At 40.4% G+C, this 288,358-nt stretch overlaps 11 protein-coding genes and 2 non-coding genes across 16 annotated transcripts in view; 8 read left to right on the top strand and 5 right to left on the bottom strand.

Moving 5' to 3' along the window:
- nrg2b (neuregulin 2b) overlaps positions 1-45,794 on the top strand; it is an 86,482-nt gene extending 40,688 nt beyond the window's left edge. The window contains exons 2-14 of one of the 4 annotated variants that reach the window (XM_033633092.2): positions 2,311-2,473; positions 5,884-6,002; positions 7,225-7,311; positions 7,996-8,082; positions 8,875-8,998; positions 20,571-20,629; positions 25,358-25,381; positions 29,508-29,610; positions 31,237-31,366; positions 32,551-32,678; positions 37,354-37,569; positions 41,367-41,550; positions 43,935-45,794. In XM_033633092.2, coding sequence (XP_033488983.1) covers positions 2,311-2,473; positions 5,884-6,002; positions 7,225-7,311; positions 7,996-8,082; positions 8,875-8,998; positions 20,571-20,629; positions 25,358-25,381; positions 29,508-29,610; positions 31,237-31,366; positions 32,551-32,678; positions 37,354-37,569; positions 41,367-41,550; positions 43,935-44,411 — 1,901 coding nt within the window. In that variant the 3' untranslated portion in view covers positions 44,412-45,794. The remainder of the gene's footprint in view (positions 1-2,310; positions 2,474-5,883; positions 6,003-7,224; positions 7,312-7,995; positions 8,083-8,874; positions 8,999-20,570; positions 20,630-25,357; positions 25,382-29,507; positions 29,611-31,236; positions 31,367-32,550; positions 32,679-37,353; positions 37,570-41,366; positions 41,551-43,934) is intronic. The other 3 variants (XM_033633095.2, XM_033633094.2, XM_078169198.1) reach the window with 3 other exon arrangements.
- A 7,676-nt stretch (positions 45,795-53,470) lies between these two features.
- On the top strand, positions 53,471-58,984 carry LOC117261471 (N-acetyllactosaminide beta-1,3-N-acetylglucosaminyltransferase 2). The gene is made up of 2 exons (XM_033633880.2): positions 53,471-53,707; positions 56,360-58,984. The coding sequence occupies exon 2, from the start codon at positions 56,364-56,366 to the stop codon at positions 57,744-57,746; it is 1,383 nt and encodes a 460-aa protein (XP_033489771.1). The 5' UTR covers positions 53,471-53,707; positions 56,360-56,363; the 3' UTR covers positions 57,747-58,984.
- A 1,663-nt stretch (positions 58,985-60,647) lies between these two features.
- Positions 60,648-64,814, bottom strand: eif1ad (eukaryotic translation initiation factor 1A domain containing). The gene is made up of 5 exons (XM_033633881.1): positions 64,639-64,814; positions 64,103-64,221; positions 63,889-63,997; positions 62,466-62,574; positions 60,648-62,367 (listed from the first exon to the last, which is right to left on the bottom strand). Exons 2-5 carry the CDS (start codon positions 64,187-64,189, stop codon positions 62,148-62,150), a joined length of 525 nt encoding a protein of 174 aa, XP_033489772.1. The 5' UTR covers positions 64,190-64,221; positions 64,639-64,814; the 3' UTR covers positions 60,648-62,147.
- Positions 64,815-66,142: 1,328 nt separating this feature from the next.
- On the bottom strand, positions 66,143-74,409 carry ctsf (cathepsin F). Its single transcript, XM_033633723.2, has 14 exons — positions 73,960-74,409; positions 73,075-73,185; positions 72,401-72,482; positions 71,599-71,660; positions 71,352-71,424; positions 69,649-69,762; positions 69,345-69,493; positions 69,135-69,231; positions 68,893-68,973; positions 68,592-68,711; positions 68,233-68,297; positions 67,996-68,086; positions 67,863-67,921; positions 66,143-66,825 (listed from the first exon to the last, which is right to left on the bottom strand). The coding sequence occupies exons 1-14, from the start codon at positions 74,203-74,205 to the stop codon at positions 66,751-66,753; spliced, it is 1,425 nt and encodes a 474-aa protein (XP_033489614.1). The 5' UTR covers positions 74,206-74,409; the 3' UTR covers positions 66,143-66,750.
- Positions 74,410-75,686: 1,277 nt separating this feature from the next.
- aup1 (AUP1 lipid droplet regulating VLDL assembly factor) lies at positions 75,687-88,047 on the top strand. The gene is made up of 12 exons (XM_033633570.2): positions 75,687-76,007; positions 77,842-77,979; positions 78,522-78,672; positions 79,218-79,405; positions 80,247-80,319; positions 82,934-83,007; positions 83,429-83,495; positions 83,786-83,888; positions 85,367-85,504; positions 85,661-85,800; positions 86,061-86,149; positions 87,674-88,047. The coding sequence occupies exons 1-12, from the start codon at positions 75,967-75,969 to the stop codon at positions 87,717-87,719; spliced, it is 1,248 nt and encodes a 415-aa protein (XP_033489461.1). The 5' UTR covers positions 75,687-75,966; the 3' UTR covers positions 87,720-88,047.
- A 1,248-nt stretch (positions 88,048-89,295) lies between these two features.
- fnta (farnesyltransferase, CAAX box, subunit alpha) lies at positions 89,296-93,610 on the top strand. The gene is made up of 9 exons (XM_033632641.2): positions 89,296-89,477; positions 89,957-90,042; positions 90,136-90,250; positions 90,497-90,601; positions 90,872-90,998; positions 91,225-91,373; positions 91,670-91,732; positions 91,999-92,191; positions 92,999-93,610. Exons 1-9 carry the CDS (start codon positions 89,350-89,352, stop codon positions 93,161-93,163), a joined length of 1,131 nt encoding a protein of 376 aa, XP_033488532.2. The 5' UTR covers positions 89,296-89,349; the 3' UTR covers positions 93,164-93,610.
- An 11,636-nt stretch (positions 93,611-105,246) lies between these two features.
- tmem271 (transmembrane protein 271) lies at positions 105,247-107,748 on the top strand. Its single transcript, XM_033633672.2, has one exon. The coding sequence runs from the start codon at positions 106,584-106,586 to the stop codon at positions 107,373-107,375; it is 792 nt and encodes a 263-aa protein (XP_033489563.1). The 5' UTR covers positions 105,247-106,583; the 3' UTR covers positions 107,376-107,748.
- A 23,701-nt stretch (positions 107,749-131,449) lies between these two features.
- pigg (phosphatidylinositol glycan anchor biosynthesis class G (EMM blood group)) lies at positions 131,450-242,705 on the bottom strand. The gene is made up of 13 exons (XM_033633792.2): positions 242,268-242,705; positions 241,948-242,153; positions 230,309-230,518; positions 227,752-227,940; positions 221,525-221,663; positions 214,458-214,670; positions 204,309-204,526; positions 202,929-203,213; positions 187,620-188,023; positions 183,515-183,706; positions 163,606-163,915; positions 146,513-146,676; positions 131,450-131,787 (listed from the first exon to the last, which is right to left on the bottom strand). Exons 1-13 carry the CDS (start codon positions 242,419-242,421, stop codon positions 131,565-131,567), a joined length of 2,907 nt encoding a protein of 968 aa, XP_033489683.1. The 5' UTR covers positions 242,422-242,705; the 3' UTR covers positions 131,450-131,564.
- Positions 143,379-145,116, top strand: LOC117255265 (uncharacterized). Its single transcript, XM_033623988.2, has 3 exons — positions 143,379-143,872; positions 143,998-144,280; positions 144,405-145,116. Exons 1-3 carry the CDS (start codon positions 143,484-143,486, stop codon positions 145,071-145,073), a joined length of 1,341 nt encoding a protein of 446 aa, XP_033479879.1. The 5' UTR covers positions 143,379-143,483; the 3' UTR covers positions 145,074-145,116.
- A 12,348-nt stretch (positions 242,706-255,053) lies between the features above and the next one.
- Positions 255,054-257,602, bottom strand: LOC117260817 (uncharacterized; the record flags this gene model as incomplete). The annotated part of the gene is made up of 8 exons (XM_033632922.2): positions 255,054-255,245; positions 255,392-255,550; positions 255,658-255,896; positions 256,015-256,120; positions 256,302-256,434; positions 256,584-256,683; positions 256,756-256,895; positions 257,134-257,602. Coding segments are annotated over 8 exons (1,473 nt in total), but the record flags the coding sequence as incomplete, so codon positions are not given.
- Positions 257,603-266,524: 8,922 nt separating this feature from the next.
- On the top strand, positions 266,525-266,606 carry trnal-aag (transfer RNA leucine (anticodon AAG)). Its single transcript has one exon. It is a non-coding gene; the product is annotated as a tRNA-Leu (tRNA).
- Positions 266,607-267,553: 947 nt separating this feature from the next.
- Positions 267,554-267,625, top strand: trnam-cau (transfer RNA methionine (anticodon CAU)). Its single transcript has one exon. It is a non-coding gene; the product is annotated as a tRNA-Met (tRNA).
- A 9,630-nt stretch (positions 267,626-277,255) lies between these two features.
- On the bottom strand, positions 277,256-278,669 carry LOC117261483 (duodenase-1-like). Its single transcript, XM_033633894.2, has 5 exons — positions 278,591-278,669; positions 278,364-278,514; positions 278,060-278,189; positions 277,634-277,888; positions 277,256-277,529 (listed from the first exon to the last, which is right to left on the bottom strand). The coding sequence occupies exons 1-5, from the start codon at positions 278,646-278,648 to the stop codon at positions 277,377-277,379; spliced, it is 747 nt and encodes a 248-aa protein (XP_033489785.2). The 5' UTR covers positions 278,649-278,669; the 3' UTR covers positions 277,256-277,376.
- Between the last annotated feature and the right edge of the window lie 9,689 nt (positions 278,670-288,358).

The following is a 288,358-nucleotide window of genomic DNA, read 5'->3' as shown; positions in this document are numbered from 1 at the left end:
TGTTCATCAGCTCATCACTGACTTTGTCCTCTGTCTGGTGCAAAGCAAGTAGTGCAGGGGGTTTATCAGAGCATTTTCACAGTAAACAGCTGCCTGCTGCGTCTCGTCTCTCACTTGTTTTTCTTTGTTTGGTTTCATCAGTCAACGGGAGCACCAGCCAAGCCCAAGTCTAGTTGAGCCAAGTCAAGATTCAACACTGGATCTAGTCCTTACACAGACTGTGGCATCTGGAGCCTTGGAAAAGAAGAGAAAGTACCAGCTTCTTGAAAATACCAAAAATAGCAGGCAAATTGCTCCCAAAAATATATGATGACAGTGACACTTAGTGCTATTCTTCAGCATAACTCATCACAAGCCAGGAGCCATGGAGGGAGAGAGAGAGAGAGAGAGAGAGAGAGAGAGAGAGAGAGAGACAGCATCTGGTGATGTTGAGATGATTTACTTTGGTGTGACGTGGAATTATACATCAAGAGTGTGTGTCGAGTCTGTGACAAGACTAAATCTCACAAAATGTGAGAACTGGATTTAAAGATGTGCTGCTTGTTCTGTTGTGAGTCTAAAAATCCTACTTAAATCCTACTTACATAACTGCAAGCTGTTTGGACGGTACTTCATAGAGGTTCTCTCTTTCTTTTTTTTTTCTACCTCCATTCTGAGTTTGTGGTTTTTCCCCCATTAACATCCACTTGTGTGATAAGGCTGCCATTAATGTAAATTTTTCTTAAAGAGAGCAGAACAAGCAATGCATGAGTCTGCATTGTAATACCTTCTGACTGTCTGTCTGTGGTTCTCAGTTAGAAACACATTTTTTCCTACTGAAGATGCAAAAGGGATTGCGAGTAAATGGTTTAATTTTCTTGTGATTTCCTTAAATAGCTAGGCACTGCAGTTTTTAGTTCATTTGGTGGGGACTATTTTTAGTGGTGGATTAATATCAGAAGTGTCAGGTTTTGGCTTACAGTTCTTGTTGGTCTTGATCTTTTCATGGAATTTCTTACACTTATCACTTTATGATTCAGTCTGAGATTAACAATAGTGACTGATGGATCTGACCTATCGCAGATCCCATCATTTTGTGTGAGTGCGTGTTTGTGTGTGCAAGCAGCAGTTAATTTCGTATTTTCAATACCAATCAAAAACATATGCTAAATTGCAGTTGTTAATTTTAAAATTCAAAAAATTCCCACTTTTTGGGCTCTGAAACAGGAAGAAATTACATCGATCAAGGTCTGACAGATTGGCAAATCCTAATAATCTGCGATGAATTTAGCACTCAGACCACCCATCACATCACATTTAGTTTTGAAATCCTAAAGTAAGACTTGTGTGTTCTGCATGACAGAAAGACACAGAGGACTTTGAAGTTCTCATACTAAAATTAAAACATAACTATGTGGGATATGCGGCATGCAGTATTCAGTATTTTGTGTAAAATGCACAAGATTTACGAGACATACACCAACATATAGACCCACAGTATATAGATGGAAGGATGCAGCAGTACTGTGAGGAGCTGTGGGTCTATACAACAGTTGCCTCACAGTTGATCAAGCATGTGCTAGCACTTAAACACTGTGTGTTTGTGTGTGTGTGTTAGGCCCACATTTGTGCACACGTGTGTAAAATACGCTGGGTGCTTCATTGGCTGTGTGTGTGTGTGTGTATAAATGGTAATGGATGGTGCTGAGTTGTCTCTTTGCTTTAGCTTCTGTGTGCTTGTGTTGCCTGAGCTGGTGTCAGTGATGCAGTCTGTTGTAGTTTTTGAGGAGAGAAGTGAGAGAGTGAAACTCTCCTGAGACTGATGAAGCACATGCACGCACACACACGTACACACACGTAAACACACCCACATTGCTCCATAGTGAAAATCTACTGCAGAGCATTTCTGAGAGAAGATTTTTTTCTTTATAAGCTTTCACTTTGTCTTTGCTTTTCAGGATTCAGACCATACCCAAGTGATTTTCTTAGGTGTGTGCATGTGTGTGTGTGTGTGTGTGTGTGTGTGTGTGTGTATGTGTATTGTATCATTGATTTTCCTCCATTCTTTAGCCATCTCTCATGTGAACTCTGACCTGTTTCCTCAGATTTTGACCCCAACATCTGAACCCTCGCTAACAGATTTTCATCAGCTACACACACAAACACACACACACACACACACACACAGTCATGGACACACAAACACAACAATACACACACTCAGACAATTAAATGGAAAGATTAATTGAATGTCTGTAGTTAATTTCAATAATGCAAGCTTTGATTTTCTCTCTCTGCTCTCTTCCTCTTGTCCCCTCTCTCTCTGTGCAGCCTCTGCTCCTAGGCTTCGGCTAATGCGAGGCCAGTCTCTGGTGGAAGGGGACAAGCTGTACTTGAAGTGCGAAGCGACGGGGAATCCCAGCCCTTCCTTCCGCTGGTACAAAGATGGACATGAGCTTCAGAGAGGCAGAGACCTCAAGATAAAGACCAACAAGTGAGTCTGTCAGACTGGATTTTTTTTTCTTAATGTTCACACTCCATATACAATATTCACACCAAAAAGTTTTAAAATGCCTTAAATCCAGACAGATGAAGACTTCCTAAAACACATGCTGTACAAACTGCTATGGCTCCTGGCAACTCTGTAACTTCACACTGCAACCAAACTGACATTTACTGACTTCCTTCTCTGTTTTATTTCATTCATCAACACAGATGCAGTAAAGAGCATAAAAAAGTTTAGGTATAGGCTCAGACTTTTTTCAAGGACATCTTACTACAACACCACATGCCCATATGTCATTGCTCACTGTAATCAGTGGCCCCAAAGCTGTACCCTCCTGGAATATGTACACTGTAAGAAATGAGTGCCAAAATCAACAGTCCCTGTTCTGTAAAAAATGCGTTGTGAGGTTCAGTCAGAATCAGAATCCAGTTTATTAGGAGGTTTTCACCAGTGTTAGGAAGCACCTAGTTAAATGTAAATGAGTGACTCCAGAGATGATCACTTGGTGCTGTGTCCAAACCTGTGTAACAGCAGCAACAGAAAGTTTGCTTCTCCAGCAAGGATCCATATAGTCAAGGATGCCAAGATCCTTGTTTATACTCAGGTGTAAAGAGAGCCTCAAGGGGGATTTATACTTGTGCAGCAGACCCTACGCCACAGCCTACGAACGTGGCCTATGCCGTTTGAGCATTTATACTGTAGTTACACTTCCAAAACACTAGTGGGCGGCAGGGTTTCTGTCAAGTGCTGTAAAGTTTAGTAGATTCAAAACACACCCCAAATGCACATTAAACATGGCTTAATAGAGGCAATTTCAAACACAAGTGGGTTGCACAGAGTTGGGTTGAGTGTTCTCAGTTCAGATACAGTGCCATTTCTTGTAATCAGTTCCTGTAATGCTGTAAAGATTACGGGAAGACTGTGACTGGTCCCAGTTTAATAATTGTCCATTTGCTTCGATGGCCAATCACCACAAACATTTGTGTATAACGATCAGTCGTTTATTGCTTGTCTGGGCTAGGAACTAGAATTAAATTTCTCATTCCGTCAAAGATGAGTCTGCTGCTTTTTGAAACAATAACTGACACTTTATGGTTGATGCGTGCAGTGGGTTGCACCCATCACAAATCGTTAAAATGTCACACCCGTGCCACCCATGATCCCGTCCTGCAGGCTGTCTTGTTTATACAGACTTTATCTCTGCGCTGTTACTACCTCCACTCCCGGGTCAGAGGTGAGGCAACTCTGTCCCCCCATTTCGAGATCGTACCTCTTATACAGAATGGTGAGGCAGGATAATGGCACAGTATTCCCACTTTGAACAGGCAGTGTAAACAGGGCCATTGACTGTGAATATTTGAAGTTTCTCAGAATAGTCTTTTAGCATCTCTTACCACCTTTCTAAACCTGACCATAGCCTCTATCGGTGAGCCAGTCAAAGCTAAAATCAGGTTTCTGAAGTCTTAGTCTGAGCTATGGTGGAGGGATATGTCCTGGTAGTCGCATCTAGTGGTGAGGTTGTTACTCAAAAAAGTGATGTATTACACATTACTTGCTACTTTTAAAAAGAGTGACGCATTTCTTTAATTAATTACTCTCTGTAGAAAACTCTGCATGGGCACACTGGATGGTGTCGTTGTTGGCACGTTTGATGATTTTTTTAAATTCGCCCATTATGCAGATAATTGAAGAACTTGTGTAACAAAAGTAACAACATAGATGTTTGATTAGTAACTGTGATGTGATTACTGAATTTAGAACAGTCATGCATTATATTACTGTGTTACTGACAATTGTAATGAGATTACAGTAATGTGCTACTTTGTATGTTGTGTTACACCAGACACTGGTCGCATCTAGTTGTGTTGCTGGGACTTCATCAGTAGGTACATGTGACAGTTTTGTTCTGACTCAATGAGGACAGACAGATGAATGAAGTTAAGATAATGTGACAGGATATGGGTGTGTGGATTAACAGATGATTTGTGCTGATTAAGATTTAACAGAAGTCTTTGGGGCTTGGACACCAGAGGGAGATTGTTTGTGATCGTGGGACATCTGAGCAGCAGCAAGACAAATCCCCCCTTGGAGTCCAGACACCGGTCGAGGTGATGGTGGCAGATGACTTTGAGGCTAATGACTGGTGCGGCTGTTGAGGCTGATGAATCGGACAAGACTAGGCAGTAATAGGGAGATGAAGGGCGAGCATAGTTGCAGCATGAAAAAACTACAGGCAGAGAAAGAACCATATTTAAAATGAGAAGCAGTAAGATGATAGGCTGACAGAGAAGGTTTGTTGCTGTGCTATTGGTTGATTGTGAGTCAGCTGTAGAGCAGCTGATGACTCAATTGACAGCGGCAGACAATGACAGCTAGAGATGGAGAGTGAGCATGGAGTGAATGGCAGGGTGAGACAGAAAAATTGCAGCCTAAGCATGAAAAGTATTGTCTTCTCTACTGAACTTTCACTAGAGCTTCATTGGGCTAACTTAGCTACAGAAGCTAGCTTTAACTGAACTGTACATTGCATTTTTGTACTATACACGGACAATGTATTTTGTTCCTCTTTCTTATAATGTCTTAAAAAAGGGATTGCATTACAGCCTGCATGGAAAGCAGGAATGAGTAACCCACAGCTCTCTCAGGGTGTTCATAGAGATAGATGTGGAAAAAAATCAGTCCTCTCATGAGCACAGTGAAAGTTTTGCTGACTTTGATGCACATCTTCCAAAGCAGTATTATCAGGCAGTGTCCTACTTTCGTTTCATTGGTTACATCACACATAACTTACCTTGTATAATCACAGATCATTTTTTCACCCGCTCAAAATGTTCAATCAGTCATAAATCTGCTGAAAAAGCTCATGTAAAGTGACATAGTCATATATCACATACTGTATGTCCTCTTTGTTACTTTACAGAGTGAATCAAACACTTATTTTGCACTCATACACACTTCTAATGACACCCTGTTATTCACTGGTGTAAAGCATTAACAAGTTTGTGTTTGACTTTTTGCTGTAAATGAATGTTTAAAACTGATTTTAAAGTTATAACCCATTTATCTGTGGTTTGTGTTCTCAGTTCAGATACAGTGCCATTTCTTGTAATCAGTTCCTGTAATGCTGTAAAGATTACAGGAAGACTGTGACTGGTCCCAGTTTAATAATTGTCCATTTGCTTCGATGGCCAATCACCACGAACATTTGTGTATAACGATCAGTCGTTTATTGCTTGTCTGGGCTGGGAACCAGAATTAAATTTCTCATTCAGTCAAAGATGAGTCTGCTACTTTTTGAACAATAACTGACACTTTCTTTTTATCAGCTCTGTATCACCCTCTGTGTCTCCCTGTTTTTTCCCTCTTCTGTCTCTGCCTGTTGTTCCTCGTCACTGAAGAAAAAACTCAAAGGTGCAGATCAGTCGTGTCCGTGTGGAAGACTCGGGCAACTACACCTGTGTGGCTGAAAACTCACTAGGACAAGAAAATGTCACGAGTATTATCAGCGTGCAGATCTGTGAGCAATGACACATCTATCTATCTATCTATCTATCTATCTCTCTATTCACAGTCTGACTAATTTATGTTGATTGTAACGTATATGCTCTACTCTTCAAGCCTCTGTTCCAAAATGTTTTTTTCTTTCATCTGTCATTCTGAAAACCTAAAACTTGATACTGGGCCTTTCTGTCCATTTAATCTAATTACTTAATTTCAAAGATGCAGCAATCTGATCATGTAATCACAAACTTAATTTGCCAACAGTGGTCAAACTGTGTTGTATAAGGGCCCTGACACACCAAGCCGTCAGTTGGACGTTGGTCAATGTTGGGCCATCGTGAGTGTCTGTTGCCCTAGTTGCCATGTTGTGTCCCACACCGTTGGCACTAGTCGGCCCTTGTCACCTGTTTTTCGGCCAGTTCAGCATGTTGAATCAACGTCAGAGAAAGCAGTGCTGCTTACTCTGATTGGCAGCTCAGCTCAGTGCATGAAAAGAGAACTGGAAGTGAGGGAAGCAAACAAACGACTAAAGTCAAGAGGGTGGTAAATTGAAACAAAGACTGTTTTTTATCTATTGAGCCTTTGGCAGAAACAGTTCATAATTGTTTGTGGTATTCTTCGTTGGTGCACGTTAAATATCCTTAAAACACTGGGTTGTGTTGTTAATGTGCTAACTGGCTAACTAGTGAGCCGCCTGTTGCTATGGAGAGTTATTTCCTCTCATGCAGGCACAGAACCTACATGCTAGCTGGCCATCAGCTATAATCTTTGTGGTGTGTTTGTGTGCAACTTTTTGGCTGAGGCACAGGCAACATGAGGTGACGCAACAGTCTGCCTTTATCGCCACTAGTTTTTTGATGTCGGTTTGATGTGTCTTGGCCTTTACCTAGCCTGTGTCATAATATAGTACCTGTCAAGATCAGTCAGTTTTTGAAAGTTTGAAAAAGAAGAAGAGAGAAGTGTGTTGGGGGAGCAGGTGTATCCGACTGAACCTGGCTCTTTCCACTCACAAAACCAGCAGCTGTGAGCTGGAGAGCTGCAGCGAGCACAGGAAGGTGACTGATGCCTGCCCAAAGAGTAGATAGATTTGTCACACTAAGCTCTTTGAAATTCACTAAAGAGGTCTGAAAGGTATGTGGCATACTGTGGTGTATGATATTTAGCGCTATGGCTGCCGTAAAATTTAACAAAACTATGACAGCTTTTTTGCCTCTGTTTTCTGTCTGTCCTCCTCCTAGTGACCACCACCACCCCGTCTCCAGGTGTGAGTCATGTGAGGCGCTGTAACGACTCGGAGAAGGCCTACTGTGTCAACGGAGCAGACTGTTAGTATTTTGTGTAAAATGCACAAGATTTATGAGACACACACTGACATACAGACCCAGTGTCTTGTTGAGTCTCAACATCTACAGTGTGTATATAGATGGAAGGATGCAGCTGTACTGTGAGGAGCTGTGGGTCTATACAACAGTTGCCTCACAGTTGATCAAGCGTGTGCTAGTGTTTAAGTGCCAGCAGATGTGTGTCAGGCCTACCTTTGTGCACACATGTGTGTAAAATACGCGGGATGCTTCATTGGCTGTGTGTGTGTGTTTGTGTGTGTGTGTGTGTATAAATGGTACTAGATGGTGCTGAGCTGTCTCTTTGCTTTAGTTTCTGTGTGCTTGTGTTGCCTGCGCTGGTGTCAGTGATGCAGTCTGTTGTAGTTTTTGAGGAGAGAAGAGAGACTGATGAAGCACACACTCACACACACACACACACACACACACACATGTAAACACACTAACATTGCTCCATAGTGAAAATCTACTGCAGAGTGTTTCCGGGGAAAGATTCTTCTCTCTATAAGCTTTCACTTTGTCTTTGCCTGCCCAAAGAGTGGATAGATTTGTCACACTAAGCTCTTTGAAATTCACTAGAGGTCTGAAAGGTATGTGGCATACTAAAATTTAAGAAAAAGGTGACAGCAATTCTTTTTGCATCTCTTTTTTGTCTGACTGTCCTCCTAGTGACCACCACCACCCCGTCTCCAGGTGTGAGTCATGTGAAGCGCTGCAACGACTCGGAGAAGGCTTACTGCATCAACGGAGGAGACTGTTAGTATTATGTGTGACATGCACAAGATTTATGAGACATACACCGACATATAGACCCACAGTGTCTTGTAGAGTCTCAACATCTACAGTGTGTTTATAGATGGAAGGATGCAGCAGTACTGTGAGGAGCTGTGGGTCTATACAACAGTTGCCTCACAGTTGATCAAGCGTGTGCTAGCACTTAAACACTGTGTGTGTGTGTGTGTGTGTGTGTGAGTGTGTGTGTGTGTATTCAGTCTCACAGATGTGTGTTAGGCCCACATTTGTGCACACGTGTGTAAAATACGCTGGGTGCTTCATTGGCTGTATATGTGTGTGTGTGTGCGTGTGTGTGTGTGTGTGTGTGTGTGTGTGTATAAATGGTACTAGATGGTGCTGAGTTGTCTCTTTGCTTTAGCTTCTGTGTGCTTGTGTTGCCTGAGCTGGTGTTAGTGATGCAGTCTGTTGTAGTTTTTAAGGAGAGAAGAGAGAGAGTGAAACTCTCCTGAGACTGATGAAGCACATGCACGCACACACACACGTAAACACACCCACATTGCTCCATAGTGAAATTCTACTGCAGAGTGTTTCTGAGGGAAGATTTTTTTTCTTTATAAGCCTTCGCTTTGTCTTTGCCTGCCCAAAGAGTAGATAGATTTGTCACACTAAGCTCTTTGAAATTCACTAAAGAGGTCTGAAAGGTATGTGGCATACTGTGGTCTATGATATTTAGTGCTGTGGCTGCCATAAAATTTAACAAAAAGGTGACAGCATTTTTTTTTGCATCTGTTTTCTGTCTGTCTGTCCTCCTAGTGACCACCACCACCCCGTCTCCAGGTGTGACTCATGTGAGGCGCTGCAACGACACAGAGAAGGCCTACTGCGTCAACGGAGGAGACTGTTACTTCATTCATGGTATTAACCAGCTGTCCTGCAAGTAAGTTGGATGCTCAGTCGGCCCCCCGTCCCTTCAGTCATCACTGTATAGTCGTTCCCCTGTCTTCCTCCCTCCTTCTCTCTTTCTGTCTCTGTCTCTCTGGTCTCAGACACTATGTCGCTGGTCACAGCGCTACATTGTCTTCCATTCCCTGGTTGTACCCTCCCCACATGCACCTGCAGCCCACTCAGCCACTCACCATGCACTGTGTCTAAGGCTTGTTATTTATAGTTTTTAACAATTGTCACAAAACAGGTTTTTGTGTAGAGCAGATGGCTTAAACAGATCTTAACTCAGACATTATGTCCATGCGCATTCAGACTGGTTGCATCTTGCTCCAAGCAGATCACTTTACAGTGTGTGAATTTTGCTTGTGACAGTAGCACGTGAAATGCTTCTGGTTATGGGTAGTCATTAAAAAATGAGGAGAAATGCAAAGGTATTAGAGAAGAACAAACAGTTAAACTACGTTTGTTTTCGTTACAAATTATATTTACAAAGTCTTGTTTTTCTTTTAATATTCCACTGGTGGTGTGGATTCCATCTGTCAGCAATATGGTATGATAGTAGAATCTACGGCTGTACCCAGCTCAGAATTATGTAACTCGAATCAGATTTGGCTGTTCAATACAAATATTTTACTATTTGTTCCTTGTTTTACAGAGTTTGAGAGTTTAAATTGACGTTCTGGTGACAGTGATATTCATGTAATATAGCGAACAAGGGGAGCTAGCCCTCCAAGCTAATGCAGGCTAATGTTAACTATGCTAATGACGAATCAGAAATGTCAAAATATTTTTGCAGACACTGGTACCAAACAATGTCAGAGGCTGTATTGTATTAACTTTCTAAGCAGAGGGCAGTAGATAAAGTTTTCTCGAAGCCTGGCTGGGCAAAGCCTCTCTTCCTGCTGGCAGCTGCCTTTATCTCACTCAGACTAAGGGTTCAGTTATGCTCAATGTTAGATGCGGAGACATTCTGAGCCTTCTGTCTGTACTCTGCGTTCATTTCGTCCATTTGTGCACATTTTCTGAAACCTTACGGATATGGATGAAACAGAGCAGTACCACCTGAGGTTGTGGGGGCAGCGTAGCATAGTTCAAGCGAGATATGACTGTAGGAGACAGCGAAGAAATTGAAATATTGGCGGAACGGAAGTAATCAGTAATAAAGTGAAAATAATTCCTTGTCCACATGTTTGTATGTATATAATACTGCCTCCGTTTAAAGGTACAATATTCCGACCTCCTCCACCATCACCTCATTTGTTGATGTGTGAAACTTTTGTCTCCACCCTCTAGTGCCATCTATTGGCTGTATCTATGCTATCATAAGGGACGTGTGGAAGTATAAGGGCAGTGGAGTTTATAACATTTGAAATGGTCATTTCAATTTCCATACGTAAAGGGAGTTAAAATGAACCTTTTCCCTGGGTCTGGGTCTGCAGCTGCCTGTACCGGAGAGCAGTATGGAAGTGAGAAGCGCTCACTCTGCAGCTAAATCTGGGGACCAAAACATCCCCAGAAGTACGCTGCACACTGACTGACTGCTCGACTTGTGGAGTCTCAGTCGACTGAGGGGCCTCCGACTGATGATTCATATCTCTGACTTTCAGAGAGCAGCCCTAGTGCAAGCCAGTGGAAACAGTTAGCATAAACCTGCACATATGCAGGGTGATGACAGTATGTGGGGCAAAGTTATTGATTTTATAGTCAATTATGTTTTTTTAACAGGTTTTCAAATTCCATCAGACAGTATTGTCTCCTTGGTCTGTGTTCAGTTAGCAAGCAGGTTACTTGTGTAGCATGGCAGGTGATTCTACTTTTGTAGACCTTGTGGCAAAGAAAAATGTTTTTGCAGAGTGCAGTGTTGCTCAGAGGAACTTCACAGGCATGAAAAGTTAAAGAGGACATCCCGCTGACGTAGTATATTAGCTTCTGCCTCTGTTGTCGGTCACACTGTTGGCATGTAACCATGAAATGCCTGCATACTGAGGACACCTAAAGAGGACAGGTGAGAAGAGACAGATTTCAATATACACTAATATGTCCTAAGTTTTTATATTTTTCAACTATCAGAGAGGCTGCACAGTTGATTTTGTGTTAGCCTACCTTTTATTAATTTATTTATTTATTGTCACTCACCTCCATCTGTCATTAGTCACTGTTAGCAGCTATGCTAATTTATTAGCAACCATAACCACAGTGTTACTAATTTCGAACAGCCAACTGTAGTTGACAGCGCATGTAACTTTAAGATAATAGTCTGGCAGTATTACCTTAATTAAGTTAGTCCCAGGTAAAGTGTTAGCATCAGCCAAAACTGATAATCTGTTGGTGGGAATACTTTGATTATTAATAATGAAAAGTCCAAATATGGTGTAACCACCACTTTTGTCACTTCACTCTCACTTGTAAAGTTGACAGAGAGCAGAGGATCGTGGGGAAGCTTGCAACATAGCGAAAGTGCTTGTTATAGGTGAGATTGCATAAAGCTGAGTCCTCCACAGTGTTCACTGAAAAACTACAACAGTCACACAGCATTGTCTTTTACCGAGGCACGATCAGAAGTAAATATGATACTTCACAGGTATTTACTGTATTGTCCATCTGTTCTGAAGTTGTTTCCCTCTCTTACTGGACTACAGTTCTGTAATTTTATTGTTATTGTCTTACTTATCCTGCTCCGTACCGTTTGGTAGGTTGATCTGTGACTGTGCAGCTGATGTGTGATGTTGTGCTGTGGTGCGTTCACATGCTGCGTCAAACTCAGCCTTCCAAGACTTGAGAGAGGTTTGATGCACATTCTATTGGAGGAAGCTACCAAATCCACATCATCACAACAATGTGTATTTTCATATTGTGTTTGTTTTTTTTTAAAGCTTTTACTTTGTGACAAGAAACCCTGTAGCTGCTATGTAGTTTGGCAGTCAACACTCAAGACACACACACTCATGAATGAATGCATCAAGCAGACAGAGAGCAGCCAGTGTGATTGTTGTTGTTGTTTTTTTTTTAAACTGAGCATGTTGAGCAGGTGCTTAGTTCCTGTGTGGGGATAATGTGAGTAAGACATACACCATGTTTTGTGCAAGCTGGATCTGAAATGTAGTAATAGTGACGCCACAGCTATTTCTGCATTGACGCAGAGAGGGAGTGGTTAACAGGGTTCACTCTGCATGCTAAGTATCTAGTCCTTCTTCTTCTGTTTATTTGAAATAAACTGTTAACATAAAATGCATCACTTCCTGTGAGTGGGAGGATTTTTCCCAGGAAAGAGCTACCAGACTGGTAGGTGTTTAGAACAGCAAGTGCAAGAAAATTTCCATGAACTGGATATCAGATGAATCACTGCTGTGTTATATGAACTTATTACTGAGAAAAACAGATATTTATTTATATGAACATGTCACAAGTTACATTGACAGCAATATGCATGTTGGCAACAAAGGAGAATATTCAAACCCTGGTTACAACAATCTGGAGCTTGCAGCACCTCACACGAGTAGAGGTTGAAAATGGCATCATATCAGTAATGGTCTCTATAAGGAGAATTTATTGTTTGTTGCGGAATCTGTAGGTGATAGGACAAGACTTTGGCACTGGAAGTGTTCTGGTTTCTGCTTGTAGTCCAACTAGTATTGACCAAGTACATTTGACTGGTTGAAATGCAATCTTGGAATCCAGTGGCTATCGTCTGAGGATGAGTTAATTTTATACGACCGTTGTCAAATTTATTTGCATTCATATGCAGATATCTATTTATAGAGATAAGCTAATATAACAGGCAAATGGAAAAGACAGTTGTGGCCTGGATATCTGTTGGCTACACTGGATCAGCCCAGAATATTGGCCCAGACCAATAGCAGATGGGTTTCGAGACTGATTAGCTAGTAAGATTGCCCTTCTTTGGTATACATTAAATGGCACAGTAGGCCAACAACTGTAAGCTTAATGCTGTACAAACTGCATTTGCAACCAAAACTTTGTATTAAAGGGACAATTCACCCCAAAATGTAAGAAAAAATACATATTTTGTCTCACTTGTAGTGCTTCTTTTCACTTAGGATTGTTTTGGTGTGAGGTGCCAAGTGCTGGCGGTATCGGCCGCAGAGATGTCTGCTATCGCTCCAAAACAATGGAACTAGATGGCAGTTGGCCTGTGGTGCTCAAAGCACCAAAAAAACCCCAAAAAACAAACATTTGAAACACTCAACATCAATGTCTCTTTCCAGAGATCATGACCTCGTTATTCAAGTTGATCCACAGGCCTTGTTGTGAACCGTTTCATGTAGGAACTATTTTCTTTGTACCAAACTACACCCTTGGATGAGAGGCCTGTGCTCGCTACAGCACGAGCTGTAAACTTTAATGGCGTCCTCCTTGGCGGAGCTGTGATGTTAGCTAGTTCAGTGGTACTAGGTGAGCTAGCAATAGATTGCAGATGGAAAACAGTTCCTACATAAAACTGCTTACAAAAAAGTCTGTGGATTATCTTGAGTATCCAGGCCATGATTTTTGGAAAGAGACATTGTCTTTGAGTTTTATTAAATGTATATTTTTAGCATGAGTGCCATCTAGTTCCATTATATTCAAGAGAAGGCAGACATCTCTACGGCTGATATCTCCAGCACACAAAAATAGCACTACAGGTAAGAGGAAGAGTACGTATCTTTGATTTTGGGGTGAACTGTTCCTTTAACCTGAGCTAAGAAAAAGTCCTTGTGTTTCTCTTTGTGAAATCTATATTTTCTAAACTGAAGTTTGTAATCTTTCAGTTCCAACTTGCTATACATACGGGGTCATTTTGTAGATGTGTAACAAACACTTCCCCTGACAGTGCAGCTGACAGATGGCGTGTATAGACGTGCATGATCAAGAGCTTTGTTGTTATGCTTCCTGTACAATTGGATGTATCTGCTAGAAATCCATCCTTAGATCCTTTGGTGTCTGTTCCAGATCTACACTCTTTGTTTCTTCATTTCCATTTCTTTCTATAAATACATATTTCTGTCCCTTGCTTCCCCCCTTCACTCTCTCTCTCTCCCCCTGCCTTTCTCTCTATCTCTCATCTGATATACCTTCCGGTCATTGCTGAAGGATAAATCAGGATTTTTTTTTTTCATGGTGCTGACAAGCAGAAAACTTTGTTTGAGAGGGTGCATATAGGCATTACAAGCTGCGTATATAGCAATTTAGGAGTACAAAATGGGCAGGACTGTACAACCTCCTGTGCATGATTGTGCTACATGCGAACGCACGGCATATATCAAGAAGCTATGGCAGGCTAGCAAGGTAGCAGCAGACCAGCCAGCAGTTTCCAGAGAGTTACTGTAGCTTCTCAGCTTTGTCATCCTTTGTTGGCCTGTCTGCTTGGGCCAGTGGATAACAGGATGTAAATAAGACGGCTGTCTGTAGACTGTCTGCTCGGCTTGTTCGCTTCAGAGATATGTAGACCCCCACTCACACACTCACACACCAAGACGCTCACGATGCAGTACACCACATGGCACTGGCAGCCAGCAAAAATTGTTAATATCCCTGAAATTTGAGGTGGTATTTGCAAGCTCCTTTGTGCCGACCATGGAAACGTATAATCTCCTCTTCCCTGAAGGGGAAAGTAATGCTGTACTGCAAAATGGAGTCTGTAGGTTAAAGTGGAGGACAGCACATACAGAAAGGCACCCTGGCTAAAACAAAGTGTGGAGGTTAAAGTGGAGATCAGTACATGCAAACATGCCCCCTGGCAAGCTGTTGGCAGTGAAAGCTTGGTGTGTCTTACTTACTCAATGTTCCTTTCAACCTATGTTATAGCTTTATGTGTAGGGTTGCAGATAGCTGTGATCAATCTAAAGCTTATTACGAAACTCTGCCGGGTGCCAGCTGTAAACATTAGCCCATGTATTCCCAGCTATAGGTTAAATATGCCAAATTTCCTATTTGGATCAATAAAGTTTAATCAATCTAATCTACAAATGCCATGAGTTCAGGCTAATATTGAAGCTTTGACATAATGTCCATGGCTGTCTGTGTTTTTTTTCACTCTCTTAAATGTGATGAGCCTTTGTATAATGAATATAACAAAATAAATCACAGGCTTTGCTTTCATTCAGATGGTTGGAACAAAAGGTGTGCTGGCTTTTCTTCCCCTCTGTGCTCGTTCCCAGGGCTGAAAGAACAGTACAGTCGGGGGAGGGGGGCAGGGGGGGAGGCAAGCATGTGCAGATAAAAAAAGGGTGGAGAGAAGAGTGGAAATGAGAGGCAGAAAGAAAAGAGGCGAAGGAGAAAAGAAATGATATACAGTAAAAGCTCTGCCGGCATAGGGCTGCCTCTGCTCCGAGTGTCTCCCACCTCTCTCTCTCTCTCTCTCTCTCTCTGCTCTATTTATAACTCTATGGGAAATTGCTGAGTGGGCTCTTCCGAGGGTTTTTGCTGTAATTGATTCAAAAAGCAAGTTGTCTCTTTAGTGGTGAGAAAGAGGAGAAAAGGATCCCCAGTCAGTTATATAGACAGTATATGCATGGGGGTAGACAGAGGTCCTTGCCTTTTAAACTGGATACATTTGTTGACCAGATATTAAATCACTGTAATAAATACAATACGGCTATTAGAGCTAGAGAGCTTCTGTTATGCTATAATGACTGTAATGGGGCCACACCCATGATATCATAACACTGTGGTTCATCAATTGCTGTGATTCATCTACGGTATAATGTGCGCTGCAGTTGGATCAGATTTTCTATAACATGCCTATTTTTCATTTGACTGCAGTAAAAGCTGATCTACTATCACTTATAGCAATAAAGAGATGAAGTCAATTATGCCTGGCTGGGTAAAAAGCCATGACACTCATTATAACACATAATTCAAGACATTTCAGAATTTGAAGCGCTCTCTCCAAAAGATTTCTTTATTTTCTCAAGGACATCAGTTGAAATGAGGTCCTGTAGTGTTTTGGGTAAAGATAAGGATTCACAGGAAAGAGTGGCAGTATCAATACTTTGCATCAGAAGTAGCAAAAAACATAAAAATATTTTGGACTGTATATGTATATCAATTTTGGAGTGACTGTGATGCAGTGAGGAGCCTACTTGTTAGTTTCAGTGTTGTGAGTTTGATGGCTGTTGCCTGAATATGAATCATATTCAGCCCGTGGTATCACTGACAGCTCGCCACCCATCCAGAAACAAAACACCACATTCTGCAGCTGCATGTAAACTGTTGCTGTTATTTATGCCCGAGAAATACCAAAACCTATTCCAACCATTTTCATGCTCACACACTGTGGAGGGCTCTTTGTCTCTCTGTATCTCTGTGTGTATGTGCAGTATGTGTGTGTGTGTGTGTGTGTGTGTGTGTCAGTCTTCTGTCGTTGTTAAAACCAGTTATATTTTACACATCGCCATTTTTGCATTTGTCAGAAGGTCATTTTGACAAGTCTTCATTTTGTAAGGCTTAGTTTACAGGGTGCATGTAGAGATTTTTTTTGTCGTGACAAGTTTGCGATGGGTTACCAGGCTTTCACACACAAGCACAGCTTCACACACAGCAAGGATGTTGTTTCTGTTGCGGCTGCACTCTCCTATACCGCTACATGTGCATGATTAAACAGGGCACACCTATTTGATTTCCTGCTGGGTGTTTCCACCCCAAGTTTCAGCTTCATTAAACCTTGACCTCAAAATTCACTGACCTCTACAAGGCACAGTCTACTATGTGCTGGTTGGAGTTCTAACCACAGCTGTAACTGTACACTGCATCGTATTGATCAAGTCATAAACAGAAGTATCCAGGAGGCCAGGGATGCAGTATGTTTACATATTCTGTATCAGCGCTGACCCTGAATAGCTGACTATTTGACAATTCGGTCCAAGAAGGATCTAAGGAGCCTGATTTGACTGTCAATACATAGCCTATTTTGGCATAAATTTATGAAGGAGAGCATTCACATATGAATGTGGCGCTAATAGAGCGCTAATTATTTTTTGAATTAATTAACAACTCTGTCAAAATCAGAAGGGCGTGTATAGAAACAGGCCCCAGGAAGTGCACTTGCCTTTGAAGACAATTTCTGCAGTGGCCAAACAGTGGAATTACACTGTCACGTGATGCCCTGTGACCCAAAAAAGACTGTTTCCCACTTACATTTTGAAAGAGATGTCTGTAAATCAGTGGATAAATTTTCTTTCAGTCTGCAGAATGACTCGTTGACTCGTTTTCAGAATTTGATCCATTAGGTCCAATAACATCTTGAAAGTCTAGAAGAGCCACATGATTAAATCATTTTAACCCCATTGAAGTCAGCAGAGCACTAAACCGCAAGTAGCCAGCTTGGCCAACCCTATGGAGTTAGATTTGTGTCTTTATTACGTGCGAGAAAATAAATGTTATGAGAGAAAAAAAATGTTTGAGAGAAAAAGTTTTCACACTGATAGCAAAAAATAATAATATTTGAGACTAAAAAAGTTTTGAGAGAAAGTATTTTGTCATAGAATATAAAAAAAATAATTTGAGATTTAAAAAAAGGTTTCTGAAAAAAAAAAACTCTCTCTCAAAAAACTTTTTTTATACTCTCAATTGAATTGACAGCTGGGTGAGGATCGTCTTGGGGGTCGAATTCAACTGGATTATTCATCATCTGTGTCATCATCTTACCCAGACATTGGAGTCTCTGCTCCCAAATAACGCAGCGCATCTATGCCGGTGAATCGACCATGGTGGATGAATGATTCAGTTGAATTCGACTCCCAACACGATCCTCACTCAGCTGTCAATTCGATTGAGACTGGCCAATAGGAATGTGGCCCCGCTCATGACATTATTTTCGCAGCGAAAGCAAAATCCTGACATGAGAGCAAAGACTAAGGTTTTGAGAGAGAGAAGAAAAATGTTTTGAGAGAAACAATTTTTTTTGAGAGAAAATGTTTTCACACTGATAGCAAAAAAATAATATTTGAGAGTAAAAAAAGTTTTTTGAGAGTTTTTTTTAAATCTCAAATTTTTTTTTATATTGTATGACAAAATACTTTCTCTCAAAACTTTTTTCAGTCTCAAATATTATTATTTTTTGCTATCAGTGTGAACACTTTTTCTCTCAAACATTTTTTTTCTCTCATATCATTTATTTTCTTGCATGTAATAAAGACACAAATCTAACTCCATAAACCCGGTCTCACTCCAAAGTTGTCAAAATCTAGCGGTTGGGTAGTGACTTGCAGCGTCAGTCACCGATGATAAAAGCTGTCCTTTAATGATGGCATGATACTTGGCCTGGCGCCGTTATAGTTTAACAGCACCTGGCGGCTTCACAGGGAAACACGGTGGGACAAGAACAGAAAGTTAAGGCGGCGAAAGTCTGACTGGGGCAAGCGTGAGCGGTGGTGGATGGGTTCAACAAACACCAGCTTTCACCCGGGAGAGCGGTGCTCGTGTCCCATAAGATTATAAAGCCAAACCCTCTTCTTATTCCTCAACCCAACCAGGTGTTTTTGTTGCCTAAACCCAGCCACATGCGTCTGATGTTGAAGGAAAAGAAATGTCCATTTGCGGTGTTGTACTGATGTAGTGCGTTTAATTTGAAAGAGACTGTGTGTAAACGTTAAATTTCCTGTGAAAACTCAAGTGTATTTTGAAATACACACAGTGTGGAAGCAATCCAGATCATCTGGATAATTTTATATGCAGCAGTTGGTCTTATTTGGCTTCCTGCACCACTGGGCAACATTCATAGGAATGAACCGGCCCCACCTCCAAAGCTGTATCCAGGTTTCTTCACACATCCAGGCTTGCATCTCTATCTAAGGGCTAAAAGATCTATTTAGAACCACAAAAAGGAAGGCTATGAAATCAAACTAAGAGCGGTGTTCTGTCTGTCTGAACACGTATTATGAAATATATTTATATGCCAAGGCAAGAGCGTAAATTGTTTAATTGGGTGTTTCAGCTTTTGTTGTCTTGTGTGGGGAAAAAATAGAAGCCACTCTCTCAAATGAGAATATGGATTAGTGACCAAAAAAACAAATGATTAAATAAAGTGTTAATCAGTCAACAATAGGCAAGACTTGACCAATCAGAGAGTCAGAGATGCCCCTATTCCATATGCCATCCACATTTTGTATGTTTATAAAATTGTTTTAGTACATTTTGTTTTAGCACTGCATTGAAGCTGCTCCAGCTATTATATTTATAGTTACAGTGGGACATATGCGTAATGTGAAAGGTGTCACTTATAATGACACATGCTTTATCCCCTATATGAGAGTATGAGACGGTTTTATCTGATTGGTCCAGTCTGACTCCAATCATACTGATCACAACCACCTGTTTGATGAATGTGTGTGTGACTATTGCTTGTTCTGCTTTGTGATGGTCATTTGACCATGCTTGACGATGAAGAGTTTTTTGTCTGATTTTTGTCTTCAGTTTGTTTCATGATGCAGCACCTTTGGAAGTTTGGTGCGCACCCCTACACCCTGTTGGTCCTTTGTAGTGACAAACCCACAGAAAATGATAACTTATTTTCTGCCGCTTCCGCAGCTCATTATGGTTTCTTTAGGCTCATTCTATGAGTGGCCCAAAACTTTAATGTTTAGGTTCACTCTCACAGCTCTCATCAGCCTGATGTCCAATAAAAGCAGTCAGCTGAAACCCACAATATGCTACCTACTCAGCCCCAAACAGCAGACAAAGTTAGTGAAGAAGAAAGTGGAGCATTTAGCCGCTAAAGAAACAGATCAGATTTTCTTAGGAGTTGGTGCAGACTTTCTTTGCATGTTGCTTAACACATCCTGGCTGACATGTTAGCTGATGAAGATGACCTTGTTGTCCTTTGACTTGTTAGATTGTTTTGTTAATCTTTGATAATGTCAGACTCTTGTTTTAAAATAAAAACATCATGAGAACGTACACTTATTAAGAAGAACTGAATGTGATGTTAAAAATAAATGACCCACGCAGCATGCAGGTATATATGCCAGGAAAGTTTTCTCTCGTCTTACTTTGCTTCTGCTTTGTGAAACTCACTTTACAGTTTACTGTTTTTAGACTTATTTTATACTGTATTTAACAAATCTTCCTTTGCTTTGCTTCTTTATTTCATCATGGTTTTAGTCAGAGGTTAACAAATGGATGCAGTGAATGTGAGTCCATAATAACGCAACTGTTAGTGTGTGTTTGTGTGTTTGCGTGCATCTGTGTTTGTGTGTGAGAGGGGTTGGAGGTTAACAACTGTACATTTGACCCCTCCTACTTCCTGCACCACCATCACATGACCCCCATGACTGTGATGATGTCTTAACTGTAGCAGTGATGTCATTTTGATGGCGGTGATGTCACGGTATGCAGGTCATCGCTCTCTCTGTAGTTGGTGGATTGTGCTGTTTCTAATCCCTCATCTCTCTGCTCTCTTATGTCTCCCTCCTTCCCTTCCTCTCTCCTTTGCCCTCCTTTCTATCTGTCCTCATGTACTTCTCCTTCTTTCTCTCCTCCTGTTTTATCCTCTTTCTCTTCCCTCTGTATCTTTAACCCTAACCCACCTCCCTTCCCCCCTCTGTGTCTTGTTTTCCCTCCATCAGGTGTCCCAATGACTATACGGGGGACCACTGTCAAAACTCCGTCATGGCCGGTTTCTACAGTATGTCCATTTGCTCTTGTCTGTCTCCTTCTCACTGAGATGCTGCATGCTACATCGGAGGGGTTGGATGGAGGGAGCGCTGTGTGTGTGCGTGTTTGTTTGCAAACCTGCTCTCGTGTTTCATGTAAACTGACGTAAGTGTGTGTGAATGTGAGTTTGCATGCCTCTATGTCCACCCCTTCCTCTCCTTGTCTCCCCTGGTTCCTCCGTGGTGCTCCTCTGGTCACCAGAAACAAACAATCATATATTTTATCATTTAGAATTTACACCTAAGACATGTTTCACACCAGTTCATCTGCCTGTATTCTTAAATAGTGCACATTACATACTGAGATACTTGACCTAGAAAGCTGCTAAAAAAAACATTTTTTCGTTGTTTCTACTCTTACATTTTAAAATTCTGTGGTTTTTTTTAGCTGTAAATTGCACACAAAAAATTTCTATTGCAGCTTGATCCAGAGAACTGCACAAACAGAAACAGAGGGGACAGAGAATTAACACAATAATAAAAACAGGAGGTTGGATTTATTTGTTTCTGTTGGAACACTTTGTCACTTTTCTTTGTAGATGGTCCATCGGTGCTGTTAAGACTTTTAGCACAAAATAAAAGGCAGATCAAGACTTAACTATGTGAATAAAAATTCTGAATACAAGGTTGAGAGTTCTCACTCTGTGTTTTGCCTCCCTTCCAAACAAAGAGAAAAGTCTCATTGATTTTATATTTTGGAGTAGGAGCACGACTGACAATTGGAGGCTTTAGATGGAGAACAATGTAAGTCCTTCTGACATTGTTTTGAACAGCCGCCAGTCATTACGAGAAGCTACAGTGTGTCCACAATCCAAATAATTTGGCAAGTGAATAAGAATGAGATTTAGGGTCAGAATATGTTCAACAATTCAAGTCTTAATGTAATGAGATTTGAAAACATCACTCATGGTTATATCTATCTGAGGGTCAGTCCCTTTGTGATATTGATTTTCATAGTTTCAGTGGATTCTGTCCTGAACTAAGAGATTAGAGCTTATAGCTTGTTGTTTATACTCTGAGCATCCATGGATCATCTGATAAAATCTTTCATTATGGCATGTGGCTAAATGCTGCTTGACATGTTCCAGGGTTGATTTCTACTATGTTCAAAATGCTGTCACATGTTTTGCTCCTCATTAAAGTTTAATTGAATTAAAGGAATAGTTTGACATTTTTGTTAAATGCACATATTTACTTTGGTTTGTATTATGTGTCTGAAACAACAGCCAGGAAAGATTTGGCTTGGCTTAGCATAAAGACTGGAAACAAGAGGAAACATCTATCCTGGCTCTGACCAACAATAACAAAATCCACCAACCAGCACCTCTAAAGCTCACTGATTCACATATTAAACAGATCGGCGTCCGTGCGAGCTGGCTATTACAACCTTTATTTACATTTATTGTTAGGCGCTGACCTCTAGTAGCAGTAGTAGTTATGAAGTCAGGTGACGTAGCAGGATGCCAAAATTTCTTTCCTAGGATGGCAAAGGCTTCATCTGCTCTACTCTGTCTCTGATTGGGTAGTCGTCACTGCCTTTGGTGGTTGAATTGGTTAGGTTGAGGCAAGAGGAGTGAGATTGGTTAGGGCGGTGGTTCCCAACTGGTCCAGCCAGTGGCGGTGAACAGAGAAAATTCATGATGAATTGAAGCATAGGGGTCCACGTTTAACAACATCAAAACTATATCAAAACATCCTTTTAGAAACTGCCATACAAGTATACAGTATAATCCAAGTTCATTTATCCAGACGCTTGCTCATTGCTTCCCAAACAGACGGCCCTTTCAGGCAGAGAATTAAACTACAAGTGAAATTTAACTGACTCTGTGGACAAAAGCAGTAATTTTCCTCGCTGAACATGGGAGCTGCTGGTCTTTCGATGCCTCAATCAGTTAGTTAGTTTGTGTTATTGTGTGACAATGTTCACTTATTGTGTGACAGTGTTCACTTTTCAGTTCAGTTCCTTGTCCGAAAGAGCCGTCTGTTCGGGAAGTACTGAGCATACGACTGGATTTATCAGACTTGGGTTATATTGCATGAGTTGTGTGAGAGTTTGTAAATGGATGTTTTGACATCTGTTGTTAAAGGTGGCCCCCATTAACTTAAAATTCATCAAGCATTTTTATTCTGTTTTTGGATTCTTTGTTCACCATGTTCACTTCACAAGTAAAACGTTTTCAACATGAATTCTATGTAACACGAGGTGAGTAACTGATACACAAGTGATGGTTTTGGGGGTGAAGCATTCCTTTCCTGTGTTAAGTCTTTGTACATAAGTAAGGTAACTGCCTACTGGCTGTGGCTTCACATTTAGTGCAAAGACATAAGCATATTTCCCCGACGTCAAACTCTTCCTTTTAAAATGTCTTAAAACAAGTCTTCCCAACTGGTCCATCAACGGGGTCCAGATTTCTCCTCAGTCATTAATTCAAGGTCCATGCAATTTAATATATTCAGTGACATACTTGGGTTTGGCCATGTCGTCGAGCTAGTTTTCTGTCTCTGTCAAATAGCTGTCCGCAGTCACTGACTCCATAGCATAAAATAGCACTTCACAATAAAAGCTCTGTGCCAGAAATTCACTGTAATTCAAAATAAAGTGCATTTTTACAAACACGACACCCTGCAACCCACTTTTGGATCGTGGCCCACCAGTTGGGAACCACTGGGTTAGGGTAAAAACATTCTCGGAACCCATCAGCTGTATTCGGCGTCTGACTTCCGGCAAACGGCGATACAGCCTCTGGGGGCAGACCCCGATTTTTTGGCATTCCGGTTTGATTTGGGCGGAGGAGGCAAATTTCCGTTTCCAACTTCCATTTATATATAAGTAAATATGCTGAACCATTGCGATGGATTCAGAGTTTGCAGTGACGCCAATTATGTTCCGCCTCATTAGTTCACCGCACGGACCGTTTATCCTGGCAACAACTGCAGCTGGCTCAAACGTGATTGGTCAATATCATGCGGACTACAAACTACAACCGGAAACCAGGGCTCTTTTGCTCTTCTTCCGGAGGCAAGGACTCCGGGGTTTGCCTACAGTCAATGAATGTGAATGTAGAGTCTGTATATAGAGACTAATTTAACTGTAACTAAATTGTAAACTATGTGTAAAAACTACAACTTGTGGTTTTAGAAGCTGATGTGTCAAACTATTTTTGGGCATCTTCTGGTCTTTATGCTAAGTTAAGCTAACAGTACCCTGGCTCTAGCTTTGTATTTACTGCACAGACATGAGATTGGCATCGATTTTCTAATCGAACTTTTAGCAAGATAGCAAATTTGCAGATGTTCAAAATGTCTAACTATTCCTTTAAATCATAGGGATGCAGTGGGGCATGTTTTGTCACTCCTGTGATTGCATGGGCAGTGACACCGAAACACCTATTGGTATAATCAGGTGATAACCAGAGATTTCAGGACACGTGCATAAAAATTTAGCACTGCACAGAAGGTCCAATGATTCCTGTTGGTTTGGCTAAGTTACTTTCATATATAAAAAGTACTCCTCCCTCCACTGGCTGCGTCATGCTGCTGTTACTGGCTCAGCAATCACAGAGAGATAAAAAAAGAGGGATGAAAATCACCCTCTTCTTCTTGTTTCCAGGGGTTAAACACTGTTGCTCCACGCCATGTTGTCTTGCTGTTTGTCTGTTGTGGAAGTTTTCACGCTGAATAATGTCTTTAAACCAAGAGCAGGTTTTACATCATGAGATATCACACTATATGTAATGTATACTTATTTTGACCCCATCATCCAGCCTTGTCCACATGCTGAAATCTGTCTGCGTGCTTTTATTTTGCACTGTGACACTCTTTCAGTCAGCTGAAGGAACGCTTTCTGCTGTTTTAAATCCATGTTGATTTGTTACCGGTGTGATCATTAAGCACTGTCAGAATGTAGAGTAGTTCAGGTCAGGGCGGACTTAAGATTGGCTGGCTTTTCATATGGGCATCTCTCCTTACAGCCAGTAATGCATGCAAAGCCATGGAAATTGGGAATGCCGAGATGATTTCTCTGTAAATCATATGAAAGGTTATAATAGCTGTACGCAGCAGTAGTGGGACAAAGTGCTATACAAGAGGTATGCTGTAATCAATACGAAGGCACACAATTGCCATTAGTCAAGCGAGTTACAGCGCCCACCCCCATTTGCTGTGCCAGCCTCATCGACTGTACTGTGTTTTTATGTTGGAGAGTAACTCACTGCTTTTTATCTTTTGTTTTCTTGTTTTTTTTTTCCTTTTGTCTTGTTTTTTTATTATGATTTTGTTTTGTATTTCTGTCCGTTGTTTACTCCAGAAATGAGGTCTAGTAAATATAGCAGTAAGTGATGTGGCTTCTTGTCTTGCTGTCTTTGTCCGACTGTCTCTGCATGCCTTTTCCTGCCTGTTGGCTTCTCTTTCCTTCTGCCTTTGGTTCATTTTCTCCCTTCGCTTTTGATTTGGTTTCGTTCCGTTTATTTGTTTATTTTTTTCCTATCATTTCTGGGGGTCACAGAGCTGAGGCTGTCTGAGTTGTCTGTCTGTTACTGGACGGTACACACGTCAATCACTATGATTGACAGCACTAATTAACTTATATTCTGGTTCAGCGTATATAGGACATGAAAATAATCTATCTGCTCCAAAGTGGACATTACACCTGACCCTATCTGTCTCTTTCCTTTTACCACGACAACTTTCTGCGCTGGCAGAGATTCTCAGAATTAAATTAATGGGTATGGAACATTATTATTCATTTTGCTGTGCTTAAAGGGTTTGCCAAGATCCTCTCACAGTCACACATTATTGTGCCATCTTCTTTCTAAAACCAACAACTGGGTCTCCCTCAACCTGTCCCTCTTTTTCTCCTGCCCACTAACCTGCTTTTAAGACACGTAACCTCCCCTATCTGCATGCACTCTTCTTACAGTCTGACAAATTTGGACAAGCGTAGACAAATTAACTGGGAAGGACGCATTAATGAGAGAAAGTGCAGAAAACACAATGTAATGGGCCTGATACGAATCAATGCTGTGTTTACCTGGACACCATATCAGAGCAAAAGCTACCTTTCTTTGTCCAAAAATCAGAGAACGTTTCACATTATCGATAAATACAAGTATCTGGCTCGTCCTCTGGGCTTTGGCAATGTGCGTATTGGCTTCAGCAGCCTGTCGAATAGAAACATGCAAGCTGCGAGTATTTTTGCAAACCGTTGCCAAGAGCGAGCAAAAGGCCTGACCACATAGTCTGTCCTTATTATTCTGCCCTTGATTGACTCAGTGTCAGAGTCAAGAGCTCGCCTGTCCTAAATCACGATTGCTGTTGGCTCCACCGTGCCAGCGAGCTCGCCTTCCCATTTCCCTTTGCCTTTGTGTATCAGTACCCTGTGACACACACACAATGCCGGGCCAAGGCTCTCGTAGGCTTGTCAGTCCCTACAGAGGCCCTTTATTTAGAAACCCCCCCTCTCCCCTCCTCCCTCGCCCCCTTTCCTTCCTCTACAGTGGCGTGTCTAGAGCTTTTTGAGGGAGGGGAGACAGGAAAAGGTGAGGTGAGGTGATGATTTAGGTAAAGGGGACAGCGTTTGATTCACCTGCCCCTGTTTCAAGCAGATCTCTGAAATACAGTAAATCAATAAAGTCAGCTTTCTGATGTATTTTACTGTATTTTCAACTAACTTTTTTTCCCATAAGAACTACAGCTAGATAAACAGTCTGATAGGTGTCACTGTGTTAAGCTTCAGTTTTGAAACATTTAAACTAACACACGTTTGTGTAAGAGAAGCTTTATGACATTGAAAAACAATGATTTATCTTCAGTGACTTTAATTCGGCCATAACCAACAACCCAAGGGCGTCTATAATCCAGTTTTAGTTGATAAGGGGACAAAGTCAGGCCAATCTGTGGTTTCTGGGGACTAGTTTCTCCCTGGGCCTTTTGCCCTGGACACGCCCCTGCTCCCCTCTCAGTCCTTGCTCCTCTCCCTCTGTCTACATGTCTCCTCCTGCTCCTCCTTCCTGACCTCTTAGCCTTTCCTCCTTTTTCCTCCCTCCCTCTTCCCCTCATGTTCTGTTCTGTTCGTTGCTCCCTCTGTCATTGTGTCGTTGCGCTTTCCGTTCTGACACAGAGTGTTACACCACAGCAGGCCCAGAAATCTAAATTAACCTAGATACACCAAGATGGAAAAGTATTCACACCGCATCACCACAAACCTGTTGGAAGTTAAGTAGTTCAGTGTAATGTGATCCAAATCTGTCTGGGGATGTTCCCAAATGCAGGTTCCAACCGTGACATTAAAGTGCTGTAAACAACTCGTCCTGTCACCAGCAAACACTTTGTAGACGTCCTACAAATCTCTCAGATGTAGCTGGGGAATTGTAGGTGAGCAAACAATAAAATGTAAAAGAACTATATTGACTACTTAAAAAATTATTTCTATTGGCCAGTTCAATCGCCTCATAAGGAAAAGTTAATTCAATCAATCAATCAATCAAACTTTATTTATATAGCACATTTTCATACAATAAATTGTAACACAAAGTGCTTCACAGAATAAAAAGACAAATGTGCAATGTCTGAGAGAACTGAGGTAATGCCATCAGTGAGGAAACACTGGAGGTAAAATATAAGTAAGAAAACCTAAAAATAAAAGTGTTAAAAAAAAATAGCTAGAATAAGAGTAAATAGAAATAGCAATAAAATATATAAATAGAAATAAAAATAAAAATAAAATAAATAAATATATATAAAAATACATAAATAAAAGTATATAGATAAATAGAAATAAATTGCTAAAAAGATCACTTTAGAAGCATATAAGATATATAACTAAAAGTTATCAATAAGAAATAAATAAAGAATTTAAAATATATGACAATGATAAAATGTCTAAAAAAGTTCAATAAATAGATGAGAAATAAGTAAATAAATAAGATTGACTTTTATGGTAGCTTATATATCTAAAGCTAAAACAGTCAAATTATTACATAATATTAATGGAGAACTCAGAAGTAACTATTACAAGATACTGTAGTGCATTTCATGGCAAATTCACTCCAACATCTAAAAAAAATGACTAACACCATGGATTTTTGGAGGTGGCAGCAAAACGCAGCTTTCAGCCTGCTGTTATGTTACTATTTTATTTTAAAACTAACAAAGTTTAGAAATTAAAGATGTTTGCATTAACAAAAAAATTGAAACCTCACTCTCAGTGGGAGTCAACAGGTTTAATTTCTCTTTCTACCTTTTGAAATGTCACTGTTTATACTGTAGTCTTTCTTACCAAAATAATCTCCAGTATGACCACCACAGTGTTACCTAAAAAACTTCGAACTTAGTGTCGTACAAGTTCACGCTTTACAAGAGCTTGCTCAAAGTTTACTTCACACAAATAAAAATTAGTTCACATTCAAAGTTTACAGTCCCAAAAATGTAAGTCTTCCTTTTTATTTTTATTTGATGTGTCGTCTCAAATTTGTTGCCAATGTGGCCGACATTTGGACATTTTTTAAAAACCTGACGGGCATTATTTGCATAAAAATGTGAGATTTTTTGTCCATTGCAATCTGTACTGATTTACTCATGAAGCTCCTTCAAACATTCTAGATTTGGATTCAGCAGTACTAGTTGCTGCGCTGTCTGAAATGCGAGTTGTACTAATGTTAGCCAAGCGCGCAGCTGTTGTAAATCTTCTGGTGCACACATTGTACACGCTCACGTTCGCGTTAATTCATTGCAAACGAATATGTTCAGTTCACCATTCACTAAAAACATGTCAGATGAATACGTTCCTTTATGATGAAAGCGTACAAAAACATTATCTGGTCACACAAGCACAGGAAATAAAAGGTAAAATAGCGACAGATAATTAAAGCACATATACAGTATATTCCTGTAATTAATAACATAAATTATTGTCCAAGACAGTCACAGTTAGGGTTGGCACCATATTGATATTATATAGATATAGTAATATTAAACTAGATATCATGCTAGATTTTGGATATCTAAATATTAAGTGTTGTCTTTTCCTGGTTTTAAAGGCTAAATTACAGTAAGGTGATGTAATTTTCGGAACTTACCAGACTGTTCTAGCTGTTGGACTATTTGCTGTTGGACTATTTGTATTTACCCACTTAGTCATTATATCCACATTACTGATGATTATTAGTGAGAGATTCACAAGTCAACCCTAAAATGCAAATTCAATATCGATATCGAGATGTTTGATTAAAAAAATATAGTGATGCTTATTTTTCTCCGTATCGCCCAGCTCTAGTTACAGTTATGGTGAGCTCTGTGAATACCAAACTTTTATCCTCTCAGGCCACTGTGGTGTCAACACCTTGAACAAAAAATGCTTTTATAATTTTTTCATTGTGATGACGTGTCTTTTAATTATTCCATTCATACAGGCATGCATTCAGATCCCCTCCAGTGCCATCTGTAGCATTACATCCCCATGGCCATTGTAGAAACACGTGTGTAGGGACAGCAGGAAGTCTCAGTCAGGATGCTTTTCATCATAATATTTCTGAGCTTGTAGAATTACTCCTGTGTTGTAGTAGCACTGTTTGACTGTAGTACAGTTAAAACTGAGAGGCATGTGACATGATAGAGCAGGAGTTGTTTCACAGACAGACAGCACAGGGGATATGATGGCAGCAGATAATAGTGAGAAAAAAACTGTTTCTGTAGTTACCATCAATGGAGTAAGGCTCATGCTGCTCGTGTGTGTGTCTGTGTGTGTGCGCGCGTATTCTTGTCTGTTCTGTGACTGTCTGTCTGCCAATGCATGGGTGTGTGTGTGCATGTGAACATGTGTGTGTTTGTATGTGTGTGTGTTTCTATCCACAGAGGCTGAGGAGCTCTACCAGAGGCGGGTGCTGACAATCACGGGCATCTGTGTGGCACTGCTGGTGGTTGGCATCGTTTGTGTGGTGGCCTACTGCAAAACCAAGTATGTGTCTCTGGAGGAACCATGACTGTCTTTTATGAAAGGCTCAAAACCTTTAAATTAACCCACTGAAAAAAACAACAACAAAAAAACCCATTGTAATGCACTTCCTCTTTTCATGCTGTAGAGCAGTGGGGGAAGAAGTATTTAGATCCTTTTCTTAAATAAAGTACAAACTGAAAAATAGAAATTTACTGTATGAGCTGGTCAAGGTCGAGCTTGACCAGCTCATACAGTAAGTAGTTAGGTCTAATGGTTCCCAAAGTAGGGGTTGGGGCCCCTACAAAAGGGTTTACAAGTAGGGTTGGGGGCCAGTGTGAAATTTTTCAAACTGGTTTGATATTAAGAGCCGAACTGGTATACCGAATTTTACCCACTTGACTCAGCAGCCACTCTGGACTAGAACATAATGACACTTTGTCTTAACAGCAAACAAGCGTCCGGCTATTATGTTGCATCGCATAACAACGGAGCTCTTTGTCCACACTGAATACATTAAATGTGCACTTCTGTCACGTCATGTAAACAAACCACATTGCCATCAACTGATCAACTGTGCTCTGCAGATCAGACGTAACTGCTTAAAAGAAGAGCGAGTAGCCATCTTGCTGTCTTCTTACGCTTGTAACATTACTTTTTAAAACAGAAAACATGTTCGATATTGTGAAATTTACTGGAAATGACACATAATTTAGCCAACAGCAAGTAGCTAGTAGCTAGTTTGTTATTAGCATTGGTCCTTTACATTAGCATCCCTTAGATCTTCTTCGAGCCAGCTGACACCTATGTTGGTTTTTGTTGTGAAATAAAGAGGTGTCAGCCATTCCTTTTCCATAGCAGTGCTCTCAAAGCATGCAACATGTGGCCAATTAATAGAAATAGGCCGTCCAACAAAACTTCAGCTCCAAACGGTGCACAGCATCAGCCAGTTAGGGGACCTCTTCCGTCAGGTTCAAATCTAAAATGCTGCCATATTGGTGCAGTTGTGTTTTTTTTTTGAGAGAGACTAACTCTGCTGTGTTTCCTCTTATCACTGCCCAAAAAACTCCTTCATGTTTCCCTCCTCAGCTCATGGCCAGTCAAACTGTTGTCTCTGTTAGTCCATTATGTTCATCACGTTGTTATATTGCTGATTACTTATGTAATACATGTTGCATTTAGCACCGTGACGCCGTCAGCAAAGGTTGCAGATATAGGCTACTTTCTAATTTACCAGATTGTTTCATAATGACAAATGTTGGTTCAGCATTTATGGTTTAAGCTAGACCACCAAACTGGACCCACAAATCCAGACATCGACCCAATCTAAGGGCTAGTGAGCAGAGGTGTAGTGATGCCAGAGCACACCAGAACGACCACTTTCTTTCTTCAAGTGAGGAAATACAATATTCACAGTTTGTATTAAATTATTGAATTTAATTTACATTTTTTAAGTACATTGATGACATTACTGTAACGATAAAACAGTCATGTGATGAGTGGAGCTAAGTCATGAAAGCTATGGAGAGAGATTGAAGGGTTTTTTAAAGAGCAGTTTAAAAAAGTAGCGAAATTAGTCACTTTTGCCAGATCACTTATTTCATCACTTTTGCCAGATCACTTACTTTTCCCTCATCACCGTCCCTCCAGGAAGCAGAGGAAGAAGATGCACAGTCACCTACACCAGAACCAGAATCAGTGTGTGGAGCAACCCAACCGCATGCTGGCCAATGGACCCAACCACCCTGGTCCCGGTCCCGAGGAGATCCCCATGGTTGATGTGAGTCCAAACAATAGAAGCACGCAGCAGAGGCAGGTACAGGTGATGCTCAGGTCAGGTTTCACTGACAGGCTGAAAGTAACGTCACCTCCTGATGACCCTGCACTTCATGCTGAGAAGACACACACAACTGGTCGCTCCTGACAGGGTCAAGAGTTTTGCAGAGGCAGAACTGCTAGCAAGGCAGAAATAAATAAGTAACCACGATTTTTCTTTAAAGTGGGACCTACTCCACTCATTTTCAAGTTCATACTTGTATTTTGGGTTTCTACTAGAACATGTTTAATTGCTTTAATGTCTTTTATTAGAGATGCTATATTGTGCAAGAGAAGTGGTGGTTGCCAAACTGTACCAAAGACATTTTTGGCATCCATGATTTTTTTTGTTTTAGCTTCTGGTAGCCAACAATAACAATAATACAGCACAACAAAAACAGTTTGCAGTTATCTATCAGCTGCCAATCAAAATGCATACAAGTCACATTTTGAAATCTCCAGGCTGACTTTGCTTTATTACCGAAGTGCTGCTAAAATAAAGCCGGATATGCCTGTGCTTTTGATTAAATATCACTGTCCTATAAATAGGATTTTGGTGTCAAAATTTCCAGAACACCCTCAGATATTCATTGATGCTAAATTAGGAACAGAAGAAGATTGGAGAAGACTGGATTTCAACTTTACCTGAGCAAACGGCACAGGAAGTCCACAGAGCCTCGGCCGGTTCATGTGTCTTTAGGTGGAGTCACCGGTACACTTTGTTTAGCTTCGGCACTTAGATTTAACTCTACCAAGAAGCTCCTTTTAGCCTTCAGAGCAGTTTTGCCTCTGCAAGAGTCTTTGTGTAAATAAAACTCTGATCCACTGACAACACATGGAAATATGGTGGCACAGAGCTGACAGACGTTAAAGAGAGGGCAGAAACACCTACCATTCTCCTGGAGACATAAGGTGCATGAGTCAGCATAATAGCAGCAATGAAAACAGTGAGGAGAGACAAGAGATGAGAGTTAACAAAAGATCTGTGCAGGAAAATCTCTCGTCATTAGACATCACTTTATATTCACGTGTACTTAATCTAAATTTACTGTATGATGTGTTTTGGAAAATATAAACATAAGTAACAAGTATTAAAATATGTTTGTGTGTGTGTGTGTGTGTGTGTGTGGGTTTATGTGTGCATTGCAGTACATTTCCAAAAGCGTCCCAACGACAGAGTGTGTGATCAGCCATGGAGCTGAGGGTGCAGGCAACTACGCAGGCAGCCGAATGTCTACCCGCTCCCACCACTCTACCACTGCCTCACATGCTTCCAGGTAGACCTGCTGCCACACATGCACATCCACATTGGCATGTATACACAGATATTCCTAATTCCTGTATTCCTATATTCCAAGTTTTTTGTCTTACATTTTCAGTTATGAACAGTTTTTATTGGGACTATTTTTTTGTAGAAAGCAGCTCCAATGAGAACTGCTGGCAGAGAGGTCTGTGGATTATCCAGAGGAACAGGAACATTGTCTCTGGAAAGAACCATTCTGGGTTTTTTTTGGTTTATTTTGTTTTGTTTTAGTGCCAAAAATAATAATAATTCCATTTATTTCTATTGTAATAAGTTGGCAGCAGAAATCTCAGCGACAGCTCTCACAAAACCTGGACAGTTAAAACCAATGCTGCCTGCGTGGGTAGAAACCACAAGAGCTAAAGGCTGATTTATAGCTGTATGTAGTCTCTACATGGAGCCTACGCTGTAGCCTATGCAAGTACCCCACACCATTGTGAGCATTTACTCCATTGTGGCGGCGTGTCTGTGTTGCTCTACAATTACGCCTCCAAAACACTAGTTGGCGGTGGGGTTTCTAAGCCACTGTATTGTGTCTCTGTGAAGTACAGAAAGTTTTATTCAATTCGACCAACACACCTAAAACATGGCTTAAAAGCAACAATATTTAACAAAAGTACAAAATTCAGCCCCATTATAACTCACAAGGTTTACAGAAAACAATTGTCTTTAGCCAGACATGTTTTCCCCACAAATACAACATGCTAACGTTATTAGCATGAGCCTGTGACATTTTACATTGCGTATCTTAGCCAAGGTGCGGGTTTATTAATTTGCACATTGAAAATAAAATACAAAAAAATATGCAATAGAAGTAGTTTCAGTGCCTGAAAGAGCTACACATATAATAAATCACACACAAGACTTCAGTGCTGTTTTGTGGGGCCTTTATTGCCTTCCTATGACATATCTAATTGTAAAACAAATCTATAAATCTATGAAATAAAAACAAAATTAAAGCTTTGCTTCCACTGAAGGAAATGTTTTTCAGTTTACAAAAATAAACAGGAGGTCTGTGTCACTGCAACATGTAGTTACCTTAGCCTATGACGTAGATTCAACCAGGGGTGGGTAGAGTACTGAAAATCTGTACCCAAGTAAAAGTACAATTACTGACATTAAAATTACTCAAGTAGATGTAAAATTACTATTTGAGAAACCTACTCAAGTAAAAGTAAAAAGTACCTGGTTAATAATTTACTCAAGTACAAGTTACTTTCCGTTTGAATATTTTTTAGGGTGTGCGGACCAGTGCAAAATAATGAAAAAACAGCACTTGATAAAACTTTTTTTAATGAAGCAGGTACCAATCTTCCACTCTCTATCTCCTTCACTCTACCCCTCTTTTCCTCACCTAACCTCTTCTTTCTCCATTTCCCTATCTGTAATTTGAGTGGATGACCTTGCTTTAAAAACAGAAATGACATCCCAACTTCTTTGTCTTTTCTACATCTTTTTTTGCTGTTAACAAAATAAATAAATAAAAACCAATAAAATAAATAAGAAACCATTCAATATATGGTAAACAATAGCACTATAATGTTCCCAAGTTCCATCCACAAATGTGTTTGTAAAGGTATAACAGGTCCCTGTAGGACTTTCCTGCCAGATCACCAGGTGTCAGGTGAACTATTTTACAAATGACCATAACAGTAACAAAATGAAAATCCCATCTCTCCCTTGTTTTGTAAGAAATATGTCCTAAACTGGGATTATATGTGCATAAATCTCTAACATGCTAAATTAGTTGGCTCTTTTCAAACAAAAAGAAACTCTTCATTTCGACCTGGCTCCGGTCATTTTTTTCGTGTACACGGGTTTCACCGCTGGGTGGTGCTATTGCATTATACCAGTAAAGCCCCAGTTATCCGAACCGGCCATTTAACCAACAGTTACAGGCCACCACACTGAAATATCACCATTCCGACGGTCCGCCATCCCAAATTCTGGTCCCTGAGTCCTGACAGTGAGCTATGGCGAGCCTGTAGAAGCCGTATTCCCTATGTATGTCAGCGATTTTCACCGGGGACATACGCGAATAATTCAGGCTGACTTTACCTGTTTTTCAGCGAACTCTTCTGGTAATTTTATTAAAAGGGATGGCCCACAGTAGCTTATTATTATTATTATTATTATTATTATTGGGTCTTATGTGGGCTACAATGAGTACCGGGCCATCAAATCACAGCATCCGTGGTGAGAGGACACGGACTGTGTGTGCTTTTACGCATGCGGGTCAAGGCGATCATGGATATTTGATGTGAGAAAGATGTAGCCAGATGTATTACCTGTTTTAGATACGTGGCTGTCCGTCCGTAGCACGAGTCATGTGCGCCACATCACCACCAACCCGTGCGTAAAAGCACACCCCTCCTTGAGGCAATGAATGAGGAAATAATCGCCCCGGCGTTTAATCAGACCGGCGTTTAATACACTAAATGGGGTCAAACCCCCGGCGGCTATTTGGAAATATATGGTAGTTGTAACGAAGGTAAATGGCAAATGTAGTGAAGTAAAAAGTAGATTACTGGCTTAAAAATATACTTGAGTAAGAGTAGAAGTACAGTTTTAAAAAAGGAACTTAAAAAGTACTCGTTCCTCAAAAAAACTACTTTTTTACTCACGTGCGTTACTTGTAACGCGTTACTACCCACCCCTGGATTCAACACAGTATAAATCAGCCTTAAAGCAACACTAACCCTTCTGGAAATTTTACGCTTTTCTTTGTTTAGGTTAAAATGCTATTAATAAGCTGATGGCTCACTAAAATGTAAGTAAATTCCACCAGAGATAAAAACTCATAATTGTACCATTTGCATATGGTTCTAAGAAAATTCTAACCAATTGGCCAAGCGCCCTGTCTGTCTTCCCAACGTGGAGGCCTCCAACTGACGTAACGGCTTGTGTAAGTTTCAAAACTCTAGGGTTGCGTTTGACTGTGCAGGACAGGTAACGTTATGTTTAGTTTGCTTCTAATATACCATATAAAGTTACATACGACAACACAGCATCCAGTTGCTAATGGCTAACGTCAGCCTACTGTAGCGTAGCCTCTGAAACATTAACGTTATCTTCCTTGTGCGTTTCCACTTACTAGTAACGTTAACGCTACTATCTAACGTTAGCACTGAAACCTTATTCTAAAACTCATCGGTCATCACTGACTCCGGTTGAGTTTTAAAACTCCGGGGTTGCGTTTGACTGTCTTGGTTGTAACGTTACACCTGCTCTTACCTTGCCTACGCCTACGTCTATCATGGACGTAATGAGGATGTAATGGAGGAGGGGGAATAGGCCTTTGGAGGGAGGTGGAGTTGTGGATGTTCAAGTTTTTTCTAAGTGCTGTGTGAAATGCAAGAAAGGTAAGAGTTCCTTTAAATAAGAAAATGTAATTTGGATGAGTCAAACCTTTCGCAACTTTAACAGCTTGTTGGCAGTGTAGTTCAACTTGTTGTACAAAACTTTGGCAGTTCATTCCACAAGAATCATTACAGTATCAACTGAATCAAGAAGAGAAAAACTCACTTGCACTGGAAACTCACGAGTGGCAGATTTGTCATTATTCTACAGACTCATTGCAGCAAACTTTGATATACTATATCAACAATTCAACAGGCTTAGATGGCTAAGATGTTAGCAGAAACATTTTGCTTACACATACAGCACACAGAACAACATAAGCATCACATAAGTCTAAGACTTAGTCCACACATACACAGGAATTTTTTTTTTTTAATGGAGGCTTTTCTATGCATTTTGGTCTGAAAATGCCATTTTAGGTCACTAAAAATTGACGTTTTGTAAAATTCCTCTCAGGATGAAAATGTTCAGAAACTCTATTTTTCAGTGTTGACATGTCGACAGAAAAAACTGAGTCCGGCTTGAGACATCAAAGTGTGCTGTTATCTCCCGTGGGAGGCGTACCCAATGAGGCCCATGCAATTTTTATGCATGTTAATGTTATGTTAACACATGAATGTACAGTTATCCTTCCACTATATTGAGGAACAGAGGCGTCAGAGTGCACTATTGACGTTTGTGTATGTTAGCCTTCCACTATTAGCTTTTCTGTAGGCCTCTGATTGGCCAACATCGTCGTCTTCTTTGGTTAATTAGCCAACATGGCTTTAAGCTAATATCACCACCTGTTGGTTTGGAATGTTCTCGACAGTGCTTTTATGTATTGTTTTTGTGTGTGTTTTCATTTGGTCAATCTTTTTAAACGGTGCTTGTGTGGAAAGTTGTGTTATTTTTTTTTGAGAATAGAGGAGGAAAAGTCCCTGTGTTCTTATGGTCTAATACTGATTCTGAGTCTCTTGTTAGGCTCCAGCTCTTGAGAAAAATGTTTGTCTTTGGCTTATTGATGCTGCACTGTCGTCATCAGACACTTTTTTGTCTAGTCTCTACTTCGTGCTGGACAGGTAGTGTACAATCAGACACTGTGTAGAGTTGCACAGTTGGCTGTTGAGTCAGTGTTTCAGTCAGTGATTCAGTGTTGTTCCACTTCACAGTGCTTTGAGAGACATTGCATATGAACATTTAAGCAGTATAGTCTCTTTACCCAGCGTTCCTTCCTCCTCTGTATCCTCCTGCATCCTCAGTGCTGTTGTAACCTTTTAAACTTGTTCTGCTGACACCCACACCTGCAGACACGAGGAGCAGACGTGGAGCATGGAGCGAACAGAGAGTATGAACTCAGACTGCCAGTCAGGTGGGCTGTCCAGCTCTGTAGGAACCAGTAAGTGCAGCAGCCCGGCATGCATGGCGAGGAGGGCCGCCCACTGGGGCTGTGCGGACATGTCCGGACCGGGAATGCAGTACGGGGATTCATACGACTCTCTAAGAGACTCACCTCACAGTGACAGGTAGGGAAAGTGGTGGTTTGTGTGTGTAAGTGTGTGTGTGTGTGGTGGGGTTTATGCCTGTCATGACTCTACAACACTTTTACATTCACTCTTTGGCGACCCCAAGTGGCAGTTAGTTGTTATAAATGTTTCAATGTCAAGGACTACATCAACCAGATACTGCATCTTGTAATGTGACTTTATAAACCAGTGTTGAAGTGGTGGTGAAGATAAGAAAATAATTCAACTACTTTGACTACACTTGATCTGTTTTCATAGTTTACTAGTTAATGGTTTCCTACATGTCCCAGAATGCCCTCTGACTAATAAACAGACTTGACATGACTATATTCAGCTGTTCATGTTAACTGTGTGCAATACAATAGCGCAGTTTCTTGATGTTGAACATGAATATTCTGTCTTTCTTTTTTCACATTAAATATGTAAGGAATGTAATATAAAACATATTAATATAGGAGGACCAATTTTATTATCTCTGCCAGACGTAAAACCGAAGGGAATCATTTGTTTAGTTGTATGTGTGCGTGTACAAGTCTTTGTTTGTGTTTGAGTGCATGTATCTGTCTGTTCGCAGGTAATCTCACATACTACTGGACCAGTCAGCCTAATATTTTGTGTGCATATGTATGACTGTGTGCTCAAAGTTCTTTCTTGGTTGCGGTGATTCACATTTGTTAAAAAACCTGTTTTATTGACTGTTTTATATCGTCATTAACTGCTGACTCCTCACGCCTCTTAACTGGCTGGTAGGGGGCGCAAGTGATCAACAAAATCACAGCAAAAGCGTAGAGCAAAGGGTATAAGGTATAATCATTTTGGCTAAAAACAAGAAGCATTAGAGGCATAACTGTCTGCTGCAGGCCACATGTTGGCCTTTATTGTTTCTCAAAAACTGACATTCATAGAAAAATTTGGTCCTAATTTGAACTGAAGTATCTGCACATTAATTCCACACCCAATATATTATGATCCAGTAAAGTTAGGCACAATATAGTCTGAGTGGGCGGAAGTTCGCTGCATAGATCAGCCTCTCATTGGGTGGAATGAGCCACCCGCTGAAGTCCCGCCCTACCACCTCCGGTTGTGTAGCAGTTTTCAACCGTTTTCAAAACATCCTTTACTAACTTTTGCGGTGTTTGATCTTGCGGGGATGTAGCTATTTTTCTGCCATGGTTCACGTCCTGTAGGCGATATTTTTGTGGGCATGTTACACCAAAACCTGTTTCCCCCCGGCAATATTTTTGCAAGCACACTGTTGCTGTTGCACCACCCAGAACGATTGTGATTGGGCGTTTTTTCCTCCAATCTCAAAGTGAGAGTTGGCCCAGCCAGACCTTTCTTTTCTTGAGAAAGGTCTGGTGAGCGAGACTAGGCACAATACGATTCTAAAAAACGAACAAAATGTTTTTGCCATCTTCGCCACTATCCTGACTGTGAAGGAAGCTGGGAGGGTCAGTTCTGGCACAGCTATGCCATGTGCATATAGTGTCCCAGGGATGAAGTTTTTCTGTGGGCCGACGTGGAAGTTAGCATCTCATTGGTTCCATTGGAGTTTGGATTATTGCCAAAAATAAACTCTGTGGCAAACAAACGTTCATTATACTTACACTTGCATTCACATATAAACACACTTTCGTGATTTTTGAAGCCTAAATGCAATCACCAGAGATATAAAGCTAATGTCAGGCTCTAAACAAATTATACCACGATCACATGACCTCACGTCCCCCCCATAACAATATGGTAAAGCTGTGTTTGGCACGGCTCGGCGTGATGATGTTCTGTAGTGTCATTTAGTCACTTGTAAGCAGCCGTCCATAGACGCTTCGAAGTGAGGTATTTTATTTACTCAGGTATTTCATGTTGTAGAACAAACATGAAAGTCTCTTCAGCTTGTGTTAACTACAGACCTTATTTCAGGCATCAAGCTAAAAACCCACTGATGAGGGAACCATGAGGGGCTAAAATGGTAACTTATTTCAAGGTTTTAGGACTCATTCCTGGGACACTTGTTTGTCTAGAGTGGCTGCATATGGGGTGCCGTTTGTAGTGGCTCACGCTGAAAATAACATCAACATTTTGCCACATTTAGCTTCAACAAATGTTTAAAAAAGTGTTGTGAATTTTTTAACGTCACCTTTTACCACATTTACAGCAACATTTGTTAACTTAGAAATATATTAATAGTTAAATCTAAATATTAAATGTGGCACCTAAATGTTAAATATTAAATCTAAATGTTAAATCTAAATATTAAATCTAAATCTAAATCTAAATGTTAAATCTAAATGCTAAATCTAAATCTAAATATTAAATCTAAATGCTAAATCTAAATCTAAATGTTAAATCTAAATGCTAAATCTAAATGTTAAATGTTAAATCTAAATGTTCTGGGTGAAACTAAATATTTAGCTAATATGCAAATTCACACTGCCAGTCACCGGAAGTACCAAAATAAAAGCTTGAGATGGTCAGACTGTGTTTATAGAATCAAATAACGAATTAAAACCAACTTATCGGGGGAAATGAACACTTGAACATACATTAGCATGATAACTACCTAAAATAACAAAAAACATATTTGGAGAAATTTTATTTGACGTGTACTTTTTTGATTGAGCAAGCAAAGCAGTTTTGTGTTGCTATGTGTGGTATTTATTCAGTTTTGGGAAATCACAATGTCTAGAAAGCATCAGTGGCCGCAGCTGACAGGGTCAGCTAACAGCAGCAGCAAAGCTAACATCAGGACGTCATCAAAAGCCTCCCGTTGTCGGATACGACATGAAACTACTCCAGTTAGCTCAGTCATGTTGTAACTAAGACATCCGCTGGAAAAAATTTTTTTTTCAGGGACCGTTTAATTTAGATTTAACATTTAACATTTAGATTTAGATTTAATATTTAGATTTAACATTTAGAGTTAGCATTTAGATTTAACATTTAGATTTAGATTTAATATTTAGATTTAACATTTAGGTGCCATGTTTAATATTTAGATTTAACTATTTAATATATTTTTAAGTTAACAAATATTGCTGTAAATGTGGTAAAAGGTGACATTAAAAAATTCACAACACTTTTTTAAACATTGTTTGAAGCAAAATGTGGCAAAATGTTGATGTTATTTTCAGCGTGAGCCACTTTACAAACGGCACCCCATAGCTGCGATCATCTCCAGCAGCTGTTTTGCAGCTGGAACGCAGCTTCCTAACCTTTCTAGCTGTTTGTACAACATAAACCTGTGGTGATCTGTTTTGTGTCTTTCTAGTGTATGTTTATAATTTCAAAATGAATAGAGTTCCAATAGATTTTAGTTAAATAACAATCTAATTCATGATAAACGTAAATTATTTTGGTGATGAATTTTCTCTGTGTTTCAGAATTTTGAATCTCTGCTCTGCATTAGCGTCTAAACTCAGTGAGGTGCAGCAGTCATACACTCTCACCAAAGGCAGTTGTTCAGTCATGTTTTCCATATTCTCGGGACAGACTGAGTGGGTGGTGAGGTGGCACAGCAGTTAACACTGTCGTTGTATGGTGAGAAGGACCTGTGAGCCTGAGCCAGCTGGCCGCAGTGTCTCTGTGTGGAGTTTCTGTATTTCCTCCCACAGTCCGAAGACTTTCAGGTCAGGTGGTCTGGAGACACTAAATTGCCTGCAGGTGTGAACGTTGTTGTTTGTCCGTGTGTGTGTCAGCCCTGTGATTGACTGGCGACCTGTCCAGGGTGTACCCCTCCTCTTGCCCAGTAAGGTAGGATTGTGATATCCCAATAATCTGCTGTCGTCTTTTCTGTCCAGGTACGTGTCGGCGCTGACCACGCCAGCACGGCTGTCCCCGGTGGAGTTCCACTACCCCCCGTTGCCACCCCAGGTGCCCACCTTCCAGATCACCTCGCCCAACACAAGCCACGCCCTCTCCCTGCCCCCCGCTGCTGCCGCCTACCACAGAGACGACGACCAGCCACTGCTACGATGCCCAGATGTACGTAAGCAAAGATAGTACACACAAACCAGTGACAGGAGCAGCACAGTGATGGTGACATCGTGCCATCAGTTAACAGATAGGGCTGGTAATATTTCATATATTTTATCGTCAGCAAATCCAATGGACAGACTGAAAACAAGAAATGCAACAGTCCATCTCTTTTTGTTTTGTGACTACTACTAGGGTCCATTTATTACTACTGAAGACATACATCTTTAAAAAAAGTCACAAATATTATATATTAATTTAGTTGTTTAAGATGACATAATATCCCAAAACAGCTGGACACTGTTTGTACTTAATGTTACTCAAACAGGAGTAAGTAGCGCCTTTGTTGGGGACTATTTTTAGCCGTGGAATAATACACATTTGGTGCTCTAATGTGTACCTACCATAGACTGTAAAAATTATGGATGTAGCTACTGTGACGTCACCCACTGGCTTTGAAGCCTCAAGTTTGGCATTTCAGCTGTCGCCATTTTTTTTTTTTTTTGGAACCAGAAGTGACCATATTTGGGAGAGAGGCTTGTGCTGTGGAGGAGCGAGGGGTGAATCTGCCTGTCACTCAAAGCGGCCCGCCCTTAATTATGCATAACCTTAATGTGATGTAAACAGGCAGGTTATATAAAAATTCACCCCTGTACAGTTGTCATAATCAGGAAAATCCGCTAAAGAGGCCAAAATTGTCTTTTGTATCAGACTGTAAACATGTTCATTTTAACATGGGGGTCCATGGGGATTGACTGGATTTTGGAGTCAGTCTCAAGTGGCTCATGTACTCAAGTACTGCTCAAGCACTTACAGCAGCAGGATGGTGTGTGTGGGATCAACTCAAAATAAACTACAGTGTGTGTGTTCATGGTAATGAAGGAACATGTCACCCAGTGCACCAGTGTGACTCACTGATATGTCTTTAATATTTTTTGAATAACACTGGAGCTCTGTGGCACAGACGAATAAGCTACTGAATATTGGGCTTTAGACATGGCAGGTATACTTGTTAGTAGAGCTGCAATAGTTAGTCAAATAAACGAACAGAAGTCAATCGAAGTCAATCAACAGAAAATTAATTGGCAACTATTTTGATCACTAAATAACTGTTTTATTTATTATCATTTTATTTTATTCCCAGAGAAACATAAAGGCATTTAGCAGACAACAGATTCCCCTTATTTTGCAGCAAAATCACATCAACATCAACAGTTACAATGAACAATAAAATGGCTAGATGAGAAAATGAAGTAGTACTCCTACCTATTTGAAGTTCATTCTGTGTTTCCCTGTTGCATCAAACTCATGCAGAACGGCCGCTGCATCAATTCCAATATCATGATGATCCCAAGGCTCATCGCTTTGGAAAGCGGGTTTACCCTGGACATCTAGCTCGCTGCCAGCCTCTGTTGTTGTAGCGTAAATGCTAGCAGCAGTAACGTTAGCAGACTCAGTGATCGTACTGCTGCTTCCTTCATATTGTTCACTGCTGAGGCTTGTTCGCTTTCTAATTTCAAAAGCCTGAAAAATGCACAGATATTTTTCGTTTGCTAATTTCTAACTACTTTTGCTTGCTAACACACAAGATAAGTAACACAATATCGCTAGCATCACAATTGAGCATGATTGAAGTATTTATCATACACTGACCCCTGGCCTGTGACATGTGCACCAATCATCGGCATCCAAATGTATCTGCGTCACAGTGAGTGGACACAGTTAAAAAAAAAGATACAGTTTTTGAATAATGTCCAATGTTTTACTACACAGTCCACGTTTTGCACGCCCCTGGTCCTGGTCTTTCTCAGGCCATGCCATATACTTGTCCAAGTGAAGCCAGACATTATTGAATCAGCATTTACCTTGTATTTTACAAACTTACATCTCGTCAAGGAACAAGGTGCATCTCAGGTGGCAGTCTGAAGTTATCCTCGGAGAGAGCAACATAACATCAAGTGCAGTGATATGACCAATCTGCCCGAATATTAAAGTGTTGTTTACCCAATAGATTTAGATCTCTCAGTCGATCTTTACAGAGCCACATTTCTCTAATATACAGGTATTTGTGAACACATATTCATTATTTTTTAATTTTACAAACTTTTACAGGCTTTGAATTCCATGACTTTTCCAGGCATCATGACGGTATGAACCTTGAATCAAGAAAACAATGATTATTCAACAATGAAAATGATCGTTAGGTGCAGCCCTACTTGTCAGTAGGTTGAGCTAATTGTTGCTTTTTTCTTGAGATTTGTTCACAGTGATAAAATATAGCGTATAACCAGACTTTAACCTGATGGTTCAAGTTCCTTTGAGCAAACCACTGACAAACAAACATATTTCACAAACAGTTTCTCTCAAATTCTTACCTCTGTTTTGCTTTTTAGGACGGAAGTTTATACAGACAGCCCCGGCGTCCGCGGCGACCCTACCTGACGGAGAGCACAGGAAGTCTACCGTCCAGCCCCTACCGTCTCCCAGATGACGAGGCCTACGAGACCACGCAAGAGTACGCCTCTTCACGGGAACCCATCCGGAGCCGGCGCCGCCCGAGACGCAATCGCCTCAATGGACACATCTCCCAGCGTTCGACAGGCCTACGGGACTACAGCTCACAGAGCTTCAGCCAGTCAGAGGAGGAGGAGGAAGAGGAGGAGGAAGAGGATGCTCACGGGGAGAGCACGCCTTTCCTTAGTATGCAGAACATGAACATGGACCCACCTTTAACCGTTCCGGGTTACCGCTCGTCATCCGGTGCGGACACACGGACTCACCGCGGGCTGAGTCGGCCGGGGACACGCAGCAACGGGCAGAGCCGCGGCTCCCAGTCGCAGCGCTCCAAGGCTGACAACATGCCCCTTTAAGACTTAACCCCCTCCCCCCCGCCACCACCCACCCCTCCACCTCACACACTCCCCTTCCTCCTACACACAACCAGTGGACTAGAGACCTGCACCTAGGAGAAATATTTTTATTTTGTATAACAGACAGATATTCTAAACAAATGAAATATTTATTTTCATTTCAGCAAAAATTGTCTACTAGCTAACAGCAAAGACTTTTTTTATAACGGGGGGGAAATATTTATATGTAAAGTTTTTTGATTTACAGCATTATGAGAGATGAAAAAATAAGAGAATTACGTGCCAATTTTTTCACAAGTTAGATAAATAGAATAATATTGTGGTGCCTTTTGCTGTATGCTGAAGTCGGAGGTCCCATTGAGTTTTTGTAGCCTTTCTTATAAAGACTCCTCGTTTTTATAGAGACCAACCCTCTTCCTTCCTTTTGCTTTGGTTTTCTCTCTGATTTGGGATCTTCCTCTTTTTGAACTGTGATCTGATTATGTCATCATGCAATATTGATTCCTCCTGTGTAAAAGGTGTCTGTTTACATGAGTATGATCCACGCGATGCGCTCGTTTCACAGGGACATTAGTCACTGACGCAACCGGAAGTGTAGGGTAGTTTTTCTTGGATGATTTTTTTTTTTTTGGATGAATCACATTGGTCATTTATGTCCTCGTTCGCTGCCTGTCAGTCATTTGTTGTTATTTCTGTGAAAACAAGAGTGTTAGGGAATTGTTGAGGGGAAGTAATTCCAGATTCCTGTGTCGGTGTTCAGGGTGCTGCCATGACATTGGTGGTGGTTGCAGTGTGTGTGTGTGTGTATGTGTGTGTGTGTGTGTGTACGTGTGTGTGTATGTACACCTCATGAAGCCTCATTTGGTCGGCGCCTCCGTTCACCTCAGAAAGTGTGGTCCCTTGTTTGACTGACATGCTCCTCTCACCAATCCTCACGCTGCCAGAAGCTCCATTGCACTGTAAGAACCTCCCTCCGTGAGCAGTCATTGGCCAGGGAGCTGCCGATCCAAACCGAACCTAACCAATCCAGTTGTAATCCAGCCTGACTCTGGCCTCCCGTGGACTGCCCAGCCCGCCCGTTTCCTATGCCAGCAGCTTAGAGCCGCACTGTGTCTCAGGACTTCCCCATCACATCACAGCCAAAAGACTCAAAGCAGAGAGCGCACGTCATCTCAGTCACAGTTCAGTCCGCAGGCCAGATCCACGTCCCCTCACTGTCCTTCCTGTCTGTCCATCAGGTCTGTTGCGTTCACTCGTGGCCATGATTAAAGGGAGCGTGGGTGAAAAAACTCTTGGAATCAGAAGGGAGATTAAGTTGCTTTTTTATTTTACTTCAAAGGTTGTGTGTGTGTGTTTGTGTACGCAGGCATATGTGTGGGTCACGATGACAATGAAAAAAATGATGCGGAGACCACATCTGTTCACTATGTTGCAGGGGCGTAGCTAGGAATTCTGGGCCCCCCTGAGAGGAGGATATTGCTCTGGGTTCTCCCCTTTTCTTTCTCTTTTTTTTAACTTATATAAACCTACTGGAAACTTTACGGGCCCTCTCCAGCTGTGGGCCCCTGGAATCGCCACCACCTTTCACCCCTGTAGCGATGGCACTGCTCTCATGGGGGACAAAAAATAGTTAGCGGGTCGCTGCGTGCAGGTTCACACTGCTAGAGAGCGAGTTTCTGAGTGTGATTCTACTTTTTTTTCTTTAGCTCACAGCCAAACGGTGGTATATGATAATACTGATTACTGCATCCTTGATTTGCATTCCTATACCTTTTATTGATTGAACTTCTTTTGCTTGGTCATATTGACTGAATGATCTATTATCTGTCTGTCTCTGTCTGCCCCCCCCCTTCCACCTCACATCACCCCTCACCTCCATGTCTTTCTTACCCCCTTACCGACCTTCAGAAGCAACTAGCGGATGAATTTAGGGCCCATCTCCAGACAAGTACACTGAACAGCACACTGACAGTAGGCTGATCACGTCAGAAACTCTTCACCTTCAGATATACATCGGGTTTAGAGACCCCTTTCAAGCTCACCGAGGTAAATGATACTGTGTCAGATACAATATGTGTCCCTATTAGAGTTGATTTCCAATACGTAGAGTTCTTTTCCTTCTTTTTCACACAGGAGATGCATGGATCACAGATATAGAAAGTATCTTAAAAATGGCGACAAACCCCCTCAGATTCAGGGGAATCATGCTAGAAATTTATAAAAACATTATTTGGGTTCACGGCCCAAAGGTCTGGCTAGTTTTGTCTTAATATCACTGTAATCAATCTGGGATTTGCAATGTGGAAATACTGCAAGTGAGGGTAGTGTGCTTCTAGAGCTAGTTGAATTGTTAACACCCCCCTCCGCCCTCTTTCTCCTCACCCTGCACTCCCCCCTTTGCCCTTCACACACACACATACATTTCACATTCCTCACACAAACTGACACACACACACACACACACACACACACACACACATATGCACACACACAAACACAGAGCCCTACCATGTTTGTGTTTGTCAAGCAGTTTGCCTTCGTCTTTTTTACTCCCTCTTTCCTCCCCTCTCTTCCCCCTTCCTCCCTTTCCCTACCTCCCCTCTCCTCCCCTCTCCTCCCCTCTCACCCCGACCCCTCTGCATGTCCTAGTGGTACTGGTAGTTGGGTGCATGGAAAAAGCAGCAAGCAAATCGTTTTTCCACTCGGTGAAAAAATAAAAAAAACGTGTCTTCATTTTAACATTCAGCAATAAATCCCCTTCTCTTCATGTCCATCATTCTTGGAATATGCTAGAAGATTTTTTGCAAGTTTTATCAAAAACATACTACTTGTAAAAGAAGAAAAATCCAAAACCACCCCTTCATATGGAAAATAAAACTTTATTCCTACCATTTTGAAACAGTCCTGTCGTCTTTGTAACAAAGAGCAACTGTTCTTTCTTTTTATTTAGTTTTATTCAGAAGAGGCGATGATAAAATCAAGAAGCCAGTGCACCAAATGTACAGTATGAGAGGAGTTGCAAAGATATGAGCAGTAGATGGCGGGATTTACCTTGGCTATAATTTGATGGTGCCTTCTGTATGTTAGTACACGGGTTCCTCAACCTGGGGGTCCTGATACCCACTAGGGGTTGCCAAAGCTTCACAGGGAGTCCAGAGACGTCTTGATTTTAAGGGGTGTGAGAAAACTATTTTTTTCATTTAACTTTGCAGTGGGCCTGTATTTCAGCATTTTAATCATTTCTGTGAGGAAACTTAATGACATTTTTATTTTTAAAGTTTGGATTATTATTAAACTCTCTTGCTGCTAAACAGCCTCGTCCTGCATCTGAAACAACCAAAGAGCTACATAGAACATTGGCTATGTGTCGAAGAGAAGAAAACACTGAATTTGTCACAAAAAAAGATAAGCCTTTTAAGAAGGTATGATTGTTAGAGATTAAAAAAAAAACAACAACAATACAGTGAGGTGAGTCCTATAAAAAGTTCCTACAAATATCAGGAAACTCATCTCTGATGTTCACAGGAAATAATCTGCTCAAAATTCATCATAATCACTCATTTTACACAAACTTCCTGCAGCTGTTGTGTTCACTTTTTTTTTGCTAATTATCCATTAAATATGTCCCTTAGTCATGGGTCGTCAGTTTACTCAATGACAGAAAAGGGGTCCATTAAGAAAAAAGGCTGGGAACCACTGTGTTAGTCTAAAAAACCCCCAGTAATTTTATACGTAGATTATTTGCAATATTCCATACTACTTTAGAGAAAGCTTTTATTTGGGTTGCATTTTACAAATTTTATATATGTATATATATATATATATATATATGAAACACACTGGGGAAACCAGGTGTGATTAATAAAATACTTCATTATGACTGTATTCCATTTTGTTTTGCCTCCTCTGGTCTGTGGGCTTTTGAAATGATTCAAAACTGATCCTGACTTGGCCCTCTTCCTCCTAAACAGGTATTACAGAGCAGCCAGATCTGTTAGTTGTTGGCTTACATGTAACTGGAATGTATGAACAGCACTAAAACAAACTTTGCTGCAAACAGCTTTGTTAAAAAAATAAAGTAGTAAAAACAAATGCAGGTGAGCCAGATCAACAGGAGGCTTTAGTGCTCATGGAAGCACTACCACTTCCATCCACAGGGGCCGCCACACTCAACACAAGATAAAAGTTCTTTGTAGTTGCCCTACATTGACAGTTTAAAGATTTAAGAGACAACATTTCAATCCAGTGGATTGTGTGTTTTTTTTCTTTAAAAATATGTAACAGTGTGTGACATATTATATTTATAAAGCTACACTCACGCACCAGCTGATGACAAATTTGATGAGCACAGAGAGGACTGACCCGTCTTCTTCACAGCTCTGCATCACCAACTTGTCCATCCAATCCTTCAAACCATAGCAGTGTTTGACATATTATACTACAGTCTCAATTCATGACATTTCTAAATGTAATTCTGGTCATTTATGCATTTATCAGACAGTGAAACTTTGACTGCAAATGACAGGGATGAAATGCAGCAAAGGTCTCTGGACTGACTCAAACCCCTCGGCCACCAGGACATCCCCACAGTATTAGACTTATCATTACAGCATCCCCATCAGACAATTCAGGATCATTAAGATCATTAAGGCATTAAGATGAAAAAACAATGGAACACAGTGTAGACATGCATCATCAACACATTTTGTCAACAATAGAGCAGTGGTGTAAAAAATATATGTTTTGTTGTCTTTCTGAAGAAACTAGAGTTGGAAATGTCCCCAGCAAGACATATTTGGTTACTTGAATCCATTGTCACATGATTCAACAGACTAAATTACTTCAGCAAACGAATCACTGAGCCAACATCATCAACTTAAACTTGTCTGGGTTTGAATTTCTTAATAAGTTTGAACACAGATACAAACTTTCCATCTTATTTACTTATCTGATTAATTCTTCTGAGGGAGATTAAGAAAAGTGGGGCTGTAAGATGGAGTGGATTAATACACACTGACCACTGACACTAAAACACACATTATTACAGTGCCTGGATCCAAATATATGCGTGTGTGTGTGTGTGTGTGTGTGTGTGTGTGAGAGAGAGAGAGAGAGAGAGAGATTTCACATGTATCAATTGATCCAGCTGGTAGAGAAAAAGAAATAATGAATAAAAATGGAAGATGTTTGTGTCACACTCACCTGAGTACTAGCCACATTTGAGCATTTCAAGAGTTTGTCAATTAGTTCAGAATGTAGCGAGTTCATTGGAAATAATGGTGTGAAACAAAGATCTGAACTCAAGATCTACACTAGGAGACCCACACTATGTCAACCAGTTGGAAGTTCTGAATTTTGCTGCCTATGTTGCCTATAGGAAGATCCACCACTGGTTCTTCTACAGTAGCTCAGAACGGACAAACCAAAAACTGTCTCTAGATAGGACCATTAGTATCATTTTCACATCAGCCACTGTAGTTCTCCTACACACACGACACATGGGAAAGGTTTCTGCAATCTCACCCCTAGATGCCACTAAATCCTGCACATTGGACCTTTAACCTTATTTTGTTTTCGCATTCTGGGCATGTACGGCCTTAACATTAAGCCTTTACTATATAGAAATAAGTATTTGTCCAAAGCTAAACATTCTCAGTTAAAGCAACAAACAGGATAGTGATTTTAACAAAATGTTGATTAAATTGTCAATTTTTTTCTTTCCACATGACCAGCAGGACAGCTTTTATTGCTGACTGATGCTACAGGCTGAACTGAAACTGCCGCCACAAGTACCAGAGGTGTTGCAACATTAAGGTTTCATAATGCCAGGCACACTCCAGGCATTCCAGAGATACGACCCCCCTCCTCACACTTCAGGTCAGGTCAGGTCATACTTCCTGTTTGACCTGATGAGTGCATGGCCGTGATAAGGCAGAGAAATGATGTGTTTGTATAAAAGATTCCTCTGTCAGAGCTGTTAATCAGCCGCCAGACCTGTTCTGTGCCGATTTCACACAGCTGCTGTATTCAAGGAGGCAGAATGATTTGACATTTAAAAGTAACACCTGTCCTGAATGTTGACTACAACCTCAATAATTTACAGAAGATTTGAGACTTTTGTACCAAATCTGACTGATGAAGATCAAACTGGAACATTAGAAGAACCCTCCATATTGCAGGTAATGCTCAAAAAAGGAGTACAAATATGGTTCTGGTTGGTTTGAACGCAGAGATAGTGTCAGTTGGGTATTTTCATATAAAGTGTTAAAGAGATTTGGTTTCAATAAAAATGCAATCCCATGTATTAAAACTATTTATTATGAGCCTACAGCGAGGATTCAAATGGAGAGACGTTCAAGACAACGATGCTGTCTTTCCCTTTCTCCCTTTGCTTTAAATGTGGAACCCTTAGTGCAAGCACTAAGGCAGAGTGAAGAGCTGGAGGGTGTCACTATAGGGGGGAAGGAACATATCACTGGACTTTTCGCAGATGATGTCATTACCTTTCTGGAACAACCTGACATACAATATGTTTCCCAAACCTAATGAATCTACTTGAAATATATGGACAATACTCAGGGTATATAACATTTTATTATTCATCTATCCCAACAAATCAGAGATGCATTCAAGCTGAAATGGAACTCTACAACAATGAGGTATCTTGATGTAACAATAGGCCTGTTACAGAGCTGCAATTAAGTCCCGCCTATTTACACAGAGCCAACAGACAGCAGCATCATTTTGCTCCAGTGCGTGATTTTAGACAGCATGCCACCAATACAGAAGCACAAGAGGTGTGAAGGGCGTGACATGTAACTTAACAACTATGGTCTCTAGTGTGACATATAACATACGCATCGGCAGTGCTTTACAGTGGCATAACATGGCAATAACAATCATTTACCACTCCTGTTGTAAGACAGCTGATCTTGTCCTCTGCTCGGAGGGTAGGGAGTTCCCATACCTGATTGTTTTCCAAATTTGTGGACATTCTGGGCTGCTGTTCTTCTTTGTTGAGTTAGCTGCTAACTGCTACTTTTTAAATTTCCAGTGGTTGGTCACACACATAACATGCTGTCAAAATGTCACACCCGAGCCATCCATGATCCTGTCCTGCCGGCTGTCCCATTTTATATATATATAAACATCGTTTCAGCGCTGTTCCTACCCCTGATGCCAGCTTAAAGATGAGACACTTCTGTCCCACCATTCCGTCATTGTACCTTTTATAGAGAACTGTGGGGCGGCATAATGGTGTGAAATTCCCGCCTTGAAGAAGCAGTGTAAAGGGGCTACTGACTCACTTTCTAACATTTATAACCAAATCAAGGAGATCATCCGAAAGGACATAGAATGGTGGTCTACTCTTCCTTTAGAGTTCAGTGCCAGAATACAAATGGTTAAAATAATTATATTACCAAAGCTTCTATATTTATTCCAGTCTCTCCCAGTCAGTGTTCAGAAGCCAAATTCCTAGGGATAAGATGTTCATTTGGAACAGCAAAATTCCAAGAATAAAACTTATGACACTTCAACTACCTCAAAGTAAGGTGGGAATGGATTCACCACATCTTCAGGAATCTTTTTCTGCAGCTCATCTCAGACCCCTGGCCTGTTAATGTAGACCGGACTGAGTCTAGAGATGGAAAGGGAGATACAGGGCTACCAGACCCAGATCCTGGTGGGATGTAATATTACATGGGGACACTGAGACATGCTATGGATCCAATAATAGCATACACTAGAAATATGAAACGTAATAGTAGAAAAAAACAAATTAAAAAGAGGAATATACACTAAGGTGTTTGCATATGATACCAAATTTTAGCCATGTATGATTCAGTATTTAAAGAATGGGCACAAAAAGGCCTGGCGGTGGTGTGTACAGTTTCAGAAATGGCATATTTATCAGCTTCCGAGAGCTAAACGATAAAATATGGTCTTGAAAACTTTTTTTTTTTTTTCAGTAGAAGTTAAGAGACTACTTAACAAAAGAGATCAGATCTGAACCAGATGAAACTTTAAATAATGTGATGAGGTGATTGTGGGTGCACACAAACAGAAGGGTTCTTGGGTCATCTCTGCTTTCTACCAAGCTTATGGGGGAAGCTGCGGGGATTCAGTGCTATAGACAAAATGGGAAGCAGAGTTAAAGATTTAAATAACAGAGGGAGAATGGTATATAATGTGTGAGACACAATTTACATCCTCAAATTCACTAGTGTGGAGGGAATTCTGCTGGAATAATCTAATACCCAAATAAAAAGCACTGTACAAAGATCATGTCATACTGTGAAAATATTAATACATCTGTTAGAAATATTTTGGGAAATAAAACCCCAAATACCTGCCTTGTAATGTGTCTCGGGAACATTAAAGGTGTGGTGATTAAAAAAGATATCTTCTTGATTAGTTTTACTTGCAGAAAATAAGAAAGCTATTACCAGGCATTGGCTTAATGCAAAATGGCCCAAAACAGAAACACTGCCTAGAAACTGTCCAATGCATTTTAGTTATGGACAAGTTGACATACATTTTGAGATTTAAAGAGAGGACATTTTAAAGAAGTGTAAAAAAAAAAACCTGAACATTTACACATGAACTAGTAGACACTTGCATAAATACTGAAACAGTTCCAGACAACTAGTTATTCTTACTTTATATTATCATTTGGTTCGTGTATTTTATTGTACTATGTGTCAAAGTCGATGTGCTTGTGTTTCTGTATCTGTGAAAAAAAAGTGCAAAAAAAAAAGTTACGGCTTTTTGAAGAGCCGGCCCTGCTACATGTAGACTCTGACTTGTTCGCAGCTACAACAGCTCAGAGTCTGTAACAAATAATCAAAGTCATAGATCATGATCTTACAAATTGTGGTTGCCCCATGTATGTTCATGGCTGATTCCATCTTCACTCACCACCAGTGGAGAGTGGAGACCAACATGTCATTCCTGTTTGCTCTCTTTGTGCAGGTGGGTGTATCCCTTGCACACACACCTGACTGTGTGTGTGTGTGTGTGTGTGTGCTCTCTAAGTAAAGCTGATCTGTGGAGCTTTCTGTCTTTTCTCACATAGACTTGCATGTGCTACAGCAGCCTCCGTTGTCAGCCTCCGTCAGCGAAACTTTCTGGGTCACACCTTTACTTCTGATTAGAAGGAGAATCTTTGTTGTTGTTTTTTGCTTTCTGTGAAATGAGGTGATAATGGGACCATCTAGTTACTAGCATGGACCACGAGCTCTGCTTATCGAAACAGATGACTATTCAGTGAACGAGAGAGCCCTCACTTCAAACAGGTAAGCAAAGCTGCTGACTCTTCATTCATATTTCAGCACTGATGATCTCATCTCGTGACATGACGTAGTGTAAATAACCTGTAAAAACTGTAATTATGACTATTATACAGGAAGATTATGATTAGTAACATAGAGATTTTGTGGACTGCTGTCATGTCTGTATTCATCTGCTGATTTTAGTGCTTCTTTTTAAAGTCTCTTTTTATCATTTCAAATTAAGACGAGCTTCCTCAGGAGCAGAAGTTGACAAAACAATCTGACCACTTTGTAGTTGACATTGAGCTGTCAATCACATCACATGATGCTTGCGAGCAGATGGGGGTGGCCCATTTGTATTGGAATTGTGGACACAGCCCCTCAGAGAAATGTAAATGTAAACATTTACAGCTCCCGTTTCAACTAGGTCATATCCATCTACTGACTAAGATCATATGATATAATCCAAAACTTACTATCTCACTGCTTTCTGTCCCCCCCCCTCTTGTCTCCATGTCTGTATTACTAAATGGGACTACCAGGCTCAGGCCCAGGGGCCCAAGGGCTCAGGGGACCCCAAAGCCAGAGCATCTGTGTGAAATTGCTGTTTCAACTTTGCATTTCTTGTCAAAGGGCTTAGTCACATGTCAATAACAGAGCCCCAAAAGTCTTAAAAAAATGGCAAACTCATGGAATGGCCTAAACATTCACTTTGAAGATATCACCATGATGATACATTTTAGATGAGTGTTTCTAACCCCTCCATTTATCTGTAGGACTTTAGATGTGCTCTGTACTCTGTGGGGAGAAACAGCAACATGTTGTACCTGTTCTGCGGGGGTGGAGGGGCTTTTATGCATCTGGGCCCAGGGGTGCATCTGCCATAATCCACCCATGCTTGTCTCTTTCTTTTATTTCTTGTGACTTTGTTTTACTTACTGTCCATCTACAGTACAGGCCAAAAGTTTGGACACACCTTCTCATTCAGTGCATTTTCTTTATTTTCATGACTATTTACATTGTAGATTCTCACTGAAGGCATCAAAACTATGAATGAACACATGTGGAGTTATGTACTTAACAAAAAAAGGTGAAATAACAGAAAACATGTTTTATATTCTAGTTTCTTCAAAATAGCCACCCTTTGCTCTGATTACTGCTTTGCACACTCTTGGCATTCTCTCGATGAGCTTCAAGAGGTAGTCACCTGAAATGGTTTCCACTTCACAGGCGTGCCTTATCAGGGTTAATTAGTGGAATTTCTTGCTTTATCAATGGGGTTGGGACCATCAGTTGTGTTGTGCAGAAGTCAGGTTAATACACAGCCGACAGCCCTGTTGGACAACTGTTAAAATTCATATTATGGCAAGAACCAATCAGCTAACTAAAGAAAAACGAGTGGCCATCATTACTTTAAGAAATGAAGGTCAGTCAGTCCGGAAAATTGCAAAAACTTTAAATGTGTCCCCAAGTGGAGTCGCAAAAACCATCAAGCGCTACAACGAAACTGGCACACATGAGGACCGACCCAGGAAAGGAAGACCAAGAGTCACCTCTGCTTCTGAGGATAAGTTCATCCGAGTCACCAGCCTCAGAAATCGCAAGTTAACAGCAGCTCAGATCAGAGACCAGATGAATGCCACACAGAGTTCTAGCAGCAGACCCATCTCTAGAACAACTGTTAAGAGGAGACTGCGCCAATCAGGCCTTCATGGTCAAATAGCTGCTAGGAAACCACTGCTAAGGAGAGGCAACAAGCAGAAGAGATTTGTTTGGGCCAAGAAACACAAGGAATGGACATTAGACCAGTGGAAATCTGTGCTTTGGTCTGATGAGTCCAAATTTGAGATCTTTGGTTCCAACCGCCGTGTCTTTGTGAGACGCAGAAAAGGTGAACGGATGGATTCCACATGCCTGGTTCCCACTGTGAAGCATGGAGGAGGAGGTGTGATGGTGTGGGGGTGTTTTGCTGGTGACACTGTTGGGGATTTATTCAAAATTGAAGGCACACTGAACCAGCATGGCTACCACAGCATCCTGCAGCGACATGCCATCCCATCCGGTTTGCGTTTAGTTGGACGATCATTTATTTTTCAACAGGACAATGACCCCAAACACACCTCCAGGCTGTGTAAGGGCTATTTGACCAAGAAGGAGAGTGATGGAGTGCTGCGGCAGATGACCTGGCCTCCACAGTCACCGGACCTGAACCCAATCCAGATGGTTTGGGGTGAGCTGGACCGCAGAGTGAAGGCAAAGGGGCCAACAAGTGCTAAACACCTCTGGGAACTCCTTCAAGACTGTTGGAAAACCATTTCAGGTGACTACCTCTTGAAGCTCATGGAGAGAATGCCAAGAGTGTGCAAAGCAGTAATCAGAGCAAAGGGTGGCTATTTTGAAGAAACTAGAATATAAAACATGTTTTCAGTTATTTCACCTTTTTTTGTTAAGTACATAACTCCACATGTGTTCATTCATAGTTTTGATGCCTTCAGTGAGAATCTACAATGTAAATAGTCATGAAAATAAAGAAAATGCATTGAATGAGAAGGTGTGTCCAAACTTTTGGCCTGTACTGTACATGCTAACTCTGGGCTTTCATGGTACATTTAATGTACTTTGATACTCAGAAACCACATGTTTTTCTAAACTAACATACTATTTGTATATTTGCAGCTGGATGGCGCGGTGCTTCTGTCGCTGGCGTCGAGTGTTAATCTGCATATGCACGCCATGCATTTCCCTGGCCCTGCTGTTCGTCTACGTCACTGTCATGTTGTGTATGGCCATGAACAACACATCAGTGCCGGGGATCCCAGTCCAGGACCAGCAAGGCGCTCACTTTGTGGCCTCAGGATCTTTTAGGAATAAGAGCTTCGCCCCACTCCCTAAAACTTTCTGGGATCTGCACCAGCAGGACGCCTACTGGAACCGCCTCCAGCTGACCATCGACCGCCATTTCAACCCCATCCTGCAGGCCAACAACTCCATGCTCAGATTCAAAAATAGCACCTTTTATGAGTCCCTAGTGAACCGAGGTTTTCCTGAAGTTACCAACTTGAGCAGCATGAAGAGAAACATTGAGCAGCTACCACAGCTGTTAAAAGACTTTGCGAGCAGCATGCACAGGAGGGACTACCCAATCCTCATCCAGCCAGATGGAGTTTGTGGAGTAGGGGCGAAGGATGAGACGGAGCCCCCTCTGCTTCTACTGGCCATCAAGTCAACAGAGATGAATTTTAAGAACCGGCAGGTCATTCGACAGACGTGGGGCCAGGCAGGATGGGTAGCAGGACAGAAGATCAACAGCAGTGAAGTAGGAGGAAGACAAGGAGGATTTGTCCGCAGGGTGTTTCTGCTCGCTACAGAAAATACTGAGGAGCTAGGTGTGGACTTGAATTACCTACTGGAGATAGAGAGCAAACAGTATGGAGACATCCTGAAGTGGGACTTCAAGGACACATTCTTCAACCTCACCTTGAAAGATGTGCTCTTCTGGAAATGGTTCTCACACTCGTGCAGCCGGGTTCGCTTCGTCTTTAAGGGGGACGATGATGTCTTTGTCCACACGCCAAAAATAATAACCTACCTCCAGGACCAGTTAAAGACGCCACAAGCATACAAGACCATGAAAAACTTCATGGTTGGAAATGTCATAGAGGCAGCCATTCCAATCCGAGTCAACACGTCCAAGTACTTTATCCCAGACAGCTTCTACAAGGGCCTCTATCCCTCGTACCCAGGTGGTGGAGGGGTGGTGTACTCGGGCTTGTTGGCCAAACGCCTGTACACCATGTCTAAAAGGGTTAACCTGTACCCCATCGATGATGTTTATGTGGGGATGTGTATGATTCGGCTTAACGCTCACCCCATCCATCACCCTGCCTTCCTCACGTTTGACTTTCCTGATAAGGAAGAGGAGGGGCGCTGTTCGTACCACACAGTCCTATTGGTCCACAAACGAAGCCCAGACCAGTTAGTTCAACTGTGGGCTCACTTGAGAGAGACACAGGAACAGTGTAAGGATGTGCCCCTGAGAAAGGACAAGGAACCAAAACTGTGAGACCAAGTTTCTATTGAACATTTTTACTACTGTAGTCTGATCGCAAACATTTTGGTGAGCTGCTGTCAGCCATGATGAAGTGACACTGTATTAACTATATACACATATTATATTTAATTATACTAATGTCAAAACCTGCGGGTCCATCAACACGCCTACTGCCTGAACAATGTTAATCATACTTTTTAAAACAGTGTTTTTACAAATTTTAATATATTTACTACAAATTTAACATTTTTAAAATATTATAACAAGTTTTTTGTACTTTATTTTATTATTTCTGGCAGCCATTGACTGTCATTTATTATATAAAAATAAACCGTAATGAGCTGATACTGTAAATCAATACTGTGACCATGTCTATTTGCACATTTTGTCAGTTCTCTATCACTGCTTTTTCCAATTTCAAATCAGTCTACAGGTATGACTGCATTCCTAAAAAATAGTAACACAGCTGTGACCATGTTTGCTTTAAGTCTGCAGACCAACATGAATGGAAGTAAATGGGGGGATAATAATGTAAAAGAAAAAACAATCAAAAACACAACATGTAACAGAAAACTGTCAGCAGTAATGTAAAGTGTGCATGATTTATTACATTAAGTACACTTGTAACAGTGCACGGCAGTAGTTTAGTGATAGGTAGCGCTAGTTTAGCATTTAGCTAAAATGCTAGGCTACTGTAACGATAACAAGAGGAGCAGGTACATAAAGCTTGTGAACAGACCCATTAATGTGAATTACACAACAACGTTTTGCTAAAGATTACTAACGTTAGCCAATTAGCCACCATAAGCTAACGTTAGTGATCATAACACAGTAAGGATGTAGCAGCAAAGTAGTGTTTTAATGCTTGTGTTTCACTTGTAAGAAGAACAACGTGTTATTTCTCCCCTCTGAAAGTACAGCCTTGGTTTACGGGCTGGAACACTGTACGCTTTGAGCTCTAATTATCTGTCAACGTACATACTGTAAAGAATTTGCTCAAAGCAACTATGCTAACATAGCTATTGTTAAAATGAGTTTGGGGTTACAGTGGTCGAGCCAGTTTTTCAGAGCTGAAACTGGGAAGCCCTCGGTACGTTTACATCATCTGCCATGAATGAGCTGCTGGTGTCAGCCCCACTCCCGTTAGGCCTGCTATAAGGAACTGACTCATGAAGAATGTGTGAAATACATTTGTGTTCATTCCTGTTTTTCTGGTTCGTTCGCATCCCAATAAACTTAACATACAACCAGTGGACTTATTTACATTCTGCCTTCCTCAGGCAACTGTTACAGATGAGGGATGTACTGGTATGAAAGCAAATGTAGAAAAAAAACATATTCCAAATGTGATAATGCAGCAAGCGCCTGGAGGGGAGAGCCCTGGGATGAGAGCAAATATAAAAGATGAAAGAACGCTGCGGTGACATCAAACTTAAGTCATAGACAAAAGGTGGAGTTAGTGGCTTTCTACATCTGTGATGGGAGTGTCTCCCAATGAGCGAGGGGCTGACAATTGCCCTCCTAGGAACAGACTGAGCTGTGGACGCTCACCCTGCCCAGTAAGACATTAATGTTTAAACTACAGTCAGTCCACTAACTCCATCAGACAGCTAACTGTTAATATCAACTTTTTTGGATGTTTACCCATTTTATGTTTATCTTTCCTCGTTCTGAGTGTCTTTATTACAGTGTTATGGTTTAAAGGTCCACTGTGTAATATTTAGAGGGATAAAGCACTGAGGTTGCAGAACTGAAACTTCTCCCGTGTGCCAAGCATGTTGGAGAACTATGGTGGCTGATATGAAAACGTGAATGACACTGTCTAAAGCCAGTGTTTGGTTTGTCTGTTCGTGGCAGACTCTATGGAAAAGGACTTGCTCTGTATGAAGATAGAAACAATGAAAGCACAACTCTTATTTTCAGATGATTACACACTAATGAAAACATCGCTGTGATTATTATATACCATTTCTGCATATAAATGCCCCTAAACCTACATACTGGACCTTTAAAAGACACATTATTAAAATACAACCAAAAGCAAAATAGTTATACTGAAAGTATAATAAGGATGTACATAAGGATAATAAGGATGTAACACATTGAAAAAGCAAAACTTCCACTGGGTATGGGGAAGACAAACTGTGCATTCCAATACCCGTAGTACCATACTACATAATATGACAGGAAAAAGATATTGTATGTCAATTGCAGTATGCCAAAAATACCAGGATGTTCTACTACATCCTGTCTGACTTTGCAACATGCAAGGCAGCATGGTTTTATGGCTATTCTGACCCACAATCAGAATAGCGTACAATACGTCACATTGATAGAGCTGCAAACAGATGTCACCTCATTGACAGCTGTAAGAAGCCGCAATGATGGATGACAGCGTATTCAAGTGACAGATAACCAGTCGAATAGTAATAATAGGAATATTAATTAAGTGAACAAAATAATCATAACATTACAACAAATGGATATAACTATAAAAATAACAATGACAGAGAACTGCAGATGTAATTTCACTGTTGCAAATATGTTATAATCTTCAATCTGTGTGGTTAAACTTTAAAGTTAAACCACACACATTGCAAAGTAACAACAGCAGAGCTCTCCGGGTTGATTTTGTCTCTGGCGAACCCGGTAAGTGGCGTTTAATTTATCTCCAAGGTAACAGATATAAAAGCAAGAGGGTCAAAGTTCAGGGTGCTGTTATGAGAAAGCTTATGCTCTGATTGTGTGTGCATACTTTTTAAGGGCAGCGACAGTATGTGATTCTGAACGCACCCAAAATCTCTCTAAACTGTGCCAAAGCTGCCAAAATTATTAATATGTACTCACAAGACAATGTTCTTTTTAGTAAGGATGCAAATACATTATTTACTAATGATTATGATAAAACCAATGTAGTATGTTTTTGTGTTTAATAACCATTATGTATACACAATGACCAATTTCATTTCATTATTACAAATGTATTAACACAGGAATTAGCTATATATGGTTGCCATTTCCTGGGGGATGGGGGTGGGGACACCGTATTGCCCTAAAAGTAAACAGCCCAACACCCTTGGCTGATCTGATCAAGAATAAATAGCTTTCAAACGTGTCAAAATATTCACACTTTAAGAATTAGGTAGCATCCATGCTTGTTAGTCTGTTGCACAACATAATCTTTGAACAGAACTGGTCTGTGAGTATTTCACACTGCAGTTAGTTCACAGCATTATGGGCTTCCACGTAAATAGCTGAGCGTACGCAGTTAGCACCACTTTGTATATGCAGCATGTTGTCTCATTAAGTTTCTGTTAACACCTGGGGGGCAAAATGTGTCAAGTCGAAAGTTCCTGTTGAACTGGTTCCAGTTGTGGAACAAATTACTCAATGACACTTCAAGTCAAATATTGTGAGCTCAGCTTTTGGGAATTTATACATTGCACTTACGGAAAATACTTTTATACACACACTTGTTTTACTTATGCACAACTGCTTCTAAAAGAGATGGGTCTTTGAACGTGAAATGAAAAGACGGACATTCTTTACAATTGGAAGACACAGCTCAAGAATGAATCTATTTCCAAAATGTTCATCATTACACAAACCAAAATCAGCAACTGCGTAAGGAATGTCAGCAAAGATGAGTCACAAATCAGTCACAACAACTATTGAATACAGCGTGATACAAAGTCAGCTGAAACCAGAGCATGTTGATCTTTCAGCGTCTGTGACAAAGTATATCACCAAGCAGCTGCATTTAGAAAATCGAATCTTTACAATGAGCATGACATTTAGCTTTGTAAAGGAGCATTAACTGACCAGCTAGTTAAAACAATATTCTTCAAAGGACTGGTGAAACTGGAAAGGTGTTTCAATTCCTACCACACCCTGGACTTCTTCAACAGTCTGAACTAACAATTAAAATCAAACATGACAAACGTGTTCTGATGATAGTGCCAAGGTTCTGAGTCACACACTTTTTGTGAGTTTGTTATAGATTTATTTTGTCCTGTAGAGGAGGACGAATGGATATAACAATTAACCTTAACCTGTAAATGTACAGTAAGCCTGGGAGTACTGTGTATCCTGTAATGTTCTGCACTTGAGATCAGAGTATAAACATGCGTGAGTCTGAGACACTGAGAGCAGAGTGGAAACTGATCCATCAGAATTTCAAACATGATTCTCATTACCTTTGACTTAAAGTTTGACGTCACTGATATCTGATTTTTTTTTTTTTCAATTCACTTTCACAAGCAAGACTTATTTTGTTCCGCTGAGTTAAAGTCCAGTCATTTAATGACTACACCAGGCAGTCCAGAGGCAGTGACAGCTGCAGCACAGCAGAGCACACTGTCTCATGATGTTCACAACTCTCCCTCTCGATTGTCCGTGTCCACAGTGCTGCCACTATGAGCCATTTTCTGTCCGTTCCTCTTGGTCATCATCTTCTTCCTCACTGTCCTCCTCCTCGCTCTCACTGTACTCGTAGTTACAGCGGTTAGTGTTTACAAAGAGGTCGCTCTCATCATCTTCAGAGTCACTATATTCCTCGTCTTTCTCTTCTTCCTTTTCCTGCTGTTTGTTCGTTGCTTCCTGGTCTGACGACTCCTCTGTAAAACCCTCTGGCCTGCAGGAAGTCAAAGAAAAAAACAATAAACTCAGTTACATATGACAAAATGATGCTGGTTGCGTGATGTGTGTCCACATGTGTGTGTGTGTGCTCACCAGAGCTTCTGTTTTTGCAGGTACTGGATGTGATCTTTGTAGAGAATGAAGCTGATCTCTGCCTTCACCTTCTCTCCTTCCTCAATGGGATCCACAATTACATAGTCACCTTTGGGATCAGAGAGCAGGCATTTATGAAATGTAAACCAAAAAAAAAAAAAAAAAAATCATTATAAAGTTCCAAATGTATAGATATTGTGGTAGCATATGTAAGAAAAATAAATAGCTGGAAAAGATGTCAGTAGGCCAATTAGATATTTTTGGAGTTGATTTTAGAGCCTATAGTAAAGGAAAGATCCCATTCTCTAGCTGCACAATTACTAGAGAGAATATTTCAACATTTAACATCTTCAAGAAATCAAGTATGCAAAACTAGATAGTCTGATATTTACCAAGTTTATGATTAATAAAACCAAATAATGCACATTCATAAGACATTTCCCTGTGAAATACTGCCATCTGTCTCCCTATTCTCAGTCCTGCGCTATATTTAAAAGGTATCCTGTGGATGTTTAGTAGCTCTATAGAGCTATGAGTGGGTCTGTGTTTTGTTTGGACGCGCATGCATGTACACAATACACACTATTCCAGTGATCTACGAGTGGCAATAATGCACCAACACAGAGCAGCAGTGCACCATCAAAGGCAGAGAAGGAGACCACGAGAAAGGAAACAATGCAGGGTTCAAAATGTTAAAAAAAAAAAAAAAAATCTGTTTTGAAGGTGTTTTATGAGGAAAAGCACTCAATAGGTTTGTTTGACCTCAAGGTCTTGTTCCAGTGAGCACTAGCTGCAGCAATAGAGCTGGTTGATTGATACTTGACTTGCAGCACTATATCATGAAACCATATACCGTGCTATGAAAACTGAAGGTTATGATACCACAGCATTTGCTTAACAAATGCAACTGCACACAAAATCTCACCTGAGTGTGCACGTCTCCTTTCCTCCTCCGCTGCCAGTCAGGCTTTTGACACATAATAAATATAAAAATATTGTTTCAAGTTTCAATTATTATAAAGCTTCTGTTTTTATCCCTCAAAGGGTCACTGCAATTAACAATGACAATAACTGTGTAATACTCTATACCGTGGTATTTTCTGAGATGGTTCATTCTGAATGAATCGCAAGTGACGTGAAAACATGCCAAGTTTGTAAAAAAAAAAACAAAAAAACACACTTTATTTTTAGGTACAGTAAATTTCTGGCACAGAGCTTTTATTTTGAAGTGCTGTGTCCTGCTGGGGAGTGAGAGACAGCAAACTAACTGGATGACATGACCAAACACAAGTATGACGATGAATATATTAAACTGTGTGGACCATGAACAAATGACTAAGGAAAAATCTGGACCCCGTGGCTGCACTAGTTGGGAACCACTGATCTATAGTGCTTAGTGTCACCATCCTATTCCATCCCTTACCTCTCTTGATCCAGATGTTCTTGCGGAACTTGGTGGGCATGCTCACAAGGAAAGTCTCGCCCTGGGCGGTGACAGTTTCATGGAGGTTGTTGCCACGGCTACCAGTGATCTGCAAGTGCACAGGCAGAGGATGGAGGTGAGTCAGGTAAATGCCTTGCTGCTATGTAGGTTGTTTACAAAACGTTAAATACAATGCAGTCCACACACGGCTCACCTTCACAATCTGCTGGTTCTCTGTGGGAGTGACAAAGTCTCCAAGAACCTCCTTGACAACATGTTTGCGTTTGGTGGCCTGTGACATTATAAAGAGTGAGCTTCAGCTTCCTTCGCCAGCTGAGGAAACAGGAGACAGTGGTCACCGTGCAGGTAAACAGCAATGCACTCACCTGTGCTCAAATAACGTTATATTGAAGGAACAATGAAAACGTTTACATTGATAAACTACAAGATAATAATAAGAACTAACAGGTTAACGTAAAACTACCTAGGCTCACACATATTAGTTATGAGCTAGCTTAGCAACTTTAATACAACTTTGGCTACTACATGGTTTATATAATGTTTGGACAAATGACAAAACTTCACATTCCCTTAACTTATTATGCTAGCTAGTTAGCTCGAAACGTCAGCAAATAGCTGCTTTCTCACAATTAATATCACATTACCATTGCCAGTGCTTTAGCTAAGCTAACGTTAGCTATCTCAAAACATTATCCCCAGGTGAACCACGTTAGCAGGTCACATAACTACCTTGAAAGAAAGAAACGAGCAACGTCAATGGTGTCTCTACGAAACAGAGGGTGTCTCTATGTAGCTTGACAGCAGCTAAATTTCACTTTCGAATAAATAGACACGTTGGAATATTTTAGAAAAGCCGGACCACATGCGTTCCTGTTTTCCAATAACTCCAATGTTACACTTCCGGTGTCACGTAGTCTATACTTTTCAAAATAAGGGTTTCTATCTGTGTTTCTTTTACCTGTAGGCCAATGGCCATGTCATTACTGCTTAGAAGAATTACACGTAACATTTCAGATTTACACTTGGGCTTTAACCTTGTCACTTTAGCATCGCTTCCTATTAGCTGTCTGGCTATATTAGTATCTCACAAGATTTTGTTTCTTAAACCGTATTGCTCCACACAGTCTACTTCTTCCCCTGCGGTACCTTTGCATTGTGGGAAATAGAGTTTTGTTTTCTCTCAATTTGGGCAACATTCAAGATCACTAGAATCCAATGTTGTCGAAGTGTTCTCACACACAACTCGAGGTAAACTAGTCTTAATCAGTGTTAACTTTAAAATTTCACCTATTTTTGCTTAAGGCCAATGAATTGTTAAATACTTTTAAGCAAAATAACCCATACCCCATTGTTGCAGATAATGTTTATAAAGTAAAATATTGTCCCCACATACATTTTCTGAATTTCTATCTGTGTTATTTTAGTTTCTATTTGTATTAGGTATTTTTTTTTTGTTTTGCAAGTGGTTTGTGTTGAATTGTTCACTTTATATCTGTTGTTTTGTGTCAGCATGATGGCACAAGAATAATTTTTTCCTTTTTATGTGTCTCAATAATCACATAACGTAGGGCCAGACATGATAATTATTAATTAATTTATTCATACATTTGATATAGGTCAATATAACTTCAGTAATTTGATGCACCATTGTTTATTTCTGAATAAGGTTGATATAAAGACCATAAACTGTATTAATATAGATTGTATAACAGTGGTGCTCGCAAGACAAGATGATTACTGCATCTTATGAGACTAGACCAGCCAAGGCATCCATTGGTACTAACCGTGTTAGCATAGCTTGTCAGGAAGGGGCTTAGTTATGCTATAAACTTCGGCTAAATTTTCAAAAGGGTCCCTTGAACTCTGACCTCTCTGACCTCAGACATTTGACATCTAAATGAAAATGGGTTCTGTAGGTACCCGCATTAAAACAGGATTGTTTTAAGCTCAAATGATTACTGTATGAGTATCAGTTTATGCACAAAACTAGTAATATTAACCATAAAAGAAGAAATCAGAGTATCCATATTGACTAGGTTTTCAACTAGCCTGTATGCTTTAACAGCATAATAAAATTCCTGAAATTTAGTTATGACTTTTGGTTTTGGTGTGCTACCCCTGTCAAAAATCCTGGGGACACCACTGCAGTAAAATCTATTTTAAAAATTATGTTACATTTGTTTGTACTTTCAATTGATGCCAGTGCATATAAAATAACACCACACACAAAGAATAGGATTCCACACTTTTTTATTCAACCTTCATTCATTTCTTTCTGTCTTACAGCAGTTTTTACAATTACATTGCAATTATGTAGTAATGTGCAGATCAGTATCAGGGAAAACCCTACACAACATTAGCATCGACACTCGTGACAAAACATCCAGGAAAACTCACAAGACAGAAGTCTAACTACGACTAGTGCACTCTCTTTATCAAACCAGGGCTCAGTTACTGTGAGGAAAGATGAGTTAAAACCAACACTGTCTAAAACACAGCAATCATATGACCTGACGGACTAACGGAATGAAATGCAGACATAAAATTTACTTAAAAATTTCTATAAAATTCCTCAACAAAGCTAGCTTTATTAGAGCTGGTATATTATTAGTAAACTGACACATGGTGTGAGGTATGAAGGTGGAACACTAGTCTGGTTTAATGGAAAAGTAACATTATTCGGGCTTTATGTGTGTCTGATTGTGATCCTCGTGCATTCTGGATCAAATGTGTGTGTGTGTGTGTGTGTGTGTGTGTAGTGTAAAGGGGGGCTAGCTGGCAACTGTAGTACATGTAGTATGATGGTATGTGTGTGTACGTGTGATATGGGGTATTAGTGCTTTAGTTGACTACAGCAGATGAGCACATCTTGTTGATCCCACAAGCATTGGACCCCCTGTACAGGTAGTAGTAACCCTGTATGAGAGAGAGAGAGGAATTAAACATACATACTCAAAATGTTATATGGGCAGCAACAAAGTACAAAAGAAACTTAATTATTTCTATTTATTGTTTTTCTGTGTCATCAAACCTTCCATTTTAATGCAACACAATACAAAACAGTAGTTAGTTATGTACAGTGTGGTGCAACACAACCGAACAACACCAGACTGTGGCCCTGTTAAAGGGATAGTTCGGCCGGGTTGTATGGTGGTTTTACGTAATTTTCTTGGGACAAAAAAGTTCACTGCAACCTCAGAGTTGTCTCAGTGTTGCAGGAGCGTTAATGTATATTCATTGCAACTAGCCACAGCTGTTTGAACAGCATGGAAAAACACAAACACGCACTATCTTTGAAATCTTTAGAAAAGAGAAGTTTTGTTTCAGTCGGATCACGCAACAGCACTTTCTGACCAAAACAGCTGATCTGTGGCGTAGTACAGTGTGTGACACAGTTGCACTTATGTGTAGGAATACAGAGGTTCTACATTTGCAAAAATGTTGTGCCAAAGGAAAGGGCTGTCTGATGGCAAGGTAAAATGTGTCAACATACTCCTAATATAGTGTCCACTTAGACTGATATTGACTCTTTTATGTAGGCCTTTTTTAGGTGGCTATAATACGTTCTGCTGCAAACCCTCGGCTTGTCGACTGCCATCTATTATAGGTAATACACTGACTATGAATAAGTACCTCATACAACCCCACGTTAAAAATCAGAACAATCCCTTTAAGGTTTTGCAGTGTCAAATTCTACTGAGCACACTGACACATTTCCTTTAAGCCATGACATGACATGACACTGGTGACTGGATTTCCCTTTGTCTTTTCAAATTAAGAAATTCTGGTGAGATCTTTCATTTTAAAATCAGAATGCAGCTTCTAGTTGCTCTATTTTCAACAATTGTATATATAAATATAAATATAATGTAAATATTATTTTAAAAACCCTTTTTAATGCATTCATTCTCTAATCCACAAACAAATACTGTTAGTAGCTGAGGTTGCCTTACCTGCTCTCCATAATCCTCTCCCCAGCTGTTTTTGATGGCCCAGAATGGGACACCTTTACCTGCAAGCACAGAAACATTAATATAAAGTGATAAAAAAACAACAACAGGATAACAACAGAATATAAACACTTACGTTCTCCATATCCGACCATCAGCACAGCGTGGTCGATCATCCAGGGGTTGCAGAAGATCTTCAGAGGGTGAGACACACCCTTCCTATAGAACTACAGAAATTTAAGAGAACAATGATGAATATAAGATGCATGTTGACACAATGCTGTTATCTGTTTATGTATTTATTTACATGGAGGTGATGACAGTGTGTCGAATCTGAGTCATGCAACCATTGCTGTGGTGGGTAAGTGTTTACCTGCATGGCAAAGGCATTCAGTGCAACAGAGATTGGTCCATTCTCAGCCAGCCAGGCTGCAATTTCTGAGGAGGAAAAAGTACTTAAGTCCATTTCACAACACTTTGTTTCAAAGTGACACAGAGCTGATTTTCTAGTTACAGTTAATACACCTGCTAAATCAACACCCATTAATTCCTACTACATGAAATGAGGAAGCATTGGTGTTGTGTCATTACCATTTGTTCATTTAATCTACTTAGTATCACTTTAAGATAAAAAAAAGGCTTTTTTGTGTGTTTTAGTCATAATTTCTGTTGACATGTTTATCAGTGCTTGGTCTTCCCTTCCTCCCCTTTCTATTGGCTCAGCCCACTCACCGTTCTCATCTTTGGACAGTTCCACAGAGCTGTTGATGTAGGCGGCCACCTTCCTGGTGGTGAAGTCGCATTTGTTTTTTTTCCCGGTGTAGGAGTAATCAGTTTCTGTCTCAAGACCACCTTAACAGCAAATGAACGATGGAGATTAAAAAGTTAAAGCTTGTCCTCAGCACATGCATGATTTGCAGGCTGCTAAGAGTCTTTAAACAGTTGTAATTTCCTATGAAAAATAATAGAGATTAGATTGGGATCAAAAAAATGATTGCACACATCACTTGTCCTCCACCCATGTCTCTCTTACCCAGTTTCTCAATAGCTTCATAAGCGTTTGATGGCAGCCCTCCTCTGCAGGCCTGGTCCAGCCCATCACAGTCAACCAGCTCTGTCAGGGACAAATCAATGAACCAATCAAATCATGGCTTTTATCTCTAATACAAACAAGTTTTTTGTTCTGCAGGAGAAAGTTATTGAATTATTGCACCATCTGTGTTTATTTAGGTGTGTGCACATATGTATGTGTGTGTGTATGTGTTTGTGTGTTACCTTGTTCAGAGAGGGACAGCAGCGACCCATTTTTCAGGAACCACTGGCCTTCAATGTTGCCTGTCACAGAAAATGCCCAGCAGGATCCACACATACCCTGCAAGACACACACACACCAATCAGCATGAAGTAGGCATACAGTATAATTTATTCATCAGTATCGTGTTATTTATGGTGACTGCCCTTTAATTCAAACATGTGTTTTGGTACCTGGTCCTTAACGGAACTGACAGCTCCATGATCCCGCCAATCCCAGCTGGCAGGGGCGGGGCCTTTGGCAGGAGCTGCTGGTTTCATTGGTTGATGAAGAGTCCATTGGCTCAGCAGAGGGTTCAGGTATGTGGAGCGAAACTCTTCCTCTGGAGAAAAACAGAAGGAGCAGTCAAACTTTTGTGTTTCTTAAGTGGATTTTTTGCAAAAAAAAAGCTGAGGCAACACATGAAAAGCAGAAGGTGCATTTCCTTTGTGGAAGCTGTGTGGAAATAAAAGCAAACACACACACGCAGACACGCACCAGTTAGGTCGCTGAACTTGGTGACTCCATACTCAGCTGACCCTTGATCCAAAGACTGGAGCTTCTCCGCTGTCTTCAGGTTCTCGTGGAAGATGCGCAGACGATGATCTGCCTCTGCAGGATCAAAGGTCAAATAAGACACATATTAATAAATGATTTGGAATTTCACAGTGAAAGACTGTTTTACTACCATGCACAATCAGTTTTTATATTTTACGTGAAAACACAATGAGTGAGCAGGCAAATGTTTGGCATGTGCTGATCTGGGCTGTTTTGACAGAACACATGAATGCAAAGCAACACGTACCCTTTCATTTCCTGTGACAGTTTCTCTTGTAGTGATTTTTGAATGTGTTGGATTTTCTAGCTAGAAACCCTACCTGCATTCTGAATTGCATACTTTATCGGTTTTTTTTTTTTTTTTTACCTTTTAGTGCGTACTGCAGCTACCCTTACAAAGTATGTACTGTTGCATGAGTGTGCAGACATACTTTGCCATAATATTGTGCCTTGAATTTTGACCCTCCTGCTCATACATCTGTTGCAGTCTGAAGCATGAAACTTGAGGTAAAAAGAGAAAGTATGAAATTTGGAACGCAGTAAATCTAAACATTATTACTTAACGTTACCTTGGCAATAGAACAAAATGCCGTTTGCCAAGCTCGCCAGTGATGGAGATCAACTCGGAGAGCTCTGCTGTTTTTACTTTTTACTATTATTTTTGCGACTTCTGACAACTGTCAATGTCCGCTGCTCAGTCGATGTGATGCACCTCCGGCTGCGCAGAGGATTGTGGGTCAGCATAGCTAGGAAAGCATTCTGGCTCGCAGACTGCAAAATGTGACCAGTTGCATGAGGACATCCTGGTATTGGGACATACTCTATCTGTTTCTGGCATACCAAATAGTGTGATGGGTACTGAAACGCACCACTAGTATCACTCCAGCCTTCCAGCTCTATTCTCAAACAACCAGTCAGTTCTTATCATATGCTTTATTGATTATTTGTTATCTGCCATTTACTGACCGAGACATAAACAACTCCTCTGTCAACACCTGTTTCTTTTTTTATTCTATAAAATTACATGAACTTTCTAAAATGTTAAACAGTCATGGTTGTGTTGCATTTAATGTCTTGCGGGGTTCTTTGCTATTCTAAACTTCTTTACTCAATTTCTTAAATGTAGCAATGTTTAATCACTGTTGATGATGTTGATGTTGATAATGCACTTTAACTAGTAGGTTGTTTAATGTTGCTGCAAATCTCCACATAGGTGCTAGTGTTTTATCTACTGTGTGGTGCTCTTACCCGTTAGATGTTATTTTACCCATTTGCTTTATATTTTTATGATTATTTTATGGGTATGGATAGCATGTATCTGTTTTGACTTTGTGTGTGGTTTTACTATTTTTGTCTTTGTTAAAGTCAGCTAACTAAAACACATTCTAATCAGTCATGTTGATATGGCAATAAAGTATTGAATCACGAATCTCGAATATACTCCATGGTTTTGAATGGACGAGGGATGTTTAGCCTTATATTTAGGTTTACATACAGGACAAAGAGTTTTTATCGTTGTTATAAGTAGTCAGTGAGTTCATAAAGGGTTCAGGATGTATAAACGAGGAGTTGACACACTATGTACCTTGCAATGTCTGGTATGTTTGACGTGTATTGTACATACTTTGGTGTCAGGCACTCACCCTCCTGGCTGCTGTAGGCCTTGTTGTATTTCACCATGAACTCTTTAAACTGTCCCAACAGCTCCACAGACTCCTGCCAGATAGAGAGCAGACACACACACAGAATCAACAACACAGACCTTATCCTCAATCTCAGGTTCAAGCTGATGATAAGAGTTTACACAACCAATGGAGTACACAAGAGGCAGATAACAACATCAGCGTTGTTGTCAGGCTGTTATTGGTCTGAATATGCCATCATTTTTACCTCCAGAGGCTGGCTGGTCGATGCATCAAAGACCTTGTTGGTCTCTTCTTGTTGAGGTTCAACTGATAAGAGAGACATCCAGGGATACATGTTAAGTGTCAGTGTGCAGAACACCTATATTCATGTTTCACGTCAAAAATACATTGATTCTATTGTTTGTTTTTTAATAGTAAGTAAAATAAAGGGAAACACATGGAAACTCTTAAATAATTTTTGACATGATTTTTATTGCTTGTAAGTTATTTATTGGTGCACTCGTCGCTATTTAATCTTTTACCTTGTTTATCTTTTTGGTATAAAGCATCAATTATCAACCAGGTAAGTAAACATTAGTATTACATAATAATCAAACTGTTGGCTGTTGGCAGCATGCAAAGTTTAAGGGCAGAACAGGACAAGATATGGTCAAAATGAAGGGAATGCTCTGTGATGATGTCCATGTGTTAACTTGGCAAGATCAGTGCCAATCAGTACACATAAATAATTTCGTTTTCTGGGAATCCTTATTTACAATGGTGGCTTAAAACGGCACTTTAAAGATTACTTTCTGTATATATATTGTTTAAACCAGATACTGCTGCTATTACAGGGGAAGCAGAGCATGATGGGATAACACTGAAACCCCACAGGTCAACAGTGATTACCTAGATCTCTTGGGGTAAGACTAAATGCAAGACACTGGTGCAGAGGAGACACAGTCACACACAGTGAACCATAGCTGTGTTTATCAGCTTGACTCTGACCACAGGACAGCTGTAACTGAAAAATCACGAATCGTCAACGATTTTGGCTGCTGACTGACCTTTAGGCTGGCACTTCTGTTTGAGCAGAGTCGAAGTGCCCTGCCAGGGGATGTCCCACACTTCGAACACACACACCTCCGTCTGACATAAACAGAAACATACACAGGACAGAGATATTGTACATTATGAACAGCAAATACATTTGGTTATGTTGTCATATACAGTATATATTCGGAGTGTTGTTAGTTATGTCTCTTGTATATCTATATTTTTAGACCATCTGTTTTTCCCCCTTGGCTAAGATAGAGGATCTTTTTTACATTAGGAATGGCTCTTCAGTGTTACGTCTGAGAATAGAGGAACAAAGAAACAAACAAAAAAAGAAGTTAATGTGTCAGTGTTATGTAAACATGCATGTGGTCATGAGGCGTTGGCGTGCTTGGAGTTACTTCAAGTCAAACAGTCACAAGATTAGATGACTGGTGACATCTCTGCTGAACAAACACAATTACACTGCTGCAATAATAAATTGCTGCAAGTACATGCACATTGGAATGTGCATGTGTGGAATTTTAATGTTCAGTTTTGAGAGCTGCACAGCAAATTTCATTGTGCATTGTGTGTTCTATTCTATTACATAATGTATGTCTTTGAGAAATGTGTTATTTTAAAACCATGACAGTGACCTTCTTTCTCTGGCATTCACTCTCTCTCTCACACACACACACCCTACCTTGAGTTTCTGTGTCTCGGGATAGAAGTCACATGTCCTGAGCATGGCAGATTTCTTACACTGAGTGTTGCTCAGTTCCACTGTTATGGTGTAGCGGATACCCTTTACCAGCTGGAAAACAAACATATACACACATGCAATCATTACTTTTAACTGACAAACAAGAATTATTGCCCTTAACAAAGCATTTGTACAGACATAACTGCAACTGTGTTAAAAGTCTGATTCAATACATGTGTGTTTGACTGACAGTTAGGCAGACTAAGCTTCTCGCGAATGTACATTGACTGTGATGTAGTATCTGGATGCTTCTTTTGCTGCATGGAGACTGGTGGCACCAGGCCATGCTGCACAGATGGATGCGCTGACAAATGACTCTAGTGAGGCACTTTGATCGTAGTGTCAAGATACGTTAAACTCAACGATATGACTTCCGGGCAGTATGAAAACATTACCATACTAAGAGGCCGCCTGTACCCTTTATTCCGGGGTTTTCAGTAGGTGGTAAAGTTAAAATAAATTACAAATTTATCAACAGGTCTGTGAAGAGTTAAAGTACTGTACTTTATCATTTTATAGTAATGCATAAGTAAAATGTATTCCGCTGTGAACAGCTGATGCCCTTATTTTGAAGGTCAGTCACCTTATTTCCGGCCTTTGTTTAGCTAACTACTGCTAGCATGGCGCAGATTTAAATGGCTCATGGCTGCACTGTTGTTTACAAAGAATTAAGCACATATATCTGTTACTGTAATGTCACTAAACATTATACAGCCGACATTCTCCGTCCATGCTTGTATGTGATGACTAAATATGACGCTAAAATGTTGTGACTAGATAAAACGTTAACAGAATGTTAAATTACACCGTCTTCGTTAACATTACCTGTTTGGTGGCAGAGATGAACCGGCTGACTTTGCGGAGGTGCATGGCGTTGGAGCCGCGGTTGTAGCGCTCCTCGGCGAAATCCAGAGCCTTCATCAGGCCGGGGTCAGACTCCCTCAGCCGGATAGGAGAGCCCGGAGGCCCGAAGAGAGGCCGGTCGATGTCCTCACCGAGCCCGAGTACCGAGCCCAGCACGGCGGCCAAGGCCAGCAAAGGGATTACCGGAGAGCGGAATCCGACCACCATGTTGTCTCCGGTGTGTCGTCAAAGAGAAAAGAGACCGGTGTCCAGTCTGTGCTCGGTTAAAAACAGGGATGTTTGTTTTCCTACAAGAAAATCGATATGAAGTTATCAGCTGTGCTTACACAAGAGAGGCAGCGGTGCAGCGTTGTTGCCAAACACAACTGGGATGAGGTGGTGGGAGGAGACATGGGTATTATGGAAGGGGTGCGTTCAAGAACGTACAGTGAACGCAACACACACTCATAGTTTAACAGTGTCGTCTCTTATAAACTTGTAATAAACAGCTAAGATAACGTGAACGTCACTCTGTTGAATGAAAAGGCAAATCACATGCTCATCATTTATGTTGGTGACTGCAAGATATTGTGATAACTTTTCTATTCTTCTTTAAAAAGCAACCTTAGTCTTCTACTATGGCACTTCTTACCTTTGCAGGGTAGGACATAGCCAGTGTTGGGAAGGTTACTTTTGAAATGTAATGGCTTACAGATTACAAGTTACCCCGGTAAAAATACAATACGTAACGTAACTATTTTTTTTATTGATTTAATTAAAGTATGTAACATATTGCATTTGATTACTTTTCGATTACTTTTCTGATACATGTTTAGCTGAAAAATGTATGCATGGCGAAAAACAGCAGAATGAATGTTTTATTCAAAAATGATATATTAATATGTAACCCATTTGTAATCATCAACATTTTCATTACTAACTGTAATTTAATTCGGTTTTTTTTCTCAGTGGCTGTAACTGATTACACTTATTTTCACTCCCCAACACTGGACATTTCAAATAAATCTGGTAACCCTTTCAAAAGAATATTGGGTAATGCCACACACAGTAATCAAGTTCCTACTTCTGGACATGTACACATCCTTTTGTAACATTCTGAACCACTGCTGTTTCATACAGACCTCAGCAAACATTTGGAAGCAAGAAAGAAAGAAGTTATCAAGCGTTGATTCAAGTGCTATTGTTAAAATGTTCAGCACGAGAGTTAGTTCTCATGGACTCTGCAAAGTGCCACTCTAGTATTGGGCCAGACGCATCTTATCAGTTCAATTCCCCATTATCAAATACCAATGAACTTTGTAATTTAGATTCTCGCTGGATAAGTATGAATGTAGCATTTTAGATCAGCCTGTACCTCTAAAAATTATGGTGCAACCTATTTTGTAATTCCAGCTAATAGCCAATAATAATCAAATACAACCACTAGAGGGAGACAAAATACCATAACTGCGAGAGAGTGGACTTTTATTTTGAAAGTAATAGACACGACGAAGCTACAAATCTGAACTACGCTGACTTTGAAGGTCTGTAGTCGTGTTTATCTCACAGCTACAGATTACATGAAAGCATGCGAATAACGTACACGCTATGATGAGTATTTATTCGCATTTCTAAATTTAGCTAAGCCGTTGTGTCAGTTTACGTTTATAGACATGGCACTTTTATTCTGGAGGACTCTGGCCGGAAGTGTTGTTGTTGTGGCTGGTGGAGAAGCACACAGGCGCTAGCGCTGCTAGCACCGCGGGCTCAAACATCTTGGGCTAAGCTAACATTGTAAACTTGCTAAAATTGGTTGGCCGAAAACGTTTAACTCCAGCCTCTGTAGCTCACCGGGGGAACAACAATCTTAACTGCCACTTTACACCCCGTGCGACAAAACTGCTGTCGTGAACGTTATGACTAATTTATTTTTAGGGATCAGGTTGTACTCTTAGCATTAGCCTCCGAGCAAAGGTCCGACTGGCAGACATGGAGAATCGGGGGATTGAAGACATGTTTGACTTTCGTCGGTAAGTCAGCTAACGTTAACCTTAAGCTAACGCTAATTAGCCACAGTTACACTAACGTTACGGTCTTATCCTGTGTGTTCATGAACTATAGTCATATTATGTTGGCGACATCCACTGTTTGCTAGCTAGCTACTGTATGCTTCTAGAGGGAAATCAAACCCTTTATAAACACACAGCTAGCGAGCTAACTCAGCTGTGTGGCAGTGACATTTAAGTAAACATTGACGCTAACCTTTGTAATGCAACCTTGTGCAATGCTAATTTCAGGGTTCACGTCGCGCTGTCACCAGCCTTAACGTCAAATGCGTCAACTAACGAACTCATTTGAACTTGAGAGTGTGAAATTACTCTGCTGAGGGTGAAGTTTCCTGAAAGACCTAACTTCTCTAAAGCAGTCACAGTATGCTGACGTTACAGTTGCACCTCTATATGTGTGGAGCGCACAACTGCTATTTATGTCACGTCACATCTGACTTGTGGAAGTTGAGCTTTGACCACGTAACGTCTCCTCAACATACATGACAGATCTTTAACATTAATGCAGGCGGGACATAAGGCCTGTAGGTGTAGCAGCTCTGATTATGGTGTCGGAAATATCAGGCCAGAATAGGGCTATCTTAATATTGGGCTTCCCAGATGTTCTCCAGCAGCTACCCGCCAAGACAGTCGCACAGAGACACGTGTAATAACGACTGGAAAATGAAAGTTATGGGCTATGGTTTACTGCAAAACTGAAAATTACATTAATGCACTAATGAAGGAGACAGGTGTATGATAGTTTCTCAGTAACATAGAATTAACATACAGAAAACATAACCCTCAGCAGTGTTTTGGGTTGTACTTAAGTATATATATTGTGGTATGTGTATTGTAGTGTGTGGTTTGTGGTTTATGTATTTTATTGTGCCTTCCATGTTTATAGTGTATTGAGGTTGTATGATATTTTAAACTGTATATTTTTAATATCATTGTAGATGATACATTTAAAAGCCCAAGTCGGGACAAGACTTGAAAATTAGCAATATCTATAAACTCTCTGTGCAACCCATCAGTTCCATACTCTGTATTGGAACTATGTTAAATTACATCACCCCTATCAAATAAAAAAATAAAATAAACAAAAGAAACATATTCCTCAGCAATGAACTCTTAGTAATAGTTTGCATACTACTAGTAGTACTTTACCAGCAGGTGTAGGTGGTGATATATTTTTTAACTGCCGTGCAGTTTCCTAAGAGTTGAGGAGGATTAGGGCTGCAACTAACAATTATTATTTTTTAAATCATTAATCTTTCTGTCAGTGAAATGTCAGAAAAAAGTAAAACATGCCCTGTGTTATTTCCCCAGAGCCCAAGGTGACGTCTTCAAATGTTTTATCTAACCAACAGTCCAAAGTCCAAAGCTATTCAGTTAATTATCATGTATGGCAAAGAAAAACATCAAATTATCTAATTTAAGAAGCATTAAATAAGCAAATGAATGAATATCGGCTCGTTAGTAGTTGCTAATTAATTTCTGTCTGTTGATTAATCGACTAATACATAGTGGTAGGATGCAGGATTTTTGTAATTGTGTGATATTACAGTGATATCTGCCAGTTAACCTTGGTGTGGGTTTATTTAGTAGTTCAGTACGACTTCATAAAGTATTGAAATAAATGCAGTCTAAACATTTGTGTGTTTGCTTCCTATTATAGGTTGTTCATTGCGTTGCGTATCTGTCAGTGGGATTCATGTGGTCTGTGTAGATCTCACCAGCAATCATCTTTCTTTCTTTTCAAATACTGCAATTAAAATGTTGCTTGCAACTCTGATTTTTTTCTTTCTTTGTTCAGGTTTCCCAAAGATGCATTTGTTCTCCTGCTGCTGCTTATTTACTTTCCGGTCGGCATCTGTTTGACGTTAATACGGATTTTTATCGGTGTTCACGTGTTCTTGGTCAGCTGTGCACTTCCAGAAAGTTTTGTTAGAAGGCAAGTATTTCTTTAAGTATCATTTTTTATAATAACACATTTTACTATCAGATGTCATTATGGCAGCAGTTGTAGTAGTAATCGTGCGTGTGTCATTAATAATAATCTTATTCAAAGTAATATTATAGTGTGTAATAATGATGATTGAGGTACAATTAGTAGAGATATAAGGAAAAACAGTGACAGTTAATGCTAACACATGCTATTTTATGCATACTTTGTTTCCCATTAAAAATAATTGCCTCTCACGGCTATAATGACTGCATTAAACTCAGCCAACTTGTAAAACACCATTAAGGTAAGTGGCTGCTCAGTATATGTTATACGGTGTCTGCTACATGGTAACCTCTTGTAAATGAGACATGGCCCTCAGTGATGTCCATGTTTAATTAAAGGTGATGACTGGGATTGAATAACCTTAACATATAATTGGACAACACATGTAAATGTGAGAAACTGAGATTGTTGTTGAGAATGGCTTACTGCTTGTTAAGAAGACACTGCCCCTGATTGCATCCACCTTTATTTCTGTGTTCTCTTAGATTTATTGTTAGGGTTATGTGCTCAGTGCTGGGGATGCACGTGAGACAGAAAAACCCTCGCTCCAGAGACAAAAACACCAAGTTGTACATATGCAATCATGTGACAGAGTTCGACCACAACATAATCAATCTTCTGACCCCCTGCCATAATGTAAGTGTTCAACTTTTATACAGTATATTGTATGATTTAAACATTTTTGCCATCTGTAATTCGTAAGAATGCTACATGTTTCCTGTACCAGTGAGCACCTGTCAACACGGTCTGCGTATGCTGAAAACTACAGTGTTTAAGTCAAAGCTGTGTATATATATTACACTCTTGATAGTCAGAGATTAGTCCTGTAAAATGACTGTGCCAATTTCTTTGTGTTGACAACTGGTGCACTCACAAATGTTTTAGATTTCCTACATATCAACATTACAGCACTGTGAATGTTCTCCTAGAAAACCTAAAAGAATGAAAGTGCATCATGTTCTGTGTGTAAACTGCTGCAGATGACACGTGCAGGTGTGCAGGGGAGACTCTGTGTGTGTGTGTGTGTGTGTGTGTGTGCGCGCGCGCACTGGTGCATGAAGCATATGAAGCAAAGTCTTACATGCCTTCTCTACCATCTTTGACTTGTTGTTTCACCAGTGAAAATGATGGGAATTTAATTTTAAAATCAGTGAATTTAGTGTTTTCTTTCTGCTCATTAGCCCCAGTTTGAGGGCTCCACAGGCTTTGTGTGTTGGGCCAGAGGCTTCATGGAAATCCATTCAGCATCTGGCCAGGAAGCAATAGAAGAGTCTCTTCAGAGGTACTGCTCCACTGAAGGCACCCCACCTTTGCTCCTGTTTCCTGAGGAGGACACCACAAACGGCCGTGCTGGCCTGCTGAAATTCAGGTTAGTGCTAACAGTTTTGTCTCAGGATCTCCTCAGTGTTTGACTCATGTTACTAAGAGCAAGAGTTATTATTTGTGAGTGGGAATTGGTTGATGCAATGCGAGCAGAACATATGACTCACTGAGAAAATGTAACTTTTTTCCTTCAAATTCTTCTTCAGCTCTCTTGTTTCTAGTTTTTGATAGTAATTCATTTACCTACAATCATTAAACCACTACAGCACAGCAGTGACTGTTACGGATCTATCAGTATTTGCACATGGAGACAGTGTTTTGGCCTGATGCTCTTGATTTTGGTTGTAGAAAGTGATTTAATCAAGCCAGCCACAAATTATCATTCCTCTTCCATGGCACTTTGAGATAGAGATTAATTACTTTGGCGGTTGTTTCCCCTCGCTAATTTCCCTCTAGAGTTCTATGGGCAAATTAGTGTAAGGAAGTGAAAACAGCTGCAAAATGATTCATTTCTGTCGTTAATTTGAGTAGCTCAGAACCAAGTGTACTGTATCTTCAGCTGAAGTCTCCTGGAGATGCACTGAAAACCAATAAAACTGGAAGGAGCACTTCACAACAGGATCAAGAATATTGCAATGCCTTTGTTTGCGGAGATCTGAAATTCAGTTTATTATATTTTTTATATTAGCCAACCGCACACTAAAAAAGTTCTTAATCAGACCAAAATTCTTGTATGCCACGTACAAAACATGCCACCAGTTTACCATCTCATGATCCTCAGTGTTACTATGTTCATGTTTTCAAATGAATTTGATGTATTCAGAAATGTATTTCTTCAGTAAAAAAAGTCATATTTTGCTTATCCAACCTTATTTTTCCTCCCTCAGCTCCTGGCCTTTCTCTCTGACTGATTCCATTCAACCTGTGGCCTTACGGGTGACCAGACCATTGATTGCTTTGGTAATGTCATTTAAACTTTTATTTAAAGACAAAAAATAAAGTGCAGGGACAAGAAACAAAAAACATAATGGACACCTTTGGCAAAGTATTATTATTTTGTATTTAGAGCAGTCACCATTTGAATCTTTAATGCACAACAAGTACAAGAAGTAGATTTCTTCATGTTGTTTGCGCTGACATATAAACCATGTAACAATTTCTCTGCCTCTATGATGAAATGCAGAATGTCAGCTTACAGAGAAGGGGAGGAAATCAAAAATGAAAATAATAATAGTTTGAAGCTACAAAGCTTGAAATTATAAATCAACATTCGAATGCTCTGTTTAAAGGTCCAGTGCATAGAAATTAGGGCATCTATTGACCGAAATGTAATATTATATTTATTACTAGGTTTTCATCGGTGTATAGTCACCAGAAACTAAAAATCACTTTGTTTGTGTTACCTTAGAATAAGCTGTTTATATTAACATACAGAATGGGTCCTCTTCCACGGAGTCCATCATATTGTGTGGTAGCCCAGAACGGACAAATCAAACACTTGCTCCAGTTAGAACTGTTGGCGTTTTCTTGTCAGTCACCATAGTTGGCTAGCACTGAAGATTACCATAACCTGCATGACTGAGAATCACCAATCACCAGCATTTTCACAACTGGAAAATGTAAGAATCACTTTAGGTCTAGAGCCATGAAAAATTGAAACTAAAATGTTAAAAAAAAAAAAAAAAGTAGTTAGTAGAGCAACATAGAGTCACTGGAGAGGGGCTAAAGAGCCGCATGTGGCTCCAGAGCAGCAGGTTGCCCACCCTTACACTAAATCCTACATACTGGACCTTTAACTCAGTATTACTGCACAGTTGCAGATAGGGTTGTCACAATACTAAAATTTCAAACTCGATATCGATACCCAGGAAAATATTCAATACTCGATACCATTTTCGATACAGCAGCAAAAAATTAAGAGGCATGTAATTTTTTAAATAAAGATCAGAACAGTAACATCAATGATAACAACAAAAAATCCCCCCAAAATAAATAACAACCAGAAACAAGAGCTGTCCAAACAAATGTATTTATCTACAGCCCTGTTTATTTTCTGTGCTTCGGGTGAATTGGCACCATGTTTTCGTTGCTGATCAAATAGAGTTGGTAGTTTAGGCTCAGGATGCTCCTGTTTCTACCTCACTATGTGATCAGAGAACCAGGGCTTATGGGAGAAACCAAACGTTTTTTCAGCTTCGGTCTTTGACTTTGCAGTTAACATAACTTTTCAGACACACATAATTGTGTTGTCCTGTTAAACTAACATTGTCTATTAATGTTACAGACGGGCATGACTGATAAAGTTTTCTGCTTAGCTCCCACATTAACGTTAGAAGTTATATTTTAGCTGCTCAGTTGCTAGTGAGGAGAGGGGCTGTACCTGCCGTCTGCAGCGTGCTGTGTTCACTTCACTAAATATTTCCAAAGAGCGCTTTTTCCTTTATTGTTTTTTACCAAAACTGGCTGCTCTGATCCTCAGCAACAGAAATGTGTGCATGCGTGCACAGCGATGACAACAAGCTGGGTTGCAGCGAGGGCTCTGTGCCTGCTAGACGCTGCCTGCACAGCGCTTGTCCGTTGGACCCATCGCGCGCACCCGACAGGCGCTGAGGTGGCATGCACTGTTAGTATCGATACTTTGTAAATTACTATTGTATCCGGATACAACGTTTGAGTATCGATACTTGTCAGAATATCGATACCTTTGACAACACTAGTTGCAGATAAAGATTAGGTTGCACCATTCTTAGTGTTACACTATTTGTAGAATTAGAATCCAGTGGTGGCTGCATTGGATTGTCTCATACTCAAACATTTTGAATAACTTCAGAGCATTGTAAAGTCCAAAAGTTAAAATTTAGTGGAAAAAGATAGATGTAATAATTTCCCAAATTCACAACGTTTTCATCTAAAGAAATATTACACTTCAGCCCATAGTTGTTGTCATTTAGCTTTTGAAAACCAATATTTTCACTCAGGTCAAAAAACTGTTTGTTCTCCCACTTGCCGCACACAGAGTGAGGTGTGCACCTGTATTAACGGGACAGTCCAGCAACAATCCAGCAGCAACATACATTTTTTTATCAGACAAAGTTGATTTAATCTGATAAATCACTTAATTGAAATAAGGATTTTATTCCTGGATTTTTTTTATTCCTTCAAAAAAAAAAGCTTTGAACATTAAAAAGATGACATTCAGTACAGCCGTACATATTACATACCATTCCCAGCTGTGGAAAGTCAATACCAAATGAATGGAATTTCTTGTAAGTAACAGTAACTAATCTTTCTTGTAAGATTAGTACAGGCTGCTTAAATCTAATCCAGCCATCTCAGTACTGAGAATAATAGTGTGTTGTGTTGCTGTGTGCAGCAGTGGCTACAGTTTACATCGTTTACAACCAGTGAGGGTATTTTTAAATACTTGCAGGATTGTTGGGGTCACCAGGACACCTGTCACAGCTATTATTGTCCATATTCTCTGTGTGACTGCTTGTGCATAGCTGAATGTAGGATGTGTTACACTACACTGTGATATGACAACATGACTTCATCGTACTTTGTCTGTCCACAGAGCACACCAGAGTCGAGCTGGCTGACGGAGCTCTTATGGACATTTTTTGCTCCATGTACAGTGTATCATGTAAGGTACTAAATAATTTGTATCATTATTACTATCAGCAGTCGCTTCTTAAAGTGGAGTCCAGCTGTTCTGCAGCTGAGTGATCAATAATAACCCAATAGTTTTGTTCATTTTTCATGTAAACTGAGGTGGTTTTATGGAGATGTGAGCTAAAGAAACTCGATCCACTACATATAAAGAAAAAAAAGCTGATGAAAACACTTGGCTGTGGTTCAACTCCCAACCCCAGACTCAACCTCTCTTGCCAGTAATGTTGATGAATAAACACGAGTTTTAAATGATTTCTAAACTAAATTGCTTTCGTAAGTAATTATTTAATGCTGTGTTTCACATTTTGTTTTTAAATAGTCTCCTGTTGATTTTGAATATTTCTCTTGTCACAATTGTTGTCATGTGTTGCTTTTTTGTTTTTCATTTTCCTCCCAGTTGGCTCCCACCAGTGTCCCGACAAGATGGAGAGTCCATACAGGAGTTTGCCAACAAAGTCCAGGAGGTAAAACCAATGTTTGCCAGTTGATTTGAAGTTAGTCATGAAGGGCTTGATTTGTAACAGCAAAAACAACAAGTTATACACTAAAACATCTGAGACAGTTATCCAGTTTCCTAATCCCAGCACCAGCACTCTGGTCCCTCACTGGTTAACTACAAGGATCTTGCTGTGGTTCCAGTATTATTAGATGTATGATCTCCCCTCTATTTTGTCTGACTAAGTGGCTCCTCTTTTTTGCCTTTGTGCTGCAGCCGTACACTTAACGTGCGTCTTATATCTGTCTTTAATTTCAGCTACTAGCCGGTGAACTTGGTTTGGTCTCCACCAAGATAACTAAAGCTGATAAAGCAGAACACATCAAACGGAAAAGACACACTGTGCCACAAACATCTACAGGTAAGTCAGTCACGTAAACACGAAATATACCAGGGGCCGTATTCACAAAGCTTCCCAGTACCAAGACCTGCTTCTAGTGACGGAGTTCTAAGAAAATTCTTAGAATTGTTACGTTTTCTAAAAAATTCTCCGTATGATTAAAGCTGGATCCTGGTAAAGCTTAAAGGTAGTTACAAGTATTTCAGCCCTGTGGTGAAAAACTGTTAGGAGCAGGGAGGAAGACTTTTAAGAAGCTTAAGAGTTTTTTTAAGCACAGGAGAAAATGGTGGAAAGACAAAGAGGTAGGAGAAATAATGATGAAAGTGAGTTAATGAAATGCTACAAATGAGATTGTGCAGGGATAATGGTTGGGGTCGATCTAATTAAAGATGAGCTCACATCTCCCACCCAACGCAATATCAATACAACACCAGAAATGAAAGTGATCACAGAACTAAGATATTTGGCAACTGGAAAAATGCAGCAGTGATTACTTGGGTCTGTCTCATCCTGCTGTCAGCAGAGTGATCACACAAACAAATAAGGCGCTTTCAGTCTCATACTGTGACGCAGTTCATTTAATTTCCACTGGGTGTCTACGCCTTGCAGGCTCACAAAAGGGCATGTCTGTGACAACCAGTCTCATCTTTTACCGATCTGACACACCAAGTCAACAGTCGCCTATTAGTCAGTGTCGGGCTGTCAGTGAGCGTCTGTTGCCTGTGTCTTTGCCACGTGTCCCTCACCATTGGCACTGGTCGGCCATTCGTGGGCTTTTTTTCCAGACAGTTCAGCATGTTAAATAGGGGTAGGAGATGGCAGAGCCCACCTGAGAACTAATCACTCTGATTGGCAGTTAAGCTCAGTACATGAGAAGAGAAATGGAAGTGAGGAAAACAAAGAGCTAAAATCAAAAGGGCATGAGAGCTTTTGTTGCCATTGAGCTTTTTTAGCAGTAAGGGTTTGTAATATTTGTCTTATTTTTTGCTAGTGCACAGTAAATATCCGTAGTTCTTTCAACATCGGTTTGGGGCCAACTAGCATCTTGAATCCATCCTGTTCATCTTCTGTTTTCGTTTTTTAATCACAAACACAGACTGTCACCTTCCGCTGCCATGAAAAGTTATTTCCTCTCATGCAGACGCAGAACATACGTGCTAGTTGGCTGTAGCTGTAGATGTGCTCATGAGCAACTTTTAGGCCGAGACACAGGGGAGTATGACGTGTGCAAACAGTTGGCCTTCGTTGCCACCGCTTCTTAGGTGTCAGTTTGGTGTGTCAGGGCTTAGAAATAAAGTTTCAAATCCAGCAACGTGATCGACCACACATGCTCACTTCCCTGCTCAGGGTTGCTCTGAGATAGAAATTTTTAGGCTAAGTTAGGAGCGCCCTAAGAGTGATCTCAGAATGTTTGTGAGTACGGCTCCTGATTTTCTACACGTAAGAATCCAGCTGGTTGTGTTTGGAGGGGATGTTGCTGATTTTCTTCCTTACCCTAGGTGTCAGACCTGCCTCTATTGGCCTTGGATTCATGGTCCAGAGTTTGGGCTCAGATGAACATAGGATTGCTAAGATGGCCCAACAGGTGAAGGATGTGCTGCCTCATGTCCCACTGAATGTCATCACAAAGGACTTAGGTAGGGCCCGATTTCACTGGTCCCAATATCTCTGCCAACCCCATTGAAATGTGCTGTCATATTGCTCACTCTGCTCCATCCATTCTTCCAATTTCTAACACATTCTTCAGGGTTTAAATTGCTCTGCACTTACAGTTGTCTTTTGATCGTGAACAGCTAAAACCAATTGTGTTGACACCACCATAACAAATCTGCTGGAGAACAAGGACGAAGGGCCGATGGAAGCAACCGGGACGTCGACATTTGGGTCCTCTAGGAACAGCTCCTACTCCTCTTGTTCTGCTCCCACCATAAAGGTTCGGTGATTCAACATGCTGTTTTGTATGGAATCTCTAATTGGGGAATTAATCATTTAGGATCCATTTTAATCCAACAAGTTCATATTTCTTAGGATTCCCTGAGGAATTATGAGTTGCATAGAAATAATTAAATATTGGGCATTTTAGTTCAGCTACTTTATCATGTGTCACATTGATAGATAGCATTTGTTTTCAAATGTTATCTAACAGGCTTGTTATTTACTAAATTAGTAATTCCATTTTCTTTTCATCCACAGCCTGCTGCCAAATCTTTTGGGAAATCACCAGCTGACAGACATTTGTCTCTCCAAGAGAGAAAAGAAGCGCTGTATAATTTTGCAAGAAGGTGAGATTTCTTAACCATCAGCAATTATTATAACAACATATAAGAGATTATTGTATTGCTAGCAGGAGGAGCAGAACTTGTCTTAATATTGCAGCACAACTAGCAGAAAAGTCAGCCATACATGGTGGAATAAAATCTCCCATTAGTCTCTCAACCATTGTTTTAATCAGGTATCTGTGGACCCATTGAATGTACCTCCTGTCTGTTCACTTCATGTTAATAAGGCACCTCAGAGAAAAGCCAAAGCTGCTTCATTATGCACAACATCTTGCAGTTTTGCAATATTCATTTGGTCTGAGATTTACTTTGAATTCAGTCCTAGGGTCATGTCTGTCATTCAGTACTCAGGTCTTATGTAAAAATACACCTGTCTCCACTAATTTGGACCCCACAGATTTGTTCTGAAATCCAGACTGTCTGGAAAAAGCCATGAAAAGAAAAGTGGACCGTCTGACATGGGATCTCATAACGCTTTTGTCTATTTGGAAGAAAGCATAGTCAACCAGTAGCAAAACAACTTCTGTGACAATGTTGTTGTTGTTGCTCCCAAGTGGCCAAAAGATGTTTGTAGATTAAACTACTGCTCTGAAAAATTATTATGTACATGGAAAGACATACTCTCAGTGGGCCTCAGTGTAATGCTCCATTGATAGTTGCGGTGTTCATGTTCAAATATTGAACAAACTATTACTTGGGGACCCAAGTAATTTAGATGTACTGTACACCAAACAGCCACAACATTAAAACCAGTGACAGACCACTTTGCAGCTCACGGAACTCAAATGGTCCGCTCCTAACGGCCTGGGGCTAGACACCACAGGACTACCCCAGAGCTCCTGAGTCTATGCCTCGACAGGTCAGTCAAGTCCAATCCAAAGAGGTGCCACCTTGGATCAGACTTGACACTGGGGTTTCCACGTCCCATGGATGCTCGGTGGGATTGGGATCTGGGGAATTTGGAGGCCAGATTGATGCCTTGAGCTCTTTGTCATGTTCCTTGGGCCAAATCTGAGCAGTTTTTGCAGTGTGTTATGGCACATTGTCATGGCTGGGGGGGCCACTGCCACTGAGATGTGCCGTTGCCATAAAGGGAGGCACTTGAGCTGTGATAGTGTTTTGGTGGATGGATCACGTCAAGTGGCATCCACATGAATGGCAGGACCCTAGGTTTCCTAGTATAACATTGTAACAAGATGGTAGATGTTATTCACTTCACTCATCAGTGGTTTTAATGTTGTGGCTGCTCCGTGTATATTGTAGGTGAAACCCCCATTTAAGATGTGACAAATTAGTTTTACGAGAGGCTTTGGCCATAAGGCACTAGAGTCATTTTAATTTAGTCCAGAGAGGCAGTGTCAGGACCACGTACATTGAAGCAGGTAGAAAAATGATACATGCACTGTCTGTAGTGAAGTGTATGTGTCGCATTAACCGTCTTTATCAGGTGTGTGATTTATTCTCGACAGATGAAACTAACTCTCATGAAGTAAACACTGACAGTTCTATCTGCTTTCCCTTCTCTAGACGCTACATTGAAAAACACGGACTGGATCGAGAAGACAGTCACTGAACAAACTTTGGGTCAAGCCATCATTGAAAACATGTCAGAGAGAAGCATATTCAACTTGCATAGCTGTCTAATTTGAATGGTGATTTTATATTCCGTCAACAAGGTTCTGTTGCAAAAACAGATGTTAATTCCAAATACTGGAGACAAGTATTCAGAACATGTATAGGTTGATGGAATGGTGATTATGCATGTGTTTAATTCTTCATTCTGGCTGATACATAATTTTGATAACAATTTGTATTACGATCCACTGACTGTGAATCATCTATTTATTTTTATAATGTCCAGAGTCGTCGATGAAAATAAAGTTCAGCTTGACCTTAAGAAATTTGTCTCTGATGGTGTTTCGATTCAGTGTTGATTCAAATGTCTACATGTTGGCTTGGAGAAGAAAATTCTTAAGTTTGAAAGGGAATTACGCATATACAGAAGTGTGATGCATTTCTGAATGAACAAGATAATCTTGTAAATTTTCCATTTCTGTATTTTTTTTGTATTTAAATTTTTATTTCATTGAGTCTTTTTTTTGCATAAAACTTTTTTCTTTTTTTTTTTAGATAATAATCTTTATTAAAAATTAGCATTTTTTTCTGTGAAAACTTTCCATTATTCTTAGCTTATTTGGGTTAATTAAAAAAACCCTGCAGATTATACTTTCTTAACGCAATAGATTTACATACATATAATCCATATTTTAAACATTTAATTTATACCTTCAAGGACAACTGTCATATTTCAATGTATTTTCCAAAGCACCTCTGCATTTCTCTCAAATCCAAGACAATCAAATCTTGCCATAAGAGGGAGCTAGAAGGTAAGACTCAAAACTGCATCCTAGACTGGATGTAAGAGCTGTCACAAATTTTATGTTGGCTCATATGGAAATATCTTGAGGCATGACTTTATAGACATAAACACAAACAGTACATGACAAATTAGTATGAAGTTCTTATTTATTTTAGTCTTTACCAGCTGTCACATGGCACTGACACAGCTTTCTAACAGGACCAGTAGGTCTGCATATCTACACCACCCGTTCACACTGCATTAAAGTATCACATTCAATAAATACATTTGTTCTGGCCTGTTTGATCAGGATATGCCCAATCTGACATTCAGCATGCACTGCACATCATTTGTCTCATAGTGAACGAGCCAGTGTTGCTCACCACTCTCTAGTCTTGAACATTTTGTTTAATTGTTATTGTTAGTAACCGTTCCCATGACTACACCTCTCCTAAAGAGGACAGGAGATATTCCAGTCAAGACTATTTTGTTCAATTGTTGTGGGACCACTGAGCATCAGTAGCACCAGCTCAGATTTACTAGCAGTGGAAAGGGGTGTTGTCTGTGCCTTGAACGTCTCATCTCGGCAGCCCGTGTATCAGAGAAAATGTCGGCGGTTACGGGACTGAATTCCTGAACATTTCCACAGACGTCAGTCAGCCTGTTTGTTTTACACCTACCGTCACTGTGGTTCCGCAACTCCACTCTATTTTATCAAACGGCTGTTTTTGGTTAGACATTAATATTTCCCGCAGCTCCTAAAAGCAGCTTACTCTACACCGGATATGACGTTGTCTTCCTTCCTCGCGGACTACAGAGGGGATTAGCAGCTACGAAGTTAGCCATGTCAGGTGTCGAGGAAATTCAAAATGATTCTGTAGAAATTCAGGACGACAAAGAGTTTGACGTAGAGGCTGAGGACCACGTCGAGGATGATTATTTTATTGACCCGACTCGATATATATTTTACAGGTAGGGTTTGGTTAGCATTTTGCATAAATGTTTGGGTGGCTAACAGTTAGCTTGATAGCTGTTCTAACGGTTAACACTTGTTCTATTAGCTTTAGTTTGTAATAACATGGTAATGTTTGATAACTTTATCTGTTGTGTTGGTGAGTATTGTAAATAAATGCCATGACAACGGTTACAGCACTGCAACTGGATTCAACAGCTAACCTGAAACAATTAGCCTAGTTATTGGATTAGTGTTATGCTAATTGACTGGGTATTTCTGTGAGTTCACCACACCCCTGCCGAGGAGGGGAATTTAGGAAACTTAATGATAGAAATGTGTATATCTTAGTTATTTAATTATGACTTTATGGCATTATTGAATTTGTTTTACAATGTAGTTAGTACAGTAAGAAGTGCTAGCAACTTAAGCTACCTTAAGGCAGATATTTTTTTAGGTTAGCAGCCAGGAATCCCACCCCCGTGTTTTTGTGTTTCAGAGACAGAAAGGAGTGGGCTGACCTGGAGCCTGTTCCTCAGGATGATGGGCCAAATCCTGTTGTAAAGATCGCCTACTCAGAAAAGTGTAAGGTTTTTGGTTTTGCTTAAGAAATGCAAGTAGTTAAAGTCAAACCTGTGTTGATGTTTATAACCACTGCATATATCTCTCTCCCAACAGTCTCAGATGTGTATGACTATTTCCGTGCACTCCTGAAGAATGATGAAAAAAGTGACCGCGCTTTCGCCTTGACAGCAGACGCCATTGAGCTAAATGCAGCCAATTACACAGTTTGGTGAGCATGTTTGAAATATGGAAAATTAATGTCAACTAGTTAGTGTTCAATTTTACATCATGGTGAACCAAAAAAGAGAGGTTATTTTTTTGTTTAAAATCATAGTTTGTAGAATTGTCCTTGATGTCACACTCTCACCACTTGTCAAGCAGTCTTATAAATTACACATTTTTTACTGTCTGTATCAGAATGTAGTAGGAGCATTGTGTCTGTTGATTGACAGCTCTTGGGTTTGGGTATGTGCAGGCACTACAGGCGAGTACTGCTGCAAGCCCTGTCAAAGGACCTGAGGGAGGAGATGAGGTACATAACTGCCATCATCGAGGAGCAACCCAAAAACTATCAAGTCTGGTGAGTGCTGGGAAATTCATTCCAGGTCATGTGTTTATGTAGGCCTAGCATTTGTTAAATAATGTGACATTACTTAAGAGAGTATACATGAACAGGGACCTGAGTGTTTGTTTGAAAAGCGCTGTATATGGCAATTTCTATATTTTGTTAACCTTTTCGTAAATATAGATGGTTTTCTCAGTAAGAGAGGTGAAACAAGGTTTTTCTACAATGATTCATGACATTGAAAACATTTAAAAATAAGACTAGTTCTCTGAATTCCTCTTCCAGGCATCACAGACGTATGGTGGTAGAGTGGTTGAATGACCCCTCGGAGGAACTGGAGTTTATTGCGGACATTCTCAGCCAAGATGCAAAGAATTACCACGCCTGGCAGCACAGACAGTGGGTCATCCAGGTAGGTGTTGGAGCTCTTAGCAGAGTTTGGCTTCAAAAATGAGGCTCCAGATCCAGTTTTCAGCCCACATTGAGCAGCTCTGCCAGAATGAATCGCTTATTCATTTAGTTGTTTGTTGATGTGCTGTTTGAGTGTTTCTGCTCATGCATTGCAGGGCCAACACTAAAAGTACTACATGATTACATAAATGAGAATGATGCCAACATTTGTCTTATTTACTTTGCAGGAGTACAAATTGTGGGACAATGAGTTGGAGTTTGTGGAGAATCTGCTGGAGGAAGATGTGAGGAATAACTCTGCGTGGAACCAGAGGCATTTTGTAATTTCTCACACTACAGGCTTCTCTGATCCAGCCATAGTGGAAAGAGAGATTCAGTGAGTACTCTTGCTAAACGTCTGGACGATTTGGAGTTAAAAGTTAATTTGCACCTTAAGTTGGATCAAGGATCTCTGTCTTTACATTCAGAGATATATTGTAAATGTTTTTCTGTTAAGACAATACAATTCCCCAAAAGTCAAATACAGCATTTCAGAGGTGTTCAGCATAATTATCTGTATTAACTTGCTGAAATAAAGACTAATAAAAGTTCGTTGTTGTAACCATGGAATTGTTGCTGCCTCAGCTGTTTTTTGCTGCATGCATTTGACTAATTTTCCTCTCCTTGTGTAAGGTACTGTCTCAACCAGATCAAGAAGGCTCCCCACAATGAAAGCGCATGGAACTATTTGAAAGGGTAAGATGTAACATATGAGCTAAGTCTAAGTATATCTAAACCCCTGGAAATCTGCAAGGATGTTTGTATTTTTGTGTATTTGTTCACTTTATTCAGACTGACTGAAAGAAACTTCCTCAGGTGAAATCGCTGATATTTCGCTGTGCCATCCCCATTCAGACATTCACAATATATGATTTACAGCAGGAGAGAAACCAAGTTGAGACTCGGTTATTAAAAATTGAAAAGCTCACTGACAGTATCCCCCTTCTTTTTTTTTTCCCAAGGATGCTGCAAGACCGAGGTCTGTCGTCTGCACCGGGCCTGCTGGAGAGGGTCCTTGAGCTGAAGGAGACTCATTGTTCCTCTTACCTTCTAGCATTTCTATTTGATTGTTACGAGGACGCCTTGGAGAGCAGCAGCCAAAACGAAAATGCGGTGGAAGAGGAACGAATGGAAACTTTAAGAAAGGCTCTAGAAGTGAGTGTTTTGTTAAAGGAAAAGCCCTAATTGCATGGCACTAGCATTACCTAGGGACCTCCAGTAATTTGAATTAATTGCAGAGGTTGTCTGTCATCTTAATCCCATGTGAATCTGCCATGTCGGTAATTTGTCAAGTAAAACTAAGTTCTGTGCAAAACAGCATCTGGGTAATAAGGGGTCGTTTTCAGATTTTTTGTTTTCTCTTCACCTCTTGTTTTTTTTTTTTGTCTCTTTCCTGGTGGAGGATTATGGAGGCTGAGTTGGCAGTTATAAATAAAAGAAGACAGCATTTTGAGTGCTGGAGGCTCCCCTCACTTTTCTCGCTACACAGCATGGTGACCCATTCACAAAAAGAGTCAGCTTGAATCCATCAGAAGAGCGAAACCTCGAAAGTGACAGTGTGTGGCAGAATCAGTTCTGTTTGCTGAACCGACATTTAAAAAGACAAAAATGGAGGTTAACACCGTACATCACTAGCAGTGGTGCTGTGTTCTGTTTGTGTTGTGTAAAGTGGAATCACAAATGATTGTGCCATCATATCCAGGGGATAATGTCAGTAAATTTCAGTAAAATACAAACCTCACTTATCCTGTCCGTATGTGATGACATGAGGTCCCCTGGTAATACCTCTAAGAGGGCTGTGAAATAGCTGCAGCTTTGTGATTATGACTGAATATCAAATACATATTTAATCTTTGTCGATTGCCGCTAAATCTGAGAAATCAGGATTATTTTGTTTTAGAAATAAACTGAATATTGCTCTGTTGTTTTCTGACCTCTTGTCTTTGTTTTCCCCCTTTGAAGATTTGTGAACTTCTGGCACATGAGAAGGACACAGTCCGCAAGGAGTACTGGCTGTTTTTGGGACGATCTTTAAAGAACAAATTTGGAAGCAGTGCCCCTAACGAGCCTCCAACAGATGATCCCGAACCATCAGTCCCAGCGTCCGGGCAGCAGGAGACAAGCTAGACCAGTACATCTGTATTTTTTTTGTCTTTTGAACATTTAAATCTGACAGCAGTCCCCATTTACTGATAAACCCCTGTTACTATGTTTTCATGCACACTTGATTCTGTAATGATTTTCAGATAGTTGGTTCACATCTGTTAATATCTGATTAGAGAAAAAAAATCCACACTAGCAACAGCTTTCTGACATGTTTATTGTATTTCTTTGTGTTGTTTTTTAAAATAATTTATGTTAGTTTTGTGATAATTCTTACATTTTCCAGATAACAGGATATTTTTGAACGGACACTCATCTCCAAATAAGACTGGGCGGAGCTTAGTATGCATGTAAACGCACTCTTCATATAACACCTGCAGGACTTCTTGGTTGTTTGGTCAGTCAGAGAATACATGTAATTCTGTTTTGCATCATGAAGCATAAAAATAAAACTGTTTGTAGTAACACTAAGTGTGTTGTGTAAAACTATTCATCTCTGACACTAAAACAGATGAGAGATAATGCAGTGTTATGCTGCTGCATTCTGATCAATGAGTCACACGACATCACAGCTTTCCCCTTTTCCTGAATCTATATTCGTTGCTCTAAATGAGCAACTTTCTTGGTATGGGGCGGGATTTGTTCCGTTTGGTCCTCTGAGCTGTGCTGCCAGGAGAAAAAACTGAACTCACCAGCGAGCCTGTGCGCATACAGCACATGTATTGACACTCGCAGCCTCATGTCCTGGACTCCCTCGGAGCTAGGAAATGGATTTACTCCACTAGATGCAGCTGTTTCTACTTCTGCTGACACTACAACACAATCCATCCCTCCAGTTTCTAACCAAGCAGTTAGTTTGCCAGCAGTGTGTAATTACAGCTTCTCTAAATACTTGATGTTTAAGAGGACTGCTTGCTTTTCTCTGCTTTTCCTCCTCAGTGTGGAGGACACTGACTGGCACCATCACGTCATCAGCAGTTATGACATGACTGAGCATAAGGGCTGCATGACAGTGTGATACAACAGTGCCAGTGATGGGATTCATTTAATATACTGGCCAACACTAAAAGATCTCCCCCCTCTTGTCGTTTAAAGGGACAGTTCACCCCAAAGTAAAAAACAGTATCTGTCCTCTTACATGTAGTGCGATTGTTTTGGTGTGAGTTGCTGAGTGTTGGAGATATCTGCTGTAGAGATGTCTGCCGTCTCTCCAATATAATGGAACTAGGTGGCACTCGGCTTGTGGTGCTCAAAGTGTCGAAAAAATACCTTTGGAAAAATTCAACAGCAATGTCTCTCCAGAAATCAAATAGTAGGAACTATTTTCTTTCCACCAAACTACATCCATCACCTCACAGCAGGAAGCGTGCATCTACTCATGAACGAGAGTATCGTGCTTGTGACTGTGCGAGATGTAAACATTAATGGCGGCGTCCTCGGCTGAGCTGTAACATTTGCTAGCTCTGTGGTGCTAGGTGAGCTAGCAGTAGATGCACTCTTCCTTCTATGCAGTAATATGGTTGATGGGTGTAGTTTGGTAGAGAGAAAATAATTCCTACATGAAACTGCTCACAACAAGGTCTGTGGATTATCTTGAGTAACAAGGTCATGATTTCTGGAAACAGACATTGCTGTTGAGTTTTTCGAATGTATTCGTTTGTTTGTTGGTGCTTGAGCACCACAAGCTGAGTGCCATCTTGCTCCATTACATTAGAGAGAAGGCAGACATCTTTACAGCCGATGTCTCAAACACTCAGCAACTCACACTAAAAACTTTTAGATTGATAAATAGTGCTGCAGGTAATAGGAAAAATATGTATCTTTGATTTTGGGGTGAACTGTCCCTTTAACTGAAATGCTGCAGTTTTGTAAATGAGTGTGAAGCAGCTACATAGCTAAAATAACAAATCAGGCCATACACACACACACACACACACACACAGTATCCAGGCTACCAGCTGAATATGAATGTTGGCTACACTGTTTCAACTTATTAAACAAAACAGATCAGGTACCTGCTGCATCACTTCAAGCAATGTTTGGAGGACAGGTCTCCCTGGTGGGTAAACCTAGACCGAAAAACAAAAAGGGTCCCAGACAGTGTGTAATTAAAATACTAATTAAACCCAGAACAAGTCCAAACAAACCACCCAGGTTCCCTCGCAATCTGCAGGCTATGGGAGTTATTAAATTATAGGTGAAGAAGAGCAACTGCTGCCAATAATCTGTCCGTTCTGGTGTCCGTATGTGATGTCCATGACAGCAGTTATCATTTAAAGACGCGTGCACAGACTCACGGTGGATTAACAGGAGAGCAGTGTGTCGGTGTAGAGTCCTGGATCAGATCCAGCCCGGTTCTGAGACATCTGTTTCTTGTAAATGGGTAAAGGCAGCTAATCCTGTGTGGGACTCTGCAGCCTCTCCGTTTACCATAGACTCAGCCACATGTTTTATTTGTAACACTGAGACACAGGAGCATTGATACCAGAAGCACACTGCACATGGTTGATTTTCGAGGGGGAACATATTTGCATAAATACTGTATTTTCAGATTTCAATACAAAATAAGAGACAGTAGAATCTGAGATGAAGGGAACTGCAAATTTGGCATGAGAGAATTTAATGCCCTAATCATCATCTCTGGCAATTTAAACATCGAAGAAATTAATATCCTGTGTAAAGGTTGTTACCAAGACATTCACACCTGACCTGGAGCAAAAAATTTAATTTTACATACAGCGAATTTAAATGGGAAAGACTTACAAAACAGTGTCACTACACTCCACACATAAATACACACAGCCAAGCTAAGGTGACTCAACCCATATTAGAAAGCATTCAAAATCGCCTCTTTTCAGCCTCTATTTAACTCAGCCAAAAGCCCCACGGGGAAAACATAACACAAAAAGTGTCACATTCAATTAAATTAAAGGCTCACTTAATTAAAAACTGAGTATTTGGGGGAAACAGTGGTAGTTTGGCTCTTGTTTGCTTAAAATACTCAAAGAAATGGCAAACCACGTGTGTTCAAAGGCTGATGCTATTATTTTTCTTAATATCAACACAACCACTGAAAAGCCAACATCAAAATAGTTCCACTCACGAGCACCGTGTGTGCCTGATTAAAGTCTGATACATCCTGTTCCTCTGCCCCATACAGCTCCATTGTTGTCTGTTAAAAACACATCAGCAAGTCACCCTGTCACTGGCTGACATGTTCCTTCATTACAATGAACACGGGCACTGTAGTTCATTTTGAGTTGATCCCACACGCACTGTTAAGGTGCCTCACTAGTGCACAAAATGTCTATCAATGTGTGGCTGAAAATACTCCCCAGCTAATGCACTTGTGCAAAATGTAATCCTGTTTGAGTGACAAAGCTAAAACCTATAGCACCGAGATCTTTCAAGAATTTATTTAAGCATCTTTTTAAATGAAACATTTTATTTGCAGCCCATTTTCACGGAAAAACTACTGGGCTTGAGGCTGAGAGCTGCGGACAGGAGTTAGGAAGTGGAATGTTTTGTTTTTTTACACAGAATTGTTGACAGCAAGAAAAAAAGTGTGTGTGGAGTTTGCATATTCTGTCCGTGTCAGCGTGGGTTTTCTCCAAGTACTCCTGCTTCCTCCCACAGTCCAAAGACACGCAGGTTAGGTTATTTGGTGACCCTTAATTGAATGTGAACGTGGCTGGTTGTCTGTCTCTATTTGTTAGCGCTGTGATAGTCTGACGACCTGTCCAGGGTGTACCCTGCCTCTCGCCCAATGTCAGCTGGGAATCCGCCTTATTCTTTAAACAATCATTTCATTCATCCCTAGAAAGTTATAGTAGTACTATTACTACAATTTAAACATATTTAAAGGAGCCTTCACGTCACATTCTTGCTAATATCACTTAAACCTGATCACCAGGCTGCTGCATATACAGGCAGAACTGGAATATGTTATTAATAATTTTGTTTTCATTAGTTTATAATCACCTAAAATGAGAAGAAGAAGAAGAAGAAGAGAAGAAGAATCATTGTGTTTTTGTTACATTAGAAGGAGCCATTTATATCCACAGATGGAGCAAGTCCTCTTCCTTAGTGTCTGCCATGTTGTTCTACAGTAGCTCAGAACGGACAAATCAAACACTCACGCTAGCACTAGATAGGGCCATTTGCGATTTTGTTTTCAGTTTCGAAGTTTCAGTTGGTTGCAATCTGCAATCTCACCACTGGATGTCACTAAATCATACACACTAGACTTTCAAAGTTTTCCCTTAGATATGTTTTAAGTAAAAACACTGTTGAAAAAAAAGTAGAGAAATACTCTGCTATGTTTTATATTTTGTTTAAGACAGTTTACCCAGGGGTGTCGGTGGCTTGGATAGAGCAGGCGTCCCATGTACAAGGCTGTTGCCGCAGTGGCCCGGGTTCGACTACAGCCTGTGGCCATTTGCTGCATGTCACTCCCACTCTCTCTCCCCCTTTCACGCTTGTCTGTCCTATCGATTAAAGGCTGAAATACCCCCCCCCAAAAAAAAAAGATAGTTAACCCACATAAAAAGTAAAAAAATAACTGAAAAGGGGCTGGAGTGACATCAACTCTTTTTCCCTCCTTGAGAAATTCTGGATCTGGTCTACCGCCCTGTGCACCATTTGTGGTGCTTGTGCTTGGTTTTGCTTTTGCTCTCTGCTTTCTCCGTTGCTAAAACAAAGTGTGGCGATCAGTCTGACTATGGGAGAATGGCGCATCAAGATGGCTTGCATTAGTGTAAGAGGAAACATCTGAGAGTTTTAGCCATACATGTTTGAGCCTCAGTCAGACCCAAACTCAAATGAAGCGTCTGTTGTGCACCAAAATCGGTGACTAGCAGATATATCAGAACGCTAAGTGTAGTTAGCATTTTTTATTTTTTTATGTTGTCTGCTAGCTTGTGAGCTTGTAACTGGCAGTGGCTGACAAAGCGTAACAGTGCGTTCACAGTGGTAGAAGTCTAAAAAAAGAAATAATCCGTGTGATGAGATTTTTATACACTGTATGATAAATCTGCTCTGGGACGATTTTTAAAGAAAACATAAACATAGGAGATCTTTGCATGTCACACCCTTAACCTATTTCCTATCTGTATCTGCAGTGTCACTATTTCATGAAAGACGAAACACCAGAGAAAATCTTCCTTGTTGACTGTGTTTTTACCTCACGCATTTGATCACCATCATTACACCTCTTCCTTCCTACTAATGAAGCACTGTCGTAGTGTGATCATCATCATTACCATCACCATCATCATCATCATCACCATCATCATCCCAGCACTGCTCGTGAACAGAGAAGGAAAAGAACATGGATGTCCATTAAACAAATACCACTATTAATCTTCTTTAAGGCGCAGTAGAGGAACAATCACAATGATGATCCTGAATGTGGAAGTAATTTACTTAATGCCTGAAGGATGGTTTATAATTGACTTTACTTAAGCATAACAAAATGAACTGTGTGGGATGTTGAATGAAATCTGCTCTCACATTAACTGTTGTTAGGCTTCATGATTTAATTCTATTTTCTGGATTTGGTTGGTGTGGCCCTTTGTGCCCTTTACTCTTTGAAAAATATAGTTGACCAGACGCTCTTTGATTAAAAGTCACTCCAAGGGAATCAATTGAAAATGTGTGGTTGAGTGATGAAGTCTATTATCACACTGAGTAGAGCAAATTAAAATTGCCAGGGAAAAAGAGTGTAGTTAAATTGGCTTTTTTGATTGAGATTATGAGGAGAAATTTAACAAATTTGCTTTGGTTTCTTTCAGACTGTGGCAGATAATGGTGCTTGTAACACTGGCGACAGCATCAATATTTGGGTAATGGTGGTAGTTTTAGACCACCAAAGTATTTTAAGGGATATTGTGTTTTTCATTCTGTACACAGTGGTGTTAAGAGTTAAGTGAAGTACAGATACTCACAAAATAACTAAATAATACTTGAGTTCTTTTGTATTTCTGTCAGCTTTAACTTTCACTCCACTGCATTTTCCCTCAAGTATCTTAATTACTTACTAGAAAGTAGTTAAGGAAGAGGGGGAGGGGCAAAGGGATTTTGTTCTTCAAATCCTTATATTAAAGTTTTGAGAACAACCTTGTTTTCTTCAAGTATAATGAAGGCTCCATTTTAAAGGTGGTGTATGTTACGGGGAAATAAACTTTATAAATCTCACAATTCTGACTGGTTGCTTTTTAATTAACAGCATTTATGTGTACGTGTTTGTATTTGTCTTACTTTCAATAGTTATGTACATATAATATCAGAAAATTGCTTTAGATACTTAAGTACAGTAAAAATCAGATACTTTAAGACTCGTACTCAGGTAATACTCTAACAGGTGACTTTAACCTCTACCAAAGCGATGTTCTGTTAAGAAATCTGTTCTTTTACACAAGTGTAAGGTATTAAGGTATTTCATCCACCACTGACTATATCTCAGAATTCATGGTATTTTTCTATTCTTATTCTAAAAAGAGCTGCTAACATTCAGTGTTTCCTATGGTCTGTTATTCCTCTCAGGGTCAAACAATCATTTAAGGAGCTTTTACTGGAGATGATAATGGACCTGCAAATGGTAAATAGATCTGCATTTGTATCGTGCCGTTCTAGTCATCTGACCATTCAAAGCACTTTTTACACTACAAGTCACATTTACCTGTTCACACACACATTCATACTCTGGTGGCCGAGGCTACCATAGTACAAGGTGCCACTGGCTACTCAGTTTTTTTGCCACACACACACATTCACACACTAGCGGAACAGCCATTGGGAGCAACTGGGATTCAGTATCTTGCTCATGGATGCTTCAGCATGCAGACTGGAGGAGCCAGGGATCGAAACGCCGACCTTCCAATTGGTGGATGACCCGCTCTACCTCTGAGCCACAGCTGCCCATATAGTACTTCAGCATTTGTCAAAAAGTAGCTGCACAAGGGAAACCTACAGATATATCAGGCCATTCAGTGAAAAGTACCTTAAAAATACATTATCATACAATAATGGAATATTTCATGAAATGCCACAATTATCTTAAAGCCACCTGGGGTCAGCAGAGCAAACTCCAAACATGAAATAACATGAAATGAAGTTCATATGGCTATCGTGTTAGCAAACCGTTGCTTAATAAAGATATACTATGCTGGATTTTCCTAACAAAATGTATACTCATACAGAAGTAATCCCTCTCAGTCATCACATACAGTATGACCCACTAGAAATGTGTGTTTGTGTATGTATCTGCTGGGACTCTGCCCTCTGCCTGTATTTTCTCATTTTACTATGTTCGGGATGTTTTGGGGCGTATAACCTCCAGTCAATAACAGTGCACAGGTGAGAGCGGTACTTTATAAAAGCAGAGCGACCAGGTGCAGCACACATCCAAGAGGAGGGTATAAAAATCATAGACAGAGTGCTGCAAAAAACTCAAATATAGCAAGACGAAACGGCAAGTTTGTTCCAAAATGAGAATGAATCTGGGGGTCACTTTTGCTGGTGAGCAGCGTTGGCCTGTTTTCTGTTGGACAGGTACGTGCCAGGGGTTAGCTTTGTTGGCTTGCTCAAGTATCAGCATTTCTATCACAACAGTTTCTACAACAGTAAAGAAGACTGCAGTGTATGCCCATGCAATGTAGGGAAGAGTGACCAAGTTTAAATGTTGTGCTTACAAACAAACTGACAATGACAGAGATCATGTTTCTGGCACAACTTATGAACTTAAGTTAGATTTGCACTGCTTGTAGTTCTGTTTTGGTTTCTAATACATCCTTAGAAAAAACATCTGGCTCTTTGCTGCTAACATTAGCTGCTGATGTTGTCTGGCTGATTCTGTTTGGAGTTTAATGGGTAGTGTACAGTTGGTTTATCAGTGTTTCTGCTAAAAAACAGCAACCTGGGTGTCAATGGGAGCAGAAGTGGTGGGCTGGAAAACCAAAACCATGAGCTAAAAGAGGCTGACAAGAAGAGAGATGAATTTCAGTGGCTTTGTCACAACAAGCAACACCTTTCACATTACACACTGTCATTTGATCCACTGTTAATATATAAACATTGACTGGTGCAGCTTTAAATAATCCTCCGGCCCCCTGTCCACCTTGCTTCTTTGTTCATCTTCCTCGCAGTCCTGCCCATTTGACAGGCCCTGTCCCCTGTCTCATCCTGGCCGAGCAGGTCCTGCGCCTCTGTATCGATTCTTTATAGTTCTGAGTCAATTCCTCTTTGAGATAAACATAGTTTGAGTCCCTCCTAGCTCCAGCCAGCAACACTGGAGACTGCTTTAGATTCATTAATATTTATAGGCTAACACAGGATTTTACAGGCTGACCTGTCACCGCTGTTGTAACTGCTGCCGTAAAACTGCATCTCAGATGCCGAACCAGTCCCTTCACAGCTGACTCCTGGCACAGCTGAGGCAGGGGGTCTGGACACACACACACACACACACACACACATGCAGACACACGCACATTTACACACACACACTGTGACTTGTAGTGATTTAAGTTAAAAAGCTGCTCTTGAAGGGGAAAAGGACTCTGAATGGGCCGAGTTTATGTTTGGTTGATCATGTTTTTCTTACACTGCTGTTGCAGTCTTGCGTGTGTGTGTGTGCGTGTGTGTGTGGCAGTCTTACCTATTAGGATGGGAATTACTTTCCTCTTCAGTAGCAGCATCTTCCAGGTTTGTGACCATGACAGGGAAATTGTCTGTGTTATGGAGGTGAGCAGTGCTCTCCTTGTGCCCTGATCAAAGACATATGCTGTTAACAACTTCTGCTTCATCGAATTTGCCGGACAATTGAATCCAGTAGTTTTCCCGAGGACTAAAATGGGTGCTGCGTACCTGTGACTGCTCTCACTGTGGGTTAACTGAAGCCATTTTCTGTGCTGGCCTGGTCCAAGTTTATTTGTATAGCTCTTAATCACAGTTACAGTCTCAAAGGCTTCACAACACCCACATTATGGCACAACAAATGTGAAAATTGCTTTGAATCTGCTGATCAGCAAAGTGTGGACATTATACAATACTGTAACAGAAGGCTGGACTAAAAGGTGTAGGTTTTGTTGCTGTAGCCTGGTGTGTGTGTGTGGGTCAAAAGATGTGAGGTGACGGGTTCAGTGTTGCTGTTGATGTTGTCGACATCCTCAGCGACCCACGCCCACTGCCAGCCAGCACTACTGCCAATCAATCAACCAATCAGCACATCATCAACACATCATTCACAGCACCTTCTCTTATCTGCAAACCTATGCAAAGTAGCAATGACCTAATTAGAGTCCCGCTCACACACACTCACTGGCAGCTGTACTGGTACAGTCAATGAGGTGGCTCATTGTGATGAATGGATGGGCGAGGGATTTCCCTGGTGTAATTCTCTCACCTGCAGCCGTCAAACATTTGGTTCATTAAGTCAAAAAGTCGTGCTTGTCCTCTGAAAGTTTTCACGTCCAGGGTAAATGAATTGGAAACAAATCAAATCCAACAACCTGCAACTCTCGGCCAGCAGGTCACACCATGAGATCACTTTACATATCCTTGAACTTTTCTCAGATGGTTGCCTCTCAAGTTTGTAAACGAATTTTGGCATTTCATGTTTTTGGCTAGAGTTTTAGTTGACACGTCTTTGACATTGCTAGCCACAGTCTTTCAGTTGGTCCTGACAGAAATATCTCAACAACAAACGCTACAGAATGGATTGTCATGAAATTTGGTACAGACTTTCATGGTCCTCAGAGGATGCTTCCTTATGACTCTGTGCCACCATGAGGATGACATCTGTATCTCTCAAACTATTGTACATAATGTGGCATTACCCACATTACCCATCATGCTGAACTGGGTAGTTTGTTGTTTGCTGTTTTCTGTTTCATAACGCAAATGCCATTTTTTGTTATTGTCTATGGCGTGTCTGTTCAGAAGATGATGGTTTATGCTAGTTACTGTCATTTGTGTGTTAGTTTATAGTTAGCACCAATAGTGAGTTGGCTCTCCCACTTCATGAGCCCAGCTGTATTTCCCCATTGAGTTGTTGAATCTGATTGTCATCTGTCCGGTGTCAGTACAGATTGACTGTGTTCAGAACGTCTTCATGTCCTCTGTGAAGCAAAAGTTGTCACAATAACATTTTTTTTAATTGTAGGAGGCCTGATAAATTCAGGCAAAGGGACTGCTGATAGAAACTAGCACTTCAGCTAGCTTGGTTGCATTAAAATCTGTTTGAATGTTGATTCGTGTACATTGTCCCTTTTCAAATAAAACATAATTTAGGTAAAACTAAACCAATACTATGGTTTATGACCAGATACCACAAAACTAATGACTTTCCAAAAAGTCTCAGCTGAACTTTGTGTTTAGTGCTAATTACCGAATGTTGCGTGCTAACGAGCTAAACTAACTTAGCATGCACCGTGCACTTTTACTTACATAGTTTGTAGCAATTCAACTATTTGTTACATCATTATATCCTATCTGTTGTATCACAGTATGTGTATTTGTGTGTGTATCCCTGGTGAATATCACACCTGCTGAACATCAACATGTTATACTGTGTTCACACTATGAGCGACACAGCAACAGCCTACTCTTCATTTTCAAGCTGGTGACATGAAGCTACAAACTGACACCCGAGACTCATCGCTGCTGATGGTCACAAACTAAAACTGAGTTGGCCTCAACTTTTTTCACCACACCAATGACACAGTGAGGTGTCAGCCAATCACAGGGTTTGTTTTTAGCAATGGTGCTGTGTTATTTAACTTTGTTAGCTGATGCTATGCTAGCTCACTGTGCATTGCGATGCTACTGGAATGCAACGAGGCAGCGAATGTGATGTTGAAATGGGGCTCAGACACTGATCATGAGCAGATATTTTATGTCCACACTTTAGAACAGTGGTTCCCAACTGGTGGGTCGCAGTCCATAAGTGGGTCACAAGTCCATTCTGAATGCACCACAAGTGACTCTGGAACATGTTAAATTTGTAATAAACACACTTTATTTTTAAGTACAGTGAATTTTTGGTGCAGAGCTTTTATTCCAAAGTGCTTTTTCCTGCTGTAGAATGAGTGAATAACAGACGGCTACTTAACAGAGACAGCAAACTATCTTAACGCCATGGCCAGATGCAAGTATGATGCAGAATATGTTCAAATGTGTAAACCTTGAACTAATGACTGAGGAGAATGGACCAGTTGGGAACAGCTGCTTTAGATGACGTTCTGTTGAGGTGCTTTGTGGCAGGTAGCAGACACACACAAGCCCGTGGCGTCGTAACCATGTTAATGAGCAACACTTCAATGGCAACTTGGCGATGATGTAGCTGGGCACACTGTTGCTGTGCCACTTGTAGTGTGAATGCAGCATTAGCTTTGTCACTGTGAGCGTGTTAGCAGCATTTAGTTAAAATCACTGCTGTGCGTAAGTGCAGCCACTTATAGTCTTGCTTTAACTTTATCTGAACTATTCTGATTCTCATGCTTCTGTCTCTAAAGAAATCTAATTTAATCGAGTAAAAGTTTTTCTATTGATCTTATAACTAATTCAGAGTTTTGAAGAACACATTAACTTAGCATTGTTGGGGATCCTTGATTTGCAGTAAGAGCAGCCCAGACTATTATGGCATGGATTCAATGCTGGCATATTTGTCAGCTAAACATTCAGTCTGTGAACTCTACTCCAGCGTAGTATAACAAAAATAGGTTTAAAGATTAGTAATGCTGCATGCCAAATTCCGACCCTATGTTATGCAACCAAAAATAGTAACATCAGACAGTTTTTGCCTCTTTTCAGGTGGCAGGAGTGAAAATTAGTCATGCTCACGGTTTCAGAATGATGAAGACGGTAGGAGAACAGTTGGAATCAAAATACAGGATGATTTTTTTTCTTGGCAACTATCATATTTTCCCAAATGATGTACAGATTTTTAGGCTTTCTCTTATTGAAAGGACTTGAAAAATGATGCATATAGCTGCTGTAAGTGGGGGAAAAAAAGATCTCCTCTGGGGGAGCATGCCCCCCGGACCCCCTTAGGTTTGGTCTGAGCCCCATCTGGCTCCACCCCTGCCAAACGTGAACTTTCAGACTGTGGGCTGTATCAACTTCTGTCTGCCATTACAGCATCGACTTTGGATGACTCACGCCATTTGTCGTTCTACATTTATTTTGAGACTAAATAGAAAATCTAAACAGTAATCTACCCTGTGACACCTCTGCGCCTTTTTTATTTTGGTCTGTGGCCCCTCACAGTCTCCATCACGACGCCAAGGTCATTTGGGCGCTTAACAAACCAGCAACAAAGAGGCTGCAGTTATGTCCCCACCTACACAACAGGTTATTAAATGTGTGCTATATAAAACGCGAGAAGTATATTTCTCCTACGTCCACGAACGCCTGTTGTGTTTCTCTGAGAGGTTGGCTGAGAGGAAAAGATGTAGAGGAGTCCAGTCAGCTGCCATCTGGCCCGGGCTGGATGTTTCAGCACCACGGACAGCTCTGCTCTATTATTAATGCTTTGCTTTATGATTTCCAGAAAGATCCACCTGACAATAACAACCCTTATGAGAAAACTATACAAGGATGACGTGGACACATCACAGCATGTGTGCAGCCTTTATATAATATCCACTGGAATGAGTTAAATATAGTTACATATAATATAATTAACCAAAACTCAGTTTGCTTCTCTTCTCTTCGCAGGGATGCAGTTTAGCAGCAGTACTGATTAAATTCATTGACTCACAGTTACGGCTCCAAACTGATTTTACGACAAGGCTAGGGGGCTTTAAAGGGGTGTGAAGAAATTAATGTTCCTGAAAGCCAATGATTTCTGTCCCCGCTGGTGTTTGTTTTCTCGATCACCAACCAAAAGTCCTTTACCCACCTTTGCATTTAACACCACGGTAGCTATAAAGTCACATTTAACGCGCCCTGTAGGAGTGTTGCAGTGTTTTTTTAAGGCCTGTGGGTCATCGGTCATTGGTCCACAGGACCCTCAAGCATCTCCGGCTCAAGCAGCCGCCTCCTCCTCTGCCACAAAAACGCCACACACCATTCAATCCGACGACTTGGCGGACTGCAGATGCGACTCTCTGCTCGGGAGGAGGAAAAAAAGAAAAAAAAACTTTTGGTGAGGAGAGTGCCTGAGGAGTGTAGGTGATCTGGGGTAAAGTGATAATTGCGTGTGTATGGATTACCGATAAGTGCAGAAAGGAGCGCGTTCTTGGCATCAGTTATTTATATATTCCTGTAAAGCGGCGGGGATGCGAGAGAGACGCCACAGTGGCGAGGATCGCCCGCTCTGAACCGGAGGAGTCACCGGCAGATGATGTCCCAATGTGAGAGTGCTTCCAGAGGAGACGAAGGAGAGGACGAAGGAGGATGAAGAAGGGGGGAGAGGGATCGAGAGAGGCAGAGGTGGAATATAATGAAGTTGAGTGGGAAAGGACTGTGCACCGTTTTCTCCAGCACCCTCCTCTTCGTGTGCGCCCTGAGCGAAGTTGTCGTTGGATTAAGATGCGTCTCGTTGGGATCTACGGTGAGAGCGCATTTCCACCTCGGCGCCGCGGCCGGGGCTTTCTACTCCGGGCTACTTGTGGGAATCGGGCAGGTCCTGCTGGGCACCGCGATGCTCTGTTGCCTAAAGAAGCCCGGTTGCAGGAATTTCTTTCTCCTCGGTGTTGTGGTCTTCTTGTTGGGTGTCCTCACCGCCTTCTCCGGCGCGGTGGTGGATGGGGACACGGCTTCTCTGGTGGAGAGGAAATATTCCCATTACTGCTTCCACTCTGTGGTTGTGAACCCTGCCTGCGAGCAGCTGCGGGATTACCAGCGGAGTCTGGTCGTCTCCACTGTTCTCAGCACCTTGGAGTGCCTCCTCGGGCTCATCAACCTGCTGGTCATCAAAAGGTACAAAACAGCGCAGTTCTCTAGGAGCCGCCAGTCTCAGAGGCAGCGCGCCGGTGCGATCATCCTCAGCGAGGAGCAGGACTGCTCCTCGGCGGATTTCCAGCCGGTGTCTTACATCAATCTGGGTGTTTTTAATGTGTTTGACGAGACAGGTGCAGAAGTGCAGTGCGGGGGACACCCGTCAATCGAGCTGCCGGGATACTCGCCCACAGACCCGGAGCTCAATCATTGCTTCCCTTTCTCCTACCCGCTCCCCAGTGAACTGCCGCCCGCATACGAAGACATTTTCCCCGCTGAGGCATGCAACACATAGCCGCTCTGGAGCAGCGCTTCCCCTCTGCTGTGACAATCAGTGACTTTGTGCTTTAAACAATCCCCCCTTCTTCCAACACCCTCCCAACAAAAAGCAGTAAGTTACACAGGAGGGCGACAGCAGTGGATTTTAACTCACATGATTCCTTTCTCATTCTGATGTTTTCTTACATCTGCCCGGTAGCTCTATATTGTACATCACCAGTCAGACTGATGTAGGCTAAATGAACAGATCAAAGTGATACAGGCCCAGACAGCGCACACAGATCAAGGCCCATAAACGCAACAGCTTGCTAGCATAACAAAAAGCAGAGTTTGTGTTTTGAATGTTTGCTGTTAACATTTTTACTTGTGAATAAAAAGTGTATTTAACCTCATCTGACGTCATGAAGCTGCTGCCAGTAGAGCTTTTGGAAATCCTGTTGATGCTGTGGTCAATCTTAACTTCATTTTGCAAGGCTTCAGACAGCTTCTTCTGATATAACCTTTCTGTTTTATGATAATCAAGAGCCAGTTCTTTTCTAATAATTATCATCTGGAAAAAAAAACCTGGGACACATAATCATAACGCCATATGTTGACCAAAAAAGACCCCCAAAAAGGCTCAGCATCTCACACTCAGTGTGCACTTTAAAGGGGCACTGTAGTGATTTATTGTCTAATTTCATAAAAGTTAGGGAACTCAAAGGAGCCATTTCTTTTTAAAAGAAAGAGCCTCAAAATCGAGGTAGCAGAGCCCACAGTATCCTGACTTTTAGGGTCAAGCTCTGAAAACACTGGATCCTGCATTTCCCATAACACAAAAGGATAACATCTGTGATTAAACCATCCCTGTCTGGTAAACATCTTTAAAACTCCAAACCCTCATGGTAACACAGGCGTTCTGTTGTAAATGTGTGGTCTCCAAGCCTTAGATAACCCTAATGACATCACTGTCCTGTCAGAGCATAGATTTCAGAGAGGGATGGGGCACATGTGCATTTGGCCCCACCATTAAAACATGACAGCAGCAGAGCAACACAAATTGATGCAGAAATTTGTGCATGAAGATTCACCAGAATGCAGGAAATTAAGTGTTTGATGCTCCACAGTTCCCAGCAGACAACCCCCAAACCCTCCATTTCACGTGTCCTCCCCAGTGTTGAAACAAAACCTAATCCCCTGTGTCAAACTCACAGAGGACATTATTATATACCTGTTTTCCCAGTTGAGCAGTGTATCTCATGAGGAGTAAACACGTTGTGTAAAATTGGCTGAGTGCACTTTAAGATTCAGGCGAAATTACAGATCAAAGATAGGCACGTGAAACTGGTAGGATTGATACAACTGCTATCAATGATAATGAGCATGTGGGAGGAAGCAGAGGGACAGTTTGAGCCTGAATGCACTGTAAGTCATTTGCTTTAAAGTAGCAGCAGGGGTAATGATAGAAAATCCCTCATTTCGGGGGCCTTTTAACGCACCCCCACAGATGTAGCAGGCTGTCCGGATATGATAGAGGCAGAAGGTGGTCCCGCACCGTTTCCAGTTTAAAAGATTGGAAACTGAGCAGCGTTGCTTCCTATATTGTTCCATTTGATGTGACTTGAAATAATTTATTAACTCCGCCGCACACAAATAACCACATCAGCTCTCAGCACGGATCCTCCGGGGACCATCAAAACATTTTCAACCTCACTGTTGCTAATTTCACCTAACAACGAGAACAGTGACAGGGGGAAAAAAATGGTTGAATTGGCTGTCATCATTATATACCCACCTTTAGACAACACTTCTCTGTGGTAAATCAACTCGAAATGGTCCCTTTCCCCGCAGATTAAAGCCCTCAAATGAGCATCTGTGGCCAAATGGCTGTTCAGGGGCACTTTGAGAGAGAAACTTTAAGAAGTAGTGTACCAGCTCAGTGTAATAATCCTCCTCTTATCCTTTTCAAACCGTGAGATGATGCTTTCCACTCTCTCATTCTACTTAAGACGGGCTTTAAGTGCCAGAGCTGAATACAGGATAGATAAAAAAAAAAGCTCTTCTCTTTCTCCTAAAATTTCATGCCAGTAAAAAATATAACCTAAGATTAAGTGAGCAGCTGACAAGAGAACAAAAGAGGTCTGCAGGGAGCCGATGTCCTAAAAGTTTCATGGAGGGGTGTCCAAAGAAAGACGCAAACAAAGCTAATGGTGAGAGCTGTGTCCCGTGACATAGAAACAGCAGAGGAAACAAGACTTTCAGACCCTTTCAAACAAATAAGGTGTGTGCCCTTGCCAGCAGCAACTCTTGAACCTGCAGCACAGGCGCCCAGGTCAGCAGTATCACACCAAGCCTAATGAGTGAGCTAGATAGATATGTATCAGGTGGTCTGATGTGTCTGTTTAGTCATTTTGATTATGCTTGAAAAATGACATGCTTCAGCAGGTCAATAGATAATTTACCTTTACCTTTAGAGGAAGTATCTGAGAGTTTTTCCTTCCTGTGGTTGTACTCGACTGCCTATGAAAGGGATCTTCAAGAGACGTAATGTGGTATAAATAAAACAAGAATTAAGATGGTGGTATTAACTATAGATCAATCTCTAGTCTGTGATTGTGCCATTTACTGGAGCTTCAGCACTGGCTTTGTTTGCACTGGATGTTATTGCACTGATTATATTTAAAATTCCCATTTCCCAGTTAATTGTTTAGTTAAGCTATGCAAAGAGAACAATTTTGTGTATTTCCAGGATGCACGGGGTCTATTTACATATGGAATAATTGAAAAGTTGTTCAGAATATTTTCCAACTGCATGTCAAACTGTACACAAACATCATCACTGTAGATAAATTGCTGATTATATCTTCAAGAGACTCGTGCAGATGCCCACACTAACATTTTCTGACATTTGCTGCTAAAATCTATTGCATTGACAACACGGGGAGGGTTTTCTTTTTCTCTGGCAGATTTTACTCCAAAGAAGCTGAATGATTTAGAGGAGACTAAGCAGCATGTATGCTCCTATTAGGATCACTGTTCAAAGCACTAAAACGTTCAATTTCACAGCACTATAACGTTTAATTATGCCAATTATGCCACTTTTAACATCACACTGTAGTTAGTGCCATCACAACAGACTGAGTTACATAGTTTGGAAGCCATCTATGTTAAACAACCCAGTTTTCTACGGCACTTTAATTATTTGGGACAGTTTGAGAACAGTCAAGGGTTGTGTGCTCAATCATTTGTTGAGAACTGGTTAAATGTGAGCAAACAAAAATCAATTCTGTACTCAGTGATCAGATATGATGTTGTTGGACAGAGTGTACTGTATCTTAAGAGATGTGCTACGAGGTGGTTAATGATAATTAGTAAGTCATAGTGGGGAAGTCAGTACATTTACTTAAGTACTTTACTTGAATATGTTAATTTTGTGCTACTCAATACTTTTCAGAAGGAAATATTGTACTTTTTAGTTCACTGCATTTGTTTGCCAACTATAGTTTTTAGTTATTTGACAGATTAAGATGAAATATATTCAAAATGTATGATGAGCTTATAAAACATAATGCATTGTTACAGAGTAAACTATAGAAACTAGTAAAAGACTAGAGTCAAAATCTATGTTTTAATAGGGCAACACACGGCCAAACATAGCCCTATTAAAACATAGATTTTGACTCTAGTCTTTTGTGAGCAACTTGCACCCATCACGATTTGAAATATTGGACTTGTGCGTCCTCCTTCCTTCAACTATAGAGTAAACTATTCAATAGCATATAAAATAATTACAATTAGCTCCACTTTGATGAACTATTACAGTAAAAGTACACTTCCACATGAATACATCATTAACTAGAATTACCACCTTGCAGTTAAATGCCTCTGCGGTTACAGTTAACCAGAATCCATCCATCTCTGTCCAGACTCATATGTAGTCATGACAGCTGACAGTGTTTCAAATAGGTGGATGTTGTTGAAGCTACATATTCTTAAACGTAGATGCTTCACACACATCTTCAATCCAGTTGCACGGAACATCTGTACAATCAACACAATTTCAAGGTGGACACCATCGATTAGTGTCACCATTTCAGTATCTTACCAAATGTCTCCCTTCTGTTCCTGAGATATGACGCTGAGTAAGGGCCAGAAGTGTTTTTGCAGAACTTTATAATGTCACATTTGTGTTTACCTTTGAACTTCTGGACATAAAATGTCATTACTTCATCATTTTATCCCATCAGACATTTTGTCACAATTAGCCTGTGAATTCTTGAGTCAGGCCAAAAACATGTTTTGTGAGGTCACAGTTACCTTGACCTTTGGCCGCGCAAATCCAATCACTTTAGTCCAAGTGGACGTTTGTGCTAAATTTGAAGAAATTCGCTCATGGTACAGAAGGAGAACCTGAAAACATAACACCTCCTGCCACGGCCAACGTCAGTGCTGAGTCATAAATATCATCCAGTGATAGCCTATACTTGTCATATGATAGAGAAACACTCACAGGATAGAGATGCATAGAGTACTTTTAATTTTGATACTTTAAGTAGCCTATGTTTTGCTAATAATACTTGCTATTTTTCCTTGAGTAAAAGTTCCACTAATGTTTTTATTAATATAGTTAGCCCATGAGTCAGCTAATCTGTTAACATTTGACTCAACTCAGGGCTCATGTCTGCTACTAAACCAAAAAAGTAGTTTTCATAAATAATCATGACTTGTCTTTCTAGCCACCTAGCTTAACTACCTACCATGGTAAGCTAGCTAAAGTTGCAAGCTAATGAAGTAGCTCACAGATGAATTTACAAACAGAATTTTAAAACTGTCCGGACACTAGGTTTGTATCCTAATTACTTTACTGCTATGTGTGGCTGTAGTATTTGACTCAGTCCTTCCCTACTTCCCTAGAAACCAATAATCCCACTAGTGATCAGGGTGAGCCAAAAAGCTAATCAGAAATTAACTTCCCCATTTGAAACTGTGGCACATTAAACAGTTTTTTATTTCATGGTAATTTCTCTACTAAATATAGTTATATTTGTATAATAACTCTGTATAATAATGACTACATACTGGACTCCAAGAAGGCACCTATTCAGTCCAGTGGAAATGCCCGCGTGATATATATGCAAAAAAAGTTTCTAGCTTTCAGGTTTACTTCTGTTTATGCAATCCACACAGTAGTGTTTCACCTGCTGGACCCCCCAACAAGTTCCTACTCCATTTGTACACTTTACATTGTGATGACATAACAGATTTTTAAATCGCTTTTCTCAAGCTCGAGGAAAGTTTCACAAATATAAAACCTCTATGGACCAAAAAATCATAACAGACAGAGTCATAACTGCTGAAGCTGTGTTCCTGGGTGCCTGGGGGCCACGGCCACCCTGATACAATCCCTGGCCCCCCTCTGACTGCCCCTTGTGAAAATAATCAAAAGTAATTGGAGGCCATGTGGCAGCATTGGTGTAGCAGGGATCAGTGAATAGGAGACTATATTTAAATGGACCACCTTGTGTGGGAATGGGCTGTGATTGGTGTGTGACTGATAAGAAACAATGATCCAATCAGCAGCTGGCTGTGGGCTGATTACAGCTGGGGCGTGTGACTTCCGTGTACTGCATGAACGTGAAGCTTCATAAAACAGTATTGTGGTGGAACTGAAAATGTGAACTGTACCTGTATGGGTCTATCAGATAATTTGTTACACTAATTGTAAAAAAAAGAAACAAAAGTATTGCAGTTTTTTTTATCTAACATTGTCAGTCCAAGCTGCGGAATTCCTGAAATTCAGTCTTTTGGTTTTAGTGCGCCATCCAAACATTTTCAGTGGCCGCCCCCATGAACAAGTTCCAGGTACGCCACTGCTGTGTTAAAATATCAGCTCCATCAGACGTAATTATAAAATGACAAAGTGCTTCAACCTCACAAATAAAAGAGAGAGAGATTAACTTTCTAAAAGTCACCACAGTAGGAGCAGTTTAAAACCTGCCGTCTATCATGACAGATGCATCTCCGCTCTGTGGTCGTTAACAAATGTCACCTGCCTGTTCACTGGAAAGAAAATATAAGGTTACCCAATAAATCTAATCAGTATTTATCCAGGGAAGTTGACTGAGCCCAGAGCCTATTTTCCAGCAATTCATATTCAGGTTCACACAGTAGCCTACAGTCCGTCTCCTGATGGCCATCAGGTTGATACATGAGAGGAGTCAGGGGTTAAGTGCCTTGCTAAGTGCCACCTTTTCATTGGTCCTGACCCAGTGACCTCTCCAGTCCCACGCCTGCTTCTGTGAGAAAATCAAACTTACAAAAACACTAATGCGATGTCAAAACTGCTTTAAAATACCACTGTGTGTCTGTAAGTGATTACCTCCATTAATGTATGAACTGTGCCTCTGAAGATAACTCATGATATCCTTTCTACCAAATGAAAAAACCCCACTGCTTCAGAGGTTTAATGATGAGCAATTGCACGTTTTAAAAAAAGCAAAGACATGTCAGGTTGTTATGTAGGGCAGTCTGTTATCTTAAGATCTGTGTTTCTGCGGTCCGGGGCTTTTTTTTTTTCCTGGTGGCTGATCCTTTGTTGGATAGCAGTACTGCATTAGTGTAATGACAGCCTCCGGCTCTGGTCACACAAAGTAAAAACCGCTGACTTGCATCTTTAAGTTCCTCACTCTCAGGAATATAAGGGAGGGTTTCTGCACAAGTGATTACACTGCAGATATTTGGATGAATGATGTACGTGGACAGGAGCGTGCAGCCGGGGCGAGCTGACGGAGCCCCAAGGCGAGGAAGGGAGATCAAAAATGTCTTTGGCGCTTACTTGAGACTGAGTGAGACAATTAGCTCATTAACAAGTGTAATAACTTTTTAAACGTTGTAGATCCGATTTTGTAGCCGCTCACACAGAGAAAATAATAGTTGTGCTGCTGCGGGCACAAAGGGCTCACGCTGACATATCTGGCGTTACATTGTTTTTCTCCATCTGCATACTTGTCCGAATGTATGTCAAGGACAAAACTGCCGACCATACTTATGGAAAAAAAAATCAATACCCCCTAAAAGCCTTTCATTAGACACATATCCATTTGTCTGTGTGCAGCTGCCAGAGAAAGTTGTGTCTGGAAAAGCTCCAGTGGCTTTTAAAAGCCAACACTGGGCCTTTCCTGACAAAAATGTGGTTCATTACCTATGTGTGAGCTTCCAAGCCATTAGGCTCGCTTGTGCCAATTTCTTTTTTGCACTCTTCGAATAGTTTTGAAAGATTCTGATTTTCATTTTTCCTCTGCAGAAGCAACAGTGTTAGAGCTTGTGTTATTACTGAGTGCACAATGAGCAAAAAGCAACTAAAGAAAGGTGCTGTTGCTGGGCTTCAACATTGTGTAGCAGCGGAACTACGTGTGCACCGTGTATTCGTGTTATTTGCAGATAGTTATAACTTTGATGTGCTGGAATCGCAATCAAAAGCCACTTTATGCTTTAGATTCAGCTGACAAGGGAGCTTTAATATTCACTGATCACACTGGTACTGTATGCTTTGGAACTACAGTGTCCCTGTGTGCACTTTGTGGTAGGTGTCATACAGCTCAGATGCATTTACTGTGGCTGTGTGCATCACTGCAAAGCTCCATACAGTACATGATATACAAGTTCATATTGTTTCAAACATGTGATAACACAAATACTGATGTTAAAGTGTCAGATGTCACAGATGTTAGATAAGAATAATCCCAACTCAGTGTGCACTTACAAGCTGTTCTTTTCAGGACTTTCAAAACATCACACTGACTGTGTCTGAAATATCATACTAACATGCTATTTAATAGGTTAAAACAGTATGTGATATTTTGTTTTGTATGCCTGAAATCTTAGAATGAGACAAATCTTATCTGAGGTGCACACTGCGGTGAAATATCACAGTATACAAACACAATGTAGTTTCAGTGCTTCAGTTTAAGTTTTCAAGTATGTTAGAAGTGTAAGATTTTACTTTGCTAGGTGTAATATAGATTTAACATTAATTTTGAATTACTGATAGAGCTAAGGTTGGCACAGGTTACCATGGTTACGCATCTTAAGCTGGTACAGACCTTCTCAGGAAGTGACATGGTGATTACAGTTCAGTGCATCTAAATAGATACATGTTACTGTTTGTTCATATCAAGGTATGTTCAACAATAGTACACATAGGATGGAATTTTCTCAGTTGTCATGGAGATGGATCTGTTGACAAAAACACACAGCATTAGGCCCTGTCTGCACATGTACAGATATTTTTTGAAAACTGATATTTTCCAGCACACGTTGGCCTCTTGTGCCCCTGCAAACTTTTAGGTCACTACGGACCTCAGTGTCTGTGGTTTGAAGTCCACCAGAAACAACCCTTTTGGACCAGGCCCACTCAAACAAGCAGATTGTGAGACAATTTCGAGAGTGAGATTGTTGTGGATGAGGATTGGAAAAAAAACTTTCGCATGTCCAGAGCATCACTCGTATCATTGAGCTCCTTCATTCTCATATTGTAGAGGAATTAACCATGATGTGATCGCCATTAGGTATTTTGAAAAAGGTAATATTAGCCTGTACACTTTACTACCTTTGTGAGGAGGGTAGACTGCAGAAGACCGCTTACGCCGATGAGCATGTGGAGTTGTTTTTGTGTTCTAGTGTGGACAGCAGAGATATTTTGTAAAACAGAGGGATAAATATCTGTTTTCAAAAATATCTGTATACATGTAAACAGGACTTAGTAACTGTTGAGATTGTTCTTATATTGGATTAATCGGACAATTGACCCTTTGCTAAGTCCCACCCCCAGGCGAAGCCAAACACTGTTCATCTGCACACACTGTGATGCCACACAACTGGTTCAGTATTGGCTAAATTTTCCTTTATATTCATTGTCTTCTGTGGCGATCAGCAGTGATGTGGTGGTTCACTTTTACACTGTGATCTGTAGCCTATAGTTCAGCTCTAGCTTCTAACTATCTTTGTCTTTTTAACCTGTTGTTGCTGCTGAGTCAGTTTGATGTCCTGGATATATCCTTCAAACACAGACTGAAGACTCCTCTGTCTCCTTCTCTCTGGAATCACTGTTTCATTTATCCAAAAAATATGATCATATTTCTTCAGGGAGTGCAGTTAGTTACAGTGTGGGCTCCATGCTTACCCTGACAGCTTGTTGGACCATCAGAAAGAGGCAGGGCTTAGCGAAAGGCCAATTGCTTTGGCAGATAATCAATGAATCATTGTGTCTAAACATTGATAATAAACACTGAAAAATGCAGATAACAATTTCCTAATGCTGAGGGTGATGTCTTCAGATGTCTCGTATTTCCGACCAACATTCCCAAACGCAAAGACAGTCGATTTACAATGATTATAAAACAGAGAAACAAATCCTCACACTGGAGAACCTAAAACCAGAGAATGTTTGACATCTTTGCACTGGAAAATGGATCTAAATAATAAATCAATTATCAAAAAGATTGCCAACTAATTTTCTGTGTGTCAACTTATCAATTATTTCTTTTACTTCTAATGAGTTGAAGCACTTTGAGGACTTTTAGGACAAGTTCATCCTTGACTGTGGAAATAGTATTTTGATAAAGTAATCTGAACTTGAGGCCCACTTATCTGCGGTTTTCTGAACTTTAAACTGTACCACGTGGTCTTTATCAGCTGATGACAACTGCGTGACAAGATTAATAACATGGACGCAAAGTCATTTTACAGCTATAGATTCAGCTACATGACAACTGAGAAAACTCAATCCAAAGACAAAGACCATGCGATTATAAGGCCAAACTACTATTTCCAAAGTCAACATGGTCTTTTAATGTTTAAGTCAAACACAGTTTATTAGACTTGGACCAAATGCAGCAAGAACAGTTTTTCAACTTGAGTGCACAAGTTGATGCTGCAGGAGGTTGGTAAGGTTGTCGATCAGTACCAGTGAGGCAGTGATTACAGACAGGTGTTGAGATCTCTGGCTATTTTCCATCCAGACATTTATATCCCCACCTGCAGGAAATTCTGTTTTAAAAACTTGACTTCATGGTTTATATAAGTTACAAACTAAAGGACAAAAGACTTTGACAAGAAGGAGAAGAAAGTTCTATTGACCTCCTGCTGGCTGCCCAGAGGTGGTCAGTGAGGGTCATGGATGACTTAACAGTCCTTTAAAAAGTAACCGACTCCCCCATCACCGACCTGCAGCTGGAATTGTTGATTACAATCGACTCATCTCACAAGGCGGCCTGCTGAATTAATAACTAATGAATGCTTTTCCTCGCTGTTGATATTTAATTATCTTTTATACTCTGAATGAACCAAACTCTCTGCACCAGATGTCTGTTTGTTCCATCTGTCTGCCAACAAATGAGCACGGAGAGGCATTATACAGTAGCTAACTCCTGGCAAGTTTGTTCATCCACTCCTTAATACTGAAAATTAGAATGTTAATGGAATTGCTGAGTGCCACATTTCTCCCCTAAAACTTCTCCATGAGAGACACTGCTGTATTATTCTGAGTATGGAGCCATTATGTAAGGCCCAGAGAGTGTTGGCAACACATCCTGACATTTCAGGTGGAATAAAAAATGAAAAACGCTCCGGTTTTCAGGTCAGAATCACTTCCACACATCTGCTGTGACTCGGACGCGCAATCTAATGTATTTATCAATAAAAATGTAAAATATAGTTCACGATGGGTGAACAAGCTCCACTGCTGTGCGAGTCAAGCCAGTCGTAATTTTATGCAAACAGCAAGTGTTCCCCTTCAGGCTTCTTAACAACTGAGCAGAGTTTTAGTGAGCTGGATTCCTCTCAGTAGCTTGGAACAGAAAGTGTGGCGGAGATGCAGTGAGGGGAGAAGGGGAACCCTGGCAGCTTCTGCAGCCACAGAGTGAGTCGTGCGTCAATCAATAGCTCCTGCAGTGGCTGTGTTTTCAGAGGGAGCCAGCTCTAAACTTGCAATAACCTCTTTGGCTTGCTGCCATCTGCCACTTAGCACACAACTCCTGGAGCATCAAAAGAGTGAAGCGGTGCAGCTGAGGTAAGGTCGCTTTCACAGGGAAAGCTCCAACTCCAAAGGCATACATTTAGTTCTCCAGCTGCTCTATTCCTGTAATTAGTTCTATATGTTGTGCTGGACCAGCAGCCAGGGCCAGTCTTACTTCACATGGAAGGGAAATGAGCAGCACATACAAATCCACATTTAAGTGATAAATGTACATCCAATGTTCACTCTCCCTTTAGCTAACTTTGTCTGTCAGCTGTTTGGTGCTGGCAGGTAGTGTGCTCTGGGTTTATCGCAGCTTTTTCACTGAGAGCAGCTGCGTCTGGAAACAACACTGATGAGAACAGTGAGACTGAACTGAAACTGTAAAGTTGCAGGCTTTAAAAAACAAAATGAGTAAAAAGAGGCTGCAGAGTTGGGAGAAAAAGTTGGTTGAGAAGTCTCTGTAGGTTCATTAATACGAGCAACTCCTTTAATCTTACATGTAGTCATTGATTTTTAAGATAAAGATATTGATTATAGCAGCTTTAAAGGAGCCGTATGTGACAGTCAGAGCATATCTGTGATTCAGTCTGAGCCAGGACTGCCTGCACACAGCTCCTAACATGGAGGTGGCTGAGCAGCCTAGCAGCTGAAAGCACAAACAGTGCTATCAACAGCAACAGTGCTGACAGAGCTAATCGGCTCCTACAGGATATTATGATCGAAACAATTAATGCAAATCCAGTCAGTCCCTGTGCATTCTGTGTGACCTTGCAACTTTGGCCAATCACTGCAACTTTACCGCAAATTTGATTATTTAAAACGAGTTAAATAATAAAAAATGTGCCCACAACTCCAAAAAGAGTCCATAACAAACACAACACCAGCACTCACAGATAAATGAACCTAAGATAAATTAGATGAATTAAATTTACAGGCGAATTTCAGCTTCAAAGCTATCGTTCGTGCTGATGATGACTTTGTAGCTGAAACGCATCTGTTTCTGTTTATTGTGCTTACATTAAATAAGGCTAAGATTATTTTCATTCTTAAGCTGCATGCAGGGTACTGATTGACTCGGCCCCTGTCTCTCTTGCTCACATTCTTTCTCAATGCCTGGGACAGAGTCACACACACAGTGACAGGGCTAACTGTTAGCATCACAGGGCTAACGTTTCCTAACAGTGATTAACGTGTTTAATGAGAGAGTCAAGCCTTTTCTATGTCGGTGTGAGTTTGTTGGGACCGTTTAACGGCTCGATGTTGGATATTAGCCGCTGTTGCTGTGTTAGCTCATGCTCCCCATCACAAATAGACTCTAATTCAGTGGGAAACACTAAATGCTCATGATAACAAGCTCTAAATCCAAGACAGCATTGCAACTGTTTTTGTAAATTTCACTTACAGGGGCAATGAATAGGCCTTAGCGAGCATTCATTAGCATGATTCACTACAAGGTGGCTACTCTGCAGTGGGCTTTTTACCATTATTTAGTTCTTTAACTTTGCAGCGTTGGTGATGAAGGCAAAATAATCTCTCCACACATTATTAAATCCTCTATTTTCCTCCAAGACTTTTCAGTTTTTGGATTGGGAATCCATAGCTAGCTATACTAGAGAGACCCCAGGCTAACCACTGCTACTGAATTTCAACAAAAAAACAGAAAAGGCCCCAGGTTGTACACGTATGATGCACATTTTAGCTTCTGAAATGTTAAATCATTTTTTAATTCGATGTATAGGCTCCACATTTTTACAGTTATAGAATGCAATAATCACGCCAGGACTACAACAAAAAAATTATTATAATTATATTATAATTTTTTGTTCCTTTAAGTACCATTTTATGTCAGAGCCACTGGAAAAGCTCTGAAGAGCTCCATGCGGCTCTGGAACTGCAGGTTGCCAACCCCTGAGCTACCAAAACAAAGAACAGAGGAGCTGGAATTACAACACACACAGAGGGAGCGTGACTTCATTCTCTGCTCAGGATGCCATGACTCCACTGTATCTTTACACAGCAAATAGTGTTTGCTGCTCTGATAATGCTCTACATGTACTATACAGCACCTTTAAACTAAGCGCACCACAGATGTATTATTGAGATCAAACGCAGTAGGCCTTAAAATTCCTCATATGATTTGTAGTCTAGAACAGTGAAGCTTTGAAAACGATTTACAATTCAGTAGAGGCGGCTGGATTTAATGGATGACATGATGAAAGCTCTGTTATGAAACCAATCAAAACATCAGCATGAATGAGGATATGTCTCACATACAGCTCTGCTGGGATGTATTAAAAAAGAATTGTATCAAGAACAAAGGGGGCAAAAATGCTTGTTTAAAGAAATTCCCACAATGTGAGACCACAGCACCAGCTGTGAAACCAACTCCTGGATAGAGACTGGACACTTTTCTTTTCCTGGAGTTGCCTGGGGTAAAAACTGCTTGCCAGATGTGGGGGTTCTCATGAGAACCCAGCTGAGAGCTGCTGCATTGGAGTTCGTCCAGAAAACTAAGAGTGTCATAGCAGTGTGACTGAGAGAGAGAGAGGAATGCTCTGACTGGTCTGTGCCTACATGCATGTGTCCTCTAACAGCTCAGAGCTGCTGGCCTTGCTGAGGTCACTGGGTCGGGTCCTTCAGAGGGAGCTGCCTGAGGGCGTCACATTCTACTGGGGGACTTAAGTGGTCACTTGGGAAACAAACCTGAATGGGAGTGCTAGATCTGAACCAGATCACTTAGAGACTTTAGTGATAGCCATTAAGTGCATAACAACCACTATGTTTTAGCATTTCTGATAACAGAAAACCTGAAGTAAGGCCAAAAAAAATCAGAGTAGGCAGTGTTTTAAGCCTCCACTGCTGAGGCGGCTACTTGGTGCTGTGGCCAGAAGGTCTTCTGTGCCAGTTGTGATGGAAAACCCAAAAAGCCTCTGGTGGAGGAGCCTTTTAGGCTTAGTCAGCCAAATAAACTCCTGGATCTGCTGAGTAGCATTGGCAGGCCAAAAGAACTGCAGCCTCCGTGGTCATGGAAGCAAAAACTACATGTGTTGGATGAGCCCGGTGAGTCAACAATTACTTTCGGCTAATCTCAGTTCAGGCAAACTGTCAGATGCCTCAGGAAGCAGAGTTTTGTTCAGACTTGTCTATGGAGAGTCAAGTGTGTAAGGTTTGGTGACACCATGGATGTATAAAGAGAACTGGAAACAGTGTGGGAGATGAAAGTTGCTTAGTGGTGCATGAAGCCAAAAAAGCGCAATTTCCGTGGCACAGTATGAAGATAACTGGATTGATCTTCCGCATATTGGGGCCCATAAAGCAAATGCACTAGAGAATTATGGTGGCCAAGCAGCAGCTCCTGGTTTAGCTCTCTGCTAACTTGAATGGGGATAAAATGATTTAACTGAGCGGCTCCTCTAGATTTTTGGAATGTTACTGGACTGAATGGATCAAATCCTGATATTGAAAAGCATCCACTGATTCTCAGATTTCTCTTTCCCAATGTAAGTCTATGGGAAAAAGTCTTTTTTGGGTCCCATGGCATCACATGACGGACTTGGAAGTTGTAATTCCATGTTTACCCACTATGTAAAATTAGTTTCAAAGACCAGCACTGTTCCTGGAGGCTTGGGTCACACACAGCTACACCTTTGCAGGTACAAGAACCAGTGGAGGCAGTATGGGCTTCTGATCATGACTCCTCCTGGACATGCAAAATTGTGAAAAGGCCCTGGAGGCAGATCTAGAACCTTCATGAGGGATTACATATTCCCTTATTACATTTTTTAGCCTCTGGATCCCCCAGAAGAGCTGGAGGACATGATGGGGAAGAGGGTTGCCATCATGACCTGGACTTTATGCAGTGTGTAGCGCTGTCGGCACAAGTTATGTAAGTTCTGATGACGGCAAATAGATTAAAATAACGAGAGTGAAAACAGCACGCTAAACACCTTTGTTCAAAATTTGCTCTTAAAAATAAAATAAAAAGGTAGCTGCTTTAGTGCGGTGCCCCTAAAGTCCTTAAAGGTGATGTTTTTTATTTGTGTGCACATGTTAATTACCTCGTGGAAACAAGTTAATTATCTTGTTCACACAGTTGTTATCTTGTTTGCATAAAATAGATTAGAACTTGTGCACACAGGATTAAAAAAATATCACCTTCCAGGACCTTAGAAGCTCTGTGCTTTTATAAGATCTACATTAAATACTGAACAATATGAAAAAAAGTGTGTATTTATGTATAGAATAAACTGAAACGGTGCATTTTGAGTTTATGGATGCTAGCAGATGATCAATATTTGTGGACATTTTTGATTTTGAATAAACATGTTTCCATTAAAAACTAATTGAATTCGGCTGTTTGTTCGCAACACTTATGATTTCAGGGCAATAAGACATTAAGTGCATCATCATCACTCTGGAGGTTTTAGGAGAGACTCCCACTCAGAAGTGAGCACAGCATGAAATGTGTGGTCCCTTTAAAGATGGCATTGCAGTCCAGCTCCTGAAGGCATGAAATAATTATTTAGTGGGTGGATAGCAGATAGAAGAATGATACTGAATTATCATCCTCCTACTACACCGTACGTGGAGATACGCAAGGTGCACTTTCCCAGATGGTTTCGTGTCCAGTTTTACGAAGTCAGTAGGAAACTTTGACAGGAGGAACTCCAGTGAAAAGTGCCTCATTTACCATCCATCCTCTGGAGCAGACAGATGGCCTCCACCAAGGCTGCACCAAGCTGAAAGACAATTTAATGGGCAGCTAATCACTGATATTACAGTCAGACTGAGTATGAATTCTTAATAAAATGTCTGTGTGAAAAATGTTCAACCAAAATCAGGTTCTGAAAGTTTCTTGTCGTAGTTGCTACAGCTGACAAAATCACACAGAAACTAAAATTGTACAGTGTAGCAATTTATTTATTTCATTATTGAGATCATAAAAAATGCAAGAATGAGTTTGATTTAAAAATGACTTTGGTAAACAGTCATCGTCACTTTTCATCATTTCACATTTGTTGCAGAACAAAGAAAAACAAAGACCCCAAAATAACTCAACTCAGTCAGAAGATACAGAAATCACAAGTAGGTAAAAAGGAAACAATTATTTCAACTTCAAGGGGCACAGAGTGGTAAAAATACACACACATATAAACAGGATGAATTGCAGTCACCATGAATTACATAAAAACAAGTGTGATGTTACAAGAATCAGCAAATATGCTAATTTAACTACATTATATGGTTGTTTTAACAGTCTAACAGTTGGAATATGATCTTATAAAGCAAAAAAACTGTTGAGTATGTGAACTAATTTCTACAAAGATGGAGTTGCAAACAACACAGAAACCAGTCCACCTTTCATGTGATGTATTTATGCATTGCTAACACGTGCTTAAATGCTTTCAACCATGTGGACACCACAATTATTCTGATCCATTTCATGGGCTGGTAGGTATTTGGATACAGAGGGATGATTTCACACAGAAAGTGTCGTCCCATCAGATTTGTGAGAAGCTGCTCTGAGGCCTCTTCTTGCACTGGTGCAGTCAGGTTTTACACACAGATCCATAAGGTTTTGGGAAAGAAAAAAAACACCCTAATATATAAAAAGCTCTAATGGAACTGTAGTCATGGAGATTTATTTTCCCTCTGTGAGCTGACTTCATGTTTTTAAGTTATTCCTTGACTTTAGAGTAAATAAAACCCCTTTTTTGTACTCCACTCCCACCTGACTACAGATCATAGCCAATCTATAAAAGGTTACACATTTATTGATCTAACTTCTGTCTTGTAGGCCTGTCAAAAACTTTCTGGTTTGTTTGGAATGAACAGAAAATATAAATGGACAAAGAAAAATAAAACCAAGAAAGCCCCTTATAGACATCCAAACTTCATCAGCAGAAAATCCAAGGAATAACAAATCACATCGCTGGCTGCTGGCGGCAAATCTGCTGCCAACACCAAGAAAAATGATCACTGTAATGACATTATCAAAGTTGGTGTCCCAAAGTACTTCAGGAGTTTCTAAAACTCCCACAGAACTAAAGTGATGTCACAGGTTTTCATTTTAGTGCAAGGTAGCTGATGAGATGCAGAACGATGCTGCTCTATCAAACATAATTCATCTTCAGCGCTATAAAAACTCACACGGCTCTTCATAACACCAACAGCATCCATTCTTCCCTCTCAGAGCAGAGTATCTATCTCCATCTGGGAGTTTGTATTGCTGTTCATTCTTAATGATCCTGAATCGTTACAAGTTACGAGACTGCCCCCCTACCCCAACATTACACCCCAAGTCATTTATAGAAGCAGCTTATTGCGACCCATTTTTAAACGTTTATTGTTAGGTACCGACTTCTAGTGGCTGCATGACGGGAGCAAAGGCGAAAGTCAAGTGACGTAGAATAGCAACAAAATCCACGTAGAGAGAATGTCAGTGTGGATGGATGGGTCAAAGTCTACGTTGACTTACTTTGAGTAACACATGTACTTATTTTAACCCAAGCTACAAACATTTCCTAAACCTAACTCAGTAGTTTTGTTGTCTAAACCTAAAAATGCTAACCAGGTGTTTTAACTGCAGCTGTTAATGGTTATATAAGTTGCATTAGGAATTACTGGTAAATGACTAAAGGCTCACTCACGTATAAGGACATGGACAAAAACCTTCTGTCGGTACGCCTCATGCACATTTTTGGAAAGTGTATGAAAATGGACAAAATGGAGCAGTACCCATAGAATTCATCAGGACCGTGCAGTGTAGTTCAAGCTAACACGACACGTTGAAGACAATTAAAATAAGAAATGGAGTAAGTTGGTAATTTAGTGAAAAAAAAATCTGTCCACATGTCTCCAACGTTGCCATATTTGTTGGTGTGAAAAACTTTTGACTCTGCCCTCTAATGAACACATCCATTCCAACATAAAGGATGCATGAAAGCCTGAGGACAGAGATGGTTACAATGTTTAAAATGAGCATATCGATATCTGTACATAAAGGAAGTATAAATGAGCTTTTGCTTTGTCCAGCTGCTGGTGGAGGCGCTAATTTAGGAAACGCTGCTGTGGGTCTTATTAGAGGGGAGGAAAAAAACGACCTATATGGGTTATATTCCTCATCTGGGTTGGAGGACTTGTTGTAAATTACAATTATAGGAGAAGCTTACATAACATTTACCACAAAACTTAGCAAAGGATCATGACGTGTATCATACATCATCACACCTACATAGTGGACAATCATGTCATTTTGGGGGTTAAAGACGTCATTTTTCAAAGTCATGATGGCCTTTACATGAGTTTAATCTGCAATGACTGATGAAGATTGTTACATGCTTCATAAACAAATTCCATCAGACTTTACGTTTTAAAGTCTGATCTAAGATTCCTTATTCAGCTGGAGGAAAAGGCACTCAACAACAGCATGCTGTCAGTTTAGAAAAGGGTTAACTCAGCTCTGAGTTGAGCCACCTCAAAGCTAAAAGCGTCCTGCTCCTGATGCAAAGCAGCTAACCTGCAGTGATCCATATGCAGCATGTGTCTGTCAGTGACCCTGTGTATTCAAATGTAAATCCTCTTGTTTGCCTGACTTTTCAATGATGTTCAGGACATTTAAATTCCGTCTTCTGTAGTCAGCGTTGAGGTTGTCTCTGTCAAGGGGAGTCACAGCAACAACCACGACGCCAGCAAAACAAAGCTCGTCTTGCATCAGACATCAGAAATCTATTCAGAAACACACTGAACATCAGCATTGCTCTTTTTTTCCCACTCTTCCTTGGTTTGGCATCTGCTTCTCCGACACCCCTGGCACCTTTGGGGGATGTCAGTGATCTTAGCCCCGGGTGAGATGCTGTTTCAAGGCAGACAGCTCATCAAGGTGAGTGACAAGTGTTGGGGCGGCAACTTACAATTCACTTTTTCTGCCTGGAGGTGAAAAGTTGCACACTGTGGCTTTAACACTAAATCTTTCAACTTGCTTTTTTTTTCTGGACAAATCTCAAAGGGTAATGATGTAAGAACTGCCAGGTTATAATCAGGAAGCAGCTTTGAAGTAGTCACAGCTGTTCATTGACATCACAGACGCCCATAACTCAACAAAATGACTGCTGGAGTGGAGGTCTTTGCTTATACTTTGTAACGCAGCGCTGCAATAAAACACTGCAGTGCTGCATACTGGAGGTGGGGACATTTTTTATGACACAAATTACATGTACAAACACGGCGTTACAGAAGCAGCGGGTTTATGACGTACAGGACAACTGAAGAGATTTATGATCAGTCTTCAGTGTAGCTGCTGCTTGCATATTTACATTTTACTTTCAAAATGGAGTCCAAGCAATCAATACAGCGTGCTCCATAAGTACTAGAAGAGCAACACATCACCTGCACTTTGGGCTCCATACTCCTGGTTTGGATGACAGCCAGCTTGCCAGCTTTACTTTGGTGGTATCCTCAGTGATACTGAGGGAACAGATTGAGTAGAAGTTAAAGAGGCTTGTAAGTCTGCAGTGCACTGCTAGACTCTGGAAATTATTTGACCAAATGATAATGTACATACAGGAGGATTCAGCTGAATATAAGAGCAAGCAAAACAGGGAATTATGTTCCTGCGGCAGAACTTTAAGGTCATCCAACTGCAAGGACTTTTGCATTTTATTCTACCATAAATAACTACAGTGTATCTCCTGCTGCACGGTTAGGGAAATAAAGAATGCAAAGTGTATTGAATTTGTTTACACTGAAACTGTGTTCTAGATGAATGCCTGTTCACAACACAGAGCTCTGTACTTGTGTTTTTCCACAACTAAATTTCATCCTACCTCAGCAGGGTGAAATAGAAAATGTAACATAGCATAAAATATATTCCTGGCACTGATTTAACGCTGGCCTGATAACTAACTGACTAAACTGTGGCATTTGTGCCAGTTTCATGGCCACATGTAGCCTTACACTGATGTTGCGCCTAACATAACTGCGGCTAAATTCTTACTGAGATACACTTGAATATATATATATATATATATATATATATATATATATATAGCCTTAAAAAAAGAACAGTGTGCCTGGTGTTCTTGATGGGCTGCAGACCTCTAGTTGACATTACATGCATTAGCAATGTCTGCCAAGACACTGAAATTGCTACTGAATTAATAAAATTGCAGTTAGAGCTGAAGAAAATAACCAGAAACTGATGATACACACGCCATGGTATTTCCCGTCCGCTCTTGGCTTACATCAGTACGACCAGTTTAAGACTCTGGGCTGAATTGTGAACTGACCCGGTAGACGTCATAGGTCATAGCGATTCTCAATTTAATTATATGGGAATAAACAGCTTTATATGTCACATTTAATCATGTAAGGTGCATTAAAATAATTTAGATAGATTAGGAATAGTAATAAATGTATGATAATAATTTATTTAAAAATTTGAGATGAATAAATTTAGGTCAGTAAGTGCCTTATAACTACCATATTGCAGTAAAATCAATATAATTCAATTGATTTAGGTGATTATTCAGCCATGCATCCAAACAGACACCTTGAAATAAGGACTATAAACACGATGGCTCATAGATCTCACTGCCCATCTGATCTGAAAACACAGAATCTATAAACCCACTCACCTTCATATCAGTAGAAACAGACTGTGTGTTCACACACACACACACACACACACACACACACACACACACACAGCGATATCTAGTGCAGCTCTGCATCAGCCTTTCCCCAAAATCACTAAATGGAGTGTTTAATACTTTTGAGATTGAAACAGAAAAGGAAAAAAAAAATAGATTACATAATATTTTCCCAGCAAATGTTCTGAAGAGAAACAAATAAAATGTCTTGAAAACTCCCACATGAAACCCCTGTGCACCTCCATGGTAAACCCACACAGGTGTTTTCACTTATGCTGCCTGATTAGAGCTCCTCTCAGGACTGTGTGGGCCGACACACACTCTGCCTGATTGAGGTCTCTTGTACCTGGACAACTTAAACCTTTAGAATTTGTCCACAGAGCTTTTTCACAGCAGACATGTTGACTTGTCGCAGCATGAGAGCTAACAACATTACTGAGGGCTCAGTGTGCTGGGAAGCCATGCGACAGTAGGGATGGGACGATACACAATTTAATCGCGGATGGTGAGAAAAAAAAAAAACACACAATAAGTTAAGGGTGGTGATTTTCTATTGTGGGGATAAACAGCTCCTTTGCATATGACATCACACACTGGCGTGTTGTCCAGATGGAGGGGAGGCAACCTGAGGCAAACACTACCAACACTGCAAAAAGGCCTATGATTTGCGCTGTTTACAGCTGTTCCAATTGATTAAATTAGGGAAAAACAAGGGCCACTTCAAGTCCTGAAAATAGTAGGACATGAAGGGGAGAAGATAACAAACAAAAAAAAACTCATTGAGAAACAGCGGCAGATGTGTATCATAAGCCTCCGTCTTCAGTTTGGAGGAGCAGTCAATTAATGCTAAACAAAAAGTGTTGTGTAAACTATGCCTCAAGTTGGATGCAATTATGATGTGTTGTGACAACTTGTCCGTGTTTTTAGCCACGACCTAGATTGACCAAACCTCTGGGAACAGTTGACCAAGTACATAGAAAACAGTAGCCAAAGGTTGCTAACGTTTCCTAGCAACATTAGCCTAACGGCAGTGAATCCACATACAGAGCTGAAATGTAAGAGTCAGTTATATTAAATCACATTTACTCACCCGGCCACAACAAGATGGTGGTCATGTCATGGACCAACTGCACACAAAATTTATGATCCATGACACTCTTACATGCTTTCATCTACTTGCATTGTAACGATAGGAAGTCTGGCGGTCGAGGTAATTTGTAACAATGACTGTGCCCACACTGGCCAAATTGGTCAATTTTTCCTTGTTTTTATAAGTCACATCCAACATGAGTTTCAATTTTCTGACGATACTTGCTGCCTGCAGGCTCATCTAACCCTTTTACGTAGTCACTTTCCTCTGTTTCCAATTCACACAGTATATGGATTCATCACTTCCTGCCCTCCATCGGAATTTTGTGCATCATAATTGTCACGTGATTGCATATGAGCCATTGTGAATATCGTGTCTACTAGCACTGCTGGGCAAACAACAATAACACAGACTCTGCAAAAACATCCTGAACCTCATAAAACAAAAATCTTAATCAAGCATCCGCATATTTCATTATCAAAAGAGATTATTCCATTTTAAATAGTTGAAAAGCCTGGCTTTTAATTAGTGTTTGTTTTTTCACTAATAAAAGATGTGTCCCATCTGTAATGCTATAAAAATATTTAATAAAAATCCCAGGTAAAGGGATTCCAGTATGTTTTTGTGCCACTTTAAGAGTTTTAAGCATATTTTGATGATTAACTGAATAATATGGTGAATCGCATTCTTTCGGTCAGAATATTCATTAACATTAAATTTTCATATTGTCCCATGCCTATGTGACAGTGAGGCATAATATGAAGCAGCTAAATGGAATTCAGCCATCATTCATTTTATTGTTAAAGCTGAAGTTGGTAACTTTTATAAAAAATACATTTGTGACATATCTGCTGAAACTATCACTGTGTTCACACAGCACTCAATGAGACAGATCATTTATGGAGAAAATAGTCTAATTCCTCTGCCTCCTTGTAGCCTTTCTAATGGGCTTACCACGCATGAAGTTAGTCTGGCTGTTGGGCGGACCTTTTACAACATGGTGGCTGGTTCACAAACTTTCTCATTTGGGGCTGTACACATGCCACGTTTCTTGTGCCCTCAAATTCATTGTTTTCCCGAGCACCTGTTTTTCAAGGTGCAACAGCTGCGCCCTGAGATACACAGAGTTCAACTTTTGGAACGCTGCAGTGCACGCTACATGTCACATGATGAGGAACAACCAATCATACCTGGTGGATATCTTTCCCTTCTTCTGTAACTATCAGTCTGTGATAAATATGAAGATGTTAGGCATTTTGGTGCAGGGCTGCCAAAGCTTTACGTCTCTCCCACAGCAACAGGCCTACACACAAATAGCACCTGGAAGAAGATCAACTCTGCACTCAGGATTTCAAGTAAATAGGCTATGGTTTGATGCTTGTTAAGGTTGCTTAGTAACCTCAGGTGCAACCTGTCGCCACGCTCTTGAAAGCTGGCACAGAAGAGACACAAGAGTAGCACCCAGCACCTGACCTCGCGTTTTCCATGTGGTTAAAGATGCAGCATGTGTACGGCCCCTTTAACAGCTAAACAGTACACTAAAATATGTTCCTAAAACCATTTGAGGCGAGAAACAGACAATGCAGTGACAAAATCTTGATTCATATTTGATCAGCGCTGCCTTGTTTGACAGTTTGACCGCAGTTCATGAGCAGTGACTGACATGGCCGACAGCTGCTTTAGAGACTCCTCGGCTCTGATGGGTTGTTTTCAGTGCGCTGCAAATGCCTTTAGAGGCAACAGGAGGAGGAGGAAGGACATGTTTTTTTCACACTCTATCTGTCTCATAAATTCTTTGTGGATGTAGTGACAGCTTCAGCAAATACGAGTTACCAATTACAGCTTTAACACCTTTGCCTCTCCTGCTGCGACGAGTCAAAAAAGACCTGTTGAGTTTAGTCACCTTATGTAATTCCCAGAATTGCTCAGCTCTACTCAGCCAGAATGATTGAAAACACCTGCACCTGACTGCAGGTCTGCACTCAGCTGTTAAGAGAAGAGTTGAGCTCCGTGAGCACCCAAACATCACACTTTTACATTCTGCTCAACATAAATACACGATGTCCTCCCACGTACTGTAACCCCACAGTCATTCAATTATACATGCAGCCGACACATCAAACTCCTCTCACTGTACAGCACTCCCTGAGGTAATATGCTTCGTTTTTGTTAAAAAAGTTTTTCCCTTTCAAAAGGCTTCTTTATGTCATTTCACTTTTATTCATTTTCATTGGAAAGAATGAAATATTTAAAGAGACTGCTCAAAAATACATTGTAAGTGCATTCTCAAAGTGTTTTTAGCAAACCAAACATACAGAGTCAAAAGGAAGGAGTCTTTCTGAAGCATCTGTTCACACATTGTACACTACAGAGTGAGGGAAAGCATATTATAGTGTGTATCAGTCTGAAAGTCTCACACACCGTATGAAGAAACTGTGCCAGACCCTTTGACTTCCCTTCGTTGGCTTCCTAGGACTTACTGGAACTGTGGCTTTGCTCCATCGTGTTGAAGAAGAGACAGACTCCTGCAGTCAGCAGCAGGTGCATGGACTCGTACAGTAATTTGGGTGAAAAGACGCTCCATATGAAGAGATGGTACCGCAGAGCGGTTACCAGCACAATGTAGGCTGCAGCTGGCACAGACCGCAGCAGGGCCAGGCAGTAGCAGCCGTGGCCGACTGCAACCGGACTCCTGCAGAGAGGAAAAGGATTCATCAGAGAGGAGGAAAGCACTGCAGAGGACGACGCTGTGCTGTGAATAACAGGCACGCTTCCTGTCGAGCAACACAGAAAAGTTTACATGTGAACCAAGGTCATCCTGAGCTGCTTTATGTTTTCTAAATGATGATGTCAAATCAGTGAAGCTGCAGATTGATGATTCATAACCACGGCCACATTTTCAAATTTTGGAGGGTTTTTTTCTTTACTTTACGCATGTACCCAGGAGAAGAGTCTGATCCAATTATCTTCTCACAATAATACGGATTGCTGGCAAATTCTGATAAAGAAGTTAATGACTTTAAAACCTGCATGATGGGATGGGGTGGGTGGGGTGGGTGGGTGGGTGGGTGGGGGGGGGGGGGGGGGGGGGGGGTGCAGTGAGGAGATTAGGAGATGATGATGTGAAACCAAACACACACAGATACACAAAGACTTGTGTACACCAGTCTTCATCTCTGACGCACTGAAACACATGCGCAAATTAGCACAGGGATCTTGTTCATTCAAACAGGCAGCGTCCCAGCTGAGGGGGAGGAACTTCAAGCCGTTTCCCAAGACAAGAGAAGTAGGAGACATGGGAAGGACTCCAGTTAGGAGGTGGATATTCAATCAAAGGGCCAGTTAAAACACACACACACAAACACACAAACACGTCAAACACTAACTGATAATCAATGATGAGCTTTTTTGAATGCAACAGTTCAATACAGTGGCACACAGGAGAAAGAGCCTCGGTCTGGGAGGAAGTAAAGGGTCGATGAAATTCGATTAAACGTTACTAACTTGCAAATCTTCACCTGTGTGCTAAGAGACTCTCTTTAAGGAAGCTTCCACTTTATAAACTCGGGCTTTTTGTAGTGTTGGACGTCATTTCTTTTAGCTGTGATCACATTTTAGTCATTCTCATTTCTGGAGATGTGGAGCATCATCAATACGTTCAGCTCAGATTTGAAGTGCATCCTTGTACCTTTTATAATGTAACAGACATAACATTAGAACATTGTTTTGTTCATGCCCTGTGTGCACAACACACAAATTGGGATATTTCTAAAGGTAAATGACATTCCAACTTTTGACATTTCTCATGTTTTTCTTTGTATGGATAACTAAAACTACTTATTTCTTTATGGCTAGATGGGTAGCTAGATAGGTTTTCATGTACTTACTCAGTAATAACTTTGTATTTACTAGCTAGTTCTTTTGGTACTAGTACTATTTTGTTACGGTCTAGTAGGGCTGGGTGATACAACTATAGCGATAATTATCTTAATATAATTTTCTTTGATAGAGATTAATACAATTTTATTAAATCCTCCATATCCTCCACCACCATTAACCAGAAGAAGAAGAAGAAGAAGTAGAAGAAGAAGAAATAGAAGAAAAAGAAGAAATAGGAGAAGAAGAAGAAGAAGAAAATGAGACCAGACACTACTGCGTATGCTAACGTTATAACATTACAACAAAATCCACCAAGCTCATAAAGTTATTTTTAGTATGATTTGACCACTATTAACAGTGCAGGGTTACCCCATGATTGAATTATCCACGTATCGTTAGCAACAGTAGCTGTATGGGTAGTCGACTCATCTAATGCTAATGCGAGTTAGCAGGTTGACATCGCTGAGTTGCGGTTGTTTCATTAGAATGATATGACATAAAACTTTCGTACATTTCCTCGAATCTAAACATGATTTCTGCCTCAGTCACATCAGAGAGAATTTCATCGGCAATAAATGACCCTATGTTACTTTACCACGTCATCAAAGTCCGTCTTTTGTTATTGTTTAGATTGAGAACCAGCTGAAATTACAGATTGTGGGTGTAAAACTGGTAAAGAGATCGCTGACCACCATTGAGATTTTTGTTTTTGTCAATTTATGTTGCTTAAAATGTCAGCTAAAAAACTTACAAGATGTTCAAACCTTCTGAACATGCTACTGACCAAAATTAAGATTTCTTTGTCTATTTATTGTTTTATTTATTGACATTATTTTGATTATAATTGTTTTGAATGTTCTGCTGTTCGGCATGTTCTGACAATTAATAGTAGTTTAAACCACACTTAAGCATATAGATTCTCCAACTTTCACTCAGGAGCAAAAACCAGCCTTAAGGAATTAAAGAAATAATAATTTAACATTATGGATTTTGACTGATATGAAATGATATGAAAATCTAGTTTCCTAATAAATACCAGGGCCCGTATTCACAAAGAATCCTAAGACTAAAAGTAGCTCTTAGTGACGTCATTCTAAGAAAAATCTTAGAATTCCTCGAATTCTAAGATTCTTAGAATTTTCCCTTGGTAAGATAAAAGTTATTCACAAAGCATCTTAGGCCTTAAGAGAGCTCCTAAGGTGAAAAACTGTTAAGAGGAGGGAGGAGGACTTTTAAGAAGCCTAAGAGTGTCTTAAACAGAGAAGATGGCGGAAAGACAGAGAGGAAGGAGAGATATTCTCCGTATATTGAACGACAGTGATTTAATAAGACGCTACCAGCTCGATTGTGCAGAGATAATGTTTGTGGTTGACCTCAGGGATGAGCCTACTTTTCCCACCCAGCGTAGTAATGCAATAGCGCCCGCTTTGGATTGCAGCACGTACCAGCGCTTCTCATGCGTAAAAGGAGAGGGAACGACGCATTGATTTGTCGGGCAATGCGCTCCCAAGTCTGCCTTTTCCCTTGTGCCGTGATCCCGGGACCGAATTTCGCTCTTAAAACTCCTTTGTTCTCTTCCACGAGCTGTACCAACACCAGTTCGGCTTTCTTGTTCTTTTTTTCTTCATTTCGTTCGTTGTTTTGGTCATTCTGCCAAATCAAACCGCTTTTTACAAGGAGGCCAGCAATCACAGTAATTGCTGACAGCTGAGTCTGCATCCACCATTAATATCAAATAGATTAAGTAGTAAAATTACCAGCATGGCAAGTAAACATAACAATAAGCAAATCAATATAATAATCGGCATGTGAATGAGGTACGTTCAAACATTTTGAAGCTGTGTAACAATTAATTTAATTTCATCATCATGACATAAAATTATTTTCACGATTACACATTTCTTAATAGCCTACAGTTTAAGTTCTATGATCGGTTCATTTCACTGTCAATTCATTACTAGGAGCGCATTTGTTTTTGTTTTTCTTTTTTCCTTTTTGTAACAACCAATCACAGCTTTTAGAAGACTGCGTCATACCTAGCAATGGGGTCAACGACACCTCCTCACTAAGATAAAAGTTTCTGTCCCCTCCTTGCTTAGAGTTGCTCTCAGAAACTTCCTGAATCACTCTTAAGCTAAGATTCCTTGCTAGGAATTTTTAGGCTAAGTTAGGATCTCTCTGAGAGGACTCTGAGAATCTTGGTGAATACGGGCCCTGGTAATTAACGGACTATAACATGAGGGGTTACCCTCATCTATTTCTGACATGATAAATGTGATCATTCTAATGGGTGAATATCATATTCATTGTAGCAAATGCAGAAACAGTAAGTCATCCTGATTTCAAATTATTCTTCTCATCACTTAAGAAAACAGACTTGTAAAATAGCAAGAAGGATTTGTTGGGATATCTCGCTTCTTTTTGTTTTGATTGATGCCTCTTATTTTTTATTTTTCTTTGCTTCTCTTTGTGTTTTTCCATTTCTTATCTATGTCAAGTGATTGAGAAATGACTGTTAATTTGCCTTTCTCTCTATATAATTCTTACATATAAATCCTCTGTATTTTTTCTTCATTTATTCTGATAACAGTTAAACTGTATCATATTACACATTATGTATTCCTAATGAGTGCTCATATGTCCTTTAATGTGTGTTCAATAAAAACTAAAACATCAAGTTGCACAATACGATTTTTCAGATGAAGACAGATTTAAAGGGATGTGCTGTGATCACAGTGACTGAGTATTTACGGTCTGGGGAGTTGGTGGAGTCATATGAGACACATTAAAAGAAGAAATGGATGAAACTGATGCAGCAGAGGCCAAAATATCCTGACTTTTAGCCCCTAATATGGAGACAGCCTCCAAAAACACTGAATCCTATACTGCCCACAATGCAACTCAATATTGTCTTTTGTTAAATCCTCATTCACAAGACTGGTGTCATGAGGCAGAGGAATTATGATCTAACTGAGGGCTTGTCTGATCGCTTGTGTTGCCCTGATGGACCCCCATCTGTAAGTCTGTGACCAAGTTAATGAGTAAAAATGCCCCGAGTTACATAAAATAACACCCAGTTTATATAAAAAAAAATCCCAGCATGCTCTGTGAATGAGGTTTTAAAACAGCTTGAGTTTATTTCAGTGTCCTACCTCAAGGAGCAAAGAGCTACTAAAACATTCATGTGCGACCGCTCAGGACTTAATTCTCTCAGCGGAGAAGATGAGTGACATCTGTGGCATCTTCTGCAATTCACAGTTTTATAAATTAATGAGGTGATAAAGGAAGCTTATAAGGCTCAACTTCAGCTTGTCATTTATCAGCTGCATGGTTAGAAAAGTTAGAGCCATATAAAAAAATGACCAAACTAAAGAAAGGAGAGGAACGAAGGCCTGTTCAGAACTAAAAAAACCCTAAAGTGTATTTGAATATCCTTCTTCTGCCGTCATAAATGTGCAAAACAACACAGTGTAATATGTGCAGAATGAAGGATGAATGAAGCTCTGACTCCACCACTGGGAATCCTCCACCAGAACACTGAAATAAGACTGTGATGGAAGGCTACGCCGTCCTTCAGTTCATTGTATTTCAGTAAATAATTTCACTTTTGAGCTCACAAAGCAGCAAGCTGCACAAAAGATCATCCGTCTGTCACCATCTCCACTTGCTTTTTCAAAGCCCTCAACTAAAGTGATTTCAAAGAGCCAGTGCAGCCTCTTTGAAATCAAGTAGACAGGGACAATAGAATGGCTCAAGTATGCTTTTCAGTGTTTGTATTTATGTCAGAATATCAGACTCTTTAGTGGCAGTTTTAATCATCAAAGTGAACTTGTATAAGTGGATCTCCTCTGATTGGCCAGTTTGGGATGTTTACAGTGCCTATGTGCAGAAAAACAATGAAAGCATTCTCTTTGCTTTAAGTAGAGTTTGACGGTGTCAAGGGAGACCCGCTGGAAAGCTATCGATCAAAGTCCATTTCCAGTACGTGCCTTGTGGTCGAGCTGCTGATGGTGCAGAGTGAATTCTTAATGAGCGACTGTATATGAGACTATTTTAGACTTTCATTTGTCACCATGTCTCTGAGTGCCTGAGTGCCTATTACAGGTGGGGTTTCTGTAGAAAGCACCACGCCATCGATAATAGCAACAGAGAGAGATTGTGATGTAATGTTTACAGGCTGGATTTAATGTGACGTTAGCCTGAGGGGCATCACAGAACAAGTTGTTGCACTGGCCTCTAGAGGCTGCGCTGTTCATTGTAGCCCACAATATAACAGTGACGGGCAGACCAAACATCATACTGGTGATTTGACTGTTCACAGGGTAAACCACAGTGGATGTAGCTCCACCATGACTCCATATTGTGGTCCTCTTGTAGGCAGATCACTTGTGTCACTGCAGTTTTGTTCACTAGTAAAACACATTAATGTGAGTCTGAATTTATTTATTTTTTTCCAGATGTATCATTTTAAGGAGCATTTTGAACGTACAAACATTAGATTAGGACTGCAGCTAATGATTATGTCGTTGTCGATTATTTGCTTGATTACAGTTAGAACTGGTAACTTTTATAGAAAATAATTTTCTGTCATATTTGCTGAAACTCACTGTATTCACATAGCACTATGTGAGATGGATAGTCTGTTAAAAAAAATCCTGTTCTTCTTCCTCTGAGTGTGTCTTCCGGCATTTGCCCCAGACGTTCTCATTTTACAGCTAAACAGTACACTAACGCCGGGTTCACACTACACAACATTTTTGTCTGTTCCATCAGTCACTATGTCAGATTAGGCGATTGTGGGGCCATAAAATCGTGCCGTGACTTGGCCGACAGACGTGACAGACTACAAAATGGTCCCAACAAATAATCCCTGGTCGTCTTTCACGTCGTGTGTGATGTCATTGGGTTATTCTTTTCATATTTTTATTATTAGTAGTATTATTTCATTCACAATGGCGGTTCATGTCCCAGCCGAAATGTTATTGTATCAACGTAAAAAGTGCGAGGAGATGGCAGGAGCTACATTTGAAGCATCGCATGCCAACTATCCAAGTCACTGAATCCTCCACACTAACTTCTTGCAAATGTTTCACAATAAAAGCCTTTATAGAAAATGAAGGGATTCTCTCACCTGAAATTATAATGGGCTTTTAATTTTAAACAGATACAAGTGTTGAGTTTGAAATGACAGCAGGATGCATTACCTTTATCAGGGCTCTGCAGTTGTGGTAAATAAAAGCCCTGCCACTATTTCTAAAATTTTATTCCTTTATGTCCTCCATTATGAAGAAGTAACATTGTTTGCTAGCTTGATGCTAATGACAGTTATCACCAGGTTGCTAAAGTGCCTCTGATTCACACTATCGTTTTCCCCTTTTACTGCGTCTTTGACACACCTGCTTCAAGAATGACACACTGCTTCGAAGCATTTCATACAGTCAGAAGAGTGACATCTGCTGGCTGTGTGTCAGAACTGCATCTAAGTGGAAGACCTGGAAAAGCCTCAAGACTGCCTGTAATGAGGCCTCGCTCCTGGTAGTCACGTGATTGTGGGCGTGCCGAAGCAGGGATCGAAACACTGCCTCGTGTGTTTCAAAAGGTCGACACTGTGTTGTGTTTCAAAAGGTCGACACTGTGTTTCAAAAGGTCGACACTGTGTTGAGCAAACTGGCTTGAGCGTAACATCACTACGTCCTAGTAACATCCCTAGAGAAAATATCAAAAAGGCTGGGGTGTTGTTGTCGTACAGATCAAACAAAATCAAACATGCTAGACTTTCTGTTGGGATGTCGTGAGGTGTCCCAGACATGGCATCAGTTGTCATCTACTATGACAGACTACATGAGATTAAACAATGGATTATTGCGTACTGTCATTCCAAGATCTGAGTCGACATTGTACAACGCTGCGTCTGGCTATAATCGGGCTGATATTGTGTAGTGTGAACCTGGCATAAAATATGTTTCTGAAAACATTTGCGGTGAGAAATAGGCAGTGCAGTAAAAGAATCTTGATTCATGTTTGATCAGCGCTGCCTAGTTTGACAGTTTGACCGCAGTTCACCAGCAGTGATTGACATGACTAACAGCTGCATTGGAGACTTCGCGGCTCTGATTGGTTCCTCCCTTCTTCAAGAATTACTCAAACCGATGAATTGGTTATTAAATTAGTGATTAATCAAATAAATGACAACTAAATCACTGCACCTCTAAATTACATACAAAGCACATCTCAGGTGTTATATTATTACTGGTTACTGTAAAGTGATTTTCCTTTGCTAATGTCCATGAGATCCTGTCATGTTTCCTTATTCTGCCTAGCTCGCCGTGCTGTACCTTCAATCTCAGCCTGGTTTTATTTCTCATTTGCAACCCCTCTACTCTTAGTGTGGTGCTACAGGGAGGATGATGGAGGTCATCATAATCACCTTGGAAGCATGAATGCAGAATAAATTTAAATATTTCTGTGCTAACATGGAAATTGTGGAATGATGATGGTGAAAACTGCATATCTGGGCAGAGGTTTTGACAAAATCTTGACCTGGATCAAACTTTTGGTCCCCAGAACATTTTTACCTCATTGTCGTGCTAAATGAAAGGTTGAGAGGTCACTGACATCACAGTCATTCTCCGAGGACCTTTAATATCCACCTCAAATCTAATGCCAAGCCAGCCAGGAGCTGTTCTGGTCCAGAGTGTTGGACGGACAAATCAAATCAAAATCAACTTCGTCATCTCTAGGCTCTGCTGCGAGCAGCACAAAAACTTTAAGATGAGTAGAACTTTTTAATCAGACTGGCTAGACTTCTGAAATGTTAAACACGTCATATTCAAATGTGGGATCAAAGATTATTAAGAATACAAATCATGCATGGGTATACACACCCTCTGCAGACTAATTTCTGTGGGACCTTTGTGCTAACAGAATGAAAACTTTTTTTCTACATAACATGGTGACTTTAATCACAAGGCTGCGGCCTTAGATGTATCCTTGTATTTCTGTTACTGGGATTTAACTACAAGAGGCAGGTTAACTCCTTTACACAAAAAACATCCTTTGTCGACATTAAAACAAGCATTTTACTTTTGGCTCCATCAGCAGGACAGCTGTTGCCCAGCCACACACCTCATCACTCAGCACTGTGCAGGGGCCTCTTGCCGAGGGGAAGCTGTAGTTATTGGCTGCATTCAAACACACACACACACACACACACACACACACACACACACACAACTGGCCTCTCTCCAGTTAAGGTCTTATGCAGGTTAAGCTGTTTACATGCATCTTTGATACCCTGCAGGCGAGTCTTGTTGTTGCTATGAGTAAACCAATTAAGAGAATATTTCTATGCACCTGTACTGTCCCACCCACAGAGAGGATTCAGAACGAGAAAGTACAAAAAAGAAACAACCAACACTCAGAAGAAACTGGAATAGTGTTGATGCTGTGTGGCTGTGCTGGTACAGATGGTAGAATCAAATAAAAAAAGAGTGTAGCACTTTGAAATCAGATTATACTATACTTTATATATTTTGGCAGCCCTATCCAGCCCAGTCGCCAGAGGAAAATGTTGGCATTGTATGTTCCTGCAAACCACGTTACATATGTATGTTTTATACATACCATATCAGTCAGTACGTTTACATGGACAGTTTAATTCCACTTTTAATCGGAATGAAAGGCCATTCCGATTAAAAGTGGTCATGTAAACGGTCATTCCGATTGAAAAACGGTCATTCCGATTGCAAATTAAATCCGATTAAAGGGGGTGGTTTATTCTGTTCGTCATTCCGAATGAAAGAATTTTGTGTGCATGTATACACTCATTCCTCTTTAAGTTCATTCCGGTCTTTCTGCGCATGCTCGTTTCCTTGCCCTTCTGGCGCGATGACGTATATAGCGCGCATAGCAACGGGCTGCATAGCAACGGGCTGAGATAGAGCAGTCGGACTTGTTGCACTCACCGGTTTCCATTCACCACAGCACGGTCTTCTACCTCCCTTCTCCTCCTCAACAGATGAAGCATTAGCAGAACAAGGTTGTTGTCGTACTGCTGCTTCAAGAATATAAGCAAAACAAGCCCGAAAAAAGCACTAAGAACGGCGTCGTCAAGCATCTTGTTATCCGGAGCGAGGACTACAGTGTTTTCTTCCGGTAAACGTAAACACGTAACATCTGCCCCGCCCCCTATCCAATCAGAAATGCTCCCTGGCCCAAACCTTGCACAGACCTGAATAAAGGCGATTGAACTGATCTCCCATGTAAACCCTCATTCGGAATGAATATTTCCCATATAAACTACCTGGAAAAACTTTAAGTCTGAATGATTTCATTCAGATTTATTTCATTCCGAATGAGAAGCCATCATGTAACTGTAGCCACTGTTTCTAAAGCGACAGTGTAAAAGCTGACTTTGTTATCAAGTGGTGTCAAGCTGCAGACCTCTGTTCGAAACCAGCAAATCCGGTTGTTTTTTAATGAGTCTTCACTGTTTCCAGTCGCTTTTTAGCCAACAAATTTTTTTTAGCATCCCGTTGCTCTGTTTCTACCAGGGACAGTGCCACGAAGAGCGGCTGTTTCTCACCAAGACACTGTTGCGTATCCAGTTGGGAAAGCAGCACAAAAAACAGGTATTTTAAGCCAGAGCACGATCTTTTCCACACCGTAACCAAATGATTTTTTGCCTAAATATAACCATACTTTAACCACAGTGTTGTTGAGCTGTAAAGAATTGTAAAGTTTCAGCTTATCCTCTACATAGTCATGTACAAATGTAACATATCTGTGGTTTGCAGAAAAGTACAACACCAACATCTATTCTGGCGATTAGACCTTTGAGACGATCCAAAGTCCCCCTGCATTGGCACCACCTGTTCCAAATGTGTGATTATTAATGTACAGTACAGGCCAAAAGTTTGGACACACCTTCTCATTCAATGCGTTTTCTTTATTTTCATGACTATTTACATTGTAGATTCTCACTGAAGGCATCAAAACTATGAATGAACACATGTGGAGTTATGTACTTAACAAAAAAAGGTGAAATAACTGAAAACATGTTTTATATTCTAGTTTCTTCAAAATAGCCACCCTTTGCTCTGATTACTGCTTTGCACACTCTTGGCATTCTCTCCATGAGCTTCAAGAGGTAGTCACCTGAAATGGTTTTCCAACAGTCTTGAAGGAGTTCCCAGAGGTGTTTAGCACTTGTTGGCCCCTTTGCCTTCACTCTGCAGTCCAGCTCACCCCAAACCATCTCGATTGGGTTCAGGTCCGGTGACTGTGGAGGCCAGGTCACCTGCCGCAGCACTCCATCACTCTCCTTCTTGGTCAAATAGCCCTTACACAGCCTGGAGGTGTGTTTGGGGTCATTGTCCTGTTGAAAAATAAATGATCATCCAACTAAATGCAAACCGGATGGGATGGCATGTTGCTGCAGGATGCTGTGGTAGCCATGCTGGTTCAGTGTGCCTTCAATTTTGAATAAATCCCCAACAGTGTCACCAGCAAAACACCCCCACACCATCACACCTCCTCCTCCATGCTTCACAGTGGGAACCAGGCATGTGGAATCCATCCGTTCACCTTTTCTGCGTCTCACAAAGACACGGCGGTTGGAACCAAAGATCTCAAATTTGGACTCATCAGACCAAAGCACAGATTTCCACTGGTCTAATGTCCATTCCTTGTGTTTCTTGGCCCAAACAAATCTCTTCTGCTTGTTGCCTCTCCTTAGCAGTGGTTTCCTAGCAGCTATTTGACCATGAAGGCCTGATTGGCGCAGTCTCCTCTTAACAGTTGTTCTAGAGATGGGTCTGCTGCTAGAACTCTGTGTGGCATTCATCTGGTCTCTGATCTGAGCTGCTGTTAACTTGCGATTTCTGAGGCTGGTGACTCGGATGAACTTATCCTCAGAAGCAGAGGTGACTCTTGGTCTTCCTTTCCTGGGTCGGTCCTCATGTGTGCCAGTTTCGTTGTAGCGCTTGATGGTTTTTGCGACTCCACTTGGGGACACATTTAAAGTTTTTGCAATTTTCCGGACTGACTGACCTTCATTTCTTAAAGTAATGATGGCCACTCGTTTTTCTTTAGTTAGCTGATTGGTTCTTGCCATAATATGAATTTTAACAGTTGTCCAATAGGGCTGTCGGCTGTGTATTACAGTTTTTCTCAAATGCTAAAACACAAAAGCCAATCCTCTAAACCAAATGACCAGTTGTCTAAACACATTTACTAAATCTAGCCATCATTTGCCAATATCATAAACACATTTCACATGAAGACACAATTCACAAAACACAATCCTCCGTTCTCATAAATCTAAACACATTTTTCCTTGCTAAAACACAAGTTGCAAAAGAACTCTGCTCATATTCTCAAATGAAAGCTCAAGTGATGCAAAATGCTTGCCACAGTCAGCAATATTTGAACACAATGAACACACCTGGCGTCATTCATTACACACAACGACTCAAAATTGAAGACACCTGTTGCTAATGCTGTGACCACATGTATAAAAGCAAGTTCAGAGTGCACAGTTTCCAAACAAACACAATGGATGAAGGCAGAGTCAGGGGAAGACGAATCCGAGTCAGAGGAGGGAGAGGAGCTGGCCATGAAAGAAGAGGAGCAGGCCAACGAGGAAGAGGAGTTCAAATCAGAGGAGGAAGAGGAGCAGGCCAACGAGGAAGAGGAGAAGGTCCAGGAGGGAGAGGAGAAGGTCCAGGAGGAAGAGCAAGACAACCTCGCACCATCATTACAGACGAGATGCGAGCAACAGTCATTGACCATGTCATTGTCCATGGCATGACAATGGCTGAAGCAGGACTAAGAGTCCGTCCAAACCTGAGTAGGTTCACCGTGGCCAACATTATCAGGGCATTCAGACAACACAACAGGTATTGTACTCTATTGCTTTCTTTGTCACAATACAGTTTTACAAGCCTGTGAAAGTAGTCTATTGGTTTCAAATCAGTTGTTATTGTAAAACATGTCAATTGACAACACATGTTTCTGTCTTTAGAGTTGAAAGAATGCCACATAGAGGTGGGAGGGCTGCCATATTTACAGCGGCACAAGAAACCCTCATTGTGGATATGGTTCGTGAGAACAACCTCATCAGACTCCGGGAGATCAGAGACAAAGTCATTGCCGATAATGTCAACTTTGAGAGCATTGATGATGTCAGCTTGGCCACAATAGACCGAGTTCTCCGGCGCCAAAAGATGCGGATGAAACAGGTCTATAGGGTTCCCTTTGAGCGCAACTCTGCGCGACACAAAGACCTACGTTATGAGTATGTGCAAGTAAGTATACATCCATGTTCACAGTACAGTTAGTGGACATACTGTGTTGCTCAGTGGCCTACATTACTTCTGGACAATACTGTGCTACCTGATTGAACACCTGTGCACTTTCACATTTTCACAGAGGATATTACAGTTGGACGCGATGGCCAGACCTCATGAGTACCTCTTCCTGGATGAGGCTGGCTTCAACTTGCAGAAACGAAGGCAAAGAGGCCGTAACATCATTGGCCAAAGAGCCATCACTGAGGTTCCTGGCCAACGGGGGGGTAATATTACTCTTTGTGCGGCCATGGGTTCGGAGGGGCTTGTCCACCGGCATGCTGTCCTTGGGTCTTACAACACCCAACGTCTCCTCACCTTCCTAGAGGAGCTAAAAGACATCCTCCTGGACCGCCAACAACACCATCCTGGGCCCGCACATCCCATTTATGTGATCATTTGGGACAATGTCCGCTTCCACAGAACAAACCAAATCAGAGAGTGGTTCACCACCAACAGTAACCAGTTTTTAAACGTCTGTCTGCCACCCTACTCCCCTTTCCTGAACCCTATAGAGGAGTTCTTCTCATCGTGGAGATGGAAGGTTTATGACAGACAACCATACACTAGAGAGAACCTCCTAAGGGCAATGGAGCTGGCCTGTGCTGACATCCCAGTGGAGGCCTTCCAAGGATGGATTCGCCATTCCAGGGGGTTTTTCCCGCGGTGCCTGGCAAGAGAAAATATAGCCTGCGATGTGGATGAAGTGATGTGGCCCGATGCAGCTCAGCGACATGATGCCGCACAGTGATTGTGGTGTGAATAAAGTAAATAAAAAAACTTCACACCCTGAACATGTTTTCAAGAGTTGTTGTGTGCAATAGATTCTGTTTTTGCATTGAGTTGTGTTACAGTAGTGTACATGCAGTATTTTCTATAGATTTATACTCTTCATATGAAACTCACAAATCTAAATGCCTAATCCTCTACAGAGATCTAAGAAGATCCGTTACTGTAAAGTTTCTAAAAAAATATGCATTGGCAGTTATGAAACAAAGAACCTTCTCACAAATTGAGCATTGTGTTTTCAATTGTTTTGCTGTAGTGTGTAATGATGTGTATAGTGTTTACATTTTTGAAAGCTTCGAGCTGCTCTTTTGGTGTGAAAGTTTGAGTTTTGAAGTGAGAAGGTGTGGTTGTGTTTATGTAGCTTTAGAAAAGGGTGTTGTGTTTAGACATTGGGGAACATAGAGGAAACGTTTGTGAAATGTGTTTTAGCATTTGAGAAAAACTGTAACCTGACTTCTGCACAACACAACTGATGGTCCCAACCCCATTGATAAAGCAAGAAATTCCACTAATTAACCCTGATAAGACACACCTGTGAAGTGGAAACCATTTCAGGTGACTACCTCTTGAAGCTCATGGAGAGAATGCCAAGAGTGTGCAAAGCAGTAATCAGAGCAAAGGGTGGCTATTTTGAAGAAACTAGAATATAAAACATGTTTTCAGTTATTTCACCTTTTTTTGTTAAGTACATAACTCCACATGTGTTCATTCATAGTTTTGATGCCTTCAGTGAGAATCTACAATGTAAATAGTCATGAAAATAAAGAAATACTGATAAAAGCTTACAGAATGATGAATGAAATTATACTTTTAACCAAGAATTTAAAAAGGAGATCTTGAATTTACATCTGAGTAAATAATAATTTGCCAGCAGTATTGTTTAGAAGATAATAAACCTTATAACCTTGTATTTATTAAAATACATTTGTTGTTCCAAATACTGGGATTTATAGAGACAATTAAGTCTCTCTTTGAATAGATATAAATTCACAGTTAATTAAAATTTAACTGCGGCGGGCTGTTCTACATGTGAGCATAAACACAGCTTACATTCTCAGGAGGCTTTTACAGTGAAGACAGTCCCAATCATTGACTCAAATGTAGTTCAACCATGCCATGTGATACACTACTTTAGTACACATTAAGAACAAATATTACTGAGACCACTACAGAAAACTGCACATTGTAGACACTGTTGACTACCCTGGAACAATTTGGGGCACAATTCAGCACATTGACCACACGTGATGCAGCCATATAGAAGGTATCTGGTCTTGTTTACTCAAATCATAAATATAGATGAGTGGATATACCCCCTGGAAACTCCAGAAATAACCACAGGGTACAAACACCTCTGCGTGGATCCCAGAACCAAAGAGTGACTTTAAAACTGACACTTACCTGTCTCTCTCTGAGCTGAGGTAGCAGACGAGGTGACAAGCCCAGAGCAGGGGCCCTGCGTAAGTGCTAAGGGCCGTTAAGAAGATGGCCGGCGCCTCCACGTAACTTTCCAGTCCAACGAAGCCGACTGAAATGTCGACAGTAGCAATGTTGTTGGAATTGCCCTGCAGGAGCACAAAGAAATCTTATTTTTAGCATCACCACAGGTACAGGAATAACTTACCCTGTATACAGACAAAAATGAGCACACAAAGATCTGTGGGTGAAGCTTTGTAAGCATTTCAGAGCTCTAAAGAAAGGGCCCTTTGCTTTATCATCATTACTCTGAGCTTCTGGCAACTTCCCAGCGGCCCAGTTGTTGTTTGTGGTTTTCCAGTCCCTGACCAGAGCTGCACACACAGCTTCCTGTCTGGATTCTCGTTAGAGCCACTCAGACTACTGTGTAAGTTCGACCAAAACAGCACACAGGTTTTGTTTTGTTTGTGAAAACAGTACATTTCTGGCTTATTTAACTTTGTAACCAATTTCAAGTATCTCTGGATCGAGCCATATGCGCCTGCAGTAAACTGAAAATATTAAACTTCTCTAACCTTGTTTTATTTCCTTTTTTCTCTTGTTCAGAAGTTTAATCTTGAGCTTTGGAAGATGTTACCACAGCAATGCAATCAGGATTTATGCCACAATAGAAAGGGTGTTTGGTTCTGTAAATGCAGCAGAATATATTTACATAAGGAAAATGTGCCTTTGTTCAAATGTTATCATTATAAGTCTTAAAAAGAAAAAGTTTGAAAAACTGTGGAGATATGAAGCGACGTTTCATAGCCTTAAAATATACGTTAAGGATTTTTGTATGAGTTTGTTTCTTCACAAGCTCAGCCGGCATCTGAGAGAGGATTATAGCTGTTCTTTTTTTAAAGTACAGAATACTAAAATATATAAAGTGGTCTGTCTTCAGCCAGTGCAGATCATAAAGTAAGCAGGTCTTTTTGACCAGAGAGGCTCCTTAACTCCAGTGAATCTAAACACATTACTGAACCCAAAGAGATCATTTTCAGCCCACCCTTTACAGTGAAAGGACTGTAATTAGATCAAATTAAGTAAAAAATAAAAGAAACACACACAGGCAAAGTGCTCAGGTGCTTAATCTGATTTCCTGGTGGCACATTCAGGTTATTGACATCACCTGCGTCCCGTTCACGCCTCGGAGACGCAGTCTTCAGACAAATCAATCAGCTTGAGTGACTGAACAGCACCTCTGAAAAACACTGTCACGTCTGCTCACATCTTTTCCCACAAAATTCAAATTGGCTCATTTACAGTATTTCATTCTGTAAGTGTTTTTACTTACTAAATTCAACTTCCACATGCTTGACAAGTGATAATTACATTTAAAATTCACTGTGATTGCGACATGTACGCTCCACCCCGTACAAGCACACACGCGAGGAACAGAAAAACGTCTGGGAATCAGCAGACATCAAGGACGTCTTTCTTGTTCAATTCGAATGCAGTGACGATCCATAAGCAGCAACACATCAAGTGATGGTTTATTTCCCTTCTGTGCATACATCTCTGATGGCAGAAGAGAACATTAACAGGGGCTCCTTACAGTGAAATTCAGAGAGCAGGTTGGAGGCCACATATGGGTATTTTCTACTTGCTTTCTCACTGAAATCCTGCTGTGATCTCTCAAATGTGAGGAGTGTCATTCTGCGCCATCAACAAATTGATCACGTGCGGGAAAACAGATGCGCAGGAAATGTTTTATGACTGAAATTAAGACAAATTTGATCGTAACTGTCGGAGTGGGGCTGGTCTGCCTGCTGCAGTGTATGCATGACAGTCAAAAGAAAAATTATGAATATCTATATTGGGGAGAGTCTGATGTCTGCAGTTTGTGTGATGAGGATAACTTAAAAGTGATGTTTATCAACATGTGCACCAAACAGAAACATCTACTGTAACTTGTATGTTTAGTGGAAGTTCAGGTCAGTCCTGAGATCTGAAATTTTATTGATGACTTTTCTGAACTACTGTTAGTTCTCACTAATAAATACATCTTTTTCTTTAAATCATAACAGGGGATTTTAACATCCACATTAATAATAAATAATAAAATGGATGGTGTGACGTGGTTGTGCTGCTGCCGTGGTCCTGCCTGGTGCCGCCTACTGCTGCTGTTATCATTAGTCATACTTCTACTGTTATTATACACATATGATTATTGTCACATACTATCAGATATTAAGATATACTTTCAACATACTGTACCACAATAGCCGTAATTACTATTATAATATTATTACTTAAATGAACGTTGTTGTAAGCTATTATCATTACTGTCTGCCCTGCATCTCTCTCTGTGTCTCTTTATGTATCATTTTGTCATATGGATTACTGTTAATTTATTATGCTGATCTGTTCTGTACAACATCTATTGCATTTCTGTTCGTCCTGGAAGAAGGGTCCCTCCTCAGTTGCTCTTCCTGAGGTTTCTACCATTTTTTTTACCTGCTAAAGGGTAAGGGTCTTTTTTTTTCTTGGCAAAATTCAAAAACAGCAATGCGGATTATTCTCACCGGACCAGGTATGCATGGTGTCATGAGGAAAATGTGGACTTTCTGTGTGTCTGCTCTGCATTTTTGCATTGCACTGAGAAGAAACAGAAGAAACTGCTCTACCTATGACACAAATCACGTGTTCAGAGACAATTAATGCACCACTGGATAACTGTAACTTGAAAATTTCAAATGCCATGGATGTTGCACTGGTAAAAGAACTCAAAAGAACTTCAAGTGAACAAAAGGCACCATTATGACCACTCCACTATGACCTATATAAACAAAGTCCTTCTAGTTTCAGCTATGACTTATGCAGGGCTAGACAGCTACATTTCTCTAAAATGATTAACAGTCAGGAACATCAATAACACCCACACTATATTCGCCATCGTTGACAAGCTTACAAACCCCCACAAACAGAACACTCCTTTGCACAGAGGAAGGTAATGAATTAGCTTGCCTTTTCAGTGAAAAAAAAAAAAAAAAATCAAAACTGTTAGACTGACCATCAAAGCCTCACAGTCAAACAATGAAAATGTGCCATATTTATGACCACCTAGAAATAATCTGGCTTCTATGTCACAATTCAATACTATTGACCAAAAACTCTAGAGAAAACAGTTCTGCACCTTAAATCATCGACATGCTGTCTTGATACATGGCCATCTGACTTTTTAAAAGTATTTTTTACCCTGTAAAAACTGATTTGCGGCAAATAGTTAATGGCTCACTGCTATCAGGCACTTTCCCAAAGTCACTAAAAATAGCTGGCATTTAGCCACTCTTAAAACAGAAAACTTTGGATACCTCTGTTTTAAACATCTAGAGACCTGTCTCTGATCTTTCTTTTATAGCTAAGATTGCTGAAAAAGTCATTTTGTAATCAACTAAGCAGTTTTCTGAGCTCAGGTGGTATTTGATGAATTTCAATCAGACTTCTGACCCCACTACAGTACTAAAACAGCTCTTATAAAAGTTTTAAATGATATATGGCTGAATACTGACTCAGGAGAAAAATATCAGCTCTGGTTTTACTAGATCTTGAGCAGCAGCTGACTCTGTAGATCACAGAATACTGCTAGACAGGTTGGAAAATAAGGCAGGACTTTCCCGGGCAGTCCTTGAAAACGGTTCAGGTCTTATTCAGTAGGCCGGAGTTACTTTATCAACACTGGCAGTTATGAACCTGATAAAGTGGCTATGACATGTGGAACCCCCCCAGGGATCTGTTGTCTGACCACTTCTGTTTAATCTCTACATGCTGCCTGTAGATGGTCTACAGAACAACAACACTGATTACCAGAGTTATGCAGATGATACTCAGACATATCTGGCTCTTGCGGCTCAACAGACTCACTATGTCATTGATGAGCAGAGCCAGAATTGTCTTCCATTAAAAAGGGAACAGAGATTTCTGTCTTTGACAACAAAGAGAAGAGCACAAGTGTCTGTAAACAACTCAACTCTCGCGTTCTAAAAACCAAAGACATGCTCAACATCTTGTTGTGTTTGAATAGAGTCAGATCTCACTTTCACCAGCCATTACAAAACAAGTACTAAAACAGCCTGCTATGATCTTTAAAATGCAGCCACGATCAAGTGTTTGGTGTCCCAAAATGACTGAGAGGCTCATCCATGCTTTAATTTCCAGTGGAGTGGACTACTGTAATGGTCTCTTAACTGGTCTCCCCAAAGGGACCATTAAACAGCCACAGCTCGTCCAGAATGCTGCTGCTAGAAATATATCTAGAACCAGGAGAACAGAGCACATTACTCCAGCTCTGAAATCTTTACACTGTCTTCCAGATGGTTATAGAATAGATTTGAAAGTGCTGCCAGTAGTGCATAGATTGCTGGATGGTTTAGGCCTGCAATACATCTCAGATATGCTTCAAGAATATAAACTGAACAGGGCTCTTAGGCCCTGTCCACACTTTACAGATTAGGACTGGGCAATATGGTTGAAATCAAATATCACAATATCTTTGACCAAATACCTCGATATCGATGTTATGATGATATTGTAGGTTTGAGTATTGGTGCTTTCACAAAATGTTTACACAATGAGTTTTTGATAAACAATCATCAGTCATGTGGCCATAATGACTTAGCGGGAAAAGAAATTAATAGAACAGTGTAGTAGGCTCAGAAAATCACATCATTTTACTGTAATGCAGCCTTTCAAACCGGGAAAATACAACACTTTCTGACAACATGATATCAAGATATCTAAAATCTCAGACAATATCTAGTCCAGGGCTATTTAACTACAAATTTAATTGGGCCGGATTTTAAAACCGGCCCTTTTTAAAAAAAGAAATAACTATGGGCCAGAAATTTTCAGCAGCGAGCAGCCTATTCAAAACTTTTCTTTTTTAATCTTTTAGTAATGACAAATTTGAAACAAATGCACATTCATGTAGTAATAGATAGCAGTGTTTATTGTTTCACATTTTAAATAAAAATACATATATTTTTAGTCACATATCTGACCCAGGCACATCACAAAGTGCAGAAACCGAAAAAAAGAGCTATCAATGCACAGAACCATGACAAGTGGTCATGACAGAAACCAATAACACCCTTTATCTCTACCAGTATCTCCCCCTTTCCCACACACACACACACACACACACACACACACACCTCATGTCAAGTGTTTGGGAAAATACATAGGACATAGTTTTATACAGTCTGTGGCAGTAACAGTATGGAGATATATTTGTGTCTTTATTACATGCGAGAAAATAAATGATATGAGAGGGGAAAAAAATGTTTGAGAGAAAAAAAAATAGAGAAAAAGTTTTCACACTGATAGCAAAAAATAATATTTGAGACTAAAAAAAGTTTTGAGAGAAAGTATTTTGTCATAGAATATAAAAAAAATAATTTGAGATTTAAAAAATAATTTCCAAGAAAAAAAAAAAACCTCAAAAACCTTTTTTTACTCTCAAATATTATTTTTTTGCTATCAGTGTGAAAACATTTTCTCTCTCCAAAAAAAAAATTGTTTCTCTCAAAATATTTTTCTTCTCTCTCTTAAAACCTAAGTCTTTGCTCTCATGTCAGGATTTTGCTCTCACTGGAAAATAATGTCATGGGCGGGGCCACATTCCTATTGGCCAGTCTCAATCGAATTGACAGCTATGTGAGGATCGTGTTGGGAGTCAAGTTCAACTGAATCATTCATCCACCATGGTCGATTCACCGGCATAGATGCGCTGCGTTATTTGGGAGCGGATATGCATATATAACGTTATGCATGTGTGGCCAAATGGAGAGGAGAGGGAAATGAACCGACAACACCACCTGTGGAATTGCACCCCAGGGAATACACTCAAACCTGTAGACTACTCTTAACAACAGAAGGTCACACAGATTGGTACACTGGTAAATATGGGGACAGGAGACGGACTTCCAAATATAACACAGAGGTCCAAAGCCGCATGAATGCACAGCCACGTTACAGTGTGCTTTAATCCGTCTGTGTGAAACTGCTAGAACAGCAGTGGAAAACGGAGCGGCCGCACTGGGGCTGGAGGCCGTGGATAGCCGTCCTTCAGGATGCCCAGCTGACGGCCCACGTCACCGTGCAGCCCCACACAGTGCGCAGAGGAGGAGAAGAAGCCACAAGCTGTGGCCTCAGCTACAGCAGGACAGAGAGCAGGACAACCTGTTAACATAAAGTTAACAGAACTAGCAGAAGTAGAAATAAAAAAAACAGAGTGAGCTTACCGGAGCGAAGGGAGCTTAACGCACAGCGCACAGCTCAAACCCAGTCACCGTCTCGCAGTGAGGAAGAGCAGACACCAGGCTTTTCAAAGTCCCCTCCGAAGCTGCACACAACAGGAACGGCCAACGCCGCTGTAAAGCGAAGAGTCACGGCAGCTGTGACACCATAATACGCTTTAACAGTACACAAACATTGCAGCACCCATGCCTACCTTATGAGTCCCAAGTTTGGGTACAGAAACCGGAGCACGACACACACAAAGCACGCCAACCAGAGCACGCCACACACAGCCCTCGCCAGGTAAACGCCAGGTAGAAGTGAGCGCGCCCGTGAGGGGAAGACGAGACCAAATAACGCAGGTGCCACCACTGCGCAATTAGGCTCCGACAACTGGAAATTAGACCCAGCTGATGCCATTTAAGGGCAGAGGTGTAGCAGCGCTCACCCTGCCACACATGGAAGGTTGGAAGAGAAAAGCACCGTAGTAAAGTAACGCTAATGGGATAACCTAGCTAGATGTAAAGTTAACACTAGCTGGCTAGTGCAGTTAATAACACAATCTCGCTAAAATAACGTTAGGTGAGAAAAGGGATTCATTATAGGAATGATTTTGATAACCAACTTGCTCTGCTAGCTACCCATCAATTGTGTGTGTCACCATCTTACCCAAACATTGAAGTCCCTGCTCCCAAATAAGGCAGCGCATCTATGCCGGTGAATCCACCATGGTGGATGAATGATTCAGTTGAATTCGACTCCCAACATGATCCTCACCTAGCTGTCAATTGAGACTGGCCAATAGGAACGTGGCCCCGCCCATGACATTATTTTCACAGTGAGAGCAAAATCCTGACACCAGAGCCAAGACTTGAGAGAGGTTTTGAGAGAGAGAAGAAAAATGTTTTGAGAGAAACAATTTTTTTTTTGAGAGAAAATGTTTTCACACTGATAGCAAAAAAATAATATTTGAGAGTAAAAAAAAGGTTTTTGAGAGTTTTTTTTCTTGGAAATCATTTTTTAAATCTCAAATTATTTTTTTTATATTCTATGACAAAATACTTTCTCTCAAAACTTTTTTTAGTCTCAAATATTATTATTTTTTGCTATCAGTGTGAAAACTTTTTCTCTCAAATATTTTTTTTTCTCTCAAACATTTTTTTCCCCTCTCATATCATTTATTTTCTCGCATGTAATAAAGACACAAATATATCTCCATACAACAGTCTTGCTTAAACAGCAAAGTCATTATAACTGGACTCTAACTGAACACAAATCCGGAATGGCAATAAAATAAATATTACTCTTGATATCACAATATTGAGTGAAGTAAACAAGTTTCACTTGAAGAACACAGATATAAGCCAGTATCAGTCATTTCCCTGCCCTCTGTGCTCCTGCCTCTGCTGCTGATGTAGGTAGGCTGTAGGTAGACTTCCGCCACTAAAATTTTAAGGTATGGGGCAAGGTACGCTGAACAGTTAGATACACACAGACAGCTTTCATTTTATTTTGTTTTTAACAATCAGCTCTTAGCCACACTAGCACGTTGTGCTTGTGTAAAACATACCAGTGCTGGATGAGAGACTGTGGACAGAGCAGACTGAAATATCTCTTTCTACATGCTGAACATGTGTATTGATAAAGTATTGGCATTCTACTGGCGGAAGTTTTATTGCACTAGAATAACAAGCCTAGTTGTCGTCAACTAGATTAATATTGAGTTATTTTTAATTCATCTGTATCGCAGCCTCTACTGTTTGCTGATTTCACTCAGTGTTTGTGTGTGTGTGTGTGTGTGTGTGTGTGTGTGAGGACACCGACATGCAGAGAGCAGGAGAGAGAGGCTGCAACATGACGATAAATTAAACCAAAACTTTAAAATTTAATGATAGAAGGGCCAATAATGTCAGAGCTTATTAATACCCCCCACATCCATCTAATATCAGTTCTCAGTACCCATCTCTAGCTGGGCTTCTCAGAGGTTCCTTCTGGGCTGGATATGGCCCGTGGGCTGCCGACTGAATAGGCCTGATCTACTCTCACATCACCATATCAATATAATATTGATGTACTGACCAACTCTAGGGAGCACTGGGGATGAGCAAGTGCACCATTATCTGTATCTGTATCTGTATCTGTTCAACCAACACAATTATCTCTATCTGTACTCAGAAGGGGCAGGATTTAAACCAGAAGTGTGTGGGATCTAAGTTGTTATTTTAAGCCTGAAATTGATATGGGTTGATTTGAAGTTGCTATATTCATTAAAAACTTATTTACAGAATGTATATTTTTGTTTATAAGAGTAATACAAGAGTAATAGATTGAACACAGCTACCTAAATTGGGGTTTTTCGTCATCAAGAGAGCAGATACTGACACATTTTTCTCGGACAATACTTGTACACATGAAAAAAAACATTATCTGTACCGGATACTCGTCTCATTTAAGTACATTGCTTGGTCTAAAGAAGGCGTTACACTTAAACTTAGTATTTCTACACCACTTCATGGATAGAAGTAGAGCCCGGCAAACCTCAGGTTACCTACATTATGTATTTTTTCTATTTTCACTTGCCTTTTGATGATATTATTCTGTTTTTAATTACTATTTTATAATTATTTTAATTATATTTATGTATTATATTCTATTTATGTGGAGCAGACTGAATTGCCCATGTGTACGAAATGTGCTAAAGGTTAAAGACTTGTGCTAAAGGTAATAAACCGCTTTTGTTGTAGTTAAAAACATCCTTGTGATGATTCCTATTTTTATACAGACAATTGCATCTGAATTCATACCTGCAGGATGACATGTCCCTGCTTTTGTGGCAACACAAGCCGGCTCATTTGTGAAGAACAAATACCTCCTTTCTGCTTTACTGACCATCTGGTTTTGGGACGCCAATAAATCTACAAAAAAATCCACTGCAAAATCCGAGTCATCCATCACTCTAAATGATCAAGATGGATAAATGCAGACAGCCAAAACTTCTACCGTAAGACAGTTAATTTATCATGTGACCTGATTAAAATTTTTGTGACACTTGTAATGTCTGCATCTGAGGTTACATGGAATATCTCCCATAATCCTCTTGTGCTTTGGTGTGTTTGGCTGCCAAACAACAAGGACACTTTAAAAACAACAGCTTTCTTGCAATTTTCATAATTAAAGCCTCTGAAAACATAACAGCAAAAGCAACTGTGTCTAGACTCTACAAGAAAGGGGACCTATTAGGCACATTTTCAGGTTCATACTTGTATTTAGGATTTTTACTAGAACATGTTTACAATGTTAAAACTAGAATTATCACCCCATGGTTGTATGCCTCCACTCATCAGTCAAGTTTCTCTTACAGTTTACATCCATGTCAGTGAACACAAGGATGCTTCACACACATCATCAACCCGGCAGCACAGGCAATTTAAATAATCAAAACAGTTTCAAGGTGGGCACCCAAGATAAGTGTCACCAATTCAGTATCTGATCAAATGTCTCCCTTTCTCTTCCTGAGATATGACATTGAGTAATAGATGGAAAAGTACATTTAATACAGAACATCATAATGTCACAGTGAAGTTGACCTTTGACCTTGTGGATATAAAATGCCATCACTTCATCATTTTATCTTATTAGACATTTGTGTGAAGTTCTGACATTATCAGCATAAACATTATTCAGTTATTTTGGATTTATGGCCAAAAACATGTTTTGTGAGGTCACAGTGACCCTTGACCTTTGCCCACAAAATTCTAATCAGTTTATTTTTCTGGGGGATCACACTCCTCAGCCTACCCGGTAAGGTCTATGCCAGGGTGCTGGAGAAGAGGGTCCGGTCGATAGTTGAACCTCGGATTGAGGAGGAGCAATGTGGTTTTCCTCCCGGATGCGGAACCGTGGACCAGCTCTTTACCCTCGCCAGGGTGCTGGAGGGGGCATGGGAGTTCGCCCAACCAGTCCACATGTGTTTTGTGGATTTGGAGAAGGCTTATGACTGTGTCCCCAGGGGCATCCTGTGGGGGGTGCTCCAGGAGTATGGGGTTGGTGGCCCTTTGCTAAAGGCCATCCAGTCCCTGTACCGAAGGAGCACGAGTCTGGTTCGCGTGGCTGGCAGTAAGTCGGACCTGTTCCCGGTGAGGGTTGGACTCCGCCAGGGCTACCCTTTGTCACCGGTTCTGTTCATAACTTTCATGGACAGAATTTCTAGGCGCAGCCGAGGGGTGGAGGGTGTCAGGTTTGGTGACAGGAGGATCTCGTCCCTGCTATTTGCGGATGACGTGGTCCTCCTAGCTCCATCGAACAGTGACCTCCAGCTCTCGCTGGGGCGGTTCGCAGCCGAGTGTGAAGTGGCTGGGATGAGAATCAGCACCTCCAAGTCTGAGGTCATGGTCCTCAGCCGGAAAAGGGTGGATTGCCCACTCCAGGTCGGGGGGGAGGTCCTGCCTCAGGTGGAGGAGTTTAAGTACCTCGGGATCTTGTTCACGAGTGAGGGTAGGATGGAGCGGGAGATTGACAGGCGGATTGGGGCGGCGTCAGCAGTGATGCGGACGCTTAACCGGTCCGTTGTGGTGAAAAGGGAGCTTAGCCAGAAAGCGAAGCTCTCGATTTACCGGTCGATCTACGTTCCAACCCTCACCTATGGTCATGAGCTCTGGGTAGTGACCGAAAGAATGAGATCGCGAGTACAAGCAGCCGAAATGAGTTTCCTCCGCAGGGTGGCTGGGCTCAGCCTTAGAGACAGGGTGAGGAGCTCGGGCATCCGGGAGGGACTCGGAGTAGAGCCGCTGCTCCTCCACATCGAGAGGAGCCAGTTGAGGTGGTTCGGGCATCTGGTAAGGATGCCTCCCGGACGCCTCCCTTGGGAGGTATTCCGGGCATGTCCAACCGGGAGGAGAACTCGGGGCCGACCCAGGACACACTGGAGGGATTACATCGCCCGGCTGGCCTGGGAGTGCCTCGGGGTTCCCTCTGAAGAGCTGACGGAGGTGGCTGGGGAGAGGACTGTCTGGGCTTCTTTGCTGAGGCTGCTGCCCCCGCGACCCGGACCCGGATAAGCGGAGGACGACGAGACGAGACAAGACAAGTTTATTTTTCAATCAAATTGGATGTTTGGGTCAAATTTGCAGAAATTCCCTTAAAGTGTTGTGGCGATATTACCTTCACAATAACGAGACAGATGCAAGGTCATGGTGACCTTGACTATTGACCACCAAAATCTGATCACTTCATCGTTGAGTCCAAGTGAACATTAACTCATACTATCTGCCTGAGTGACATGTTTCAAAATCGGGAAGAATTTGACAACATCAGCAACCAAGACTGCATGTTTCCCTGACATTAGCATGTAGCTACATGTAGCACTGTACTTTCAGCCAATGAATGACTGTGTATAGCGGCACTTTATCCCTTGAAAATCAATAATGAGAGCTTCTAAACACAACCACACATGTTCCAGTGGGAATGTGATCTAAATTTACAGTGGCAACCAAGAATACATGTTTCCCTGACCCTAGCATGTAGCTACATGTAGCAGTGTATGTAATGTAAATGCTTGCAGTAGCATGCTGGAGCAGATGACCATACAAGGAAAAATCTGACAAAAAAAAAAAAACAAAAATCTGATGTGAGCTTGTCTTGAAAGTAGAATAAACATTGGAAACAGTATTCAGAACAGTCTAAAGCCTGAGGTTATTGCACACAGGGATTACTTTTACAGAGGTTTAAACTTTGGTCACATTTATTATGACCATCTGACACTGTAACATTAAATATATGACAGAATTAAAGGGAAAGCATAATCAGTGCCCTTTAATGTCTTACAGCTGTGATCAATTTGCCACCCAGAACTCACTGATTAGCTGTAACTGTACTTGCTGATTAGATTCAATTCAACATAACTTTGATTGTTTTTGTTTCAGAGCAGCAAATTTAAATCACACATCGTCGCCGCTTTACAGATCCATTATGGTTACAGCTTCGTTGAGAACGTTATTACTCAAAGGTCTGTAATTACATGCCTGGGCGCCTGGGCTGAAAATTGTCTGGTGGCGGTCTATTCCCGAGCCCATCACAGTATTAATGACCCAAGGGTGATGACGGTTATTAAATTGTTAGCAATGTGGAAGTTCAGTGTTGACAACAATACACATCTGCTAACCAAATATCTGTCCTGTGTGGAGGTTAAATCAAAAGGCAGATATGATATCAGCCTTTGTGGAACACTCATAGCTCATAACATAACACATCCACAGGAAACAACTCGTCCAGTTGCCGGATGAAAGTGACACAGTTTACACACAAACACTTCCTCTGGCCAGAAGAACTGCACCTATTACAGTATCCAACACTTTATCAGTGGTGATAGCTCTTCTAAATGTTGCTACACTCTGTGTCAGGGCGTTAAATTAGATGTCTCTTACAATCAGACAAGAAAAACTTGCTTACTGATTTGTTGTTCCCAAAGTCCCTTTTGTAGATATGGGAGGAGGTGATTTTGGCTCTGATTCGTATCTTCACACCTCTGTCCTTTTGGCGTCAGCACTGATATTTATTGCAGTTTGTGGAGTGGTTGTAATTTGTCAACTGTTAATGGTTTGATAATTGTTTTTTAACTGCAAGACTTATTTTTAGATGTAACGTAGGGTGAATTTTACTGGCCTGGACTACAATCAAAGTTAATTTGGAGAGGTCGGCAGTGAGGTTCAAACAAGTTTGCCTCCCCACTGCCTCATCCACTATTATTACTGTGAAGATAAAACAGTTGTTAATAACATTGTGGGGAAATCATGGACTGTAAAAAAGAAATGGACCAAGCCTCTGGGTCTGAAAAATGAAGTCAATAAGGAAGTGCCTTCAACTACTACTAATCTTTCTTATGGCCAGCAGGGGGCGACTCCACTGGTTGCAAAAAGAGGTTTGATTGTGTAGACGTCAATGAGAAAATGACTCTACTTCTCACTTGATTTATTAACTCAATAAACATTTTCCTACTGAGTTTATGGTCTCAATCATTAGTTTCAAGTCTTCTACAATACAGCATTATGTTCATTTGTGAATGATGGTCCCATTTAGAGTGAAATAGATGATAAATCGGTATGCTTTAGAGCGTAGCCAAAGACGGTGGACAAATCAAGACGGTTCACTGCGAGTCAGTTTCCTGTATCAGTGTCATGTGGGGTTCGCGACCACCACGCCCCTTTAGGAGACTAACAGCAGGTCCTGAGTGCATTGACTTCAGTGGGAGAAATGAACGTGATTACAGATTATGGCCGATTCTTTTGCCCCATAGTCACAGAAGCAAATATTGGAACCATTTATCATAAGCCACATATCTTCAGAACATTCCGACACCAAAATGGCAAATTTCAGACGGACAAATCAGGAGAAAATTTACTTTGTTCAAGACCTGTCTCTGTCTCAACAACACACTCTCGTGAGATCTGGCAACAGATATCTCCTCTCTGGTGCTGAAATCAGTGCAGTTTCACCAAAGAAAGAAAAATATATTTTCCAGCGGATATCTTGGTTACAACATGATTGAGCTAGCAAAGCAGTCTTGTGTTGCTATGTGTGGTATTTATTCAGTTTTGGGAAATCACGATATCTAGAAAGCATCAGTGGCTGCAGCTGACAGGGACAGCTAACAGCAGCAGCAAAGCTAACATCAGGACGTCATCTGTTAAAAGCCTCCCGTTGTCGGATACGCCATGAAACTACTCCAGTTAGCTCAATCGTGTTGTAACTAAGACATCCACTGGAAAAAATATTTTTTTCACGGACTGTTTATTTACACACATGTTGACAGAAGCGAGGTTGGGGATACTCGTCTTTGACTGGCGGTTCTCCATCGTCTTTGATTGGAGTACGGGGGACAACGCCTACTTAGGAGACCGGAAATGTATACCATTTCATACAATGGGAGTATATTGTAGATGGGCCATCTTGTAGTAATCCAGTATCTTTGGCGTAGCTACCTTGTGATTGACAAGTCACAACCATGGTGACCTGTCAGTCAGGATAGAGGTGTAGTGAAGCGTATCCTCTCCAGCTCCACCTTCTCATCCAAATATGGTCACTTCTTGCTCCAAAATAACCAAAAGGGTGATGGCCAAAATGCCAAACTCAAGGCATTAAATTGGTAGTCCACCACCAATGCGTGATGTCACGATGGGGCTGGGCAATATAACGGCTACATACAATATATTGATATTTTTTTCGAGCAAGATATAGATTAAGACAACTCCATTTATATTAATATAGGGTCAAGTTACGTTACATAACGCATGTTGCACATGCTACGCTAAATCAGCCTGTAAGATGACTGAAATTATGGCAGTAGCACACATGCAAACCAGTGCTGCACTGCATGTGTGGGAGACAGAGCTGCTCCCTGTTTTTGCATTTTATTTTGATCACATTCTGTTTTTATGAAAGTACCTGTGAGATCTCAAATGTGGCTTTGACTTGAAACTTAACATGTAGCCCATGTATATATATATATACATACATATATATATATATATATATGTGTATTGCCATTCAGCCTGAAAATACCAAGATATGAATTTTTGTCCATATTGAATGGCAATACACATATACATATATATATATGTATATGTGTATTGCCATTCAGCCTGAAAATACCAAGATATGAATTTTTTTCCATATTGCCCTGCTCTATGTTATGGTGGCTATGTCCACCTCGTTTATGCAGTCTATAGGGCTGCACGATAATGGCCAAACTAATAATCACTATTATTTTGATTAATATTGAGATCACAACTATTATTACAATTATTCTTTAAATTTAGAGACAAAATATTTTTATTGACCTGTCACATTTAAATAAACAGAGCACTGCTTTCACTTCCACATTGTGCTACTTTCCTGCTAATGTACAAATCTTTGCAGCAGCACAGACTTAAATAGGATTCTTCACCTTAACTCAGTACATCTCCAAAAAGCAAAATATGAAGAAAAGTGTGTAGTGGACACACATCTTGGGCCAAATGGACTGCATTTACATGGGTTATTTCAGTCCGTTTTTGGTAGCTGGATGGATACAGTGATGTGCTGGATTCAGTAGAGTAATGTTATCCACATTATTCTTCTTGGCCTTTAATGCAGTCTTTCTCAAATGGTGTATGCCAATCCAGGTGTGCTGTGGGATTCTGTGGTAACCACACATTATTATTGCAATATTCAACTGGGCCTTAGTCTCGCCACCAGACAATCAGAGATCTCTGCCTTCTGATAGTCTGGGGACACTCATTTCTAAAGTGTGTTTAACACACTGGAGAAAACGGCCAGCAACAAAGCAACGCCTCTTGCATTTTTTTAAAAGGACACGCCCTCCCGGAAATGTGCGCTCCCCCTTTTCTCATCCACAAGGAAACACACAGAGAGCTTGAAAATGGATGCCGAGAGATTTAACTCCGTTTTATCAAACGTGTGCTCAGTCCACAAGATTGTGGAAATGAAGGACTTACAGTGACTAGCACAAGAGTTCAGCGAGCCACCAAAGGATTTACAATTGGTTCTGCAACGTAGGGAGTTTTCTTAAACTCTGAAATTGTATCCGCCCATCTAAACACAAAATCAGGGAGAAAGACATCAGTCTTTAGTTAAGCAAAGCGTCTAAAGACTGACTTGTGAGTCTAACTGGGCCTATAAAAAAAGTTATGAATGAATTTTTAATTGACTGTATCAGTATGTTGTGTGCACCCATTTCCCAATAAAGAAGTAAACCCTAGCTGAAGAAAATGTTATTTTAATTTCATTTAATTTCAAAAATCTTCATGGGGAACCTATTTGTCGCTGTTTGTGCGTGGGAATTATAAATGTGTGACACATCAAAAGCCCTGATTGGCAGCCAGTGTGAGAGATGATAACAACTGAAAGGAGACAGCCATGAGTGGGACAATGGATGGCTTTATTGTACGGAGCAAATTACAACAAAGCACCAGCAAAAGCTACCTGTCTCCTTTTTTCTTATTTTTATTGTCTCATGTTGTGATAAGAGGTATGTTATAGAAGTTGTCATGCACAGATATAAATACAGGTGTGCCTTGAGATTTTGGATTGCCCTTTGGTGTGGGCACAGAAAGTTTGGAAACCACCGCCTTAATGCATTCATAGCACTGCAGTTTGTGGGGTTTCTTTCAGGTGGTTGAACAACTTAGTTGTGTTGCTTTGCAGCGCAGACAACAAGTCTCACACACTCTAAATCCAATATACATCCAAAACAACAGATGATGATCCACGTATAGGGGACTAGCTCTTTGCCTTCTGCTCCAGATATTTAATTTTCATTTTGCTCATCTGCTCTCTGTTGTATATTACTCTTCTACTTTACTCTGGACTGCAGCCGCAATATTTAGAAAGGTTTTTTTTTACAGGCTGCTGCTGCAGTGTGCACGTCCAACAGCATGACAGCTGCCTGGCTGTTAGTTTAGGAAGAGCTTGATTTAATATGCAGCAGAGTTTTCTATGAGCGAAGCACATATTATAAATGTCAATATCACAGTCGATCATGGTTATTTAATTGCAGCAAGCCAGAATTGAAATAACTGATTAATTATGCAGTCCTAACAGTCTGTGGGGGAAATGTTACTCTGAGGTTTTGGTGTTCGGCCACTCAATAAAACCAACAACCAAGTTTCCAAATAAAGAGCAGGATTTTGATGATGTTATTTCAACTCAAATACATAAAGCTTCGTCATTACTTAAAACACCTTCTACTGTGCAACATGCAGTAATACTTAACAGACAAAGTGGCTGACATCATTAGGGTTTCTTACCTGAAAGTAAAAGAAGGCCTGGCCGAACCAGTAATGCATGATGGTGGTTTGGGCCGCGTCGTAGTGGAGTTTCTTCCAAATAAACTGAGCCATGAGCGTCTGGATCAACAGGCAGCAGCAGAGGACCGGCAGGTTGTGAGCACGAAACAACAGCGAAACCAACAAGACCAAGCCGCTGTAAATCTCCCATAATCCCCTGCTCTTCAATTTGGCATCTGCTGTGAGAATTTGGGATCGCAACAGGTCTTTGGTGCCCGTGAAGAGGATGCCCAAGATGAAGACGTAAACAAAGCGCGCCTCCACTGTTCCCCTAAAAGAGAGAGATTACAGACTTGTCATCTTTGCAATTGCAGCGAGGCAGTATTGATTTTTCTCTACAAAACTCCTCTTACAATATTCAAGTAACTGTGGTAAGTGACTCTGGGATGTGGATTCTGGCAGTCTCGCTGTACCTGTTCATGCATTTTGCAATTAAATATCAACAGATTTTCTGTTTGGGGACGTGAGGAAAATAATTTCACTTTGGACTTTATGTACTGAATGATAAAAGAGTGTCTTATCAAATAAAGATGACAACAAAAGATGTAAAACAATGGCCAAGAAGAAAATAAAACTAATTAACAGAACCAAAACAACACACTTAATAAATCAAATGCAACAGAGCATAAAGCCCAGACGAAAGCTTTGAAAGAAGACAGAAAGTCTGCACATATTATCTCTGTGATACTGGCAGTTTGTTGGGGAGAGAGAAAACTTTGATAAATGGTGTATCTTAAAATAAATGGGCAAATATGACAGCAACAGTAACAGCAGATATGAAAAACAGTGTAGAAACTCAAACAATAGTTCAGATCTAACTGAATTAGTCATTGTTATATGTTTCACTCATTAATCTTGATACACAGAAAAAGTCTGGGACTATAAACATTTGCTAATATAAATAACAACAATCCAATGATCTGCAGTCTAACACACTGTATCTGTGGCTCCTGCATATTTCACTCAGACCCTTTGTTATAATAGCTTCTCCAAGTTCACTACTTTAATTAATTTCATAACCCCATCTCTTGTTAGACGGGTTTCCTTATATTTCTGTTACTCATAACCCTTTTTTCATTCAGTATGCAGTGTGTCAATGTAACATTAATAATTAAAGGTATGAGGCTGGAAGACAGAATGAATCGCCCGAGGAAAACAGACTTTCTCACACCCATCACTCTGTCTGTTGTACTTTCGGCATCGCTATCACTTGAGAAATATGGTATTAACATATTCTCAGAGCATTTTAGGGTCATATGACTTTCTTCGGCTGCTACTGATATCAAAATTCTCCCTTTTTAAATGAAGTATCACCAGCTGTAAATTGCAAGGATAACAACAGTGGCGGTGAAACAACCCAGACTATAGAACACTCTTGAAGGTCACAGAGGGATTTTGTAACACCTGACTTGGAATACTAAAACTTTTGGAACTTAAGTCTTTCTTTCATTATTAATTCAGATCTAAACTCACTGGCAGATTATAGCTAGAGTTGGGTCGCTTTCTGGTTTTGCCAGTCCGGCCTGGTGTACGAGCTTTAACTGGTTTAATTTTATGCAAACTGGCTGAAGTAATATGACAATAATTTACATATTATTATGTAGACCACAATGTATGTAGACCAGTGTCTGGCATGATGTGTGCAATGTACTGCTAAGCCCAGGCCAGTGTCAGCAACATGAAGGAGATCTAATTTCACTAAAGGTTGGAGAGGGAAGAGCGGTCCCCTCATAGTTGATCAAATGTCAGTCGACCAGAGAGGTCGGTCGTTTTTAAAATTTCATTGGTTGCATAGTCACAGACAACAAAAACAAACAAACAAACAAAACAAAAGTGAAACTCTATTAGGACTCATAACTCTATAAATCAAAACCTATTTGACTGGACCATGTGGGAATTTAATTTGAAAATACACACAGGAAGTTGCCACGCTCAGCAGTCAGACAGGAGTCACGTTAATTTCCAGGGCTGGTGCCTGCGGTTATTCCACAGGCTAGTTAATAACATGTCGGAAAGGAAATCCAAAGTGTGGGGTCATTTTGAGAAGGTGAAGGATGAACCCAAGATGATATGTAAACTCATCTTCATTGGTCGACTACAAACATGACATATCCTCTGAAACATGCCAGTAGCTACATGCCCATTAGCCACTTAGCACAATCATTACTGCTTTACAGAACGGTTTTGTATCTCTCTGTAATGTAGCATAGTGTTAACAATGTTACTGATACTATTCTTTCTCAGACCTTCAACTCAAACCATTGTGTTGTCCCGCCCAAAATATATAACTTTATAATTAAAGTAATATTTCAAACATGTGGGCAACTAGTTGACTAATGGCCCTAAATGACGACTATTGGTCGACTAGGAAAATTCTTAGTCGGGGGCAGCTCTACTAAAGTTCGTGTGTTTTTTGGGGTGACGAGAGGAGACAAAGCAGAGACAGACTCTCAAGAAAACTAAAACTACACCAATATGACAACATGTTGGATTTGAGGCCAATGAAAGAGGTGTCTGCAAGTGACGCAGAGCTGCTGTTGTGAGCTAAACTTTGGTGTAACTCTGTGTTTCTATTTATTTCTGACACTGGCTCTGAAAGTGCCACAATGGACAAGGAACGGCGAATCATGAAGACTTATCTTTACAATACCTTGTTATTTTACAACAAAAACTAAAAAAGGCGAGTCACCTGGTAAAACTTGGTATACCGGTCTGATTGGGTGCTTGTCTTAAAAACTGGTATGAAAATTTTCACACTGGCCCATCCCTAATTAAAGCCTGTATTTGTTCCTAATATGTCATATCAGTACTGTAGAGTTGGTTAAATTTGACCAGGGTGTCTACAGGTACAGTATCAGACAGCTAACTTTAATGCTTTTTAAGATCTGTTCAAGGCACCTTTTAATCAAATTTCACAGATTTTTGGACAAATCATGTTTTACTTATTTAGGCATCGCAAGTAAGCATTGCAGAAAAGTAGTATATACGTGTTCTTGTACAGAGGTAAGTGTTATGTAGGTATATGGTTATCAGAGTGAGGTAAGTCAGTAGTTTTTTAAAGATTTGTAACATTAGAAATGTGGACTTTTACGTAGAAAGGCTTCACTCATTTTCACAAAAAGAAATTTAAAAATGGACAAATGAAATTATAAAATGTTTAGTGTAATAATGTTTAGTTAAGTTACAGTCATTTTTAGGAACCGTAGACACCCTGTGGACCAAACGCCAATAAATGGGATTGATAAAAACTTGTTCTATTGCATTCTGAGTATTTCAAGGACTAAACTGCCTGATTCAAGAAGAGGAACATACTGCAGGTGATATTGTTGTTTACATTCCACTTACAGTTTTGAATAAAAAATTACACTGAATGATAAAAAGATTAAGTCAGGACAAATTAGGAAGTGTCAATGTCTGGAAGGCAAAAAACAACAAGAAACTTACAGTTAACATTATTTAACCATAGTTTGTCAAAAAAAATATTTCGTAAAATAACTGCAGTTTTATGTTTTACCCTTATGAGTTATTACTTTTACTAATATTGCATCAAACCACTCTCAAATCAATTTAAAGGACTATCGGTCTGTAATAACTAAAGATAACAATTAATTCTAAACATATGTCTAATGATCTCACGGTAATTGTTTAAAAGTTTGTTTACATCAGGAACATTTGTGAACACCGGAGTAAGCAATCCTTAATTCACACAAAGACACAAACAATTTTACAGTATAAAGCATGAAATATTTATCCAATATGAAATGCCCTGCACACTAATAATACTGTGGCTGATTAGACTTCTGCTTAGTTAAAGTTGGGTGGAGCTATTTTAGGAACAACATGATGTCACAAAACTTGATGGACTAATAAAAATGATAATAAGGCAAGTTGTCCTGCTTTACCAGGTGCAACAAAATTAACATTAACAGGGAGATGTCATTCAAGCACAGCACTAATTAGAAAAGTGCAGATCACTGCCAGGTGTGTCTCCAGGCTGTGTGTTCAGTGTGTATACATGACAATAGTGGAAAGAAGAGGAAACATTATGAAGGTTACATTATCAAAGTGTAAGCAGAGTAGACAGACCATGGAGACAAACCTTGGACATGATGTCTGATAAAACCCCTCCCTCTTCCCTCCCAAACAAAGAAGAGTTACCTTTCACTCATTTGTCTTTCCCTGCTCCCTCATAGTCCAGATGGTGGCAAGATGACAAAAGCATTTTACATTTTGTTCATCTCATATCATGCTCAACTTTAGTGGATCATAACATATGGGGTATGGAATTAATCTGCAGATGCTCCGGTTCAAAATGAGACCAAACTTTTCTCTGTATGTCAGTTTTTGAGTCACAACTAAGGCCAAAATGTGGCCTGCAACAGACTGCTTGTTGATAGCCAGCCAATAGTCAGAAAGCCTTTTGTCATGTGATTTTGTTGATCACTTGTGTGCCCTAAAGGCCGCCTAAGAGGAGTGAAGAGGGTGGGAGATCTTTGAGCACGCAGTCATGAAGTAGTATGCAAAATTAGATGTGGACAGACAGATAGACACATGTGAACGCATGGTCCCCTCTAGGCTTACGCCTAGTGGAGGTAATTAGGCAACATAAGTGGGAGCACCTGTGTGAGTGGACTAAGGCTAAAATAAACTGGAACTTCTGCCTATACAGCAGGAAAATGTACTGAGGATACTGTTTACCCGAGCAGTCAAGTTTGTTGTATGAGTTACTAAATCAGCACGATGTACAAACTGATGCATGTTTGCCTTCTTTTAATTAGAAGTAAAATTATTAAAAATAATGAAACAAATCAGACACTAGACTGTAATCAGAAGCATGGCTCACTCTCACAGTGTTTCTGCCAGCTGGCTCCGTACTTGTTGTGTCCACTTCAGTTTTGTCATTTACACTGTTTGTCTTTCTGTTGTCAGACAACAGAAAGTGTGTGCACGGTCATTTAGCTCTAGTTGGTTAGATCCAAAATTGTTTCAATTGGACTTGACCTGTTTTTCTCTAAACAAAGTCCCTCTCCTGACAGGTTTTTAAAAAACATTAATAATAATACCAATGTTTGTTTTTCCACATAAGGGTATGGTCACACATGAGCGAAATTAACACCGGCGAATATTTGCCTTGCGTTCACTTCCATTTCATGCAAGCAGATGGTGCCTGGCTGGCAAGCGAGTCGGGAGACGCAGGTGACTCGCCTGCAGTCACTCATGTGTGACCATAACCAAATAGTTAAAGAAAAAAACCTCTATAAAGGGGCTGGAAGCACATCTGCTCGTTCTCCGTCATTAAGAATTTGCTTGCAGTAAGTTTAGCTTTCTGTGAAAGAGTAGTGGTCCAGTGAAAGAGTAGTGCGCATCAAGGTGGCGAGTGTTAGAGGAAACACTGGAGAGATTCAGCCATATATGTTTTAGCCAGACCCAGATGAGGAGTCTGTTGTGCATCAAAATCAGAAACTACAAGACACATCAGAATGCTCCTTGCAGTTAGCATCTTTTATTTCTGTGTTGCTTGTTAGCTTGCTAACTTGTAGGGCTAACTGGCAGTGGCTGATACAGTACGAGTGATTGTGAAACGTACACTTATATCTGCAATGATGGGGGTTCTGGTAGATAGTGTAGGGAAAGGTCAGGGTTACATCCCAAAACTGCACACTCTACCATATTTGCTGTCAAAACATTCACTATGCTGTTGTGTCAAAGTCTTTTCCCCCTCAATATGTATTATGTTTAAAGGCGGATTTATACTTGAGCATCAGCTCTTTGCAGAGCCTACGCCATAGCCCATGCAAGTGGCCTAATCCCTTGTGAGGATTTATAGCTGTGCGGTAGTGTGTCTGTGTCACTCTGCAGTTACACCTCCAAAACACTAGTCGGCGGTGGGGTTTCTGTGAAGTGCTGTAAAGTTAAGTTGATTCAAAACACACCCAAAACATACATTAAACACACATTAAACATGGCTTAATAGAGACAATTTTAAACAGAAGTACATACAGTACAGGCCAAAAGTTTGGACACACCTTCTCATTCAATGCGTTTTCTTTATTTTCATGACTACTTACATTGTAGATTCTCACTGAAGGCATCAAAACTATGAATGAACACATGTGGAGTTATGTACTTAACAAAAAAAGGTGAAATAACTGAAAACATGTTTTATATTCTAGTTTCTTCAAAATAGCCACCCTTTGCTCTGATTACTGCTTTGCACACTCTTGGCATTCTCTCCATGAGCTTCAAGAGGTAGTCACCTGAAATGGTTTCCACTTCACAGGTGTGCCTTATCAGGGTTAATTAGTGGAATTTCTTGCTTTATTAATGGGGTTGGGACCATCAGTTGTGTTGTGCAGAAGTCAGGTTAATACACAGCCGACAGCCCTATTGGACAACTGTTAAAATTCATATTATGGCAAGAACCAATCAGCTAACTAAAGAAAAATGAGTGGCCATCATTACTTTAAGAAATGAAGGTCAGTCAGTCCAGAAAATTGCAAAAACTTTAAATGTGTCCCCAAGTGGAGTCGCAAAAACCATCAAGCGCTACAACGAAACTGGCACACATGAGGACCGACCCAGGAAAGGAAGACCAAGAGTCACCTCTGCTTCTGAGGATAAGTTCATCCGAGTCACCAGCCTCAGAAATGGCAAGTTAACAGCAGCTCAGATCAGAGACCAGATGAATGCCACACAGAGTTCTAGCAGCAGACCCATCTCTAGAACAACTGTTAAGAGGAGACTGCGCCAATCAGGCCTTCATGGTCAAATAGCTGCTAGGAAACCACTGCTAAGGAGAGGCAACAAGCAGAAGAGATTTGTTTGGGCCAAGAAACACAAGGAATGGACATTAGACCAGTGGAAATCTGTGCTTTGGTCTGATGAGTCCAAATTTGAGATCTTTGGTTCCAACCGCCGTGTCTTTGTGAGACGCAGAAAAGGTGAACGGATGGATTCCACATGCCTGGTTCCCACTGTGAAGCATGGAGGAGGAGGTGTGATGGTGTGGGGGTGTTTTGCTGGTGACACTGTTGGGGATTTATTCAAAATTGAAGGCACACTGAACCAGCATGGCTACCACAGCATCCTGCAGCGACATGCCATCCCATCCGGTTTGCGTTTAGTTGGACGATCATTTATTTTTCAACAGGACAATGACCCTAAACACACCTCCAGGCTGTGTAAGGGCTATTTGACCAAGAAGGAGAGTGATGGAGTGCTGCGGCAGATGACCTGGCCTCCACAGTCACCGGACCTGAACCCAATCCAGATGGTTTGGGGTGAGCTGGACCGCAGAGTGAAGGCAAAGGGGCCAACAAGTGCTAAACACCTCTGGGAACTCCTTCAAGACTGTTGGAAAACCATTTCAGGTGACTACCTCTTGAAGCTCATGGAGAGAATGCCAAGAGTGTGCAAAGCAGTAATCAGAGCAAAGGGTGGCTATTTTGAAGAAACTAGAATATAAAACATGTTTTCAGTTATTTCACCTTTTTTTGTTAAGTACATAACTCCACATGTGTTCATTCATAGTTTTGATGCCTTCAGTGAGAATCTACAATGTAAATAGTCATGAAAATAAAGAAAACGCATTGAATGAGAAGGTGTGTCCAAACTTTTGGCCTGTACTGTATATCAGCTTCATTATAACTCGCAGCATTCACAGACAAAGGAGTTGTCTTTTGCTGGACACATTTTCCCCACAAATACAACAGGGTAATGTTTTTAGCACAAGCCTATGGCATTTTACATTGTATAACTTAGCCTAGGGGCTAGCAGACTTTTCCTCTACCCATACAACAGCAACATTTAACAAACATAATGTTACAAAATTTGGCTCCATTACATCTCACAAAGTTCACTGACAAAACAACTTGTCTTCTAAAAAACATGTTTTCCATACAAATATAACATGCTAACGTTATTAGCACAAGCCTATGGACATTTCCTCTATGCTCTACCTCTTCATTGTCTTCACAATTTATTGTTTCTTGTCTGTAAAATAAAAGTAAATAAAAGTTTTGTTTCCATTGAGGAAAATGGTTTCAGCTTACAAAATAGTCAGGAGGTCTGCATCGCTGTGACGTGTACATTTCTTGGGTGGTGCATGTCAGATAACTTCGTAGGCTCTGCCTTGACGCATTCAACACACTCTGTGTTGACGCAGAGCCTATGCTGTAGGTATGGCGTTGATTCGACGCAGCAGTATACATCCCGCATAATATGAATGAAGTGGGCCAATATATTTGACAGTGATTGGCTTTTGTATTAGTTATGTACCTAATCTAGCTTGCCTGGTGTATGTTGGAATATCAGATTTTAGGGAAGTGTATAGACATCGCCCCCTCCAGTAGAGGAATGTGGAAACACCTCTCTAGTGAGAAAATTTGCACAGATACAATTCAGCATAGTCAAGGTCAGACCTTTTAGGGGAAACAGCACATTTTTGAGTGGAGGGAGACTTAAAAGAAGAAATACCAAGTTTCATCCTCAATAGTTAGGCGGCTGTAAGCTATGTAAGCTTTGAATTCATGTCAGCAAGATTTAATACAGAATTAAAGACGCGTAAGACCCATAATGTATGCCCTGTGAGTCTGGGTCTTAAGTCTGAAGCTACTACAAGGTTAAAAAAAAAGTTTCCATAAGGCTGCTCTCCTTCTAAAAGGCTTACTCTACAAAAATCATTTTCCAACTATCAATAATTTATATGCTTAAAAACTCCAAATTGAAGCTTTAAAGGAAAAGTGCTTTCGATTACGAAGGCAATTACATTTAGTCTAATTTCCATTTCAGGCATTCAGCGTATGGTCTCTTATCCACAGAAACTTTAATGAAAAGATTTTTTTTTCTCCCCTCAAATCTGCTCTTTAATTAACTTACATTTATTAATATTTGTCCAAAAAAGAGGAATGAGTAAATCAGCCTTTATAAAACAGAAAACAGACAACAAAAGAGTGGCAAGAGCTGCGGCTATGATAAGTTGTTTTTATTCTATTTCAGAATGGATGGAGGGGAAATAAAGAGCATTCAGAGCTAATGAAGTTTAGGGAGCTACACTGCGTTTTCAAGGAGTTACAGCCCGGGGAAACTGAGGCTTTTAATTGTATTCTCTGCAAACATGAAGAGATTAACTCAGCCAATAAGAATACATTGTTTTTTTATACATTCGCCTATTGACCACAGTGCTCCAGATCATATCTATCGTGCTTCTTGTAATTTTTCCAAACGGTGACATCTCAAATGCTGTTCACACATTTAGAAAATCTTACGTTCTCAAGCATGACATTACAAACACACACAATCAGGGCCTGTTTCTTTGCAGCAGGATGCAGTCAAAGCTGAAAAAGTACTACAGGATAATAGCTGACCCTGAAGGAGTTGAGCAAGTATTGAACATGTATTATTAATCAGTGTGTTTTGTGGAAACCTGTTCCAATAGGGGGGGAAGGAGCAGAGTAATATGTTCAATACAGCACTATTCTTTATTATTCACTACTCCCCTAACAATGTGGCAGGGATTGTATTCATCATTATTTCATGCAAAGGAAAAGTGGAAAATCCTGGCCTGGATTTGATTTTCATGCGAGGACAGTGATGGATTTGAGCTGCCGGGCTTACTTGTTAACGAGCGTGCTGGGTGGAAAAATTGAGAGAATTATAAACTAAGCTTTCCATCCGACATGTAGAAAAGTATTGTACTGTGCCCTTAACGTAGCTGTTGTCTATGCATCACACAGAAAGCAGGATGGGAAACACATGAGGTTTACATGTGAGACGTTACACGAGGCCTTCTTGTCTGAAACCTGTTCATTTAACTCGGAGAGACAACAGTGCTAATCCACATCAATCTGAGACAATAAAAACGGAGGCATGCGAAATTCTGAATGCTGGAAGGAATCTTGTTTACTTTGACATTTTCAACTCAGAAAGCAAAAGCCACCCTCCTTGTCTGAGCAATAAAGGCTATTCGCTGTTTATGTCATTTCCCCAATTGCAGCCCCCCTCAAAGTGCTGCAGTTACTTTAAGTGTCTCCTGATTATAGTATATCACACAGCACAGCTTTGCACCTATCACATCCCTCAATTTTTCCTGCCCTTACTTAAATGAGTCATTTAACTAAGGGGGATTACGTAATCGGTTTCCATCTGACTCTACAGACGAGCAGCAGGAACTGCAACAACACTTCACATGTCCCTGCCCTCTGATGCTGTCCACTTAAGGCACAGCTTGTATTACACACATCGCACAGCATTAACTGTTTCCAACAGGGAGGTGTAAGCGAGTTAATCGCCTGTTTAAGGAGCAGCATGTTACGATGGCAAATGCTGGGTTAATAATGCTGCATTCTTATTTGCGTCTGAAGTGTGTGCTTGGTGGCAGTGTGCAAAGCATCTTGGAACTTCAGTCTAGAGGGAGATTTTGTTCCAGACTACAGACAGTGTAATTGTTAAGTCATTAGTACTGAGCAACAATCCTATCAGCCCTCCTCAGATATGTTATTGTCATTTTGTATTGAGGAGTTTGTTAAAGTCCTCCAGCTGCCCTTTAGCATGCTTCAGCTCAGACCACCATGCAAACACCGAGGTCACAGCGGGCTCGCTGTTATTCCAGGACAATAACAACAAAGAGGCCAAAGTTGTTGTGATAATGGTGTTCAGCTGTGTCTTCCAGCACAGCACATTTATCTTAAAGAACAATGCTAAGAGTGCATTTTGTTATTTTTGGCATTATTTGTTGAGAAAACATGTGGATCTACAGCCCTGAAACATAACAGAAATCTTTCTAGATAGTGCCACGATCAGATTAATAAGATGAGGCAGGTCATTAAACGTTCAATAAAGCAGACACAGTAACACCATATCCTGAATGTATTCATTAATCAATGAATCAAAGCATATCTAGTCAGGTTCATAGGAAATGACTTAATAATATGTCCAAAATTGCATCACTCACACTGATTCTGTCTGGTATTGCTTTTTATACTAAATATTTGATCATATTTTTATTTAATGGATGATCAATATTGTTTCAGAAATTACTGTGTCGGAAATCATTTCCTCAATCATCATTCCCTTTATAATGGACACTCAATAGTTTACTCTAGATTCAGCTTTAAATTGAGATATCAGACATTGATGAATCACTGTCATTTCTTACGTCTGTGATTTTTGCATCTTTAAATGCGATGCACTGCATTGTGGGATTGTTAGCAGACACACGTGCACATGCTGTAAACACAGCTTCGTACATTCACGCACCAATCAAAATTTACCAATGTTTGAATCAAAGAACTGAAGATAGTCATGGAGTTGTCATTCAAATCTGATGAAGCCACACACAGTGTCCTGATAAGGCAGATGAGCTGAGATTTTTAAATATTAAAGGGACAGTTCACCCAGAAATCAAAAATACATATTTGTCCTCTTACCTGTAGTGCTATTTATTAGTCTAGATTAGGGGTGGGCGATATAGCCCTAAAATAATAATGATATTTTTGACGATGTGAAAAAAATGAATATTATCTATTTAAGAAAATAGAACTGCAGCGCAAGTGATGTAGTTTTACATGTCAACCCCAACAGTTTGCCTTCAAATATTCAGTAAAAACTAAACAAAAATGATATCTCATTTCTTTAGTTTGTAAACAACAATAACAACAGTAACTCAGAGTGAGATTCACATTCTGTATACAATATTAATAGTTCAACAAAATAAAAAATCGACCACAAATTACATATTTAAACAGCTCCCAAACACAAAAAATGTACCCTGGGATATGTATATAAAAATCAACAGGTGTTTTCCTTCTCTCTCACCTGGACATTTATGTTTTGCCATTTCTCCCCTAATCATCACACTGTAACATGTCGGGGGAGATTCTCAGTCGTCATGGTAATCATAAGTGCTATATCATAGGCAAGCTTCTTCAGTTCTGGAACTGAAGAAGCTTCTTGGATGAGAGGGGAAATGTCTTCAAGAAATGCAAGCAAATCCAGTTGCCTACAATATAGCACTTATGATCACACTGTAACCTGTGACAGGCTGTTATGTTACGATATCTATTGTGCATCCACATATATGTAGACTTTTGTTGAGCTGCGAGTGTCACGTAGGTTTACATTACCAGACAAAATCACTTTCGAAACTGTCTCCTATGTGCACATGGCAACTGAGGAGAGGGAGAGACATTGTGCTGCTGCCAGAGGAGCTGCTGAATGAGTTCCCTCTGAGCTGTAAGTTGCTAAAAGAGGCTGAAAAGTCCAGGACTGTTCATAAAACATTCAGAATGCCAAGGCCTAACGACACCACAGTTTATTTCACCCTACTGGAGCTGCTCCTCTTTTTGGAACCACCGCGGAGTCAGTAATAATTTCGCTCTCAGTTGGTTATTAGCCGTAGAGATGTCTGCCTTCTCTACAATATAATGGAACAAGATGGCACTCCACTTTTGGTGCTCAAAGCACGTGGAGTGCTAATAACAAATAGGAGTTAACATCCACTCATAGACGAGAGGCTTGTGACAGTGTGAGATGGCTAGATGAGTAGATGCACTCTTCCTTCTGTGCAGTAATGTGGTTGGCGGATGTAGCTCCATAGAAAGCATATCGCTCCTACATGAAACTGCTCACAACAAGGTCTGTGGATTAACTTGAGTAACCATGTCATGATTTCTGGAAAGAGACATTGCTGTTGAATTTTTCAAATGTATTTTTTTGGCGCTTTGAGCACCAAAAGCTGAGTGCAATCTAGTTCCATTATATTGGAGAGACAGCAGAGACAGCAGCATCTCTACGGCTGATATCTGCAACACCTAGCAACTCACACCAAAACAATCTAGACTGATAAACAGCACTACAGGTAAGACAAACATTTTTGATTTGGGGGTGAACTATGTATATATGCTTATTTAGTCACAAATATTGAATATTACTGAGGAAATGTGAAACTAGCTTCCAGGGATTTTAAAGCCTCAGGGAATCCTCCACAATGCTCGGTGAAAAAACTCAACCAGTCCAATAAATCTGATCTTATTTGCTGCATTTTGTAATCCTAATAGTAGTAGCAGTGGACAGAAAACAGTAGCTTGTCAAGATGTGGTACAGAGGAGCTGCCTGGATTTCATGTTACCTTGGAAACAAGCGCTGGTGTTCCAGCAAGTGAATAAGAAAAGGTAAGACTACGTCCAATCCCCTCAACATGTTTGGTATATCCCCTTCATCAATCACCTGCATCGGGCTAACACTTACAGTAAATCAGCCAAAACAAGTAATTCACTGCCAGAGGAAGGCTTTGAAGCAGACGCCTGAGAATGAGGAGGGCCTGCCTACTTTGTCTGAGCCGTGGTCTTTCTGTGGGATAAATCTGGGCACGTCGAAGTCGCAACTATTGAAATGCCACTGGGACAAAGTGGCAGACTTTAAAACAATGGCTACGGACAAAACATCTAATTACACTACAAACCACTAGATCAATACCTGCTCTGCTGGCAGCCTGTGCTGATGTCTTTATTTTGTCAGCTTTATGTTAGATTAGAAGAAATCACATTTTCATTGTATAACAGCAGCAGGATTTAGAAAGATAAAGTACACACAAAAGCACTTTTATGAACAATGCTTAAATTCAGTGGAGGATAATGATTTGTTAAATGTTACCACTGATGTGTTGTACCATCACAGAATTGCCTTTGAAACAGGGTTATAAAATGGTTTACCTCTTGGGTAATAAAACAGAACTCTGTGTGTGAGTATGTGTTGGTCTGTCAATGTGTGTTTGTGTGTGGCAGGGGTTCACAGGTGTTTTGAGACGAGTTTGAATACATTTCCATTTTTAAGGGGGATCGGTATGCATGAATATTTTTAAATTGGGAACCTGCACAACAACAGCCCCCTTTCTAGATAAAGCAGTACATGATAAAAATGGGTCATGTTTTGTGCAAGTGTGAAGCACATACACACACAGATGAAAACAAACATTGTAAATGTTTCTTGTGGCTTTGTGTTTGGTGTAAAATGTGCCATAAATGCAAAGAAGGAGGACGGAGACTCAAGCAAACTTTGGCTATGACGTATAGAGGCTTAGACAGGCTTGGCCCTCAGCCGGCTGCTTTGATGTTGAGCTACTTCCTATTAGAACGCTTGTTCATGAAATTTGATCTGCTCCATCTTTTATGTTGCTTCCATTGTTCCTTTCTTCATAGATCTTTTTTTTATTGATTTTAGTGTTTGGGTCGTAATCAGTGATCCAGTTAAGCAAAAGCGATGCTAAGTACATCTTTGCCCTGTCAGTTGACTGCTTGTCTATTTTTAGGTTCATTTCTGATGATACCATAAGGACGGGTGTGTGCGCACGAGAGAAAAGCAGAAAGAGAGGCAAACTGTATCCACTGTGACATCAATCCGAGTAACTCTTTGAACCGTTTAAAGTGAGCAGCGTTGGTGGTTCTCAACCCCATTAGCCATTTTGAAAGATGCCACACTGCAATTAGGCAGCAGGCACAAAGGGAAGGCGAGGAGGGAACCGGGGAGTTGTCAGGTGGCTTTACTCTGATAAAAAACACAGAAAGAGTAACCCTGGAAGACCAGACTTTAAAAAGGGTCAATATACAAAGTCAAACCTTTTTACATTCACATTATGGTGTGACGGAAAAAAAAAACACAGAAGGGAAAAATGTAACATTCTGGGCTTTTTCATTTCAGAGAAAAAGAAACGGCTCTGATATTCTATCTAAAATAATCACAGGTTCAACTATATGGTTGTTCAAAAATACCAAAACAAAAAATCAGACCCATGGGAAATTTTCAACATTATTTGATTGCAAGAACTCAGTGGATGAAAGCTAAGCTACAACAAAATCAAAGCACTATTCTATGTAGTAGGGATGCAACAATTTATCAGGCAAACATCTATATTTGCTGATATTCGCCTTGTTGACTGTAATCAGCCTATTGACAAGATGACATTCATAGATGGTAACGGCCGATGTTTTTCTGTTGTGTCACATCAATTTTGCGCGGGCTAAAAAAGCAGGGCTCTAGACTAACAGCGTCTTGTCATGCCAGAGGCAATCAAAATATGTTTGTGGCAAACAGAGATCTTCTGCTGGAAGGAAAGAATACAGTAACCTCACTATGAAAACATCAGAGGATACACCCTTTTCCCCCTGATAATGCTACATGGTGAACAACAAATCTGTGTTGAAATCAGCAAGAGAGCTAGTAAACGTTAGCTGTTAGCAGTTAGTGGCTTGAACTAATAGCTAACAGAGGCTGTACTGAGTCACATTATAATGCGTTCAAGCTCTACATAATAAAAATGAGCATTGGGCAAAGGTAAATTATAACGCTATTGTAATGTGTCTAAATGTTATCTTGTAAAACTTTTTGGCAAAAGAAAAAAAATCTTTTTCTTGTCAGCAGGTTTTACATGTGTATGAAATTGTGCTCAGTCAAAGGTAGTGTAACGAAGGGCTGAATGACTTTAAAGCAGTTCACTTATTTTTTATAATGTAGATTTCTTTGTTTCACTGGCACAAAAGAGGGAATAAGTATGAACAACCAAAAAAACATTAGTACAGGATATTGGCAAAATTGTTATTATAAACATAGGTATCAGCCCAGAATTTCACGTTTGATGCATCCCTAATAATCACAGAAATATAACTTCTCCCTGCACAGTAATCAAAATACAGCACCTGAGATGGATTGCATGTCATTCTAATGACATTAGAGTTTGTCTTAGCTATATAAAGAATTTTGACAAGCAATCCACAGACCAGCTCTAAAATACATCCTTGAGGCAGAGCACCATAATGATCAACTTGCTGAGGTCGAAAGAAGAAGCTGAAGGACTGGGTCAACGTCAACCTTGTCAATCATGCGGTTCGTCAAAATGAGGCTCGGTCCCTGCATGGCTTTAGTCAGGTGTCTTTGTGTCGGTAAAGGTGAGAGGTTGAGCTTTTAATTAGGTGAGCAAGTAGGAGAGACTGCCAAGGAGAACAGGAAAGGTTAGGGAAGGCCAGGTACTGGTGGTAGATGAAGGGAGGTCAGGGGAAACTAGACAGGAGAACTGTGTGCAGCCCTGCACACTCATTATTTTCTGACGGGGGTTAGTAGGAGATAACTCTGTGCCAAGCTACAGTCTGCAGAATGAAAAATTACCACACTTAAGGAGTTGCAAGATTGTCAATTTCCTCTCTTTCTGGACAATGCTAACAACAGCTATTATATATAGATTCTGCTAAAGGATCAGATGTGTATAGTGAAAAGAGGCATCAATCTTCAAGAATAATGAGGTATCTTTAAGGCCCACATTAAACATGATTTTTCATTATTCAGGTTGAGTTCAAGGACGCACAGATTGTCTAAGGGGCGCTGAACACAGATGTGTTGTGTGAACATGAGCTGTTTTATAATGTACTGTGTAAAATGAAGGTGTTTATGAACCTGGTATGCTTCATTAAGGTTTGAGGGTCTGAGGGTCTGAGGGAGTCTTACCCTCAGGTATATACCACAAGGGTTTCAGTGCAGCTGCAGGTTTAAGAAATCCAAACTCTTCTCAACATTTATCTCTCAATGATAGCAGGAGGAACTCAAGAGTAATGTAAGAATCGAGATAAAAAAGTTTTAATTTTCAAACAAGCTTGAAAAAGCAACTTTCCTATCACTAAGCAGCACAGTAACTAGCAAAATTTCCTGATATTGAAGCTTTTGCATCTTACATCAGTACAAATGTCTCCAATTCAGGGTTAGAGTTAAATCTGGTCTCCAGTTCTGTCAAAGAACTGTTTGACTTAATATTATTATTGTGACAAAGAGTCTACAGCCATGCTAGCAGCTCTGAGCTAAATGCAAAGGTTGTGGTGCAAACACGACAATGGTAACAAGCTGTTCACGGGGGGGGGCGGGGTTGCCTCCCCGGTCTGCCTCCGGGGTTTTTTCGGACCTAATTGTATTGCGGAGTTTTGCACAGCGGCGACCGGATCTTTGCTCTCAAACCACAAAAAAATGTGATGGCACAACAGTCTCCTTCATTCTATGCTTTCTTTTGATTTTCACATTGGCTAGTCATCCTGTTTAATTTGTCTTCTGATTAAATCGGAACCTTTGAAACAAGTTGTAGGAAGCCTCTGCAAGAAACTGGTTGCTGGCAGACACTCTGTGCTGCAATAAAATGGTTAATCAGCAGTGCCGTGCACTGTAGAGCCGATGCGCTGCTGGTTCTGCCGGCCTGAATAGAATATAATGTCTATAGCCTTACTGTTGTGTACAGCCTTATAGACTGAGCTGAGTAGTGATGCGCGGGTCGACCCGTAACCCGTGGGACCCGCAAATGGACCTGCGGGTCAGGCAGCAGTGATCGTCTGTCAAATTGGTCTGTCATGGCATCCCAAGGTACTGATGCGTTGAGCAGGTGACAGTCCGCGGCCGTTTTCAAAACACACTTGTGTCACACACTCCTAAAGAAACTTGTTGAAACTTTAAACAATAATTTATTGTACAAAACGGGGGAAACAAACGCTGACAAAAACGGTTCCAAAATTCATATTAAATTCAAAAGATAATGAAAAAACACCTACAAGTTAGAGGGAATAGTGATAAAGTGGTAAAACTTGGCATTGATCCACAGCCTCAGACGGATGCGCTCAAGCATGCCGTGCGCACAAGCTCCGTTGGTAGGATATACTATATTTTCACATGTTTAACAATGCAATTTAAAAGTTTTGATTTTTATTGATAACCTACATTTACCAACAACAAAAGACTACATATAGCACCAAAAAAATATGTTAAAAAAAAAAGTAAATAAAAAAACGAATATCAAATATCAAATTTTCATAACGAATATCCGAATATTTGGGTACAGCCCTATTAGCAGGTATAATATATTTATCATGTTTACCATCATAGATTAAGAATAAGAATAACTTTATTCATCCCCAAGGGGAAATTCAATTAACGTGTAAACTAAATGGCAACTTCTGGAGCTCAAAAATGAAGCCAACATGAAAGTGCTAAAAACAGCAGTTCCTCAAATGGCCACTTGAGGCTGGCTCCAAGAGCGAGTCAATCCGTACAGACCCCCATGTTAAAATGTCCAACTTTACAGCACAAAGAAACATGTTTAAAGCCTGGTACAAAAATGCATTTGGTCTTTATAGCTAATTTTTCCCTTCATGACAACTGTACAGGGGGTTGAACTTTTATATAAGTCAACCGTTTAAATGTTATGAAGGCATAAAATTACACAAAATTAAGGATTTGCCCGCTTTGAGTGACAGGTGGTCTGCAAGGTGTCACCTCAGGTTCTCAGTCAGATCCACCCCTCGCTCCTTCACAGCTTTACCCTCTTGAGCAAATATGGTCACTTCTGGCTCCAAAAACTCAAGATGGTGGCAGCCAAAATGCCAAACTCCAGGCTTCAGAACGAGTCCATAAAACCAATGGGTGACGTCATGATAGCTACATCAATTATTGTTATAAGGTCTATGATGCTTAGTGCTTAGTACACAGTACTAAACACAATTTGCAACTGAAGCTGAAAGGAATGTCACCAGTTTTTCAGGTATTTATTTATATACCAAAAGTTTGAATAATTGAACATTAAAAAGAAATGTCAGGGGATCACAAGTTAATACGGTTCATTCTATGGTAAACATGGATGTTTGGACCAAATTTCGTGGCAATCCATTCAATACAGTAAGTCTTTAGGCATCTTGCTCGAAACTACAAATATGAACCTTCTGGTTGCACCAAAGGAAATAAAAAAGTCAGGGGATCACCAACATCACTTGAACACATCATAAAGGGACCATGAATGTCAACAGAATTTTGTGCCAAGCCATCTGGTAGATGTTAAGATATTTCACTGGTTCACTGGTTGTGCTGAAACAAAAGTCAGGGGATCAGCAACGTTATTAGGACTCATCCTCTGGGGAGACTGGATGTCTGTACACAACTATGGCAGTCGATCCGATAGTGGTTGACATATTCCAGTCTGGACCAAAGTGGTGGACTGACACACAAACAGACCCTCATTAACATCCCAAAAGCCACTCTGCATGGCTAAATACAAACATATACTTGAAAGACCTCTAATAATCATATCTAAAGTTACAAACTAGTTGCTGTTCATTGATATCAAGTGCTAAGATTTCTGGCCTGTACAGTATTTTGCACATCTTGAGGAGTCTCTACAAACTCCCAAATCCTCCAACTACTGACATTTTTACTGCTCCACAATGGAGAGGTTTTGTATTTCAGTCATGGAAGCGAAAAAAAACTAATTTTCGAGCCAAATGAAAAGCAAATTTACAAAACTATTATCCCAATACTCTGCACAGTGATACATTACCTCTTCCCTATCCCTGTTCAATCTGTACACTAATTAGCTTACTCCTTTGTGTTGTGAAAATGTGACTTTGTTTTCATCTGTTACAGAGGACAGGAGGGGTGGGTGGAGGTATGGTGGCTGTGCCAGAGACTTGTGTTGGAGGAGAAAAGAACTGTCGATACTACTGCAATTTTTACAGACGGTCAACTTAAATCAACAGTCATAGATTGGGCGACTCTGCCTTTCAGTAATTAATTTAAGATGCTGTCAGACTTTCTTTTAGGACTTGAGTGCAATGAGTTGGGGAGATTTACAGTAGGTAGATGTAAAGAAGAAAACTGTACAGCAATTCATCATCACGGTTTAAGAGATGCGGGTGTGAGAGTTACTCTAAAATGACACATGCAGCACTGCAGCCTGCACGCTCAGCTGCATCAGAGCAGCCCAGCACTTCACTCTGTAAATCAACTCGCTAACAGAGGACAGCAATTTGCCAGCTGTTATGGGGAATGAAATCACGATCATGGGGTTCACAAAACTTACTTGGACGTAGTTCGACCAGAGTGTTGCCAGGGAAACAAGACATTGCCGACAGCTGCCCGGTAGCTGTAGACACCCAAAAGTCCGAGCGCAAGGGCAACCTTAGAAACCCACGAGCACCGTCTTTGAACTAGGAGGTAGATAAGAACCAAACAGAAGGCAGCCAGCAGGGAGAGTACTGTCCTGTGTTCAGAGCTGGAGAGAACAAAAGACAGACACAGTCATGAGGTTAGGGAAACGCTGTGCACTCTAATATGAAGCAGTCCTTTGAATGTTACGACTGATTATACCATGAAATATAATGACAATTAAATAAAATGGAAATAGAAAGTTTATTTGCTTTAAAGCTACAGTTCATAACTTTTTATAGTAGTGCATCTTTTGTCATATTTGCTGACAACTGTCACTATATAACTGAATTAGATGACACAGATAATCTGTGGAAAAAAAAAATGTTTTTTTTTTTTTTTTGTAGTGCCTCGAATGGCATTTGTTAGAATCCAGCTCCTGAAGAAAAACAACTAATCAGAGCTGAGGAGTCAGAGCTGTCAATCACTCCTGCGGTCAAACTGTCACTAGACAGCATTGATGAAATATGAATCAAGATTCTGTTACTGCATTGTCTACTTCTTATCTCAAATTGTTTTCAGAGACACATTTAGGTGTACTGTTTAGCTGTAAAATGAGAGCGGTTGTGAGCCAGCCGTCATCTTTAGAAGGAATGAGCAGAAAACCCAAGCACCGCCCACCAGCCGGACCAACTTTCTCATTTCACAGCTAAACAGTACACTAAAATATGTTCCTGAAAACATATGAGTGGAAAAAAAGGCAATGCAGTAACAGAATCTTGATTCATATTTCATCAGCGCTGACTAGTTTGACAGTTTGACCACAACAGTGATTGACACGACTGACAGCTGCGTTACAGTCTCCTCAGCTGTGATTGATTGTTTTCATGATTCATGCAAATGCCATTAGAAGCACTACCAGGAGGCAGAGGAGCATAATGTTTTTCACAGATTTTCTGACTCATGCACTGCTGTCAGGATGTAGTGACAGTTTCAGCAAATATGACAAAAGGTTATCTCTATAAAAGTCACAAATTCTAGCTTTAACTTATTATGAAGTAAATGTTAATTGCGCCATTTCATGGCTATAGAACAATGACACCATCTACGTTTAGATTGGTTCCCTGTAAGCCTCGCTTTTACTGTGCAGCTCTGTCTGCCATGGTGGTGTGATCTTCCAGGCTTGTATTATGGAACAAAGAAAATGCATCAACTATTGCACAGCCAAAACAGGAAAAGGATAGCACTTTGTTTTTCCCGGTAGCTATCGGCAGCTATCCCCTGTTAGCAAAGAGTATTATTGTGAGTTCTTTGCAGTTCCAATCCTCATGAGTAGACATGTTGGATAGTGGAACAACCAAAGTACCTGAACTGTGGTAGCTGCTAAGCTCTGAGGAAAGTGATCTGGTTGTCTGCCACAGTGGCAGAAGAAAGCTTAAACCTTGAATGGACTATTTATTGAGCAACAGAGAACATTTTAAGGAGATGAAACAGTCGGTCGAATCCTCCAGCAATAGTTCAAACTTTAAAGAGGCATGGATCTTCAATTGTTAACTGAATTTAAGGCTATATAGTTTGAAATTACTCTGCCACTGAGCACAGACAGGTAATAAGACCTCAAAGGACATATCAAGTTTGAATGAAAACTATGTATTTAGCTGTTGGATCCGACAGCAGTGGTAGGTGCTTTTGAGACAAGACGAGGTGTAACAGTACCTAGATCTCATTATCCAAGCAACAGGCAGTGCAAGTGGGAAGAAAGGGCAACGCTGGACAGGGAAAAGGTCAGAATCCACATCTCTATTCCTCAATGTGATGCATGTTAAAGAACAAACCATAATCCCTTGCCCCGTGCTCTTGACAGAATATTAATGGCTATGAAACAGTCAGTTTTACTGAGAAAATCACCGTTTTTCTACAGCCTGAGCTATCACAGAAAGCTATTTTCCCTTCTTGAATGCTTTTTTTAAAATATTAAGTGTAGGGTCCTGTCAGCTTCTCCACCAAGATAATACCCTTAAAAATGTTACGGTGTCAGGAGAAGACTTGTATAATGTTATACCTTCCCTTAAATGTGTGACGGCCAAATTATTCTGGGATTTATTTTGTCATCAAGTGTAATTTCCTTACATTTCACTCAACTGGCCTCCTCTATTTCCTATATTTCCCATAATGGCCTTCAATAATCTCCAGAGAAGTGAACTTGTTACATTGATCTGTTTCCTCATGTGTAGGTGGAGAGACAAATGGAGATTGTCACTGCATTGTATTCTAGTCTACTGAGACGCCTGTCATTGCACAAATTGCTATCACTGCCTTTTAACAATGAATCTATCCCCGTGTGACTGCTGAACGCCGGTACTTAAACAGTGAAAGAAGCCCATTCGCTTGAATTCTGTAGACTTGCACTAAAGCCTCGAGTTTACCTCAGATTTGTTCCCCTTCTCACCCTCCAATGTAGCTGTGTTGAAAATGAGTTCTTGTAATGTCCGGTCAGCCACATTCTCCCACACATCCGCATTACAAAAAAAAAAAAGAAAAGGCTAATAATCCTCAGCTCTGCTAGCAGCCCCATGTTCATTACAGTCCACACATAAAAGTGTTGGACAGAACAAACAACATGCTGAAGATTTTGCTATTCTTAGAGCCTCGCCAGTGGGAGTTGAAATTGTAAAGTTTGTCTTGAGTAACAAGAGAAAAAGACATGGAGCCAAACACTCATTAATGCATGCATTTAACAGGTTTTCTATCAAATATACTTCCAGATAGACTTCTAAACTTCTGTACAATCACTTCATATAACCAGCTCTTTCATGTTCTTTAATAGGGAACTCCAAATACTTCAGAGAACCTAAGGAGAAAGACAAACCACTCGATCTTCTTGCTATTCATAGAGTGGTGTGGCTTTTCCCTCGGGGACCTCTTAGGAATCATAATGCTGCCAACAGTAATTCTAAATCAGCCAGGTAGCTGCTGCTGTTAACACTCTGTCTTTGCTCTGCTGCCTAGTAAAAACATCCAAGTTTACAAGCCAACTTTGCTGGCCAGCTAGGTAGCATCATTAACAGGGATGGAAATTAGCAGCCACCGCTGGCCAAATGTGGGTGAGATTGATCAACCTACCAGCCATGGCGGCGGGTAAACAAAGGGGGCATTTAACAAACAATTAGATCGCTTCGTCAACAGACTGCTTGAAAGCAGTGGGATGAGATGGCAGGCTCCAGTTTTTTTTTTCATCATCCTGGTGATCAGCACACCTGCGTGGATCCATTAAATGTGCGTTAACATGTTGGATGTGTTTCAATTCACATCCCCTACAACAGAGAGATGCCAAACCACTGTCCTTGTCTTACACACAACTGTCTCTCCACTGCTGTTGTAGCTGATGAGAAACCCGCAGGCGGGTGTGTGTGGTGTGAAGGAGAGAGAATTAAAAATGTATAACCATAAGTGAATAAGTTAAAGAAAAACTTCATTTCCAACACTGACTGACCTTGTTGAGTTAAATAAGTCCTGCTAACGGAAGCTAACTGGCTAATCTCTACTCTCTGATCACACCTAAATCCAGTAATTATAATGTCAGGTCATTTATTCAAACCACATGTTCAAACAGAACTTAAAAAAATAGTTTAAAACATTGTGCTGCTCACAAATGGAATGAGTTTTGAAATTAAAATATATATAAAAAAACATATACTACTATTATGCTACTTGTAATGGTTTTTTGTAATGTGTAACCACTGTTCTGTGCATGTAAACTCTGTGTTTGCCGTGAATGTGTGATTTCTTGTGTACAAGTCTGTTAAAACAGAGCTTTTGGTGTCAATCTGTTAATCTGGTAGCAGCTGTTGAGCCTGCTAAAAGGCTGGGAGCATGTGACTGGGTGAGAGGCAAGATGTGGGGACTGGTGACAATACAACTGTCATGACAAAAATGTTGGTGTGAAATAAAAAACAGCATTTTGAGAAATAGCATTTTTGTTTTGTTTGTTTTTAATATTTTTCTGTATTTATATATTTCAGAGGAATGGTGAACTTTACCTGTTAAGCCAGTGTCCAACGTCGGGAAGATGAGCCCACTGCACCCCGGTCTGGTTGAGGGAGCGCAGCAGTCGGCAGCAGACCAGAGTGAAGGGCGGCGTGGCTAACGCTAGCCACTTCTCTGAGTAAATCTCTGCCTTGGGGTGAGCAGAGGGATGACAGTCTTTGGAAGGGAGGATAGGCTCGTCGTCATCTCCAGAGCCTCTCTGCTCTCTGAAGTATTTGCGGCAGACGTCCTGGAAGACGGCGAGGCAGAGGGTGTTGAGCAGAAAGTACCAGGTTTGGTGCTCTTCCTCCACGAAGCTGCTGGCTGCCAAGCTGAGAGTGTGTCCGACCGTGCCGGCCAGCAGCAACACGTCCAGCTCCGATAGTGACCATTCACTGCCACTGCTCCTCAAAGGAGACTGAAAGAGAACAAAAAGAGAGGCTTTGGAGAAACAGGTGGAAACAAATCCAAAATGTGTTTAGTGTGGTTACAGTGGAGTGCAAAAAACATTTGTATGTCATTCCTGACAAAGATGTCATTGTTTTGCTCTTGTCTGTTCATTTGTTTCTCAGCCTGGTGTCTTATAAATCAAAAAACAGACAACCACAGGTAGGACAGATAGGTCTTGTGCCTTAGTATCTCAATCTGGGATCTCCACATTAACTAATTATCATGTTTGTGGCAAGAAATACAAAAGTAATAGACACTGGCCAAATTCCAAATCTTAGGAGTAAGTCTGCTTCCTCAACAAATCAGTTTAACTCGGGAGCATTTTACAGGGAAACTTCTGTATTTTTCAACATGGACCCTAATTTCCCATGTTTTTGTTTCTAAGTGTTTCTCATTTAGACAACATTTTTTTAATTGGTCCAGCATTGAGAGAGAGTGCTCCAGCTGCAGCAGCTAAACAGGCTGTAAAATAATCCCTGTGAACAACTGTGCACCGTTAATTTACATCCATTATAAGTGCTTGTTTTTAAATATCACCCCTTACCTTTTGCTGATCTGGTCTGTTTGTTAGTGTATGCATACCCCTAATACCCCTTTCCGATAAGCATGGCCTATCTTGGGTTGGCTTGGTTTGGGCAGTCGGCCTAGCACAGCAGGGATTTTGCATTTGCATTTCCATTCATTTCCACTACCTGCTTGAAGGTGTGTCTTTAACTTATGACGGCTTTTATTTCCTGTAGATTCTAGTAAATATCCCCAGGTATTTTGTTATGTAAAAACTTTTATTGTGAAGCAGCAACATAAAGCAGCCCACACAACTTCCAATAAGGCTTATAGCGAACATGAAACATTAAAAATAAAGCAGATATCTACAGTAAAAACAGGACGCAGGAGAGAAACTAAACTCCAAACCACAGATATTCAGTTAGAAGCAACAAAAGTACTGACAGCTGAACACACACAGACTTTGAGAAACGCCTTTCTCTCTGGTCTGCTGCAGACAAAGGTGAATAGAGTCTCGCAACACCCTTGTTTTGGGGGGAGAAGGGGGGTTGTCAGAGGTTGGCTGCAGTCGACGAGACGTCACAGCTACCCGCTTAAGGGAGGGCAGCCTGGCTTTTGGATCTACTCCTGGGAAGGTCCATGTCCAGCGCAGCTTGGCGTTGCATGGTGCATCTAAACTGACAATGGGAACACAAATGGGTGCAGCCAAGAGGGACAATGGAAAAAGCGTAAAAGTCTCATTTTAGTAGAAGTCTTGATTTGAGATCTTGCAGACTTTTCCACATTGTCTAAATCAACTAAGTATTCAGCCATGACACTAAAAATCTTTTAGATAACACTAAGCTACACTTTCTGTGCTTTTTTCTCGGTACTTCTTTCTCCAACTCTCATTTTCCACCCTTGTTTTTCCTGAATCAAGTCACCTCTCGTGAGATTTCAGAACAAGACTTGCGACTAGCGAGACGCAGGATGTAGGAGACGTAGGATCCTTTTCATAATGTTGTGAGACACAATAACAATCTGTGCACAATTGCCCATCGAGATTCCATGGTAGCCTGTTACTCTGTTGCGGCTGCAGTGGTTGCTCTCAATACCAATTTCAAAAATTGTTGTCTCCATTAGTCACTTAGAAATAAAAGCATGGGAAAATAGGGTCCAGTTTCTCTCACACACCATTAGTAAATGGTGTGTGAGACGGAAATACAACAGCCACACAAGCCTGACTAGACACTCAACCTATTTTCACCTTGGAGACCTCTGTCTGTGCTGTGGATCCAGTGGCAGTTCAAATTGTTCAACTCAGTGGGATAATTATTTAGATCAAAGAACTGCTTGGGTGATTCATACCAGTCTATTTCAATATTAAAAAAACCCTCATCTGCTGAAACTCAATAAATGACCCATGTCCTTTATAATAAAACTGTTCAATTTGCAACCACTTATACCTGCTCCATTATCTCACCCACATCATGTCAAACTCAGAAAGAGAAAATCGTCTCTGTTGATGAATACTACGTACTTTTCACATCCACATATGTCAAAGGAACAATATCCAGGCTGCTGTCTTTTTGCTAGTCACGCTTCACATTCGACTGCATGTATAGAGGCTAATTTTTTGCAACAGTGTAGCTGACCGTGACCTGTCATTCATAAATTGTGCTCGTTCGCTTGTGGATGCTTCCATCACATTTTTGAAATTGGTATTTCAGCACTGTCCAGTCGCACACTTGTATGCAAATAATTTTGTTTGGTGGTGACAGCACATTGCCGTGCAAAGCAAGTTCAAATGAAGTTCAGCCAAGCTCTCAGTTCAGTGGCAGTATTTTAGCCCAACAAACAACTACCAAATATAGACAAGCATCTCAGCCTGTGTTCACCTTGATGACAAAGAGAGGCTGAGCCTGTTCTTACACTATCACCAGTTAGCTCACTGTGGGACTGTACTTATTCCTAATACTTTTACTTGTTTTCCCCAACTTTCACACATATGCCTGTTTACTTTGCATAACATGCTGTGACATTAAATATTTAGTTCTGATAGCTGTGTTCCAAAAAAGGAAAACAACATCACTCACCTGTGGCAAATTTAGGATATTCAGCTTCTGGGTTGCATACATTTTCATACATTATAAGTATAGAGGTTGTTCTTTATGAAACTCTTTAAATCTTAATTTTTGTTTCCAAGTTTTTCATGAAAATCTCCCAACTTAAAGTAATAATGTAGATTTCCATCTACATAAATGTCTGCTAAGTCACTATCTATCACGAAATGAGGTAACACAATGGGGTTACAGCCAGTGGCCCACTGATAGAAGCCCTTGCATTTGGAGTTTTACAAACTGGGTGTCTGTGGTGACATTTCTTGGGAAAATCACAAGTGGCCATCATCCAGCAGTGGTTGGTCCAAAAGAAAGGGTAGGTGAAGCTAAAGCAACAGACTGGCTCTTCAACTCACTGTTGTGTGAAGCAGCATGCTGTTTTTTTCTGGTTTCAAGTAGTGTTGTGAATAAATGGTCACTATGGCCAAACAAACGAAGAGCAATGACTACAGATGATGAAACTTTAAAACAAGTGCAAATCCAACAATTTACACAACCAACAGTGTTTGGATCTCTGAGATGGGAGATCAAAACACGCATCAGCAATTACCACTTATCGCCACAGGTGCCGCAGAAGACGACAAAATGGAGATTGTAACTTCAGTTAACCAGTATGTTACTAAATTATCATGAAATATGGGTTTCTATTCTGCACATAATTCAGGGTAGAGTCTTTGGTTAAGAAGGGTCTGCCCATTAGTTTTTCACCCTTAGATTACTGCGAAGAGGGTAATTGTCCTCTATGCCTCCAACTTCTTTGTCTTTGAGATACATGTCACAGCCCCAAAAAAGCTCCAATATGTTTTTCCAGCTCTACTGCTCCCTGTTCGAGTCTCTCTCCTTCAGGGGTTGGCAAATTGTGAAATCTCAAAAATCATCAATTCCTCATGTTTTACTTGACTGAGCAAGTCTTCTGTATACTCATCTGTGTTCATGGCCTTGTTTCAAAGCAGAAGAAAGACAAATGTGATGGAAGTATTAGTGAGAAAAATATTTGGAAGCATCAGTATTTATATATACCACACTATACTATTAATATACTACGGATGCAATTTGACTCCATTTCTCAACTTGCAATTTGTATGCCTTAGCAATGTATCACATATCTGATTCAGTACCTAACAAATTCTGGTATTGTTAGATCTCACTACTGCTGTTGACACAGTTGATCACACCAGGGTGGACTGGTAAGAATTCCCACTCCTCGTCCAAGGAGATTTTGCTTTCTCTGTTCCCGCGTTTAAAGCCTCCCCAGGCTGCTCCACCCAATATCGCTCCAAGCTTAACTCAGATTTCACTCGTTCCATTCAAATCGCTCATCACTAACTCAGGACAAACAGGACATGCTTCAACTTTTAAAAAAAATCTGTTCTGCACTCCATCCAAAATCCTTCTGCTCCTGCTACGCTTCATTTCGCTCACATGCTCTGGACCACATTCTATTGTTTAACGCTTCTCAGACTTGTGTCTGGCTCTCATGCATTGGTTTAACGCCAATTTGCAAGACAGGAATGATTATTTGAGTACCACAAGGATCAATACTTGGTCCCCTTCTGTTAGATCTATAAAAGCAGCTGTTAAACCACATTTTTCACAACAATAACTTTAATTACCATACTTATACTGTTACAGTGACAGCCTTATTTTATTTTGACATTATTGCTAGACTAAGAGCATGATCTAAACAGGATTTAGTTGATCATTGCATTCATTTCAAATGTGTTATAGCATTTTAAACACTTTTTCTCATGTCTACTACAGAACGCTCCTGGTCAACTACAGCTTAGCCAAAATGCTTAATGTGTTCTATCCAAATTTAAGAAAAAAACAACAACTGTGAACATATCACACCCAATTCGAAGTAATTGCATTGGCTGAGAATCAACTTCAAAACACTGCTGATCTTGTCACTTACGGGGCTAGAACCAAATTATATTTCTGACATGCTTTCTCCATATGACTTTCTCAAAACGCCTAAGTCTCAGTTCGGCTGACTGTTCCAATCAGCAGGAGCCAGTTACAGGTCTCAACCAGAAATAGTCCAGCACATAACCAGTTGTTGTTGTTTCACATTTTGCTTTTTGCATGGATTATCAAACAAAAAAAAGTTATGTGTTAATTATTGAGCTTTAGAGGTCCTGGTAGGTGGATTAGCAGTCTCCCACTTATCTCTAGTCCTTGTGCTGGGCTAAGCTAACGACCTTCTCACTGTAGCCTTATATTTAATGGTCAGATATGAGTGTTGATCTTCTCATCTACCTCCATCAAACAGTGAATAGAGTATTCATCATTAGTTGAACTATTCCTTTAATTAAAAAAAACTGTTATACGACTGAAACAATGAATGAGCTAGGATCGGTTCTTCTGGTGATATAATGAGTATAATGGGAGGGAACATTTTCTAAGCAGCCTCAGGGCCAACATATACAATAAAACACCCATCAATCAAAACCTTAACTGAAGCCTAATGTGCAGAGGATGGATAAAGGATATTACTCCTCTACCCTGTCAATGACCCCCTCTACATCATGACAAATCACAGTGAAATGACAGGATGATGACCTCTTTGTCTAAAATGTAATTTTTGCCTTAAAACTACTGGAGGACCTCTGGTGCCATCTTTGCATCCATGCCAGTCAGTATCAAATCTCTATGACTTTAGGCAAAAGTACTTTGAACCTGACAAATAAGTCACAATACCCCTGGAAATACATATGATTTATCATATACTACTGGCAGGCTATTGAAGACTTTCCATCATGCAGTTGTGAAACACCCTTTCAGACTCAGTCCTCTGTGGGAGGAATTTCTGGCTTTCTCATTTAAAATATAGATATTTTTACTCAAAAAACGAGGTGGAAATCTAGTATATGGCTGAGCTGTGCATGGTCAGTGTACTAAACTGTGGCCAAGTTGTAACAGGGATAATCACTGGTAGTGTCTATAGCGTTAATTTGGTGGATATTAAATATTCATTTGCTATTTTCTGTAGTGGTCCCAGTAATATTTGTTCACAAAGTGTACTAGAGTGGCATATAACATGACATGGTTAATCTATGTGTAAGTCAAATAATTAAGGACTGCTTCAATTTAAGAAATAAACAGTATCATCATGCCATTTGTGTCAATTTGTTGTTCTGGATTACCCATCTAAAAGTTTTATCATCCCATTTCAGTCACTTGCCAATACATAGTGAGCATTGGTTTGTAGGGTTTGTGTTACTGCACCCTATTCACACCTGGTATTAGCATTTGTTTTGCGTGATTGGCTCACAAGTGGACAGCTTTAAGTACAGGTGTGAATGCACCCAAGAGATCCGATCGCTCCGACCAAATTTAAAAGAGGTCTGGCATCCATATGTCCTCATTCTTTCAGCACTGTGAATGATAATGTGTCCTGGGCCATACTAAAGGACCCCCTTCTCAGCTCTATCCTTGCTTGTCTGACTCAAGCAAACTATCTGTTGCTGCCTATACACAGGTTAGATGCAAAGCCAAAGGATTGTCTCTGGACCCGCTCTCCTCCTGGTGAATGGTCAATTCAATATTTGCTTAGTTAGCACAAACTACTACAGCAGCAGCTGTCCCAACAGCCCAGTCACTGTGAATGTGTGCAGACAAGCTCTCACTAATTGTTCCCAGTACAGACTTATTTGCATGTAGAGCGGAAAAGTGAGATCCAATCACAAGTGTTCACTCAAGACACATGTGTAAATGCATTCTAATGCCAGGTGTGAGCAGACAGACTTAAAGCTATTCACTTGTGATCGTATCACCCAGGACACATGTTAAAACCAGATGTAAACAGCCTCTGTGTTAAACAGACAAGACCTAGGTTGCATCCCATGACAATTACAAACATGCCCACAGCCTCAAATGTTGAAACCTGGCCAGATAAATTTCTAGCTTCAGCTTGCCAACCGCAGTGTGGAGGCACAGGGGAGACTTTGTTTACTTTACTTAGGTCTTGAGGAGCTGCAGCATTTATTCATAGAAAAACTGAAACCTGAACTGTTCAGTTACTACCAATTGACAACTTTCCTGATAATTTCTCCTCTGCTCCGATTACCAATACCCGTCTGCTCTCTGGCATCCACTGTTTCTATCTGTCTCTTTCTTCCTCACTTAAACGCACACTCAGAACGCACACACATTCTAGCCATTCCAGCCATTCCTAATGGTAGCTATGGTCTTATAACAAATGCATCACACTGTGTCAGCTACAAATATAGAATTGCAAAGCAACAACAACAACAACAACAACAACAACTGTGTATTAGGGATGGGCAATACATCAGTTATAGTCGATGTATCATGGCTGGTTCCACGTAGGATGTATAAAATGGCTGTTTCATGAACACTGAGCATGAATTGATGTAATATTTTTAAGCCAACAGCTCTCTCCCTCTCACAGACACTAAAAGAAAAAGAGTAACAAACATGGAACTTCAGACACACACTCCTGCCCATCCACACCACTCTCTGCCGAGAAATAGTGTATGTGCAGGTGAAGCGTGAGTTTTTTTTATCTGCAGGGCTCCAGACCAGGAGTATTGTGTCGCATTTTGCAACCATGGAGCACCAGTGCAACTTGCAAATATTATTCAAATATGAAGTGGAGAGCTGTTTCCACCTCAATCCTCATGTGAAACGATGAAGTGGTAACAGTTAAACTCAAGGCAATTGAATTGAATGCAACTGGACTTAGTTTTGTCTTAGAAGACATTTCACCTCTTATCCATGAGGCTTCATCAGTTCATGCTTGTCTAACAGGCTGGAACTACTAACAATGATGCCTTGTGATGATCCTCAGAGGTTAAATACCTGGGTTTTCCACACCAGTTTGTCAGACTAGTTCCAGCCTAGTCAGACAAGCATGAACTGATGAAGCCTCTTGGATAAGAGGTGAAACATCTTCTAAGACAAAACTAAGTCCAGTTGCGTTCGATTCAATTGCCTTGAGATAACTATGACCTGGATAAATGAGAATATCCACAGGCATGGTAACAGTTAAACTTAAATTGAATTTAATGATAGTGTAAGCTGGTGAGGCGTGCTTCTTTGTATCTGCAGGGCTCCATATCACAACTATTTAGTCTCATTTTGCGACCATGGAGCACCAGTGTGATATATTGAAAATATATGCAAATATTATTAATATATGAACTGGAGAGCTGTTAGTGTGTTTCCAGCTCACAGCGAATCAGTCGTCATACTTAACAGCGCTGCAGTTTAACAGTTTAACGTTATGCTAACTGCTAACAACAACTGTTGACTCATTTATTTCACTTTCTTATCTAACTTTATTATTTAACAGTCGGTCAGTTGGTTGTAGTTTATTTTAGTAGTTTAGTATTTTAGCAGTCTACAGTAGTTCAGAAAAGATTTCAAAATATTGCGATATATAAAGTATATTGTGATACCGTAATATTGCAATATTATTTATAGCCCATATTGCTCAGCCCTACTGCGTCTGTATAAACGAATTTGATCAGATGATTGATCACAAAGGCAAAGATGTTACCAGCTAAAAAAAATCTGTGCTTATTCATTTTAAAAGAGCAAAGGCCAATAGGGACATCAACATTCACTCAGTGACAGACTTTCACGTACATGGCGCTAGCCCCCACTTTCCTGCAATCCACCCACAAAAGAAAGCTTGCTAAATTGTTGTATTATGGGCTCCTTCCAAAAGTTATATGAGACTCAATTATAATATTTGTTAAGGGGCTCTTTTTTAATACTGCTGGTATTTCACACTTGGCATTTCTGTTTTCTTCAATTTCTTTTTTCATATATTCGCCAACTTGTCACCTCCTTTATAGACACTACTTTTGTTTAAATGAAGTACACTCACCTTTAGGTTATTAAAATTCATTCAACTGGAATTCTAATCACATTTTTGTTGGAGTGGTGAGTTAGAAAGTGTGCTTAATCTTCCCGTTGCAGAGAAACTAATCGAGATACCTCTAATAAAAGGTTTGGATGCCATCCATAATGCAGTCATTTGTCAAGCCAAAGCAGGCACAGCTCTGCACTTTGAACCAAACTGATTCAAACGATTATAACAACACTTTATCTGACTTTAGATCATGTCTTACCTTTTCCGTCTCTATATTAAAACTTTTTTGCAAAACATCCTGAATGGTAACTGAAGCTGTATTTTGGAAGTATTTCAGCAAACTGAAAGGTTGTTGAAAACTGTCCCAAAAGATGCAATTTGGCAAAAGCAGATTCAATCCTGTCAGAATAATCTTTCCTGCAAATTCACATCCAACACTAATATAGCATAAAAACTACTTTATTATCTAATCTCAATATCAAAATGAGTTTGTCAGTCATGAGTTAGAGGACGCAGACTCTACTAACTGTATTTCCTCACTCAGGTCATTACAGAGATGAAGATTTTGGCCATGAAAATGGGCCATGACCGTAAATGTTCACTCTCTGTTTTTGGAACAAGATTTATAACCAATACGTGGAACAGATCCATATTTTGCTTTCAAAGTAATCAATAACGTTTTAAAACTGATTCCAGCATCAACTGCAGGTCAATATAAGGAAGCTGAAATGCTAATGTGGCTTTACTGTATGTGGTCCCTCTAAGACTATTAAAATTGTAGTTAAAAATATATCTGTAGCAGGAGTCAGAACTAAATGAACATAAGCAACAGCTTTTATAGCTGAAGACAGATTACAGCTACAGTTTACTGTCCATAAATGTATAGTATTATGAGCTTTTATAGCCTGTGTCTTTGAATTGTGTGGCTGGTCTGCCAATCAGGATCCTACACTTTGACTCTCCTGTAGATGTTTATTTTTACATGCATTTTAAGATATAGACCTATGTGTTATTGCATTACTTCACATAAATAATTCATTATAACACACAGACAGTAGTGCTGAAACTACTGTTTTGATAATCAGTTCTTACTAAGTTATTATTAATTTATTAAGTGTAATGCCCAAACATTCTATGGTCCCAACTTCTAAAATGTGAGCATTTCCTATATTCTCCATTTTATGTCACTGTAAATTTATCTGGCTTTTCAATGTCAGGATTTTTGGATCTTTCACCATTCTCTGACAGTTTTTTAGACTGAACAATTAGTCAATTAATAAAAACAAATTATCACAGGTTAAACACTTAAGAAATTAATGTTAAGTTGGAGCAATAATGAACAGTAACTAATGTTTTCCATTTAATTTAGTGGTCACTGTGTCATCTTTGTGTCATTTAGACAAAAGGGTGTGGTCTAAATATTTGTAAATACTTACTGTTAACTGTAACAATGTGTTTGATGCATTCATTGCTTAAAGCTGGGGTATGTAGTTTTAAGAAAGGTTAAAACAGCAGAATCTGAAAATGCACCCTCCCGTCTAGTTCTTCCCTCTCTTTCCTAAGCCCCTCCCACCAGAAATCTGCATGACTTCATACAGTGCACCAGTGTTTCCCAAAAATGTATTCATTTGATGGTTTTTTTTTTCATTGTAGAAGTCTCTCTCTTTGTTTATTGGACCATAGATGAGGCAAGAATTGGCTAGCTACTACACTCCCCAACCCCCCTGCCTCGCTCCCCGCCACTGTGGACTTTTTGCTAGGGGGAGAGAGGGCAGCTCCAGGGATGGACCTTTGGTTGGTGGCTGCAGCAACTCAGATTCAGCAGTCACAGCAGTCACAGCAGGCTGGTGACCAGTGGCAGCGCTGGGTCTAACCTGTGTAATGGTTACAAAAGAGTCGGGGAGTCGGAGTGGGCCGGTCCCCCACTGTTGGCTGAGTTCGAGTTGCTGCAGCCACTGGCTTGGGTTCCTCTGGTGCTGCTGCCTGCTCTCCTTGGCGGGGAGTGAGGCAGATGAGATGCTGTATTCCACGCCCTAGCTAACATTAGCTACATAAACATGAACTTAAAGCCGCTGCCATGAGCCTTTGGTTAGAGTTAGCAGAAGGCTGAACTATAAACAACAATTTCTTTTCATCTCTGAAACACGTGACACGTTGCTCTGCAGTGTAAGCAGTTGTCGCCAATGCTGAAATAGCAACTTTCTCTGCAGGCTTTTCACCAAAAGCATTGACAGAACAGCCAATAAGAACGCACTCCCTCTGAAATGGCCTGTGACTGACCAATGTCTGCCGTCACAGACTAGATTTTCCAACAGGAGGTGCAGAAGTGTAGTGTTCTCCCAGACCAGCTGAATAACAATATGCTCAATGTTTATTATGGGATTTTAGCCTAGTGATACCAAAATAAAACTGCCTAACTCAACTTTAAGTTTTTTTGTTTTTGCTTGCCCACAGGAGCCAAGCCAGAACTTTCTGTCTGACTGTTTTACCTTTCTAGCCAAAGTCTGGTGATTTCTCTCCTGCTGGATGAGGAAGCACACTTCTCTTTAGTTAGCCCAATCATTACCTGCCAGCTGAGCTACTGTATGTGCACATCTTTTTAGACATTTGTGTGGCATTCAAACTCAGAGAAAATATTCCACAGTCTTTTCAAGGAAGCCCGAGTCACAGAAAAATAACTACACATTTCCCTCACTAGCTCCAGTGCATAGATTTAGGAGTTTATTTTTTCACCCAACTTAATGGCCCGAGTGGATTTCTACAGACTTTTTTGCCCTATCAGCACTTCTGCAAAGTTCCCAGGAGGGAAATGAGATGTAACCTTTACAGATAAATTATAATGAGCAAAGAGGTGCAGCAGTAAAGAGGACTCATCTTTTAGGCCAATTTAAACAAACACTAAAGACTGAAAGCTTCCACCTCCTGAGTAACTAGTCCCACTATACCTGATTGATTGCCCATATTCGGAGGAGCGATCTAAGCATCGCTGGCAGTTACTTTTATTTGTTGAAGTAAATTTCAACGTAGCTGTTATAAGGGGAAGACAAAATAACATAAACAATTAATGAAACGCATTTGAACTACCGGAAGCCATGAAAAGCACTGGCACAACAGTGGGCTGTTAGCAAAGATGTGGCTTCTTTTCTCTGTTAATCCTCATTAGTTTGACACCTTACATACAAACATATTGTTTGTCTCTTTTACAGCTGGCAAACGCTGAAAACAGGCATTCATCACTATATGACCTGCCTTTGTTACAGAGCTGGTAATAGCGTTTTCATTACTACTGAGTTGAAGTCGTTTTTAATGATGTGTTTACATTATTCTGCCACTCCTATTCAGTAAAAGACGATGCTCATGTAAATATATCAATTTATTTCTTTAGCGGTTAGTGAAGTCAGAGCGTCCTTCAGTCTGCTATACTAAAGTGTGTTTCATTTACAATTTTCACAAGGTCCCACTGCTTCAGAAGTGTCTTAAAAACAGCTGACATAGTGATGATTTTGATGTCGTGGCCATAATTGCATCATTACAAACGAAACAGCTGTAAACTTCAACATGACTAATTGCATTTTAAAATTTTGAGCTATTAAGTCCAACAAAGTCAAAACCTCAGAGAGTTGCATCAGTAAATTATTTTCATGCAACTCATGTATGTGGGGAGCCAGCAGGTTGCCAGCCGAATCAGCCAAAGAAGAACTTCACTTAGCTGCCACTTTATTAGGCACACCAAACTAAAACTAATGCAGTCTAATACAACAGTCCTGCAATCAGCCCCTCCGGGATTTCACAGTTTTTTTGGGGATTGTTGTGGCTTTAAATGCTTGATTTCACAGCAGCTTTTCAAAAACAATTGCAATGCTTGTTGGCATGTTTTTAAAAGAAATTGCAGGAGCAGGTCAAAATTGAAAACAAAACAGTTTATAGATGTTTTTTTTTGTGTGTGTAATTCAGTAAAAATTGAGGCAGCTTTTCAAGTGAGAATAAAATCGCATTGTTCTGCGTTGAGTTTTTACTTAACATACGTTACTACTAATGCTGTGTTCACACTATAAGCGACAACGCAGCAGTGTGACCAACTACATTATCACAAAGTTGCTGCTGAAGTGTTGCTTAAGCACTAGTTAATGTAGTTAAGTGGTCACAGGCTTGTGTGTGTCTGTTACTTGCAACAAACCACCTCGACTGAACATCATCTAAAGGTTGTATTTGGTCATAAAAATATCTTTGCTCATGATCAGTCTCTGAGCCTCATTTTAACATCACATTTTGCCACCCAAGTGCATCCCTGTGAGCACCGCATTGCACATAAAACTAGCATAATGTCAGCTAACTAAGCTAAATAACACAGTACCACAGCTAGAAACAAAACCTATTATTGGCTGACACTTCACCATGTCATTAGAGTGCTGAAAAAAGTGGAGGCCAACTCAATTCACGTCCATCGGCATCGGTGTCAGGCGTCAGATTGTAGCTTCATGTCACCGGCATCCAATGAAAATGACCTTTAGCCTCTTGTAGCCTGTTGCTGTATCGCTCGTAGTGTGACCATAGCATAACAATAATTAATATTCAGTTCCTGTTGATTGAACTTCATGGTCCCCTTGGAGGATGAAGTTTGTGGTGCTGTTGAACTGTATTACATTTGACAGAGAGTTGTTTCTGTTATTCAGCCTAACCTTCATTGATAAACATGGGGTGGACAAAATAATAGAAACACCTGTTGGTATAACACAACACAGTTTAACAGCACTATAAAATACATCCAACTTGAACCAACACCTTTGAAACTTTAATAAACACTGAACAGTCATGGAGGGAGGATATACAGCAGGACTGTTGTGTTGGACTGCATCAGTTTTAGTGTACCTGAGTGTACAGTGAGCGTGCTCTGTGCGTCCACCAGCCTGAGGAAGCCTGAAACTATTTTTGGAACATGTACCCTGTGAACAACCTATATTGGATTTAACTGAGTGCCATCTTGGTATCTAGTTGTCTTAATATATCCATCCTGCTGCACTGACTGACGTAATACTACAGTATATGCTGAACAGCACATCCACTGCAGTTTCTTTTCTAACATAACTTCATTATGCAGCTTATATTCAAGATTCTTGGAGCTATTTAACTTCCTCCACCAGGCCTAACTGGCATGACCCTCCTCTGGCAACAAAAAGACAAAACAATACTTTCTATAATTCAGAGTGGAGGGCACCATCTAGCTGGAGAAACACAATGATCTCTGCAGATTCAATTCTGGTAGACTGGAACATTTTTGATACGGAGTGCAATGACAGCGAGGTTATGAAGTCGCGTTAAAAAGTAATACAAAACATATGCCGTTTAAAATGATGGATTATGTTCATCAATGCGGCAGCGTGTTTCAGAAATGTGAGCTGGTTTTAATGGATTTTGAAAACAATGGGAGCCTGTGACTTCTGGGACACGGAGTAAACCTGCAGCACAACAGACTGTGGCAGCATCTGTAACAGATTCACGTCGCCTTTGTTGTGCTGTTGGCATTAACAGTTAAACTCTGGAGTTTTAGAAATACTGACACAGAGTTCCTTCTTTATATCTCTCACAGTCACTGCACTGCATGACAAAAAGACTCTCATACTTTTTATGTGTCAACAAAAACAATCGTTTAATGTGTTAATGTGTTTAACGTTAAATTACTGCAAAATAAAAACACTAAAACATCTCCTTATTTATTAGCTTACAATTTCCCTGTGCTATACTGTAGAGTAGTTAAGGAGTAATTAAGAGAGCTCTTTGCAATCCTCCATGAAAAGCTCATGATAAACTGCATACGGCCAAGCACCATTTGATTAATATAAATGGTGCCCAGTCTTAAATCACCTAAGAGGCACTCGCTGAAACACTTCTATTCAGCTGCGTTTTGGTAAAGTGATTTTTCAATTGTCTCAGTTCCAAGAAAATCTACTGAAACTTTTTCTCGGGCCTTTGTTTCACAGCACATTCAAGTGATTTAAAGCAGCATTAGTAAAGACTTTGCTAACTTAGCTAAATCACAAAGTGGGGGTACAATAGACAAGAGCGTGCTATCCCCCCTGAGCCTCGCTGGATTTAGGAGATTTCCTTTCAAATAAATTCTGATGGTCTCGTAGGTAATGTTTCTCCACCAGCAGGAAGTGACAAATTAAATCATAAAAGCAAAAAATCTATCTTTTAAACAGCAGTTAATGAATCCAGCTGTCTCTGGATGGAAAACTAACATTATATCTTTTTTCCTCACTTGTCCTTTTAATGTTCTTTGTTCCACCGGCTGAACTGGTTCACAAGTTAGGCTACAAATTGAGGCTTTACATGCAGATCAAGCACACGTGTGTACACACCTCTGAGGGCAAACATCTGCTCCAATCTGTAACTGTGTGTTTGTGGTATATTTAGGTGCACAGACTCACCTTCCCGTGAATCTTTGGTCCCAGGGGGAGTCGGCGTGTTGCCATGGAGACCAGAATACAAAACATTGCTGAGGAGAAGGCAACAGCAGCAAACACGAGACCCCAGGAGAGGCTGCAGAAGTAACAGGAGCTTTCAGCAGATGTGCACACCAAGACGTGCACTGAGGCGAGCAGCAGGCACAAGAGGTAGAAAGGCAGGGAGAGCAGGGCTGAGAGGACCGGAAGGTCCACTACTGCGTCACCGCTGAGGGCTTCAGGCATAGCCAGCAGTAAGACCAACAGGAGCTGGAAGGCCGAGAGAGAGGGAGAGAAAGAAGAGGGAAAAATGACTTGGATCAATTTCTTGTTCAACTGATAAAACCACAGAAATCTACAGTAAGTGAACAGTGGAGACTGAGTGCCTTTATTTTGGCTGTTAAATTAAAGGCACACTATATGCAGGACTGTCGATTAATATTCATAAACACGCTTGTTTACAAGAGGTGAAAATGCTCTTAATATTAAAATGGTCGATGTCAAACCTGAGAAAACACCTACAGGTTAACCATAATTAGTCAAGCCTTTCACTACACCATGTTATTCATGTGTGTTCAAAACATCATTTAGCTTTAGGTGTCTGCCCAGTAAAAAGTTTTTAGGACTTTTCAGCTTTTTTGTCCAGTTTATAACATTTATTAGAAGAGTAATCAAATGTAATATATTACCTTATTTGATGACATAACAAATAAAAAATATATTACTTGTTACATTTTAACAGGGTAACTAGTAATGTCATTTAGAACATTTCCAAAGTACAGCAACACTGCTGCACTCAGGCTTTCTGTTATTTGGTTTTTGACAAGGAAAATCTGTTGAAGTTTGACATATTTAAATCTCTCCAGTCATAATGTCTGGCAAAAATATTTCTCTCTGCAAATATGTAGGCCTAAAACTGTGTCCTAAAAGCAAGTAATTGAGTGCCTCTCTGTCCACACTGACTCTGTTTAATATGCACTTCTATAATGTCATGTACACAAATCACTGTACCTGTCAACCTAAGCTAAACCACTTAGGTTATTAGCTGTGTGCTCCAGATCAAACTCAAAACGTAACCACTTCAAAGATGGGTGAGTAGGCTACTTGCTGTCTTCCAACGTTTGTACTTTTCATTGTGATATTTACAGGAAGTTAGTTACTATACTGTGATACAATATATCCCCTTTAGGGATGGTCATTAACAGAAAATTTCAGCTCCGGTTTGCGTGTTTGCGTGTTGGGTTCGGGTCATTGATTGAGGAATTTGTCAGGCGAGGCAGAGTGGATCTCACAACAGGCCCGGTTGGTGTGTGTTTTTAAAGATCCCTGACCCACGCATCATAACTGACATTCCCCTGCACTTACCTGAAACACAAACACCATCCCTGCGATCATGGAGTACATGTCGTATTTGCCCAGCTGTTTGCTGAGAGCTGAGCTCATGGCAGTCAGGGCCTCCAGATACTGCTTCAGCACCTTCTTGCCCATGTTGGAAAGCACCTCAGAGGTGTTGCCCTCCATGAAGAGCTTCATCCAGCTCCCGTGAGCCTTTTCCGCCACACGGAACTGCTCAAAGCCTGCCTCTGGAATCAAAGAGAAGTGGGGAGGGGGACATCAGCATCAACAACTTGCATGTGTAAATAGTGTCGCTTCAGACGTGAGCACTAATCAGGGATTACTTGACAGTGATGTTTACTGTCAGGTACTCAAAGATTTGGCTTTACTGTGATTTGCTGTAAAACTTCTTGTTGGATCTGCAGCAGCTACTGCATTTTTATAGATGTGTCAAAATGAGGACGTTTGTGGCATCTCATTAATAACCTCTGTGGGTTTCCTGATGCGGCAGCACATTAATTTAATCAGGACAATTACACTTATTTATGAAACCAAACAATCTGTGCTTTCCAATTATGTAACTTGGACTCCTGTTTGCAGAGTGCCTCCAGATTGACCGCAATATTTTCAGTATTATAGGAGAGCACTGTTGTCAATGGTGGCATATATTAATTTGTTGCCATATTGTGACATACAGCAGCGTTATGACCATGGTTGGATGCTGAGCTATGAATGGAGCTGGAACCATGGGCAGAAATGCTAATTTTTCACTGTTAGCTTATTCAAATACAAACTGAAGCATGAAAAAAGTGAAGACAAGTTAAAGCAGTCTGGAGTGTTTTGTCTCACTTCAGAAGAAGTCTCCTCAGACTGCTGCCTTTCATCATAAAGATGCATTTTCTTACCATTTGTTTCCTTATGAATGAGAGCTCACTAATCCCATTTATGACTTCATCAATCATTTTGATGCATGTTGGGTGTTTTCAATGGGAAATCTATTAACTTTCAGTATTTTCTTGTTCTGTTTCCTGTGTCGATAATGTCCCTTAAATGGAAGAGATGATAATATCCCTGTGGTAAAAACCATTCAGTCCTGAAAAAGCAATGTATAATTTGTCAGAATCTTAACGACAAACAAGCTATGACTCACTCACATGTTTACTCAAAGCAGACTAAATGATGCCTGCCTTCATTTTACTTCAGTGCTTTAGGAACATGTTCAAGGACAAAGCAATGTGGAGGTTTGATTTGCGGTATACATCAGTGAAGCACGCACATGCACACCCACATACACACACACTCCTAAAAACAATATTTTCCAGTATAACACCTATCTCAGCAGCATAGGCATGGGGGTGATAAATAGTGACTGTGGCTTTGGCAGACAGAGGGGTTGGTAGAAATATTAGAACCTTAAGCCACAGGCATGAATCATACAATATCGATGGCCCTGACCATGTTTCATCTGTCTAAAAGTACAGAGATTGGTTAATGGCCCTCCAAGATGCCTGAGGTTAGAAGCACAAGAAAAAAAACACAATATGAAGATTGAAACAAGGCAGACAGTGATGGATTTATGGGATGGAGTTTTATAAGGAAAGGCTGCATTTACTTATACCCTACTATGCAATGTTTTTAACTGAGCTTTGGAGAACAGACACTATGCAGATACATGGGACTTATTGAATCCAACATCATCTGCAATGGGACCAAAATTAATCAAAATGTTAAGGAGTGACTATTTGTGTAGACTTTAAAAGGCTTGTTTGAATTTTTAAAGTTGGCTTGCATGAGGCACTTATTCAGTCAGTGTATGGTTGTATAGGGCTGGGTTAAAATAATCGAATCATCGATTCAAACTGATATCGATATGATAAAATCCAAGATCGATCCTTCAATATACGCTTTTTCCAACAGATGTGTGAAACTTTAACCCTACTAATCTTGCCGGTAGTAAACGAGCCGTAGCACTGATTATTAACGACAGTAGTACTAGCTTACTGTTTTTATTTTTTTTTAGTTTTTATTATCATGCCGCAGCAGCCGCTCCTCCTGCTGTCTGTGTGTCCGGGCTGCTGCGCCACATTTATGAACACACACAGACGCACACGGAGTAGAGATGCCGCGGTGGAGACATTGAAGTGAAGATAACTTGAGCTGACGACAGCTACGCTTGTTACTGTGAGTGCAATAAAACCTCCAAGAGGAAGAAGCCAATATTTTATCACTGCAGCTGTTTAGCAACATGTAAACATGTAGAAAAGGGAAATTTCAATCTGCTCCGTACGCAGTCTCTCATCCACTGCCTCAGCAGCAGGGGGAGGAGCAGAGAGGACAAGAGGACTGATACTGACTGATGTCTGTGTTCTTTTTCCTCCTAAACCTCACTCAGTACTGTGACATCAGGACTATGATTTACTATATTGATATTTTGGATTTGTTTCTAGTGAGATATTGAGTTTATGCTGTGACTTTGCTGTTTTGTTGCTTTAAAAATATTTAGATATAAAATATTCAGTTTTATTCCTGTTCTGAATTAATTCTTTTTTTTAAAACAACTCCTTGTTAAATGTACGCTATTAGTTCTCTGAGAATCACATTCACACTCTAACAAAAACTGTTATTGTAACTGAAATATCCCCAATTGAATTGAATCGAAATCAAATCGATTCAGGAAATCAGTGGTGATAACCAGCCCCATTTGTATGAGTTAGTTTGGACTACCTCAAGAGGCACAAGCTGGAGGTTTTGCCATGGCCCTTGCAGTCCCCTGACCGAAACATCATTAAAAATCTTTGGACAGACTTCAAAGTGCATGCAAAATGGCCCAAAAATCACAACAAGAAGCCTTTTGCAGGAAAAAGGTGAAAAACCTCCAACCAAAGAACAGAAAGACTCTTAGCTGGTTACAAAAAGTGTTTAGAAGCTGTGATACTTGCTAAGGGGGGTGCTTCTGAGAACTTGGTGCCTAAACTTTTGCTTCGGGCCCTTTTCCTTTTTTGTTATCTGAAACTGTAAAAGATTAAAATAAAAAGTAATCTTGCTTAAATTATTAAAGAAAATGTGTCATCTTTAATGGTTTGCCTTTTGGAAATCAGGTCATCTTTTACTTACTTAGCTATTCAGAGTAAACAAAATTTTGACCAGAATGCCCAGACCTTTGCATGCAACTGTATAGATGGAAAACTTGAAAACATAACGCCTCTGGCTACGGCTATCACCGGCACAGAGGCATAAAAATACAGTGGGTCAGTTTTATCGGGTTAAGAAAGAGGAATCTAGGAGTCAGAAAATCCAAAAAGTTACCAACTGGGAGAATGAATTTAACAATATTACTAGCTGTCTTTTAGTTCGGAGAGATCTCTTGGATATTCAGCTACACCTACACAGTAAAATCCAATCTAAGTAGTAATGAGTTACATCAAGTTGCTGGTGAAGATGTGGGGCACCCATGTATTCTTTTTCCTGCTCAGTTTTGCAGTAGTAAAATTGTAGATACCAAACAGTATTTCACTGCACACTCCTCTTTGGGCCAGAGCAGTTATTAATGGGTGGAACACCTCAGCTGCTCTCTCAACTAACTGATAGGTACCTCTCTCTTTCTCAGAGTAGCAGCAATTAAGCAGATAACAACAAAACTATCTGAAACCAACAGCAGGACAATTAAGCAAATGTAAATGCACGGTCAACAAATTAAATGTTTTACTTTGAGGTGGGAGAGCAGAGAGTGGAAAAAAGTTATTGCAATCTTGATTTCATTGTGATTACTGTAATTAAAACCATCAAACAACATACAAAAGAAACAAGGCAGACAGATGGAGACTGTGGAGGCAGAGCAAAACTTGTGTTAAACTTAAAAACTTAAAAAAAAAAAAGCCAGTTTCATGCTGTGCGGGTTATTCTTACTTTAAGACAAAGATAACTGATTGCAAAAGCTTAGAGATTGCACAATAATGACAAATCTTAAAATACCCAATTGCGTCACACTCAAGCCGAGAGTGTCTGGGCATTATGAATCATTCTGAAAAGACGAAATTTTAATTGAAGTACTTTTTGTCTCCCTGATGAAACATAATTTAATGCTGCTTTTCTTTTCAGACAGACGGCAGCTTTTCTTTAAAGCAACTTCTTTCACACCCAGTCAGCTTTGACCCCAACAGGTGTCCAACAGGCACGCTACTTAAAATATCATCCCAGGTGAATTTCCCAGCAGTGACACGTTGACGACTATTACATTCTACTGCATAACAGCTTCATGATTACCCAAGTGGACAGATTCAAAAAAATCAACACATCCAAATGTAGGTCTGCTGAAATAATTTCCATTTCATCCCATCACTATGGAAACCAGGGACCAAAATAGAGTGGGAAATGTGCTGCCAGAGCGGTAAGTTTTTTAATGTGAAAGGAAGTAGTTAGTTTCAAATGAAGTTCTGAAAATTCATTGTTTGCTGCTTACCCAATCGCAAGCTCGTGGCAGTTCTAAACACACGTGGGTTTTCTTTTAGACAGCAAACTGTACATTTGTCTTACAATTCAACATGAGACACACAAGACAACATGTTGTACTGGAAACTAGGACAACACAGAACTGACTGTAGGCCTAAAGAATACACAACACAAGGAAAAAACTTTTGAGAGAGCAGGTAGTTTTTATAATGTTTGATACTAAAATCTGATTTGTTAAAGAGTAACTAAACCCCCCAAACTACTTTTTTTCCCTCTTTTTTTCCCCTGAAAACCAAAGTAAAGTGGTATTTAGTAGTGTTGTTGAGGGATATCAGGTCTTGACAATTTAGTGCAAAGTATTTGAATTCTACATAATGTGTTATAAATATGCACAGCGACTGCCTGTCTTTACTGGTTGAAGCGGGCTATAAAGTGCTGTAGTGATGATGTTTATTTGCAGGCCAACACCACAGCACCCGTTTCTTTCGTCAAAAAGCCAATGGGATTTGTCCCTTGGATTTTGAATTATTGCAGAAAATAAGCTCTGTTACAAACAAAAGTTTATTATACTTACACACATTGTTCAGCAAGATAATCTTTACAACTGAATACCCCTTTTCTAGTATTTTAAACTTTAATGCAATCAGCAGAATTAAAATGTCGCTTAAATGTCGTCACGACAACGAGGCTTTAAAGCCCTGTCAACGTGATGACGTTCTGTAGTGTCGTTTAGCCACACATTATGTATTTGTTCATCATGTAAAAAGTATTCTATGTTCACTACACTAGTGCAGTGCCCATTCAAACGTGCCTGTTCGCAGCGGGCCGCTTGCTTAGCTTCTAGTACCGCAGCGTTTTCGAGAACCACTTATCCAAACAACTTCCACCTCGACCAGTGTTGGGGTCATTACTTAATTACTCACTGTTGAAAATAATTCACTACTACTTGTTAGGTTACTTTAATTTTACCCTGCAACATCATCTCAGACATAATGTAATTAACAATATCACGTTAAATTATATGCCCACATATCAGCAGAAATCAAGGATCTGTAGAATGATAATGGCATTATGACTGCCTCAAAATACAACTATATCAATATATAAGAGAGGCTGGCCTTCCTAACACTGCGGAGAACAAATATCAATTACCTTAAAATAATATATGAATAGGCCTAAAAAATGCACTGGGTGGTGTAGCTGTTGTTGGCACATTTGAATTTTTTTTAACTGCTTATTATGCAGATGATTAAAGAACTTATGTGACACAACTAATGACATAATTATTTGATTAGTAACTGTAATGTGATTACTGCATTTAAAACAGTAATGCATTACATTACTATGTTAGTGACAAATGTAATGTGATTACAGTAACATGTTACTTTGTAATGCACTACACCCAACAATGGGATTCCTTGGGCCGTGAGCACTACACCTGTCGTGACATAGTTGCGTCCCCTAGTAATGCTAGAGTATGTGCATCATTTGTTCACAGCGAGCTATTTGGGATCGATTGTTTCTGAGAACAAAAGTGGTCATTCTGAAAGTCACATTACTGATGTTTGAAATGTTTAAGTTTGCTACAATATAATATCTCCGGTCTCTCTGTCCTTGTCTATTGTTGAATGCACTGTACAGGGCTCCCATGGTCATAGAAAATCTAGAAAAGGCATGGAATTCCACAATCTCATTTTCCAGGTCTGGAATAGTCACAGAATCCTTGAAAGTTTTGGAAAAGTCACGGAATTGTGACATGTTCAATGAAATCGGTACAGTAATCTTTATTCATGAATGACCTTCCATACAAAGTAATATTATGCCAAATACATTTTCTGTAGCTGTTGACATTTGTGGCTCTATTTTGCATAAATGCATAACCGTCAAGTACATTTCTTTATTTTTCACTGTGTTCTATCTCTCCCTCCATATATGCCAGCCAGATGCAATTATGTTTGAATAGAATAATAGAGTGAATAGAGTTTTAATCTGATATGTTTTAATAAAGCTGGGCAAGTTGGACAAGAAACACTATGTTGTGGCAGTGTGATTTAAAATGTAGGGTCATGAATCCAAGAGTTTCCATAACAATGTCCCACTAATACTTTTAAACTGTGGCATATTTTTGAGATAACACAATTGAAATGGGCAGCCTATGGCATTCAATAGTCACCCCAAGCATCAATGCACACTTCAATTTCATTTTAACTGCTTTGAAAGCAGTGTATTGTAGTATGAGTGTAGAGAGCAATCTTTTTTTGAACAAATTAACCAACGAGCCAACCCTGCTGTCGGCTATCACTCACCCAGTGTGGGAGCTCTACTGATCCAAGTCCAACTCCAATTAACATTTGGATTAAAGGATACTGTGCAGTTGTGTTTGTGTTTTACATTGTGAATGGTCATGGAGATTTTATTATAGGTCCTTAAAAAAGTCATGGAAAAGTCTTACATTTTTGGTCATGAAAATGTGTGGGAACCCTGACTGTAGCGGCGACAAAGATTGAGCTGTACCCAGCATGCCGTTTGGCAACATTTAATAGGAGTCCACTCTCAATACACTATACAATGCCTACTTCTGGCTGTAGTACTGTAGCATTACCAGTGAATACATACAGTAGATCGCAAGTGCTCACACTCGACACTGCACTTACATCCGACAAGTGTGAAGTCGATAGCATGAACAGTTGTCGAGAAAACTGAAGGACATACATACATACACTAAGACAGACAGACAGACAGACAGACAGACAGTCTCCTTGACAAACGATTCAGTAATAAATGCATTTTTATGGAAAGCAGCAGAGAATATGATATTTTAAATGAAATGCCACATTATTTGCCAAACAAGCCAATTATCAAAGTGCCTAGCTTCTTCCCTCTGTCTCATTTAAACTTTAAGATAAATAACTTCGGACCGATCAAACATTAGCAATGGTAATTGCTGCCATTGGTGTATCAAATGTGAAAATGAAGGACAGCACCAGAGAGACAGACGGAGAGGGAGACAGATGAGAGGCGTGGGGGAGAGCCTGCAAGATGGATAACTCTGACAAACAGCGTGACCCCGAGATAAAAGTAGGGAGCAGAACTCAGTGAGGATATGTGCATCCATTTGCACAAAGAGTGGGCAGCATTAATGTTTAAGAACAGACCTCAGACTGTTTGTGAGTCTCCCATGTGGAATTTTCCCAGCTGTAAGGTCACTTATTTCCGGACTTAAAGAAATCAGTAAACAGATTCTCAACTCAGGGTTCAACACTTACACCATGACATGACAGGAACAGGTCTGCCTGTTTCTCACTCTGATACTTGGTTTGTGGTGCAGCTAGGCTCAGTCTTTCTCCTTTGTAAACCTGCACGGTCAGTATTCATGGCAGCTTTTAGTGACCTACTTCCTGTGAATGTGTACTTGATTCTAATGCGACAACAAAAAAATTATAAAACATACTGTGAGCTAAAACATTTGGAGGATTATCCAATTGCAAGATGATTTCTTTCAATTTTATTGACTACCATTAGAGACTTTTAACCAAAATATATTTGTGTGTTTGAATGGATTTATTTTCATCTAAGACAAGCTGAAATTTCCAAAATGTGTCATTTTCATAAAGGATTCCAGTGATGATGAGCTTCGGTGCGATGAATTGTTTGAACTTGTAAGATGATTCCACCCTCGTCTTAATCAGACTGCTTCAGGTTAAACACTGCTTTGATGTAGCTGACAACACGGTGTGAATAATGAGGAGATGGACTTACAACAAACCATTTCTGAGTTGACTTAAGTCTCTGCCATCTGTGTTTCTTCAGAGAAAAACCTACATGCACAAAAGCGTGAGTGGAATACAAATAAAACAACAATTATTTAAATAAGACAGTGATCCTCTTAGTCTGAGCTAACATGTCTTGTCTCAACAACTTATGGAGAGCATCCCGATTCTAGTAGCTGTAAAAGAGGCCTGTCAGAACATGTACACATCTACATCTTTTATTTCTTTGAAGTAGCATTAACCTTTCTCTGTGGGGCAGCACAACATTGACAGTCATTTTAACTGAACAGCTGCCTGTAAAGTACAGTGTACACACCCAGTAACTTAATATCATCTCTCCTTTTAGCTCTGTTTTTGGTCTCCACCACCTCTAGAGAGAAGTATCTGAGTCTTTAGCTGCTAAATGCTCCACTGTGTTCACCAGCTAGTCGCCAAATCTCTCTGTGTACTGTTTGGTGGTGAACGCGTCGTGTACAGTGGGTTTATCAAAGCTTAATCACTGACAACAGCTGAAGTTGATGAGCGATGCGAGAGTGAACCAAAACAGGAAAGACTATTTCATAATTTCTGCATCCAGATGGGTCCGCATGTCATCAATGTCATCATCCACCCATGTCCATGCGGGCCTGGGCAGACCCAGACTGTACGCATAGCAAGCGCGCCATGCATGCTGCAGTTTTCTTGTTGTTCGGCCAAAAACAACAAACACAGGAACTCCTCTTGCTACGCTGTTTGGCTTGCCCTGGGGTGATTAAGGACGGCTCAACAGCGCGATCTGCGGTATTACCACAATTTTTTGTCGTTTTTGCAAATCAATTCATTTTAATGCTTTGTAAATAAGCTTTATTGTTTGGCTACTGTTAGGTATATTGTTGCTTTTTAGAAGACAAAGATGACACAGTTTTAAGACAAATTAAATACTTGGTCATTGTTAAGTGCAGAAAACGCAGCAGCATTTTTTCAGCCAAGGCGCTTTGGTTACATGTGGTTGCTATGATACAGCAAATCCATGGATGTAAGAATGTTGGTACAAGGTAAAGAACGTGTTCTGGACAAAGGGAAAGCTGAAGCACTTAGGGGGAGAGCACGAAATTGCTGCTTTGTGTAGGCTCAGTATTAATTTCTCCTAAATTGTTGTTATTGTTCAGCAATGTGATGGTCGGTCTTTGTGGTATTTGTTCTAGCCCTCCTGCTCTGTAATAGGACGGCTGGGTAAAACGTGACAGTGACAAGTGGCTGCAGCATTTAAGTTCAATTTTTTTTAATCTCTTAGCAAACAGAAAAGAAACAGCAAATGTGCAGTGTTCAGTGCAAAATCAGTGTTCACTGAACGCAAAAATGTGTAAAGTATGTCAGTCAGGTGATAATTCTTTGTGGGTTTGTCACTGCGGCTGACCCCACATTAATCTGACCTATTGTTAACAGGAAAAAATATTGATTAGTGCAGCTTTAAGTGTGATGAGTGGCAGGTCACAGAGCTCATGTTGCTCTGTAATTGTGCATATTTCTGAGTAACGACCGTCTGTCACATAAAGCAGCTTATTAGGTGGAAGTGGGAAGCAAACTGTGTGAGGAAGAAACCTTTGGATTATTATACTGTATGTGCTGGACATTTTGTGTTATTTTTTTGGCGGATCAAAAAGATGGCCCCATTAACTTCAATATTTTGGGAGAAGGCTGAGATGGAGTAATGGGAACTGACCCGCTGTGTGTTTGGTGGTTCTTCCAACTCCAATAGCGTCAGGAAAAAATGACTGCATTTTCATTTTGGAAAGAGCTATTCCTTACACTGGGCTGTTTTCTTAGTCACACTGCTGCGTACATGGAAAAATGTAGCCACTGATACTATCAGCAGCCTGTGAACAATACAGCATAATGATGAGACTCCCTGTCAGACGAGGTCCTGGCTTTCCGGGCGTTAACGAGTCCAGAGGTTGGATGCAGTGAATTTGTAACCCACCTTTCTCGTAGTCTGCCATGCTGTCTTTGAGCAGGCAGCTAAGCTGGTGGCCATTGAGATGCAGGAATCGCAGCTGGTCTCGCAGTGAAGTTTCCTCCAAAACGCCTGGGATGACGTGGCCCACGCTGTTTTGAGATATGGGCAGGCCAAGTCCCAGGGCCAGGGTTGGAGTCAGGTCAACCTGCTCCACCACTCCAGGCTTCTCCATTCCCCCTGACACCACAGGGCAAAAACACACAAACAGAACAGTGAACTACTGAACCTGCAATACAAGATGGTGAAATAATGACACACAAATTAAGTGCATTTCATATTTTGGTGGTGCCTTTGTTTTGTTATGTCGTTTTCTAACCTTCACTTGTCAATCAGCCTGTATAATTCAAAGAATCTGCTCAACCTGAACTATCAGATTCTTCTTCTATTTATTCCAGAAATACTTGAAATTTATAATGCACCCTCTCATGCCAGTGGATTTTTCCCTCATGAACCTGCAGTGTCAGACACAGAAAATGGAAAGGCTTTCAATAACACACCAAGTGCTGAATCACAATTGTGTTACATCAATCAGTGATAGCTGGTAGCAAAATTGATATTTTTTAATAAGAACAAAAGTCACATTTTATTACTTCAAACTCTAAAGCAATCCACACAAAACCATTTGCATGATGGACAAAAGGAAATGGCTCAATTTTCATACTGTCCGCCGTGGAGGATTCCACCATTCGCACAATAAGAGCTTGTCTGAAAGAATTTCACAATACTCAACTAGATAAACTGTAAAAAGGAGGTCCTTCTCCTGAAGTCATACACCTGACACGAAAACTAACAATGAAAAATCCCACACTTTTTGTGTCATCTGGAAGTCAGCAATTACGTATAATATGTTTTACTGGGACGTATCGCTCTAATCACAGCAGCTACAGCATCTAATTTGCTGCTGTGTGCTCTTTCCCCTCAGGACAGTCAAACTGCGGTCATGGGGAAAAATGGCGAGAGTGCGGTAGAACATCTACAGCTTCTCACCACAGCTGACTCTCATTTTATTGATTAAAGCAAAGGGAATTAGTGACATATTGTCCTTTGATTAGAATCAAGGCGATACTTAATTTGAATTCTAACACAGAAAACCTGAATCTGAACACAAAAGCACCACAAACAAACCCCTCATAATTACTCCTGTATCAATGCCTGTGGGTACGACCATGGGGAGGGTTGTCACGACAACATGCAAAACAACCCAAACAAACACAAAAATTGAATGAAAGACTGAAATCATTATAATTTTTTCGAAGCTCGTCTCCTGTCAAAAGCGAACAGACATTTTTATGTTGACACTTGGCTCCCTGTAGAGAGCTTTCAAGAATACAAACAGCGAGTGGGAGTCGTTTCCCGAATTGTCTGTGTCTGAGTGAAGTTTTTGGGTTGCAGTGATGAACTATACAGACGTATAATATATCTAAAAATGAACAATGCAGCTTGCATGTGTGGGGAAGTGAGACAGCTGCAGACTAAAGACCGGGACAAACCCCTGAGCTATGAGCTAATTTGGTAATTGGACACAATTAAATAAGCTGGAGAATTATCCATTTCACATTAAAAGGAGACGGATTTGCAACAAGACAAGGACTTTGCTGTATTGAGCCCAAAGCTATTCAGGATAATGCCATAAATCTACCAAGTATATGAGGCTTGTTTAAATCTGTTACTTAGCAATGAATGTCTAAAAATGTTTAAGTTATGCTTTTAGTTGCAGTAATTACACTAATGAACAGAGTTGACGGAGCCTTCTTTTTAAATATTTTCAATCCCCCTGGAGATGTTTTATCAAACACTAATCCCATTTTAACTGTGTGTAATATCCAGCATTATTATTTTATGATTTGTTCTCTGAAACACAAGCCAAGAAGAAGAAATCTGCTTGCCAGACCGTTGACCACATGCCTGCCTTTACTGTTACATCCAACCAAACCTCTTTAGAACGATATCCACTCTGCTTGTTCTGTTTGGCTCACGCTGAACAGAGCGACTCACATTCTGGCAGAACAGATGTGTCATAACTCAGTAAAAGGTTACACACACAGAATGCTGATTCATAGATGAGAAAACTGCCGCCGCCGACGAAGCCATATGCATGTAGCTTGCTAATATTATCTCTAAAATACCACCACAGCCACTTCTGAAGTCTCAATATGACTGTACAGAGCCACGCATTTGCTCAGCTTAGAGATGACTTTGTGCCAAAGCTGGCACCCTAACAAGGTTTTCTCAACAGATTATTGCACATTTACTCTTTGTTATAATGTGATTTAAACTGAGGCTGCCACATGTATGAAGTGTGTTTATCTGTGCTACACCCACAGACTGTTTAAAGAAGAGGAGGTAGCCTCTGGGTCTGAAAAGTGAAGCAATGCCAAAGTGCCTTAAACCTAAGTTCTTTCTAATGACCAGCGGGGGGCGACTCCACTGGTTGTAAAACATAAGTCAGTGAGAAAATGACGCTGCTTCACACTGGATCTATTTCCTCAGTAAACATTTCCCTCCTGAGTTTATGGTCTCAATGGTCTCTCAAGTCTTCTTCAATAAAGCATGGCATTCATTTAGTAAATTATGGCCCCACTGAGATTAAATTAGACCATAAAGCAGGGTAGGCTTTCTTGTAATTGACAGTCTCTAAAATGGAGACCTGTCAGTCAGGATACAGGCATAACAAAGTGTGTCATCCACAGCTTCACGCTCTTGTCCACATATGGTCACTTCTGGCTTCAGAAAGCCCAGATGGCGACAGCCAAAATGCAGAACTCGAGGCTTGAAAACAGTAGTCCACAAACCAAAAGGTGAAGTTAAGATTGCTTTGACCACACATCAGACCGGAAATTGATAACACAAGGTGAGGAGTTGCTGTGTAGTTGGTTACACCAACAATCAATCCAAAGATGCTGATCTCCAATTTTCTTTCTATCATGTCGATAAGATAAGATAGCAGCTCGGGCCTTGACTATTAGCTACAGAGCAGACCTGCAAAGCATTATCACCAACTCTGTTTCCCTTTTCAGTGGAAAGAAACGCGCTGTAGGAGAGAAACAGGAAAATGCCAAAAAAGCGATTACATAGGGGTTAACCAAGGCTTTCACACGGAGATTTGAGGCACATTATATACATGAATATTCACTGTCATTGTGGTTAAACCGCTAAATGATGCTGCTGACAGTTACCACTGATGGACAACTAACGTTAGCTAGAGGGGGAGGCTGCTACCTTAATATTACAGTCATACAGTACAGCAGCATGACTGTCCTCTCCAACTGAATCTGAGCCTCGATCAAACAGTTGGCTATTACCGGTTGCTTATTTATAGACAACACTTAGCGTAATGGTACCTGGTGATTCAATCAAATATAGATGTCCACATTAACAATATCCGCCCACTGTGCTGTGTCATGCATCCACTTGGACTGGGGGAGGCTGAAGGGATATGACAGCAATCGGATATCACGAACGCTCAGGTTCAGGCAAGGTCGCAAAACAGTTATTAGACATGTCTATTAGACAAACGTTAACGTTAACATAAATAAATGCACACAGACGGAAAAAATTCTTATCCAAAAACATGTCAAACTGCATTGACATCAATAGAATCATTGACTTTCTAACCCACAAACGACCTTGACGTTTACCGAAGTGCCCGTATGTGCCGTTCTGATGTATACTTGTAGTTCACTAATATCTCTCTCACGTCAGTAGGCTGAAATTTTGTCCATGGATGTATCAAAACATTCTTGCATCAGTTACTGATGTGGTTGCAACACTGTTGCTGTGGGTTTTGAGGCTGGGATGTTGTCATCTTGTCCATTCTATGTTATTGTTTTTCCTAGTTTTGACTGCAATACAGTGTCTTAAGAAAAAGGCAAAGATACACAGGTACTGAGGTAAACAATGACTGGATGTCTTCTTATAGCTACACTGTCTGATTAAAGTGGCAGCGCCTCTCAGGATCCTCCCAGCACTAAATGTTCTGCCAATCTGCAGTAAGACGGCCGTTTTCTCAATGATGCATTCAGATTAAAAAGTGAAGCTAAGGTACTGAGCCAGTAATGAAGTCTGATCCACTGCAGCATGTTCTAATGAAAAACAACAGGCAGTTCAGCTTTCTACTAATGACCCACAATCCTCACTATGTTAAAAATAACCAGTTATTCTGACGAGGCCACTGATTGCAACAACTGATGCATTAAATAGAATACATTTCCATATCAACATATGTACATCCAGGTAGTATTAATAGAAAGTCTGCCTCTTTGCGCATCATGGTTGCAAAGAACTCAAGGTACAATAAATTCAAGGCTATTTTCCTTTCTAAATATTAAATTAGGCAGTTCAAATTTTCCCTTCTACAGGTGGCTTAGAGTAGAGTAAGAGTGAAGTTTTTGTTATGTCTTTTTATGTGTTTTGTTGTTCTTAGGTGAAGGTCTACACAGACAGACAGCTGGATACACCAGCGACAACAAAAGTGGACAAAAGAACACCTCGTGATGGACTAAAAGACTTTGAAAACTTATTTTCTGAGCTAGCTTCTTATTTTGAGTCCTGGGATCCTACATGAACACAACATTTCTTGCTAAAGTAAGAACTACTTAGGTTTTCTCTGGCAAAATCTTAATTAAATTTAGTTGTTTTAGTCGTTTTATTCTATTTTATTTTATTCTATTTTATTGCACTGTGTTTATGTATTTTAGTATTTATTTTAGTTGTGGCATTATAGGGGTTACTTTTAACATCCGTGCTACTTTTAATCTGTATAGCACTTTGGTCAACCCCGGTTGTTTTAAATGTGCTCTATAAATAAAGTTTGAGTTGAGCTGAGATATTATGCTTTTGCCGTATCCCGTCGGCAAAACAGCAAAACATCCTTCGGCAGCTGCCATCTTGGCTGCTTACGTTTCCAGTCAGTACAATGTTATGCCCGCCCAGAGCCTACTTCTGTCAGATAGACTGATCTGATTGGTCCGATGGCGATTCAGCGGGCTCTGCTCGTTGGGGCCAGATCCCCGTGCAGTGCAAATTAGAATTTGCTAGAGGCTGGGCATCTGGATTTCCAGGTTAGTCAATTCTTGAAATATGGCCCAAAACATGATTTCTGAGGTCGCACTGACCTTCGATCACCAAAATCTAATCAGTATCATCAGTAAATTCATATTTGAGGAAATTCCCTTGAAGCACTCTCGAGATATTGCATTCACAACAATGGGTCCTACACATACCGTAACACTCACACAGGGCTGAAACGGAAAAAGGTAAACAGATTCTAGTCCCAGTTTACCGGCCAGTCCCTTTTACTAGCCCGCTGTGGCTACACATTTTGACTGGTTGCCAAGCAGTTAATTTTTATAGTTCTTTCGATGTATAAACCAGGTTTTGGGCGACCTACTTGTGCTAACATTAGTTAGGTGCTTCAATAGTGCATGCAAATATAAATATCTAATCTTCTGTCACTGTGGTGATGCTACACATCGTTAGCTTGGTTAGATTCTCCACAATTCAACCATTCTGTTCATTTTACTGAAACCATGAGCACCAAATGATAATTCATTTAGATTAACTGGCCTGGTAAACAAGACAGATGACAAAAAAAGTGGTGACTTCCTACTTCTGAAGTGGTCATTAACTCAAATTATGTGTCCATTCCTCCATTACTCTGAAATTTATTCATATTCCTTTAGTCCATAAGGGTCCTCAGATGTAAGAATCAAAGGGTTTTTCATAAAAATTGATCCAAGTTGAGAATATTACTTTCACAGGATAAAGTGGTGTGTCAGTACACTGGGTGTCGTAACTGTCTCTGATGTGCTGTCTGTCAGATCTAGATCAAATGAATGATTCATGATTGATATATTAACTGAAGTCTAATTTTTGTTCAATTAATATTCGTACTGACTTAAATAAAAAATTTGATGGAACTTACCATCTTTGCTGAGCAACAGTTTTAAGTATAAGGAATTAAAGGTCTGTCCCATATAGATGCCTGTCCCATACATTTGCCTGTTAACTTCAGTGATTTAAGCAAGTAACAGCCTGGGCTGTTAATTTAAGTTTTACAGTAAGACCATACAACCTGAAAACACAAAAGGCATAACAAGTGGTGTCATGTGCTTCAATGCACCAATCAAGATTAAGCAAACCTGATTCAGAATCAGATGACAGACTGCAGATTGTCAATACAAATGAGCAAATCACAACACACAGCCGCCCTTCTAAGCAGCTGTATTGTGCTTGAATTCTATGTCTGTTGCTTTGATTTTTATTGTGAAACACTTTGTGAAGCTGCATCAGCCTCTATAAGCATCTATCTCCATGAAACATAGAAACCCACTTCATTAATAACGGAATTCATTCAACTGCCTTTGGATGTATTTCATTGAGGAGAACACAGAGTTTGGCATCTCCTTCCTCCCCCTTCTGTAAAATTTAGAATTTGTAAGCATAAAATCCGACTGGTAGGCAAGTGATTCAAGCTGTTGGCACTGCAGGAGGCGCAGGGTGCTAGCAAAACCCCCAATTCTGTAGCAACATCTCAAGTGAACTGTAAATGATTAATTAACATGAATGGTCTATAAATAAAAACCTTTGCAAGAAAAGATCTCAAAAATAGACTTGGCTGAGAAAGAAGCAATTATCACAATCACACTTTCACACTCAACCACATTCATCACTCCAAAATAAAAGTTCTGCTCAGGAGTTTCTACTCTTCAGAGACGCTGCTGCTCCTCGCGCTAAAACTAATGGAAAGTTATGTGTAAGCATGAAAGAAACTGTTTCCCAAACACATCTAAGTTTAGTTTGACTGATTCATAATTTTCAGTCATGACTGAAACATATTCTGTGCAGCAGGATGGACCAGCAGACACTGCCTTAACTGGACAGTCGAAAATCACGTCATGTCTACACTCTCATTCATAGGTCTGCATGTTGACAGGATGTAGCTGTCATGTGATCACTGGCCCCTGCCAAACAGAATCTCTTCAATTTAATCTACAGCCCTCGGCTCCTTTATGCAACATTAGACGGTATACCTTTTCTCTTGAAGGCCGGGCTTATGAGCACCAGGGGCGTATTGACTTCTGGCTCGGAGGAGCCTCCGTGGCTGCCGGTCTCCGACATGCCGTGGTCTCCGCAAAGCACCAGCAGGTAGGGCAAGGATCCCTCTGCCTCCTGAGAAAAGCAAACACCAAGGTTAATGGACTCCCACTGTATGTGATCCGGGAAAGCAAAACCTCAAAGCTCATAGATGTGAATAATTTAAACCTGCCACTAAATGAAAAACACAGCCAGTTTAGAAAACAGAGCATAAAATGACAGCTGCTTGGGTAATCGACTGCTTCACAAGATATATCTGATGTTATTATGTTGAAGATATTTAACAGCAGTAGACAAGGAAGGTGTTAAATTATTACTTTAGAAAAGGAAGTCATGACAAACACTTCCTGGCACACTTTCACTGCATCTCCAGAATGGAAAAAGTACGGTAACAGCAGAAAACAAACACAGGATGAATCGTTTGTCGAGGGCGAGCGACTTTGATCAAGCTTGGTTCCTCCCTAAGTGATTCCCTTTCAACGAGACTCACAAGAACCTTCCATTGACTAAGACTTCGACAAGGATGCCTTATCAGTCACTGCAGTGGGGGCTGATTTAAAAGAAAAAAAAAACACATGACTACAGATGTTAACAAAACAAAAGCCAAACCTTCCCACACATTACAATACTCTCAAAAGACTCCTCAGTTTTTGTGCTGTATCACACGTTCAGACAAAACAATATCAAAGACCAGAGAGTTCATTTATTATTAAAGTTTGAAAATTGTATTCTACCCACCCTGGATTAATAGACAGCCTGAAAGACAGAAAAAGCAATGATCACTGAAAGGCTGAGATCAATTCTGCTTTGTGTTTGGAAGCCAAGTCAGATAAAATGGTAGTTTCATTGAGGATGACTTTATCCAAACAGACACACAGAAAAGGCCAGTGTCAGCATAACAGTTTATTTAGCCGTAGCTATAGTAAAATCGATCCTACCTTTTTTTGATAGTGTTAGAGCGTGACACAAAAACATGATGAATACATTGAGCCAACGCTGCAGGTCGGAGCCCGAGCCAAACTGTGCCACTGTGCTCTCAGCTGACCTGTTATATTTGTTACTCACTCAGCAAAGTGGGAGCAAAAGACTGCCCTCTGTCCTAGATTTTACCTCTTGGATGCTTGTTATAAATGACATGGGACACAAGGGAACCAAAAAACACCTCAAGACCAGCACTAAACACCACTGAGCCGCACGCTGAGCGAGCCTCTTCTCTGTTTAGGATAAGTCAGAGTTTACTCCTGTTCTCAATGATGAAAGCACCAGGCGTTCGTCTTTTGGGAGATTTTTTTCACACTTCAAACCTTTTTTTAAACCCATACACAAGACACCATGCTGAATCAGATATTAGCTCATGTTCTCCACCAACAAGCCAGAGAAAAAAAACAAGCTAAATGGTTTTCATTTTTGCTCTGAAATCATGCTACTCTGTCTGGTAGATCAGTGATTCCTAACCACTGGTACTTGTACCCCAGGGGGCACATTTGCAGTTGCCACAGGGTACATGGAAAGCCCAACCAGAGACTGTTGATAAACTGAGACAGCTCACTTTAGGCCTTTTTAAATGTACCGAACTCAGTCCTCTTAGAGTGGACCAAAAAGTGGACCAACAGAAAAGGGACTCAGTTCTTTTTGTGTTCACATTGTTAAAAGAGGACTCAGTTCTCTTTCTGGTCACACTACAGCCTTTATATGATATATATTGATAAAGTTATGTTTTTACTTTGATATGGCACTGCAGTGTGATTACGAAACCCCTTGCTTTCAGATGTACTCGAAGCTGGAGGAAAACATGTTGCTATCTGATGTATTCTACGTTCCACATCTGGAGACGTGCAGCATCTTCCATGGACCAAACTACTCCTCGTCCTGCATCCTTGCAAGTACTACAGGCTGTCCACATAGAGGGCTGAAAAGGACCACGTGTGAAAACACCCTTACACTCGGTTGATAAGCTAGCAGATACAATAAAGCAGCAAAATAAGGAACAAACATTAAATTTCTACTGTCCATAGTGTTGTATTGTTTTGCAATTTGCAACACTTCAAAACAGGGTGGGGGTATGCCGAGGAGAGACGCCCATCAGAGAGTATCTTGGGCTTAAATAATCAATTAAACTAAAAAATACAAATTGTAATGTGTGTTAAAAAATTATATGCTCATTTTTTAGGAAGGAACATTAAAAACCAAATAAAATCAAAAATCGGTATAATGTTGAACCGTCAACCTAACACGAGTCAGTTGTAACAAACGTGTTGAAACAGAATTAGCAAGTGAGTGGAGAAGTTGAAATAGTTAGCTTAAAGTAATTAAAAGTAACAGAGGAGTTGTGAAAATTAAATTATGTTAAAATCGTAAACTATAAGTTGAATTATTTTGCTAATGTAGTTATGAATAACAAGTTGAAAATATTTAGCCAAAGTAATGGAAGAAGTTTCAACAGTCAGCTCAGAGTAATAAATAGTTAAGTGCAGATGCAAACCTGACTAAAGCATCCTTAATAATGACAATTCAACTGTATTAAAAATGTATTGTAACGATAAATACTTTCATATTAGTAAAAGTGTTTAAGGAGCTGTACGCCACATTCATAGCATATCTATGATTCAGAGTCCAGGGCAGGATTGTCTGCACTCAGTTCTCAACATGGAGGTGGCGGAGCCAGCAGCTTTCAGCTATAATGGTGCTAAGAGCTTGAACAGTGCTAACAACAGCAACAGTGTTGACAGAGCTATCGGGTCTAACCAGAGGGGAACTGGACGGTGTGCGCTGTGCTACCGCAACAACACCATCACCACCATTGCTTGGGACAGCATTACTGCTGATAACTGCTGTACAATCACAGTGCAGAGCGGTGGCAGTGAGGTAGCCAGCAGGATACACACATGCACTAACATGGCCGGTCCAGTTCCCACAGCAAAGAACAGAGAAGCTCTTACTGCAATACGCACGAGGAACATGACTTGATTTTCTCCTAAGGATGCCATTAATCCACTAAATGTTGTATATAGCTCCTTTAAATAGAACCCTGTATATGAAACACTCATAAAAACTGGTTGTGCCAACAAAGAGCTACTTCTATTAGCTCATCATATTCAGTTGGGCTGTGTTGGTACATTAGGCAAAAAATGAACCAGAATGGTAAATTATATATTGGCTGTATACAAGGCACTATGGTGAACAGGACAATATTCAGGTCCTCTCTCAGGACAGAATGTTAGAAGAAAGGATGAAAAAAGGAAAAATGAAAGTGAGATACAAACATTAGCAACATCTCATTATCTCGCAAATGAAATACATGGCTCAGATTACACGCTGCTCTGAAGGTCAGCTTTAAGATGTTTTGCACTTCAAACAGCACAAGCAGCAGCCCAACCTTAAAATCTGAAATATCCAGAGGAAAAGATTGAGGCCATGCGATCTCCATTAACACAAAGGTCTGATGGAGGTCTTTATGACCGGGAGGTCCTTTTTTCCAATCATGTTTTAATGGAGAGTTTTGCGTCCGTCCACTCTGCAGGTAGAGCATGTCTCTGCCCTGATATGAACTTGTTGAAATAGTCTACTCGCATCACATTAGAGCAGAAACATTGAGGGGTGTCATTTGAATGCTGCCCTGTTTTTCTCCTTCACTGTGCTGCTGCAGGAACCATCATTACTTTTGGTACTAAAGGATTCAGTGACAAAAAACGGCCAGCTTAGTTGTGCAGTCAAATGCCAGTCAAAGTCGACATGTTAAAAGCTGATCAGAGAAAACATAGTTGTTTTTGTCGAAGCTTCTAAGGTATCGTGCGGGACCCCACTGGGCTGTGCCTATATTTAGGTCACAGTGCTGCTGTAGAAAAGAACAGCCACAGCTTTCACTAATGTGACTGAAGCGAGACTTTCAAACGCATTTCATTCAAAGAGCTCACTGGGAGCCCGTGTGAGGCTGCCCACAACACACAGATGTCGCCATGAGCCTGCAGAGACAGGATTTAACAAGACAGAATTAACAACTGTGAGGATGTGGTGAAATGTTGCATCAACACTTCCAGACATACCCTTCGCTGTATCTTTTGCAAAGAGGAAAAGTTTACAAGCATATCTGCATTTGGCCTCTGTTCCCGCTCTGCCATTTCAGAGATGCAAAGGGATGAGAGAGAAGAGGGAGATTGCAGGCTCGTGTTGACATGACTTGACAATCTAAATACAAGCTGCACAGCTGAATGACAACAAAACAATGCCCATTAACAACACACACACGGCACAAAGACAATATGCATGCACAGCTGTCAGACCGCACAGACTAAACAAGGCCACAAGACTTGCACACTGATCAAAGACAAAATTAAAGATAACAGAAAAGCTTAACAGTTTATTAAATCTCTGTGGTTGCTGGAACAGATAGTATAATGACTGCTAGAAACAGTACAAATTATCTGTGTAATTAAATGACCATCCAAACACGGATCATGTTAAAATATCCACTGATAGCATCACATTAATATATTAACTATTGATCATTACTTCCTATTTTGCACATTTTTTATTTATTTACTCTATAATGACATTGACTTATTTCATAATAACCCTCAAAACCCTTAACAAATGACAAAATAACTATCCATAAACTGTAGTGTATAATGATGATTTGAAACAAATGTTGACAGGAAACAATTGAATTAAGCAGCAGTCCAGCCACACAGAGTAAACTGGTCAAATTAATTTAAATTGGAAATCAGAAGCCAAGCCAGTGCCTCCAAATACATCCAGTAAATAATACACAGGTTAAAATGTTTCACTAAATGAAACCAGTCTCTGACTTTTGACATCCTGTATCTAATGTCCTTGTTAATCAAGTCTGACTAAGTCATTTTAATGTTCTAGTCAAAGAAAACTGTCACTATTTTAGTGGTTTTAGGCAATGAAAACTGTTGTCATTTTAGATTTTTTAGTCATTAGATTATATTAAACATTTCAGTCAATTTTGTGAAACTAAAATGAATAATTTTGTCATGTCAGTCAAACTTATTTCCTACATCTGATGAAAAACAGGTTCAGTGATTAACACGGCAGATTTGCTGAAAGGGTCTGGTCCTGTTTCAGACATGGAACATCTTCTGATTTTTGTATTTATTTTGAATATGATTCAACAACGGGACTAGGACCCAATACTATATACTAAAAAAATATATACTTGAGCCATAATAAAACAATAACAGTTGTGCAGACCCAAACCCTGTTGTTGTGAACTATAAGTTCAATCAATATTTGCGAGCATGAGCTACTCTAACTCAAAGACAGAAACCACAGAAGTAAGACTCAAACTCATAATGTCATAGCTGTGTAAAGTCTGGAGCTGCTCCATAGACAATGAATAGGAGCCTGATGTTGTGGACCCACAGAATGTTTGCTTTCTATTTCATACTGAAATGAGCTTTATTCTATTGTAATGTTGTCAGTTCTGAAACAGAAAATGTGTCCTTATACTCAGAACATTCCCCTGGCTGCTCTCAGGGTCACCTATAACATCTGTCACTCGTCACTGTCTGTGGAAGAGCTCCAGATCTTATACCCTATGACATCACAAATTTGAGGTTTAGCACTTAAGCTAAAGCTAAGTGAAAGTTGTTCAAGTTTACTTATATTGTTGGACTGTCTTAGACCATAGGAATAACACGTATAAATTAAAGTGGGCCCTGCTGTACTCATTATGTGCTGCTGGTTGAGTCCTGATAGGGAAGACAGACAAGACGTGACAACTATCACTGCAGATCACGTACTGACGGGAGCCCAACAGATTTAATGCTTAGGTTTTGGTCTGCTCCTTAGGGGAGTAGTCTGGCTCTTCAGTTGCTAAATGCTTCATTAAGTTCACAAGTTTTTAAGTAAATTTGCCTGAGATGACAGCAGTGAGAGGGAATCAAAACAGTTGTGTTAGGGCATAAAACCAAAACATTAAGGTGAAAGCTGTATTTTCATTACTACAAGTGACCACTTTCACAAAAAAATATTGATACATGCAGCTTTAAAACAAATTTCAAGAACTTTCATGACACTTTTACAGAACAATCTCGGTAAAAAATATCACACTGCAGAAGAAAATACATTCTGAAACCCACAACAACAGAACGTGTAGATGCAACACGACACATAAACAGAGATTAGGATAAGAACCTACCTTTGAAACAAGGGCGCTGTGAATCTTCTTCAGGATGTCATCCATCTCCAGCAGTTTGGGCTGAATGAGAGAACTGTGGGGTCCACTGATATGACCGATGTGGTCGAGGCCTAGGTAATGGAGGATCAAAATATCCCAGTCATCCCTCTTCAGGGTGCTATCCAAGTGGCGGGTCACATTGTTGTCAACCTACATGGGAGACATGATGCATAAAGATGCATATTTACTGATCCGCAGGATTTCAACTGATAACCAATTTAGGTTGATATTATTCAAAACCGCCCCCTGGAGTAAATAAAAACTGAGCTGAGAGGAGCTTTACCCAAAGCTGCAACAGAGTCTGATGATTATCTGATTATCATCGGGCAAATATTACACTGCATTTGTAGCTGTGGCATACGGAGCTAATTGATGAGCAGCTTTTGTGTGTGATCTCATCTCTGTGCCTCCCTGGTTGCTCAGCTGCCTCCATCTCTTTAATGCAGATCACTTGGCCTCGTAGATAATGCAGTGACTGAGTCATTCCCAGATATTCACACTCAGAGTATTCCACAGAATACATGCATAAACCACTGATTAATTAATCATTAATACATTATGTACATTATGACTTTACTGTATCTATGGGGTTATAGCATAGTTTCAAATAGCAGAAGTATTTCAGTGATGAACAGATGGTCTCTTCACCACACTGGGGTATCTATGCAGTAGAAAGATGCAAATACTTCTGACACTGGTGCTACATAGGGTTGGGTACTGAACTCTACTGTATTTTTAAGGGTGCCAACCAATTGATTCACATTAAATCAATCAGTGCCAAATTCCGGAACCTGAGAGCATCTAAGTGAGAATACTGGGTTAAGACAAGAGGAAGATGTGCCGCAAAGTGCCCTGAAGCTGGGAAGCCAGCCACAGAAGTCCACACCCGCTTCGTCAGCTGTTAAGTCGGCTGCTCAGTGGGACGTTCTATCGACCATTCCATTGGCTTCCCGGTGAGCAAAAACCATCACTGCAGCACCGATCTGCTGCGGCAGTTTCAACATCTGGGCTATGTTCTTTTCAATATTATTTTGGTAATAGCCTAGTATTACTGCTGCATGAAAAGACATACATTATTACACACACACACACACACACACACACACACACACACACAAACAGACAGACAGAGACAACAGATAAGCTCTATGCGTGAACAGAAAAGAGCAGAGGAGCAAAACTGCATTTTGGTTGACTACGTCAGCCTTGCAGTTTTTTTCCGGGCAGCACAGTGGTGCAGTGGTTAGCACTGTCGCCTCACAGCAAGAGGGTTCCTGGTTTGAACCCTGGGGTGGGGAAGCCTTTCTGTGCAGGGTTCTCCCTGTGTCAGCGTGGGTTTTCTCCGGGTACTCCGGTTTCCTCCAACAATCCAAAGACACGCACGTCAGGTTAATTGGTGACTCTAAATTGCCCGTAGGTGTGAGTGTGAGCGTGAATGGCTGTCTGTCACTATGTGTCAGCCCTGTGATAGTCCAGGGTGCACCCTGCCTCTCACCCAGTGTCAGCTGGGATAGGCTCCAGTACCCCCACAACACCTAACAGGCTAAGCGGTGATAGAAAATGAATGAATGAATGAAAAGTACCGCAAAAATGTACTGTTGGGTACTGGTACTAAATTCCAGGTGCTGGTACCGGCTTCAAATGTGAACAGTACCGAACCCTAACGCTACATGACTAGAAAAAAGAAAAAGGGCTGTTCCATGTGCTTTTGCTCAAGAGGCAGAAAATGTACAACTACCAGTATGCACAGCACCACACCAGACTAATAAACACTCCCACTGTTGGGTGATGTAATATGAGCTTGTCCATTTTGACACAGTTAACAAAATGATCTCAAATTGCAGTTAAACAGTAAGTTAAAATTTCTAAAGATATATTAGATAGGTAACACAGTTATAGAATATTGGTTCAAAAATTTTCAGCATTGCTTAGTTTTAAGTTTGATCAGAGTTTGGCATGAGTTTGAGAGAGAGCAGCTCTCTCAATCCACTTCTATACTCTGTGTCCATGGTAGAGGCTGGCTAGAGTCAGTGAAAATCTGCCAGATAACATGTTTGAGCTGGGAAATGAGCAGGAAGATCTGGGCACCAGTAAGACGGAGGGAAGTTTACTACAGTTTATTCACACATACAACTGACATTATGATGCAAAGCTGGTTGAAAATTGGTGACGTATCCCTTTAAATGCATAGCAGCAGTAGTAAAAAATTGAGGAACATGCCTATAAAATATATTACGTAAATCATTTTTGCACACACACACACACACACGCACACACACACACACACAGAATTCAGGGTGCCTCATGAATATTCACAGTGAGGATGGGAGGATTTCATAATTCCTTCCTCTCCTTCCTCTGTTCCTTGATGACACAGGAATCTGATTTCTCACCATTTTTAAAATTCCTGTGTCATATCTGCCAACAGGTGCTTTAATCCTATATCGACTATTAGCAGAAAAACACATCACTCATAGCGTTCACACAGCCAACTCTTGGCTGTTTGACTGACACGTACCTCGGTGTAGTCAGATACAAAGAAGGAGGTCGTGCCGTCGTACTCCATGAAGTGTTTGGGGAAGAGGCGCACCCAGGTGTCGTCTCCGTAGAAGACCATCCTCTTCCCTGCTGTTTTGGCCTGCCAAACGAGGTTGTCTTCCAGCAGTGCAGGAGAATTCAGGTTCATTACCACATCAATGAAGCCTGGGATACTGCCAGTGGTTAGAGCCTAGGGAGGAATGTGTTTTTGTCATTGTCCTTTGAACAATAATTGCCTTTTAATGGTGTTATACAACCTTAGAGTTTCATCATATTAATCCAGCTAATTAAGATTTGTGCTGCAGTACAGTGTTCAGCAAAAACAGTTTTTACATATTAATAATCTTCAAAAACAAAATAAATGAAATGAATTCCCCTCCTTTTTATCTGATTGGTCACGACTTTGATCTGAACCAAACTACGCCCCACATCCCCGAACCAATCTTGCTGCCACAAATGGAAAGTGAAAGCTGAATCAGGTAGATTGGTAAAATTTATGAAGTAGTTTCCACTGATTTCATCATGGAATCTGAAATAAAACAACACCGGCCCCCATTTGACTGACAAGAGAAACACAGCCTATTTTGGAAGTCAGGAGAGAGCTCGGTGCATCGTCGAGGGGGAAGTACAAAGGCCTTGTCTTTATGCACTGAAGGAGACACGAGTATGCAGATGCTGGCAGGAAACACTGTAATTCATACTCCCTGTGAGCTGCCTGGAGCACAGCCTGAGATTGTCCGGTACGCTCAAAAAGCTGGGCTAAAATCAGAGGTGACCAGCCTTTAATGTGTGAGGGCCCAGGTGTTAGTCGAACCTGCTGAGGGAGCTGGGCCGGCAAAGTCAAAGTCATCTTTGAAATCACATCTTAAAACACTGTTTTATCCGTTGCACTGTTGAAGTGTTTGTCCTTATATAACCCTGTTTTCCACTTCACTTTTGTGTATTCTGTTGATCTTATCGGTTCTATATATTAGAGTTTTGTTTGCTTGCAAAACACTCCGGAGCAGTTTGTGCGTTGTTACCGTGCAAGTACCACTTTAACTGTTCTACAGCAACTCTAGCAATAAACTAAAGGTGTCACACCCCCACATACATATTTCTTTATTCGCTACCACATTTTCGCAGATGATATTATTTTATCAATTTGTGTCTTGCTGTGTGAGAGCAAACTTCTCCTCTGTCACATTAAAAAAGGTTTGCGTCTCCTATTTAAAAATGACAAACTAATAAACATTCTTTACGCATGAGTAATGTCAGAAGCTTTTCAGTTTTGTCGACTGATTCACAGTTATTGCTCTGACTAGAAACTAAAATTTGGAGCCTCATCTTCTGAGCTTTGTTCCAGAGCTCAATTATTTAACTTCCTTCCCTGCAATTGTTTTGCTCCTGCCAGAGCAGATGCTTGTTTCAGGAAGAGATGGATGGTTCCGCTTCAAAGGCGGTCTTCTCTTTCTGCCTGTTCAGCCTCACCGAGGTCCCTCGTCTATTAATAGAGATAGGCTGACCAATAAAACCAGTGGATCGGACAAAAACAGGCCCTTTTTTGCCAAAATGGTGGAACACTTTGCTGTTATGCAATATTAAACACGGAGGCATATGGAGATGATTCTTCTGAGAGGCAAAGGATCAGCTTGAGACGCATAAAAGCTCTGTGAAAAAGTTCAGCTTAAAAAGGCTAAATCTTAAAATTTCTCCAGATGCCAAAAAAGATTGAGAAGCTGCCCAAATTAATCACTGACTCATCACTGGCCCACAGTATGTGTCTAAGCTCGCGATGTGCCCCTGCTTAAATGCTGAATACAATATCAGTGGGATATACACATACTCTCTGGCACAGACAGGAAAACGTGTAAAGGTGCCAAAAACAGACGGAAGGGGCTGTGACTTACAGTCTTTGAGCCTGGCAAAAGATTTTTTGGTTTCCTATTCACTTCCTCACTTCACGGAACATGTTCCACCATTGACTTGAAAATATCTTTAATCCTCTTGGGTTTTGTTACCAAGTAATACCTGTAGAGGCGATACAGGGGACTAATTATGGATTAAGGGCATCAGTACAAAAAAATATCTTAAGTGCTTGTTCTAGCTAAAGTTTTAAAGTTAGGAAAAATCCTACTTGCCTATTACAGAAGAAATTCCTAAACTCATGGCAGTGTCTTGTCCTATCTCAGACCTCCTATCTGACCATAACAGGGCTCTACAGTAACAGATGCCAGCTTGCCATCTGCAGCCATTTTGAGAAATTGGCAACCAATTCTTGGCCTTTTGTTGCTCTCAGTGGCAACCACCTTTTAACATATAATAAATAGGGAAAGCAGACAGCAAAACGCGCACCCCAAAACATATACTTTTTTTTTTTAGATTTGATGCCAGTGTGATGTCTAATAGCATTATAGCTAATAGCTTAGCATTGCTGCCTCACAGCAAAAGGGTTCCTGGTTTGAACCCAGGATGGGGGGGCCCTTCTGTGTGGAGTTTGCATGTTCTCCCCGTGTCAGCATGGGTTTTGTTTCCTGTTTCCAAAGACATGCAGGTTAATTGGTGACTCTAAATTGGCCTTAGGTGTTGAATGGCAGTGAAAATTGCTGTCTGTCTCTATATGTCAGCCCTGTGATAGTCTTGTGACCTGTCCAGGGTGTACCCTGACTTTCACCAATTGTCGGCTGGGATAGGCTCCAACCCCCTGTGACCCCTAACAGGATAAGCAATTACGGAAAATGAAATGAATCAATGTTATAGTCAGAGCCGAAACCAGTCAATGCTGCAAATGAAATGGTGCATTTATGCTTAGCATCTGTTTTAGAGACAACAGCGAGGCAACTAAGTAGTTTAAGCAATGAATGAGCGAATTGATTTAACTGAAGGAACTGCAATGTATCAGATAAAATGCATTCTACAAATATGATGTCACATTTTCATTATTAAGCCAAAATATAACAGTAGGGAATCTAATTCAAAATATAATGGAAATAAAAATGGCCACCATATTTTAAGTTTCGCCAACCAAAAACTGATGCCTGAGTGGCAACCTGGCAACCACTTTTAAACGTTAGCGTTGAGTTCTGCTTTACTTGAGAGATCCTAATTTGATTCTTCAGCTATCTCTCATCCTGTCATGTCTATATGTATCTCTGTATTTATGGAGCAGTGAGTGACGACAACCCGCCCACATTTAAGGGAACTGGTTGCGGTGGAAATGCTTAATGGACCTAGGGTCTAGGTACCATGTCTGAAAGGTTACTTTTGGTTCCAAAGGTACCTTACCGAAAGTGTTTGGTTGAAACGAGGCTTTATAAAGAACAAAGTGTGTTTGCGATCTGTGTGACCACTGGACCAAGCACGGCAATCAAATTCAAAATGAATCGTCTTGGCAGTCGGTATTTACCCATTACATATATTAAGTTATGGAAGTGACGACTGCATTTCACTGGTGAAAGTACTAGTCTGAGTACCCTTTTGATCATTATATTTCGGTGCTCATGTAGTTCCCCATCTTTACTGTTACTGTGACACAGACCTTACAACAGTGCTGCTGCCACTTTTGATACTTATCTTAAATTAAGGACAGGTCTGATGCAATCTTAACTTAGGATTCCTAAATTGGGAAATCCCTAAGTTAAGATGGTTCTGTAATAGCTCAATTCCTATCCTCAGAAAAATAAGATTTTTTCTTCTAAACACAGTTAGGAAACATGTTTCTGTAATAAAAATCCTAAATGCCATCCTGAACTGAAATAAGATAGGATTTAAGACTTAAGAAGTTTCTGTAATGAGGCCCCAGTTCTATTGCGTGCATACTACCCAGGCAGATACAAGCCTTTGAAACGGTCACATTGCATCGCTGCTGCTGCTGCTACCGTCATGATTAACTGAATTCATTGTCCAAAAATCCACCACCTCAGTAATGTCCGCTGACTGCTGTGCCAGTCTGAGAGTGCGGCTCAACTGGCCACATGTGAATACAGACTGAGGCAAGAAAACCAACTTCTTTTCTCTTCCTGTCTTGGTTAGACAGAGCAAGTAAATTGGAACTATTAAATGTAGTGTGAAGACCCTGGGGCAGAGTTTGCTGTGTAACAACCGTTTGGCCTTTAATAAAAAAGTAACGCACAGACAGAAAAATAAACTGTGCATCTGAATAAGTCTGCTGTGCTACATGGAGCTTGTAACTTTATTAGAAACTGTGGAGGGAGCGTTAGGGCTAATGTGTGTGTGTGTACATTAATGACTGTGCCGCTGAGAGATTATGATTTAGGTTAGTTGTCTGTGTCACACCAGTTAATTGGGTGCAATGCAGTGATAGTGGGCAGTAAATGGAAGTTGGTCTGTATTGCCACCTACTGGTGTATTGCTAAACCTCAACGCTGCGATGGAACAATTCACCTTCTGAGGTTGTTAACACTATGTTAATAACACTTCTCAATCACTTCAATATTAACCTGAGTTTTATGTTTTAATACAGAATAGGAATTTGCCGCCATGCTTGTTTTCATGATGCACCAACTGCAATGTGATATCTTGGGATTTCCTCATACCGGGCTCTCATCTGTATTCAATCAAAAATACTTCAAAAATTAATATCCAGTCATTCAGTATTTTATTTTTTGAGAGTATATGATTAAGAATATAAAGCAGTGGTCACTACATTAGGGTACGAACGTGAATTGTTGTGCCTCAAATCTACTCTAACTGCCCAGCCCCTTAAAAAGTGATTAAGTGGCCCTTCTGCGGGGCTTACAGATGTGCCTGTGTGCTCTCAGCAAGCCCACAAATCAAACTTACACGTTTCTGGGCAGCTGATGAAGTGGCATTTCCAATTCCCCCTATCTACCCTGCCCATATAGTGTACTGTACATCTCCGCTGCAACATAAACCCTTCATGCCTGTGCTTCTAAATCAGAAAGATTTTATTTTCAACTTCCTCTCTTATTGATTTTCCTCTACATACTCTCTTACCGTCAACAAATCTTTTGAGAGAGTTCACACACAGACCTGTTTTTTCCAAGCTGCCTTGAGGCCTCCTTTCCCTTCATCATCACTGCATCCTTCTCTAAACCCCTGGATTATGTTGGAACATCTGTCTCCCCGCAAGTCCACCTCAATCCCGCTCAGCTTTATCCCGTCACCCCTCCTCCACATCATCGCTGACCTGCTCCAGTTCATGACAACCAACTTCAGCTCTTTCTTGAAACAGGAGTTGATTCTGTTTGAGAAACTGTTTCTCTATCCACTTACAGACAGTTACCTAGTTTACTTTAAAATTCAGTGTGCTCACATCTGCCTCTCAATATGTGTGAAAACAGTTAACATTACTTTCCTTCAGCAGACACTTATACCTAAATGCATTAAAACTCGACAGGCACAAGAAGTGACATCATCAAAAACTGGAGGTGTATCCTCCCCCTTGAAAAAAAGACAACTGAACGCTTGTTCAGTTTTTTGTTGGAACTCAACCTATTTAGCTGATCAAAAGAATATTAGTGCTGTCAATTAATGACCACTCAATCTACAGAGAGTTAATAAAAACTGGATTGATTGTTTTTAGTCATCTGTCAAGTAAAAATACCACCCAGTCACTGGTTACAACGAAAATGCAAATGGCCATATTTAGAGCCAGTGTTTGGTTTGTCCATTCTGGGCTACGGTAGAATAACATGATGGACTTAGTGGGAGAGGACCAGCTGCATACGTAGATATAAACTACTAACTCTAAGGTAACAAAAACATGGTTCTTAGCCTAAGGTGATTAAACACTGATGAAAACATATTTTTGGATATCATATTCAGTTTCTGCCAATACATGCTCCTGGGGTCTGCAACATTTTTAATATGAAGTGCCATTTGAAACTTTTCTTGATAATCAGTGTGGCAGTGTGGACGCAGCAGAGCTCCTCCCTTAAGTCAAATCACAGTGTCTTGCTATGACCGCCTGTGTCCCCTTTCTTAATCCAGATGTTTTTGTGGGTCTGTGAATGCAGCGTGAAACTCTTCATGAGTTCCTTTCCTCCTTGTCAGCAGTTTGTGGAGTTTGAGCCGCAAGGTAGATAACTGATCAGTCGATCCAATCAGAGTTGATCAGATCAGATCGATGGATTAGAGAAGCAGCCGTTTGTGAGTGTAAGAACATTTTTAGACCCAGCAAAACAAACGGTTAAGTTTCTGTTTCACTGTGTCTGGCGTTCTGCTGCTCCGTCTGTGCCCAGAATACACGTAGAATGAATAACCACACAGTAGGCTTTACATATACCAACAGAACCCCTAATGAACGCTCCAGCTCCAACTACAGAAAATCCCTACATGGCGGCAGATGTTATCATGATGGGCTGCCGCAAATAAATGAATAACTGGGGAACCTAGTGTGCCATTAGTTAAGCTACGACATGCTACTGGTGGCACGCATGCCCAAAGTTGCCGACCCCTGCCCTAAATCCTACACTCTGGACTTTTAATGCTTTTCTATGCCATGTGTGATAATTAATTGAATATCTTTGCTTTTGGACAGTTGGTCGTATAAAAGAAGCAACTGAATACATCACCTTAGACTCTGGGAAAATTGTCTTTTTTTTTTACATTTAACATTTTTACATTTACAGCTGAAACATTTAGCTGAATAACGGATTAACAGAAAAATAATCAGCAACTATTTTGATAATCAATTAACTGTGTCAGTTATTTATTCAGCAAAAGCACAAAACAGTTCCTAATTTCAGCTTTTTAAGCTTTTCTGTCTCGTGATAGAACAGAGAGTTTGCAGCGTTTCTCAGTAGCCAGCATGTCCTGCTCTTCTTTGTCTCATGTGATAGTAAACTTTAGAGTGTTGATCAGACAATACAAGCACGGTGGTGGCATCACCTTGAGCTTTAGAAAGTGGTGATTGGCATCTTTCATTATTTTCTGACATTTTATAGAAAAAAAAAACCAATTAAGTAGATTAATTGAAAGGAAGATAGTTGAAGCTCTAGCTGGACACATTCACAAATTTGCTGGCTTTTATTCATTCAGCATTAATTAAAATAAGAGGTTCTGATAAGGTTAAATAGGTATTTGTCATTAGTGTTGACATTTTATAAGCTAAATAATTCATTCATTAAAAGACAAACAGTAACAGTAGCATGCTCTGTTGGATCAGGCTTCAGAAAGGCTTTTATTAGTGAGAGTGCTTCAGGTTGTTACTGATGTTCTGTTTCCCCTCCAGAGTTTCTTCTTCTTGTCTTTAGTGCTCATCCTGTCCACTGTCTGACACTGTCAACCAACACCATGCTCTTTGCTGCCCTATCTGACCTGAAGACTGCCGAGTCAGCACTCTCACGGTCCCCATCCTACCTGTCTGACCACATTTATCCGACATCACTGACGAGGATTCTGTCCAGTTTGTGTGTCTTAAGCTCAAAGTTTCTCCTGGGCTGGAAGTTTTGGCTCCAATCTTCCTCCATCTCTACAACAGCCTGACACTGTCAGCACATCGCCGTTCCTCCCACCACTGCTGAAGCATGACTGCTACCTTTTATTCAGCCCTCTGACACTCAGGCTGAATACTGTATTCTGCTTCACCTGACAACTTCAACCCTCCCACCACCTCAGCGCTGCCCAGCACCCATACGGACAAGACCGAGCTTCTCTTTTACTTGGAAAATCACTCCCTTTGCAAAATCTCTTCAGCACCACTGACAACAACACTCTGACTCCTTCCCCAGTCTGCCAACAAAGTGTGTCTCAGCACAACCAACTCTCGTGCAAAGGCGTGCATGACATAACTGTAATTCCCTCCTGGCTCTGCTCCCAAAATACCATCAATGTGACAGCGCACCATGTTTTCACCTTCTCCAGCGTCTGCCATGTTACCCTATTTGCAGTTGTAGACTGGAGACTAAGCACCTATCTCAAAAAGACCCTTTACAGGATTATAATGGGCTCACAGGATTTCTGTTAAGACATTTTTAACTCCAACATCTGCACCTCTTATGATGGGCTGGATGACACTACTCATTACAAGTCACGTTTTCTCATGAGCCCCAGGAGACAACTTCGAATTGCGTCCTTTGTTGAACTGACCAACAAACTAAAACCTAAAGATATTTAATTGATAATAATATAAAATAGAGAATAGCAGCACATTCTTACATTTAAGAAGATGAAAGCAGTTAATGTTAAGCATTTTGCATATCAAACAACTTAAATTATTCAGTTTAGTTTTAGTTTGTTTTTTGATTGATTCTCTCATGTGATTCAATTCAATTAATTATTGTTTCAGCACAACTTTCACAAGCAAATAAGTGATAGAAAAGCATTAAATAAATCTGTTCATGTATCAATCTGATCTGATATTACTGCCACTTAGTGATAAGGTGACACTACTAAGCCACAACCGCAGCTGTGGCTCAGAGGTAGAGTGGGTTGTCCACCATTCGGATGATCGGCGATTCGATCCCCAGCTCCTCAAATCAGCATGTCGAAGTATTCTTGGGCAAGATACTGAACCCCAGATTGCTCCCAATGGCTGTTTCATCGGTGTGTGAGAGCGTGTGAATGGTTAGTGGGTAGCAGGTGGCACCATGTGTGGTCACCTAGGCCACCAGTGTGTGAATGGGTGAATGTGGCATGTAGTGTAAAAGCACTTTGAGTGGTTGGAAGACTAGAAAAACGCTATACAAGTGCAGTCCATTTACCATTAAACTGAACTTATTTCAAGAGAACAAACTAATTGCCGTTTTTTTTTGTTTAAATTACGAGGGTATAAGGTAACATTTCCTTTTCATTCCCACTTGCAGACATAATTTTTTGTTTTACATAATGAACTTGGCATTAACTCCAGCTATAACTTTAATATCCCTAAGGGGAACTTAGTCTTCCAGCCAGCCAGTGAAGAGCACATAAGTGAACTGTTGGAAATTTGGCAAAGATTTTATCCCTCCCACTGCCCCTTTTATTTAAACACTAAATATGAGCACTCAGTGTCCTTCACCTTAGATTAACTACAAGTTTCACTCTTTAACGTTTCAAATTGTTTACTTAATTCCCTCACTGATATCAAAAATGTTAGAAACACCTCAGTACAGCACAATGTAGTTCAACAGCACCACAAACTGCAGCCTCAAAAATGATCATTCAGATGAATCAACACCCCTCTGACACAGCTCCAACAACCCTGAATTTACTATGAATGAATATGAATATACAGGATTTACTGCATTAGCTTTAGCTAGATGGACCAAATGTCCTGGGCACTTATAGTATATCAAAGTTTAACTGGCCACTAACATTTATCTTAAGTGAAGAACTAACTTTTCCCTTTAAAAAATTATGTTTGTAACCATTTTTTAAGCTTTAGCTACATCTTCAGCGGGAACAGATGGGCTTAAGGCTGCGTGCCACAGGCAAAGCAGAAAGTCTGGAAGTATCCAGATGGACTAACACATTGTTTATTTTGGTCTTTGGTCTTGGCTGACAATAAGAAAAATATAGATAACACCATCCCGATCCTTTAAAGCCTGGGTCTTTAACAGGGAGGTCTCCGACTCCTAGGGGGGCCTAAGAGTTACTGCAGGGGGGGCTGCCAAATCATTGTTTGGTAATTTAGATTTTAATTTAAGGTTTGGGTTTGTTTGTTTGTTTTATATTAAAATATGTGTGAAAATACACATTAACATGAATTCAACATAAAAAAAACATTTCATTTACAGTACACAGCACTGATAACAGGCTGATACCCATGAATCCTTGTGTAATGATGTTGGCAAGCGAACACTAATCACTGTCCATAACAGCAAGGTGAGCTAGTTAGCTAAAATGTATGTGCCATTGACACATATTGTCCAATTATCTCTATTGTTTTTCCAAGTGTACTGCCATTCTTGTGAGCCACAATAGACTATTGTGTAACTTTTCGAGCAAGAGACTCTAACATACCCTCCACCTCAGAAAGAAATGTGATGAATCTAAACATCTGCCAAAAATATTATTCTAAAGCTTAGTATTGCATGCATCAATGAAGGGTTTATTTATACATGACACTCAGAGTTTTACACAATATATGTAGTAAGGCGTCCCTGGTCCATCTCTCTGTCAGCGGAGGGGACCTTGGCCTGAAAAATGTTGAAGACCCCTTTTTTTATCATTATAAGTGAAAATGATTTACAGGCTGTAGAGTAGCTGATATTAAATGAATGTAGTTTTGCATGGAAGTCAGATATAAAGTGGTTTTTAAAATCATTGAATGGCCTCACCCCAACTTATCTGTCTGACATGGTCAAGATATATGCGTCTGCTAGGTCCCTAAGATCCTTTGACTCAAACCTTCTGATTGTTCCAGAGGTCAGAACTAAAAGGCACAGAGAGGCAGCCATTACCAATTATGCCCCTAAACTCTGGAACAGTCTGTCAGAGGGTCTTAGGGGCTCTACACCTGTTGAAACTTTTAAATGTGATTTTCAGACACATCTTTTTAGCACTGCTTTCTCCTGAAATGTATTTAACTGATAGTTGTTTTTATCTTATCTAGGGATAGACCGATATGGATTTTTTAGGGCCGATGCCGATACCGATTTTTTTCCATCACCCTTAGCCGATGACCGATTATGGACTGCGATATTTGGGGCCGATACTGCTTTTGCTCCCTCAATTTACATAAAAAAAAAAATGATACAATGATAACAAATATTACAGGTATCAAGTTTAAAATAAGAAACATTTATTGAACAGTAAAAAATACTAAAACAAGATGGAAAGTTGAGGTAGAAAAGGTAGAATATTATTATTATTATTATTATTATACATTCAAATAAAAAAAGAGTTCAGTGCTCTTAAATCTTCCAGTAATGTCTTTATAAAATAAACAAATATTTAAGCTGAAGCATATATAAAACAACAACTACTGTACACAGTAGGATTCAACAGCTTTGTTCAACTTAACCACATACTTTCAAATGAAAAAAAGTGCCAGGGAAAAATAAATCCGCAAACCCACGCGCGTATCGGCCAATGCTGATACAAGTAAAAAAACTCAAATATCGGCCCGATATATCGGCCGGCTGATCTATCGGTCTATCCTTAATCTTATCTTAGCCTGTCCTTTTGACTGAATTTTACCTTATCTTTAAATTTTTTTGTTAATTTATTACTATTATTATCATATTAACATTTTATAATGTGTTTTTTCATCTTTTTTTCTCTGTCACAAATGTTTTGATTGTCTTATATGTTCAGCACTTTGTGTTGCATTTTATGCATGAATTTTGCTGTACTAATAACATCGTTATTGTTATTATTTTTATTTTTATTTTTATTATAAAGACTCACATCAAAACAAATGCAGTTCATTAGTGGCTTACTTTTTACATTCATCTATTGGATCTGATTGCTGACTCACAAAAGCATCTTATTTGCAGCTTACCATAACTATTTACCATATGACTTTTTTTGTATTTCTTTTGTAGTATATTGATTTATACATGCTGCTTAATGGAGTGGGTTACTGTGTTTTAATCAATATGCAATAACAATAAAGTATCCAGCTATTCACAGCAAGGAGCCCTGGAGTCGTGGGATGATACATAGTGGACAGACTTGATGAGTGAGTTCTCATCTGAATCTCAACATAGTGATACCTCAGTGACATCTCACCTTGATCCTGGGCATGGTGACAGTCGGAGGTCTTGCCTTGGCCACAAAGCTGTGCGCTGAGCCTCTCTCCACCAGGTGTCTGGTGTAGGGCATATACATGCGACCATTGGGTCCGAATACAAAGTCCTCCCGGAGGGCATCCACCAACATTATAACCACCCTTTTAAAGAGGGGCTGGGGGAGGCGAGAGGAGTTGGGAGCGCCTCCTGTAATTAAAGGACACAGTTTATGAGTTTTAAGAGATTACAGTCAGCAGTGCAGGCAGATACTCGCATATAAGCGCAGGTAAGTCTGAGAGGCGGACGATGCTGTGAGCTCACCTGTCATCGGCTCCGCTGGCAGATCTGACAGCTTGGTCTTGGATGAGAGGGAAGACTTAAGAGGCACAGGAAAAAATCCCCGCAGGAAGAGGGCAATGCCAATCACTTCAAATATTAAAATGAACGAGGCAAACACGGACGAGCGTACTTTCATTTTGCTGGTTGACGGACACTTTAAGGAACGAGTGTGTTTGTAAGATAACTTGCTAGCTAGCAGCCGACATGACTCTTCTTGCACTGTTTACCCAAATATAGGAGAAGATAGAGAGCAGGAAAATCCCGTTTCAGATGGACGCACTGTCAAACGACATATTACATAGTCAGGTGTCTCTGCATTCAATAAACGGACTCTATATTCTATATTTGTGGGTGTAATTAAAAATAAAAACACTAATACGAGTTAGCGCTGTAGCCATTCATATCTACTTCCGCATTGACAGCATGGAACTACGGCTAATACGTAGAATCAAACAAAACCAATACGCTTTTTTCCCCATACTGATATGTATGGCCCAACTGTTGGGAGTAAAAACTACGGAGATTAATTTGTCTCAATATTATGCGTGTGTTAATATTTAATCTGTAAATATAAAACACATTCAACAAAAAACAGCCATGTAAAATCCACAAAACTATTAAATATAGGTGAAAACAATTAATTTACAAATGAAATAAAAATAAATAAACAAAAACAAGATTTGCAAAAAATCACACCTGTCAAATAGATATTTTTGAATCTTTTTTTATTTATGATTTTTTATTTGTGGAATTTGTTTTGTGTATTCACAGTTCCATTTTAAATTTGCACCAGTTTAAATCACCCATAATAAATCTGGGTGGATGTAAAAATTATGGCTTCTTAATATCATCAACAAACCATAACTGGTATGGAAAAAAAATAATGAGGTAGGAGTTTTAGAAAATCTTATGTTTACCTGTAGCAGGTAGTGCAATGAGAGTGGTGAACTCTTTTAGATTGGTGCTATGTGAACACAGAAAAATAAAAGCACAATAAAATATTGTGTTTCAAAATGTATATAAGAAATAACATGAATGAACTGTTTTACAAATGGCAACAGGATAAAAAGGCATGGCCTAGAAAATCAGCAATAAGTGCCTGTAATCTGAATGTAGGCGTATGATGTTTAAAAGCCTGTTCAGACTTATTCAGCCACTCAGACCTGATCAGTACAGGTACACTGCAGTTTATTTAATCTGAGTGGAACAAATATTTATTTAGTCTGTTGACTGATATCAATCTTGAAATGTAGTGACAAGGTGTGTTTTCCTGTACTGCAAGGGCTTTATACATATACAGTTAAGATTGCAAGTCAGGTTCTTACTGCTATAGAGGGCCCGTCTACAGTCCTGTATCAGAGAGGAAGTCCTAAAGCTGTCACCTGTTACAAATCTTAAAGCCATATGATATCACATCTACAGTACTATTGTATGAAAGACAATTTATCAACAACCCTAAGTCCAAGGTCCAAGGATTACTCCTGTGCAGTATGAGAGCTACTCATATATACACACCTCCAAGAGTTGCTTATCTATTGTTCTTTTATTTTTTCATTTGGTACCAAAAAGATCAATAAGAGCCAGGTTTAGGGCCTGGTGATCTGCCTGTAGATTGGACATAGAGGAAGCAATACGTTTTAGAGATTATTAAAAATATTACTTTTATATAGGGAAGATAAAAGCTAAAACAGACCCCTGGGAATCTCTTAATGACACCAAATTATCACTAAAGGTTGCGCTTTTCACTTTTTTTAAGTGGGGTTGTATGGGATACCTATTCATAGATAGTATATTACATACAGTGGTTGGAACACCCCAGTCTGGAGAGGCAGGCTGTAGTTCGACACAATCAACTGCTGTGGAGGGGTTGGCAAGAAAGCATCTTTTCGCCACCTGAAAAAAAGTCCCACTTAAAAAAAATCAATATTAGTTGAATATTTTCACTGCTTTACCTTAATGTCAGACAGTTATTTCCAATGGGAAAATGAAGCTGTTAAATTGCTCTCTTCAAAGCCAGACTCCACTGAGAAAAGCAGTAATTAAACATTGCTGAGCAGGAGCTGCTGGTTTCATCAGTTAGTTTCAATGTGCTATTGTGTGACTTTGTTTTTTAAAAGAGTTTGTTTAGATTCGTTTATCTATCTATCTATCTATCTATCTATACTGTCTTTGGCTAAGCACTCTATAGAACCCCACTTAAAAAAAAATCTGAACTATCCCTTTAACACCAAGTGTAATGGACCACAGTCCACTGACCAGACCACTGTATGTGGAGTAGGTGAGTATGATGAACAGTATCAAATGCATCAGTCTTTGGTGAGAGTAGCTTAAGTTATCATATATCTTTTTTAACCCAAGGCTACATTCTGATTTGTGAAACCAGTGGGTCATATCTCAAAATACAGAAATGTCAAAACATCAGGAATAGCTGGAAATTAAGCTGGTAAGAAAATATCAAGTTGCTGCTGATTTCTACAGTTTGGGGACTTTTATTAATCATTGCAAGAAGTGTTTAAAATTAGCTGGTTTCATGACTACAGTCTTAATTCACAAGCATAAATGGCTGAAATCTTTGTTGTTAAGAGCCACGATTACAATCACACAGGCTTACACATTCAGGTTTCATACTGTCAGTTTGACTTGTCATAGCAGGTAAATCACAGGTCAACATTAATTAGCATGTTTCACAGTATTCAATGTTATTTATTACAAGTGAGCTTTTTTCCCTATTGTAACATGTCAACATGTCTGCAATGACAGAGGGCTATTTCTACAGTTTGCACCACTCTCATCCCTTTGACTGGAGCTAAACTACCCATTAGTCCTCTCATGGAATTTGCTTTAATTTGTCAGGTGCAAAGGGCAGCACATGGGGACAATGAAATACTTTCATGGATCCACTATAACTGCAGGGGAGAAGGTAAGTGGACTGTCTGGAGTTTAATATGATTTAACCTGACATTTATGGAGCCTGAGGCTGATCAAGTCTGATTGGGAGTTAGCTCAGGATGAAATTAAATTCCTTTCAGCTCTTTTGTGGGTTTGAGCTGATGCTGCCATCTGCTGGGAGCTCTGCTTCAAGGACAGTGTTTCAGATTTTTTTCCCTTCACAAACACAGCACCATCGGCACATATGATGTAATATGAATTCTGGTTATTTATTTTTTTATGACTGCCATCTACTGGTCAGATTTTGGCAACCAGTGAGGAGCAGGTGGGGATCAAGTATTTTGTTCACAAATACAGTTGTGTTCCCTCCAGCAAGGGAAATGTTCTCCACTCACATTGTAGGACATGAGTTTAGTTTTAATATTTTGTAACTCTCACACAAACTAATGACTATCATAGATAACTGGAACAAATGAATGAAGAGTGAGAAACTCCAGCCCTGTATCTTTGTCTCAGTTATTCTCTTTTAATACAGTCCACAATATGTAGAACTTCAGAGATCAAATAGGCTTACTAAACAGGGGTGTAATTTACAAGGGTTGGTGGACACAGGGGACATGAACCCTGCATTTTCTCAGAAGGCATTGATGAGCCCCTCCATTTTTTACTGTCCGAAAACAAAACTGAAACCGAAGGCAGTATGACCATGTGGAAACCACTCAGTGGGGTTTAATCGAGTTAAATTTTAATTTTTCATATATCTCCAAAAGTATAAACTGCACCACCTTTAATGTTTTGGTGCAGTTTCTTAATTAATGTGATGGCCAGACCTGGGTCAACATACCATCATATAATACCTTAAGTAAAAATAACTTTCTTTTCAAAAGGTGTCTGAGTGAAATTGACATATTCTCATATTCATATTACATGCGACTCTTTTGCCCCACTCCAGTGGCTCCCTGTGCCTTTGACAAAAAAATAAATAAAAAAATGTAAATAAATAACAGTTACTTTTTAATATTTTAATTTTCATTTATCATCAGTGTAAACCTACATACATCCTGGCAACTTTTCCTTTAAATTATGCTGGACCTCAATAGCAGTAGCCAGTCTTAGTTCTCCTTTGCTAGGGTAGCTATGGATTCTAAATCCAAAAAAGGTAAAGTCTTGGAGGAAAATAGGGTACTTAATATAGTGTGGACAGGTTTGTTTGCTTTTGCCAACAACGCTGCAAAGTAACTACCTAACAATCACAAAGATCCCTCTGCTGAGTAGCCACCTTGTGGTAAAAACATATTAATGAATGCTTATTTAGACTTATTACAGTTTTTCTCCATTGGTTTGGCTCATTTCTTGAAAAAGAAATTACATTCTCAAAACTGTGAGATCATTTGGCAAAACAGTCTTACAGTTCAGCACAACACCATAGCTCACTTGCAAAAGCTCATATCTCTCCCAAAACTGTTCACTCATGCTTCAAAACTAAATTCCTTTCCCATATAAATAGTCAGTGCCACCAAAATGCAAAGATCCTTTCTCAATTGCTTTGGCTCATTTCTTGAAACAGACCGGATGTTCTCAACACTCTTGGTGCTTTTGCCAAAATAAACTGAATGGTTCAGCACAACACCATGGTTCACCTGCAAAAGCTCATATCTCTCCCAAATCAGTTCACTCGTGTGTCAAAACTAAATTCCTTTCTCATATAAATAGTCAGTGCCCCCAAAATGCATCGTCCCTTTGGCATTGTGTAAGCACTGCAAGTCAAAATGTTTAGATGTTTTGTCACTATGGCAGAGGACCATTGAAATATCCCTCATGTCCACCTCTCAGTCTTAGCCCAGTCCTTCATTGACAATGGTTACTGTGCTAGTTTTTTTTGTCTAGCTAACAGAATACAATTGTGTATAAAACTGAAAAAAAAAAAAAAATTAGGATTTTACGGTAAGAGTAAGAGTAGTAGTGGTTTCAGACAGATTTTTAAAAATGATTTTAGTAAAAATGGACTCTTTTTATAATAAAGGTTGCCAACCCCTGAGGCAGGCTCATCAATCGATGAGCTTATCAAAATGCAATCAAGGGAGTATCCACAGTAAAAATAATAACAAATTCAATGATTTTTATGATAATTTTAAAAACAAAAAATGAAGCTCAACAAGATGTCTAATAACTTAAAAAGCCAACTGTGTCAGCATATGATAGATGGAAAGCGTGAATAAAGCATTTAAATAATTAGGGATAAGTGAAAGCAAGATTTTGAAGGTTTTTGCAGACACTAATTTAGGACATGTAATCTTTAAATTCCTCTTCTGGCAAATCATTTGTTGAATGTCAGAGAGAGAAAGTAATGATGCATTTTGTGGAAATCATTATCATAATCACACATATTAGATCACAATTACAGCAGTTTGCAGCACTGATGGCAACTTTATGAAGAGAAAATGTCTAAATTATTGAGCTTTAGAGGTGTTAATAGGAGTATTTTTTAACTTTAGACAGAGCCAGGCCAGCGGTTTCCCTCTGCTGAGAGTGTTTATGTTAAAGTCACTGTATGCGACATTCAGAACATTATTAAAGCAGCAAACAGCTATTTGCTATGTAAAGATATAGAATTATGGTGTCCTGAGCAGAGAATAAATTAGCATTCCCTTTGTGTGTTGTGATCGAAGTTTCTCTGTTGTTTGTTGCTGTACATGGTCTGGCCGCACATGCACGTTAGTACATGTGTCTATCCCACTGTGATACCCACATGCATAAACACTGCTGCTCTGCACTGTGCTCATACAGCAGTAACCACTAATAGTGCTGTATCCATTGTGATGTGTAGTAGTGAGTGTAGCCCCCACCCTCTGGTTCCCCCACGTCAACAGTATTAGCTCTGTTAGCACTGTTGCCGATGTTAGCACTGTTTATGGAGTTAAGCAGGATTTATACTTCTGCATTGAGTCGACGCTGTACCTATGTCGTAGCCTGGCGTGCACCTCCCCAGAAATGTAACTACATGTCGCAGCAACACAGACCTCCTGGCTATTTTTGTAAGCTGAAACCATTTCCCTCAGTGAAAACAAAGCTTTTATTTACTTTTACTTCACACATAAGAAACAATAAATTGTGAAGACAATAAAGCATCCACAAAAATACCATTTTAAGTCTTGCGTGTGATTTATCCTGGCTTCATATGGGTAGAGGAAATGTCCGCTAGACACTAGGCTAATTTATACAATGTAAAATGCCATAGGCTTGTGCTAATAACGTTAGCATGTTCTAAATGTTTGGAAAACGTGTTTATTATAAGACAGTTGTTTAGTCAGTGAACCCTGTGAGTTGTAATGGAGCCAAATTTTTTAATGTTGACTTTGTTAAATATTGCTATTGTCCCAGGCTTCATATGAGTAGAAGAAATGCTGCTAAGCTAACTTATACAATGTAAAATGCCGGAAGAGTAACCGTTTTCTTAACATTGGATAAGCCTACGGTGGGGTATCTCCTTTATCCAATATCTCTGGTATAAATCCCCGCTTTAGCACCATTGCTAGCTGCCTGCTCAGCTGCCTCCATGTTGAGAGCCATGTAGAGACAATCCAACACCAGACTCCGAATCATAGATAGCCTCTGAATGTCTCATACATTTAGCTAAGGTAATCACCTCTTAGTTCCAGCTCCAAACACAATGCACAGACATGAGAGTGGTATTCACCTTCTCATCACACACTACAAGAAAATGAGAAGGCATATTTCCCAAAATGTCAAACCCTTCTTTTAACTGGTAAAGCAAGTATTTGAGCTTCATTATATGACTGTGTGCCCTTGTCATACTGTAAGGTACTTAAAAAAGTCTCCATATCAAACAGATGTAAATGGCTTCTCTGGTTGACAGGACATCCCAGCCTTACTCAGCTCCAGTCACGTTCCATATATTTCAGTCGCTCTGTGACGTGCCCCCTCTTAACGATATACTGATCTGTGATTGGTGGGTTGTCCTTAAAGAATGAGACAGAGAAGCTACGCTCGGCCTGGCTCCAAGGCTTACAGTATAAATGGTCAGAGTGTGTGCATCATTGTTGAAGCGTAGCGCCCTTCAATTACCAAAGTCTGAACTGGCGTTGGTCATAAGTACATTAAATACAGATCTGCTGTGCGTCATCACTTTTTGCCTGTGAAGTTACTCTATTGTCCTTGTCACAAATGGAATGAAGTCCTTGTCTAGTGTGTAAAGTCATTGTAATAGATAATGTCAACACAGGCTGCCAAGAGGCCTTTTTTAATACTATCCAGGGTGTTGAATACATTTCATGCTCCATAGGCTCAGAAGAACTACTAAAGTAATGAAGGACCATATAACCTTGAAATTATGTAAACTTGTAAAAATCTGCCAGCAGTAATAATTAAGCTATTGGAGGCTGCTTTGACAAAGAAAATGAGAGGATCCTTTCAGGCAGCATCAGAGTTATACCTCCTGAGACAAGCAAGGAACTTCTTTGACAGTGTCTTAATTCAGCTGCGATTTGAAACATATAGTACCAGTGTACAATTGTGAGGAGGTGTTCTGCAAGCTGCCCATTCAGGAGAATATTCATCTTTATTAAATCATCAGCCAGTTAGCCTGTGAGATAAAATCAAAGGACACTTTCAGAGTCAGTCAAAAGTGATATAGTATTTATTTAAGAACCTTTATCCAACATGGTTAAATGTAAGACGAGAATTAAGGGGCACAAGAGATGGAGAACTATGGGATGGATTAAACAGAAAAGTACAAAAGTCCTGGAAGGCAAAAGAGGAAAACAAATCTTGTGATCCATTTCCTAAATCTGATTTAAATTGTTTTTTTTATTCCTGTGTTTATTACTTCAGAATCAGGTAAAAAAAAATAAAAATTGAAAGATGGCAGATGAATTTGTTTTGGGTTACTCTTTTTTGTAATACTCATTTTGGCCACAAGAGGCTGGAGTGCACCACTATCCCATGTTCTAAATAGGACTAAAAGCATACATCATATTGTGTGTTGGCAAGTTATGTTACATTACTGTCATCTTTTATTTCTTTGCTTTTAGGGTGAAACTGAAGTAGATTTTTACTCCTGTCCAACCCAATGTCACTACAAAGTTATCAAATTCAGGTGCCTGGTCAGTGACTTCCGGCGTCAGACACCCACGAAAAAGCCATCCTTCCACATACAAGGTGACATGGGGAAATGCAGCTGGACAACAATGTAAGTTAAAGGGGTGAAAGTTTGAGTAGGGTGGGTGGGAGGAGTGGCAGATGGAATATTTTCACCACTTTACCTTGCTGTCAGACCGCCCTTTCCAACAGGGAAGTGAAGCTGTTATCCATCTCCGTTATCCTCTCTTCAGAGCCACCAGACTCCCTTGACAAAAACAGCAATTTTACCTTGCAGGACACTGGAGTTGCTGGTCTACTGCTGCCTCGATCAGATAGTTAGTTTGTGTTATTGTTTGACTTTGGTGAATCTGACCTCACCCTGTCAAACACTAAAGTTACTCAATAACACAAATAAATTAACCAACCAAGGCAGTAGTAGACCAGCAACTCCTGTGTTCTTCGAGGTGTTTTTGTCAAAGGAGTCTGGTTGCTTTGTAGAGAGCATGGATGGAGATAACAGCTTCAGTACCCCATCAGAAAGGGCTGTCTGAAAAAAACTGGAACTATCCCTTTGAAGTCTTCAGATACACTAAGGTTCTGCTAGTGGGATGAAACAATGGTGTTTCCAAGGGAACTCAACTTGCATACATCATTAAAAATTAGCTATGATTTTGCCTTTGCAAAACATTTTTATAAAAAATTATTTTGGGATTGTTTGCCATTATTTAGAACAGCTGAAGATAGACAGAAACTGGGGGAGATAGAGAGAAGGGACTGCATGCAGCAAAGGACCACGGGTCAGAATCGAACCCTGGCCCCTGATAAGAACTCAGCTTTAACCTCTGCAACAGGACATTTTGATTGTTCTTTTAGATATTGATGAGCAACTATCTCTCTTATGTCATTTTACAAAACAGCCTGGAGAGCCTCTGTTTATGGTTAACTTCCAAATAAGTTAAAACTTTATTCTTGCTGAAAGTACAGTAAGAGCCCACCTCTACGGTAAGAGCAGAAAATGTATGAGCAGGAAACGGCTCTTACCTTGATGAGTTGGGGTGAAAAGAGGACAGCCGGTGGGTGCTGTTACTATAACGGAGGCATTGTATTCCTGCTCCAGCCTCTGATTGAACACCTCCATATGGAGAAGATTCAGGAAGCCAAGTCTGTAGGGGCACGGGGAGGTGCACAGGTTCACTTAAGTTTTATAATTGATACTGATGCTTTTAATTACAAAGAGCCTGTTTGGAATGAATTCAACAGCAAGTACGAGTCATTGCTATTCCAGTGCAGCTTCATACTTCCCAATGGTCTAAATCACTGCCACTAATGGAATCAAATTCATTTTTATCATCTGGACTAACATGACCTATGATGATACATAAACTCTTACTTGGCTGTCTGTTTTGGCAACATACAGTATGTATTAAGTTGTTTATTCCCTTATTAATCATATCATATGATGTCAAGGTTGTGTAGAAAATGAGGAAAGAAGCCTTTAAGAACTTTTCTGCAACAGTAAATTACTTGATACTTTGGTGGTTGCACTGCTCCATGTCCACACTTTTGTTTGATTTGCTGTAACATTAGTGACCCACTCCCCTGTTGTTGTCTTAAGAGCCATTTTTCATTCTAATTCGTCTTCACCTCCAGCCTGCTCCCAGGGCCAGACTGCTGTCTCTCTGCACTGTGACACTTGAGTCATTCAGGGTCAGCCTCTCAATGGCGCTGCGAAGGCCCACGTATTCTGACTGGTCCATGGGATACATGCCTGAGGGACAGAGAACAAGACAGAGTGCACATCTTCAGCAAAAAGGACTTTTTCATGTACTGTGGAGAGCAGGTGCTGTACTAACTAGTGGAACACAACATCCTCTGAAGGGGTTTTACATTTGAAATGTCCAGTGAAAGTGGACTATTTACAGACATCATTGTACTGAATAATTATGGTGATGCATGTGGTATTTAAAAGAATAGTGTCCTCCATTCCAGTTCTTATTCCAAATTTTCAGAGACTTTTATGGGACAGCAGGAGGCAGCTGCAGATGGTAAAAACTTGAAGAGCTTCCACAGTAGGGTGACCATATTTTGATTTCCAAAGAGAGGACACTCGGCCCGGCCACGGGATGATACTCGCAGTTTACTCAACGATGCCTTATAATTTTAATATATTTAAAGTTTATATATATATATATATCTATATGGATAGAAAATTCAGTTATATTACAAAATAATATCTCTCAAAGACAGAAATTCAGATAGGCCCCTATAGATAGGGCACACATACACACACTAGAGTGTTGCTACCCGATCCGAGCCCGACGAGTCCCGACGGTAGGCCTACCCGACGGATCAGGCCGGGTTCGGTCAAAAATGTATAAACTGTTTTCGGGCTCAGGTCGGATTCAGTCAGCTTTCAGTGAAAATGTTATTTACGTGACAACACCTGAACATAACACACACATACACATTGGCTGTTTGTTTCTACCTCTCTGCCGCCCGCCTCCGCCTTGATTAAATGCTGAAAATAAAATAAAAGAGGGAAACAGGTTTTTCCTATTTTATCTTATTTTGTTAGGCTATATTTCTTCCTCTCCCCTCGCTGGAAGCCTCGGACCTCCCGCTGCCCGCTCCCGTCTCAAACACGGAGGTCTCCGTCTCCGCGGAGCACCCACGGCGAACGGCTGGCCTGTTAAATAGCCTGTAACCATAACAACTGTGTGACACAAATTCAGTGCTTTAGTAATTAAATAATGTCAGGCTCGATTCGGTTTCGGACATAACAACAGAATGACTGTTGGGTTCGGAAAGGAAAACCGGACATTATCATCAATTTATAAACATCCCCCGGACGCCCCGGACAGGACGTGAAAAGTGGACATGTCTGGGCAAAAGAGGACGTTTGGTCAGCCTATTCCACAGGCTGCACCTGAGGGTGGAGTATGTCACCAACATGAAACTCCTTCACATCCTTCATCTCTGCTATTATTGACATAGGTGCAGATCCTTCCAGTCACCTATCTGTCAGGTCTGCTAAATTGTACTAAATTTAGGCTCCGCTGCCTATTTTGCAAGTCTTTTGGCTTTGGAGAGTGGTGGCGTGTGGCTGAGAGTCACTCACTGGGATGAAGACATCAACTCCCCAGGCAACGTTGAGTTAAGCCTAGTTCACATTACACGATTTTCACCGCGATTTTGACGTCGCAGAGGATCTTGAGAGCCACTTTGGGTCGGAGGTGAGTCGGCAGATAGTCTGACTCGACGACTCCTCATGTGTGAACAAGCCTACGAGCAAGTCGCCCCCTCGTCTGTGACTGGGACTGGGACTAGATATCTGGCATGCTAGAAAACTGGAGAAGTGTGACATGACTGACAAAGGGCACGTCAGTCCCACGTCAGCATGCAGGAAGATGGAAGAAATGTGAGGAGGACAAGCAGCAGGGTTGCTACTTGCCAGGTCCACTTATTAGCCGCGACTTTGGGCTTGTTTCTAAAGTGGAGTTGCTTATTTGGGCTTGCTCTCTAAACGTCACCTTTCTCTATATATATCCGTCTTATGAGTTATTTATACGCATGATAGTCGCTTCTTTTGGGCTTGTCTCCATAGCCCTGGTTGCTTGTTTCTCTCCCAAGATCTGGCAACACTGACAAGCCGGCAAGCAACAACAACTATGGCGGCATCCACAGGATCATGGAGTGCATAGTGTTTTGACCCAGGCCCTGGAGGCAGATCTGATTCAACACTGGGAAGAATACCCATGCCTTTATGATGTGTCGTCTCCAAGTTAAAAAACGTACTTTGGTGACGTCACTGTGTTATCTGGGGCTCTGTCGGCGAGGGCTCGGTGGAGAAATCTTGTGGTGTGCACACACAGGTCGTAACGCCATTGGCGAGACTCCCGCTGACAGAAACACAACCCTGTCCGTGCCTTTATTATTCTATCTTATTTTTTACTGTTGTGTGTTTTATTTTGTTATTCACGCATAAAGGTTTTACTGCAGCAATTCTGGCTTACTGCTGTTTTCTGCTGCAGGCTACACTCTAAAAAGTAAGATGACTAATTCATTTATACATAATATGTTGCAAAAAATGCACACATTCAACACTCAACCACAATATACAGAGTGGTTTATGGTAAAATGACTCTAAATTATATAAAAAACCCAATGCATTTCCTATTGTTTATTGTATGCAGGTATTGCAGGTAGTATTTTGATAGAGTTCATGTACATAGAGAAAGGTTTTTTATAATTTGAAATGTAGAGTTGGTATTTAATGAACAAATTGTGGTTTTAAGCAGAAAATTGACGAATTGGCTAGTTTTAAGAGGCAGGTAGAAAGGTAAAAAGTATCTTACGAAAAAGTTTAGGTTAACACTTGTTAGCAATTGTAAAACTATTGATTTTATGTAGCAAATATGACAAATTTGCCTCAAAAGGCTTCACAATCTGAACAGCATATGACACCCTCTGTCCTTAGACCCTATGTATGGATGAGGAGAATCTCCACAGAGGTGGGATCCTTTCCCAGGACGGATAGACAGGCAATAAATGTCAATGTGAACAGAACAGACCAACAAGTAAAGTCACAGTATGGACATTAAGAATGACAAAGTAATAGACATGTTGTAAATGATTATGAATGTATATTTTGGACAGTGATTACAACAATATAAAAATATATAACTATACATATTTAATTTATATATACATATATATGAACAGTATAATAAATAAATAAATAAATAAATAAATAGATAGATAGATAAATAAACAAATAGATAGCTGAATAATAAATAAATAAATAAAGAAAGAAAGAAAGAAAGAAATAATATTTCAGATGTCCTCTATTTCTTGGCCTTCTTTAAGATCTTGTCCAGTGATGGTCTTTCATTTACGGGAACGATCTTTGTCCACAGTTTGATGAAGTCCTTGTGGTCGGCCAATTTTAAGAGTACTATCTGTCCATGGTGCCTGTGGAGGAAGACATTTCTCATTTAGCTCAGTATTCAGAAAAATTAAATTATGACTTGTGGAAACACTGAACGAAGAAACAGGAGCTACAAGATCACAAGATTGTGCAAAATGTTACACTAAATCTAAAGAACTTGATAACTCACCTCACTTCTGGTGCACCATCGATACACATCTTGGAGACAGCAAGAAGGAAGCGCTCTGTGAGTGTCCTTCCTGCTGTCAAGATGCGAGCTGCTCCCAGGCTGTCAGCCAGCTGGTGCAGATGTTGAGCCATGCTGCCTCTGACTGCAGCACATCGATGGCTGAGGAGGGACAAAGACAGGGGAATATGAGACACTATGTTTCATTATCCTATTTAACTTTGTTTTAAGGTTTTTGCTGATAAAATAAACCTCTTCTCTCCTCTTACCTCAGGCCTGCGTTCAAAAGAGCGCTCACAATGCGACCATGGCTGCAGTTGTCTACCAGGGCGTCGAGAGCAAGATTAGCCTGCTGGTGAATGAAGGCACTCGTTGTCTGTGCCAGTTTCAGCAGCAAGGCTCGGCCTGTTCCCTCTGCCTCTGGGTCCATGGCCTTTCGAAGGTGAACGTACAGCTCTGCCAAGGTGTCCATTGCTTCACAGGCAACGGCTGAGCGTAAGTTGTTCACCTGTATAGTGAGAATAAACATCATCAAACATCAAAGCTGTAGTGTGCACACTCATAGACACATGTTGGCAAATGAAAATGCATGAATATAGATAGAAAGAGGAAAGTGTGTACAATACCTCCTCGATGAGAACCAGACACACTTCATGCACTTTTGTCCTCAGTGTATCTGGGTGGTGCTGTACAAGAGCCTGAATGATTTTCAAGCCGTCGATTTTCTTCTCCCTGTATGTTAAAATGTAAAGTATAATTAACCTCATAAAATTTACTGTTATCAACATGTACTGGCTCCATAGTGATGTGACACTGACAGGCTTCATGTCAAACTAGTTGCAACATGACTGACTTAAGATTAAACATTTGTTGAGCTGGTACAACAGACTGCTCTGTGTTGTCGGTGTCTTACCAGTCATCTAAAGAGAGCAGCTTGAAACAGGCAGACAGGCTCTGCACAGGGTCGGTCAACGGCTGTAGCTCCGTGTTCTTGACCTTTTTATCCTTTGCAGCATTAGGGCTGCAGTCGGTGGTTGTGTCCTTGCCTGGTAAAAAGCAAAACAGTCTTTACTCACATGTCCTGTCATTCATAGCACTGTACTCACAGTAGCTATTAAAATTCTTTACAGAAAACTATAAGAAACCCATGAGTGCAGTTCACAGCTTCGACTACAATTATTCAGCCATTTATTACCTGCCACGCTGACGGCTTTTGCGGGACGCAGGGCCACCCCGGGTCGAGTCCCTTGTTTCTGGGCCTGGGGAACTCTTGGAGGGGTGGGAGCCAAAGGCGTCTCCACAGGGATTGCTGTCGGAGCAGGTGCAGGGCGTGTCATGGTAGGTGGTGCAGGGACCCTTTTGGGTGCCACTGCAGGGGTCGTCTTTGGAGCTGCTGGAGGTCGAGGTGAAGGGATGGAGGCGAGCTGGAGGCATTTCAATCTCTCCACAAAAGCCTCAACTTTCCCTTTAGCCGATTGTAGCCTACATCCATCGGCTACCTCTTTCTCTGTTAGGGCAAAAAAAGGATCACATACATTTCGACTGTTCTCATACCCAATGAGTAACTTAGATGTAAGTGTTGTACTTGTAATAAAGTGTTTTAATATTTGAGATGATGCCCAATGATTTAGCATAAAATCCCCATGCTGTTTGAGTCTAACAGGAACATAAACAACCAGAAGAAACAGCAGGTGTTCCCACAAAAGCTAACCTGTCCCTAAAAGAGTTTGTCTTGAGGAACTGACCTGCTCCACTGTATTTGGCTGAAAGCACAGGCAGACGAGACATTCTTCTCCTGAACAGTGGGACTGCTCGAGGAGGAGGAGGAGGAGGAGTTGTTGGTTCCTCAATCAGAGCAATGGCCCTTAGCTCACTGGGTGTTTGGCAATCAACGGAGCTGAGGGAGGAGGTTGAGCTCTGGTCTCGGTCTGCCATTTGAGCCTCCTTGCATGTGAGGGCAGCCATCTGGCTGCCAAGAAGCACCTTCTCCCAGAAGGAGTCGTCCTCCTCATCAAGACTTCCAGGGCTCTGGTGTCTGTCGATGACCTCAGTGTTGAAACGAGGAACATCTGAAAGAGGGGCGTTCCTCCTTCTTCGTTGGGGGGATCTGATACTTCTTTTTGGGAAAGGTGGTGGTCGCGGTGATGGCAGGGTGACGTCCTGAACGGGGAGTCCCAGTCTCCCCAGAACAGCGTCATTTCGGGCTTTCGTCGCAGCGCAGATTTTCTGCCTGGCGCACTAACGTAGCCCTCCCTGCCCTCTGGGAGTCCAGGATGCTGGACTCACTGGTCGAGCCATCAGGATTTTGATGTCCACTGTGGCTCCCAGTTTGCTGTGGAAATAAAGCACAACACTATTGAGTAACTTGGTAATCATTACAGTTGAGATGATCCACTTTGACTCAGTTATGAACAGAAGGAAGATCAGAGATGACAGTTTTTCCTCAATTGTTTCAGCACATTTCCTGAAACTGTAGCTCAACTTCTCAAAACTCTAAACACAAAACTATTCTTTTGAAAACTCAATAAATGTCTCGTAAAATGAAACACTGCACTTAAAACCACATTCCCGCTTCTCAAAACCAATTCTTTCCACCAAAACAAAGCAAAACTTGCAGAATAGTTGACACTGTCAGAGCTCTGAGAATACACAGATGTTACCTATTTTGACAAAACTCACAATAACTGAACTGATACTATAGGTAACATGAGAAACAGCACGGTAAAAATATGATTTAGAATTTCAATTGTAGTGAAAACAATTAGAGTTTAGCAGTCTGGAGTCTTTTTGATGAAACATTAGTGTCAAGTTTTCAGAGCTGGGAGAATATCTGTGTTTTTGTGTTCAAAAGAGTTGATTACTTACACCACCATCCTCGTTGTTCTTGTGGATCCACTTCCGAAATGGGAGGCAGATCTTCGACAAGTTGCAATTCTCCATTACTTTTTCAAAAAACAACTCAATTGTTCGAAAGACGAAACAACAGTGTGTGTGTGTACTCTTCTCTCAGTGAGATCAGTGTGAGACTGACAAGTGCAGGGGGTACTTGTAGAGATTCAGGCAATCAAAGAAATTCCGTGTTCCATTCTAAACTGTCCTGTTCCATTCTGTTCTGTGTGTGTGTGTGTGTGTGTGTGTGTGCGTGTGTGTGTGTGTGATTTACACATAATGCAACATAGATATGAGTTTTGCATTGTACATACTATATTTAATCTCAAAACATGGTTCAAGTTGAAGGACAGGAACAACCCTGATGCAGCTCACCTGCACACCTCACCCTCACTTCTGCATATTTTCAGCTCTTTTACATTAATTTCCACTTTCTCTTCAACTGATCCATCAGTATATCCCTCAGTATGTCATCTCCAATCATATTTTGACGACTCTTTACTATAACCAGATCTAAATAGCTTGAAAGGTAACTTTGGTATTTCTCAACCTGGACATTATTTTCCCATGTTTTTGTGTCTAAGTAACTAATGGAGACAAAACTAAGCACTCGAGGCATTTGTGCACAGTCAATGCACATCCAAGTAAAGCTTGTTTTGGTCACTGACAGGCTCAGATTGTTACTGTGTCTGACAACATGATAGAAAGGATCCCTACAGAAATAGAGCTTTGCATTAATGAGTAACATCCTTTTTGTTTAATCAGAAACAGCCCTGAACTCACCAAACACACCACGGGTAGTCCATTACCATGCAATGACTCATCACTTATTGTACAACAGCAGCTCCAAAAAAAAGTTGGGATGCTGTGTAAAACATAAATAAAAACAGAATGCAAGGATTTTCAAAAACTGATGTTCAATGCTCAAAAAACACCTGTTAAAACATTTCACAGGTTAACTGGTTAACTGGTGGTGCAAGGTTCACTACTTTGTGAAAAACCGTGTGGGCAAATGGTCCAACAAAATGTTTCTCAGTGCACAATTACAGAATGCCCCTGTCCCAACTTTTATGGAATGTGTCCCAGGGATCAAATTCAGTGTGTTTATTTACAATAAACAATAAAGTTTATCAGTTTGAACATTAAATATCTGCTTTTTGGACTGTATTCAATTGAACATGGGTCAAAAATGATTTGCAAATCACTGCATTCTGTTTTTATTTACATTTTACACAGCCTCCCCACTTTTCTGGAATTGAGGTTGCCGCTGTAAGTTTAACTTTGAGGCAGCCTTTGGGCCTTGTACTATTTCCCAATTCAATCTCATGACAAATTTTCCTTGTTGCACTTTTAAAAACGTCATTATCTACACAGTGAAATGGAAACTTCATAAAACTAACAAACCAAAAAAACGATTATTTTGTTCAGATCCAGATCAGATTTGTCCTATCATGCTGCTGTATAAACAATAAGTAAACATTTTGATTATCATTTTGTCAGGATAACATTAAGACACAAGCGAGCATGTGTAAGAATGACCTACCAACACAATGTGTGCATTTGCAGTGTGTATTAAGTGGCAATAAAATATATTTCAGAGGACATGTCTGTACTATTAACCACATTTATGAGATGGTCGCACATTCCGTTGTAAATTTCATACCTGACAGAATGAGCTATACTGTACCTTTTTACTACAGTAACAGAGGTAGCAATAGTATTCTGTGGTGTTAACAAACACATAAGGGAATTCATTTTGTGGCTTTTCAACATACCTCTACTGGCATGGTCATAAAAGGTATTAAGGTGAAAGCCATGCCCTATTGCCTTTCTAAACTAATTATTATTTTGCTGAAAAAGTAACATGACCACTGTTCACTGAAGGTCAAAGTTTGGGACAATTTTCCCAACATACATATGGATAAAGAGAATTACACGCATACGGTATTTTACAGTCTTTTTATTACAGTGGCGCACACATAAAACCAACGGAGCGTTTCCCTGCGTCATCTGCGACCCTCAATGTAACAGTTTCCTACAACAAATACTCACAATGCAGGTATTTTCAGTTGTGTTAAGACAGGAACTGACATTTTAAAGTTTAGCCTGTCTTGTTCTTTGATAAATACTTTTCACATCAAGAGACCCTTCCCTTCTGACACCCTTTAAAGGGTTACAGCCATTGTTACACTGTTTGACAAAAACATGTCAGCTTGCTGTTAGGAGTATCTGCTGATATGCAGGTTGTTTTTATTTTGCTACCTGAGGTGTCAGTGCAGACATTTTTTCACAGCAGTACTTGAGAAGGAAGAAAACAGACTGAAATTCAAAATGTCCGTGTATCCCTGTCTTTGAGCCAATGATGTACCAAATATCAGAGGCATATGCAAGTACACAAGTAGCACACAAAGCTACTAAACCAGCCATCTCACTTTGATTTGGAAACTTCAGGTGTATAGTGAAGCCTAGCTGCTGAGTGCACCCTGACTAAAATTATCATGTTTCCATTCATCATTGTTGCAGGCAGTAGATGTTTCAGCTTGATTTGACAGGGGACATGTCCCCCGCACCTCCCGTATCTGTGCCCTCCGTCCCCTGCACTTTTTACAGCCGTTACAACCATAGATATCTATAAAAACACTAGATGAATTGTCCAACGTAGCTGCCCATTGAAGTGACATGCCTACATGGCCGCCATGTTGTGTCAGGGATTACGGTCCATCAGTGTATTATGCCCATGGTGATTTTATGGGCATATCTCATGCCCCATGTGTCGTAGACATATGAAATTTGGCACAGTGGCAGAGGGTAATGACAGCATAACCTTAATATACATATATGTATATCATATATGTATATATATATATATATATATACATATACAGGCAGGTATCAGGACAGGGACCTGACAGCAGCACCAATTATCATCCCAAGGCTTCACAGGTAAGGAGAAATTATAACTGGCTAAGGAAATGTCTACAGGATAAGAGTGACTCTAAGATTAATTTTCACAGCTATTTCAGAACTACTCTTATTTATACTCTAAAATGTTTTTTGTCTGTATTGCAATATCAATACTACTGCATTATTTGTGTTTTTAAAGGCAGCAGGTATAGGTCATGCTACATTGCATCCCCCTTGTTAAAAATTAACAATTCGACCACTGGGTCTATATAACAACAAAATAATATTCTGGCTCTAATCCCAAAATCAGCTGTATTGCATTAGATAACAACAAGTGGGAGAAATGACACGTACAGCTTCTGTTTTGGGTGCTAATGGAGCCGGAGAGGCCCCAGCTCATTGACTTTGTAGGTTTTGCTGAGATGTGCCTACACAATCCTGTCCCCTTTCCTGACCAACCTTCAAACACAGCGATGTTGGCAACTGCTCCTCAGTAGTGGTTGAAACTGGGATCAAACACTTGGGCCCTATTTAGATGGTCTAAAGCGGATGGCGGAGGGCGCATAATCCATGTCGCAAGTGTCATTGCTATTTAGATGCAGACGCAGTTGTCATTTTCACGCCCTGCGCCCCCGTCGTCTAACTAGCAAATGAACTTGCGCTTCTCTGGGTGTGTTGGTCTAAAAATGAGGAGTGGTCAGGCGCAGTCATGGCGCGTTGCTAGTTAGATGACGTAAAAAGCAAATGCGCCAGTGACCAACAAAAACCTGGTCTAAAGTCAACGGCGCAGTATTTCGTTGTTAAACAAGTTAGTAATATGTGTCTCTAGGCAGATGCACAATGCACGTGCACTCTGCTCAGACACACACGGAGCAGCCACACATATGCAAAAGATAACAAATAAAAATATTATTACAATATGAAAGGTTAGTATTGTGCACATTAAAATATTTATCAGAAACACGTCTTAATGGTCAGTCATTAATCAGAATGATCTAATCGCAATAATAATGATCATCATAATCCGGGAGGTCCAAGCTGCAGTGTCCGAATATACGGAACTGCGAGCAGACCTCCACGGGCTGATGATCCTGTAAAATGAACTTGTCTTTCCCAAATGAATTGTGATCATTTTGGCATGTAAATCACAAAATCAAAGATGTGAAAACGTTTGATAAACTTTATTTTGACATAAACACAACAATAACCAGCTTCTGTGAACTAAAAACGTAAACTTATAGCCCTACAAGAACAAATGTATATGTAAAAAAAAAAAAAAAAAAGCTTTTAGAACATAAAACTAAATATAATCTTGTCAGGAGGAGGAGGAGGAGGAGGAGGAGGATGATGACCCCAGCTCCGCAGCCAGACCAGACAGTGCAGCCACGGGACCAGCCCTTCCTGCACCTTCAGGCGGGGGGGTTCAGGATGCTGGAGAGGAAGCTGGGCTTTCTAACCTACCGGGTTAAAATAAAATAAATTGAATAGCCTAATTTACAATTTGTTGACAGAGTTTCTCTCGTGTGCGCGGCTCTGTCTTTTTCTCTCGCAGTCTCACTCTGTTTCTTAGCTCTCTGCCATGCGCTCCAATCACGCCTCTCTTAAAAGGAATGAGAGGTGACACTCTGATTGGCTTATGGAATGATACGCCCAAAACACACCCATGACTAATTCACAGAGTAAGTCTCTGCCATGGCACACAGTCTGAAAACGCGCTGTCTAACTAGCAAGTGACTGGGACACGCCCATGCGCTGCACACCTGGCGCTTTGCGTTTTAGACCATCTAAATAGGGCCCTTGGGCTTTATATTGGTTATCAGTGCTCAATGTAGGCCTGAAAAAAACACAACTACAGAGAGAAAATCTTCAATTTTAATGTGTCAAACCAAATTAACCTTTTCCCAGTGAAAGTCTGTCCACAACCACTTGGTGAACCTTTTCAACATTTGTTCCAAGTTTAGCTGAAATCTGAAAAAGATGGAACCACGAGTGAAGAGAAATTTAAGCGATACTGAAAACGTAAAAGCAGCTTATATATGCTCCAACTCACCTTAATTTATTCTGCACATAGAATATCAAACACCTTTTCAATCTGTGACTCCATTTTCTTTGGATCAGCATCTTTTGAATCAATCGAAGGGAGAAATGTCAAATTGAAATGGCATGGCAGTAAAGTAGAAAACTAATGTGATTAAACCAAAAAACAAGTAGGTCTCAATGCACCTTGTTGACTACAGGGATGATTGCACACTGAGCTTCAAAAGCCAGGTAGAAGTTGGCCATCTGCGCTTGAATACCCTTTAGTTCATGGCAAAAATATTAATGACTGAATTACATGCAGCATGTTAAGCCACAATAACTCACTGAGAAAACTGGGAGCTATGAATTGGGTTTTGTACCTGATTGGCATCAACACTCAACAGGATACCTGAGCACACAGAAATTAATCAAGGCACTTCATAACTGAAGTCAACATAATTGATTTCGAAATCTATATTTTTTTTCCTAGTTTGTGTGAGAGAGCTGATGCTGTCAAGTTGAAATCTTAAATCCATTTTTTGTTTATGATTGGGTTTTCATTTATTGTGGCACAATTATGCAACACCTAAAATTGGCTGCAGTGCTGACAAGACACAGCAGCCGTAAATGATGAGGAAAGGAAGTTCTTCTTCTTCTGCCTCACATGATCACGCCCAGCTGAGCACTAACTGGCGTGTCGATGAGGTTCAGGAGGTGCTGCTGTCCCTCGTGGCTGTAAAACATCAAGGCTGTCTGGGCCTTCGCCATTATCCAGCTCTCTCGTTCCACCTGACGCTTGTCCATCACCTGCTTTTGTTCTTCTCTGTCTTTGCTTTGGCACCTGTATGTCAGTGACATTCATTACTTACTTGAATTTTTTTTTCTTGAATACTGTGAATAGTGTGCATAACTGCTGATGATACATGTCTGGTATCTTCACATGAAATTTTTTGCATTTTTGAGAAGCAAATGAAGAGCTTTCATCTATTTCCAAATGTTTTCAGATGAGCAAACTCTCTCAGTATAGAAAAAATCACTTCATAATATTTTGTTAAAAAAACAAACAAAAAAACCAACAAAGTTAAAGCCAAAAATTTAAAAGATGACATCGAAACAACTCAGGTTCTTTACATAAAATTTCTAGGGGTCGTAGTAGATGAAAAACTAAAAATACCATATTGAGCTTGTCTGTAAAAAGACAGTGAAGTCAACTGGTATCTCATCTACATTATTGTTACTCAAAATACATCTGAAAAGGACTCTGATTTGCAAAGATTCTTAACACTTCAAGACTTCAAGTGGGTTTAGTGAATTCTGAGTTAGTTAACCTTGAGATGAGGGAAACTATGAGTTTTCTGTTTTAGAAAGAGAGGTAATTTAAACTCTAGGTCAGTAACTGTGGTAACTGACTCTGTGAACCTTTGTGAGTTTCTCTCTTACCCCTCACTCTGACAGAGCCAGACACACTGTGTTATTTCCTGATTGATTCAATCCGTATCAAAGCATGTATCGAAGTTCATTATTAAGTGGAGGTTTACTGTCAGAATCAAAATCCTCTTTGGATATTAGTTTGTTACGCAGGGCTATCTAAGTTGACTACTTTTAGTTTACTGCTATATCTTCAAACAGTGGTTTTCACCCTCACATTAAAAGATCACACAGCATCAAGTCACCCCTTATCTCTACACAGAGATCTTCGCATATGTGTCATCGTCAGACAATGGGTTTTGAGATTGAGTCACCACAGCTCAGAGTCAAACATCTGCATGCCCATCTTTTTGTGAGTGGAAGTTCTTTTTTTCTTTTTCTTTTTTTGATAAATGTGCGCAGTCAGCATATGCATGCATTACAACCTCTGTGTCCACTGGATTAAAATGGAGGCTCTGCCTTTTATTGACCTGTTGCCAGGGTGAATCGTAGTATATGAGCTCCATTGACGATGACTATTTTCATGTAACACTCACAAACTTAACGCAGACTCAACATACTCAGAGTTGACTAAACTGACTCTGATCAACTGTTCTGAAACCGAAAACTCAGCCTTTCCATCTCAGGGTTAGTCAGCTCAGAGGTCAGGATTAGACTCAGAGGTTGTTAACCCTGCTTTCTGAAACAGGCCTCTGGTATCATGTCTTTAGACTTCAGGTCGATCTTCTCAGTGCACGGCTGCTGTATGTGGTAACTCTTGGAGCTATTCAAGGGCATGTCAAAATATGATCCAGAAAAAAAACCTCAAAGCAGACAGGAGGGGAGAGTTATGGTAGGGAATGATGAAGAACCTTTAACTATGATGAAAGCCTTGGCCATTTCTTTGCAATAGGCCTTTTTTTTTTTTTACATTTTTACATAGTAGGAAAAGTGCAGATGTAAATAATTAAATTAACAATGGCTGCATTCCATTAAGCTTCTTTGTTTTCAGGGTCCTGGTATTGTGCATGCTTGCACACTGTCACACTCACTAGGACTTTTGAAAAGGGGTTCACCTGTGACTAGCACCTTTTGCATATTCAGTGAAAAGTCGGATTACTACCCTCCCACTGCCAACTCTTCCCAAAACAGCAGGACACATTTTTAAATAGCCATTTAATTGTCCAAATCAGTGGGGCAGATGAAAGTATTAATGCTTTTTTGTTTTGTTTTGGATAAACTATAATACAGAAATATATTTCCCCTAAAAGTCACGTGACTCTAGAAATGCTGCTTACATTTCTTCAAATAGTAGTATAACAGTAGAAAGCCCAAAATGATCATAGTACCCTGAAAGCCCCAAAGTCTGCTGATGGTAAAGACACACACCTGAGGGCACTTGTTAGCCTGTTCCAATGCTAGGAAGGACTCTTGCCTTGCCTCTGTAGGTTCCTTTTTTGATAGGACAGTCATTAACTTTGAGAAACACCCTAAACCTTGGGCATTTTCAGAGTTTGAACTCACACAACTTTCTTCTCCTGCACAGTTGCTTAGACGCTAAATAGCAGCCTCTGTGGTGCTCTCATTTTTGGGCTCCACTGGGTCTTAAACCCAGGACTTCTTGCACCCTAAACAAGAATCATACCCCTAGACCAATAAGCCAGCTGACATTGGGCAAGAGGCAGGGTACACACTGGACAGGTTGCCAGACTATCACAGGGTTGACACATTGAGACACACCACCATTCAGGCTCACATTCACACCTATGGACAATTTGGAGTCACCACTTAACCTAACCTGCATGTCCTTGGATTGTGGGAGGAAGCCCGCTGAAAACCCACGCTGACACGGGGAGAACATGCAGTCTCAGCGGAGGACAAAATAAAGGGGGCAGACACTGCACTGAGGCTCTTGCAGGTAGTGTGGCTGAGTGGTCTAAGGCGCTGGATTAAGGCTCCAATCTCTCAGGAGGCATGGGTTCAAATCCCACCACTGCCCTTTGACAAAGTATGACATCAGGTGAAGAGACTCATGTGGTAACCTCATGTTGTCCTAAAGTGCATGCACCTCTTATTGGTGTACTTAAGGGTAATAGACTTGTGTGAAGCAAAAGACAAGTGGATGTTTGGATGGCTCCGTGCTGACTCTACCAATTCCATCCATATTCACATTGCTATGGTTTAAGATGACAAAGCAGTCATTGCCACAAGTATCTTTAGTGACATAAGCATTCATTGTGGAGTGGAAAATATCGCCAAGGTCAATATCTGATTCTTCTCACTTTGAAAACACTTGTCATTCAAGCAATGTCAAATGTTGACCTTTGCTCTTAAGTCTGATTGGTTGAATGTATTTACATGGCAGCACTGCTTGCTGTTGAAGGAGCAATAATCATTGACAGCTGAGTACCTTGACTAGAGTTTGTGAAGCACCACTGAGCAGAGCGGGAGCGATACTGAAAAAAATGAGGTAGAGGGGCCAAGTGGGAGGATGCTTCTATCCTTTCCACCCACACTCAATTTGCCATGTCATCAAATGACTGAGGTTTCATTGCCACAGGTGTCTCATGTGGACACGTTCCAAGATTATTGGATGGAGTTGGGAAAATCTCGAGAAAAAGCATCACCGCAAGGTCCACCAAATGCTTAACATTTCAGCCTGTACGCTGACTAATCTTGGTTGGCACGGGTTCCCAAAGATTCACACAAAATTGAACCTAGCGGGCGAGGCTCATAAACCAGATGTCAGTCCATGGAAACCACCCTCTGCTAGCTGTGTAAACTTTGGATCAAGAGGATGTCTCTTTACTTTCCTTCCATGCTGTCATTGCCCTGATGTCAGATGACTAAGCATCGATTAATGCTGAAATCTTGGTTCCCTCTAGTTCCCAAAGGTGCCCATAATATTGGGCCACAGATTTTTATACTGCTGACCTTGACATATTGAGCAGAGTGGCGCAGCGGAAGCGTGCTGGGCCCATAACCCAGAGGTCGATGGATCGAAACCATCCTCTGCTAAATCTAAATGCTTTGCATGAGAAGTATGTCCTTCTCCCTTCCATCCATGCTCACTTTGCCTTGTTTTCACTAGCTCCAAGTCTAAAGCTACTTAATGCCACTACATTACTATTTTCACAATACTCACATCCCAGGCAACTGATATCAGTTACTAATACATCCAAATGTAACAGAAGGTTTTGTGGTAAACAACAGTAACAGATCAATTGTAAAGTCCACACTTCTTCTACTGTGTTTTCATTCACTATACAGTCTATATGAGTCTCACTCACCAAGTGAGACTTATACCCCTAGGCCAACGAGCCAAGCAAACTGAAACTGTCATACAATTGCCAGTATTTGGCATGAGTCTTTCGTGATTATGCCTTAGCGAAAAGAAAAGAAAAGAAAAGAAAAGAAAAGAAAAGAAAAGAAAAGAAAACAAGAAAAAACAACAATTTTGACCTTCAAGAGAATTGGACCTGGTCAATTTTTGCAACAGAGTGTTAATGGCTTAACTGTAAAGTGCACACTTCTTCCACTGCACTGTTTCTCACTGGAGTGTTCCACATGCTTTTAATTTAGAATGATGCCATGGGCCACATTTAAAAACTAAAATGTAAAATGATTAAAAGAAACTAGAAAAAAACATGTCTTGCAAAAAATGGCACTGATCTACTCAGAGGCCAAAAAGGCAGGTACTTGAGCACCACCTGTAGTCTGCGTGTACACGTGCTTGCAACTAGGATTTTGTTTCCAACATGCAGTACTTAAACCTCTGCTAACTAATGCGCTTTGATATATGCACTTTGGTATGGGCTGAATCAATGAGAAAATGAAACAGCGTGTCTGGCTCTGTAAGAGGGAGGAGACGCTACATTGAGAGTATTTACACTGCTTACCTTTTTGTCAGACAGCTCTTTCCAACAGAAAAGTTCCCCATCTATGCTCTTGTTAAAGCCACCAGACTCCTTTGACAAAAACAGTAATTTAAGCTTGCTGAGCATGGGAGGTGCTGGTCTACTGCTGCCTCAATCAGTTAGTTAGTTTGTGTGATTATGTGACTTTGGAGAATTGGAACTAACCTTTTTTTTATGCCAATGTCATACAGTAACAGAAACAAACTAACTGATTGAGGCAGTGGTGGACCAGCTGCTTCTCTGTTTAACAGTGTTAAAGGAGAAGTCCGGTATTTTGCACTTTGAGCCCCATTTCTGGGTTGTTTATGATGAAATAGAGTGGTTAAGACCAAAATTTTGGCGATTGCTCCTTTTCGGAGAATTTGGCTTTCCCCTGCCTGGCTTAACACTGCTGCCTATGGCCATGTGTATATCTGTCCTAAAACCACCCTAAACATTTGTTTTCAAAGCCATGAAACTCACCGAGTGGTCAGTGGTGTTTGTTCATGTTCTGACATAAAAATCGTAGCAAACTGTGGTTTCCGTGATGATTTATTTGACATTTTATGCAATCCATGGGTTTTCTATGGAAGCCTCATTGTCCGTTGGTAGTAATCTGCCACCGGAAATGGAAAGGGGGTTGTTTATGACAAGGTTGTAGTCATTGGAGTCTTTTAGCTCAGCGAAAGTGCCGGCTCGACAGTGCTGTGCGCGCTCCTGTAGGAAGAACGAGAACGAACAAAAAAGTTTTGTAATAAGTTTAAACAACTGCACGATAGATTACTTGCTTGTAAACAACCTTCGCAGTACAATGTCTTTGAACACAACGCCAGCCTTCTTCTCCTGCTTCTTTTCTGTGTCCCATTACATTGCAATGGTTTCCTGCTGGTTGGCGACACCCATGTAAAGGAGCATTACCTCCATCAAGTGGGCTGGAGTGTATAACGCTTCAGGGTCAAACGAACGATCAAGTGGAAGTTTACACACGGGTGTGAGGCAGCTGAAAAAATAGTTCCACAATCGAGATGAATAGTGACAACACGGATGGAAACCACAGTTTGCTACGATTTTTATGTCAGAACATCAATGAACACCACTGACCACTCGTTGAGTTTCATGGCTTTGAAAATGAGTGTTTAGGGTGGTTTTAGGACAGGTTCACACATGGCCATAGGCAGCTGTGTTAAGCCAGGCAGGGGAAAGCCAAATTCTCCGAAAAGGAGCAATCATCACTATTTTGGTTTTAGCCACTCTATTTCATCATAAACAACCCAGGAATGGGGCTCAAAGTGCAAAATACTGGACTTCTCCCTTAAATCACAGTTTTTCTCAATGGAGTGTGGCTCTAAAGAGAGACCAATATAACTGCTTTAGTTTCCTCTTGGAAAACACCAACTGACATTAAGGTAAAGCTGTGAAAATAGTCTAAATATAGCATACACTTAAACTGATATTGAACTGAAGTAGTATATAGCTTAGCTTCACTGTCGGACTCTAGCCCACTTCTATGCACGACAATGGATAAGTACCCCATACAACCTCACTTAAAAAAAATCTTAACTATTCCTTTAAGTTACCTCTCTTTCTGGAACAGAAAACCCATAGTTTTCCCCATCACAGGGTTGACTAATTCAGAGTTTTCACTGAACCCGCCCTGGTAACAAGAGGTGGATTTAATATTTGTTAAACCACTTAAAGGGCTGCTGTTAATAAACTATATTAAACATTAAAGTTCTTGAAGAAAATAGAATTGATTAAAGCTGAGTTTGATACTGTATTTGTTTTAAAGCATACACTTAAACATATCTTGGATGGAAATTCATTAGGTAAATGTGCAACGTTCCTCTGTTGGCAATCCATTCCGGGTGCAGTGGTGTGGTTAATTAAATATTGGGCTTTAGAGAGTCCCAATGTGTTAGAGTTACTGATGAAATAACAGATACTGAAGTTGAATATGAAGTTATTGTGTCAATAACTTCTGCTGAGAGACACCTGTCCCACAATAACACAGGTTTCTCTCTCATCATTTCTTTAGTTAAACAGGACATTTGTGTCTGGCTGCTTGCAACACATGCAAACATTTATCCTTAGAGCAGGAAATGTATCTACAACCACACAAACCACAGGGGTGGAATCATTCGTTCGATTTATCATCTCTACCCACTTATCATTTCTATGGTTGTGACAGACTGCAGCTTATCTGGGGCCCAGCTCACAGTGGGTGAGAGGCAGGGTTAAGTCCAGACACACCAGCAGCCTGTCACAGGACTAATATACACAGGCAGACATTAACACTCACATTCAGACCTACTATTATTTTTTTGTACACTGCTAATAATATGATTTGTCCAGATTAAAAACTGTATATAATACTAAACATATCGAGCAGCCACAAGTAGCTTTTGGCCCACTGTCAAGCCTGTTGACAGTAATTACTATGGGTGGGGGGCACCACAATATTTGGTTTTGATCAAGTCCCAAGTAATACAGAGCTAGAATCACTGATATCAATATGACTTTCATGTAGGGCAGAGCAGTGTGTCATGATTTATGAGCTAAATAATCAGTCTGCTAAATTAATAGTGACCAATTACAGTTTGAAAATGAAACATTAACCAATGCTGAAGATCTGATTTGACTAACCCATTAATTTCACCACTATATACCTGAATATTCCAACAGGTTTTCATCCCAAGTCGTCACATATAGCTGCTTTGTCAGTGGCCTTTCATGTCACCATATTAAGCACTACCTATCCTTTTGCGTCTGCTGTTGATGTTCTGTGATGCTTAAAGCAATGCTGGGATGTTAACAATAGCACATGATTGGGTTTAGAAAAAAACCCATCATGGTTTGGCAGTAAATGGAAAGTGAATACCTGACTCCTGGGTGAAGGTTTGTTGGACCCATCAACCACCCCTTCCTCAAACCCTATAGGGACTTTCCAGCTCCTTATATTGTGTTGTTATTACTGGCAGCATTTAAAACTGACGCCAGTGTATCTTACTGCTGTGACAGGTGCCATTCAGCCTCGTTATGACCTGCCACACTGCCATAAATAGTGCTGTCTGGCTGACTGGCAGTGTATCATAATACCACAGAAGATACCATCTAGCTAAGTTGCGATCTGATGCTGCCTAGCAGCATGTCATACCACTGCAAAAGGTGGCTTTTGGCGTTGGTGTTTTATGCCTAAGTAACTGACAAAGCAGTTGTATTTGATGACATCGAAATGAGAACAAGTTGGATATTCCGTGCCTCTGTCTCTGTGTCAGGGGTCTGGATGCTGAGGCATTCCCCTCCTCCTCTCTCTTTTCTGTCGCAAAGTTCCCTTTTTCGTACTTTCTTCCTCCTTCATGCATATGTTGTTTGAGTGCAGACACACAAAAGCAAACAGATAGATGTGGTCACGATAACGAAATGTTGTTTGCACAGTTTGCAGTTTAAAGTTTTTTCTTGAAATACTTATAGGTACAACATAGAAGAGAGAAACTAGTCGGTATCAAACCTATTGATACTGGGATGAATACCAAAATTAAACGAAGTATCTGTGTTATGTTTTGGTATCAGTCTGCCCATCCCTAGTAATTACCACCACAAGAGACTAAATCCCAACAGCTACCTTTGATTTTAATCTGTAATTTCTTCTAGAGCCATGAACAGGACGGGGTTCCTTCCATTGAGCTCATCAGAAGCCATGATCCACATCTCATCCATCCAGGGGCCGCATTCACAAAGCTTCCTAGTGCTAAGAGTTGCTCCTGATGACGAAATTCTAAGAAAACATTTTCTTAGAATTCCCCCTTAAAGTTAAGACTAGGTCCTGGTAAAGATAAATGTTATTCACAAAGCATCTTAGACCTTAAGAGAGCTCCTGAAGGAAGACTTTTAAGAGGCTTAAGAGTTTCCTAAGCAGAGCAGAAAATGGTACAAACACAAAGAAGTCGCAGAAACAGTCTCTGAACACAAAATGACAGTGAGTAAATGAAATGCTACAGGTGAGATTGTGCAGGGATATGTGTGGTCGATCTCATTTGGGATATACACACATTTCCCACCTAAAAAAATAATGCTATAATGCCAGAAATAAAATCATCACAATACTAAGATATTTGAAAAACTGGAAAAATGTAAGAGTGCAGCAGTAATGACTTTTGTCTGTCTCAACCTTCCATCAGCAGAGTGATCACATTAACAATGACAACACTTTCAGTCTCATATTGTGATGCAGTTCATTTCATTACCACTGGGTGTCCACACCTTGCAGGCCCACAAAAGGGTGTGTCTGTGACAGCCAATCACATCTGTTAAAGGAAAGCCTCACACCTAGCAACAGGGTCAACCACACCTCCTCACTAAGGTGAAAAATTCCATCCCTTCCTTGCTCAGAGTTGCTCTGAGAGCTTTCCTAAATCACTCCTAAGCTAAGACTCTGCACTAAAAGTTTTTAGTCTAAGTTAGGAGCTCTCTGAGAGTACTCTCAGAATGTTTGTGAATATGGCCCCAGATCTCTAGTCAGCTCTCTTCATCTCTTCAAGATTTTCTTTAGTGTAGTAGCGCAGAGACTAGCTAGCTACTTGGAAAGGAATAGCTTAATAGATACCATGGTGCAGAAGGCAGGAATACCAGGTTTTTCAGGGTGTTTAGAGCATACTAGCATGATCTGGCACCAGATTCAGGCAGCGAAGATTAACAAAAGGGACCTACATGTAATATTTTTAGATCTTGCAAATGCGTTTGGTTCAGTACCGCACAGCCTCATTTGGAGTGCGTTTGACTACTTCAGAGTGCCACAGGTAGTTGTTAACTTAGTGAAAGCATATTTTCAGGATATTAGGTTGTGTCTAAGTACAGCAGGTTTCACAACAGGTTGGCAGAGGCTAGAAATAGGCATCATGGCAGGGTGTACAATTTCTCCATTAGCATTTACTATGGCAATGGAAGTAATCATCAGGGCTTCTAAGTGGGTGGTAGGTGGGGAGAGACGGCAGAATGGGTTGCATCTTCCACCAGTTAGGGCTTACATGGATGACATGACACTGGTGACCACAACAATGCCATGTACAAAGAGGCTACTAGAGAAGGTAAATAAGAACCTCAAGTGGGCCAGCATGAAAATCAAGCCTAGTAAATCTAGAAGCATCTCGATATGTAGAGGGAAGTTAAGTGATAGGAAGTTTGTCATAGATGATGAGGACATCCCAACAATTAGGGAAACGTCAGTAAAGAGCTTAGGTAGGTGGTACAATGTAGAGTTGAATGATAAGGAACAGGTGGTGAAATTTAGAAAAGATGTGGCTGAAGGATTGGATAGAATAGATAAATCAGAACTTCCAGGAAAGTTGAAGTTGTGGTGTTTGCAATTTGGGCTATATCCTAGGTTAATGTGGCCATTGTCAGTTTATGAAATTCCAATATCTGTTGTGGAGAGAATGGAAAGGTCGGTTAGCTCCTACATTAGGAAGTGGTTGGGCGCTCCTAGGTGCCTAAGTAGTGTTGCATTGTATGGAAAAGGGATACTTCAGCTGCCAGTATCTAGTTTAACAGAGGAATTTAAATGTACCAAGGTCAGGACAGAGCTCTTGTTATCTGGGAGTAAGGACGTGGTAGTTAGGAGTGTGGTTCCAAATCCAACCAAGGGGAGGAAGTGGAACCCAAGATCGGCAGTTCAGGAGGCAGAGGCAGCTCTTAGGCATGCAGAGATTGTAGGTAATGTTCAGTTTGGCCGGGGAGGCCTGGGGCTTGGCTCAGGTAAACCGGTATGGAATACAGCAGGCCTCAAAGATAAAAGAAAGCTGGTTGTAGAACAGATACGCAGACAGGAAGAGATAGTAAGGGGTGCAAAGGTAGTGGCCCAGGCTAAACAGGGACAGTGGTTGAATTGGGAAAGTGTAGAGAAGAGGAAGCTTAGTTGGAGGGACCTGTGGAGTATGGAGGAGAATCGTATTAGATTCCTGGTAGGGGCTACATACGATGTGTTACCAACCCCCCAGAACCTAAAACTGTGGGTAAATGAGGACCCATCATGCCCATTGTGTTCACGTACCGCAACTTTAAAGCATATTTTGTCAGGCTGTAAAGTTAGCTTGTCACAAGGCCGATATACATGGCGACATAATCAGGTGTTGAAATGTTTAGCTGCAGGCATCGAAGGGAAACGAAGACAGGTGAATTCAGAAGGTGTTAAGGATAGGAGTTTAGTAATTCAGTTTGTCCGTGAGGGAGAGAAATACAGAAGGGATAAGTTAGTGAGGAGGCAAGGGTGTGGCCGCCTAGAAGGTGCTTGTGATTGGGAAATGCAAGTAGATTTAGGGGGAAAGCTTGTTGTTCCTCAGGAAATAGTCTGTACCAGGCAGAGGCCTGACTTAGTGTTGTGGTCAGTGAGTCAACAGATAGTTTATTTCATTGAGCTGACAGTTCCTTGGGAAGACTCAGTGGAAGAAGCCTATGAAAGAAAAAAGCTTAGATATGCAGACTTAGGAGCAGAAGCTGAGCAGCGAGGATGGAAGACTAGGATTTGTCCAGTGGAAGTGGGGTGTAGGGGATTCATAGCAAGATCAACTGTCTCACTCCTGGGGGAACTTGGAGTGCGGGGACAGAATTTGAGGAAGACAGTGAGGGAAATGTCAGATGAAGCAATTAAATGCAGCCAGTTTATCTATTACAGAAGAAATAATGTCAGCTGGGGGCCAGCAGGGGGAACTACTAAGCAGGGTACATAACTCCTTGAGATCAGGTGGAGAGATCCACTTCCTGTCAGGAGAAATCCAGGAAGAGGAAGTATTTAAGTGTGGGAGTGGCCTATTGGAATCCATTTTGTTTGAGGCCATGCGGCAAGGTGAGTGTGCTTGCTGATCCTGTAAGTCCAGTTAGCTCCTTTAACTTTAGCTTATATTGTAGTTATGCTATGTAGTGTGTGAAATAGAGTATGGTGAATGTGACAGGAAAGCTAGTATCAGCATTGCTTCTGCCTGGAGCTCGCATGTATGGAGCCTGGGTTTGGTTGAAGATGGCAGTGCTGTTTGGGCTGAGAAAGCCATGTGTAAGTAAGAAGGAAATCCAGGAAGAGGAAGGTTATTTAAGTGTGGGAGTGGCCTATTTGAATCCATTTTGTTTGAGACCATGCTGCAAAGTGAGTGTGTTTGCTGATCCTGTGAGTTCATTTATCTCCTTTAACTTTAGCTTACATTGTAGTTATGCTATGTAGCGTGTGAAATAGAGTATGGTGAATGTGCTAGTAAAGGTAGTATCAGCATTGCTTCTGCCTGGAGCTCGCATAAACGGAGCCTGGGCTTGGTTAAAGGTGGCAGTGCTGTTTGGGCTGAGATCACTGTCCAGCCTCCTGGAGGTGTCATTGTTGTGAGGGCTCGTCCTGGGGAGGTAGACTGTACAGCCTAACCCGGCGGGGGAGTGTGATAGCCTAACAAGGCTTCCTTCCCTGGGTCTACCTCCTCTGTGGTAGTATAGGTAAGGTAAAGGAGGTTGTTCGGTTAGTGTGGGGAGCAGTGAGACCTGGCATTAGGGGAGTGTCTCTGGGACGCCAGAGATCACTGTCTAGCCTCCTGGAGGTGTCGTGGGACTAACTAGACGAAACACCGGTGAAAGGAGGTTCCCACCCGATGACCCCAAAGACATGTTAGTTATCACTGCTCACGGGTCTGTATAGTTAAGCCTTGCCATAATAGCTTATCGTAGGGCTTAGGAGGATTATTCACTGAGTGCTGATCCCTTTTTTTTTTTTTATTAGAGCACAAACTTCTTGTGTTTATTTGAATACACCACCACCACTCCAAGCGTCTGGACTCCATCAGGGGGCTATTCCTGCACTAGCCCTAGCATCCGTAGCCCCCTAAAATGACGATGCCAGAATGGGGTCTAATCACCAAAGACTTCACATTTATAAACTTTATTATGCACCATGTCAAAAAATGTAAATTCAAAGAACTTGCATGGACTGACTTTCAAAACTTCAACAAGTATCCCTAGATCCCAAACACTTACTAAGTGATGTTGAAAGAAAAAGAAGATGTAACAGAGTGGGAAACATGCTCATGTCCCAACTTTGTTTGGAACATGTGGCAGGCGTCAAATTTAGAATTAGTTTATTTTTTTATAATAACAAAACACAGAGTTGATCAGATTGAACATTAAATATCTTGTCTTTGGACTGTACCCCTTTGAATATAAAAAAGAAAAAGATTTGCAAATCATTGCATTCTGTTTGTATTTATGTTTTACACAGTGTGCCAACTTATTTGGAATTGGGGTTGTACATAGAACTGTGTTAAAATGAGTACCTCACTGTACCAAAGGAAATGCAAAGCAGCAAATCAACCTTGTGGGAGTTTTTACATTTCAAATTAAAATAAATCATCAAATCAATAAATCCTGTTCCACACAATGCAGTTAATTAATTTAGTACAGGTCAACATGGCCTATGCTTCCAAGCCCTACATAACCAACTGCATTATCAGTTGATAAAACTCAATATGCACACATCCACACGCTACAAAGACTAAGTCTGTATAGCAGGTAAAAAAAACTCTGCTCTGCTCCGCCTAAATACGTCCATGCCGCATGTACTACATGTAATAATAACTCCATTATCTTCACACATTTACAATTACACACCTCAGAAGGGTTTATATATTATTATTATTATTATTATTATTATTATTATTATTATTATTATTAATTACTTTAAATAAATTTCAAGTGTTCTGATGAAGTTGTCAAAGAAAGACATTAAACATGGTATTTGAAATAAGCTTTTATTTTGAATTTTGGCCACACTGACAGAGCAATCTGAGACACCATGAAACCCCCATATCAAAATCGATGTATGCTGATGTGAAACTTTGCGCAAGATTTTGCTAATGTCTGAGTTTGCTCTTGATCCAGGGAAGATATTTTGAGATATCCGTGTAGACGTTGGGTACATCTGGGTAGCTGCAGGTGTTGTTGTTGTTGAAAGACACGACACCGACAGCCATCCCGTTGCACACCAGAGGACCACCAGAATCACCCTGTGAAGAGGAAGAAGCTTAGTGTGTTTATCATTATTCGATTGAAGGTGTTTGGAGCATTTCTATACCAGCTGACATTTTCAATAAACAGACAGAAAACATACCTGACAGAATCCTTTGTCTGAGGGATATCCACCTGCACAGATGACATCGGCAGGAAGACCACGCCATTTCTCCTTACAGTCTGGCCGGCTAATGACAGACACATCCACCACTCTCAGATCATCAGAAACTACACCACCACTAGTTGTGTAACCCCATCCAGCTACACGGCACATTGTGTTTTCTTGTGTGTTTATTTCAGATCTGGGAATTGGAATTGTTTGCACTCTGTTGTTCAGTTTAGCCATCCCAGCCAGCTGCAGACACACACAGTCAGAGAGGAGAAATTAAAAACTTGCAGTCTAATGTCCTAACATATTTTCTTTTATTTATCAGACTCTAATTTAATAAACAATTGCTGGAATGTGGTACTGATGATAAAAATGACTAAGAAAATGTCCTACTGTAAAAGAGGTAGAAGTACTTACTCTGAGAAGCATGATGTCCTTACCAAAGCCTTCACTCACAAAATCTGGGTGTATGTATCTATGTGCAATGTTCATTCTTGATCCAACCTTATTGAGATGGTGGGTGCCAAGAACAACATGTTTAACTCCCCTGAATGAGAGATCATTGAGCGATTGTCAGTATATTTTCTAAGATTGTAACAACAACAACTTAAAACATTAAGTATTTTTTACTTAAAAAGTCGGTTAATATATCTTGAAATATTTTTAAATTGATTTCTAATTACACGAATCAAAGCTTGCTGAAAGGGGAATTGTAACTCACAGGCTGCCACAGTGTGCAGCGGTGACCACAGTGTCTTCCCGGATGAGGAATCCTCCACATACATGTTCTTCTCTACTGTTCTGCAGAGAGACCATATACAGCATTGAGTTCTCCGGGGCTTTCTGCCCGTTTACGATTTCACTCCCACGTGCTGCAAAGATAAGTCAAAATTAACTTGATGTCACATTTAATGGTTCAAGAAAAATAACCAGTTTTGGACATCTTACCATTTCCTCCGAGACATGTCAGAGCATGAACAAGTAGAAATTTGTACAGAGCGTGCATGATGCCAGCAAGGCACTTGGCTTGTCCTCTTGTGGGGTGTCAAGTTGACTCTTTTATACCGTTTGCTTTGTTTTCAAGTGAGATAATCATCTTTATTATCTTGACTTCCAACCACATCTGTTGTGCAACGTATGTTTGCAAGTTTGCAATTTGTTTTTTATCTTTGCATGATCTTGTTAGTTTAATTTATCTGATGCCTCAACAGCCTGAAGCACAAATATGATATCATCAGTATGTGATGAAACTAACACAGTCTGGCACATTAATTCATTCTTCTACTTCTTTTATATCATTCATCATTTAATTTTATATTTTGGATACTTTCAGCCTCTTGATTTAGTTAATTCTGCTTTCAGACCTCCTTTCCCCATTGTAAATGATAATAATGATAATAAGGTATTTGACACTATTAGTCATAGTTTACTAATAAGAAAACTTAAAAGACATGGTATTAGAGGGGTAGCATACTCATAGATCAATAACTGTCTTGAAAATAGAGATCAATATGTCAAATAAGCAATGACATTCAAAGTTCAGTGTTCAATTCAAGTTCAAGTTCAGTTCATCAAGGTTCAGTGCTGGGCCCCAAAGTTGTTTATATTGTCAACCCGTACTCACTCCAGAGTCATTGAAATCTGGCACTTGGGTGGTGACTTTGTCAAACAGACAAAAAATGCCATCCTTAATGTCAGCATGATATGCAGCTGGTTGCGTTATAGTTTTACAGCGCTAGGCAAAGTCAGGGGGAAACGCAAGACAAAAACAAAAGTTAAGGCGGCAAAAGTTCGAGTAGGGCGGGTGGAAGTGGTGGTGAATGGGCCGAACAAACACTGACCTTCATCTGGAAGAGTGGTGTTTGCGTTGTGTAAGATTATAACGCCAAACCCTGTTCTTTTTTTTCCTAAACCCAACCACATGCATTAGTTATTGAAGGAAAAAAAACATCAATTTGAGTAGTAGTACTGACGGAGTGCATTTACGCGTGGTATATGCAGGTATACGGGGTATAGCTACCTCTTTTTTGCCCGTTTATTGTATTCACCTATCAGCCAAGACGCCACTGGAATATATAGGAGAGTATGCCTACTTCTTTCTTGGTAACTTACCCACCTACCTAGTAGTACACCCACCTTATTAACTATCACTACACCACTGCTGAAAACCATATTTAAAATCATGTAAAATATATAATATATATATATCATTTCTTTAGTTTAACAGAACATTTATGTCTGGCTGCTTATGTCAGCTTGAAAGACTCCACAAAAAAAACCAACGGACTCACAGGTAATCTCCAAGCATACACTGACCACCTTCAACTGTAAAAAACTGCCCTCAACACTGCCCACTCTGCTTACTTTTCAAACCTCATCCACACTGGCTCCAATAACCAAAAGGCTCTTTTTGTCCACCATCAACAAACTCCTCAATCCCAGCGACAACATTTCAAACTCATTCACCACTGAAAAGTGCAATTCTTTCCTCTCTTTCTTCCAATCCAAAATTGATACCATCTACAATTCCCTATCCTCCTCCCCCATCACCCATTCCTCCTCCCTCCCCCCTGCTCCTCTTATCACCTCTCCACTCTCTAGATTTTCACCCATCTCCCCGGCTGATTTGTCCAAAATCATCCCAACCATGAAATCCTTCACCTGCATCCTAGATCCCATCCCATCCTCCTTTGTTAAACACTGCTTCCCCACCATCTCCCCAATTATCTCAGGGATTATCAACTCCTCCCTCAAATTTTCCACTGTTCCTCCATCACTGAAACTGGCTGCTGTAACCCCCATCATCAAGCAACCTGGACTCAACCCTGACAGCATCAATTATTTCCAGCACATTTCCAGCCTCCCATCCTCGTCTAAAATCCTGGAGCGTGTTGTCGCCTCACAAATCAAAGCCCATCTCACCAATAATGACCTCTACGAACAATTTCAATTCGGATTCCGTACCCACCACAGCACTGAAACTGCCCTCCTCAAAGTAACAAATGACCTTCTCCTCTCCTCAGACTCTGGCCAACTCTCCATCCTCATCCTCCTGGACCACACTGCTGCCTTTGATACCATTAACCACTCCATCTTACTCTGCCGCCTACAATCTCTCTTCAACATCACAGATGACACCCTCACCTGGCTCCAATCATACCTTAATGAAAGGAAGCAATTCGTCTTCATCAACAACTGCTCCTCCTCGACTGCCCCCCTGTCCCAAGGTGTCCCCCAGGGTTCGGTGCTTGGTCCTCTCCTCTTCATCCTCTACCTCCCCCTCGGTCAGATCATCCGTTGCCATGGCCTCTGTTTTGTGACGACCCCTCCACTCCACTAGTTGTCCCTGCCCGTTTCTGCTGTGTTTTCTCTCTTGCAGGAAGCAGGGCGGAGGGTGTTGCCACTTTGATCAGCTGATGGGCTCATCAGCCTGATGAGCCACACCTGTGTGGGCTCTTAAAAGCTCCCCTCCTGCCTGTCATCTCTCTCTTGCTGGTCTGGTCAGAGCAGCAGGCTGCTGCTGCTGTTTGTTTTGTTGTTCTCTCCATACATTTCCACACATCCACACATGCTTACACTACTGATTACTGACTTTCACGTTTACCTTAGTTTGATTATGTTTTGTAAATAAATACATTATTTTTGCACGGTAAAACATCCAGCTCTATATCTCTACCTCTCAGACCCACTCCACCCTCTCAAACTTCCTCTCTGATATCAGACACTGGATGCAAACAAATCTCCTCAAACTCAACTACGACAAGTCACACTTACTCATAATTGGTCCAAATTCCCTCACCCTCACAGCCAAAGACTTCCATCAACTTCACCCTCTGCCTGCCGCAACCTTGGAGTCATCTTTGACACCAATCTCTCCTTCAACCAACACATCAAGCAAGTCACGCTTTTATTATATCTTGTAATGACTACTGCAGCAGTATCCTCCATGGCACAACCTCCAATCTTGTAAATAAACTTCAGTATATCCAGAACTCTGCTGCCCGCCTCCTCACCCACACCCGCTCCCGTGACCACATAACCCCTGTCCTCCAGAACCTACACTTGCTCCCTGTTGCTTACCGTATCCAATTCAAAATCCTCCTACTCCCCCACAAAGCACTTCACAACTAGGCCCCCTCCTACCAGTATGAACAAGCCATTCCTAGTTTACAAAAATAATGCAAAAGGAAGATGTGTGAGAGTCAAAGGAACTGATTTGTGGAATACTTTTGAAAAGAAAATGAAAATGTGTAATATGCTTAAAGATTTAAAAAATATATTTTCAAATAATAATTAACAAAGTAAGTAAAGTAAGTAAAGTTTATTTATATAGCACCTTTCACAGATATAAAATCACAAAGTGCTTCACAATAAAAGCAAAAACACAGACAATAATACAATGAAAATACAATTTAAAAAAAAACAAAAAGAAAAGGTCACAAATAAAACAAACCCATAGGAAGCAATAAAAGGAGGTAAAAACATTTAATCAGTCAGCCAAAGGCCTGTCTGAATAAAAATGTTTTAAGTTGTTTCATAAAAATAGTACAGGAATCTGTGGATCTCAGAGAGAAGGGGAGAGCGTTCCAGAGTTTGGGAGCAACAGCTTGAAAAGCACGGTCGCCTCAGGTTTTAAAATGGATCCTAGGGATGGTGAGTAAAATCTGGTCAGAGGACATAAGAGTCAGATTGGGCGAGTACGGGAGAAGGAGGTCGGCAAGTTACTGTGGTATCTGACCATGTAAAGCTCTAAAAGTTAAAACCAAAATTTTAAAATTAATGCAGAATTTGATCGGTAGCCAGTCCAGAGAGGATAAAATTGGTGCCATATGTGATCTCTTGTTACTACTGATTAAAAGCCGAGCAGCTGCATTTTGGACAATCTGGAGCCGGTTCAAAGTGGTTTGGTTTAAACAGGTAAAAAGAGCATTACAATAATCTAAATGAGAGTAAATAAAAGCATGAATAATCATCTCCATCTCAACTCTGGTCACCACAGATCTTAATTTAGCAATATTCCTCAAATGGGAAAAAACAAGAGCTAATAAGCTGACTGACATGACTGTCTAGGGACAAGGACTGGTCAAGAATGACACCTAGATTTCTGACGGTACACTGAGCATGAGCACTTAAAGGCCCCAAAGAATGCTTAATGACAGGAATGGAGTGTTCCGGGGCAATTATAAGTGATTCTGTCTTTTTAAAATTTAATTGGAGGTAGTTGTCAGACATCCAGCTTTTAATAGCATCCAAACAATCATTTAAAATAGACAATTGGCTGGACTCATCAGTTTTAAAAGAGCAGTATAGCTGAATATCATCAGCATAAAAATGATAAAAGATTCCGCTGTACTGGCTAATAATCTGTCCAAGAGGCAGCATATACAGGGAAAATAACATGGGACCCAGAACAGAACCCTGCGGGACACCGCATGACAACATTAATTGGCCAGCAGTGACTGAAAATCTCCTGTCAGTGAGATATGAGGAAAACCAATCTAGAGCAGACCCAGAAATACCCACTAACTGGTTTAACCTGTTTAAAAGAATGCCATGGTCAACCGTATCAAAAGCAGAGCTAAGATCCAGTAGCACCAGTACAGAGCATTTCCCACCATCAGCTGCCATCATAATGTCATTAGTAATTTTAAGCAGGGCTGTTTCTGTAGAATGCATTTTACGGAAACCTGATTGACAGGAATCATACAAGCTGTGAGTTTCTAATGAAGCTGTGAGCTGCTCTGCAAAAACTTTTTCAAGCAGTGTGGACACAAAAGGCAGCTTGGAAATAGGCCTGTAATTAATCAGGAGGGTGGGATCTAAATTTGTTTTTTTCAGCAAAGGTTGAACTATGGCATGTTTAAAATGGCTCGGGACAGAGCCAGTTAAAAGAGAGAGATTAATAATATCTAAAATAGTGGAGCCAATTGAATTAAAAACACTTAAAAACAAAGATGAAGGAAGAATGTCGCAGGGGCCAGAAGAAGGCTTAATTTTGTGCACAAACTTAGTGATGTCCTGTAAGGAAACAGGAGAAAAGGAGCTCAGATTAGTGGAGCAGGGAACACTAAAGTTATGATGGTTTGAAGGTGGGAGGATATTCAAATATAAAACCAAGTTATGAACACTAGTGTGTGTGTATGAATTTTTGTTTGGGGCTTTTGGATATAAATATATTGTTTAGCTTGTTTGTTTTGTTTTTACTATATAAATCTAAAGACAACAGTACATACAATTAATATATAGAGGGTAGGTGCAATAAGCTACACCTTTTCAATCAGCAAAATATGCTTTGGTTTATCACTGCATCAAAAGTATTGACCTGTTAACGTTTTTAATTTTTTTTTTTTATTGTGTATTTAGTTGTACTAGTCCATACCCATTGACTACACAGATGCCGATGTACAGTTTCACATGGTGTGTGTTTGGGATACAGGTCATAGGAAGTTGCAGATGAAATAGTCAACTGAACCCATTAAGAAGAGCAATGTACTCAGACAGAGTTTTTGTGAATTTGATAGCACGATTGCTTTATTGAAAGTACAGTAGTACCATTGCCAATAGTGGGATAGTTAGTAGGCTAAAACTGTACATTACTACATTAAATATTACATTATTACATTACTTGAGATATTATACACATTTATGTGATGAGCCACGCCCTCTTGAATATTCATTGCCTTATAGAAGCTCAGTTTTAGTAAGTTTTCCAACTTTTGCCAAGAGAGAACTTTAGATATTGGTCCCTAGATTATGTTCACCGAGTTTCATGCAGATCGGTCAAACTTCCTAGGAAGAGATCGATTTTAAGTGTTTTTTTAAAAATTCAAAATGGCAGAAAATCTGTATAACCGGAAGTTTGGGTTCTTGAGGCAAATGTGTTCCTCATGAGGAGAGGCATCTCTGTGCAAAGTGTCATGTCTCTACGACATACGGGGCATGAGATATGCCCATTCAAAGTTTGCAATTTCAATCGGTTGCTATATCGCCCCTCTTTGGCCAGTTGATGTAATATTGCTTCAGGCAGACAGACAGAGTTTTCGTCATTATATAGTAAGATAAGTTCATAGAAATAGAAGAATGAAATAAAGTTGAAGTTTACCGTGAAATATAGGTGTACAGATTAACAGATGATCTGTGCTGATTAAGATTTAACAGAAGTCTTTGGTGCTTAGACGCCACAGGGAGATTTTCTGAGATCGTGGGACATCTGAGTGGCAGCAAGATAAATCCCCACATGGAGTCTAGACACTGGTGGAGGTGGTGGTGGCTGATGACTCTGATTGGTGAATGCTAAGGCGAATAGAGGCTGCATTTGAGGGTACAAACAGCAGCAGCACGAAAGAACTGTGGGCAGAAAAAGAACCATATTTAAAATGAGAAGCAGTGAGATGATAGGCTGACAGAGAAGGTGTGTCACTGTGCTATTGGTTTATTGTGGATCAGCTGTAGTAAACCTAAACTGGGCAAAACTGCTGAGTCAGTGACACCTTTTTTGTATATCTACTTAACGAGAGAGTTAGATACTGATACTAAGATACCAAACACTGATTATGTTCAGTTGCCACCACTTTGCTGTTTTGTGTTTTGGAAAAACAGCCCACACAAACATTTCCTCTGAATTCTGCAACAAACCAGTTGAACCACAGAAACCAGTTTCCTGCGCTAACTCAATGGCTTTGATAATTTTTTAACAGCAAGGGGTCAAAAAGGATCATCACATTTCATAAATACAAAAAGGTTAAATTATATTGTACAGCAGTTGAAAATACTATGGCGAAGGCTCCATGTTGATGCAGAGCCTACGCTGTACCCTACGCCATAGCTTGATGTGGATCCCCCAAGAAATGTAACTACACGTCGCGGAAACGCAGACCTCCTGTCTGTTTTTGTATGCTGAAACCATTTCCCTCAGTGGAAACAAAGCTTTTATTTACTGTGATTTCACAAAAAAATTTTTTGATTTATACTTTGGGATTTATCCTGGCTTCATATGAGCAGAGGAAATCTCCACCGGCCGCTAGGCTAATTTATACAATGAAAAATGCCATAGGTTTGTGCTAATAACGTTAGCATGTAATATTTGTTTGGAAAACGTATTTAATATTTAATATAAAACAGTTGTTTTGACAGTGAACCTTGTGAGCTGTAATGGAGCCAAATTGTTAAATGCTGCTGTTGTCCCAGGATTTATATGAGAAGAGGAAAAGATCACTAGCTGCTAGGTAATTTAAACAATCTAAAATGCCATAGGCTTGTGCTAATGACATTAGCATGTTTTATTAGTGGAGGAAATGTGTCCAGATAAAGACAAGTGTTTTGTCTGTGAATGCTGTGAGTTATAGTAAAGCTGATTTGTGTATCATGTTTGAAATTGTCTCAAATAAGTCATGTTTAATCAACTAAACTTTACAGCACTTCACAGAAATCTCCGCCGCCAACTACTGTTTTGGAGGTGTAACTGCAGAGTGACACAGACACATCACCACACAAGTATAAATGCTCACAATGGCGTAGGTCATGTGCGTAGGCTACGGTGCAGGGTCTGCCGAACAACTATAAATCCCGCTTAAGATTTGTAACTGCAGGCTTTATGTCGAAAGTGAAATCCATATTTTTAAAAGATTGAAATTCTAAGTGCACTGTATATAAGCGCAACAGATCATTTGAAGTAATCATCGTCATTTGAAACCTTGTTAAGGGACCTACAACTCTTAATTACTCCGAGGCCGCCTTGTGTGTTAATCCAGCTCTGAGTTTGTGCAAGATATGAAAAATATACAACTTTGTGGAGATCAAAAGACTACAAAGTCTTAACTGATGAGTACATGACCTCTGTTGTTCTGTACCAAGGCCATATACTGTACAGCATTTAGTTTGCTCTGAAAAAAAAGAAAAAACAAACAGACAAGGAAATGTGAATTGTAATTGAGCTAATGTCCCATTTGTTGGCCTGAGACTATCAATCAGATGTATTTCTGAGCATGTCAGAACATAAAGCAAAATTTGTGAAGAGCATGCATTATTTTCTTACTTTATTTTCTATTTCTTGTATGCATCAGGCGCTAATGTGAAAGAAACAACTGCTTGCAGAGCTGGTGGTGCAGCAGGGTGAAGTATATTATAATTAGAATGTGACTGACTGTGAATATTTTCTCCTTTCTCTCATTTTCCACAGTTTTAATCTCCTTGTTTTGTTTGTTTTGGGGTGTTTATTTAGACCTATTAGTAGACCTATTTGTTTTAAAGTTTACAGATGCTTGGTCACATCAAGTGCAAGAACACAGATGCAAAGCCAGTATTCTTTGGTGCGGAAATACCCACCCAACAGCCCACTGAAACATTTCTCTGAAATCTATCACAAACTAGACGAACCACATAATAACCACAGTTTTCATGAGGTTCAAGTGTGAATTTTGTTCTCACAGTTATGGAACTAATGGTCTGGTTAGAGCATGAAGGAGAGGACAAACATGCACAGATCCAGACAGGGAAATTATTGTCTTGCTCCACATGTAACATATACATTTATAACATGTAGAAAAAAAAATGCACTCTGCCTGTCATGTTTTGTTTTGTTATAACTGGACTTTGGTGAAATGATTTGTCATGTAGTAAGTTGGTTCACAAACTGAAAACATCTGTAGTTATGTTTTTTTTTTGTTTTTTTTTAATATAAATCCATTTGTCACTACCCTTCTACTTACCTACTGTGGAGATGGGTCTGGCTATGTGAGACTTCAGATGGAATAATGTGCATGACCTGCGAGCAGGATCAAGTAGTATTGTAACATTTAATGGCCTCATGTTTTGGGGTTTTTCATATTCTGATATTTGAGCATTTTCAGTTTATACAGGGTTCCCACTCTTTTCTAGAAATTATTTTCCAGGACGTTTTCAGCTGCTACAGTATGAGTCAAGTTATCACACCGTACACTAATACATCCCTTGCCCCCCCATGCTTTGGAGAAGTGTTCTTTTCTACAGTTGTACCTTACATTTTGTACATTTACCCAGATTGCTATGTTTATTCCTCTCCCGCCCCCAGAGGTCTGATTTAAAAGATGTGCAGTCTATGGCTATAACATATCTATAATAATTTTGAATTTGGACTACCTTCCTGACATTGTCCCTACTCCTGTAATTAGAGGACAACAACACACATTTGAAACAGTCTATTACTGCTCATACTGACTGTTCACACCGTAAATTACTGTTCATACCTTAGCTTTTTCATATCTTTCATATTCTATGTATTACACATACTGTACACACCACATGGCACTTTACTGCTTCTTTCACACTTTTGGTTAGATGCTAAACTACATTGTTGTTCCAGAACAGTCATTTTAGGTTACTCTAGTACTCTAAGAAACAAGATTAAGGGTTGATGACCAATATCTCAAACTAGCACCACCGTATCATATTGAACCTAAAATATATTTATTTCTAACTCTCAGACATAAACATTGTTTGCTAGCTATCTTTTTAGTTTGGCTTATATGTAGTGTCTTACTATTATAAATGTATGGTTTATACTTATTCTATTTATGATTTTTTGTCTTTATTTGCTCTGCTTTATCTATACTTTATTGTTTATATTTAAATAAATGATATTTTTATAATAAGATTTTATTGATTTACTGTTTAAATAGCCTAAATTTGACTTTGCCATATTTTATCATTTCTTTTTATCACCATTGTTTTTATATTTTA

The sequence above is a fragment of the Epinephelus lanceolatus genome, chromosome 7, assembly GCF_041903045.1.
Source record: "Epinephelus lanceolatus isolate andai-2023 chromosome 7, ASM4190304v1, whole genome shotgun sequence".
Lineage (NCBI taxonomy): Eukaryota > Metazoa > Chordata > Actinopteri > Perciformes > Serranidae > Epinephelus > Epinephelus lanceolatus.
Note: the sequence above shows the minus strand (reverse complement) of the source record. Positions and strands in the feature narration are given on the sequence as shown.

What these genes read in the sequence shown, in the direction of transcription:
- LOC117261471 (XM_033633880.2), top strand. Translation starts at nt 56,364, where the DNA reads ATGGCGCGGTGCTTCTGTCGCTGGCGTCGAGTGTTAATCTGCATATGC.
- eif1ad (XM_033633881.1), bottom strand. Translation starts at nt 64,189, where the DNA reads ATGTCACAGGCCACCAAACGCAAACATGTTGTCAAGGAGGTTCTTGGA. An exon ending in GAACATCTGGATCAAGAGAG is followed by an intron (nt 62,575 to 63,888) that starts GTAAGGGATGGA and finishes CTGATCCCAAAG; the next exon opens with GTGACTATGTAATTGTGGAT. An exon ending in CTGCAAAAACAGAAGCTCTG is followed by an intron (nt 62,368 to 62,465) that starts GTGAGCACACAC and finishes GACTTCCTGCAG; the next exon opens with GCCAGAGGGTTTTACAGAGG.
- LOC117255265 (XM_033623988.2), top strand. Translation starts at nt 143,484, where the DNA reads ATGTATAAAAGCAAGTTCAGAGTGCACAGTTTCCAAACAAACACAATG. An exon ending in GCATTCAGACAACACAACAG is followed by an intron (nt 143,873 to 143,997) that starts GTATTGTACTCT and finishes TTCTGTCTTTAG; the next exon opens with AGTTGAAAGAATGCCACATA. An exon ending in TACGTTATGAGTATGTGCAA is followed by an intron (nt 144,281 to 144,404) that starts GTAAGTATACAT and finishes ACATTTTCACAG; the next exon opens with AGGATATTACAGTTGGACGC.
- pigg (XM_033633792.2), bottom strand. Translation starts at nt 242,421, where the DNA reads ATGAAAGTACGCTCGTCCGTGTTTGCCTCGTTCATTTTAATATTTGAA. An exon ending in GCCAGCGGAGCCGATGACAG is followed by an intron (nt 242,154 to 242,267) that starts GTGAGCTCACAG and finishes CTTTAATTACAG; the next exon opens with GAGGCGCTCCCAACTCCTCT. An exon ending in GTTGGACACTGGCTTAACAG is followed by an intron (nt 183,707 to 187,619) that starts GTAAAGTTCACC and finishes TGTTCTCTCCAG; the next exon opens with CTCTGAACACAGGACAGTAC.
- aup1 (XM_033633570.2), top strand. Translation starts at nt 75,967, where the DNA reads ATGGAGAATCGGGGGATTGAAGACATGTTTGACTTTCGTCG. An exon ending in TTCTGACCCCCTGCCATAAT is followed by an intron (nt 78,673 to 79,217) that starts GTAAGTGTTCAA and finishes TCTGCTCATTAG; the next exon opens with CCCCAGTTTGAGGGCTCCAC. An exon ending in CCAGACCATTGATTGCTTTG is followed by an intron (nt 80,320 to 82,933) that starts GTAATGTCATTT and finishes GTCTGTCCACAG; the next exon opens with AGCACACCAGAGTCGAGCTG.
- ctsf (XM_033633723.2), bottom strand. Translation starts at nt 74,205, where the DNA reads ATGGTGGTCGGATTCCGCTCTCCGGTAATCCCTTTGCTGGCCTTGGCC. An exon ending in TCAGTTCCGTTAAGGACCAG is followed by an intron (nt 69,232 to 69,344) that starts GTACCAAAACAC and finishes TGTGTCTTGCAG; the next exon opens with GGTATGTGTGGATCCTGCTG. An exon ending in GATGGTCGGATATGGAGAAC is followed by an intron (nt 67,922 to 67,995) that starts GTAAGTGTTTAT and finishes CTGTGCTTGCAG; the next exon opens with GTAAAGGTGTCCCATTCTGG.
- tmem271 (XM_033633672.2), top strand. Translation starts at nt 106,584, where the DNA reads ATGAAGTTGAGTGGGAAAGGACTGTGCACCGTTTTCTCCAGCACCCTC.
- fnta (XM_033632641.2), top strand. Translation starts at nt 89,350, where the DNA reads ATGTCAGGTGTCGAGGAAATTCAAAATGATTCTGTAGAAATTCAGGAC. An exon ending in GCAGCCAATTACACAGTTTG is followed by an intron (nt 90,251 to 90,496) that starts GTGAGCATGTTT and finishes GGGTATGTGCAG; the next exon opens with GCACTACAGGCGAGTACTGC. An exon ending in ACAGACAGTGGGTCATCCAG is followed by an intron (nt 90,999 to 91,224) that starts GTAGGTGTTGGA and finishes TTTACTTTGCAG; the next exon opens with GAGTACAAATTGTGGGACAA.
- LOC117261483 (XM_033633894.2), bottom strand. Translation starts at nt 278,648, where the DNA reads ATGCACGCTCTGTACAAATTTCTACTTGTTCATGCTCTGACATGTCTC. An exon ending in GACATGTCTCGGAGGAAATG is followed by an intron (nt 278,515 to 278,590) that starts GTAAGATGTCCA and finishes TTATCTTTGCAG; the next exon opens with CACGTGGGAGTGAAATCGTA. An exon ending in GCTGCACACTGTGGCAGCCT is followed by an intron (nt 278,190 to 278,363) that starts GTGAGTTACAAT and finishes TCTCTCATTCAG; the next exon opens with GGGAGTTAAACATGTTGTTC.